The sequence below is a fragment of the Emydura macquarii genome, unplaced genomic scaffold (assembly GCF_026122565.2).
Source record: "Emydura macquarii macquarii isolate MOO-44397 ecotype Brisbane River unplaced genomic scaffold, CSIRO-AGI_Emac_v2 contig_3122, whole genome shotgun sequence".
Classification (NCBI taxonomy): domain Eukaryota; kingdom Metazoa; phylum Chordata; order Testudines; family Chelidae; genus Emydura; species Emydura macquarii.
Genome location: NW_027133259.1, coordinates 141,240 through 384,174, shown reverse-complemented (window position 1 = coordinate 384,174; position 242,935 = coordinate 141,240). Strand labels below are relative to the sequence as shown.

The 242,935-nt window shown below is 42.0% G+C and overlaps 3 protein-coding genes across 8 annotated transcripts; 1 reads left to right on the top strand and 2 right to left on the bottom strand.

The window, feature by feature from the left end:
* Positions 1 to 2,634: 2,634 nt before the first annotated feature.
* On the bottom strand, positions 2,635 to 126,258 carry FBLN1 (fibulin 1). Of its 3 annotated transcripts, XM_067530979.1 has the most exons (18): positions 125,762 to 126,258; positions 89,303 to 89,903; positions 77,829 to 77,928; positions 66,087 to 66,219; positions 60,301 to 60,469; positions 59,630 to 59,689; positions 56,502 to 56,603; positions 55,826 to 55,963; positions 53,780 to 53,917; positions 50,305 to 50,448; positions 44,911 to 45,039; positions 44,267 to 44,392; positions 43,438 to 43,557; positions 42,401 to 42,532; positions 39,488 to 39,611; positions 26,282 to 26,424; positions 23,731 to 23,862; positions 2,635 to 3,775 (listed from the first exon to the last, which is right to left on the bottom strand). In XM_067530979.1, the coding sequence occupies exons 2-18, from the start codon at positions 89,376 to 89,378 to the stop codon at positions 3,636 to 3,638; spliced, it is 2,106 nt and encodes a 701-aa protein (XP_067387080.1). In that variant the 5' UTR covers positions 89,379 to 89,903; positions 125,762 to 126,258; the 3' UTR covers positions 2,635 to 3,635. The 3 variants fall into 3 exon arrangements, with proteins under 3 accessions (XP_067387080.1, XP_067387079.1, XP_067387081.1); XM_067530978.1 differs by lacking the exon at positions 89,303 to 89,903; XM_067530980.1 differs by lacking the exons at positions 2,635 to 3,775; positions 23,731 to 23,862; positions 26,282 to 26,424; positions 89,303 to 89,903 and adding an exon at positions 31,790 to 32,242.
* Positions 126,259 to 141,412: 15,154 nt separating this feature from the next.
* On the bottom strand, positions 141,413 to 161,585 carry RIBC2 (RIB43A domain with coiled-coils 2). Of its 4 annotated transcripts, XM_067530954.1 has the most exons (7): positions 161,377 to 161,585; positions 157,420 to 157,501; positions 155,222 to 155,566; positions 154,145 to 154,263; positions 150,272 to 150,499; positions 143,649 to 143,815; positions 141,413 to 142,260 (listed from the first exon to the last, which is right to left on the bottom strand). In XM_067530954.1, the coding sequence occupies exons 1-7, from the start codon at positions 161,491 to 161,493 to the stop codon at positions 142,179 to 142,181; spliced, it is 1,140 nt and encodes a 379-aa protein (XP_067387055.1). In that variant the 5' UTR covers positions 161,494 to 161,585; the 3' UTR covers positions 141,413 to 142,178. The 4 variants fall into 4 exon arrangements, with proteins under 4 accessions (XP_067387055.1, XP_067387056.1, XP_067387057.1 ...); XM_067530955.1 differs by lacking the exon at positions 157,420 to 157,501 and having other exon boundaries at positions 161,377 to 161,489; XM_067530956.1 differs by lacking the exons at positions 157,420 to 157,501; positions 161,377 to 161,585 and adding an exon at positions 160,225 to 160,314.
* A 280-nt stretch (positions 161,586 to 161,865) lies between these two features.
* Positions 161,866 to 239,615, top strand: SMC1B (structural maintenance of chromosomes 1B). The gene is given in 26 exon segments (XM_067531031.1): positions 161,866 to 162,103; positions 162,987 to 163,175; positions 168,804 to 168,916; positions 175,915 to 176,118; positions 177,078 to 177,316; positions 177,789 to 178,047; positions 179,079 to 179,219; positions 181,655 to 181,691; positions 181,694 to 181,736; positions 182,987 to 183,194; positions 186,422 to 186,607; positions 188,608 to 188,787; positions 190,014 to 190,160; positions 191,375 to 191,512; positions 192,102 to 192,218; positions 195,691 to 195,797; positions 197,164 to 197,305; positions 209,694 to 209,839; positions 211,398 to 211,551; positions 213,324 to 213,422; positions 221,039 to 221,195; positions 222,074 to 222,228; positions 229,334 to 229,485; positions 229,722 to 229,791; positions 238,564 to 238,674; positions 239,008 to 239,615. Coding segments are annotated over 26 exon segments (3,714 nt in total). The 5' UTR covers positions 161,866 to 161,994; the 3' UTR covers positions 239,119 to 239,615.
* The last annotated feature ends 3,320 nt before the right edge of the window (positions 239,616 to 242,935 follow it).

Sequence of the window (242,935 nt, the reverse complement as noted above, 5' to 3'; positions counted from 1 at the left end):
TGGAGAATGGAGGGGGGGATGCATAGGAAGCTCTGAGAGCCACACATTAACTGTAAAAAAGCTGCATGCGGCTCATGAGCCGCAGTTTGGCCACCCCTGTCATATACCATAACTAAAATTATTCTGGAATACCATATAGCATTTCTCTGCAAATCATGAAAACTTATCACTGCACAAATATATCCTATCATACATGGAATGTACTATCATGAACATTACTAGGCTACACGTTTGTTTTTCATTTAGATATTGTCTTTGGCTATGGAGCACTTTAATAGCTCTACTAAGATCACACACTATGCTATTTTGCCTTCTCTACTAATAAATTATACTTCCCCTCAGGAAGTTTGGAGGTTTTTAAAAATAGATTATAAAAAGCCAAGTCCATCTACAAACTGATGAAGATTTTCCCTCATTGTTTGTGTTTTTTTTATTCATAATCATCCACCAAACACTTTGAACAGTGTTGCAGAGCTTGGGCCTGATTCTTGGTGTCTTCCAGCCACTCTGCACGTCTCCGGTGGTGCAGATGGTCCCTAATCACATTTTGTATGACCCTGAGAGGATTCCTCGTGTAGAGGAATAATACCCTGGCAGCAGCTCCTATAGCACGGTGGGCATAACTAGAATCTACCTCATACCAGTGATGCTTGGCTGCCAGCACTGCTTCAAGAGGCTGTGGACAGTCTGAAAGAGAGATCTTTAGGTTGTTCTACCTCATACTGGGGACCGGGCTAGCATCTGTCATCCCTATGATTAAGGAGCCAAGTATATTTACCTCCCTCCAGCTTAAAACCACCTTTGCTTACCTCCACCGGCCTTGTGCTGAATACAGCTCTGCCTCTTTAGAAAGCCTCCGTCTATGTATTACTTGCTATTGAGCATTATGACTATTCATTATTTACTATGTGTGGCTTATCTCCTAAATCATGTGGTATTGATTCTGTTCCCTGAGTGGATGACAAATTTAAAACAAGAACAACAAATGATAGTGCATACTTCTGTTTTCAGAAAAACTTGTTCATTTGCACATGAATACCAGTATTCACATGACTAAAAGTGCCTCTGCTACCCTCCATGCAATCAGAAACAGTGTCTGGGAAGAAAAATGAGCCAAAGGGTTCAAGAACATGTCTGAATCCAATTGAGTGGATTTCATGGACAAGTTCATGAATATATTTTCCCATTGGGCTAGCTCTAATTCTTGTCATTCACAGATAAAGCCAGATAAAATAATTTGTCATATTTATGCCATTTGCAATGGCTGTAAATTTGAATGTGACAGGCTTGGATTAGATGAACATATTCTATCCTTTCCTATCATTATTACATTTTCTAATTTAATCTATTGGCATACTATAAATTGTCATGTCATGGTGACCACGGCTCTGAGCAATCACTATTTTCATTAGATGTAAAACATAAAATTATTGCCAGATAAGTACTATCCTATGACTTCAGGGCTATTCTGAAAATTGCAACCAGCTTTTTGATTATTTGGATACACTGTAAGAAAATAGGTTTCCAGAAAGTAGTAGTAATGCCTTTTGCCATTCTCCATTTTTCAATATTTAAAAAATAAATAAATAAAAAAATAAAGTGGGTTGGATAGGAGTGGGTATGGGGGAGATTAAGGTAATGGAGAAGGCTTTAAATGAGTTTGTTCATTACTTTGAGGCTAAAATCTGTATTTTTACTGTCCCAAAGTACTTTCTGCTGCAACTGATTATAGAGGAAGTGAGTAATTACAAATTACAACTACAATCTAGAAAAATCAGATGAAATCAGTTTTCCTTGTTTTTGCATCTGAGGCTACTTATTTTTCCTGCATTGGCAAGAAGGAGAATTGGATCACTTAATGGATCTTTCCTATCTCCATGTTCTTAGATGCTATTTATGATATTGAATTAAGTGTTGGATTTTTTTTAAAGAACAGTTTAAATGGCTGCGAATCTTTGAAGATGGTGTACCTTGTAATTTGGGTTATCCAAAAATTACCTTCAGTTTTTTGAATGATGAAAGCCACCTACTCTGAATCTACTTGCTAGACTTTTGCACACAACATCTTTGTATCTAAATATGGGAACTATTTAAGGAGATACTGAGTATTGCCCAGGTGGCCCCTGAGAACATTGAACATATTATAGATTATTTCAAAATGGCATCCTGAAAGCTACATTATGTACAGTAATCTAGGGAGTGTTCAGTAATTAACATGTAATTTAATACTACCAGTCAAGTATTCTTTAATCAAAACTTGTATGTGAGAATGTGTTAGTTATAAACTCCCAATTTGTATAGGGAGTGTGCCTAGGATGACCAGATAGCAAGTATGAAAAATCAGGGTGGGGGTGGAGGGGCAATATAAAAGAAAAAGCCTATAAAAGAAAAAGCCCCAAATATCAGGACTGTCCCTACAAAATCAGGACATCTGGTCACCCTAAGTGTGCCTGAGGTAGACTGGACCCCCATCTACTTCAATGGGTTTTGGATAAAAAAACCCTAAAAGGCAAGTGTGTCAGGCTAATAATGGGTAGGTGTAGTGTTCTTCAGTTAAGCAGGAAAAATGCAGATACATGGGTATTTTCTCACTAAATCTTGTTTCTTGAGGATTCTCAATGATAGACCATAAACAAACATGGAGCTGTTTATTTTCACTTTTGTCATAAAAAGATACATTACTTCGATGCCCAGAAAATACATTCAACATTTCTTTTTTAAGAGTGTCATTATATTATTGCATATGTTTTGGTCTGATGCTCAGAAAAGTCTATAGCTTAACATACTAGTTTCTTTACAAAGTTTAAAAATATATATATTGTACTGTGTGCTTTACTTTCTAGTAGCCTCAAGGTGACTGTCTAGAATTCCAATATATCTGAATACATTTTGGTTTGGAGTGTAGGTGACTTGCTGTAACAGGTTAATTCCAATTAGAGGTAGTTGGTTAAGTTGGAGCCAACATGTTTCATTGATAGTCAAATAAAAGGTCAAAACATGAGTTTTTATCTGATATGCGCAACAGCTTGTTCCTCTTGCTATTTTTACTTCCTTTTGCAATTTCCTCTTGTAACAGCAGCCAAACAGTTTTTTAAAATCTTTAGACCAAGAGTTTCAAAAGTGACAATTGACTTTTGGGTGCCCAACTTGAGTTAAAGGGGCCTGATTTTCAAAGGGTGTCTATTTTGAAAATCAGGTCCTTTTCAGATATCTCAAATTAATCACCCAAAAATTGAGGCAAAATGACTAGTTGCTTCTAGGACTTTCCTGTAATGGTACATCACAATGGTCTATGGCTAGTCCATTTCTCCCATGTCCTTTATAGCACTGGCTATCAGATAAAGGAGCAATAGTTAAGACTTGCCTGAACATTTTAGAAAAGGTTTTTAAATTCACTAGGCAGATGAGCACTTTTACACTGTACTTATTTATAAACACAATTAAATCAGGTTAATTTATTTTGCTCCATCCTACATCTAATCAACATAGCTTGGTAATTGTCTTAATTAAACTATAATCCAAATATTAAAAAAAACCAAACACTATTGGGTTTTACAAACAGGCATATAATATAATAGTTTGTGCTAATGATTTGGTCTGGAGCGGCTTGCTTGGTTCAGATTTTAAAAGCTCGACTAGAACCAATATTCAGACACAAAGATGTGCACGTTGACAATGTTACGATGAGAGACAACCCCTCCTATCACATAGTTCATCTCCAGTTTCAGAATGGCATGGAAAGGTCCAACAATGGGCTTCACCTGACGAACTACACCTGTGGCAAAAAACAAATAAGTAAAGATGATTGATACAGTGAAATCAAATGGTTTCGGATTAGCTCTGGGGTTTGTTTACACAAGACTAGAGCCAGTCTTCACTTTTGAACAGCTGTCAGAATATTTTTTAAAATGCATGAATGAATATTTTTGGGCAAGCAATGCAGAATAGTCAACCAGTTTGTGAATACTTTTGATTAATGACTACATGTACTACACAATGTTGGTCTGGTTTGCAAACATTTTTAAAAAGGGTTATATCTGCAATGATTGTTTCCTTTTAATATTTGACATGCTCCTATTTTCAGTACATTTACTAAAACACTGATTATAAAAGAACACTGATCACTCTGCAGTTAGCAATATTTTCTTCCACTTTTTGCCCAATGGATGCAAACTAGTTTTCTAAAAATAGAACATAAGACATTTTTTGTTTAAGTAAAGCAAGATGCAGATTATACCAGAGAATGTACAAAGAGATGGATACATAGAACAGAACACCAAGATTGAACTTTCCACTCTCTTTGGGACAGGCGAGATTACAAGTAATTACTAAGTAGTATCTGATAAGCACTTTTCACATACACATCAACCACCACTAATTTGCATAATATAGTGAGCCAAATTATTATAAGCAATCCCATTGCTTTCAGTGGGACAATGGCTGGAAGGAGGTAAGTGTGCAAGGTGAGTAAGGAATGTGGCTATCAGAATTTGGCCTAGTGGTATTTGACACGTTGCTTAGTCTTAAACACTAATCTGAATTGTTGCTGCTTATCACATTTTAAATGCATCATTTTCACAGTGGCATGGTCGTTACCTCATCTACACTGGGACATATGATGAACAAATAAATGATCGTGGAGAAATTAATTGAGCCTAAAAAGTATAATCTTGCAATTTGTTCTGCATAGGCAAACTCCTGTGGCCAGACAGAATAGTTGTGGGATTGAGGGCTAAGGCCCTGATCCTGCACAGTTAAAGTCAGTAATGATTACATAGGATTTGCCTCCATGCACTATGTTGTTCTCCGTATTAAACACATTATGCAGCTACTGTATTAGTACTTGAAAGTCTAAAATAGGTCAAAAACATCAGGAATTTGCTACAGAATCCTCTTCTCAAATACCTGATTCTGACAGCTGACATGTTACAGTGGCATTTGATTTGGTAGGAAATATATAGTTTGAGTGGATTATTTTAGATGTATTCCTTAGATCTTAGGGGTTATGTTTCAAAGCATACAGCACAACAGTCTTTATGGAATTCCAAAAGAATTCTTATACCAGTTCCCTAAGAACACGTTGGCTTATGATCTGATGGTAGAGATAAACGTTTGCTTATTTAGGCTGTCAGCACCTTTTTTTTTCCTACTGCAGTGATGACATTACAACTGTCCTGTTTAAATACTGGCTAATATCTTCAGCATGTAGTAAAATAGCCAGCTTTTCACCACATTAATTTTGCTTGCCATATTTAATGAATATACTTCTTTAAAGCATCCCTTCCCCCTACAATTTATTTTTAAGTTTTCTTGGCCAACATCCTGCACCTTGTAAAATTGACTTGTGGTGGCAAGGGTTGTGTGTGTGGGGCGGGGGGGCGGGGGGAAGAATCTCTCTAGAATTCCCCTTCCTGTATGGTAGGAAGTGTTTTAATATTACTACATGACATTACTGTGGAAATTATCTTCCACCTCAATCATGTAAATTTGCAGTATTACCCACTTAATATCTTGTTCTGTGATGAGTAACCTTCAGGTGATAAAGGCTGGTATTCCTATTTAGTAATCCTTTAATCATTTTAGTCTCCTCTCTCTAATCTATTCACTCTAAAAGTGGGATTGCACGTCACAATGTGACTTATGTAGTCATACAATCATGTCTAAGATGGTTGATGCTAGAGTACAGAACTTCTGAGCATTATGGTTATTGCAGCCAAAGCAACTGATGCATTTCACCTCATTGTCTATTCTGATTCATTCAGATAAATTTCCTTCAGTCTTTTACTAAGCACTTAAGTTTACTTTCAGAAGCAGCGGATAGGGTGGAAAGAACAAATGCGCAGTGTACAACGGGGTAGTTCCTGTATAGTTATTTTGCTTCTGCTTTAAAAGCAATTATAATAATGGGCCAACAAATCAATACTGCATATATGAAAAACATATGTACAGAAAACTGAAGTGATGGTTTTAAGAGTGACTGCGGTCTAAATATATAGAATGGGGTATATCCTATAGTTTTCACTTCTTTATTTAGATTTGTATACAAAATAAAAAGGAGTGCCTATCCAGTGCTCTGGGTGCCCCTGCAATAAACTGCAAAACTGAAATAAAATTAAAGGGCCAGCAGAACACCACACGCCTCTCCCCCATCAAATATATAGGAGGACCTGCTTGAACAAACTTCCTTACAGCTGGCATGGGTGATGCTGAACCCACTTTAAGTCTGATTTCTGGATAAGCTTCCCTGCTGTCCTGCATTAGTTTTATAACGTGTGGGAAAAAATTAACTATAAAATGATATATTGGACACACATGCAGTAGGAACATCTAGTGTATAATGATGAGTAAATGTTACTGATTATTGTACACTAGTTTGTTTCTTCCTCTTGATAACAAGTGCTACATCGAATAGTTGCTCCTTTTCCTCTGACAAGCACAGATGAAAACCATGCACCAGAGCTGCTGAAACACTTGTAATGTGGCCTTCTCAGCCAAGGGCTATTCAGTTACCCAGAATCCAGCAAATAGGCAACAGTTGCCCTGGCAACAGGCCTTCTGAGAAATTATTGCAGGTCATGGGCCATAGTTTGCTATCTTTTTTTTAAAGAAGGGTCTGACCCTCCAGGGCCTTGCCCAGTCTAGTCATTGATGTATGGGCAAAGTACTCCTGCATCGGAATTCCCTCCATTCCATCACAATGATTGTGGTGCTTTACACTCACTTGTCACATGTGTAGGTGACTACACAAGGGGCAAGGTGCTTGACAATCAGGCCCACTATTTAATGCACACATTTGGTTATTCGTATCAATCACTACTTCAAAAGCTTTCATCAGGGAGCCCATCCTAAACTGCCACACTTAGTGCTTAAATCCGCTTCCTTTAAAAGGGCTGATATCAGTCATTGCTGCATTGACACAACGACGGTGTTTCACTGTGCATTTTGGCAGCCTTAAAATAGGGGTCCACAGGGTGGTCTGGCTTCTTCAGCATTTTTAGCTGAAAATTAATATTAAGCACAAAAACCTACTTTACAGTAACAGGAAGGTTACAATGTTGAACATCCTCAAGAGTCAGGAATTGGAGCAACAAAGCAGCCAGTTTCTGATCTCCCTTACACCCCTGTAAATACAGAGTAGCTCTGCCAGTTGCAGTGGAATTATTCAGAAGTAGAAGTGCCGCAACTCGTATCAGAATCTGGTCTAACAGCCTCACAACAGCCCAGACTGTCCCACGAGTTCCAGTGGTTCCCAACCTGTAACCCGCGGAGTCTTTCAAAGTGACCTGTGGCTCCCCTCCTGCTGGCAGCAGAAGGAAACTGCTGCCTAAAGACATGGGGCTACAAGACGGGTGCAGGCTCCTCGCTGCAGCCAAGGGGACGCAAGTACAGTGCTCCCTTTCCCCTGGCTGTAGCAGGGAGCATGGCAAAGCGGGCTGTGTGGAGCTCTAGTGCTGGGGTCTCCTGGTGCTGGGTCCCTGCTGGAGCCAGAGGGAGGGAAGCACTGATCTCCTGCAGTTTGGAATGGCGGTAAAACAACTGTTTGTCAGTGTGTTGAAAACCCGCTAAACCGCTCTCACATACAAGCACCACACAGTACTTCCTGAGAAGTATGCTGAGGCTATTCTACACATGGAAAAAGAGGGTGAATTTATGTAAAGAGGGGGTGGCCCACAAAGCCCCCATCTCTGAAATACAGAGGCATGCCATGTCAATCAGAATTAAACAGTTAGATCAATGCAACCTTAGATTGTATTAACCGCCACGCAAGGCAATTTTTTTAGTACCATTCTCACCCTTGTAAGATTGCACCCCTATGGCTGCCAACCCTGCAGGTTTGTCCTGGAGGTTCCAGGAATTAAAGATTAATCATGAATTAAGATCATGTGATGAAACCTCCAGGATTATGTCCAAACAAAACTGGCAGCCCCTAGCCCCCACCTGTGAAATGGGCGAGGGGCACACATTCAAATATTGCCGTCACTGCTGATTGTCCCTGGTTGTACCTGTGCACATCTCTAATAATTGTAAGGAAGAGCTGCACCCTGATGATCCCCAATAGTGCAATACCCAGCATGAGGCTGTGAATTATGAGAACACCAGGGGAGTTGACTGCAAGCTGGCAGTGATAGTCCACTTGCCTCTGAAGTTATACCAAAGCACCCGTGACTGGTGGTCCCCAGCTGCAGCTGATTGTTCACGGTGAGATTTTCTTTGTGTACAGCTGCTCTGTACTTTGTCTAAGCTGACGTTCCACATCCTCCTATGGAGCAGTCTATTAATCTCCCGTAACCAGTCTGTGCGCTGCTGAGCTGGCAATGGGGGAGGGACCTTGAACCTGCCAAACCTGCACATTGATTTATATTGTTAAAGATGAACAGCAGAGAGAGTCGAGGTACAGTCCAAGTTGAGTAGCTTAAACACGCGGGGTGCAATCCTGGCTTTATTCAGTCAATAGGAGTTTTACCATTGATTTCAGTGGGGCCAGGATTTCATCCTCCATGTGTAAATTGGCCTTTGTAGCATTCCTACACCTTCGTCTTCCCCCTGAGTGCTGTGCTATCACTGCATGTACAATGATGTGGACATCATTACCATTCAAAATAAAGGTTTCTCTCTGACCAGGAAACAGCCAGTACCTGTGCTGTGACCAAATCTTCCTTAGGCTACCCCATTTATGAAAACACCATAATGTTGCAATCACCTCATGGAATTTAAAGGTCTCTCTCTCTCTCTCTCTCTCTCTCTCTCTCTCTGAGTGACTGTTTTCTAAATAGGTACACATGCGCTACATACTACATAGCAGGCTGGAAATAACAGCAGCCATCCCTAATGCCTTTGAAGCTGTTTGCTTTATCACCTTACTCAGAGACATTAAGGCCAGAGGGGACCATTGTGATCATCTAGTCTGACCTCCTGGACATGGCAGGCCACAGAACATCACCCATCCCCTCCTGCACTAGACCCAGTAATTCAGCCAGAGGTTATGAAGTCCTCAGATCATGATTTCAAGACTAAGTAACAAAGAATCCACCAGTTATTCTAATTTAAACCAACAAGTGACCTGTTCTCCATGCGGCAGAGGAAGGTGAAAATCCCTCAGGGTCTCTGCTGATCTGACCTGGGGGGAAAATTCCTTCCTGACCCAAAATATGGTGAGCAGTTAGGCTAGGAGCATGTAGGCAAGACCCACAAGCCAGACACCTAGGCAAAAATTCACCCTAGTAACTCAGAGCCCTCCCCGGTTAGTGTCCTGTCTCTGGCTGCTGGAGGTATTTGCTACCAGCAGCTACAGATATACCCAAATATTGCACATACAATATGACAGTACCCTCCTCTGAAATCAAAGCAATCTGAAAGGTGGGTCATAACCAGGTTACCGATTGCACACCTCTTGCAAAGACAGTATGAATGTGAAGAAACCACACAGGCACATTTGGGTGCCAAATAACCGTGTTTACTAAATGAATACAAATATGTAAGACCTAGCTATACTTTGACTGGTTCCTGGTGTCTTCTCAAATGTGGAAAACGATGAATTTGATGCAGGAATTACTAGGTGAAGTGCTATGCTGGCCTCTGTTATGCAATAGTTCAGAGTAGATGACCATAATGGTTCCTTCTTGCCTTAGAATCTATAAAAATCTGTTTCTCTCATCTTCTCTGTTATGAACCCCCTGAGCAGTCTCTGACTCAATACCCTCCCCATCTCCTCATCTGCATAGTTTCCTTATCCATTTGCCATATTGCATCATTGACTACCTCTTCTCTGGCACCTTTTCCCCACCTTCTAGGATTTAGATTAATAATGACCATAATAGTGCTGTAGTTTCACCTATCCTAAAGAAACTCTCTATCCCACTTCAGATTTTAATCACAAAGCTCCCTGAGTTTGCTATTTACTGGCATCCAATTTCACTCTGTCCACTTTCCCTCTCAACTAGATTCCCAGCAAATCCTGTCACTTCTTTATCACCTGTAAAATCCACCTCTGCCTAACTGATTCCACTGCTAAAAGTCTGGTCCATGATCTCATTCTCTAACCACAGTAACTTTTCTACAGCCTCCCAGCCTTTCATCTCTCCCCACTCTCATTCATTCAATACACTCCAGTCAAAGTTACAGTATCTTCCTTTGTCCCCAGCCCACCCTGCTGGAATCATTCTCCTGCCTTCCTTATTCTTCCATGATCAAATTCATAGCCTCATCTCACTTTCAGCCATGCCTCTCTCTTGGCTCCTGACTCCTGCTATCCTACTACATCCTCATTCATTCATTGCACTCTTCCACCTGACTCTGCCTGTCAGAACCCTTGATCTCCTCCTCCCTCTGGTAACTCCATGTTACTTTTCCTTCCGCCACTAACAAGCCAGCCTGTGCTCATATCTCTCACCTCAGTCCTTTAGTTTAGAGCTTAGCTCATGTCAAAACTGAAACACACGCACACGCCCCATATGGAATTAACAAGATCCTTAACTGCTCAAGGACTTTGCTTTCATGTTGTGTCCCTTCTCGTCTCTTCTCCTCTCCTTTTTTGAACCCTTGATTCAGTCTAGATTCACTCTAAATTCTTCTGGGGTAGGGACTAAGTCTTGTAAAGCAGCACGCACACCAAGGACATCGTACAGAATAACACACAATTTTCATTTTCAAGTGAGTTCTATAATAATTTAAAAAAATAGAAAGTTAATAAAAATCCTTAGAGAAACTAGTACTGGTTTTGAAATCTAAATGACTGAGGTCTTTCTTAAGAAAGAAGAGTAGATAAATAACACAGTAGTGTTGAACTTAATGTTGATAATCCTTTTATCAGCATTTGTTATTGCAATCAGGTGCTGCAGGTATTCCTTGGCTTTTCTGTATCTCTAAGATATAATTACATTTTTCCCCTTTGAAATATGTAGGACCCTCAGGCAGTTCACCTCCACATCTGGTTTCTGCTTGTGTTTTTGTATCATGTAGCTGATTTGCTAATAATCTTGCATCTTGAATTTGGGAGAATTTCCACTGTTTTATTACCACATTACCCAACTGGGGTATGATCCAGAGCGCCTGATTCTATTTTACATTAGTATTTGGCTTCAGGAAATCCAGACTCTAGTAGAACAGAGTTATTAAATGTGAGGTAACATGATTACAAAGATAAATTGAAGAACTATACTCAATTTTGATTAGCCCAACTCTTTAACTAATGTTAACTTTAGATAGATCTAGTCCTTAGTTATTCCTAAAATACAGCACCTATTTATTATGGACATGTCACAGTTATATCTGGGATAGTTTGGATATCACAATCCCTGTCAGCCCAGTCTTAGGGCAGATTTTTTTAGTTTAACTTCCCCCATTAATTTTCAAGTATTAGTATTACAGTACAGCCCAGAAGCCCTAACCATGAGAAGGGCCCCACTGTGCTAGACTCTATGCAAACACAGAGTTAGAGAGAGCCCCTGCCCCAAAGATCCTAAATAAAAATAGTATTTATTATCCCCATTTTACAGATGGAGAATTGAACCCTGGCACTGTTGCCTATGCAGCCTGCTACCTATGGTCAGAGGCTGCCTGGGGATCTCAGAGTGAGGGAGCTGGTGCAGAAGGATCAGAGAAACATCAGACAAAAGTACCTTGTGGATCCTGAGAGATCCATTGGTTTTTCTCAGTGCAAATAAAATGGTGATGAAGAAGGGGAGTAATTCCTCCCCCCATCCTCTCTCTCTCCCCCCTCCCCGTCCTTAATACTGAAATTGCCAAAGGGTGGCTTATTTGACGGATTCATGATAATACCCGTGTGTGAAGTTTGGAGACTGGTTGTTTAGCTGCAGGGAGAAGAAAAAAAGTGGGACAGGGAGGGCCAACTTTGAAAACAGACTGATTTTTTAATTATTTTCTCTGGAAAAGTTAGTAACTATTTTATATAATAAATAATAATAATTGAAAATTGGATTATCATCTGGCCAGTAACTCAGTTAAATGTAGAGACTAAATTCAATTACTGGTACATGAAATAGAGGGATGTGAATCCTGCCTTCAAGGAAAGGTTTAACTGTGGAGCTATGACTGACACCTAAGAGGGAGATTGTCAAAGACATAACACGTATCCTATTTTTTCCCCTATTGCCATTCCTCCATGAACCCTTAAATGAACACTGTCAGCACGAACTGATTCATTTGAAAAAAAAGCATGCATCTAATTGAACCCAGTGAATGAAGCCAGTCCCTTCCCTGTGCTCAACAGAGCTAGAGGGCCTCAGAGTTTCCAAACCCAAATCCTTCCTTTGGCTTTATAGGTAACTGAAAAATAACCCAACAGAAACCTCAGCCTAAGGTCCTGCCCCCCAGTCAGTCTGTTCCTATGGCTTCCCACCGGGACGTCTTCTGTCTTAGCTCTCTAATTCTCCTCTCACCACAAAGTTATTTCCATTCTCTTGGTACTTAAACATTCCCTCATTTCAGCTAACTAGACCCAATTGCCATCATGACTCAGCAGTTGTTCCCCTGATGCTAAATACAGGGTTTTAGCAGCTGAGACTGGGATAACAAACAACTAGCTTTTAAATGGCATTACAACAGGATCTTATCTGCACGTGGTCAAGAGCACCTTTTACGTTTCTACAAACAAGGAATGAAGTGGGCTCCCTCCCACCACTTTCTCTGTCGTCTCCTGTTGCTCCCCAGCTCTGTGCAGAGGTATGGGTAATGAAGAGAGATTTCCTCATCCTTTTACATGCCAACTGCACCCCACTCATGCTCGGGGTTCCTAGAAAAGAAGATGCCCCTCCTGGCCCCAACGTGAGAAATGGCAGAAGATCTCTTGCTCTGTTAGAGGTAAACAACCTCTTTGCAGGTCCCGGAGAAGGGTGTGCAGGTGAAGTCATGTGGGTGCAAGGGACAGAAAATGTAACTGACCAGCAACTCAGTGAAACTGACTACCCAAACTGCTACTGAATACACAAATAAACACATTGAGTGAGTGAGAGAGAGATACTGTCTTCACTAACATCTTTCAGTGTTAGTAACCATACCTGGTACTGGTAATGACAATAGATAAACCAATTTCAAAGAGAAATGTAACTTTCAAGTTGACAGTGTCCCTTTGAGATCATGCTTTATAAAGGAGTTTCTGTTTCCTACAGCAATATGGGAGCTTTGACACAGGCCATGACTTTTCCTAGCATTAAACTTTTAAATCCTTTCTAGAGAGGAGTTGTTGTTTTGGTATCACCATTCCCAAAATTCTGTTGGTTCTTTTCAGTATCTTACATTTGTATATTACCACAACTTTCATCTAGAAATCTCTCCAAGCACTTTACAAACTACACCTATACCAGAATCACATTGAAATGCAGCCACAGAAGCTGGCTGGAAAGCAGAATTCCTGTTCTGCAGGAAATCCCAAAATGTAACCCCCCACCAAAAAAGCCCAAACCACCAGAAACACTATTCTGAAATGGAACAAAAAATGAAATCCCAAAATTTCCCTTGGGACAGGAATTCCAAAGTTTTGTTTAGGGAAAAAAAATCAAAACAACATTTCCTTTTAAAAAATGTTTCTGAGGCTCGCCTTGCAGCTTGCCACATGGGAAACTGGGCAGCCTGGGGATCCTGGGATTTGGAGCTCCCCGTAGGAGCCTGGACCCTGGGATGGCAGATTGGGGACCTGCCACGTAAGCTGCCCTAGAGCCAAGGATCCTACACTGTTTACACTGCAATAAAAACCCCACAACACCGAGTCTCAGAGCCCCAGTCATCTGACACTGGCACTGTGCGGCTATAGCACTTTACAGACTGGATGTTTTGGCTTGCACTCTGAGAACTTCTGCGCTGATGGGGTCTCAGAGCCTGGACTCCAGGGCAAGCCTGAAGATTGCACACTGCAGTTTTATAGCCCCCGTGTCCAAGCCCCGTGAGCCTGGGTCGGCTGACTTGGGCCAGCCATGGCCTGCCTCAGGTATTTTGTCACAGTTTTACTCTTAGAGACCTGAATCTGAGGTGTCCCATCTAGCAGGCTGCCCAAGAGCCTGGGAGCCGAGGAGTATATCTACACTGCAACTGAGACCGAGGCTTCCAATCTGGTAGCAGTGTGGAACTTGTGGCTTGGGTTATCAAGCCCACCTGACCCCCTAGGCTTGAGTTTCTGAGCTCCAGCCCGAACAACAACATCCAGCAGCCTAGCCCTTCGAGTACGTTTACACTGGAAGCAGGGAGCTTGGCTCCTATCTGACCCCATATTTATCTCCTTGCAAAGTTTCCAGTTCCTTCTTCAAAGCACAGAGCTTTTAAAAATAATAGTTCTGAATATGTTTTAAAAAATATAAAAATCCAACCAGTTCTTGAGGCACCCAGTTTTGAAAATTGTGGCCAGTACTTCCAAAGTGTACTTAACAAGTAAAGATATTTATGGCCCAGTTACATTCTTGTGAACAAATTCTACATTACGTTAACATTACCATGTTAATATATCCAGCTATGTACCTAATCCTCTAAATCGGTTACCAGTGAAATATTCCAAATACACCATCAAAAGAGAGTGAAGGCCTAATTCACAATGCCGTAAGGGCATTACACTTCAAAGTAAAAGGGAATCTATTTCCGTGTCTGAATTTTGAGTAATGAGTTGTTGGAGTCATTTCTCTCTGTTTGTTTGTCAGGTGTGGCAGCTCAAGGATTAATGCTAGCTTTAGAGATATTTTTATGTGGCAATTACCAAGAAATAATTCATTTTCTAAAGAACAGTAGTTTTATTAATAAACCAAATTCTATCAGAAATTCCAGAAAAAAACACATGGCAGGAGCCTTTATCATTATTGTCACAAACGATTCAAGAGCAATGCAGATAATTCCATTGAGATGAAAAGGATCAGTTAGCCCTTTGAATGATGAAAAACTTCAAGTAATGCGGTAGCTCTCTTGAGACCACAGGCATTATAATCATCTGGGAATTGCCTGTATTCTGACAGCTAGGCACACTCATGAGCAAGGAGCAGATCTGGGAAACAGAGATTTCCTTCTGAGGCACAATCCCACCCTCATTTCTCCTTACTCTGGGGCACTATCTGCCTCACGGAAGTATTTCTGGGTGTGGTATGAATGGGGTCCCTACGTGACGGGATTACGGTGGACGTAGGAAATTGACCACATTGAACCAAATACAGTGAGACGTGCCCTCTCACAGCATCTCTGGAAGCATTCTAATCTTTCAATACCTCCAGAAATCGTTAAATAACCGATGCACCTCCTTCCCACTCCAGCATGGTTCAGGTCGCTAAGCAACATAAGTGAACCCGAAGTAATTACGGTGACAAACAATTAAAGCACTCACAGTCATTACACTGACATAACCTTTTAAAATCAGGTACAGTATTTAAAAAAGGAAATTAATGAAACTTTACACACCCACACTTGGTCAGATACAGTGTGGAAAAGTTTAGCCAAAAACGTTCATTGTGTGCATGTGTCAACAGGGAGCTATACTATTCAGCAACCTTAACTGTAGTGTTTGTTACTATGAATGTGGTATACTTCCTGAAATACTGAATCAGACATGAGAGAACTGTTATTGTATTACCTCTTTCAGTCAAACTCTACATAGCTAAATGCACAGCTGACTCTTCATTATAAGCAATTATGCAGTAATTAGTTGCAGCCCATAACTAGACATACGTATGTAGGTTTCGTGGTGCAAAAGTGCCCAGCAGTCAAAGATAAGCTACAGTCCATCATCCTTAGCTTGATCCAGAGAAGCATCTATTTGGGGCTGTTCTTTCCTGTCAAACTCCCCGCTTCTGGAGTGATCCCATCAATTGTCTGTTTTTCTGAGATTTCCACTGTTGCAGTTTATTTCCCTACTCCTAAACATCTTGATTTGATATCTGTATCGTTTGATTAAAGTTCTAGTTATAAAAAGTGAATAAATGATTAATCAATTGTTACAGATTGCTAGAGCCAAACTGGACAATATGTTGCTTCCAATTCATGTATAATGCCTTCCACTGATGTCTCCATAACTATGTATGACACATACCACTAATGTCTGTAACATGCTTATGATTTTATTAATCGTTTATTAACCCTTTATAAATAATTTATAAATGAAACTTTATGTGAAGTCTGACCAAATAGACAATTATGTCTAAACTCTTCAGATTGCAATGGAACAGTCTATGAAGTTTTCAAAATGGGTTATAAATTCTTATAAATTTTAGGATTAATGATTCTTAGTTACAAGGTACACAACAAAGTGGGTTTCTGCACATGAAAGCTTATGCCCAAATACATTTGTTAGTCTTTAAGGTGCCACAGAACTCTCGCTGTTTTGCTAAAAACAGACTAACCCAGCTATCCCTCTGGAACTTAGTTACAAGGAGTCCACTTTCTTAATTCATAAGGAAACTAAAATAGAAATGCCACGTTCATGGATATTCTCCATTAAAAACAAATCTTATTTAAGTTTATGACCACTTTTGATGGTTCAGAAATTTAGAATGCAACTTATTATAAATGCAATACTTCAACAGTTCATCAAAATTAATTTTATTAATAAATTGTGAACTTTAGAAAGCTTTTGATTGAATAGAAGAACCTGTAGTTTTTTAACTATATACAGGATTCATGGAATTTTTCAATTTTTGGCCAGAAACTAATGGTAAATATTTTCAACGCTGTTATCTGTCATGTTAGATCATATAGTTTAGGTACTGGGAAAGAGTTAAGAGCAATCTTTGATTCTAGTGAGGTTTGGCTAGTTTACGAATACTGTAATCTTTAGTAAGGGTACCCAGTACATTCAGCAATATGTGCTCTTATCTTGGCTTTGGCAAACTCAAAGTGCTTTTAGACCCTTAGTTTGCCTTGGGGACAAAACCTTGCAAAGAGTTTCCAAGCTGACAACACAATGAGATTACTCATGCATAAATTGCACTAACTGTACTTGCACTATCCTCAGGTAAACAAACTGTTTACCACCATTTACATCTTTCATCTTTTCAGTCCTAAGCTTTTGAGAACTTTATCTAGGTTAAGTAGTTTTTGTTTTTCAGCTGTCACAAAAAGATGTGACAAACTTCAAGGTTGAATGTTAAAATAAGCAAGCCTAAATGACATACACCAGATATGCCTGTGTGCAGGCAAAACAATCCCCTGTTTAACTCACAATGTCTGTTTATTTATATCTATAGTTTGTTATTAGTCCCAGTCTCCATAGTATCTGAGTCCTTAATGTGTGTGCAATTACCAGTTGTGTGTGTAATTTGGGTGCATATTTGTTATCATTTGGACCCTCCCAGTCCCATTACCACATAACCCAGCTTCAGCCAAGCTCCAATACAGTAGCATATCCATGTCACCAAGGCAATTAATTATTGTAACCTTAAGCATTTCTTGGCTATGAGCCACATTATGGCACACAGCAGGACATGAGTGTGTGATTCAATTTACCAAGAAAGAGAAAGCACCTAATCCTGAGGATTTGGTGTGAAAGCCCTTACACAGCCAGTCAGTCACCACCTGGGGATGATGGCTCTGTTGTTATTGTTAGCAGAATTTCTGAAGAATAAAGTTTTCTGAATGATAATGAATGCTAATCCCTGACCAAATTCACAGAATAAGACTGAAGTAAGGGGTCGGTACACCACATTTAACCCCTTTAAATATAATGATTTTTTTAAAAGTGAGCCATGGCATCCATGCATCATGCTGGGAAAAAATAATAGACTCAAGCCAAATCATAATTTTCTGTGTGCAGCTCTCATGAGGTGCAGAAACGGCTGCAGATCATAGCAACAGACCAACAATCATTCATAATAAACATTCTTTGCACTTTGAGATCCTCGGCTGAAAAGCACCCTGAGTGCTTTGCAAACAGGACCAAAGTGCCTCACAACGCTGAAGTCACACAGTGAGTCCGTGGAAACGCTAGATTCTGATATCACTCACGCAGGTGTAATTCTATTGATTTATACAGGTGTAAATGAGAACAGAATGAACATTCTGCTAGTGTATATTTTTCTAACGTGTGAGGCTCTAGATATGGCCACGCTTACCTATGTGTATAATCTGGAGCACAACACCTCAGTACATTGTTTAAAAATTAATAGCGCATACTAGACTCTTGGTCTACAGTACATCATTTGATCCAGTGACCGACAACAGTGGTGAAAGCTCCTATGCTCAGTACCAGTTCCCCAAGTAGGCAGGCTTTTGAATTCCCACTGCAATGCACAGATCTTCAACAGCAAGACTGATTTGTTTATTGGTTTCTTGAAAACTTTAACGGAGGATGACATCCGTGTTTTTGTGGTCTGTTAGCTAATCGAGGTGAGGGGTGAAAATGGATCTAGATCAGTGAAGAACGTTTCATTAACTAGCTACTGGAGGGAAACCTGGCATCCGATTATTTATCTTGAGCAGGAGAATAATTCTTGCTAGAAAAGTGCAGTGACCATTTTTCTTATCTAAAATGAACATTCAGCTCCTACGGTACTGTCTTGCTTGTTTCCAGAAGAGCCCTCCAACTTCACACAATTTGGGGGTACAAGTGAAAGGCTCTGACTACTGAGTAGGGCAGTCATCCATCCTCTGGAAGGGTAGGTTCAGATATTTAGCATCCAGCCTACAAAATGGCTTCTGGGCAACCTATTCTCAACTGTGCAGCTATTGATACAGCAATATGGCGTACAAAAATGATATTCTTTACTGGGAGTTGCTCCTGTGAAGGGAGCAAGCCTGGATAGAAATGGGCAAAACTAGGAGAATAGAGAAATACCAGCTGAAAGGATGAAAACTGGTCTGTCTTCTTTCCAATAAGGCTGCATAAGGCCTTCTAAAAGTCCGCAGAATTACATCATTGCTTTACATGCTGGTTACAGATGTCTGGACTGCTAAGTTTGGTATTGCAAGTCATTGTTCATTGTTGCATCATGCTAGTGACATAGTCATGACGGAGATTGATTATTTGTTTGTAGAAGTGTCCAGAAAGAGAGAGTGCAAAATTAATCCCCCCAGTATAACATGCCCATCTCTCCTTGATTTCAATGAGAGAGAAAACCTGATTACACCTGGGCTCAATGTGCCCCAAAAATTGTTGCAGGAAGATTATTATTGTTTGTTTTACAGTAGTGCCAAGATTCCATAATCCAGACTGGGCTCCCATTGTGCTACATATTGTACACACATCTTAAGAGAGAGTCCCTGCCCCAAAGAGTTTACAGTCCAGAGAGTCAAAAGAGATGAAAGATAGGAGGGAAACAGAAGCACAGTGAAATGATTTGCCCCAGGTCACAAAGCAGATCAGTGGCAGGGTTCAAAACAGATCCCAGGTATCCTTTGCAGGTCAGTGCTCCATTCCTGAGTCCACTCTGGTGAGATTCAATTCAATTCAATTCTACCACACACAGATTTGTGGGGCAGATATGAAAAATTATTGCCACAAGTTTGGCAAGTGATAGAAATAGCTCTCTTGAGGTCTCTCCTAGCCCTACATTTCTATAATTCTGTAATTGCACAACTTGAAAAACATTATTGCCTTTATATCCATAGGCCTATGTTTAGTGCCACAGGCACAGTACATATCTGCACAACCACAACTAATCAGCTTCCTGCTGTCATAAAGGTTATTGAAATCTGAATATTCAAATACCAACCTAACCTCCCCTAAAAATCTCTACTACTGTACACAAGGACCTAACCAACTGAAATTCTGTAAATGTAGTGATTTCTGGAAAGCTTTTGCTAACAGCAGTAACATTTTTATTTTAAATAGAAGATTGTACTTGGTTTTGCATCAAATTGAACAGTAAAAATATCACACAGTATTATTCATAGCTACATTAAGAACTTTAAAAAACCTTCCTTAAATTTACCAGCCTTTCTGACTATTATATTATATAATATAGGTGGTATTATATATATCTCAGAAAATGAATGCATAGCTGAGGAAAGAGCTTCATAGTACCTGATAATACCTTAGGCATTAACAGAACATTAGTGCATTCTTCATCTTTCACTGACAGCTAGCTAAAGAGGTATGCAGCAAAAAGTCTGTAAAAGGCTCTAAAGAAAAAATAAGGTGGGTCTATACCTCTTCTTCTGCCCACCCCCAGACAAGTTAAGAAATGATTTAGAATTCTTAGCAATCTCTTCAGGATTCAGTGCAAAACTGAGGTTCCAGCCATGTTTGGTGTTAGGAATTCCACAGCATATTTTGTAAGAGGAAAACTACCATGCTTGGCATCCTTTTCAAATATGAATAGGGATAATAATATTGGAAGCACTTATCTAAACAATAATGTCTTTCTGCTATTAGCCTGGAAGTCTGTGCATAACCAGGAACCTGTCCCTCCAATCTGGCTTCCTTTCTTTCCACTCCACTGAAACCATTCTCAGCAAGATCTCGATAACTTCCTCCTAGCCAATTTTCAGGGCCTGTGCTTCAAACTCATCCCCTTTGGCCTCTTCACTGTTTTTGATACTAGTGATCACTGATCCTTTCTTGACATCATCTTCTTCCTTGGCTTTTCACCATTGGCCTCTCCTCACTCTTCTCTACCTCTCCAGGGAACTTTGACTTAAAATAATTCCAAGTCTCCCCCACATCGTTGAATTCTTCAGTCCAGTCCACTTCCCTAACTAATTCCCTTCATTTTTTTAAAAGTTTGCTTTTTTGAAATCAAGGATCCTAGTTGCAGATCTATTTTTGTTTATGCTTGCATTTAGTTTAAACTAAATTAGCTCTTGATCACTCAAACCAAAATTGTCCCCAACAACCATCTCTTCTATGAGGTCCTTGCTACTGACCAATGCCAAAGCCAAAACTGGTTGGTTCAGTGACTATTTGGTGAAAAAAACCATCAGCAATCACATCCAGGAAAATCTGGGCCCTACCATTATTAGTAGCACTCGTCCTCCAGTCTACATGTGGGAAATTGAAGTCTCCCATAATCACACAATTCCCAGTAGTGTTTAGTTCATTAAAAACATTAAAGAGGTCTCTATCCTTATCCACATCGAATTCTGGGGTTCTGTATAGCACACATCAAGCGCTAGCCTGAGAGAACTTCTAGTAGCTTTCTTCCTCTGACCTATGTGACACCCACATCAATCTCTATTCAGTTCATGCAAAACATTGCTACCAAGGTAGTCTTCCTGGCCTGTCAATTTGATCAAGTCCCCGTCCTTCCAACTTCTCCATGGCACCAAATTCAGGTTTTGTGTCATTGCCTTCTTGGCGCTACATAAATCTTCTCCTCCCTACTTATGTGAATTTGTCTCTTCTTATACCACCTTTCCCACCAATCCACCAACAACCATCCCCATGCTTTCTTCCACAACTTCCCTGAGCTGGACCATCAAGCTATTATCTTCTCCTCTTTTAAATCCCTCTTGTAGTCCCACTTCTCCTGCAAAGCCTACAACAAACTGAAACTTGACAGTTAAGACTTCTGCTTATTCATTCAGTATATTTCTATCAGAAAAATTAAATTCTTTGATCCATCATGAGCACTAGCCTTTGCTGAATAACTGCATAATTTTACTGACGTTGTCCCTATCCTTCTCCCCCTCCTCTATGCTTGCAAACCATCCCCCTCCCTCATTGTGTCATGTCTGAAATTGGTTTGTAAACTCCCTGGGCTTAGGGTCAGGTCTTTTTCTCTGTCATGGAAGGTTCCTAGCACACTTTTGGGAGTTATTAAAATAAACAAATATAATAATAAAATAGTTGTAAGAGGAGCAGAGTTACTGCAAGCGGCGTCAGTCTGTGTTCCTGATTTCTCTCTTTCTCTCTCACTCACTGGTGGCCTGAATCCCTCTCCCTCCCTCCCTCTGAGCTACAGGCAGGTTGTTTTTCATCTTTTTTTTCTAGAACTAGAATTATGACTTTCCCTAATTACCATTTGAGAGCTACAGGAAAATGTTTGACGGAAGCACAGATAGACCAGACTCCACAAGAGATTTTAGTTCACTGTCGTTTTTAAGAAAGATTTTGCAATCTGAGGCCCTGTTCCTGCTTCCGCTGTAGCCAGTTCAGGCCTGGAATGGACACTCAGCAATGCAAACCTAATCTAGCCATAAAATGAAATAAATAATGACTCTGCACTCCTGTAGCACTGTTCCTGCATTAATCTCAAAGTGCTTTTACATACAGGAGTTCATTAAGCTTCAGCATCACTGCAAGGTGCTGTAGGTAGAGATATTATTATCCCCATATTGCACAGGAGGAAGTGAGGTGCAGAGAGGTTAAATGACTTGCCCATAGTCAGACAGGATGTCTCCTGTACAGCTGGGCATGCCGATTAGATCAACTGATTCTCAGCTTTGTGTGCAACCCCATACTCCTTCTCCCATACTTCACAAAATATCCCTCCAGCTTACATAGTCAAGTGCCATTTGCTGTAAGTCCTATTGTGCAAAACTGGAACATTTCTCTCAGGCAAATACCATGGCCAGTCATAATTCTATACATGGCATTATTTTTTCAGACAAGAACAAATGTGGGGGGAAGAAAACTACTGTAGCTACACAGTGACCTTGATAATGTTTGTGTATTTTTTTAAAGAATCACACCAATGCCTGAAATTTGTAATCTTATAAGCCTCTCTCAGCATTCAGCTGTACACTTCTTTTTGATAAAGAATGAGATACAACCCTAATAACTGTTTGTTTGTTTTATCTGCAGTAACATACGCTTAGACATTGCTGATACTGTATGGTCGGTAACATTTCTGAAATACAGCAGTGCCACCTACAGACCAGGTTAAACATAATGCCTCATAGGAACATTTTACTCCTTATCAACATTTCAATATGTAAAACACAGCAAAGATTTTACCCACAACCAAAAGGAGAATCCTCTCTATAAGCACAAAATCACATATATAAATCTGGGCACAGTGGTAAAATGTACATACTAAACACAAATAATCATGGGAAAATATTCCTTTGTTTTCCTATATACATGCTAATACAGAACAAATCAAATCTCACGCTTCAAATCCCATGCTTCAGGGCGTAATCTGATCCTGTGAGTTTCTTTGTATCCTATGTACTAGTCCTTTCTAAACCAAAGGATTCTATGGAACCCTCTAAAACAAGCCAAAAAGCTGCAACACATGCAGGTTTTTACTTAAATATGCCTGACTGACAAAACCTTGAAAGACAGCAGCACAATTTGAGAACTGCATGCTAGAAACCCCTGCCAACTTCCTTTTTTTTTTACAGTTATGAAGTTGGAAAAAACAATGCATTTGACCTGCCAATTAATGTTGAAACAGTTATAGCTTCAGCGAATTACCCTGACGTTACAATGTAAATGAATTATTCATTAAAAATTGTTCCCATGCTATTTAAACAGTAGTCAATAGGGGGAAAAAAACCTAATAAATAACTGGGGAAATTTTACCACTAAAATTTACTGTGCTGTTCTTCTCACTACTTGAATTATAATGGGATGAGGGGGGGGCACAATTTTTAAGATAAGACAATTTGCATTTGTATTAGATCCATTTCTCAACTGATTTATATTTAAAATGTTCCCCAGATTTATGCTGAGGCCAAATCAAAGTCTGTAAAATCAGATCAAATGAACCATTATGTCACCAGAGAGGGTAAATATTAAACTGTCACCCACATAGACTTGAAATTCAAGTTAGAAAGTTACACTTGAGTTACACTCCTTTTGCCCTAGGTCTTCTGATATGACTGATAGGAAAAGAAACACTGTACACAGAAAAAAACTGTACTCACCCACTGTCATGCCATCCATGTAACGCTTGATGATATCAAAGGAATCCCTTAGATTTCCTTCTGTTATGTCAAATATGATATCTGCCTGGTTGCCTGGGAGCGCAGGTGTTATGGCACGAAGAAAAATAATCTCTGTAAACAAAAGCATCACAAAATAAAGAGTAATGACAACACCCTTTCAATCAATTTAATGTGACTGAGCTCAATATGCAGTAGCCTACAAAATTAATGGTGTTGAGCAATAAATAATGCACCATTTTATTTCAAACTGCTACAAATATTCTTTTTGAATTTGCACATTGAAAAAGAAGTAAGGTACTTTTTTTGGTGGAGGCTGGAGCAGGGCTTCAGGAGATCCCCATTTCTCCTTAGCTTACTATCCCAAGCCACCATAGTCAAAAGCCCTGCAGTCAAAGTCATCAATACTTTTAGAATCTAAAAAGACCACTCCACATATCAATCAGCAATTCAACATGGTGTCTTAAGATGACCATGAACTGTTCCCTCCACTAGGGGCTGAGTATAGGACAACCATGCCTCCAGGAGCCACTAAACTGATGGTGTGTGCTGAGAAGAAATGGAGATCAGCACCTGAACTCTGATTCCCTTCAGTGGCCACACAGCAGCCTTAAAGAAGTTCTGGTGGCTGATGCAGTCCCATGAGGACCACTCTGCTAGCCAAGGATCAGGCAGAAGGTCGTGTACTCTGCCCCACCCCCTCTTGCTCCTGACACATTCCCTCCTATCTCCTAATGGAAAGGTTGGGGAGTGGGCAGCATAGAATTTCTGTGACGGTGAACCCTCAGTTTCCCTTTCAGGGCAGCTCTCGATACTTTCCCCTGAGGCAGCACTGCCAGAGCTGAGATTCTGGCTCTCTGACTTAAAATGAGGGCATGACAATTAAAAGAGATTCTGTGACTGAATCTGTTCTAAAGTTTCTCAGTGAAAGACCGTGAGAAGCCCCAGAAGGTTCTGCACCTCCTAGAAACACCTCTGTAACAGAGGTTCTGGAAACAGATGATAAAGCTGACATGCAGGATTAAGGATCTTCTGAGTGATTAAATCTGCTACTGAGATTTAAGAGAAACCCCAACAACTGTGCACAGGTCTTCTACTGCGATCAGACACATTGGCACATTTGGAGAAAAATCTCATCTGGTAGGAAGGGAGAGAGGAACCCTGAAGTTTCTTATACCAATTAGCATAGCAAAAGCCCTGATCTCACAAAACGTTACTGAATGTGCATCCCCTGCATGGATGGCACTGAAGGCAAAATTCCAGGGTGAATTTATAGGTACTTCCCAGTGAAATCAACAGGAGCTGTCCACAAAGATGAAAATTTGGCCCTTGATGTGTAGTATCACTTTTAAGGGCTGCAAGTGAATGTTATGCTCCTGAAAGGTGAAAGACTGATAACCCACTGGCAGAGAGCAACAGACGACAGGGCATAAGCTTCCCCATAGTGCCCCACCAAAGTGCATCTACTCTGGCTTAGATGAAACTCCCTCTTTAGGGGAAGAGGGATGCTCATTCTTGATGAATTGGCCTCTCTGACAAGAATGCCAGCAAAGATGCCAGTGTGTGGTGATTTTCACGGTGTAGAACAAGTTAGAATAGAAACCATTCAGAGATCATCAAGTCATTTCACATAATCCACCAAACAGCCATCAGATACTAACAGGATTTGGTCATTACTGACTTAGTTTCAAATCCAGCCAATGGCCTAAAGATGGAAGGTGGGATTTTCAAAAGGGCCCAAGTGTATTTGGAGGCACAAAGCCCATGGGCTTCCTAATCACATAGTGCTTTTGAAAATACCATCCGACAATCTCTGAATCCTATGCCAAATTCTTACCATTTTCCTTAGTTTATTTAATGTTAAGATCTTAACTGGTATTAAAATATTTTTTCCAATAGGTAAAATTTAAATTTAGAGTGAAAAAGTGCCAGTCAGATTAATCTTGTAAAACTCAGGATGAAATCCTAGCCCCATTGAAGTCCATATGGTTTTCCATTGACTTCAATGGAGCAGGAATTTTACCATTGCAAAGTGGGTAAGATCTCTTTCCTTTTTCATCTAAAAACTCCCAAATCTTCTCATATAAACAAAGACCAAGATTATCATTTACACTATGCCCAGTTTGCTCTGCTCTGGCAGAGTAAACGGGCATTAAAGTGGGCAAGAATTACATTTACATCCACCTCCATGTCTCCGTTCATCATTGCTAGAGCAGTGCAAAGTGGGCATAGTGCAAATGAAATTTTAGGCTCAAATATTTTCCTAGACTAAGAACCTGGGTGTGTTTGAGCTCAGAATGATTTTTTACCCCACAAAGACAAACTCCTGATCCATGACTAGGGCTCCTAAGCTTTATGGTAATACAAATAATAAGAATAAGAACAACAACAACAAATGAATAAATGATATCATCTGGGACTGTGCAAACATTTTACTGCACTGATAGTTACTATGGCGTTAGGCAAGGATTTCCAGGGGAACTTTTTTTTTTTTAAACATTATAGGATATTAAATTTAACAAGAAGCACTTACCTTCAGGTCTAGTAAATTCTCTAAATGTGGGTAGTGAAATGACCGTGTGGGAAATTGTGTGGACTGGGTCCAACACACAATTGACATCATTTGGTCGGCAAGACTTGATGCAGCGAATAGTATCTATCCTTTCCAGTCCAGTTCTAAGAGAGAAAAAAATTAACCATGAAAATGAACTACTTTGTTTTGCAAGATGGGAAACTAAAAGTTACAATGGATACAAGTATTCATTATTCCCCTCCAACTGTTAGTCAAGTGAAAATCCTCAAAATTACAGTACTCTGGGATAATTTGATTTGACTGAGCGTTGCAGTCAAGACATCCTCGAGACTGGATCTCTACACCTCAGGACCTACAAGTTGCAATGGGAGAAATGTGGCATAAGAGATACCCATGAAAGATAGCTATCAAAACACGAAACGACCATCGATTCAGGGCCAGATTCTCTTTTGGTGTAAATCAGCTTCATTGACTTTAGTAGAACTACACTGAAATACATGTGCTTAACATCTGGTACGGAGTACTCACTTTGGTATCAGACATTCATCCAAAGCTTAGACAAACTTATCTAGTCTAGAAATCTGGCAGGAAATATCATCAGGGCAGGTTTTCTCACATGACTTAGAGAACAAGAGTCAGAGGAGCCTTTCTTTCAGTCTTTTCTGTATCTCTTTTTTCCATCTAAGAGAGGAATTGAAATTGGGTGAGGGAAGGGGAAAGGTTAATCAAATTACTCCAAACCCCAAAGGTTTCATTTTGAGTTTGGGGAAATGGTTAGGGACAGTTCTTATTATATCACCACCAGCTGCTCATTCCTACATTCAAGTCTACTACAAATTAAACTACTTCTCACTCTTGTTCAATTAGATTGAGTTTAAAGTCACTTATAGTACAAGACCTTCACACAATACCCAGTCTGTGTTCCCTGAAGATAAAAGGGTTGTGCTGGGACTTGCTATGTGACTTTCCCTAAGCCCTACAAGTGATTTCAGCTTTGACCTGCCCATTTCTTTGCATTTCCAAACAGAAAAAAAAAAAAAGAATTTGCCGTCTCAGGGTTTCTAGTTAGAGGGATGGGGGTTAAAAGATTTAAAGGGAAAACTTCACAGAGAAGAGAAAAAATAAAAATGAAATCTTTACTTTTTTCAGGTACCTCTAGAAACAAAATATTCCTGTTCTTTTCAAAATTTTCCAATGCTTGCTCATTAAAGCAAACAAAGTTGCACGTGGTGATTCTGTGTAAAGCAAAACACTGATAAAAGAAAAGAACAAGCACTATTAAGGAAACCACGTGCTCAGCAGATATAAATTGGTACAGCCCAACTGAAGTCAGAAGAGCTATGCTGATTTACACCAGTTGAAGATCTAGCCCATTATTCTTAATTAACATTCATGCTTTAGGATTATCACTACATGGGTCAGGAAGGAATTCCAACTTCCCAGCTGCCACCCATGTTCAACATTGAAGATTTTCCTAGGTATGTTATAGGACAGGGTGGGGGTGCCTTCTGCTTGAAACATCTACCCACTTTTGAATTTTAATCCTGAACGTGGTTAAACGTAAAACAAATCCTATGGCCTTGATCTTAAACTTGTCACAAACTGTTTAGCTTCTACTGTGAGAAGAAGGAACTTCCAGTTATTCAACATTTGGTCCCTGAAGTAAATCAGCCCATTTTAGCAATCATCATAAACAGAACAAAGAGTAGGGCAAAAAAACCACATCCTAGTAACTTTTCGTCTCTCTTTCTAGCATTATATATACAGGGATTTAAGAATATGAAAAATAAAGAGAAATAAATTAGTCAGAAATTAGTGCACACAGATCCACAACACTCTCTCACACACACGTAGCATGATATCCATGTGATCAGTTGCAAAGTCACATAAGAAAAATAGTCAACTACCAGAAAAATTCTTCCTTCTTTGTCTCCTCTCAAGCTCACACTGATCATACAGGATTGGACTGATGCTGGGTTTAAAATAAGCTAATGCTCACCAGTGCTAGGTATCGCATAGGAGAGGAATAATTCCCAGATTTCCAATGAGGCACAACAGTAGCGTCTAGGCTTGGAAGAGGAGATATCAGATCTTAAATCATGACAATGTATGAAAAGGCTGTATCACGTCATTTTATGTGATAGAAACCTCTGAATATATAGAAGGTCTTTTCCTTCAGAGACCTGACTGGTTGGCATCATGGTGACTAAGTCAATCTGGCTTTAGTGCCAATAACATATGGAGTAAATTTTTAACAATGAGGATAATGAATTAATACAATAATTTACCAAAGGTTGTGTTGGATTCTCAATCACTGGCAGTTTTTATATCAAAATTGAATATTTTTCCAAAAGATATACTCTGGTTCAAACATGAATTATTTGAGGGAAGTTTTACAGACCATGTTATGCAGGAAGTAATATCAGATGACCACAGTGATTCCTTCTGACCTGAGAATCTATGAATGTCTCAATCTCTCTCCGCACTTGTTGAAAAAAAGCAAATGCAGTTTTGGGTTGCATTAACAGATGCAAGTCATAGGAAGTGATAGTACGGCTCTACTTGGCGCTGGTTAGGCCTAGGGTACTGTATCCAATTTTGGTCACCAACGTATAGAATGTGGGAAGGATCCTGAGGTAAGCAACAAAGATGATCCAAGGGATGGCATGTAAGCCCTATGAACAAAGCCTGAAGGAACTGGGTAAGTGAGGTTTGGAAAAGAGGCGATTAAGGGGGGAATATGATAGCGGTCTTCAAATACTTGAAAGGCTGCCATAAAAAGGATGGAGAAACGTTGTTCTCTCTTGCCACAAGGGCAGGACAATAGGCAATGGCTTCAAACTACAGCATAAAAGATTTAGATACAATCTCAGGAAAAAATTCCCAACTGTAAAAACAGTAGGGCAATGGAACAGACTGCCCAGGGAGGTCATGGAATCTCCTTCACTGGAGATTTTGAAAAGGAGGCTGGATAGCCACCTATCTTGGATAGTTTAGACACAACTAATCCTGCGTCTTTGCAGGGGGTTAGACTAAATGACCCTTGCGGTCCCTTTTTACCCTATGGTTCAAGTCCTGCTGCTTTCCCTTCTTCTCTGTCCCCACTGCTAAAACTCATTTTCATTCTTTGGTTCTCTAACACCATGGCTACCCTAAAATTCCCTTCTCTAACCTCCTTTCTTCTTATGGCTCTGCTAACTGCCATCATATATGCAAACCACCATTGCTCTTCTATTGATCCAACCACTCCATCTCTGTCCTCAGGCCCCTTTGGGGACAACCGCTTTCTTTTGGGACCTAGTTCAGACATCATCTTCACCTTCAAAGTTGCACACTGCTCTGACTGCATTCTGTTTATTTCATTCTTGTACTCCTCCTGCACCCAATCTTACACTTTGCTAAATGCTTTGTGTGTTCCTTCTCCTACTTGTGCTTCTTTCCACGATGGCCACTATATCTGGAACAGCCTCCATCCTGTATGCCAAGATCTTTGCTTCTTCAAATCACTTCCTTCCTTTTGGTTTGCCTTCTATCACAAATCTCAGCTCCGGCGCTATCTGCTACTTCCTTTAGGCTTGTTTAAAAAGAATAAAGAAAAATCCCAGTTGTGCTGATTATTTTGTAAATAATGCTCCCTTAAACAGTTTTCCTTCTCGGGTTGTCATTTCTCTTTACATTGTCTAATTTAATATGCCAGCTCCTCAGGCCAGAAACCTTCACTTCATTCTTGTCTGGAAAGAGCCTCGCACATCAATGGTGCTATATAATTATATATACTTATCAACTCCAAATAAAGATCTTAGTGTAGTAAAGTACTTGCTCAATGAGTACATGCAATAAAATTATATTATACTGTAGCATTTTACAGTACTTTGGGCCAGATTTTGCACTGCCCTGCTTTTTCTCCCAAATGAGCATATATTAAATGCTGCAACATCAATCTTATTTTTGTGTCTCTGACTGTGGACTCCTGGGGAGCAGCCCAACTAATGAAATTGAAACCACATCCGTGTAGATGCCATATATCATCACATGGGTTAGAAACTCCTTTAACCTAAGTAATACAAGCTAGTGCTTTCAAGTAATCAAAGGTTTGATTCTCTCCCCTCTGGTATCCTCTGGTACCTTGATAAGTATGTCGTGACAGACTCATAAATTGGCATGCCTGATGTAACTTGATCTTCTGTGAGCCACTTGGGATAAGTTTTACTTAAGGGAGCATGTAATACACTGGCTAAACGTGATCATGTCCTCGGCTCACACTGGGGATAAACATCTACAACTTGCACATAATAGTTACTCCTTTAGTTCAACTAGTCAAGGCTTGTGATGCTGGTGTTGGAGGTCCCAAATGGGCTCCTGGTCTATATTTATATGAGCAATGGATTTTTTTTTATGCCCACACAGATCACTTCTGGCAGGAGCAATCTAGGTAGGGCAGGGGTAATGCAAGGCCATGACTGTGAGCATTCATGTTTAAAAATATATGGACAATGCCCCCAAGTGGGGGTACACTGCTAATGATTTATTCTTCTTAGCACTGCAAAGTTAATACACCTGGAGAGTGAACTAGAGTCCCTTCTGGCTCATGCACCAGTGGAATTGGTAAGTGACCTCCAGCTGCATCCTCATCATTACTGGTGATGATACAGAGCTGGAAAGGAACTAGGTCTGAGCTTGAGAATCCAGGTTTACTTTGGTTTTTTTCTTGCTAGCAACTCTGCAAACTTTGTAACTATCAGCTTTGATCTGGAAGTCAAAGAGACAAATTGATGTGGAACCCAACAACCAGCTTTTATTGTCTTTCTCTAGATACAATTCAGAATATAACCATTTGAATAGGGAGGCGATCACTATTTGCTACTAATGAAATGCTCTTATGAGATTGTTGCTATTTTTCTACCATTAGTTTTGACTTGGACGTTCAACATGTGAAAGGCTGAAATAGCTCTAAAATAACTTTCATTTACAGGGTTCCCTCTTCTGTATTAAACTTAAAATTAAGGGCCAGATTCTCAGCTGGTGTAAATCAGACTCATTGGCTTCAGTGGAGCTATGCTGATTTATATCAGCTGGGAATGAAGTCCTAACATTTCAAAAGTGACTCAGTTTTTGAGTGCATAACTTGAGATACCTTAAACGGCTTTGAGTTTCAAAAGATGTTAACCACCTACCCTCTGAAAATCAGATGCCTTAAAGAAGTTTCAGTTTGGCAACCTTAACACAGATGCACCCCAAATCACCAGTGAGTTCTGAAACTTTGGGCCCAGATGTATCCAGCTGTGCATGACCAGAATAGAACTACACTGCTATATAAAAGTTATTTAATGTCCTCAATCCTTTGTGCATAGAAGTTGTGCTGAAAGTCCTCTAGGACCCTCTATTTTGCCCCTTATATAATGATGTATGCCATATATAAGAAACACTGCTCAAGGTGAGATGTTAAGTGATCGAGAAAAGTGGAGAACTGTAACAATGATGATAAATAAATAGCAAGTGCAGCATGCAATAGATGAATTGACATTAAAACTTTATTAAAATTGAAGAAAAAATAAAAAGCCACTGCCCAAGGGAAAAAATAGCCACCGATGCCTGCATGTTAGGGATCAAAGCTGTGCAGAGACAAAGACAAAAAGTTTGGCAATAAATGTGTTGACAGTTCCATGTCGGAAAAGTTGCATTTGAATGGTCAGAAGAAGGTCTCTGGGCTCTGTGATTTGCTGCTTCATGACCACAATACCACTGTAGTTGTTCACTTTTTTTGTGGTGAAAAAACCCTCCTCGTTCCCGCTGATGATGGACAGCAGAATTTTATCCCCAGGGACAGCATTGGAAGGGCCCATGCGGAAAATGTCGATGGGTACTTGAATGTTGGTAGGAAAAGAGAGGTGATAGGAGGTTATTCTCAAAGGCAAGCTCTGGCACTCCTTATTTTCATTACAAGGCAAGCGCTCACAGCGACTGCAAGAAAAGTGAGAACACAAGACAAGAGGAGGATTAACGTACATTTAGCAAGCGTGGTAACAAAGGCAGGGGCAGTGGGGGTGGGAAAGTTTATGCTGGCTTGCGCACTGTACCCAGTCTCCAGTATGACTGGCTCAATCATAATGCAAACGAACATTCGTAAAATATGCATGCACTTGTTGGTAGTTTGTGCTTTTAGGAGAGGGTTACGCCACTTCTAGAAGTGCTGCTCTTTAATGTCAGACTTCTTTTTGGTTTAGCACGTCAGTGGGTGTGACACCTTACTAGAGGTGAAATGTTATCAGAACATAACCTCCAATTGTCTAGGATCCTCTTTAAAAGAGCTTAGCTTCTTTTTAAACAAAACAAAACAAAACAGTAGATTGTTTTGTGGTCCTATGCCTAGTAAAGAAAGGCCTGTTTTCTCAAGTGACAAGTGACTTTTGGGTGCCCAACTCAAGACACCTTATAGTTCCCTGTTTTTATGAAAGTGCAGTGTATCCACCCTCTGACAATCAATCAGACTCCTTTAAGGTTTCCCCAAATTGGGCTCTCAAAATTTGGAGGCACCAAAGTTCACGTCTGCTAATCCCTTGGTAGTACAGATGAACCCTCCTGATCCTAACCACCACAGGATGGCCAATTTACTTGGAAGAGGAACTTCTTTCTGATCCCGGCAGGATGATGAGTGCTACCATGTGTAACCAAGAGAACCAGCTCAACTCAGTGTATCACACTTCTAAGCAGGCATTGTAAACCAGACCCAATCACCTGGTTTCTCCAGCCCAGGCCCTGGACCTATAAACCATACACTTAGAGACCTGACTCCAAAGGAAATACGAATGGGAAAAATCTCAGTAGGTTGTTGGTAAGTCTCCCAGCTCCTTGCCGACAGTAGTTTTTTCTCACCCCTTCCTCCCCTCCCCACATACTCTCAGCCTCCATACCACATCACATCAACAAATCAATCTGTGTGTTAATCTGTCAGTCATGGCCAATCCTGCACACAGCAAAATGCTGGCCAGTAAGGGTGGCAATGGAGTGGTGGCCCCATCCCACTAGGGCCACTGCAAATCATGCTCCCCACAAAGGCAGCAATCTCTTATCTTTCAGCTATTAAAATAAGTGAGGCTTCTCCTGTAAAACATGACAGATGGGCATGCTCATTAATATTCATAGCTAATAGGGAACATTATCATTTGCTAACATGTTAATCAGATCTGAATAACTCATCTGGCGGGCTTGGGAACTGTCTTTAACGCATTAGAGATTCACAAAAAATGAAGGTTGAGTTGAAATTCAGACTAAAGATAGACCCAAACCACCAAGTGCAGCTCTGGATCTCAACTACCCCACGTCCAGGATGTTTGGATCCAGGGTTTTGTTCCAGACCACTACAGATAAGGGGACAGACATGACGTTCTGTTGTGGATATTAACTTCAGCAGAGTTTGAGGTTGTTTAGATACAGCAGTAAAGTTCAGGCTCATCTTATGCACAGCCATTCATCAGTAAAATTATATGTGACACATGCTAAACTCAATGAGAAAATGAAATCCAGGTTTTGGGGTTTTTTTTGTTTTTCAAGTAAGTTAACCCAATGCATTGCCATCAAAACATGCAAGTCATATTCTGTGTATGCTTCCAAAGCTGATAAGAACAACATTATTTATTTGTGAAAAACGCTGTTTGAAAGGGCTGCTCTCCACTGAAGATTGCTTCAGGTACAAAAACATGACTTGCTTTCTGCTGCATCCCACTGAATGCTTGGTAAGGGATATGAACACCTGCTCCATTTCTTTCACCCTGAGGCATAGGTCCCCTACCAAGAGAAGAGTGGGTCACAGGCTCATATTGCATCCAGGTTGTGTAAATCACAAGTCTCTGAGCAAGCCACAGTATGCTTTTTTTGCTCATTGCCAATCTGAGGTGGCCTTGTGCATTCTAGGACCCTCTGAGTGTAGGCAGATTGAATGCTATTGGCTGGCAGATTAATCATTTTTAAAAAGCAAGATCAAGAGCACCCTGATTTCCAGCCTGAACACATGGTACATTCCTGCTCACAACAGGCCACTAAACTTATAGAACAAAGCATGTTTGTTTGTCTAAGAACTGAATCCTCAAAGACTTAATAATAATACCTACCTCTTATACAACACTTTTCATGTTTAGAGCTCAAAAGGAGGTCAGTATAATTATCCCCATTTTACATCTGAGGAAATTGAGGCACAGAGTGGGGAGAGTTACGTTCCCAAGATCAGCCAGCAGGCCACTGGTAGAATCTGCATGTGCTTAACTTTATTCATGTGTGTAAACAACAGGCATAAGTTGAGGTCTAACTGTGCCTGACTGCTCCTATGATATTTGAGTTGTATCTCGGTTTTAGCAGTTTTTCCATATTGCACAGTTAATTTTACTTAAGAAAATTCATGGCATTTAATCTGGTGGATGGCTTTTTTTTTTTTTTTTTTTTAAACGTTGTTAGGAAGGTAAGATGATGAATTTCTTAGTCTGAGTATGAAATCATGGAAAACTTTCCTTCAGACAGATGGCTATTTTGAAACATTTAAACGTGCACACAGAAAGAAAGATACAGATGATCCACTCTTCTGCTAAAGTCAAATGAGCTTTAAAAGAATAGTTAATGTAAATAAAATAAGTGAAAAAGCTTCTTCAGATTGCAAAGGACATTCTGCTGATTTTGAAAGTTATTTGTGGAGACACGTCCGTGGCTAGGAAGTTAGAATTGTTTAAAATCATGAACTTTTATCTTATTGTTTGGTGATCCACTATCCACTCCACTGGGGGGTTACTGAATGTGCACGAATGATTCCATCAAATAGCTGAAAGAATAGTGATCAAACACTACTGCATTCGCAGTCCCAGAGTTCAATCTAGGGTCATACCCCACAATAGCAGTAAACAATGAGTATTTAAATCCCAATGTACTTTCTAGGACCAACGTTAAATGCTTCCCTGCTGCGGGAAGAAGAAAATCATACAGTAGGGAATTTAACAACCTAGTGCTAGCAAATGAGCAGACCAAGACCAGGGGTGTTGGTCCAACTCTGTGGTATTCCACTATGGATTAGATGACTGTAGTGTTATTGAATCCTGCGACCTCGAAGTGTCGCTGTGGGTTAACAACACTAAGGAACCTATTAAAAAAGGAACAGTTGGAAGAGAGAGGGATCTGGATATCAGAGAAAAATTAAAACTCATGTAGCAGAGCAAAAATAAAACTGTCTACAGTGAAGCAATTCTGAATGGCTCTTTATAATTCCTGCAAACCTCTGCAATTACATTTGATGCAAGGTCTGAAAAAATAAACACACAATTATTAAAATATTACACAAACCTATTCCATGAGCCATTCATAATTATTTGAGATCACTATTTCAGGTTTGTTTTTCTTTTAACATTATTTTATTTGCCTTAACACTGACCACAAAGGATTACGGAGAGCTTTGTTTTTATGTGCAAAATATTGGTTTTTTTAAAGAAAAAACCCTTTGCCAAACAATAAAGAGACTTCATTTTAAGGAAATAATAAAGCATTCTATAACAAAGAACTTGTTAGGAGAGAAATTATGTTGTTTTTAGTTTCTGAGTCTGGCTATCACTTGATACAAAGGCGATGATGAAAAGAGTCAAGTACATAAAGTCCTCATGCACTCATGCGAGAGTACTAGATCCCTTTCGATGTAAGGCTTTGTACTCAGCAATGGCTCTATGGCTCTGTAACTTATTTCACAAATAGAGCCCATATTAATATGCTGAATGAAAGACTTAGTGCTACAACCAGATACCTACTGGAGTGCTGCAATTTGAACGTAAGCGGCCACAAGTGATCCATCCCGTCGCCCATAGCCATTGATGGACCTATCCTCCGTGAACCTACCTAGTTCTTCTTTGAACCCTGTTATAATCTTGGCCTTCACAACATCCTCTGGCAAAGAGTTCCACAGGTTGACTGTGCATTGTGTGAAGAAATACTTCATTTTGTTTGTTTTACACCTGCTGCCTATTAATTTCATTTGGTGACCCCTGGGTTCTTGTGTTATGAGAAAGAATAAATAACACTTCCTTATTCAGTTTCTCCATACCACTCATGATTTTCTAGACCTCTATCATATCCCCCCTTTGTCATCTCTTTTCTAAATGGGACAGTCTGTCTTTTTAATCTCTCTGCATATGGAAGCTGTTCCCTATCCCTAATCATTTTTCCTGTCCTTTCCTAATTCTAATGCATCTTTTTTAGAGATGGGGTGACCAGAACTGCATGCAGTATTCAAGGTGTGGGCATACCATCATGGTTTTACATAGTAGCATTATAATATTTTCTGTCCTATTATCTATTCCTTTCCTAGTGGAATTCAATTAGGTTTTTTTGACTGCCTCTGCACATGGAGCAGATGTTTTCAGAAAACTATCCACGATGACTCCAAGATCTCTTTTTTGAGTGGTAACAGATAATTTAGACCCCATCATTTTGTATGCATAGTTGGGATTATGTTTTCCAAAATACATTACTTTGTATTGATCAACACTGAGTTGATAAATAACTCATGACATGCGTTATTTCATAACAGCCAGCTACATTAGAGAGCCAAATGCAGACAGGAACAGTTTGTAACACAGAATAATATAATTAGAACACAGGGCAAAGCATCAGAGCAGTGGAGTTCTATTTCCAGCTATGCCATGGGCTTGCCTGATCATGTGCAAGACATTTAAACAAAGGTTTTTTTCCCCTGCTTGCTTTGTGCCTTCAATGCATCAATCATATCAAATCTGGCTTGCCCCAGTTTTGATGTAAGATTTGGGGTACAGAAGGTGTGTGTGTTTCTCAAAACATGCATATGGTCAGCCAGTCACAGAAATTAAGGTAAAAAGTTTCCAATAATCTTGGGTGTCCAATTTGAAATGAGTAGATGTGATTTTTCGAAGTACTTAGCATTACTCGGTACTTTATACGTTCAAAGCAGAGCTCATTGACTTCAGATGCAGTTGTGAGTGCTCAGCTTTTCTGCAAATCAGACTCCAGGGTCCCTAATCAGGCACCCAGAAAACAAAGGGATACACAATTAGTGACCCTGTGGAAAAGGTTTAGTTTAAGTGCCTTGCCTAGCATCACCTAGGAGCTCTGTGGCAGAGGCAGGGATAGAATCCAGTTCTCCAGGGCAGCTTTCACCTGCCTTAATCATGAGACTCTCCTTTCTCTTCCTGCAGAGTCCCCATCTCATAGACCTTCTAACATGTTTTGTGTTTGTCTTTCTAGTAAGATATAAACACTTCAGGGCAGGAAACGGGTCTTAATCTGCACTGGTGAAGCAGTGAATAATTTTATGGCATTACATAACTTAGTTTTAACAACAACGAGCTCTGACACCATTATATAGCCCCATTCCAGAGCTCAGGCCCCAGAGCTATTAGCTAGGGAAGTTTTTGGACCACTAAACCCTTTATGCTGGCTTCTGGCTGACTAATATCTCAATCTGATGTCAGGATACACTGGAGGAGTCTCTCTCCATGAGTCCATTTGAGTGGACAGAACAACAGACTTGCTGCCTCAGAAAGGGGGATCAGCCATAGAGAGGCTATTCTGACATTCTATATCCACTGAAAAAAGGGTGCATTTTTCCCAACAGCTTGGATACTAAGAGATTCACAGTATGCCACAGGTGAGCAGACGCAGAGACTATTTAACAGGAACTGGTCCTTTAAAGTCACAAATTGTTGTGTGTTTTATTGCTTGCATAGGCAAAAAGAGAAGAAAGCACATGAGTTAGGCAAAAGTAAACAAACTAATAGTGTTTTTGGGAACAGAGACAAATGGAGAAAAACTAAAGACGAATGCAACGTGTGTATGTGTCATGTTTATTTTTAAACTAATCTTGACCCCTCAAGAATTTTCATAACAGTTGAACTTTGCTAAGTCACGTTAGTAACCTATGACACATGACTGCATTTTTTGAATTAGGATGGAATTAAACAAACCAAATTAAAAAAAGAAACAAAGCATTCTTCATTTGTTTGATACGTATTGTTTAAATGTATGTATTGACGACACTGCACAAAATACTAGTAAACTTTCAGTTGTGTATATTTTATAAACAAATGTCTTAATATGAAATTCCCTCAACAGCATTCTGGTCATGATAAAATGAATACTTACCATGTCAGTTATATAGTACTTTGCCTCTTTAGACTGTGATGAAAACACTAACTAACTAATCCCACAACACGACTGTGGAGGTAGATAAGAATTAGTTCCATTCCACAGATGGGAAAACAAATATTAAATCTAAGCTGAGACATGGTGTGATGGGAACATGTCTTCTCACTGATTGGGAAGGGATTTGTCACCACTGTGGCACTGTGTCAGCCTCTCTCTCTGGCTGATAGAATATAACTTACCTGCGAAGGTTGTGGAACAGCTACATGGCCTTCAGAAGGAAACTCTGGATTGTTGGGCTGCCATAAAGCCGTTGGGAAGGAGGAGGAGGAAGCCAGAATGAGTCTGGCCCTGGAGCAGCCATAAGCTTTGTCTACACTAGAGACATTTTGCAAAGATTTCTTATCACTAGCACCATTACAGTACAGCTAGTGTAACTGGGTTGCTAGCTGCCCATGACACTGAATACATCATATTGATTAGACCTGAGCAGCATTAGATAAAACAAATACCGGTAGCAGCCAACAGGTCTTCTGCACTTGGGCTCCCAATCTGGCTAACAATGGTGGAGCTGAACTGGTGTTAGCAGGAAGGGAAATTTTTGCAAAATTTCCATAGTGTAGACAAGCCTTTAGTGGGGAGAAGGAGAGGGAGGAGGAGGGGAGAGAGCTGCAAGGAAAATGAACTGAAATATAAAAGCAGGTAGTAAAGGGTCTGACTCGGGAGCCACCATCTTCCCTCTGATTGGCTGAGTCCAGCTGTGGGAGAGTTAGAATCTTGAGGCTAAACATAACCTCCAGCACCAGGCTATCCACCTTGTGCACCCAGCGCTTGTGTCAAGGAGTATGTGTCTGTCTCTCTCTCTCTTCATTTGGTGTTATCTGTGACTTAAAGACTTTTAATCCAAGAACCATGAGCCTGTCTCACACGTGGGAGAAAGATGGCTGATGGAGTTGGCAGATAGGAGACTTACGAATTGGGGACCATCCACAATACATATAATTGACGGTGGCTTTAGGCCTGGGGAGATCCCATCAACCCTACTAGAAAATGGAGCGTACTTACGTGTCACCCGATTTGCGATAATGTTCTGGGCATTCCAGGGAGAGGCAGCGAAAACTGCCCTGGATGTTAAAGCAGGTCTCATTGAATAAGCAGTTATGCGTTTCTGCAACGCACTCATCGATATCTGTCAAGAGGGAAAGATAAAAGGGATAAAAACACAAGCCCTTCCTCTGCTTGTAGGCTCCATATGGTGAAGCTCACAAGTTAGCTACTTTGCAATACAGGGGAGCAATGTGATTTTACTACTGGCTGAAAAAAAACCCACAAGCGGTATTCCTCAGGGGCAGCGGACAAAAGATGGGTGGGTTTATTGAAGGGATGTTGGAACATGTGTTTTTCAGATTGTAAAATCTGACAGGATTGTTGGGTTTTTTACAGTTCTCGATAAGCAAGTGGCAGGGGTTAAGAAATGACAAATTCTGGTCAACAACCAAAATGTAAGGTATTTGGAGCCCCAGCGACTTCTCCCCCACGCAGACTCAGTCTTGTGCTGAGTGCAAGAGTTGTGTCAGCAGGGACAGAGATAGGAACAGCAGCACTGAGGAACAACCCAATAAGCTGACACTGGCCTCAGATGCCAGATAAGAGAGGCTGAAAGAAAACGCTTGCTCCCAAAGATAGAAACAGCTAGGCAAGCAGAGGGTAGCAGGGAGGGTGTAGGCCTGCGAAGAAAGGAGGGAGGGGAGTGGGTTGGCAGACCTTGTTGCCATGGAGAGGTGACAGGTGGTGCTCAGATACTATGGTGATGGAAGCCACATAAACATCTGGATAGGTAGAAAAGCTGCTGTGCTTTTTTAGATTAAAATCTGAAACAAAATTGCCAGCCATTTACTCTTCCTTTAACCCAGTCCTACGTGTGTGTACTGTAGGTCAGTGTTTCTCAACCTGTTAAGTTGCAAGTATCCCCTGACTTCTGAACATTTTAATAAGTACCCAACACTCAGTTTTCCACTCTGAGAAACACAATCTTTTTCCCCTTTACCGCTGCACGACTGTATTTCTCATACAGCAGGACAGTTCTGAGTTCTGCAATGCTGTGTGGCTGTGGCAGATCACAAAACTCCCTGCTGTTTCTCCCCTTCTTCCTCCTCCCCTTCCTCCATGTAGGAGCAAAGATCAACGCCAGCCAGTCACTATGGCCTGATGGCGGGGTGACGTGGTGTTCTCCTCACACAGGCGGAAACTGGTGAGGTATGAGCAGGCACTAGCATCCCACCAGAGAGGATAGCAGCGCTCCCCATGGCCGTCCCTAGGGGGGTGCAGGCCTGGGGCAAATCACACAGTGTGGGCCCCTCTGAACATTTTTATACTGGTAAAATCTGGGGCTGTCATAGCTGTCAATGTCACTGCACAGCTAGACCAGTGACATTGACAAGTGAGCCTGCGGGTAGAGCCGGCTCCAGGACTGGGCAAGCCGCTGGGCTCTCCGCCTGCTTTCTGGGCACCGGGCATTGAGCTGGGGAGGGGAGCTGCCGTCTGGGAAAGCTGCAGGCGGCTGCTGTCTGGATGCCAGCCCGGGAGGTGGGCAACTGCCACCTGCTCCGAGCTGGGCCGGAGGAAGCTTCTGTGCAGGCTGAGAGCCGAGGATGTGGCTCAGAGCCGGGACGCAGGTGGCAGCCACCCAGCTGCGAACCCAGCTCGCAGGGCGCAAGAGGCTGCTGCCAGGCTCCCACCTGGGAGCTGGGACGGGGCGGGATGTGGGCGGCTGCCGCCTGGCTTCCCAAAAAGCCAGTGGCTGCCGCCCACGCCAGCCGCCCGGTGTCCCAAAAAGCCAGCGGCTGCCGCCCAGCTTCCCAGGACTGGGGCAGCTGCTGTCTACCTCCCAACTAGGAGCCGGGACCAGGCAGGAAGCCAGTGGCTGGCGCCTGCCTCCCAGCTGGTGGTGGGACCAGGCGGCTGCCACTCACCTCCCTTCACTGGGTTTTTCGCCGTGTACCCCCTGCCGGTGTCTCATATACCACAGGTTGAGACACTGCTGTAGGTGCCCTGCTCCACACATTTATCTTAGATGATCATTATTACTTCAGAGTGGTTCATCATAACAGGTCAAAAACGTTGTTCGAGGAAAGTCCGTCTCTGCCCCAAAGAGCCCACAGTTGAAGGCCAGACAGACAAGTGGAGGTTACAGGAAAAGGAAGAACAAAGATACAAGTCAGCTTGATTCACTGTATGCAGCCTGGCAGAAATCGGTCTTTTAATTTAGAGCAATTTAAACGTGGATAGGGTGAGGCCTTGTAAATGAAAGCAGCTAGGCTGCACTAGAATCAGGGGAGCATGTCAAGTGAATTACATGCTTTGTTTTGTCCATGGGAATAGTTGGTAGCCAAATGTATTAGTCTTTAGCACTAGAATCAGTGTCAGCACCAGTCCCTGAAGAAACCATGCACTTTTCCTTCCAGGCTAGAATGATCAGTTAAGGAAAAACAGGTGAAATGATTTTGGGTTTATCAACACGAAAAGCTGTGCTTTACCTTCACTCTGGTGTGTACCCATAAAACTGAATATTTTTTGTAAAGATCTAGCTATTTCTTCCACATAGTCCCTACTTGGAAAAAGTCCTATACATTTTATATAGCGATGATATTTTTATTAAATGCTTAAACTAATCCACTTAATTCTATAGCACTAGCAGGGATGGTAGTTCTCTACTGAGTTCTATGGACTGGTTTAAAAATTCTATAAAAAGGGTATTCTGTTACATTCTTTGTGGTCTTAGAGTAATTTCTATAGGATCCTACTTAATTATTAGTTTTACCCCTATTGAATTCTAGTGGATATCTACTAACTTGCCTGACAGGCTATAGGACAGACACATTTCTGTTTTCCCACCAATTAAAGAAAAAAAAAATCTATTTAGATTTTTCTACAAGCTAACAATCTGGTTAGATATTCCTGCACAGTTATTGAACATACCTTGGCAGTTTCGTGCATTGGGTGCCAATCTGTAACCAGTGGAGGGGCAGGTGCACTGAAAGCTCCCAGGAGCATTACTACATCGATAGGAACAGATGTGCCCTCCAGTAGGTAAAGCACATTCATCAATGTCTGAAAAAGAAAACCCCATCAATTTTTTTAAACACCTATGAAGCTTGAACTAGAGTGCAGCAGTACTACTCCTGGGTTCAAGAAGTCACTAGCTTGTGACTCAGACTAGTGGGCTGAGACAAAAGCCACCACATAAATATGAGAAGGGAAGTCTGGGGAAAATCAAAGGCAATAGAGAGAACAAGAAGCCAAAGACACAGGTTTGCTATGCAAGTAGATAATACATAATACTTTTTTAATGCACAGATTGCAAAGCACTTTACAATGGAGGTAAATATCATTATCCCTAATTTACAGATGGCAAAACTGAGGCATAGGGACCTGAAGTGACTTGCCTGAGGTCCCCAGGCAAGCCAGTGGCAGAACTGGGAATAGATCCCATTGAAGAGGGAACAGATTTCCTGTCCGTTGCTCTATCCTCTAGGCCACACAGCCTCCTTATGATAAATATTTGGGTAAGGCTTATTTGTGTGTGTTTAAAACTTGCCACAAAGAGGCTCATGTATACAAGACTAACTAGAATTTTTAGACATTTATTAGATGTTCTCCAGGATTCTCCACTGATTAAAACATGCAAGCTACTTATTCCCACAGCTGAAACAACTTCAATGCATACGAAAAGCCTCAAACTAAATTGCAACAAAAAACAAATGGTCTCAGGCCTTCACATAATGCAAGCTAAGGTATTTCCTGAGGCTGGCTTATATTAGAACTCAGGTAGCATTCAAGTGCATATGAAAAGCTAGGAAAACCAAACGATGAAATATTGTTTTTGTAACGGTATAGCTTAAAATATGTGAAGCTATTTCTTTTTGTTGTAACATCTCAGAGCTGTGTTAAGAATAAGAAAGAAATGCCCATCTCCCATTTTAAGAGACAGCATCTTTTGATTACATATTTCTCACCTTCACACGTGATTCCATCTATATCACTAAGTTGATAGCCCCGACGACAATAACACTGATAGGAACCATACACGTTGGCACATTCTTGGCTACAGGGGCTGCTCTCACATTCGTTTATGTCTGAAACACAAAAATATATACACCCAAAACAAGTTTCTATCCATATTTAGCACTGTAGGTGTCTGCTTTTGTGGATCCCAGCCCTGCAGGACTGGGACCTAATTTTGAAAAACTTTCATATTGATCAGTCAAATGTCTTTATTAAATAACTATCACAGAAACATACATTAGCATTTGTGTCACTGAGCAAGCTGGAAATAAGAGGCAGGAGGAAGCCATGGGCGCAATGCTGTACTGCCTTGTGGTGTGGGGTTGACATGAGAAGCAACCTGCAATGAACTACCACCTCCTAGAAAGTGGCTGCCCACCATCCTGTGATGTGACAACACTGGATGCAGGATCAGCAGTAAGAATCAAATCTACAACTTTTGGACCTAAAAGCACGAGCCTCTTCTGCCTGAGCTAAAAAGCCAAGGTCTTTTAGTTCAAAGGCTGTAGTAGGCTCAAAACTCTATATGATCCAGTCACTAGAAGGGGACAGAGAGCCATGCAGTGGAAGTGTGGGTTACAATGGTAAGTTTAATCACAACACTTGTCTTCCACCTTGAAATGACTACAGTGGATCGATTTTTTATGCCATTTCAATTTAGTCTATGTGGTCAAAACAAAGGCATCAGCCAAGCAGGAATAGCAAACAAACAATCTTTTTTCATTGTTTTCTGCTTCTCTCCCACTCAATCTGCTCAGCCTACGTAAACTGCATCCTTACCTTCACATGACCTGCCATCAGTTGAAAGTTTGAAGCCCATAGTACAGCTGCAGTAATAGGATCCAGGAGTGTTCTCACATTTGTGAGCACAGACACGGCCTGAGTAGCGTCTACATTCATTAATATCTACAATGATAAATAGGGAGTGAAGGAGGAGCAGTTCAACAAAGTATTGGGTCACAGGAGTCTGATTTTCATTCTTCATATCTAAGTTTTACACGGGTGAGTGAATGAATTCTCAGAATGTTAGTCGAGAAGCAGCACTGGTTTTGTTTATCATATCCTGGTGCATAATTGAATGTGACAAACAAAAGAAGGCTGCTCTGTGATCTTTTAAAGGAATGTTTTCAATTTCAATATCGTAAAAACAATCATGCTCACTTGCTCATGATCTTACCCGTTAGCATTAGTACATTTAAAAAATGCAAATGCACTTTTCTTTGAAGTGCCAATAGCTCTTTAATACATTTCGGAAGTTATACAAATCATGGAATAATCTAATGCATTTTCAGATGAAAGAGTTTGTGGCAAGCTAATAAAATTACCCTTTTCGTAAAATAAAATAATTAAAAAGTAATAATAAAATGCCATAGTACAATGTTTACGATGACCTTGTATGGTTTGAGCCAGTAGGTGGAACTTACCAGCACAAGTTCTACTGACAGCATCAAAATAGTAGCCAAGTTTGCACTCACAGCGGTAACTGCCAGGGGAATTTATACAAACATGACCATCCCCACAGAGCTGGTTAGGTGATGAACATTCATCCACATCTATAAGGGGAGAGAAATGAACAAAAGCAGGGCCTTTAGGTTAAAGCATAGGAGTGGAGGTAAAGCAGTAAGTGCTCTGTGGCCAGCTCTGTCACATACTCTTGAGTTATCCTGCCTCAATTTACCCATCTGTAAACAAGAATAAAATACTTACCTGCCTCACAGCAATGCCGTGGGGCTTCATTCAGTGCTTAATGAGTGCCAGGGCTAAGCACCTATAGTTGTGGCAGTTCATAGCCCCAGCACCTCTGACCTCACTGGATCAGTTATGAATGTAAACAAATTGCTCTTTCATTACAAGTTAAGTGTTGGCTTCATTCATTCGTGTTTGTAAAGCATTTGAGATTGAAGGCACTACGACACACAGGTATGATCCATCTCCCAATGAAGTCAATACCAAGGCTCTCCTTGACTTCAGTGAGAGCTAGAACAGGCCCTACAAGTGCAAATGAATTACAGAACAAACATCCTGTGGATCCCATGTCGTGATGTGTGGCATAGGGACATGGGCCAGATTTGAGTTTGGGCCAGGATAACTTATATTTGATCAAATGCTAAGTTTAAGCAGCTTTGATTTCAGGTGCAATGGCACTGGAGTAGGTCATGCATTCACTTGGGGCTTGCGCCCCTCCCCCCAGGCCCTTTTGCCTTGTCATGCTTACTAACTCCTGGACTGAGTGGAGACTGAAGATGAACCATTCATTATATTTAGCAAAGTGAGAATAGGCCTTACTCCATTGGACAGAAGTCTGTTGCCAACTCCTTCTCAGAGGGCCTGCTTACAAAGAGGACATCTGCTTGTGGTCAAGAAAGCGTCCACCTCAGACTGGAATCTTCTACTATGATCTCAGATCAAGATTCCAACTGATTGGTCCATAATGTGCTATATAGCCAACTTGCTGGTCTCTCTAATTGAACAAGGGTGGTCTCTGAGGCAAAGCAAGGGGGCACTGAACCAAATAAAAGTCTAACCAGAAGGAAAAGGGGACCTCTCTTGCACCAATGACACCTGAAGTTGTAGCCCGCTCGCTTCTTTGGACCAGCCTCTATACAAGTCAAAGACGCCAATCCTGAAGTCTACCACTAAGAGCGAAAAGAGACCATCCACCTCCTTACATGTGAAAACAAGCTCATGTTCTCTGCGACTAGAAGTAGTTCTCAGCTAAGACTAGTCATGTGCATTAGACGTTCAAAGAAGAGGTGAGAGTGTTTTGTATAGAATTCAGAGTCATTAACCATGTCCTTGGGTAGCAGACCCTAGGAATCCCCAAGTCGGTTATCTGATTAGCAGGATGTTATTTGTGATTAAAAGCATGTTAGTCCAAAGCTTCTAAATGCCTGATTTAATCATCACGTCTGCATTTGTGTAAGTGTCAGAAAGATGCAGACATTGCAGTCAGGTGGGGAGGGAAACAAGCTAAGTAACGAGTCTAATCTAGGTTATATAGACAGAAAAACTTCAAGTCGAACACCAAAGTGGGAAGCTATGAAGACAGTTGTTCCCAGCCTGGGGGTCTTTCAAAGTGGCCCAGCGCTCCCCTCCCGTTGGCTGCAGAAGGGAGCCGCTGCCTAAGGACCCAGGCGGAGCGCGTTGCCGTGGGGCTACAAGACCGGTGCAGGCTTCTTGCTACAGCCAAGGGGCCGGGAAATCAGCGCTCCCCTCCCCTGGCTGTAGCAGGGAGCACAGCAGAGCGCTCCATCTGGGTTCCTAGGCCCTGGGGTCCCTGCTGGAGCCAGAGAGAGGGGAACACTGATCTGCTGTCCTCCTGGCTGCAGAAGGGAGCCACTGCCTAGGGACCCAGGTGGAGCGGATGGGCTACAGGACGCATGCGGTTTCCCTGCTGCAGCCAGGGGAACAGGAGATCAGCGAGGAAGTCCTCACTGAACTCCTTCCGTCTGGCTGCAGTGCGGAGAGGGTGCTGCTGGCAGAGACTCGTGGCCCTTCAAGGTTATAAAAATTAGATCTGTGGCCCTCGAGTCAAAAAAGTTGGGAACCTCTGTATTAAGATATCATTCTAAGAGTTATACTTCCTTAAAATATAAGCAAGAGTCAACTTCTGCTTTTAGCAAATTCTTAGCCCAATTGATTCTATTAACCCTACAGGGGTAGAAAAATGTTCTTCTCGTCCTTCAGAACTTCAGGAAAAGTGGCGCCAGCAAAACAGCTGAAGAGCAACACCATGAATTTACTGTTGCAACAAAAGTTCTGTTTTGTGTTTTATGCTGTTTGTCTTGTTATTAACATTGTGTGGGATACAGCATTAAACAAAACAAAAGAGAATCAATGAGCATTGCAACTTTATTTACAAAAACATCCTCTATCAGGTAGGAGAGAGAAGAAATAAAGGGCACTTTAAATCAATAGATTTGAAGAAGAAGAAAAAAAGAAAAAAAAAGAAAAAAAAGAGTCCTGGAAATAAATGTCTTAAGAAAATTAAGAATGCTGGTTGATTTTGCTAATAGGGTCCGATGGGAAATACCTCCTGAGATACCCTGGAAGCCCCTGGAAATTTCAGCACGCTATTAAATAGCACTTAAGGCAGCTGAAGAACTGGAGTGACCTGTTTGGACTCCACACATCCTAACAATTGCAGAAAGACACCAGAAGGTGTGGGTTAAAAAGAAAAGAGAACGTAATACAATGGAACCCAGATGTACACCTTATTCTCTCCCTATTCTTCTGGCATGGGTAAAGACACACCACTACCTCCATGCAGGAGCAAGGCGTGACCTAACTGACACTATACTGGGCGGGATTGGTACTGGAACTGGAATTCTGAATACTGTGGATTTGAAGGTAAACAACCACAAGCTGAGCTCACTATCTCAACTGCAAGTTAGTCTTATACAAAAACAAATATATACCAATGTGGACTTAGTCCAAATAAGGTTGGAAAACCTTACTGCTAGATGAAATATGTGGCAATGGTTAAACACTATCACGTGGCTATTCCACAAGCAGCAAATGAAAATAGAAACAAAATTGCTTTAGTCATTGGGTGCACAGAAATGCAAATTCTCAGCCTGGCTACGCTAGAACATAAAATGTATTGGGTTATATCTGGAAATATTAAAGTATTGGCATGTTTGCTAAGGCAGAGAAGAAAATCACTTTTTCACGTCTATAAACATGAATGGATGCAACATGTGTCTAGCATGGTCAGACTGGACTTGTTGATGGGGGAAATCACTGTTAAGATGGCCCAGCAACAATCTACAGAGACAGAACTGTGGAAAGTTAGCCCATTCCCAATGTTGCGCATGGTGTCGGTCTGGCCACCTCATACTTCGAGCCAGTGGACAGGAAGAGAGGGGAAACTACTGGAAACCTGAGGCTGTACCACTTGGAGCCCTGAAAGGTGGATGTGCTCTTCCCTGCCTCTCGCTCCTGACCCAGGCAGTAAAGATGGGTCACTGGGAACATGTATATGGGATGAACTGGAAAATACCACTCGAGTTTTGTACAATAGCGTGAGTGCATGTGTAACTTCTTGGGAGGAGGCATTTTGGGAAAATGGAAATGTCAGCCACCCCCTGGTGGATGAATGTAAGTGTGATTTATACCAACAACCACACCTATTATCTCCCTAAAACAAAAACAGGGCAAACAGTTATAACCACAGAGCTTGCAAACCATTCAATCAGTATTGGTTTAGACTGGCAGGAGTTAACAGACCTTCTGTTTAAAGGACGCAAACTTACCCAGTTGCTGCAGCAAACTTCCAGCAGCGCAGGGAACCGAACCATACAGATAGTGCATGCAAATGGGTTAATACAAATGTTACGAATTGCTACGTCAGAAAAAGGAGTTAACAGCGTATCATTGGTATGATATTTTCATGGGTTAGGTCACCCACCACTACGGGTATACTATCCATAATGTTGCATCCTCTGTCAATTGTTCTAATCCCAAATTGCATATGTTTGATTGGAATGTGCATCATGTGTTGCTGGATAAAACAACCGTATGCCAGATTGAAGTCTTGCATCCAAACTGCTTCACAGTTTATTGCTCTCAGGCAAATGCCTAGGTGGTGACCCATTCAACCCTCCTGGACTGAAGGGTAACTAAAATCTAAACCAATATCTGAAACCTCCACTATAGAGATGGCCTAATACACTGAAATCTAACAAGAAAGAGCAACCGTGGTAGCTTAACATCCTCATGTTTATTCAGCTGTCATGTAGACATCCCAGCATCCTGGGCTTCTAGGGATGTAATTGTGTTTACAAATGCATGGCAAACATCCTGCTTTAACGTTCTGTAACACCTTGGAGCGTTGTTCTTCAGAACTTATGTATGTTTGTTTGGGAACATCCTGATGCCCTTTTGCTATAACACGTAAGTGTCCGAGGCCTATCAAGAATGCATTTGTTCTGTAAATCAAGGAACATCTATTGTAAATTGGTCTCTGATAAGGAATGTCAGTGGAACCCATATTGATGGTTAATGCTACCCTGGTATCAGAGGAGTTAACACCTAAGGAGAGGAACAAGACCAAGTGTGAAACAGGAACAGAAGGATAACAGAAAGCAGTTGTGTTTGCAACATCAAGAGTAATTGATAATCACATCAAACAAAGACAATGTGACATGGTGAAATCCATAGACCCGAATGGGGATGGATTACTATAAAGATGGGGTGAAAAGATGAGGACTTTGGATTTGTTCTGCAAACTCCAAGGAGCATCATGTCGCGACCAGTAGAACCCAGCTCCATCCTTGTGCCCGATCCACCTGGCCAGTGGCTCAGCTCAAGCAACACAGAGGCTTGTAATTATATCCCTCCTGCAGAACGGTGTGTGTGGGTGGGCAATTGCTTTTTGGAATCGCTGAATTCACAATAAATGTGGTGTATTGCCTTCCCCCACCCAATAAGATCCAGCTGTTTATTTCATTTCTAAGTGTTACACTCACAGACCTCGCGCTGATCTTCTGCACAGAGGTGAATTTCACCCTCGTTACACTATTTCAGTACATTAATACAAGTAGCAGACAATGCCATTCTGCATGGTCATTATCACATATAAACCTCACAGAAGATGAGGATTCACGAATGATTTGGAGGAGGAGAGAGAGAGGTTGCTTGCAGTCCATGGCTTGTAAGGGAGAGCATGAAAAAAAGTAGACAGTCAAGAGAAGGCTTTGGAAGTAATTCTGAGAATGGCTTTGCTTGAGCGCAGGGAACAGAGAGATTAAGTTAAAAGGTAGACATGTGAACATCTTGTGTTCATTTAACAGTTTTACTCCATTTCTATTACTCACCGACACATCTTGTTCCTTCTTCATTGAGATGATAACCTCGTCCACAGTTTGGTACATTTCTCTGGCAGGTATATGAGCCATCAGTGTTAATGCACACCTGTCCAGCTGAGCATGGCATGTTAATACTTAGGCACTCATTGATATCTACAATGACACACAAATTCAATTAAACAAAACCAGCGTCAGTTTAGACATTTTAAGGTAGGATATTGTCCTTACACCCTTAACAGCTTGGGAAACAGCTCTGGAGAGGAGACACATTTGCACAATTTAGTGCATCAAAGGGGGAAATCTGCAAAAGCATAAAGGGCAGGTAATGCCCAAATAACATTGAAGGTCCGTGAGTGTTGGGTGCATAACGCCTATTTGTGCCTTTGGAAATCTCCCCAAAATGCAGAAAACAAAGCTGAGCAAAAATGCAACCAACAGCTTATGCACAGAGACTGACGAGTAGAAGTGCTCGTTTGCAAACTACTCCTCTCTCTGCCACCCATGTAATGCCTCACTGTTCTTCACAAATTGGACATTTGCTCATTTAGTGACTGTGATATGTGCTCCTCCTTGCCATAAAAATGTTGCAAACTTACAAGAACCTTAGTGCCTCAGGCTGCTGTATCGCAAGCTAAGCAGAGTAAGCATTTGCAAAGTATTTAAAGAGGAAAACTACAAGGAAAGCCTGGCACGTTGTGGTGGCTCCGTGGTTGGAGTTAGAATTTCCCTCAGTCAGTCATCTACTAATCAGTGCTCCAGCATGCAGGTACATGGGGCCGTGTGCTGTGAGAACCTACCCCTTTGGGAAAAGCTATGAAACTGATGAGCTGACAGTATGTGGTATTGCACTCTCTGTAAGTGTACAGCATCCTAGCCAAATTCCAATTAGGTTTAGGTAACCGCCCGCAGCCTGCCTAAAATTCCCTCTGTAGTTTGGACACTTCAGTCAGCTGGTCATCTTCTTCACTTTGTATCCTACATTCTTATGCAGTGTTACGGTTCACTGTCAAAGAGCTGATGTCTTCCCTACCACAGTTAGCCTGGAACAGAGCAGAGTATCCAGCCGGCTTAGGGCTGGATGGCTCTGTCTAGGTTGGCCAGGGCAGGAGTGGGCTTGGTGAATCTATCCCAGAGAACGCTTTACTGCCCTTCCCTGTAGCACATGCTGCTGAGCCATGCCCCGACCTAGCAGACCTCATTTCCTTGGGGACACAGAGCATCCTCAAACACTTCAGCCAGGCCTTATCCTCTCTCTCAAGAGAGTCCTATTTTGAAGCTGCGGGTTGGAAAGGTAGGAAAGTTCCTGTATTTGTCCCCGCTCAGCACAACACAGGGCAGCATTTGATGGATAGTTGGTGCAATCAGCAAGTGAAGTGTTTGGGGAATTCTTCTGGGTGGACTGTGGAAGGCACTATATGGGCCAGATCCACAGCTGATGTAAATTAGTGTAGTAGCACTGAAGCCAATAGATCCACACAAATTTACACCAGCGGATGATCTGACCGCTATCAATGTCAAAGCTTAGTCTTTAAGGGGTAAGTTATCCAACAAAACAGAGCTGTCTTTGTTTTAGGAAGTGTAATTTTTCACTAGGATAATTTTGTTTCAGCCTCAATTTTTCAAGTGCCAGTTTTCAGCAAAGGAGGGGAGGCTGAAAGGAAAATGGGAGCGTGATTGCATGCTACATAACTGGCAAATCCTGTTGCTTAGCAGATTTCATGAGCTCAAAACAGGCTATGCTGCTGGAGGAATATAAAGTTAAGCTGGGACTTGAAGACTCTGCTCTCAAGAGAAGAACTGATAGATTTGTAGGATGCACCGAGCAAATCAGTTTAAAGTCTGTTGAAAGCCAATTATTCTATATAATTCTATATGTAGAATTCTAGTTTGTCAGGTTAGATCCTACAAGTCCTAGAATGCAAAGTATTAATACCCTTAAGCCTAACAGTTTCTATTCTATCTTTCAGGTTAAACCCCACTCCCATTGTAAGTGGCCCTAATTATCATTCCAACAGGTCATTAAATTCTTTACCGCAGGCCCAGTCTGAAGGAGAAAAATTCTTTCCTGTCTATGAATATTAATATATGGGAGCTGACTTGGGAAAGCAAGATCTGCTCTATGTAGCTGAACAAACCTGCAAAAGCAAATTCCATTGTAGAGGATACTCTAATATTAAAGTAATACCAAGCATTGAACTGTCAGTTCTGAAGAACATTCTCCATGTCTACTGAAGGCAGGGCAAGAAGTAATGGCCTTAATCTGCAGCAAGGGAGATTTAGGTGAGATATTAGGAAATCTGTCTAACTGTAAGGACAGTTCAACTCTGGAATCGGCTTCCAAAGGAGGCTGTGGAATCCCCACCACTGGAGGTTGTTAACCACAGGCTGGACAAACACTTTTCGAGATGGTTCTGCCTCACTGCAGGGGGCTGGACCTGACTTCTCAAGGTCCCTTCCAGCCCTACATTTCTATGATTCTACGAGTATTTAAAATCAATTGAATAATGGGAGAGAAAGTATGTCAAAATGAATTAACATTTTTACAAATCCTGCGTTAGAAACATATGATAAAACCAAAAAGGATCGATGTGCTTTTGAATATTTTACCCTAAGTAACTGGGTGTTGAAGTCTCACTGAAAGTTAACAGGACTTAGGTTTATGCTACCTAAGTTTCTCTTGAAAATCAGGCTTAGAATCCTAAGTCACTTACAATCCAATCTTATTTTTAATGGGAGCATGGAGATGATGTAATTCAGTGGTTCCCAACCTTTTCGGTCCGAGGGCCACAGATACCATTTTTACAATCCTGAAGAGCCACCAGTCTCCGCCAGCAGGTCCCCCCCACCCATTGCAGCCAAACAGAAGCAGTTCAGCAAGCAGGCTGCCTCCCGTCTCCCTGGCTGCAGCAGGGAAACGGCATGCGTCTTGTAGCCCTGTGCACTCCACCTGGGTCCCTGAGCAGTGGCTCCTTTCTGCAGCTAGGGGATAGAAGATCAGTGCACCCCTCCCTCTGGCTCCAGCAGGGACCCCCAGCACCTACAAACCCCTAGGCAGAGCGCTTTGCTCTCTGCTGGGGCCAGGGGAAAGGAGCGCTGATCTCCCTCCGTCTGGCTCCAGCTGGACCCCAGCGCCTATGGATCTAGGCAGAGCACTTTGCCATGCTCCCTGCTACAGCCCAGGGCAAAGGAGCACTGATCTCCCATCCCCTGGGCTGCAGCAAGGGGCATACACCGCTCTTTTAGCCCTGCGGAAACATGCTCTGCCTGGGTCCTTGGGCAGAGGCTCCTTGCTGCAGCCAGCAGGAGGGGAGCCACAAGCCACTTTGAAAACCCCTGCAGGCCACAGGTTGGGAACCACTGATGTAAACATAAAAATGAATACCAGCATTAAAATTCACTTGGGAGGCTCAGACCCGACCCTGGGCAACAGTAACTTGGCCTACGCACAACTCTAAGATTTCATTTAAATGACAATATATCTTACCAATACAGTTGCCTAGTGCATCTTGTATAAACCCATTCATGCACTGCATCTTGGGTCGGCAACGGAAAGATCCTGGAGTATTCTGACAGATAAAATTGGGGAGGCAGTTATGAGTACCAGTCTCACATTCGTCAATATCTGGTACATCACACACACAAAAAAAAAAAAAAAAAAAAAAAAAAAAGAGTTAGCAAGAGTTTTACACAAACTTTATTACACTTAAGACAGAGTTAGGAAATATAGGTCAAATTCATCCTGGGTGTAACTTCATTTATCATTTCAATATAGTTACACTGGAGATTAATTTGGCCCCTTGTCTTCATCAGAATCTCTCAGAAATAGGCAGCAGGTCTGTCTTCTTTATGATATTATTTACAACCAAATGACTTGCAATATTTTCACACTATCTGAAACACTATTTTCTAAGGCCCTGATTCAACAAGGCACTTAAGCACATGCTTAAATCCCACTGAAGTCAGTCAATGAGAGTTAAGCGTGTGCTTAAGTGCTTTGCTGAATAAAGGCCTAAATCCTGAAGTCCTTAATTTTATAAGTCCTTTCTCAGGTAAACTCATCAGGCTTCATTCTCATTTTACACTAAGGCCCCTCTACAGCAGTATGGCTTAAAATGCCACTTTAAGGCCCTTTCCACTGTCAGAGTGGGGTAGAGGAATCTGAGTGTAAATGAGAATTCAGACCATTGATTCTAAAAAGATCTTTGGCTATGTAAGAACTCAGTAAAGACTTCAGGTTTTGGCCTTATATTTGTCATGGGATAAAAATTCTTTGAAGCGATTAAAAATATACGTATTTTAAAGCAAATCTTTGTGGGAATGCAGCTTAGTGAATAAAAGGAATTAAAATGTATTGAACACTGAAAATGTTTCCTATAGGCTTAATAATCCTTATAGAAAAGCCTTGTGGTGTTTAATAGGGGGAAAAGTGATAGTTCTGTGTGTGGTAGACCTCTGTAATAAGGCTAAAGTTTTCTGTTTGATTTTACATGACGGTTAAAAACAATAATTGAAGCTTATCGTTCTGTGTTAATTTTTTTAAAACTTTGTATTTTATTATTAACATATGAACATTCCATACAACAAATCTTATTCATAACCTGTATTTGTTACCTTTAAAAGACCCATTTGTGTTGAGTCAACTTCTAAACTTTATCTGTGCATTTATTTTACTCAAATTCCAAAAAATGGAAACCAGACATTATAAAATATATTTAATCCTATATAAGGTGTCTATCACTTTTTCCATTGAAAAGGATTTCACATACTTTTTTCCTCATGCCATTAATATTGAAGGATCAGTCATTTTTCAAAAATCAGCTATTCTAGATATTTTCCTTAAGGAATACATAACTTTTCAAAAGCTCTCAATGCAACAGTAGAACTTTCTAGCCTGACAGTTAATATAATTCCAAGATGATAATCTGGGAACTCCTAGTAAGAATTTCTAAAGCTGTGTGAGCAGGTAAGCATTGATTGAAGGCTGCACTCCTCTTATTACTATGGGAAAAGATTATTAGTGCTTATAGGTGGAATTTCATTGGCCTAAAACTGCTGTTTCATTTAAATCAATGGGAATTTTACCTGTAACTTCAAAGGGAGCAGAGTTAGGCTAACCAAGAACTTTGAAAAAACACCCTCACAATTTAATTTTTTTTTTTTTTAATCTAATCACCTCCTATCAATTCCTACAATTAAATCTTAGCTGGCCTACATTATTCAGGGGAGTGAAAACACTAAACAAAAAACCATCATCAAGACCATTCTCAGCTCCAAAGAAATGGATTTTTTCCAGTAGAAGCCAAGTCAAATTGGGTTTGCAGTTCATTTACATTTTCCTGAAGCAAGCACCTCAGGTATAAGTGTTAGATGTTCATATCAGACTATACAACACATTGTGTATGGAATTATAACTTGCACATGTATTTCCAGAAAACAACAAGACACAATAATTTATTTAGCACGTTGGGGCACCTTACATGTTGGTAAACATCAATTTCATATATGCCCAAGTTCACAGCCTGGGACATACCTTTGCACTGGTTGTCTTCAGTGAGTTCATAACCAGTTCCACAGCTTGTTTCACGCTGACAGCGGAAGGATCCTACTGTATTGATACAAGCTTGTCCAATCCCACAGTTATGTGTCCCAGTGATACACTCATTGGTATCTAGAAGTAACCAAAGTGGACATATTAATTAAATAGTTAATACAAAATACTTGACATCCTTGGGAAGAGAAAGGGTCAAAGGTCAGTCTTTGGGGGCAACAGAAACTTTGAACACCCACATGCAAGTTGCACTGTGGATTCCATCTCCCACAAAAAGGTAACTGCTCTTTTCTGTTCTCTGTTTTTAGCCACTCACTGTGTTTTCAACCATAGGGACTTACTTTATTTTATATGAATATTTATCTACTACTGCAAAAGGAAAAGCATGCTTTTACTACTATCTTCACTCCCAACACCAAACTTGACATCTCTCCTGCCTCCGACCCACCTGCAAACCTTCCCCTGCCCCACTGAACTAGTCTCTTCCCAGTTCCTTACTTCTATTGGCTCCATGCTCACACCCTACCTAAGTCAGCCTTTCATCGTCCACTCCCAATATAATCATGTCCTAGTCTCCTCTATCCTGAAAAAAAAGCCTCCACAAAACCAAAACACCTTCACCTTTAAGCAACAAACAGAGGCATTTTGTTTCTTTTACCTTCACAGGTGACACCATCAGATTGAAGCTGGTACCCAACAAAGCAGGAGCAGACAACACTGGAGCCTGTGTCCCTGCACTGCTGTGTACAGGGCCCGCCTCCTAAAAACAGATGTAATTTTTAAGAACAAAGTACACAATTTAGTTCATTACACAAAACCGGAAAGATGCCAACTACCTAAACACGAGTGCCTGGCAAAATACAGGCTGTTTTGACTACTGTGCTTGAAGAATGCACTACGAAAAAAATGAGAGATCTGGAGGAATATTGAAAGAAATCTTTACACTTATCAGATTATTTTATTTTACAAAATGAGCAGAAAGAAACCAGCATTAAAAAAAGTCAACCTTAATCAACCAACATCACAAATATATCCTAGTCAGAGTTCAGGAGGAAAGCTCAGGTACCACAGTGGGTAACTGTTGGCAAAGAGTGACTTTTCATTATAAACTACTATCCCATAAGAAAGGCTGGAATCAAATGTTTGCCTAATGTAGAAACCCTCAGACTGTGAAATGGCCTCTCAGAGAATTGCTGGAAATCCCACTGCCTGACACATTTGAACTTATCTTGCAAACAAGCTATAGAAATTATCCTTTACAGGCTTTCACATTTGTTTATAGTGTGGCCCTTAATAGAAGGGATGTCTAATGGACAACAGCTCCCCTTTGCAATTGGGTAGAGCACTTCCCTTCCTTCCCTTTGGCAAATGAATAATTTCCATCTGCTACTACAGAAATTGCTTACATGAAAAGTAATATTAGGAAAATATATAACATCTTTTAACGTGATTTATCAGCTGGAGTCAAGGAGGACAGCCAGCTTTTGCTTTGGCAGGATACTGGACCCAATGACTTAACAGGTGTTTTCTGTTTCTAACGTCCATGGGCTATAACAGCCACAACAGGCAGCATGGTACATCATCACTTAACTGGCACAGTATCTGTAGCTACTTCTTATGGGATACAGATACCCTGGACACTGAAATGGGTACATTTTCAAAACGTTATGCAGGTGTTACTGTAGGACACAAACAAACCATTTCTAAGAGTGTGTCTGGCATGACACGGTGAAAGTTTATACTGGAATGTCAGTCTATTAACTCAAACATTTTTTAAATCCAAAATGTATTACTTTATTCAGAAATGTTTGTAGAAAATAAAGCTCTGATGTTTTAAACTTTTAGCTCTGTGAAGCACATGGCAGGCAATGAATCAAAATAAGCAGAGCATTATCTGAATCAAATATTCCTTCCAAGAGGCACCATGCACTTGCTACATAAATCAATGCACAAGTCGTTGTTTATCTTTCTTTCATTTTCCTTCCAATTTTCATGTAGATTGTGCAGGTCAAATAGAAGTTAGTTAAGTCATTTCAGATCTAATCACCTCAACCATGCACAAGAATAGGAGCAGAATACACATGGTTCTTCAGGCTCTGAAGAAGGTGGAATGCCTGAATTGCCACTGGGCTCACTAACATGTCTGGACACTTTCAAATAAAAGCTCAAGTATGTTTGGATCTTCTGGAAACAATTTCTGTTCTAGATACAACTGGACAGACTGGAATGCGGTTCAACAGCCACATCAAACTGCAACCATTAAAATTCAAGGCTGGGATTTTCCAAGGGGCCTAAGGAAGTTTGGAAATCCTAGTCAGTATTTCTAGCTTAGGGTCATATCCTCACTGCTATAAATCACTGTAGTTCCATCGAAGTCAATGGAACTATGCTGATTTACAGCAGTTGAGAATCTAACCCATCTTTTTTTTTTTTTTAATTCCTTTGAAATTTTTTTTAAAAGAAGCTAGAAAAAATGTGATGAACAGCTAAAGACAGCAAAGCAAAGCGAAACTGCAGCAGATTTAAATTTTCTACTTACTAAGTGCAAGACTGTCTATTGCCCTACATGCTCACCCGGCAAACAAGGGAGTATAAGCGGTCCCATTATTCCCCAGCATGGACTACCCATATTGCCTGCCAGAGCCCTGCGGTGAGCACAAGCGACTTGAGTCTGCTACACACCCTCCCAGGCAGGTAGGTACAGGTGGAAAATGCGCACAGCTGGTGCAGAGGAGAAAGCTATTTGCATCTGTTAAGGTGCTAGTACTCATTACTTCATCCCTGCTCTAGCAGGGTTGGGAAGCTGGTCTGCTCCTGGACAGTACAATTGTGTGTTACCCAGTACGCAAGACTAAAAAGAAGTCACAGTTTTAGCTCCGAAGTGAGTGGACTAAGGTTTTTGTTGGACTTTTAAGAGAAAACAGGTTTTCTCAGCCCAGTAGACAAATAGCAAAAGGTAAAAAGTTATTTTTGCCATGACTAAATTGTAGCCTATATTTGATCTAAAGGGTTTACAATATAATTGCTGTTTTTGGGCCTACTACTGGGGGCAGTTGGAGTATGTGACAACAACGAAGGGCCAAATTTTTTCTTTAGCTATGTGTGAATAGCTCTCAGTGAGCTCATTGGGAGCTCTATAAAATACGTTTAGGATCTGCAAAATATGCACTTGCATAAACCTCAGAACGCATGTACAAAATGTAATACACAAGACATTAAATTCCACAACTTTTAGAGATGACCCGAGCAGACCACCCACACAGCCAACTAATTTTGCCTCACCTCTCCCTCCCAGCTCCTTGGCAAATCAGGAAAAAAAAGGGGCCTTTAAATTTGGTGAGATTATCAGCCTCAAAAGAGGACTTCCAGAATAAGGGCAAACAAGTACTTGCCTAAAGGTTATTGGCAGTAGCACCTGACCCTTCCACAGGGAGGTGTCAATAGTCTTTATCCATAACAGACCCAATATCTTCCCAGCTGTATTCGTTAGCCATAAAGGGATCACAAGCCAACTCACGTGTTGTCTGAAGCTCTGACATTGGCTTAACAAATCCAAAAGAATCTCATTTTGAAAGATTTTTCTTCTAATAATCAAAGTATCATTAAGGGAGGATAGAGACAGCCTACCATCTCAGAAAGGATTCCCATGCCATTTGTATTTGCAAATTGCTCAGCTAAGTAAAACAGTTTGGGTGAACCTTGAATTTAAGTTTGCTTAGCTTTTCATGTTTACTGAAGCAACCATGAAGAAAAAAGTCACTACATAGGAATAGTCAGTTAACTCACCTCTGCAGCGATCATGAAGGTAAGGATCCTCTTGGTCTACTTCCTCATCTGAAATTTTAACTAATAAGAAGGTGAAATAGACATTAGAAGGGAAAACAGTTTTCCTCTCACAATAAAATGCTGTCTACCTGATAAAACATTTGGAGTAGGTATCCGTGGATACGTATTCAACAAGATAATACTGAAGAGTTATTTATTCATTTTAAAAGCTATTTTGAATTTATATTTGACACTTGATTCAAACACATGCACGCACAGTACACTTGCTAAATAAATGACAGATCATAAGATACCTTGTATAATTGCTGACTACATTTGAACCAAGATGTTCAAATAGGAGTTCCTAAAGTTAGGCTTCTGTACCTAAAAGTTTAACCTGAAATGTGCTGAACACCCTGAGCTTCCACTGACTTCAGTTGCAGCTGAGAGTGCTTAGCAATTATTAAGCTAACCTTATTTATTCATTTAGATTGTATTCTAAAAAGCAACTTCACCCCTAAAAGTGCCCCACCAAGTCTCTGGCTGCCCTTGGCGTACGTTTTAAAAGAGTACAAGAAGAGATGCAACATAAATCATCCAGAAGTACAAGCATTTCTGCTTCCCTGCATCCTGTCATGACTTGAAGTTGTGCTCTGTTGTCTTAGCCTAATTGTATTGCTGGTTTAATATACCTTGGTCTTTGTTAGGAACATCATTAATTGACCCTTCAGTGCCTTCTTGACCCTTGACACAGCAAGCTCTGAACACCTGCCCGCACTGGTAGCCTATCAGCTGGCTCTGCTCACAGCTCTGTCCTTGAACTTGGGCTGTCTTTCCCAGCAAGCAACAGTAACAGCATTTCTGTCAAAACAAAGAACAGATAGTAAGTGAAATCCTAGCCCTAAAGAACTCAAGGAGAGTTTTGCCATTAACTTCAGTAGGGCCAGGAGTTCACCCAGTGTGTTTACAGTAAACTGTCAGCCAAAGCTTCAAAACTCCTGCTGTGCTTAATTATTTAACTCTCAGAACGTCTCTATGGGTCTGTTAATTCCAATGGGCTCTGGATCAGGCCTCAAGAGGAGATGAAAGCCAAACCCAGGCCTTGGATCAATCCCCACTGTCCCTAATGGGGTGGGAAGCAAGAATGGTCCATGTACAGATGTTGTAGAGGGCTCCCCTCCCTTAAATTGGCTGATACAAATCTCCAGTTCTGAACACCACCAAACCGTGGGACTCCTCAAAACCCTGAATTACATTTTATGACTCGAGCACTACTTTTAATTTAAAGCAGATTTTATTTGTCACAGCGAGGATGAGGGACATTACTCAGTTTATATGTAAACTGCACACCTGCATGCCCTTCCAACCTCCCCGCAGATCCTCACTTTAAAAAAATAGCACCTGGGCTTAAAGTTAGCACACCATAGAGACATGAAAGAAGGCACTCTACTGTATAGACCAACCAGGATTTAAAAGATTCTAAAAAGAAAAAAAAAATCCTTATATTGGATCAAGCCTAACATTTTTAACTTAATATTAATTACTTGTATCATGACAGCACCCAGATGTCTCAACTGAAATTGGATCCCTAATAGAATCATAGAATATTAGAGTTGGAAGGGACCTCAGGAGGTCATCTAGTCCAACTCCCTGCTCAAAGCAGGACTAACCTCAGCTATATCATCCCAACCAGGGCTTTGTCAAGCCTCACCTTAAAAACCTCTAAGGATGGAGATTCCACCACCTCCCTAGGTAACCCATTCCAATGCTTCACCACCCTCCTAGTAAAAAACTTTTTCCTAATGTCCAACTTAGACCTCCCGCCCTGCAACTTGAGACCGTTGCTCCTTGTTCGGTCATCTGCCACCACCGAGAACAGCCTAGCCCCATCCTCCCTGGAACCCCCTTTCAGGTAGTTAAAGGCCGCTATCAAATCCCCCCTCACTCTTCTCTTTTGCACTACCTTGTACATGCACATGCCTATCCCAAAGAGTTTAGTCTAAATAAACAAGACAGACAGAGGGAGAAACAGAGGCACAGATAAGTAACGCAGTGATACAGTGGTAGGGCCAAGAACAAGGTCTCTTAAGTCTCATCCAGTGTCCTAAATGCTGGTCCACACATCTCTATGTTAATTATTCAAGAATGTCACCTCTTAAGAACCCAGTCCTGAAATGGAATCTGCTAGTGCCCGGAGTTTCTAGGCATGAGGGTCTGCACTAGAAGAAGAGGGGCTGCAGCATCCACTGCAGGACAGAACAGAGGAAAACAGGGTTGATTCAAAACAAGCGGCTGTGTTGGTTTTGTTTTAGCCTGAGTTGAAAGAGCATTGCCAAATTGCTCAGTTTTCTCCCCTGCTACTAGAAAGCTAGGCTGAAACTGGGTTCACTGCAACCAGTGTCTGACAACTACTGCTGTGAAGTAAAATGCAGATCAAACTTGTATGTGAATATCAAAGAGATCTACTAGACCAGCAATCACTAACTAACCCATTCACTCGTAGTAATAGAAAGCAAGGATAGATGCGAAGTGTGCTTGTCGTTGTACCTGTATCTTGTTAGAAGTTTGCCACTGTAACCAAATCAGCTTTTAGATGCTAAAACCTTTTCACGTCATAATTACCCTACATTACGTATGAACGATGTTCAATTAACCTTACAATCAAAGATGTGAGACACTGCAGAAAACTAATAATATAATCTACATTGTCTTCAACTTATCTATCTCTGCTATAATGAATGATTGTCTTATGTAAATGAGTGTAACTAGTTTAACATTCAATCTCCTATGCACACATAGGTAACTTAAAAGTGGTGGGTCAGACTGTGCCCAACAATGAAGAATCCTCAGTCACATGCTGTGCTCAAAACACTTGACAGCGCTTCTGCTATAAAAGAGAAACCTCGGGCCTGATCCTGCATCTCTAGTCTGCTGAACCTTAAACAGGAAAAGTTTAAACTGTGGGACTGAGCTCTTCCAAGTAGTTATTTAGAATACCCTGGAAAATGCAAGGAAAGACTCTAGCAGACTCTACGTCTAAGCTGCATTTGGATCCTAACCTTTTGGGATGATTCCAGAGAGATTTCTGCAAGCCAGCAAACATCCATCTCTGCTTCAAATCTGAGATAAGGACCTTGCAATCATGTGTAATGTATATGATTCTTTGAACCATTCAATAACTTCTTTTTTTATTAATAAATATTTAGTTAGTTTACTAAGGATTGGCTGACAGCATGATATTTGGATAAGATCTGAAGTATTTATTGACCTCGGGGTAAATGTTTGATCCTTTGGGATGGGTAGAAGCTCACATATAGTGAACCTGGTTTTCAGTAACCTCTCACTATATTAAACCAATTTGTCTGGACGGGAGACAAGGGCTGGAATGCCTAAAGAGGACTGGGTTTGGCTTTTTGTTAACCAGTGGGGTGTTATAGAAGCACCACTGGTTTGGTGAATCTAATTATAGAATAAACCACCAGTTATTGTCTGCCCTGTTCCTTACAGCCTGCCCTGAATGTGGCACTTGATCACACTGAAAAAGGATAAAAATTATGTCCAGCACTTCAGAATAAAAATCCATGAATTTAATGATATAGATGAATAAAGGCTTATTTAGAAAATGAGAGAATAAAGGCTAAATACTGCCCCTGGGGGAAAGTATTATGATTGGGATAGGTCTGAGCATTTGAAGGACAATCAAAATTTCTACCAGACTCTTCCCTTTAATTTGTGGATCTAGTTTTGAGAGACACATGCTGATCTGTACTATTGGCTGCTATAAGAGACTCAATGCTCAATCAACCCATCTGGATAAGTTAGATTTATGTCTTCAGAGACAGATTTTTCTGCTTGGCTTTAAATAGACTTATTTTGTACCCTTCATTTTCAGTGTGTTACAAGGTGCTTAACTGTGCTCACACTTTATCAACAACTGCCATCTGTGGACACAGAAAACAGAAGCTAGTGTTTTCAAAATATGGCCCTTCATCTTCCTTCTAGTTGCATATTCCGGACTCAAATGACAGAATAGTCACCCCCCCCACCCCATGATTCTTACTAGATAGCTCACCCAGTTAGCCCACTCATTGGATTCCCCATTAAGCCTGACTATTTTCTTGCAGAAAAATATCCAATCCAAAGGGATTCACCTGTTAAAGGCCAGCTGAGGAGCTCTGACATACAAGCCCCGTACCTCACCTAGTACGAACGTTCCTTTGTCAGAATACCGTAGAGAGTCTGGCTCAAAATGTTTTCACTATAAAAAAAGTTACGAACAGTTTAGCTCTAAACGATTGTGAGCCTCCTACATGCAGCCACAATGTAGTACACATGGATCTAAATCAGACAGTGTGCAGAGTGAGGTACTAACAAACACAAGTGAGGGTGGCAGCATTTGGCCTGTACTGATTAGTATCATTCCTAAATTAGTCTTATTTCCCTCCTGCTGATAAACCCATACATGCAAAACATTGATCTGGTGGTAAGGATCTTCTTTAAACTTGCTTGCAGTGTTGCTGTAGCTGCATGGGTCCCAGGATATTAGAGAGACAAGGTAGGTGAGATAATAGATTTATTGGACCAACTTGTGTTGGTGAAAGAGACACAAGCTTTTGAGTTACACAGAGCTCTTCTTCAGGCTGCCTTTTTACATCATCATGATCAACTTTATCATTTACATGGCTTTAAAACACTGCTGTGAGTACAGCTGTGTCTCTGGTAGCAACCCCTGCTCAACACTTTTCATTCCAGCCCTGTTTTCACCTCTTCATAATTCTTCAAAACATTTTTACCTCCAGGGCTGAACTTTTGTCATGCTTAATTTCTTGCTATGGTGAATTTTTTGAACACTGAGAAACTCCTTCAGCTACTACTGAATTGTGGAAGAATGCAGGGAAGAGTCCTCTCTCTCACTGTAGAAAACCTTGATTTTTTTAAAGCAGAACTATGTCACTAATGGCTGACATTTAAAAGGGGACTCAGATGTACTCTGCTTGTTTGATCAAAAATGGTTTTGATTTTACAAAACATCTGAAGGTTGCACAGTGAGCACATTCAGAGTCATTTTGTTGTTAGACCAGGAGCATTTTAAAGGTGGCTATAATGCACATGCAGCTCAGCATTAGAACATTTTTTTAAATTGGCTAAGATACAGCTAAGACATCTGATTGGTTTAAGCTACTTCCTCCACTTTAACAGAAGTAGAAAGCTGCCTCTCCCCTTCCCTCCCACACAAAACAAACATGCTCAAGAAATTCAATTGGGTGGGAAAATAAAAAGGGGGTTGAAAGGCTCAGCAAAGGGTAATAGGCACTTATGCTGCTGCCACCCACAGGGGCCCCATCACCACAGCTCTCCTCCAAACATGCACTGCCACATCCAGTCCCAGTCCAGATGGTTTATTCTTTTAGAACAAAGATTAAACAAACAAACATAAAACACTCTTAAGTCAATACCTGGCCCCAGGTTCCAGGGCCACCCCACGCAGGGTCTGTGGCACTCCAGCTCCTGGCAGCTTCCTGGCCTCAGCTAGCCCTGCTCCCTCCGGGGAGCAGCAGCAATAAGCTTGCTTCCCTAGCCCACCTGACTCCAGGAACCAACCACAGGCATTAGGGCCACTTCACCATGACCTTTGCCGCCTAAAGCTCAGCCTACCTCAGACCCTCCTTCCTAGCTGCCCACCATCAGCCCTTTATAGGCCCAGGTGTAGCCCAGCCCTCTAATTAGCTGGATTAGGCTCAGATGCTTCAGTTCAGGGGCACTGGGTTTAGTCTATCCACAGAGACAGCTACCCTGGGACAGCTGTATAATGAAGTATGTACACATGCTTTGCTACCACAGCCATGGAAGACAAAACAATCTATACAGCCGCTCTCTTGGAGGGTACATAGATTTCAACAGACCCTTATATGCGGAATCCATCCACAGCCCCATAAACACTTCAGTGTAAGAAAACACTGACAAGCCACGAGGCGCTATCTTCTACTCCCTTCAGCAAGACATGCACCCTCTGGTCCCTGATTCCACCTCACTCAGCTCCTGGATCTCACTTCCTCCCACAGCCAAGGAAAAAACAACAGGCGAGTGGCAGCTCAGAGGGGCAGCAGAGGCCAGGGTGTTGAGGGCATGAGAGGAAGTGGCGACTGGGCCCAGAGGAAGTCCATGCTGTGAAACAAGCCCGAGGGGGTAGATAGGGTCATTTCACTCCCACTGGTGAAAACCTTCCTTAGAAAACATCTGTAGTAATTACAGGAGAGGGTTCGTTTTGAAGAAAGGAGTGAACTAGAGTGTAAACAGGGTAGTGGCAACTGGGTCAACCCCAGGTGTCCAAGATGAGTATTTTCATCCTTGGTACAGAATGATGCGGACACTTACTTGTCCTCACAATCCTGTGATGCTTCAATTTAAGAGTGAATCAAGCCAAGGTATCTATAATAAAGAGCAGCAACAACAGTTAATAGCAGTTCTGAAGTCTCACCTTAGTGAATTTGGCTTCACAAGTGGAAATATCATCCTGTGACTCACATTCTTCATGTTCATTGGCAATGTTAATGCCAATGGAACAGTAGTGTTCCTCCAGCTTATTACTGCAGCACTGCTCCTGGACTATGCTGACAATTGAAATGAAATTAGACCAAAAAACAAAACAAAAAAAAGCATGTTTAGAACAAAAGCATATAAATCAGTAAGTGCTATTAATGATAATGATTCACCAATTGGTATTTGTACTGAGTTTCAATGGGAAAATGTTTACTTGGAATGAACACTTTAGTTATCCATAAAAAAAGAAACCAGCTAAAAAGATTCTTTAGGTACAATCAGAACTGATCGTCTATGAGATACCAACTAAGTGGGTCCATCTGTGGACTATCACGTAATGGTGGCCTGCACAGCTTGGTTGTTCACTTTTTCAGCTCTCAGACTCACAGTAGAGCAGCTTAGACAAACACCTGTAAGGGATGGTCTAGATAATGCTTTGTCCTGCCATAAGTGCAGAGGTCTGGATTAGATGGTCCTATGAGTCTATAGTCCATAAATATCCCCTTTTGCTTTATTTACATTTCTGACAACCCTGTTTATATAATTTTGTAAATTCAAAATATTTCCTACAACTTCTTCCCATGGATAAAAACGAGTAAGAACGATAAACTTCTCCCTCTTCTGACATCGCTGCTATTTGCATGCCAAGTCCGCCGTACACATTGCTACATTATTGTGGAGAATGCTGTTACAGTGCTTAGATTACAGCAGTTACATAGCTGCATCCCAGTATTCAGAGTGGGGAAGAGGGGAAATGTCACAGACTAGCAACAGATCAGTTTACATCAGTTAATTAACATATTCATCAGCTGTTTGTGATGTTACCATTTCACAGAAAATAAAGTCACACAAGATGGTGAAGACAAAAGGGAACATCCAAAGGACAAATTTAGACTGTAAAATGTTTTTATTTATATGTTATAGGGGACCTTAAAAACATATTCTCTTACATATGAGGGCTGGAAGGAAAAGTCAGAAAAGCACTGCAGGTCACATTTAAAGGTATTTATTTAGACATACATATTTTGCACCCATCAACAGATCACTTGAGCCCCTTACAGCTATTAAAAATCAATAGACCATAATAAATTTCCCCTCATTCTTAACTGTAAAATGCATTCCCTATTTTTTTTAATCCCTTATTACTAGACTAGGCCAGTCAAATGTTTGCAGGTATCATCTAGAAGCATCTACAATTCCAAAAAGGAATTCAGCACCAAGACAAACATCCCCCCCTCTGCCCCCGCTCGGATTGGGGGGCAGTCGCCCACCTCCCAGGCTGGCAGCTGGCAGCAGCTGCCTGCAACTTGCCCAGCTGGCAGACCCCCTCCCTGGCTCAAAGCCCAGTGCCCAGAAAACTAGTCAATTCCACTGCTCTATGACAGCCCCAGATTTCACCAGTTACCCTCTTTTCCTGTCTCTCTCTCACTTTCCTTCCTCCTCTTAAATCTATGGCAACAAAATTTGGCACGGTGCTTTATATTCCCCAGCATTGGCATGCTGCACAAAGCCTCCTGGCTTTGGCCAACATCACCTCTAGCCCAGGTACGTAGGTGAGTTGCACACCCCTGGTGTAAAGGTGGTAACCCTACCCACACTAGATCTGACATCTGTCCTATCACAGCCTTATATACTCAGCCCTTCTTCCAACGTATGGCTCACATTAGTCTGTAAATATAAAATCCCATGGAAAATTGAGTGTTGGGGTACTCATTAAAATTTTCAGAAGTCAGGGGGTACTTGCTTCCTAAAAGGTTGAGAAACACTGTCATAGAGAATTTAGAGATTTTGAAGTTTCACTTTGCTCCAATGTGGGGCAAACCCCCAAAATTCTCAGGAAAAGGAGTCCCCATGACTCCCTGGTGTCATGGGGAGGGGCTGGAAGGATGCTTGCTCCCTCCACAGCGGGAGCCCTCAGATCCCTGACCTGGGGTGGGCACAGCCGTCAGGGATGTCAAAGCCCAGCGGCCCCTGGCCACCTACAACAGGCTCCTCCTAGGATGGCCCGGCCCCCCGTCGTTCCGCCACTGGGTCCCTTAAAGGTCCACCTCTGTTCCCCTTAAAACTCCTCCAGACTCCCACTCTCGGCCAGGTAGCTTTGGCTGTAACCTTCAGTTCCTTGCAGCACGAGCTGCTCGACTGCGGCACTTTCTTTCCCGGGCTCAGAGAGGGGGCCAGAGGGGAGAGGGGGAGAGGAGAGGGTGAAAACAGCTTTCCCCTCCAAGTGGGGTGGGGTGGGAGGAGATGAAACAGCGCGCTTGGCTTACAGGAAACAGCCCAGACCCTATTTGCTTGCTTTCTTCTTTTTTTTTTTTCCTCCCTGCCTCTGCTGCCTGATTGCTGACAGTACTTTCAGTTTCACAGGGTATTCAGTTGACCGGTCAGTTTGTAACTCTGGTGTTCGCATCTTTGAGGTTCTACTGTAAATCCACTCTCCACTTGGTGCAGCAGAACTGACCCAGTTCAACAGGCACAGAGGTTGGGGGCCGGATTTGTCCCTCTGAGCAAAACCTGCAAACACTCCACATTCAGCACTCTCATTAATTCAGTAGCATATGGATGGCTTACATACGTTTCCTCTTATTCCTTAGATTAATCTAGACTATTATTTCAACTAACGACCAAACAGTCACTTCTTCAACTTCATCAGAAATGTTCTGCTCTTCAGTAACCACACTGTACCAAGACCTTGTTAAATTCAATTTATAGTTTTGTTGTATATGGCTGAAAGTTTACTAGAATCCCAAACCTTGAACGTGGAAATTGTAAGAGTAGATGGCCACAGAATTGACTTTCACTGAGGATATATCAGGGTCACATAAATGTTCTGGTTTCTGATTTATTGTGGATTTTATCACGTTTCAATGGTGCATCACCAATGAAGCAAAGTTATATTTTAGACTTTTTTTAAGCTTTATTTTTGTGAGACAGACATTGCTGAAAAATGAAATAAACTTTTTAATAACTCATTAATGGGAATATAAATCAAGTAAAGGGTAACAAATGTTTAATATACAAATCCTTGTTTATCCTTTTGCTCACAAATTTTGCTGAAAATGTAAAGTAGTTTGGGGAATACATTTAGATTAATTTCAGCAATATTTGGAACAGCAGACAACACCCAACTTGTAAAAGCCCAACCAGCTGAAAAATCCTAAATTTGAGAAGATCAAAGCACATTAATTTTACTCTAGTTTTTACCTGACAGATTAACAGATCCATGAAGAACCAGAATCATGTGGTTTTACTTGTTAAAATTTAACCTGCTTTACTGATTTTCACGGAACAACTTAATAGTGAAGAAACTGCAGGTTCAATTTACTAAACAACTATATCCCCAGAATCCTTTCATCTCCTTTATTATCCTCCCCAGAGGGTGCATTCTTAAACCAGCATGGATTTCCTAATCACCTCTGGTGAGCTCTTATTCCCTTTCATTTCTTCCCATAAAAAGTATTAAAATTTAACTCTGGTTTTAAGACAATTTCTTCATTTGGTGCCAGTCTAGTTTAAACCAGAAAAAAAACCCAACCCTCATTACCTGACTCCTCTCTTCCTTGACTTATTAGTGTGCCTTGAAACTACTTTTGTGCTATTCATGTGAAGAATTGGAGGTTTTATGTTTGAGTCAACCATGAAGACTAGAAAATGACTTCACTCAAATAAGTGCTTTGCAGAAACAAGCTATGGCCTCAAATTAAAAAGACATTTGAAACAAAAAGCACTGCTCTGGCTTTAATCCTTCTGTCATCCCTCTGATCAGCTCCAAGACTATTGTGTAACATGCAGGATTAAAGAAAGATTTGTTACAGGTCCTATTCTGCACATTTTTATTCAACATACATACCATTCATAGTATGGCTAGAGCATAGGGCTCAACGAGTAGTGATCAATGGCTCCATGTCTAGCTGGCAACCGGTCACAAGCGGAGTTCCCCAGGGGTCGGTCCTGGGGCCGGTTTTGTTCAACATCTTTATTAATGATCTGGAGGATGGGGTAGATTGCACCCTCAGCAAGTTTGCAGACGACACTAAGCTGGGGGGAGTGGTAGATACCCTGCAAGGTAGGGATAGGATACAGAGTGACCTAAACAAACTGGAGGATTGGGCCAAAAGAAATCTAATGAGGTTCAACAAAGAAAAGTGCAGAGTCCTCCACTTAGGAAGAAAGAATCCCATGCACAGCTATAGACTGGGGACCGACGAGCTGGGCAGCAGCTCTGCAGAAAAGGACCTGGGGGTAACAGTGGATAAAAAGCTGGATATGAGTCAGCAGTGTGCCCTGGTTGTCAAGAAGGCCAATGGCATATTGGGCTGCATTAGGAGGGGCATTGCTAGCAGGTCACGGGAAGTGATTATTCCCCTCTATTCGGCATTGGTGAGGCCGCATTTAGAATATTGTGTCCAGTTTTGGGCCCCCCAATACAAAAAGGATGTGGACAAGTTGGAGAGAGTCCAGCGGAGGGCAACAAAAATGATTAGGGGCTGGAGCACAGGACTTATGAGGAGAGGCTGAGGGAACTGGGCTTGTTTAGTCTGCAAAAGAGAAGAGTGAGGGGGGATTTGATAGCGGCCTTTAACTACCTGAAAGGGGGTTCTAGGGAGGATGGGGCTAGGCTGTTCTCGGTGGTGGCAGATGACAGAACAAGGAGCAACGGTCTCAAGTTGCAGGGAGGGAGGTCTAGGTTGGACATTAGGAAAAAGTTTTTTACTAGGAGGGTGGTGAAGCACTGGAATGGGTTACCTAGGGAGGTGGTGGAATCTCCATCCTTAGAGGTTTTTAAGCTGCGGCTTGACAAAGCCCTGGTTGGGATGATATAGCAGAGGTTAGTCCTGCTTTGAGCAGGGGGTTGGACTAGATGACCTCCTGAGGTCCCTTCCAACTCTAATATTCTATGATTCTATGATTCTATGTGAAACCTCTCAGCAATGTGTGTAATCAGGCAGAATGGCCTCATTCCAGCGGGGGGGGGGGGGAGGAGGGGTTGTGACACACTGTACCCCAAAGCAGCACCCTGTAAACCCCATATTCATCATTCCTGTGTGGTTGCAATAGTTCATGCTAAGCATGCCATATGAGATATCTAATGAAGGGTCATGATTTGCTGAGACCCATTGATCTGTCAAAATATGTATATCACAATTTGCTGTTATTGAAACTAGCAAGTTTATAAAGTATAACAGCAAAGGAGGTATCCACGCCGAAGAGGGGTTCAGCAACCATCAAGCAGGAAAGGAGTGATAAACAAAGGATTTACAATACAGTGACAGTTGCACAAGTATACAATGGAGATTGCTCAACTCTATGACTCACTGGCATGAGAGGACACCAGCTGGGGGAGGAAGGATTGAGCAACCTTGTGACTCAGCAGAGCCCACCTGGGCATGTTTGGACTAGGATCTGCCAAGCACAGGGACCTGGATATAAAATAGGGGACAGTGGCTGCATGCTTTGGCCTTTCTTCTCCCCTACCCATGCTGGAAGCAATGAGAGCACTGAGCGACAGAGACTTCAACAGGAGACTGGCCCCCAAGCTTCAGGGAGAAGCTTGTGTCCTGAGAAGTATAACATCTAGTGGGGTGAGAAAAACGGCTTAATCTGGATACTGCCGAGTGTTATAAGGTTTAACACCAAGACATTGACTCCGCTGTGTTGCTGGGAGGCAAGGCAGCGATCCAACACCTCCCTGCCCACCCTGTCCCCTACTCCCAGCCCTGCACTCAGGGCTGGATGAGCCAGACTGCTTGCATGCTCAGCCTTTACCCAGATGGCCTGAGCCACGGATCACTTATTTGCTTAGTCCTCAGGCAGGAAACCTGAGCCACAGATGGCTTTCACTTGGAGTACTCCACCCTCAGGAGAGAAGGCCTGATCCCCTGTCCGTCTGCTCTGCCCCGCCCATCCTGAGCTACCACTGGCTGCCAGCCAAGATGCTCCACAGGCCAACCCACCATGAGCAGAGATTTCTCACTGCTGCCACAGGAGGCACCCCTGCTGCTGAGCTGCAGGAACTTACCAGAGAGATACATGCTTCTTGAGCACCTGTCAAAGGACAATATTAGAGATGGACCTAGACCTAAACCCCAGACCCAACCAGCATCGAACTTCAGTTCTGATCCAGAGCGGAACTGTGTGGCTGAGGCTCAGCTGTTTATGAAAAAAAGATGTTTTATGAACGTAAAAAGAAAACTTGTAATCGTAGCGTTTATTAGGCAGAGAAAATCTTGATGGCAGGTAAATGTTTTATCAGCCTGAGTTTGGGATGGGCACAGGAAGCCATAAGTGAATTAAGCTGTCATCCCAAATGAGTGCTGATAAAGCTTTACAGCACGGCACACTATCATGCATTCGGAATATGCCACATGTTCATGAAAAACTAGTTAAGGATTTTTTTTTTTTTTTTTTTTTTTTTTAAAAGAGTTTTAAAAACATTTATTTTGGACTGTTTTTTTAATCCTTCTGACTGCAAAGGGCAGTAACGCCGAGGTCCATGAGCAGGGCATAGAGGAAAAGTTAAAATTAATAAAACATCTCCACAAATGACCCACAACAGCTTTTCTAAACATAAAAGTAACATGTCTTTAAAATATGACATCTCAGGCGCTTCCAGAACTAGAATGATATAAAATTATAAAGTTATATATAAAATAGTTAGGCAGCTGGTGTGTTGTGAGCACTACTTATCATGCTGACCACTTTTGTTTTATTGTTCTATTGTGTTCTTCTATCTGTATCTAGCAGTTGTCTCTTGTCTTATATTGCACGTTCTTTGGGCCAGGGACTGTCTTTTTGTTCTGCGTTTATACAGCATGTAGCACAAGAGTGTCCTGGTCTGTGACTGTTGCTTCTAGGTTCTATCATAATACAAATAAATAATTTTTAAAATTTCCCAAATCTAGCCCCAACGGGAGTTTATATTCTCTTATTATCTAAGCAATCAGGGTTTTTTTTATACACAAACTATTATTGGTCCAGAAATGAATCTCAACTTTGGGCAGGAAGGAGGAGAAATTTCTTGAGCTGGTCAATTTGCCAACAAACAACAAAAAAAGGCACCTGCACAGAACTAGATACTGTGGGTTTGGAATGTTAGAAAATGTCTTGGGGGGAAAGATCAGTGAGCAGAGGAAAGGTGGTCAAAAAGCCTGCTCACCCAATCTCTAGGTCTATTACCTGTTTGTACTGTCAGCACAGGTAGAATTTTTGTCCAAAATTTTTTCTCCCCTGACCAGCAAACAAATGCAGATTCAGGTTGACGAAAACAAGTTGCGAATTCATGTCAAATTCGTCAAATTGTTTCAGTCAAAAACAAAAAACAAAACCAAAAAAAAAAAAAAAGACATGAAAAAAAATCATTTTTTTATTCAGCACCCTTTTTTGTTCTGAAAATTCATTTACATTTTGTTTTAAAATATTAGAAATTTCTTCAAAAGCTCAAAAACTAAACAAAATGTATTGTTTCAAGTCGAACAAAATGTTTTGCTTTAACAAACAATTTTGTGTTTGTTTTCGGAATGACCAGAGAACAACAACAACAGAAGTTATTTCAACCGTTCTAGTCACAGGGGACATATGCAAAAAATTTTTGCTTTGGGGCACTCTGACAACACAGTGAAATGTAATGGTTTGCAGGGGAAATGGTGGCCATTCTAGTGGCCTCAGGGTGTGCAGGAGACTTGGTACATCATGAGTGCAATTGGGCAGGAGTAGCCAAATAGGTCACCAGCATCCATAGGGACTTCAAATCTATCTGAAGATGTAATTCTTCTGCAAGGTGGGAGATCAAAGGGACCAGCTCTGAGGTGGCCTATTTGCTGCCCAGCATACTCATTGTGGAGCAAGACCAAGTATCTTTTCAATCTAACCTGGGCTCCAGCTTATGAAATGTGCTCATGTCCATGGAAAAGAAGTTACTATGGATGGCAAGTCCTCTGGCAACAACAGGATTTTTTTTAAGTTAGATCCTAAAGGGGGTTGCATAGACTGGAGATGAATTCAGAGAATGTTCCATGGCACTGGCTCTAGGAAGCGAGACACATAACAGGCTGGCAGAGTTTGCATGGAACATCTCCCTCCATTTCTATTAGTAAGTATTGACCTGTGGCAAAAGGATAAAATTGATTCTGCTGCCTCACCCTGATTCAGATAATGGGAGGTGGGAGCAGAAAAAGAGAGAGGGCCACTTTGGGCGTGGGCTGAGCAGTCCTAAGGCAGGAACCCCACGAATAGTCAATCATTTAGGAGGAGGACTGAGCTTGAGCCTTTGTTATGGTGTTATTAATTTCTTTGTTAATCCAGCCAAACCCCAGGAAGGGGATATTAAAAACAGTAGACAGAATAGAATAGATTAGGAAAGGTACCTGCTCCCAATACTAAGAAGTCCTTATAGTATACTTCTGCACTGAAAAGTGACTGTGAAAGTGTTAGACTGACTCCATTTTTATTTTGTCTCTCTGACTTCCTGATCAAATCTGCTCACTTTACAAGGGATTTTATTCTCATCTGACTGCCCGCCCTGCAAACTCAACCTGTAATTTGGAAGTCAAGCTGAGTTCCTTTTGGCATGAAGTAATATAAGATACTGCACACACAGGGCCATTTTAAGACCTTTGTAGGCCCTAGGCACACTTGCCTTCGTAGGCCCCCCAACCGAAATAACTAATTTGATTTTAAGCTATTAATAAATAGTTTTTTAAATAAAAAAAAAAATTATACATAATTTTTTTTGTTGTAGGCCCTGAAAGTTTCATAGGCCCTAGGCACTGTGCCTAATGGATAATACGGCCCTGTGCACACAAAGAGACAGACCTTTCAAAAAGCTCAGGGCCAGATATTCAATTGCTCAGCATCCGCAATTGCACCAGATTTTCAAAAGAGCTCAGTTGCCATTAAGGCACGTAACTCATGGACCGTTTTTCAAAAGTGCTCAGCACCCAGCAGCTTCAACTGTGACATGTATTTAGATGCCTATATAAGAGCTGAGCTCTTTTGAAAATCTGATGCCATTTTGTGGGTCCTGAACCATTCTGTAATTCTTCTCTAAATTCTATCCCCATTTAGTCTTAAGCTAAACCATCGGGCCTGATTCTATTTTCATTCACACCTGAGTATGTCAGAAGTAACGGCACTTACACTGGTATAAATGAGAGGAGAATCAAGCTCCCTGACTTCACATTTTGGCCCCAATTACACTTGTGTAACACCACTGTTTACGATAGGGTTGCACAGATGTAATGAAGAGCAGACTTTGGGCCCTTGAGATATTTGCTTGTGAAGCAACATCAGAAAACAATCCAACCGAGTGTCTTACAGCTGTATTAGTGATGGAGTGCTAACTGGAATAAAAAGTAATATCATTTATATTGCCAATAAAATATGCATGTAGTATGCCATTTTTACATAGTCACGGTGCAGTAGGACTGCACTTCAAAGTTAGTGTTATTTATTGACACTGCAGCATACTGAGTCTATTAACATAAATACAGTATTTTATGCTTAGACTCTCTGTATATACACAAGTCAGATATATTTATAATTAAGCACACTTTTAAGCTTTCCTATGAAGTTTTAAATTACAATATTAGAATCTCAGCTCACATTAATCAAATGGTCCTTAAAACAAAAATACTCTGGCTTCCAAGTTGTTCAATAAACTTGGTTTCCTGTTTTTCCTGTCTATGTTTTGTCTATAATTCTTTTCACTCTTCAAGTATTTCCTAAATTGGGATTTAAATCCTATCTGTCAATTCTTGTGCGCAAGAGACTGCTTTCTATGCCAATATAAATGCAAAAAGACAGAAACAACGGACAGACATTACTGCAAAACACATTCTTTCCATAATATATATCAATCCAACACTTCTACAATTACACAAGGTTAAAGCACTAAGCAATTCATTTGAAAAGAGAGAAGAGGGCAGGGTGATATGCTTTAAATGGAGAAATAGAAAATCTTAGAAGCTGCCTTTCATCAGCTCCTTCACAATTTAAGAGCTACAAATTTGGTTAATGGCAAAACTAATGTATAAACTATTGGTGCCAGAGAAAATATAATGCTTCTAATATCTACCAGGTTCAGTATAAACACCACATAAGTTAAATGCTGATAGTATTTTTAATGTTCAGTGCTTCCTTCTTTGGATCACATAATAGGAAATGGTGCTCTCCCAATTCTATTGAAATTAAGAGATCTATTTATCCATATAATCAAAGGCTATTTTTATGCATACAAAAACATAGCTAAAAGTCAGACCTTCTTATTCCTGGGAATTTTAGCTTATCTTAGACTATTATTAATGCTTTTCTACTTATGCATATAACCAAATATATAACTAAATAGGAAATACAGACATTTCCTTGCTCTTGCTACACTGGAGAAATTGGGTAAAATATATTTATTTTATATATTGGCTACTATCCCTAGCTGACTGGTAACCAAGAATTTCTATAGTTATTTCATATAGATCCTTAGCTGGCAAAAATCAGTACAGCTACACTGAAGCCAAGGAAGCAACATCAATTTACATCAGTGGAGGCTCTGGCCCATTGTTTTTAAATATGTTTCATTGTTTTGAAAAATGAACAAAAATCTTACTCCGTGCGCCATAAACGGCCAGAATCTGGCTTATCCTACAGTGATGTTCACAATGATAGTGCAGAGCTGAGCGGGCTCCATGCCTCTCCAGCAACGGCGTGTGCGCGACATAGAAAAACGGTGCGAAAAAGCACTTGCAGTTTGTTTGGGACAAGAAGGGAGAGGGAGCGAGCACGTTGCATCATGGGGGGACGACAAGCTTCCCAAAAGTCTCTGCGGGTAGTTGCAATGTGGGATAGCTACATTGACGACCCAACCGTGGTGAATGGGGATACAAGAGCCCAGTGCAAGAAGTGTGGTGTGATCACACTCCTGCGACTTCTAGAATTCGGTGGGGAAAGTCGATTTAAAGTAAATTGACTTCAGTCTGCAATGTAGACATACCGTAAGTGACCAGCTAAAATCTGGTACAGCCGGGAACTGAACCCAGGTTTTTCAGTCCTAATCCAATGTTTTAACAACAATTGCTCACCCCTGGTTTGCCCTTTCTTTCACTATGATGCCTGCTAGAACCTGTTCAATTTAAACAGAAAAGTGTTTTCCTCAGGAAAATGACGCGTTAATGAAATCAACAACATTTTCCCTATATTTTGGTTTTATGATAGGAAAATTCAAAACAATTTTTTTAAATTTCAATTTAAAATATCATTCCCCTCCCCCCCAGCCAAAGAATCAAAATTTTCCATTTAAATTTTCTCAATCATCAAAGGTTCTTTCCTTTTTTCCTCCCTTTTTTTTTTTTTTAAAACTCCGTTCCCTCCTCCTCCTCCAACTTTATTATTTTTTTTACCCATTGGAAACAGGGGAGGGGAGTAAAAATGTGAGAAAAGATATCCCCACGCAGATGATTTCCAACTTTTCTCATATTTTCCAACAGGAGAAAGTTGAAAGACTAAGGAAATGTTAAACAGTAGGTTTTAGACATTTTTTTTTTCCAAAGCTAAACAAAACTTTCAGTTTATTTGGACTGAAAATTCTCTTTGGAAATCAAAACAGTAGTTTAAAAAAAAAAAAAAAACTTTCAAAAGCAAATTTTCATTACCTGTCACCATCATTTTCGACAATCAACATTAAGTAATAACATACCTGCATTCTTTGGATTCAGAAATAAATGGCAGAGAACTGCAATGTCTTTTTTGACTTGCCCAGTCATTACCACTGTTGCAGCATTTTTCCACTGAACTTTCTGTAAAAATGAATATAAAAAAAAAAAAAAATCAGAATATTTCATAGGTCCTTAACAAACAAACAGTGTTGATTCTGCTAATAATTACTACAATTGACAGCCAGTTAATTTTTCCCTCTGATTGACAGCCAGTTAATTTTTCCCTTTGCACCCCAGTGAAGGCTGAAACAGTACACGTATGCAGTAGATAGGGATGCCCAAATAAGGGGTTGTATTTTATTGGTATTTAACATGTTTATTATGGTAATGCCAACAAAGTGGGCCCCCCCCAATATCCTAGATGCTGTACAGACAGAGTTGTAGATGGTTTCTGCAACAAAGAGCTGGCAATCTAAGTAGATAAGACAGGCCAGGATGGGGAAGAAGGAGAATACACAAGCAGAGGGGACAATGTGATAGTAGTTCCATGATTATTTGGGGCTGGGGGGAATGAAGGGGCAGGATAGGAGAGAAAAGGGTAAGAGGGCCAGCTTTGGAATGAAACCGAGGTGAAAAAAAACATGAGGATGGAGAAGGGTTGGAGCCAATTAACACAGGGCAGAAAAAGTCGAGTTAAAATTCATAAAGGTCTCTGAATGTCCAGAGACCCAGTGGTTCCTGCTTTAGCTGCTTACACTCTGCCACCTGGAGTCTCTTGCTGGCTCCTCTCTGCAGCCCACATGGTAGGATATATTAACACCTAGCCCTGAGCCCATCCATTGCACCTAATTATCCTTAAACAGAGCAGACTGAAGGTACCCTTCTCTTTTAATATAAAAGATGTAGGCCAAGGACTGCAGCTCCCAGCATGCAATGGTCCATTTTCCACAAAGGTCAAGATGGAGGGAGCACTGAATACTGGAAGGAACGGTCATCTCCCTGATTTGCACTCTTCAATGTTGAAGGTAAGAGCAGCCAGGAGCCACACTATAAAACCTCAAAGCTGCATTTGAGCACCTCTCCTCAACAATATAAGGATGTGAATTACAAGTGCATTTACATAACTCCCTTATTTCCCAAACGTTTAAGATGTTCACAGTTTGAATCTTTCAGAATGTCTACAATCAACTATATATGCAGAACTATCTTCAGAGAAAGCTAGAAGCAAATGTATGTAGCATCTTGGCCACTCAATACAAAAAATGTACAGCTGATACAAATAGGGGAAGTCAGAGGGAAACAGATACAAAATAAAGCCAAATCAAGCTAATGGAGATGGTTATTTAACTTGACCATTATTTGTGCAGAATGACTTGATCGAGCAAACCTAAATACCGCTAATGAGCTGACAAGGGTTTCAAGTCTGTTTCATGTGCAAAAGTTCACCACACAGCAGGTATGTTAGAACTTGGACAAAAACAAGAGTCACATTTTCTTATTAATTATTATTATTAGAGTCCACTCACTGAACAATTCACTGCACATGCACCAGGCAGAAAGATACAATATGGAGGAAGGCTTTTGTGATTACAGGTACTTCTACTGTAAAGTTCCTATTCATTTATCTTGGTTTTATACAGGTTCTGGTTGTCATTTTTTTAATGATATAATAAATAAGATATTTTCATTCCTGGATCACGCTGTGATTTACAACGGAAGGCAAATATCACCGCCGTTTTACAGATGGAGAAACTGTGGCGCAGAAAGATGAAGTGATTTGCCCAAAGTCAGACAGCACATCAGTGGCAGAAGAGGAAATAGAACCCAGGTCAGCTGATTCCTAGCCCAGCGTTCTGGTCACTGGACCATATTGACTCTGCATAGAATTGTCTCCTGGCAGTGACCATTTCCTTCTCCTGTAATGCGTCAAGTACATCTGGTGCTATACACAACTCAGAAACAATGGGTCAAATTCTGGCCTCATTGAAATCAATGGTAAAATTCCCCCTTATTTCAGTGGGTCCAGGATTTCATACAACTATCTGAAATAGAGAGAGAACTCAAGGTGCTACAAAGAAAATGGAAGTCTGGTAAAGATCTGATTGCAATGGGAGACATGGAAGTGACAAATGGAGTCTGGTCTCCTATCTGGGTGTTAGTGACACGTGCATATGGAGTCCGGTGCTCTTCTCCTGCAAGCGTACTACTAGCAAACACGGAGTGCTTCAGATTTAATTAAAGGGGTTATCAATGACCACATTTTATTGCTGCTATTTGCAATTCATTTTACTCATATTGAAAAATGATTCATTTTTAAGTGAAGTGCAGAGCTCGCCCTAGGTTTTGCAGGGATCTGTACCAAGTAACATCGGGGTCCTCAGGCAAGTTCCTCCCCAGACGGACAATCCTTGCCCTTGGCCACTGATTCTCCTTCTGGCTCTGGCAATACACCCCTACAAGTAACTAGAGCATTTAAAAAGGTCCAGCAATGCAATCTAAAATGTAGGTCTGTGTCCAGACTGAGGAGGGAGAACTGCAGTTCAGGCTACAGTTGTATGTGACATCACAATTCATACCATCCAAAGACCTGTCACAGCCCTATTGAGAAGAAAGGGAAGTTAAAAAACAAGCAATACAAAAAAACCCTACTTTGAGGCCATTCTTCTAAAACATGATGGAATAATAAAATGTGGAGAAACTTTTTTTTGGTATTTTTGCTTTGCTGTTTGCCTTTACAATTCGCATTTACAGACAAGTCTACTTTTTCAAGATTCCAGAAACTGTTTGCATCTGAATTACTCTCCCAAAGTGAAATCCTGGCCCCACGGAAACCAATGAGAATTTTGTCAGTGATTTCAATGAGAGTTTTGTCCATGGGGCCAAGATTTCACTCCTGTACTTTGACACGAAGACGTTCTAATGACTCCTTAGAAAGAACTAAGGGATGGGGAGAGAAGAGAAAAAAAAAGATGGGTGTAGAACATGTGTTGGCTTTCCAGCCATACTAAGACCGAATTTCTTCTTCCCACTCTCCTCCATGGATGTTTTGGTGTTTTAGACTAAAAGATTTACCCAAGCAGTGGAAGAAATGACATCAAAGGATGTCGACATCTAAATCACTTTCTACTTCTCAATTAAAAATAAAAAATTGATTTCCTCTTGATTCCTCCTTTCTAAACTTTAGAGGTATGATAATTAACAGGCTTTATGAGATGTTATTATGCAATCATCTGTTATCAGTCCTGCTCATGCGGATTAAGGCCATGATCCAAAGTCCAATGAAGTCAACAGGAATCTTAAAAAACAGCCGTTTTTAATTAAAGGGCGTAACTATGTTTTGTGTTATGTAAAGATTAAGTAACATTGTAAACATCATTTAGGCAAGGATCTTGTTGAAGAGAGAGATAACGAATGAGTGATTTAAGGTTTTGTTATTCTGTGGCTGCCATGTTAAAAAAATTGGATGGAAACATTCTGTGGATCGGTTAAAAGTTCACAGGATACCAGATCAGGATTCAAGTAACTAGTGAGCATAAGGTTAGAAGCAACTACAAGGGTCATCTAGACTAACCCCCTGCCAAGATACAAGATTTATTATGTCTAAACCATCAGCATGTGGGCTAGAAGGTTTACAAAATAGGAGCGTAACATGGATTCATTAGATTTTATTTGATATGTTCCAATGGTCTAGGAATGGTTCTTTTTGCGGAGAAAAAGGTTACTTAGACTGCCTCTCTTAATTGCAACTTTTACATTCCTCTCCATTTGAAATTATGTCTGTCCCACAGTAAATTTATGTCCAATTCTTCTAACTACTCTGCCAAGAAATTGGATGTGAAAATACTCCACGAACCTGAATTTGGAATCTAGCATGTGCTAGGAGTCTGGACTTTGATGTTTGTATTTTACATTACTGTATTACTTGTAACAACAGTTGTACAGTGTGTCACTGGAGTGTTGAATGAATCCAAGTAAGCTTCATAAAAAGATTCCTTTCCATAAAAAGATTCCATCAGGTATTCTTCTCTATTACTAAGCTCAAGTAAGAAGCAACTATAAACTTAGACAGCAGTGTGAGGGGAATGCCGGCACTGAGATTTAATAGTCAGTATTCTGTGAAGAGTCAATAGAAAGAGATTTTGGTCAAATAAGATGATAGGATAAGAGTGATTTCTACATATACTATAGGTACTTTGTATGTGAAACTAATAAGTAAGTTATTAATATTTTCCCCTTATCTGAGACTGTCACTCAACTCAGTTATACAGTAATCACATAGAGGTAGAGTAACAATTTTGCTCTGATGTATCTCCCCACTTTTATTTTGGGGAGTGATACCAAGATAACATGAAATTTAAAACAACAAGAGTCCTGTGGCACCTTAAAGGACTCTCTGAGGACCACAGGACTCTCGTGTTTTGCTACAAACAGACTAATACGGCTACTCCTCTGGAATTCATGAAATGTAAAGTTTCATTGGACTGTGATGTCTTCAAATGTTTTAGGACATTGAGCTCAGAACCCATTAGCACCTCCCAAAGCTATATAGACAAAATTATGAGGTTCTTAAAGAACAGTCTTGTAGAAGTGACTCAGGCCAGTGGTCAAAATGAGATTTTTCTCTCAGTAGACATGGATAATTTGAAGAATCAATGTGTTAACTTTTTTCCTCAATTGAATGAAGTGTAGAATGAGATTCTCCTTTAATTCAATTAAAGAAATCAGCACATTGATTTGTCTTTCTTTAGAGTGCAGCAATGCACTCCCGATTAGGACAATTAATTAAGAATTACAGAGTACCTTAAATGCTATACAAACATAAACCTAATATCATCTCACTCAGCCTTAGATATGATGCCCAGTTTCCAGTGAGACTAGCCCAAAGGCAAAGAGCAAAAGACCAGACCAGACCAGACTCACCAGTCCCTCTCCAGTAGGTCATTTCCTTGACTAAGAAACAGTAAATTGATTGTGATGTGAGGAAAAGCCCTGTGCAAAGGCCAAGTTGGATACACTAGTCTTTCCTTAGCTTGTAAGTTTCTTGGGGCAGGGACCATCTGTGTGTTCTGTATTGTTACAGTGCCTGGCACAATAGGGATCCTAGTCCATGACTAAGGGTACATCTACACTGCAACAAAACACCCGCAGCTAACCCGTATCACCTGGGTCAGGCTTGTGGAGCTCAGGTTTGGGGCTATTAAATTGCAGTGTAGACTTTAGGCTTGGACTGGAACCTGGGCTCTGAGGGTATTTTTACACTTCAAAGAAAAACCCACGGATAGCCTGTATCAACCAGCTTGGGCTCACAGAGTTGTTTCATTGCTGTGTAAACGTCTGGGCTCGAGCTGGAGCCTGAGCTCTGGGACCCTCCCATCCCTCAGTGTCCTAGAGCCCAGGTTCCAGCCCGAGCCCAGACGTCTACATAGAAATGAAACAGCCCCACAACCCAAGTTGGCTGGCATGAGCCAGCTGCAGGTGTCTAGTTGCTGTGTAGACTCCATGAGGGAGAGAGCGCCTGAGCCTGAAAGTCTACATTGCAATTTTATAGCCCTGCAGCCCAAGTCAGCTGACACAAGCCAGTCGTGGGTGTTTTATTGCAGCATAGACATACCCCAATGATATATTTATACTGCAAAAAACCAACAACCCTGCAGCAGTGAGACTCAGAGCCCAGGCTCATGGGGATCAAGCTACACAGCTAACTCAGGCTCATGGGGATCAAGCTACACAGCTAACTCAGGCTCATGGGGATCAAGCTACACGGCTAAAAATAGCTGTTTAGACATTCTCACTCTGGCTGGAGCCCGGGCTCAGAGTCCTAGTGATGGGGATGGGTCTCAGATCCCGGGCTCTAGTCTGAGCGGGAATGTTTACATTGCTTCTTTTAGCCTTACAGCATGAGCCCTGCAAGCTCATGTTAGTCGATCCGGGCTCTGGGACTTGCTATGGCAGGGAGAAGGGGGGAGGTTCAGCGTAAATATACCTATAGGCTACTTAGTGCTATAGTAATACAAATAAATAAAAAATAAAAAATAGATTCTCCTGTAGATTCTATATTTGCAGGGTAAGTACCGATGACTTTATAAGTGATACTTGTTCAATGACTTGTTGTTAAGACCCAACAACATCTCTTTGGAATCCAAAGGAGAATTTCACTGGAGAAATAAAAATAAAATATGGAGAACTTTTAAAGATTCTCAAGTAACCTGTGTCAAGTCCGAAGAACGGACAGATCACACGTGAGCGTCAGGGAAGGAGGTTACATTTTATAAAGTACTTTGCATTGACTAAAAATAACTCTTAACGTAATTGTCATTGAAGCATGTTCATTGATTGCTCAAGGGGATTCTGGGTAAGATCTATTGCCCTGTGTGACAGATGAGTATGCCACTGGTACACATTTTCCCTTATATTCTTTCTTCCCTTTACCCCTAAAGACAGAGAATGTGACATTTATAGACACTCCCTTGACTTCCTCTCCTCCTCTTCATTGAAATTGCTCTGACAAAAGTTTCTAAGCCAATTTTTTCTGGCAAAAACTTGCCGTGTATAGGTCTTTTCCATCCTTCTTGATCTCTTTGCTGCCTTCAGCACTGCTGATCACTCCCTTCCCCCACCTGCAGTGTCCTGCCTCTGATCATGCTTTCACAGTCTCCTTCTGTGGAGCCTCCTCTTCCCCTTTCTTGTTCTTTGGGTAGTTACCAAAGGGTTCTGGTTCCCTCCTCTTTTCTCCACACATTTTATCCCTGAGCAACCTTATTCACTCACATGATTGCAAATATCTCCATGGTGATGACTTAACTTTATATCTTCTTCCACCCAATCTACATTTCAGTCTGGGTGTCTGATATTTCCACCTCAATGACTGCTTACGCTTAGCACAGCAAAAACAAAGCCACTTATTTTTCCTTCCAAACAGTCTCTGCTTCTCCCAGTTTCCATTACTGTCAGCACCATCACCATCTATTTTGCTGACCACATTCATAAACCAGAGTTCATTTTTACTCCTTCTTTTTGCATATCCAGACTACGTCCACATCCCGCAATTCATTCCTCCATATCGTGAAGACCTGAACTTTCCATTCTATCCCCACAGCTAAAACTCTTCCTCATGTCCTGATTGCAATCAAAATTATAAATAACTTCCTCTTCTGACCTCCTCCATAACTACGTTATTTCCCTTCAGTCCAGACATAGCATGGATGTTAAAACGGTCTTCCATGTCACCTTCCTCTTTGGCTCCCTCCACTGACACCACAAATCCACTGAATCAAGTTTAAATTTCTTTTTGACCTTTCATAACTCTGCCCCAGTCTAGTCTTTGTAAAGCAAAGACCCATATTTTATTTTAGAAAATATTGATACAGATGTTGTAGAACATGTTGATTTTAACACACGTATTTACTAAAAACACACATGACCCTAATATGAAACTTGCAGTTACTGGCTAACCCAAAATAATGAATAAAAATCTATCAATCTTTTATCAAATTATGCCTAAAATCGGACAAAGTATAAATATACACAATAACTTGACATGGATTCTCATCTTGGATTTCACCACATTTGATTTCAATTATACAAATGAACAACAAGAGTTTACCATTTTGCTATTCCTCTGATTACAAGATGATAAACAAGGCTAATAAAAATTGGAAATTCAATTGAAAACTGTACTTTGGAGAGTGCAATCATTTTAGAATTAGAGTGCTTATAAGCTAAGCTTTAGGAGATTTGTAAGAGCATCATTTCACCCCCAAATTAAGATAAGAAAGCACAGATTTAGGGCTATTTCTACACTGCCCTGCAGTTCAGACTATGGGGACATGAATAGCAGTGCACATTAAAAAGTGCCACACTGTAACTCCCCCATGTGGATGCTGAGAGTGTGAACTAAAAGGTTCCTAGTTTGTGCTAACATTGTCCTCTTCAAACAGGACTCTGCTAATGTGATCTAGCAATCTTTTAGTTCACGCCCACAGCATCCACATGGGGGAGTTACAGTGCAGTACCTTGGTGCACATCACTATTCATGTCCCCATAGTCTGAACTGCAGGGCAGTACAGACAGAGCCCTAGTCAGTCCTTTACAACAATGGCTCTCAAGCATTCCAGACTACCGTATCCCTTTCGAGAGTCTGATTTGTCTTGCACACCCCAAGATTCACCTCACCTAAAAATTACTTGCCTACAAAATCAGACATAAAAATACAAAAATGTCACAGCATATTACTGAAACATTACTGACTTTCTCATTTTTACCATGCAATTATAAAATAAATCAACTGGAATATAAATATTATACTTACATTTCAATGTATAGTATATAGAGCAGTATAAACAAGCCATTGTCTGTATGAAATTTTAGTTTGTGCTGAATTCACTAGTGCTTTTTATGCAGCCTATTGTAAAAATAGGCAAATATCTAGATGAGTTGATACCCCCTAGAAGACCTCTGTACCCCTGATTGAGAACCACTGCTTTACAAGTCCTACTTCCCCCAAAACACTCTTATAAGATATACTACTGAAAAAAAGCACATGTAAAAATCATAATCTTAAAATAAAAAAAACCCCAAAAAACTCATCCTATGAGTGGAATTTTTTCATTACAAACTGTAAATTCACACTGACTAGACATTTTTCCAGATGTTCTGTTATACTAGATTATCTGTGTGTAGTACCAAGACATGCCAAAGACCCAGCTGGGCATTGAATTGCTCATTCACTGACTTGACACAATCATGCAAGCACGTAATCCATTTTATTCAGTGAGCAGTGGTTTCAGTCAGAGTAAGCTGTAAGTTAAAAATAATATATGGTACTTACTGTAAAATCGGAGTCATTATTATAGAGTTTCTAAACTTTATGCGGTCTCCAATTTTACAGAGATTTATGCACATGCTTAACTTTACACACCATGAGCAAGTCCCATTGAAATGGAGGCTCTCTCATCTTTGCAGGATGGGGGCCTTAATTATCAGAAGTTGCATTACATTTGATAGCACACAAACACCAACAAAGAAGAACAATTAAGGGAAGTGATTGTAAAAGGTCCTTGCTTTTCATGTTGACTGTATATATTATATAAGGTGTGGTTGTATTAGTAGCGTGATTATTAGCGCACATTAAAGCTATTTAGAAAAAAAACCAAAAAACCCTAATTGCTTCATTGGCATACACAAATAGATGTTTCTGCAAAGTAATTCATAAAAATGACCTTATTTAAGGTTTATATTTATAAAGTTTTAGAATAATGTCTTAGTTGAATTAAGGCTAAGATTTCCAAAATGGGTGTCCAATGGAAGGACCTTCAGTCCCTATTTGGGCACCTAAATCCATGGTCTGATTTTCAGAATTGTTCAGAAACCAGAAGCTCCCAATAAAGTGAAAGCATTTTTTTAATCAGATGATGGATTTAGATGCCTAAATATGGACTTAGAAACCAAACACGAGAACTCATTTTTGACAATCTTGAGCATACAGTGTACTCACAGAAACATTTAGAAAAATATAGCAGTAATCAGAAATATAAATTCAGATTTTTAAAAATTAACTCAGTAGTTGAGGTAAAATGTGCAATGAAGTCATAATGTGAAAATAGTAAAATATTTTACAAGTTGTGCATAATAATTTTAATTATTCACAATAGCCAGTACAATACATCAAAAGCATGTTTTTAAAAAATTGTATTCTGTTGTCTGAACAGACTGAAATAGTAACAGTTATCTTTGTGTTTTCGCAGTACATATTGTTTTCCTAACATATTTTTTCCCCTAAAGCTGGCTAGTACCTGTCTTTTTAAAAAGTAAAATCTGTATGAATCTCTGACTGTGACAAGTGCTGTGCTACAAGAGAACTTGCAAACCCAATATATTGTGATAGTAACTGAATTTGCTTTGCTGCTTTTTATCTGTCATTATTTGGTTATACATTTTGTAGGGCAGAGACCATGTCTTTGCATGTATTTGTACAACACCTACCATAATGAAACCCCGATTTTGATTGGGGACCCCTGGTGCCTCATATCACTTCTTTGGTTTGTTGTGAGGAACTGGCTGTTATTATATAGAAATTAACTACTTTGCCACCTTCACAAATCTCAATGAAATTTTTGTCGGAATCCTTCATTGAATTGAACAAAAGTCAAGCCTTTCTTCTGTAAGGAACTGATTGTAATTTAGTTCTTTTTAGGTCGTCTTTCATGAGAATTAATTTTAAAATACAACATTTTTGTATTAGATCAAACCACTTATTTCCTGCATTTTCAATGTATATTTGTTCTCTTTTCAGAGGGGTGCTGACCACAATGTAAGTAAACTGAAACCTAGGATGTTTCAGGCTTGGAATATTCAACAAGTTTCTGTGCCTTACCTTTATACAGAAAAATAAAGTTTAAAATATAGCAAGCAAACAAGCTTTGATTCTAACCGAGATGCAATTTCACAATTCACTGTAATGCCGATTTTAAACGTAGGTGGGCCCAGGCATCACTGATGACCCAACGTATGTAAATTGCAATGCCAAGTCATTCATCTAAGGCACCGTACTGCAAGACACTGACTGTCTTTGAAACTCACTTTCCCCAGGAACTGGAATTAGAGGGGGTGTTTGTATTTATAGGGGGCGGGGGGCTAAACTGGCAACAAACTAGCTGACCACTGGGGCGGGGGCGGGGGAAGAATTGGAAATGCCTCATTCTCCAGGAGTTGCCGCGGCTCAGCCCTTCACATCAATGGAGCTTTTAGAGTCAGCTCGGGAGGGAGTCCAGAGCCGTTTCCTCGAGCCCTTTAAAAACTCCCGCACTGCTCTGAAATGGGCAAAGTCCAGGGAAATGGTTAGAAACTAAAATCTCTGGCCCTTGCAGGAGCACGTTTGTTCCGCCTTAGTTCCAGCACAGCACCCAACGCTGCGCAGGAGACCCGCAGAGCGCAGCGAGGTAGGAAGGAGCCGGGCTGCAGGGAGGGGCACGCCGGGCTGCCTGCCTACCTGCCGGATGCCCGGGAGAGGGAGGAAGGGTGTCCCCAGTAAACCCGGCAGGCGAAGGTCCCTTTCCGCCGGCGGTGACGGGCTCAGCACGGGGCGCGGCTGCGATGGCTGTACCTGTACCCGGGTGTCCTTCACCCCGCCCCGATGACCTGCCCCACCCCGCACCCCAGACCCCGCAGGCCCCGGGCGCCTCCTCTGGCAGCCGCAGGGCTGGGGCGCCGGGCCGAGCCGTGCGGCTGCAAAGCGGGAAAACGCTTCCCGGCGAGCGAGGTGCGCCCGGCGGAGCCCCGCGGCTGCCGCCCGTGCCCGGCCCCCGGCCCCGGCCCCGGCCCCGCGCGCGTCCCTCCGGCAGCTCAGACGGCACCGACCCGCTTCCACCTGCCCCGCCAGCGGGCGGACCGCGGGGCCCGGCCCCGGGAGCAGGCTGCGCGTGCCGGCGCTGGCGAGTCCTGCGCGGGGGCTGGGGGCGTGAGCCGGGCCGGGCCGGGCTCCGCGCGCGCGTTAACCCGGAGCGCGGCTCGCACCTACCTTGCCCCGCGAGCCAAGGCACCAGGCTGAGGGGCAGGAGCAGCTGCAGCAGCCGGGCCCCGCGCGGACTCTCCATCGGCGGCAGCGGCGGCAGCTCGGCGACGGCAGGGAACGAACGCGCAGCAAAGCGGGGCGCAGCAAAGCGGGGCGGACCGGACCAAAGCGGAGCGGGGCGTGACTCTCCTGCAGCGCCCAGCCGGCTCCCCGCGGTCCCTGCAGCCCCAGCCCGCTGTGCGCTGTGCCAGCCGCCCGGACCGGCTGGGAGATCCCCCCCCGCGCAGGCAGGCAGCCAGTCAGTCAGTCAGTCCGTCCGTCAGTCCCCTGCCTGCCTGCCCCGCAACGAGCCCGCCCGTGCAAGCGCTCGGCAGAGCCGCCTCCTGGGGCAGAGATCCTGCTGCTGCTGCTGCCGCCGGTGCCCCGCGCCTGCGGCCCGGCCCGGCCGCTCTGCCCGCGCTCAGGGACGCTGCAGACACTGCGTGAACCGAGCGGCCGATTGTTTGGGTTCAGAGTATCCCGTCGGGGCCTCGCAGCGAATTCTCTGGATGCCGAGGGCAGGCGAAACCCGCCAACACAACGAACTGCAGGAAAACTGGACAACCACCTGGGGGGAGGGAGGAGGGAGGGTCAAACCGCGGGAGACTTCCCCCCCCCTTCCTTCTTTCTGCAGATTTTCCTCCAATCGCCGTTCGTTCACCAGGAGGATTTAAAAAGCAAAGCAGGAGTGACAATGAGTGTCAGTGAAACTCCTTTGAAAACAAAAACCCAGGTGATAAGAGTTTTGTGAATCACTCCGATTTAATCGAACTGGTCAGCACTGGGACATACCAACGCTATCTAAAAAGTCTCCTTATCTTGTTTAAACAGGACACACAAACACTGATCTTTGGTCAAAGGAGGATCTACGGTTGATTGAATGCATCAGTTTGACTATAGGCAGGGTTGCTGCCAGGATTTTAAGCTAGCCTGGGGGTAAATGTTGCCGGAGAACCAGGCGCACGCAGAAAGTGGGGAAGGGATTGCCCTCCCACGCCCTTTTGCCCCACTCCTGTAAACGCTTAAATCTGCCCTAGCTTTCCTCGCTTGAATAGTGAAAGTCAATGGTTTAGCAGATTAGGCCCGGTGAGTGGATCTAGATTCACTCTCCTTGTATCACAAAGGATATGAGGGGGTGGGGGCGTTGGAGTTATTTTATTCTTTGTGATTAAAATAGCAGTTTTGGGCCAGGTTGTGAATCCCACATGTACACTAATGAGCAGTTACACCAATAGCCACTTGAAGTGGGATTATCTGCATTAGTTACTTCTGGCCACTGGGTGTAAGGCATTCACAATGTATCTCTTTACTATCAGCCCTAAAAATTTAGTGCCCCCCCTTTCCCTGTGGACAAAAGTTGAGATCCCAATGTTTACAAATATCCACATTGTTTCTGACCTTTTGTTTCTTCCTTCCTCCTCCTCTCTCTGTCTCTCTATCCTGCTTTCTGGGTTTGTGTTTAGCCAAAAGCTTTGCATTTCTCTTATTTCCCACATGCCCACAGCTGCCTTTTTTCTCCTGTTTCCTTTCACCCTCCCCAATCTTTTTCTACACTGCTGTCTTCCCTCTCTCCTTGTCTCTCAGGTCCCAATCCAACTCCAATGGATTTTAATGGCATTTGGATTGGAAATTGACACAGTTGACAACAGGCAGAGCCCTTTACACTTTGGAAGGGCTGCAGGGGGCAACTGACTAGGATCATACAAAGCCTTGTCTACACCTTGCATCAGTTTAATTCAAAAAGCGCAAGTCCCCATGGGGAACTCTTGTTTCAGTTCAATAGTGGCTTATTTCATTTTACTTTAAACTTGCTCCTAATTGACCTGAAATAAGATTGGTTTAAATCAAAATAATTGTGTCCACACAACCATTTGCACTGGTTTAACTAAGGGCTTACCTACATGGGAGTTATTTCTGATTAACTCTGTGTGCAGATGCTTTTATTCTGGAATAATAATAATTAATGTAATCCATTTTGGATGTCTGAATAAGAGTATCCACGCATAGAGTTAATCAGAAATAGTTAATCTGCTTTAAATTACACCCTACTTTATTCTAGATTTACTTTCATGTATAGACAAGCCCTAAATCAGTTTAAAATCACACATTAACAGTTTGTCTACACCTAGAGTTCTCTGATTAACTCCATGTGTGGACACTTATTTCAGTTCCTGTTTAGCATAACTCAAGCTGCACAGATACAAGGCACGCTTATTCCAGAATAAAAGAGTGTCCACAGATAGGGTTAACCAAGGCCAATTCCGTGTGTAGAGAAGCCCACAATTAAACCAGTGCAACACTGCATGTAGACAAGCTCCACACCTCAGTCATTTCCCATTGTGACTACATATAAACATTTCTGCAGGGGTATGCTTTGGCTGCTGCACCTGGCCAGTTGCCCACTGCCCAAGACAAGCCCAGAAGGCAAACGTGTTGCAGCCTCATCATGCTTAAGAACTGGAAGGAAATTTTTGTATGGATAGGTGTGTTCACTTACCTAGTTACACAATTATTTGACAGATTATCTTGGGAAGATTTGACTACAATACAAATTGGCAAGCATGCTTTTTATATCTGGAATCTATTATCCTTTCCTCACTTTATGCGATGAAGAGAAGAAACTGTTTCATTAAATTGCAAAGTAATATATTCAATAGTTGCCTGCCTTCTACACATATGTGGAAAATATTTTGCTCCCTACCACCACAATCTGCTTACCAGCAGTGAAGAGCATTCATGTAACAGTTTAAGTAATATTTCTTGAAAACATCACATCAAATATGGTCATTAGGAGATCAACCAATAGCTTTCTTTTTTTTCCTTTTTGAATGCTCCCAATAATTTTAATAGACATTCCCAGAATAAATTGGCACAGCCATCTACAATCAGATTCAGTGGCCCCAAGCACATATAGGTCTCATTATTGACCCCAGGTTTCTTAGTGAACCCGAAGGGTGTGCTTAGGGCCTGATCCAGAGCCCATGGAAATCAATGGAAAGTCTTCCATTCACTACAATGAGTTTTGGGTCAGGTCTGTACTTAATTGTAGGATATAAAGACCTAGGAGAGAGAAATGTTTTGAATAATTTAGGCTTGAAAATTTGATCTACGTTTTTTGCATCTGTTTGCAAAGTCCATGTAATCCTTAGTGTGTTTTTTTAAATGAACACATGCTTTGGATGGGGATATTTTTACTTTAGAAGGACAAAACTAATTTGCAGCAGCTCAGCATTAACGAGCAATGCCACCACCACAAGCCACTATACAATCTGACAGAAGAAACCTGCCAGTTTTACATTCCCAAAAGCCTTATTATGAAAAGATGCACAATGATGCGTACTCAAATTACAAACAAATAAATCAATACATGAAAAAATACCCGAACAAACCCAGAGCCACTTACCAGCATCACACTTGTCATTGGCACCCGTCCATTGTGGTCACTCAGAATTTCATGGTGACCGTAGGGATAGAACTCAGAACCTGCCTGTTGCAAGAGTATCGGTCCCTGAGGTAGGGAGAACCTCAGTTGGTGGCTTCTAGTAGTCAGGCCTATGATACACAGTTGAGTGGTTCTGAGTCTGTCCAACAGAGGCAACTGCACTAGCTAGTTCATATGTATGCTAGCCCAAATAACTGGGCTTTCTGTAGATGAGGTGAAGAAAGATTACAGAAGTTACTCACAACTGCTAAAGGACAGACCCTGTGATTGCTACTCCACTTTATGAGGCTAGAATATTGGCTACACCCCCACCATACCATTTGTTACAATGCACATATGCTAGAAGCACCTAGAAGGCCCCTCCCCTGGCTTGTCTGTCCTCCATGGAGCCAGTAGTAAGATGCCTTAGCAAGATTAGAAGGCCCCAGGGCAGATGCTTCCCTACTGTCCCAGTGCACTCAAAGTGGGCTTACGTGGTTCAGTGGGCATTGCCCTCACCTTCTGCACAAGAGTGAATTTCACTACCCAAATAAAGAGGTATCAGAGTGTACTCAACTCAGCTCTAACACACAGAATGTACAAACTAAAGTCAAGATGCGCCTTCTTTCCCATTCAAAGGGTGCAACACACTCTGAATCAACTTGAAACATTACAAATAAATAAAAAGCGTACTTTACCAGAACCAGCAGTCTAATTACACCATCAAAGTGTTTGTAGTGTAAACAAGCCCCCAGACCTTAGTCCTCAAAGATATTTAGGCTCCTAATTTCCACTGAAATCATCTGAACCTTAGTGTTTTTCAACAGTAGCAGTTGTCTCTCATAAGCATCTAAATACTGACTCTTGTGCACTCATCTCCTACTGTCTGCTGGGGACACCCTATTGGGGGAAGAATATTTTTGATTGTCTCCCTTTCTCCCCACCCTTTATACATTATTTGTGTTCTTAGATGTTCAGATCTTTGGGGCAGGGACCATGCCTTCCTATATTGCCCCAATTCTCCAAACGCATGTGAATAACTATACACATAAGGACGGAGGCTTGTGTATGTGCAGCTCCTAGCACGATCCTGACTGGGGCTTCCAGGCACCACTATAATGCAAAGACACAGTAATAGTAGGTTAATGAAATTTTTTAAATGGAAAACCAGAAAAACAACATACGTTCTAGCGTGGTTTTACTCAAAATGTCTGTCCTCTGAGATGTGCAAAACCAGGATATTCAGAAGTACATTTGGCCTGATGCAGAAGTAAGCAAAAGGAAAAACATATCAGCCCTGTTAGGTGAACTCATGAAAATTGTTCCCTGCGAGCTGCTCCCAGTTCTCAGGGTCGTCACTTCATTTGTAGTTCATGGGCATTACAATAGCTCTGTGTGTATAGTTATTTCCTTGGGCAGCCATAAGTAAGGAAACTGGCTCACAGTGTTTGGGTTAGGACTGTAATAGCCTTTTGTTTTACATAAGAAAATTCATTGGCGTTCTGTGTGTGAGAGCAAGAATGAAGTTAGATGCCTCCTTCCCCCATGATCACTGGAAACTGCTAGAGAGAAGGGCTTCTGACACCTACTGACATTTGATTGTAGGATCCTCCCTTTCTCCCCCAATCCCAATGATTAGGTTGTTTCCTTTAGAGAGAAAAGTGAGTTTTCAACTCAGTGGGGCTCCTGTCTCTTTTTTCCTGGTTGATCGCCAGACTCTGAGCCAGCCTCAGCATTAGGGGTGGGCCATAAAAAACCTCTTTTCACTTCCTTCCCCTAAGTTTAGCTGACTTCTCTCCACCATAAGACAACTATCTTCCTTAGGGTATCAAAGAGGGTCAATAAGATGATTTCAGATGGAAGGCCAAGCCATTCCCTATGCCAAAATTTAATTGATTCATTTTTATATTCAAGAGGGGGAGATATTGGGCAACCAGTAGTCGTTTCTGGTGCAAGAAGAGTGGAACCTAACTGCTTATGCTCAGGTGGGGCATAGCTCCCAATATGTGTGAAAAAGGAATGTTCAGGTAACAATTTTCCAGAACCAGTGTTGCATAGTGGCTAGAGAACCCGACCGAGCCTCAAGAAAGAGGAGTTGTATTCCTACCTCTGCCACTGGCCTGCTGGGTGACCATGGGCAAATCACATGACTTCTCTAGGCCTCAGCTTCCCCATCTGTTAAATAATATTTCCTTTGCAAAGAGCTTTGAGATCTATGAAATAAAAGTGCCATATCAGAGCCAGCTAGCTAGCTATAAACCAGAGGTCTGGAGCCATTAAGCTCCTCTTTGCCGGAGTGGGGGAGGGTTGATATAGCGTAATTTCTGTCTTTTTATCCAATTTAAAAGTAGAATCCTATTTGTCACTCACACCAGCAAAACGTAAGTGCTCAAAATAGCCCTCTCATCCCTTTCTCCCAAACTTACAGATATACGGACCAATTGCCAGTGAAGCCACATTATCAGCTAAATAGCTGATAAATATGTTTGTCTTGATAGCTATTCCATGGTTCATATTTTACTTTTGAATATTGTTCCAGATGTAAGCATGGTCTGAATGAGCTCTCCCCTGCTGAGCTAGCTGGGGGAGATGGGGCAAAAGGTTTCAGGACCAGACTGTATTTCCATGCCTTGGGGCTCAGCATGATGGGACTGCTTTGCCCAAATGATCATTTTGGCTGGTGGTGTGTTACAAATCACTTTAAAATCACACTGGATGTGGTGCGAGGAGCATCAGGAACTGGGAGTCCTGGTGCCGCAAGTCAAAATCACCAAGAACACGATCGTCACCCCAAAAGTCATGAACATGCTGGAGAGGACCCTAAAGGATGCCATCCATGTGCAGTACATGGCAAACCTCAAGCGGAAGCCAGGCCTGGGCAAGGCTTTCAAGATGACAAGTAAATGGGACACCAGCAACCACTTCCTCCCTGGGGGCAGCTTCACCTGATTCACCGACTGGAGGTTCATCTACCAGGCCTGGCTCAACTGCATCCCACTGAACGGAGTCATCCACCACAGGAATTGGGATACATGGTGCAGGAGGTGTGGCTACTCCGACGAGATCCTGCCCCATGTCTTGTGTAGCTGCAAGTCCCACTCCAGATCCTGGCAGGTGCACCACAACACCATCCAGGATTGCCTGGTCAGAGCCATCCCACCGCCCATGGGGAAGGTGGCAGTGAACTCTGCCCTCCCTGGAATGGACAGTCAGCTGTGACCCGACGTCCTCGTCACCAATGAGGAACGGAAGATGATCAGCATGGTAGACGTCGTGGTCCCCTTAGAGAACTGGACCCCAGGCTTCCGCAACGCCCGAGCTCAAAAGAAGGAAAAATATGCTCCTCTGGCCAACACCTTGAGATCAAAGGGCTATGAGGTTCAAACGCACATGGTGATGGTCAGAGCCCTGGCACATGGGACCCGTGACAAACAAGTGCTATGGGCATGCGGAATTGGTCAGCGTTACACTTGGCTGATGCAGCGTCTCATGGTGTCGGACACCATCCGGTGGTCCGGGGACATCCACACAGAACACATCGCCGGGCATAGGCAATGCCAGGAGGAATGAGCCAGAGCACAATGGAAAAACAATGGATCATATTTGCTGAACTTACTATTCTATCCTGAACTTACCATTCGACGAGGAACAATCAACGCTCACTGTTCTTAAATGCAAGGGTAATGAAATGTCGTCCCCTTATTGTATGAATAAGGGTCAGCAAAACTGTGCTTAGCCTGGTCTGATGGTGGGATCACCCTCAACTGAACAGAACTGGCTAAGCAAGGGGCTCAGATGCCAGAACCCTGTGAAGGCTGGTAAGGGGTGAGGACAGGCATTCCTGCCTGGAAGTGTGAGCTGTGCATAACAGCCCTAGGTGTGGTTTAACCTCCCCCTCCAACTGTTCAAAGATGGAGCTAAGTAAGATTCTATTATGAGTCTTGTTTTATTAAGTGCTCACTAAAGCTGACATTATCTACTTTTGGACAGCGGTCCTGCCTGCTTCAGCACTGAAGTTTCCCTACTGAGAGCTGGGTGGAACCGAACCGGAGAGGTAAAAGTAGAAGCAGGTGGTAGCAGAAAGTGATGGTGTGCAACAGAGCGGCTGGCGAAGCAGCCAGCAGGGCCATCAACAGTGCAGCTGGCAGGGCAGCTAGTGGAGTGGTGAACGGTGCACCGGTGACAGACGGAGGGGCAAGCAAGGGGCCTCCTCCTCCCCACCCTCCCGCAGCATGGTGGAAGGTGAACCCACTCAGATGCACCTCTGAACTCTAGGTCATCACTGACCAAGGACAACAACTGTGAGTGGGGTGTAGGGAGAGGTAAAGGATACTGCCCAATGTTCTCTGAGGTGGGGGTTTTGCTCATGGGTTTTATGTTTATGAATACTGCTTGCGCTGTTTTCCCAAATTCGTGCTGAGTTACTTCCTTCCTTTCATTAAAAGGTCTTCTTTCTACACTCAGATTCTGTGCTCATCTCTGTGCTCATCTCATGCTGGTCTATCAGGACGACTTTCCAGAATCGGCACTGCTGACCCTGAAGCTACAGAATGGCTAAAACGTGTGATGTTCACCTAAACCCTCTGACACAATTTTTTTACTTATTTGTCTGTTTTATCTCCACACTTTATATTGTGTATTTTGAACCTTTTTTCCAATCTTTATTGTGCACTTGTGTATTTGCTAATAATCCACTCTGCTGTACTACATTTTCAGTATAGCTCCACTGATTTCAGTGATGTAAATCTGTGTAATAGGATGGAGAGCTAGCCCCTTCATACTGGAAGTGCATCATCCTATTAGTAAACTGATATTCAAGCTAGTCAATGAGGGACAATGTAACCCTGTAATGTAACATTAACTCTGCTGGGCCTGGCACAAAACCATTTCAAAATGATAACAAATAAATGCTGCAGAAGGGGAAATGAAAATATGCCTTCTTCAGGCCTGCACTTGGGACCTTTCTGCTGGAGAGTTCTTTCTGATAAAATCCTGAGCATCTGCCAGGGATAAAGAGTAAGAACAATACCCCTTGAATCCAGTGGAGATATATTCACTTCAATGGCCAGTGAATCAGGCCCTTACCCTGCAACCTTGATAAATTTCTTTAGCTCTCCTAGGTATAGTAACTCATGTATTAATCCTTTGAATTTAAAACAATTTTCTGATAGGAATCAAAGAATATTTGTTCTGTAAATCATTTGAGGAAATTTGGTTTAAGGCTCTCATCCAGCAAAGCTGTAAGAAATTTAAGCACAGGAGTGATCCCACCACATTAACTGCATTAGTCCCATTGAAGTAATTTAGGCATTACCGGCTCATGTACAGAGGGCATTGGGGAGCTGCCACCCTCTCCAAACTGTGCAAAAACACGTTCAGAAGAGTAAGAGTGTGTGTGTACTATGAATCCCAAACATGGCAAATCTATAGCATGCTGCTATCGCTGTTTGGCATTCATATGCCTCAGGGCGTTCTTTTCAATCGCCCCTGTGGCACGTGCACAAACTGTGTAGTGAGGTCTGACAGGAGGCAAGCTGTGGTGATAGAGCACTGTGCAGTCACAATCTGCCTTGTGTAGATCCTGCTGTCCCAAAGGGGGCAGTTAGAGGATTCTACATTTACCCAGCCTGTGGCTCAGGCACTGAATTCAGCACCCCAAACTTAGCCCAGCAGCAGCATAAGCAGTGGCTAAGGCAGCCTAGAGAAGAAAGTCTGAGGAGCTGTTCTTCACTGGCTGCACCTCCTTCTTCAGGAGGCCACGGGCAAAGTCAGGGCTGACCTGCAAATAAAAACAACAGCCCTGGGACAGGGCAGCTCTGTCTTTTTGTCTCAGGTCTTTTTGTCTTCATAAGTCATCTGTTTTATCTTTCCTTCCCAGTACACCTGCAGCATGCAGTGCTGGACTGGCCCTGCTGCTGACTGAGTCTGAACCACTTCCAGATACCTCAAGCTGGGCCCTGACTTGATCTGCTTCCAGGGGTGCAATGAGGGGGAGGTCAGAGGGCTCAGCCCCTACCCCCTTTGGACATAGACAGGAAAGGGGAGAGGTCCCAGGTGGGTAGCATCTGTCCATTGTAAGGGGAGAGGTGGGAGAGACGTCCTGTTTTCTCCTGTGGGTAGGGAGGAGGAGGAGAGGTCATGGCAATATGAAGGAGGGGAACCCCATATACATGCCCCACTTGCCCCTAAGTTCACCAGATGGCACTGAATTTAGGGGTCACTCATGTGAGGTGCAAAACACTGTGACCTGAATTCAGCAAAAAATTTAAGCATATGCTTAACTTCAATAGTTGTATTAACTTCAATAGGGTTATTCACAGGCTTAAAGTTATGTATGTGCCTAAATGCTTTGCTGGATGGGGTTGTATTGAGTAAAGTGTCCTCAACAGGATACTTCAACAGTGCTTTTAGTTTTCTGAAGGATTCTTTCTAGGAGACTCTTAGTCCTTTTACTATTATTCCGAAAGGCCTGTTTGGAGCTTGTTTTGGAGATACTAATTTTCTCCATTTCAAACTGCTGTCATTTGCCAGACTCCATAACAGCACCAAAGAATGTTTTCAAACAGGTTACCCTTGCCTACTTCTGTGCTATCATGCAGCCCAAACACTTGGAGGTCTTTTTGTCTTCATCTGTTTTCATAGTCATCTGTTTTGTCTTTCAGAAAAGATATTCTTTTAAGCAAATTTTTAACCTTAGTTTCTGTTTTGCTAAAAAATAGTGTCTCCAGTAACAAAATTCTTGCTTCACCTTGTGGTGTTTTCACTGATAGCTTCTCACAGATTCAATACTGGAGATGACTAATAATTTCAGTATTTTGTTATTTTGCTTCAAACCCATGATAAATATTGAAAAGGTGCCAGCTGGAGCGTCTGCTCCTTCAATCCGCTGAGCTTGATGCCACTGGGAAGGAATCAGACAACATTCTCTTTTTTCAAGAGCTATTGAGCCTTTTCATTGAACTATTTTGCAGAAGATTTTGGGGCATTGTCTCTGTCTTTATATATATTGATACAGCTTCCAACACAGGGGGGCCCTGATCCTGACAAGGGCCTCTGAGTATTGCCGTGATATAAATATTAAATGAAAACAATCAGGCTATCTTTACTTGCAGTAGAGGTCAGGAAATAAAAAAGGTTTTTGATCATGCCCCATAGTCTCTCCATGCAACTGCTCCCTCTGCAGGATTCTGTGGTTCCTCACTATACGTTATACTTAATATTTACCTGGTTGCTGGTTAGAGCTACTTTTAGTCTTATTTATTTTGACAGCTGCTAACAGCTTCAGATAATACTGAGCTGTCTTTGCAGAGATTGCTTATTATTGTAGATGAAATCAGGTTAACCCAGCTTGCGGGAAGTTGGAGAGTTCTAATGAGTGGCCTGGAGTAGCTCTTAGAAAATGGGACTCGTCAACTGTGTGAGCCTCCACCATTTATGCCGGCAGGGCAGCTGGGCCACAAACATGTTTATCATAGTGGGATTTTAGTGCCCTATGTGCTGTTCTCAGTGCTGCCCACTCTTCCAAATTTATCACACGTCTTGCATTTGGTCTATTTTTTATCTTTATAAGATGTAACATGAAGGACAGGAAACAAAACAATGTTTCTTCAAAGATCTTCCAGTTCATCTCTTTAAAAATATTTAATTAGTAATCTTAGCCAAAGTTTTGAAACTTGAATTGGAAAGATACCAACCTCCATAAAACTGGACTTTTAAACATGTCATGTTACAAAGCAACTACACTTAGCTGGCACACTTTAAAATAGTCTGATACTGCTTGTAAAATCAAATATAGCAGTTGGATTTAAAGTTCTTTCTGTTATTACATTTCCAGTCACTCCGTCTCTCTCTCTTTTTAAGTGTCTCACTGAGTTAAAGCTTTTTAAAGCCTCTGCTTTAAGTGAAAGAAAAGTTAGTCCCAGATGTCACTAATTGGGAACAGGTTAGAGGAGACAGAGATGCCTGAAGTTACAATTCATCTTGTGGGATTTGACAACAGCGTATTTCACTAGACTCTTTCATTTACTTTTCACCATAATAAGCTTTAACCAGTACCATGCAGAACATGTTAGAGGATATTTTTAAGAAAGAAAATTACACAAATGTAGGTCTTTTAAAATGCTGCTAGTGTTTGAAATGTACTATATACAAATGTAGTATCTTCTTTTCTAATATCTAAGGTTGGCATGTATTTGCACTGAAACAGAAATATATTAATAAAGGTCTTTTGTTCCCTGATATCAATTACTCGGTGGCTTAGCTTTTGATGTTTTACTAATTTTTTAATACTTTGAAGGAGTTAAACATCTTTCAATAGATCAGTAAAACATTAAATGCAAATTAATTTTTAAAAAACCAAGCTTTTTTAGTCTTTGTGGCTAAATAAAACTATGCTTAAGGGCCTGCTTTTGCTGAAGTCAGTAGGAATTCTGCCATTAACTTCAGTTGAAGAAGGATTGTACCTACAATATTATAGCTGCATTAAATGGATCAGCACAAACACTTAACTGTCCTTTTGTTATGACGTGTTTACCCAGCAAAATTAAAATAGGTCACATTCAATTCTGATTTTAGACAACTCTTATATCTGTTAAGTCAGCAAAAATCTATAGTCAGATAAGAAGATTAGGGGCCAAATCCTTCCAGCTTTATTCAGACAGGCCTGCTCCCGTGTCCATTCAAGTCAATGGAAACTCCCAGTGAGTTAAGTGGGTAAGTCAATGCTGTAAATAAACTACCTGCAGTAGCCAATTGCAGAGTTTGGATCAACTGACTCAGGCTCATACTAAAGAGCTAAGAATGGCATTGATGACGTTCCTGCTTGGGCTGGAGCAGTGGATCTCAGAGCCCAGGCTCCAGCCCAAGCACGAACATCTACCCTGCTATTTTTAATCCTGTAGCACAAGCCTGAGTCAGCTGATCCAAGATCTGAGACTCACTGCTGCGGGATTTGGGGTTTGGTTTGGTTTTTTGCAGTGTAGATGTACCCAATGAGGTTTGGATCCAGCCCATAAACAGCTTACTATTTGACTGAGTAAAGTGATCTATATTTGTGTCCTGATAAAAATGGTAAGTGAATGTTCATATGGAACAGGTTTCTTTTGTACAATGTGATGTAACAATGTCAGCAAATACATAAGCTTTGACATACTTCACATTACAATACAGTAGAACTCCAAAGTTTACAACTGAACTTTGACTTAATACAGCTTTGAAACTTGTACTATGCAGAAGGAAACTGCATTTAAATTAAGATGGTTAAAAGCAGCAACAAGCACAGAAAGAGTTTCCTTACCTTGTCAATTTTTTTATACTTTCCCTTTATGTTTTTAGTAGTTTACATTTAACACAATACTGTACGTGCTCTTTTTTGGTCTCTGCTGCTGCCTAATTGAGTACTTCCAGCTCCAAATGAGGTGTGTGGTTGACCGGTCAGTTGGTAACTCCGGTGTTCGTAACTCTGAGTTTCTACTGTAGTTCAATGGCCTGATTCTCCATTGTCTTGCAGCTCAGGTAGTGAGCAATACAGTGCAAAGCAAAGTGGGTGTAAATCATTAACAAATCAGAATGGTAGTGTTTAGAATCATAGAATATTAGAGTTGGAAGGGACCTCAGGAGGTCATCTAGTCCAACCCCCTGCTCAAAGCAGGACTAACCTCAGCTATATCATCCCAACCAGGGCTTTGTCAAGCCTCAGCTTAAAAACCTCTAAGGATGGAGATTCTACCACCTCCCTAGGTAACCCATTCCAGTGCTTCACCACCCTCCTAGTAAAAAACTTTTTCCTAATGTCCAACCTAGACCTCCCGCCCTGCAACTTGAGACCGTTGCTCCTTGTTCTGTCATCTGCCACCACCGAGAACAGCCTAACCCCATCCTCCCTGGAACCCCCTTTCAGGTAGTTAAAGGCCGCTATCAAATCCCCCCTCACTCTTCTCTTTTGCAGACGAAACAAGCCCAGTTCCCTCAGGCTCTCCTCATAAGTCCTGTGCTCCAGCCCCCTAATCATTTTGGTTGCCCTCCGCTGGACTCTCTCTAACTTGTCCACATCCTTTTTGTAGTGGGGGGCCCAAAACTGGACACAATATTCTAAATGCGGCCTCACCAATGCCGAATAGAGGGGAATAATCACTTCCCGCGACCTGCTGGCAATGCCCCTCCTAATGCAGCCCAATATGCCATTAGCCTTCTTGACAACCAGGGCACACTGCTGACTCATATCCAGCTTTTTATCCACTGTTACCCCCAGGTCCTTTTCTGCAGAGCTGCTGCCCAGCTCGTCGGTCCCCACTGATGCAAAGATGACTACACAAGATTCAGGGCAATGGAGAATCGGGTAACTCCTATACGCTGCAGATCAGAGCAAGAGGGCAAAGCTATGGTGCTGCTTCCATTGAAGTCTGTGGCAAATCTCTTCTGGACTCCAACAAGAGCAGGATCTAGCCCAGACCGCGTGAAACATTTTTCATTTCTCGGGATGGCCTTAACTTTCATTTCCTTTGGAGAACAAAATATGGCTATCACCTGTTGGAATGCACCCATGAATTACTCATCAGCAGCATGTTTGTTATACTTGGCTACCATTTAAATGTGTGAAAACGCTTTACTCTTACATATTTTATGAGTATGAACACTTCTAAGAGAACATATTGAATATTTTACCTAAGAGGTATAGGTTTTAGGAATATGGATTTTAAACAGTACTCTAATTTATTTAATCCTCAGGGATTTAGTCCTATGGGCCAGATCCTCCGCAGTTGTTGATTTAAGTATAACTATGCTGATTTACACCAATGGATGATCTGACCCTATATTTAAGAATATAAACAGATTGCTTGGGTAGCCTGCCCATAGAGGAGAAAGGGGGAATGAGGCACCCAAACTACAACTCAGATGAGACACCATGGCAGCATTTTTAAGTCACACACACACACACTCACTCACTCTGTAATATACTGAACTACTTATAAACACAAACACCCAGGTCAGGCTGGGACAGAAGTAGCCAGGGACATTTGTATTCTGACTCCACCTCATGAAGTGGCATGGAGACCTGTGTTGAGGCTTGTACCCAGGATTCCCTGCCCCATGAAGCACCAAGACATCAACGCCACAAAGAGGAGGCAGAAATGGTCAGATTTTTCTGCTATATTGAAGTAGGCAGTGGCCCAGAATAGGACAGTCTCCTGTCAATTTGAAGCTATTTACACTCAATATAACCAGGCACTGGAGGAAAATGAGTGACTGCTGGATGATTAGGAGAGTTGGCTATTTGAAAGGAGACCCAGGCCCATCCAGTGGCCAGTGTCCTGCAGCTGGGATGTTCAGGAGAACAAAAAAGAGGAGGATTAAAGTACCTCCTCTACTCCACTACTCGTAGTAGACTTCTTTTCTGGCGCTACCACTGTTCCTGCCATTATGAGCTCCTCTTCTCGTCCTCCTCCACTAAAGTCCACTGACATCACTGAGATAAGAATCTTCCTTTCTTATTTCTGAAATTTTCTTCTGGTCGTCTGCAAAACCCAGAATGAGAAGACCTTCACTCTTGCCTCTCCACTGAGGCTGCTGTGGTTTAAGTGGCAGGAGATTTTGCCTCACTCACAAAAGGGCTGAGCTTCTCAGTTCAGTTCTATGGGAACCACCCCACTGCTTTCTGATCAGCTGGATCAATGCTTGCCAGGATCTGTCCAGTCCATGATGGAGCAATGCAGAACAAGGGTTGTGGTGGATTATCCATCACTGGCAATTGTTAAATCAAGCTTGTATATTTTTTCTAAAAGACATGTTTTAATTCAAACTAGAGTTCTGTGGCCTGTGCTATGCAGAAGATCAGATTAAATGATCACAGTGGCTCCTTCTGGCCTTATAATTTATGAATCTATGAAAGAGAGAGCAAGAAAACAGAAGTCTTGCAACATCCTGAAGTGATTTAAATGCATCTTGTACATTTGTTTCTCAGTCAGGTTTTCCAAGGAGGGAAAGACACACCCTACCATGCTGGTCATAAATGCAATTTCCAGTCATTTCCAGAGATTACATTTGGTTCTTATCAAAAGCTATGCACACAGATACAGTGTTCAAAACTGCCATAAAAGGATAAAGAACACCAAGTTAATCCAAAAGTGCTGCAACAACTTTTCAAACATGCACTGCTCCAAAAACATTTGCTAGTTGCTTTAGAACATGAATTTGACAGATTTTCCTATTTTACGCCTGCCACTTTATTAATAGCAATTTACTTTAAATTTTACTATGTTGATAGAAAGTTAAATGTAATGGAACATTTTAGATTCTCTCATGTCCTTGATCCATCCACATAGCTATCAACAAAAGGAGTTGTGTGTGCAAATTAAAGGCAGTGTGCATGCCTTTAAAAAAAATAAATCCACAAGGTACATAAGCACATGCATAACTTTAAGCATGCAATTAATTCCATTAATTTCAATGAGACTGCGCACACATTTAAAGTTATGTACATGTTTACGTATCTTGCCGAAATTGGGGCCCAAGAGTACAGGAATTATGATGTTCTCTGTTCTTACTTGAGCAAGATGTTTACGCGGTGTTTGTTCAGACTGGCCAGTGGAATTGTTTTCATAGCTTAGAGAACATGGGGAGAAATGGGAGGATCTAAAAGATGTTCCTGACCCTTTGTACTGGTTTGGTCGAAATCCTGGACCCAACACAATAGTAAAATTCTCATTGACTTCAGTAGGGCCAGGATTTCACCCGTTATGGTTCTATTTTGTCAAATTTTGACATATTTCAAAACCATAGAAAAACTGCAATTTGAGGCTTTCATGCTTCATTTTGAACTTTTTTACATTTGTTATTAATTGGCTGTGCTGACTAAGAAACAATGCTACCTGTTACCTGCCTTTGCAGAGTCCGGGTTAGACAGATATATCTACACTGCAGCTGGGAGGGTGCTTCCCAGAGCAGGTAGATAGACATGCAGTTCAGAATATGAAGTGTGTCACAGACTAATAAGGAACAAAATGATGTGCCATAGTCAGGTCAGTAATTTTAACACCTACTTCATTGTTAGAAGCAAAACCCAGACACAGCAGACACCAAAGCACAAACAATTCCAGGTGTGATACTGGCTGGGCATTGTGTTCTATCGCTTGCAACATTTTTCTCATTCTTTTACACTTTTGTGTTTTCAGTATCATGATACAGGAGATCTTGATTGACAGACTTGCTAATACGATAACTAATTTTCTGTATAAGGTAAGAGTTTTAATAATTTTATCAGCAATCTTGGTTTTTTTTTTTTGATCAACCAGCAGCACAGTCTTCTTTAGGTGGGACTCAGAGATTGAGGCCATTAACTATAAATCCTATTCAGCTGTGAATTTAAGCAGCAGCCTGCATCTGCTAGCTCAAAAACCCTGATGATGGGCATTATGTGAGAACCTAGGAGGCTCCTTGCCGTCCCCCATCATTCACCTTCCCTTTGCTGCCATCACGTTGTTCACTCTGCTTGTATATTCCACCCTTCTCTCACCCTGCCTGTTTAGACAGTATTAGCTCATTGTTTCCTTGTATTCCCCTGTCTGTCTGTATCCATCTATTGTCTGTTGTCTTATGCTTAGACTGTAATCTCTTTGGGGGGCAGGGACTGTCTTTTTGTTCTGTGTTTGTACAGCACCTAGCACAATAAAGTCCTGGTCCATGACTGGGGACCCTAGGTACAATGATAATACAAATAATAATGGAATATGGATAGTGAATTTTCACTAACCTTCTTTGTTTTATGGTATATTTAGTGGCTTGATTTATTACCCATTAGTGTAAAACTGGAGTAATGCAATGTTCAGCTTTACACATTGTTCAGCTTCATGAGTTTAGCTTTATGATAGTGTAGCACCTTTGAAAACAAACAAATGATTAATTGCTATCATGACCAACAACTGAAACTTAGAGTAAAAACACTTAGAATTAGGGTGACCAGATGTCCCAATTTTATAGGGGGACTCCCAATATTCGGGGCTTTTTCTTATATGAAGACCTATTATCCCCCATCCCCTTTCAATTTTTCACATTTGCTACCTAGTCACCCTATTTAGAATTCACTGGACTTCTTAAAGCAAGAATTAAAGCAAATATATGCTGTAGGTATGGTGGATTAAATTTTAATCTAATACATGTTTTGGGAATGTCCATTTGATCAAAAGTTGTGAGATGAAATACTTGTATATATTAATGAGAGTCTGCACAGCAGTATTCCTTTACATCTTAAACTATTTAGTTACAGGATTTAAGAAATGTCTGCCTTAGTATATGAACAATTTCTGTTGAGTCTTAGTTGAACAAAGAAAACAAAACAAAAAACCAACTGATTCCTCCAAAAACAGACATTCTAAAGGGTTACACAATGAGAACTGGTATATGGGCCTAAGTGAATTAGCAAACGTAGAGTATATAAATTCCACCTAAATGAACAGGATACATCTATGTAAACAGTCATGTTTCTTGGAGATTTAGGATTGTATCAGCTTGTTTCTGAAGTCTTCATGTTCTATGGTTTTATGCTTGCAGAATGAAAGCTTAAACAGAAAAATTATTTATGACTGCTCATGCCACATTGAAAGCTGGTACTGTTTAATAGAATACTCTTCATATATGACAGAGGTTGAATCCCTGCTTTAAGTGCAAAGTCCAACTCAACCTTAACTATGGCGCCATGATCAGTGCCTTCATAATATTGCTTAAAGGACTCTCTCATTTCCCTAGGACCCAGGTCATAAGGGATGGTATTGTAGCAGTATTCCACAATTCCTACCCTGCTGCCCCTTTGCTCCTGGAGACAGTAATTTACTTCTGGACTATTCTAGAAATTACTACCCAGTGCATGCCACCTCAGCTCTGCTGGCCAGTGCTTTCAGAATGCAGGGCCAAGGCCCCATTCTCTGCTCATCCCTGTCCACTCTCTACCCACCTGCCTCAATAGGGGAAGAGATAGGCATGCAGCACCCTTTACTGCACGGCAGGAGCCAAAGTTTGAATAGCCTGCCAGGGGTATAGAAGGGGAGGGGACTTACTCCCCCTTTCTTACTTGTATAGGTGTGCAGCCCAGGTCAGAACCTCATCTTAAATGTTCATGTATGGTTGAGTGAATGGGAAGAGACACTGTACAGCCATCGCTAATATCCCAAACTAAAGGAATTGAGCCTTACTGTTCAGGGAGTGGACTTCTCAAAACAGAAACTGCCATATCAGACTCCAGTCAATGTCAAGACACTTGGCTTAGTCTAAGGTATAACACTGGCAGGCTCATTAAAGTTAACAATTAACACTTAACAGGGAAGAATTGGAGTTGTTTGGAGCTAATGGAACCACACTGTTTTACACCAGTGGAAGATCTGCCCTTTTATTGTATCCATCTGTGAACAATTCCATCTTGTCCTCAAGCACCTCCTTGTGGCTGGGTGTCCCCCAGGGTTGCCATACAACATATCCTCTTGGGCCCCTAAGGTCTCCATGACAGGCTTTCTGGCCTCAATCATACCTCTCCTTGGGGCCAGTTTATTACAAAAACATAGTGCAAATAATCCATCACGGAAGTCCCAAACCATAGTCCACTTATCACCCCCATTGTATATGGTCCTTAAAATCCCATGACATCTAGTCCATTGATTTATCACATACCACACTCTGGCTTTTTCCACCACAATCTCATCTCAGAGAGGCCAGCAAGATAGGCACTTTCACTATTGTCCTGACCATCTGCCCTCTCTGGCCCCAGCTCTCCAGTGTGGAGATGTCAGGGGATAAGTCCATCCTCTGACCCCCTCCCTTCAGCCTTCTTTGGCCCTCAGCTCTGGCTGTCCGGCTTGGAAGTCAGCAGGCAACTCCCTCTGATGCTCTCCTAGCCTTCAGGCTTTTTCAGCCTCTTGGCACGGACTCTCCAGCTTGGGAAGCTCAGCAGGCTAGCCCCTTTCCTCTCTGGCAGTGACTCTCCAGCAGCTCTCACCCGACCCTTTCAACCTTCCCTTTATAGGGCTCAGGTGCCTTCTTCTAACTCCAGCTGGGAGGCAGCTCATCAGTCACAAGTTCATTGGACCATGAAAGGGACCAGTCACCCTGTGACATCATCGTTGTTGTAAAGTTTCTCTGGCTTTTTATTTTCATTGGAGAGTGTTATACTTGCAACCCAAAAATCCAGAATTATTTTCCCGGGCTCTGTAATTACGTTGAAATCAGCTAATTTATTCGGTTCTTCCTTTTTTGGGGGGAGGAGGAAGGGAAGGGAGAAAACAATAGTGAGAACTTGAAAAACTGCCTGGAGAGCTCTCTCTCTGTTTTTAAAATCAAACCACTCAGCCAAATAAATGCTAAATTAAAATCAATAGGACAATTAAAGGCGGGGGAAGAGAGCATTTAAACTTCAGTATATTCCTTCTCTGATGGATTTTAGTCACAAATCTATATTAACTAAAGAGGGGTTTTTTAAATGCCCTTCTTTCCCCAGCTACCCACCCACCCACCAGCACCACTGTATTGTGTTGGCTCAGTCCCCGACACCCTTTCTAACTAAAGGAAAGTACCACAGCTACCAAGGGAAGTCTAATCTTCCCAGATCTATCTGTGAAAACTCTACAGTCCCAAGGAAATGTTAAAAGCTGAATGAAAAAAAACTGATGTCCATGTTAGAATCAGAGAATCACAGTACAGTAGGGCTGGAAGGGACCTTGAGAGATTATCTGGTCCAGCCTCCTGAGCTGATGCAGCTGAGCTGATGCAGGACCAAGTGTACCTAGACCATCCCTGACAAGTGTTTGTCTAACCTGTTCTTAAAAACATCCTATGATGGGTACCGCACAACCTCCCTGGGTAACCTATTCCAGCACTTCATTATCCTTAGAAACTTTCCTAATATCTAATGTAAAACTCCCTTACTGCAGATTAAGATGACTACTTCTTGTTCTACCTTCAGTGGGCATGGAGAACAAATGATCACCATCCTTTATAACAGCCCATTATCAGATATCCCCTCAGTCTTCTTTTTTCAAGATAAATTTGCCCAGGTTTTTTTAACCTTTCCTCACAGGTCAGGTTGACTAAGCCTTTCAATCACTTTTGTTGCTCTCCTCTAGAATCTCTCGTTTGTCCACATCTTTCTTACAGTGTGGCACCCAACACTAGACAACAGTCTAGCTGAGGCACATCCATGCCACTTAGACTGCATCAATTACCTGTCTTACATATGATACTCCTGTTCATACACTCCAGAGTGGTATTAGCCTTTGTCACAATTGCATCTCATGTTCTATTTGTGATCACTATAGCTTCCATGCCCTTTTCTGCCGTTCTATTGCTTCGCTACTTATTCCCCATTTGGTAGCTATGTATTTGATTTTCTCTTCATAACTGTAGTACTTTGCACCTATCTTTATGGAATTTCATCTTGTTGATTTCAAACCAATTCTCCAATTTATCAAGTTCATTTTGAATTCTAACACTGTCTTCCAAACTGTTTTCAACCCTCCCTGCTTGGTGTCATCCACAACTTTTATAAGCATACTCTCCACTCGATTATCCAAATCATTAATGAAAATATTGACTAGAACAAAATCCATGATGGTCCCCTGTGGGACCCCACTAGAAAAGTCCTCCTAGTTTGACAGCAAACCACTGATAACTACACTTTGAGTATTATTTTTTAAACCAGTTATGCACCCACTTTACAGTAATTTCATCTAGACCACATTTCCCAACTTTGCTTATGAGAATATCATATGGGACCTAGTCAAAAATCACAATATGTTGCTGTTGCATCTACTGTTTCACCCTCCGCCTCCCCCATCCACTAGGCCAGTTACCCTGTCAAAGAAGGAAATTAGATTGGTTAGGCATGATTTGTTCTTGACAAATCCACGTGGGCTATTACTTATCACTCGGTGCTGACATACTGATTGTTTGAGAATGTGTTTCAGTATCTTTCCAGTCATAGAAGTTAGGCTGGCTAGCTTGCAGTTCCCTGGGTCCTCTTTGTTCCCTTTTTAAAGGCAGGTACTATGTTTGCCCTTCTCCAGGCCTCTGATACCTCACCCATCCTGCATGACTTTCTGACATTGTAAAAACAAACCACAATTAAAATTGCATTGCAAATGTAGACAAAGATAGTGCCTAGAAGCCCCAGTCAGGATACAGGGCCCCTTACATTAGGTACTGTTAACACACGTGAAACAGACAGTAAATGCCTCATGGAGCTCACAATCTTGGACTATGACAAGATGTCATAGGAAGATAAACAGACAAATATACAGAGACAGGGTAACAGTAAAGATGGTTGCATTTGCATAAATTAGTTGTCTCCTTCCATAGTTGATCAACATCTTGAAGTTTTGACTATAACCAGTGATACATCATTTAACAAAGTCTGCCAAGTAACTACAAAGTCTATTTAACAGATTAGAAAGTAAGTCATGGCTTTTGGGACCATATATCGCTGTCTTGGATGCTAGACGCAGTTTTCTACTATCACAAAGCAATCAGTTTCAAAGTATTTTGCCTGAATGTAGTATAGTTTATTATATATCCTTTTTTTAAAAAAAAATGAGCTGATGCAATAGAAAAGGAATAAAGAATGTGAACTTCTGATGCTATGTTGTTCATGTCTGTGGAGTTCAGGCAGCACAGAAGTGTGGAAACCATATGGTACACTTCACAAACACTCTGAAAATACTGCTGTGAAAACCACTTGAGACAGCAGGGAGTATGTTACAGTCACAGAATTCTCACCATATGCTTCATCTGTACAGATGTGGGGGGAAGACATGGTAACAACTGGAAATCAGAATATGTTAGGGACTCACATGGAGCCTTGGCCCTGGGAGCTGAGATGCTGAGAATTTTCAAATGTCTGCGTTTCAGTGGGCATAACAGTAGATGTTAAAATGAAACAATCATATAGAAAAATAAATGATCGCTAATAAAACATGTTACAATTTTAAGACGAGCCAATTATGGGCTAGATTGTATACCAAGGCAAAAATGTCTCTATGCTGTCGCAGGCGCAGTCAAGAGAAGAAATAGTGGTTCAAAGGACCCCAGTTTCATCACTGATCCTATACAAGCAGCAAAGTATAACCCTCATGCCAGTTCCAGTCCATTCAGAGTGTGGGGCCAACATGGTCTATTTCACACCTGTCAGCTTTGGTGGAGTGTAAGTTGGTGTATATCATCCCTTACCATTGTATGTCTGGACCTAAGCACTGGGCAGCCCATATAGGGCATAAATGAGGGGGGGAAGGAAAGAGGGAGATTCCTACCTCTTACACGCCTACCTGAGCACACAGTCCTTGCTACACCTAGTCCTCTATTAGCAGCTTCAACTAAGCCAATACTAACCCATCCCTGGTTTTATTTAAAACAATCCATATGGAACTATAACTCAGCTGCCCAGGTCCTCCTAATTGTGGGATCGTGACCTGTAATTTGGGAGGGGGAAGAGGGGTCATTTAAGGCAGTCATTAAAGTCTTTCCTACAGGATGGAAGAATTTGCAGTGAGAGATGTTTAAAATCTCCCTTCTGGGTGAGTTTTTTTCCATCTATCCTTCCCCAGCCCTCCTTTACTAAAATGATCCCAGCAGCTGGAGAGGAGGAACCTGTGTGATGAACAAGGCCCAGCTCAGGGGAGAGGGGAAATGAGCCATATGGCCGTATGGGTTGGATGAATGGACTATAAAATGGATAGAGAACTGGCTAGAGCATAGGGCTCAACGAGTAGTGATCAATGGCTCCATGTCTAGCTGGCAGCCGGTCACAAGTGGAGTGCCCCAGAGGTCGGTCCTGGGGCCGGTTTTGTTCAACATCTTCATCAATGATCTGGAGGATGGGGTAGATTGCACCCTCAGCAAGTCTGCAGATGACACTAAGCTGGGGGAGTGGTAGATACCCTGGAAGGTAGGGATAGGGTACAGAAGGACCTAAACAAACCAGAGGATTGGGCCAAAAGAAATCTAATGAGGTTCAACAAGGACAAGTGCAGAATCCTGCACTTTGGACGGAAGAATCCCATACACAGCTACAGACTGGGGACCGACGAGCTAGGCAGCAGTTCTGCAGAAAAGGACCTGGGGGTTACAGTGGATAAGAAGCTGGATATGAGTCAACAGTGTGCCCTGGTTGTCAACAATATGCTATTAGCCTTCGTCTGCATTAGTAGGAGAATTGCCATCAGATCGCAGGAAGTGATTATTCCCCTCTATTCGGCATTGGTGAGGCCGCATTTGGAGTATTGTGTCCAGTTTTGGTCCCCCACTACAAAAAGGATGTGGACAAGTTGGAGAGAGTCCAGCGGAGGGCAACAAAAATGATTAGGGGGCTGGAGCACAGGACTTATGAGGAGAAGCTGAGGGAACTAGTCTTGTTTAGTCTACAGAAGAGAAGAATGAGGGGGGATTTGATAGTGGCCTTTAACTACCTGAAAGGGGGTTCCAGGGAGGATGGAGCTAGGCTGTTCTCAGTGGTGGCAGATGACAGAACTAGGAGCAACGGTCTCAAGTTGCAGTTGGCGAGGTCTAGGTTGGATATTAGGAAAAAGTTTTTCACTAGGAGAGTGGTGAAGCACTGGAATGGGTTACCTAGAGAGGTGGTAGAATCTCCATCTTTAGAGGTTTTTAAGCTGAGGCTTGACAAAACCCTGGCTGGGATTATTTAGCTAAGGTTAGTCCTGCTTTGAGCAGGGGTTTGGACTAGATGACCTCCTGAGGTCCCTTCCAACTCTGAGAGTCTACGATTCTATATTGGGGGCAGTATTTGCCTCCTGGTAGACAGTACTAAGGTGGGGGAGTGGGGGAAGGAGGGAGAATCAATCTCCTCCTTAACTCATGACGATAGGTCTAAAATACAAATTTCTTTGCCTTTGTTATACACCACATAGCATGAAATGTGTGTAGTTTCCAAAATAATTTCCCAAAGGAGAAGAACCCCCTGAAAAAGTTTTATCCCCCATCCACCCAGCCCCTGGAAAAGTATCAGTTTGAACACTGTAGCCAACACCATTAGAAAAAGTTTATGCACTGCTCAAGAGAAAATTTTAAAAACTGATCCCATATGTAAGCAATCATGAGTAGCGCACTAAATAATGTCAAATGCTTTCTACCTTGAACTGCTGCTCACCCGAATCCACTTGGGTCCTGCTACAACTTACAGAGCTGGAGAAAGGTAACAATGGAAAATATAACAGAATAGGTTTGATGTATTCACTACATCACAAACTTTGCAGAATGTTTTTACCATTTTATGCACTGCACTTTTATTCAGTTTCTCCCCTTCACTCCATGTTTCTCTTCAGAGATTACTTGTACCAACCACTTTACAGCGTTGTCTCCTGCATACAGCCTTCCTAATGATTTCCATTTGGACTAGGCAAACGGTATAATCTAAGCAAAAATGTCTCCTTAAAGGATATATGCTGAAAAGGCCACTTCCCACTCTCCTTCAAAAGGGAGCGATGGAGACAAAAATGAGAAAAGAGAGGGAGACAGAGAGAAGAAAGCATATAACTGAAATTGCCTATAAAATCTGTCCCTTTATCTCAATTAAACAAAACCTTCAAACTTCATTGTTAGGAAATTCTTTGACATTCTCCTTCATTTTGCAGGTACCTTCACAGGTTCCAGTGCCAGAGTCCAATCCAACAGATAGGGGACTGGGTTCTAGAGGGTCATAACCAAACCTCTCTCCAATATTCACAGAAATATGACAACATATTTGGGACTGTTTTACACCAGTCAGATCGCATTATTTCACTTGCTATCCAGTGAATTCTAGCTACAGCGTGGTCATAAGGTGATTTTAGACCATTCTGAGAGTCAGTTTGGGACTGAATGATTACTAGTAAGAGGTGGTGAACCGCACCTCCGTGCCACTGGCAGATATTCCTTACCTTGTATATTGGGCATTAGTGTACTTATTATCACTACTGCAAAAAGTAAACGGTCAAAACCTGGACTCGGTCATGAAGCCTGAGTAAACAAACTGTTCAGAGAACATACCCAAGGCTGAAGAGAAGTGGAATCCTCCCCCACTAGCCAACACCTGGCTCCCTGGTTGCTCCTACAGTTGTAGGCATGACTGTGGTCTGAGCACGCTTCCTGTGAAGGGAAGTTGTAGATCTATTCTCCATGTCTCCACCCAACCTGCAATATCCTGGCCAAACCACTATGGAGAAAGCACTTCTCCACAGTGGCTGAGGGCCTGGAGCCGCCCTCTAGGGCCTTTCCACAGCACGCTTCTCCCACCCAGAAGAACTGCCTCAGTTTCAGTCTATTTGAGGCCTTCTACACATGTGGGAGTATTTCTCCCTAAATAAACAGTAGAAAAATATTGGTTATGTTGCGAGTAGCAAAAAAGTACATAGGTTTTTCCATAGCCTCACAACAAACTTCATATATTCACAGTGTTCCTTAAGATTGATCCATCACTGAAATGGAATCGTTAACTATGCCCACAAACAAAATTGGACAATTGTTCCTAAGTTTTGGAACCCTATTATCTCTCTATGATCTGGTCTAAACCTGATAGCAGACGTTTCTTCAATCAAAATGTTACTTCCTTCGCCAGATAGAAATTACTTCATCAATATACGAGTTGCACTTTACTGTATTCATTCTGCCTGACTCTTTCATTCATGCTGCTCTAGCTCTTTTCTTTCATCCCTTTTATTACTGTCTCTTGCCTCCTCACCTCTCTCCTCCTGAGATTTTAACATAGAAAAACAAACAAAGCTAATAAGAAGGCAAGCTGTGATTTTCCTAATACTCTGTAATACATTTATTATCTTAACAATGGCTTATGATTTGTGATTGGATCTGATGTTTATAAGATGATCCAAATTATCTGGTCAGCAGTATTGGACATATTTTACATGTGGATAACTGCAATGAAGATTATTGTAATGTTTATATGTATAGATACATGATTATTAATTTCAATAAGGTAACATCACAGCTGATTTTTATCTGCCATTTCTTTCACTTTGATGTTTCTCTTTTATCATAGTCTTTTCAATTAATTATTATTTGTATTATCCTAGCATCTAAGAATCCTAGTCATGAACCACGACCCCATTGTGCTAGGCATTTTACAAACAGAACAGAAAGACATCTGTCCATCCCTCATCCTCATCCCTACCTTGTTCTCTTCCTATAATTTTTATGGACTTTGGGAAAATACACTATTACTGAAAAAACTTTCAGTAAATCAGGATGTAATGCATCATCATCTTATTTTAGCTTGTTGAATTGTCACATTTCATGTGAACATATTTGGATGAATATACATTTATCTGGAGCTCTGTATCAGAGTATGTTACAAATGTAGGGCTAGACTGTCATAGTCCCTACTCAGCCACACAGGACAATAAAGGGGAGTAAGGCCCACCTCCCATTCCCTCGCCCAGCCATGCTTAGATTGCAACTCCAGATATGTTAAGATTACTTGCCTGACACTTTCCACTGTGAGCAGTGGTTGGAGAGGGGGTGAAGTGGAGTGGAGAATAGATGTTCTGGTCCTTCCCAGCTCCCCTCCTCACCTGCCAGAGTATCTGTTTGGATGCACAGGGAGAAGCAAGCTGCTTCTCAAAAGGGATGAAATAACTTCCCTTGTTAGGACAAGAGAGTGGCAGGAGAGGAGCTGTGACTCTCTCAGCCAGTGGTTTTCAACCTTCTTTTCATTTGCAACCCCTAAGAAGTTTCAAATGAAGGTACAGGCCCCTTTGAAAAGCTTAGACAGTCTGTGGACCCCCAGGTCCGCTGAACTACAGTTGAAAACCACTGCGCTAAGGGCTTGTCTACACAGAAAAATAGCTCTTCTGGATTAGCTATTCCACACTAGCTTCCAAAGTGGGCATTCTTATTGCACACTAAGTTTAGCTTGGATTAAGCCAAATCCCACAAATCTGAGTGAAATGAGAGCATCCACATGGGGAGTCAGTACAGAACAGCTATTGTGCTTTAAATTCACACCTTCACTTATTTCGCAATAACTTCCCTATATAGCCAAGACTTGAATCACATTACCCTGAGAACAAATACGAGACGCTTCAATCCTGAGTCAGGAGCACCTGTAAAGAGGCGTTTATAACGGAAGTGTATCCTCAGCCCTAGAGTACAAGATTGGCTAGCTGCTTGGGTCAAACAAGGGTAGTCCTATTTTCAAGGTCTTTCAGGTTATTTTAGTTAGTGGGAGAAACTGATGATGAAGTCAGGTATCCTTGATGCAATCCTATTTATTTACATACAATGTACGAAGTCTGGTTTCTCTGAACACAGAAGGAATCAAACAGCAGGAGAGTTTCTTTGCTCATGGTTCCAAGCCTCTTTCAGCCAACGCTATACCCAATAGTACACATTCAGCTTTTTTCCCCAGGGTCACAAGATCAGGGCTTCTCTGGCTGCATCTGGGGCATGTTTGCTCCTTCTGCTCTTCTACACTGCCACCACTGGTCGACGGAAAATACACAAGCTAAGTGAAGTAGATTGCTGTACCATGGCATCTTCACTGCGCTGTGTTGACTGGAGACACCTTCTGGTCGACACAGCCTTACTCCTTTTGTGGAGGTAGTTTAATCGTGTCGACCGGAGAGCACTTCTGGGATCAATTGAGCTGGTCTCCACTACCTGCTCAATCAATCCTGCTGCATTGATTCCCAAGTCACTGGCAATGTAGACATACATTCCATCTGCTTCAGTGGTGTTTCTGCCCTTTTTTTAATCTCAAGCACAAAGGCACACAGCTGTAATCAAATCTATCTTCCACTCTTACATTCACATTCGGCACAACATGAAATCCCTTCACCCACAGTTCAGATTCCTAAAAGCAGCTTTACGTGTGGCTAAGTTGTAGGTGTAGTTCCTTAGTTGTAGAATGAATGGGCTACAATCACACACACACACACACACACACACACACACACACACACACACACACACACACACACACACACACACACACACACACACAGCTAGTCACCAAGGAAAACATAGGGCCTGATCCAATTCAATGGAGATACTCCCATTGACTCCAATAGGTGTTGAATTGGACAGTTAACCATTTAAATCCAAGACAATGTATTATCTGTGTTCAGGTCACAACTACTCAAGGATTCCAGAAAAGAAAAATGGAGGTTTAATTAGATAATATATATCTATGCCGTGTAAAAATATGCAATTAACATTCACACATTTCTTTCTCAGCAGGTTATTGGAGAGTATAGCTTTAATGTAGAAATACAATCATGCTTAGAGCTTGATTTTCCATGGAACATAGGAATAAAATAATGCCTTTGTATCTAATTTGGGCACACCATATTCAGTGCCTTGGATTTTAGTGTTCAGATTTTCCCCCCTCCCACCATATTAATTCAACATACAGCTTGACATTCCTGTGAAGCGAGACAATCAGAATTTGATTTGATTCAGTGCCCTAAAACCTGACATCCTAACATATTAAAACTATTATCATGGCTCCATTTTAATGATAAATAACAGCTTATAGACACAACAATAGCATTTTGTTTGCCTAAACCCCCTTTCTCCTGAATCTGAGCAGCATTATGAGACCATACATTCTCTGTTTAATATGACTTGCCAAGAATGCAAACACCCTTTGGGCTACAAGCTTAGTTACATCAACGCTAAAGTATGAAATGATTTTCCCATTTACTTTAAAAATGTGGATGTTATATAATGTTTTTAAAATTAATTTTAACTGACTCTTTCCAGTTAGTCCCAATAATATATATTTCACAATGGGAAAATTGGGATGTCTTTGGCCCCTGGATATCAAATTGATTCATGTAGAAGATAGCTGCTGACTATACTACAATTCTCCTGTGTGTCCTGTAGAAAGAAATGTAGTTAGATCACTAGTGCTGTTGGTCACTAGAAAGGATGGAAACATAGGATCTGCATATTGGATCAGACTCAATCCAGCCACTCTAGCATCCAGTCCCTAACCTATGATCTGTGCCAGATGTTTCAAAGGAAGGTGCAAGAAACTGCATAGCAGACACTTATGGAATAACTTGCCCATAGTGGAAACATATTCCATTCCTCAGTCTGGTGGGACTTGATCCAGCAATGCACTTAAGCACATGCTTAACTTCACACAGGACTGGTTCAGTTGTCTTGATATGAATGACACATTCTGACATGCTTAAGTGGTTTACTGGATTGGAGACTCAGTTATTGGCTTGTGCCCTTAAACATGACTGTTTATATCCCTTCTAGTTTTTTAATCCTAGAAAATAACCCTCTACGATCTCAAATCATATAAACAGATAATCTTGTTTTTACCCTGTTAAGCTTCTGACTTCCATACTATCTTGTAGCAATGAGTTCCACAGGCTAATTGAATATTGTGTAAAAATATTTCTTTGTTTTAAAATTTGTTTTTAATTTCATTAAATATCCTTTGCTGTTATATTATGTAAGAGTAGCCATTTACCTTCTCTTTACTTCTCTATTTATCTCAGGTACTAATTTGGCCCCCCTTATTAGTAGAATCTGAGCATCTCACAATTCCTAGTGTATTTATCCTCACAGAATCCCTGTGAGGTAGGGAAGTGCTATTGTCCCCATTTTATGGGTGGAGAACTATGGCACAGAGAGACTAAGTGCTTGCCCAACGTCACACAGGAAGTCCGTGGCAGAGCAAGGGTATAAACCCAAGGTCTCCCAAGTCCGAGTCTCATGCCCCCACCATCTGTGTGGGCCTCAAATCATTTTCATTGCTCATCGGCGGAGCTGCCCTCCACTCTAATTCTCTTGTAACTGTTTTGGGAGAGGGTAAGCAGAACCAAATATAGTATAGTAGATGAAGATCTACCATTGATTTATGTAATGTCTTTATAATATTTTCAGTATTATTTTCGCTCTCATTTTGTATATATGAGAACCTTTGGTTTGTTTTTTTGGGCAGTACTGAACATCCGAGCAGAGGTTTTCAATGACTTGTCTGTAGTGATTTCAGGTCTTTTTCCTGAGTGGTTAAAATTAATTAAGAATTCAAAAGTGAGAATGAACAGTTCAGATTATTCCTTATAATATGTATTACCTTGTATTTGGGGGCACAGAATTTCCACTATCATCCTGCTCATTCACTATTAGCAACCCTAATGTGTTTTGGGGAGTTAATAAATGTTTACTACTTTAATCTAACTAGATGGTTTCAGGACTGGAGAAGGGCTGAGGTGTATGCTATACCCAAGATGAAGATGACTTGCTGGGGTTTTTTGTTTCAGATTACCCATTTAGCATACACATTTCCTAGCTTTTCATTTATGAATCCGGATGAACGAACGTTTTACCAATCACATTCAAAGGCCTTCACAGATTTTAAGACCAAAGGGCACTATTAGGATAATCTACAGTAGTACTCGACCAGGGGTAGACAGAGGTCTTCCAGGGGTACCTCAAGTCATCTAGATCAGTGCATTTCTCAACTTAGGGGGTCATAGGACAGATTGAAGAGGGTTGGAAGTGCAGGGCTCAAGTTAGGGGGTGGCAAGCAGGGCAATTGCCCAGGGCCCCATGCTAGAGGGGACCACCCCGCAAAGCTAAATTACATGCTTCAGTCCAGGGCAGCAGGGCTCAGGCTTCAGCCTCACATGATGGGGCTCAGGTTTGAGAGGTACGATGGTCTGGAAAGGTTGAGAACCACTGATTTAGTATGACCTCCTGGGTTACACAGACCACACAATCACCCTGCAGGTTGTTACATCTTCACATGTCTAAGATTCTACTCTGTTTCTGCCTGAATGTTTTCGTTTCACTTTGAGTAACCTTTGGGTCTCTGTGTCATTTGTTCTCTTGAAACAGTGGATTTTTGGCATTGACATTCATGCTGCTGTTTCAGTTGCATAGTTTAAGACTAGACAATGTTTTTTACCCTTGGATGTGTGTATATATTACACAGACCCATACATACACACACACACCCCCCTCCGATCTGTGATTTCCATTTCATGCATCTGACGAAGTGGGTTGCTGCCCACTAAAGCTTATGCCCGCAGAAATTTGTTAGTCTTTAAGATGCTACAGGACTCTTGTAGTTGCTAAGAGACTTTTTCTTAACATTTACTTCTAATGGAGGTAAAATCAGCAATCCAAATACCTAACCCCCCTGTGGACGTGCCCCTGGAAGTGGGGAGCAATGTCCGGGCTTTTCCCCCTCTGGGTCCTCCTCAGAGGGGGACCACCCCTCCCGGCTACCTCTCAGCAGGAGCAGTCTTGTGCCTTTCTTAGGGCAAGCAGTGTATCACCAGGCCCTCAGGCCGGGCTGGCCACGTAAGCAGGCCGCTCTCTAGAGCGGTATGGTGGGGAAGGCTTTCTCAAGGTGGATAGGGAAGGGGGGAGGGGGACGCAGCCCGCCCGTCTCCACTGTGTCCCAGCCCAGGGCCCTGGCAGTGGCAATGGCGTTTGCCACTGGGTCGGCGGGGCTCCGGCCGCAACACGCCACCCGGGTTGCCCCTGATTCAGCCACGAACTTGCTGCTATGCCTGGGCTTCTTCCTCCCCGAAACCTCCAGTACCTGCCTCCTCTAGGTCGCTGAGGTGTGGTAGGCCTGCTAGGCCCTCCTCATCCACAGGCGGCAGCTCAGGCAACTCCATGGGCTCATCCTCGGAGGGCAGCTCTTCCAGGTCCTGTGGCCCCCAGGCTTCGGGCAGGGCCGGTAAGTTCTCGGGGTCCCAGGCTCTGTACTGCTCCGGCGGGTCCGCTTCCGGCTCCCAGGCCACGGGTATCTCAGGGGGGTTCTCCTCAGGCTCGTCGTCAGCGGGGAGCCCCGAGGGGCCTTCCTCCAGCTCCCAGGCCGTGGGATCCTCTGGTGGGCCCTCCTCCGGCTCCCAGGCCGTGGGGTACTGGGGGGAGGCCTCCGTGGATCCCCAGGCTGGGGTTAAGGCCTGCCACTCCCTTTCAGCGCAGCTCCCCGGCCCGGCCTTAGCTGGGAGCTCGGGAGGAGACACGTCCTTCCCTCTCGGCCGTCCCTCCCTAACTGAGCTCACCGGCCTGGCTTTTAAAGGCCTAGCTCCACCCCCCCTGCTTCCTGTTAGGTGGGGATACTGGGGCCTTTAAAGGCCTGGACCCGCCCACCTGCTTCCGGTCAGGGCTTCCCCTGGGGGAGGGCTTTATCAGCCAGGGTGGGTCTGGCTCCCCCCTCAGAGGGGGACCATCCCTCCTGGCTACACCTCCACAGCAGCTGACATCTAAACAATCAAAAGCTCAAACATATTGAATCATATGCATTAACAATATGCTTGCTGCAATTGAATGCATATGCAAATAAATAGCCAGGCATGTGTGCCACAGTTTTATATGTTCGCTTGAAATTCTGGAATAGACTGTGACTGCTACACAAACATAGCGTCAGATGTGATTAACATGACCTGAAGAAGAGCTCTGTGTAGCTTGAAAGCTTGTCTCTCTCTCCAATAGAAATTGGTCCCATAAAAGATATTACTTCGCCTCACCCACTGTGTCTCTCTCATAACAAATAACTATTATATCTAGTTCTGCTTTTAATGTGCTATTCGATGTAATTGTTTGTTAGTCACCCATGGTAAATTGTCACTAGTGTCTAATTTAATTCTAATAAATAAAAGTTTTCACCAAAGTTCATCTTTGGTATTATAGAGAGAAAGAAATTGGCTCACTATTCTTAAAGCATAGATGAGAAGGCCACATGGTACTTTTTCTAAAGCCCAGCTGTAGCGCGCTTTAGATTAGCAACTTCAGGGTATACGTCCACTGCTGGTTTTATTTGACAGAAATAGAAAGAATATTTCTTTATCAGTCTTGTGCCCAGGAACATAAATCTGTACTATTGTTGTTTATGAACCTTTTGAATTTCTTCTTTATTTCCATTTGAGATTTTTCCTCATTCACTTGGATTTATTTCTTCATAACCTGCATTATGTCAGAGCACTGCAGTATAGCCCTAGACAGACCAAATTAAAAACTAGCTAACTTTCTCCTCCAAATTTTATGCAGCAAGTTGCTTCTTCTTGTCCCCTAAGAGGCTGCATAACCCCTTCTTCCTCAGGATGCATAAAACCTACATTTTTAAAAATCAAGAAGTGATTATATCAACAACTTTAGGAGGGGGAAAGCAAAACTGCATAATGCAAAGAAGCTGCTCTGTTCTTATGCATGGAAGAGCTGATGAGTTGGGTGAATTAGTTGTAATGCATAATGTAATGCGGGAACTTGGGTACAAGTGTGTAGGATGAGGCAGAGTTACTCATCTTCTTCATCTCTCCCTGGAGCAAGCAGGTGGGGGAAAAGAGATGCGGCCTTGGTTCCAACCCCCAACTTATTTTCTGGTCAGATTAACTAAACCAGTTCTGAATGGGTAGTAAATTCTCACCGACTGCTGCCATAGCCCAATTATTCACCACAGGAGCCAGAAAGAAGTAGGGAAGGAATTGTGACTCAGTAGTGTGTTGCTGAGTCATATGTTCCTGAATGGATGCGGCAAGCATCTCCGAGGTGTGTTTGTACTAGACACAATGGGGCCTTTGGTGAACTTTGCACTTTTTCCCAGTTTATCTTTGAACAGATTTGGCTTTTTATTAATTTGTTCTTTATTCAAACATGTCTGAATAATATTTTTGTGACCATATTTCTGCTTTACTGTAGCTATACATTGCATGGGTATAATTCTTAAAGTCAAATGCATTAACTTAAAAACTTGAATAGTAACAGACCATGAAACCCAGTGATGACCGAAGCTGATGATATTCCCCACAAAAGCTTTCAATCACGCTTGTAGCTAGTTCCATTCCATCATGCTGACTTCAGCGTGACAATCCCGGAATCTTATTACCTAGGTTATGCATGCACACACACACACACACACACACACACCTGGACCTCATTTGTTATTGTGTATTATCATAGGAGCCCCTGTCACAGACTAGGACCCATTTGTGCTAGATGCTGTACAAACCCAACCAAAGAGCTTACAATCTAAGACAAAAGACAGCAGCTGTATATAGACAACCCAACAGGGAGTTCAAGGAACTAACAAGACAGAATTGGTCAGCAGGATAGGCAGTAGTCTCACCACATCAGCCGCCTTATTTGGCAAAGCTTTTGGAGGAATCATGGCAGAGGAGAGTATTAAACCTGGTTAATGAAAGTCTTGGTTATATAAGGACTGGTAGGTTCCTCATTAAGATTTGATTGTTGAGGAGCTCTGTGGAATTCTTCTTAAAGAGGTTTCATGACAGAAGGGAGCACTTCTATTACACAGCTCCACTCCTGTCTTCTAGCAGCTGAGCTGGCCAGAGTGGGGAAAAGTATCTATTTTCCTTTCATCAGTGAAGGCTTCAGTGCACAACATTTTCTTCATCAGAAGCAGCTTAGAATCTTTGGCAGAGTAAGCCGTATTAACTGGCCAGCCTTAGGGAAGCCTATTGACTTTCTATAATCAGGGGAAGTCAGAGCAGCAGGCTTTGGAGTGAGATATAGGAGAGAGAATACATGATAGTGTGGTAGAGAGGTTTTTAAACAGTTGCTTTAGTTATCCTGAATCCAACTCTACAGATCTAAGGAAGAGTAAAATGTAACAAATTATGTAAAAAAAAAAATTGTATGTAGAGGTTATAGTTTTCAGGTCTGATATCCCAGTATCTTTTATTGCTCAGAGAGAGTACTCAGGGTACCATTGTGAAGCTGGCAATCTACTCTCTCCTGTAGCATAAATCTGCATTTTCTCTATCTGAGGCTCACAAGATTTCAGACCTCAAACCAGTCTGAATACTCATCATCCTGCAGCATGGTAATTGTGGGAGGGTGTAGTTCCTTTCACATATGGGAGAAAGAATAGAACACTTCTCTTGCAGAGTGGTTTTTAAAAAAATGGTGTCTGTTCAAAGATGATCAGAAACTTGGAATGGTAGAACTAGTTCCGTTGGAGATTGCTTCAGCAGACAGAAAGCAAGTAATGAAAGGTAAATTGTAATTTTCATACAGCTGTGCTGTTTTTCAAATGGACAGTATCCCTGCCACCCACAGTAATTTGTGGTGTCCAGTTGTCTACTAATTAGTGGAAATTTTCACCCTCCTTTTGTGTTAGCATCACGATTTATGAGCATCCCATCAGTGTTATTGGTTTTTCAAACATTCTAAGCATCTTTTAGCTTCTACATAACTTTAAAGTTCTTGAACACCTCATCATTTTAGTTTGCACTGGTCATTTAAAGAGCCAGGGTGTTTTTGTTTTGTTAAATCACAGTTGTAGCAATAAAAAGAACAGGAATCACCTCTTTATACAGTTGATTATTTCTTTTTATCTCCTCACCACTTTTGATTAATCAAGTGGTATGAAGATCTCTAAATCACACTGATAGAAAATTTGATAAAGCACAAGTTTTATTAATTTATATCTTTATACATCTGGGATATTAATGGATCACACATAATTAGTAATAATGCCTTCCTTTTCTAACACAGACTTCAGGCAATACCTTGTCAGGCAATCCAGAGCACATATTGGAAGGAGTGCTATTTCAAGTATGCACAGAAATAATGTATGTGAAACCTTGTTAATCTTTTCCATCCTTATGTATCAGTGCAAAATGGCATAATCACTCTAGATCACATATTACTACAACAGAACTACTTAAAAACAAACCTTATTCATCATTTGATAGGATAGAAGGCAGATAGAATTTTAAGAAAATTGTGTAATTTTTACTATGACATCTACTGACTGGCATTTATTTTTTGTGGTTTCTTCTGCAGACAGGATTTTTGTGGTTTCTTCTATGAAGAATTAGGATTGCTAATAAGAAGCCACAGGAATTAGATTTCTCAAAGTCAGAAGTCGTTATAAATTCTACAAAGCAGCATCTTGTTTTGTGATGTAGAGATATGGCAAAGAAAGTTATAACTATGGTTCCACAGGTGAATAAAACACCTCATGTGCATAAGTGATTGCAGGCCCAGGGCCACTATTTGTTAGTGTCACAGGGTGCTCTACTTACCACAGTACAGCACCTCCTCCTGGTGGTTCTGGGGGGGGAGGGGAGGGGAATCAGCTCTGCAAGGCAGGCACCCCTTCCTGCAATTGTATTCCATCTTTCTGTCTTGTTTTCTCTTTCTGTAGCCCTTCTCTTGCTACAGGAGCTGCTGTGGCCTTTTCATGACTCTGCTCTCTGTCCACGTCACTCAGCCATGTGCCCTTCTGTGGTAGTCTTTCAAAGTCCCTTGCCACAAAAAAGCACCAGGCAATCCTCACACCTGCTGCCCTGACAAGGTCACTCCAACAGGGCCTCAGGCAGTCTTTCTGTTCATTGTCTGTTCCACCACCACTCTGCAGTGGTTGATGGAGGAACCCAGGCTCTCCTGCTACTTTGGGTTCCAGTCCAGGGTTCGGTCATGAACAGTTAATGTCTGCATTGATACCACCTTACTGCTCTCACCCCTGGACTCCCTCCCACCATATTCCTTCTGCTGTGCCAGGGAGGGAAACTGCAGGTTTCCTTCCTGCTGCCTTCCTCACAAGTTCCGGCCTCCTAGCTTTATAGAAGCCCTGCTTGTTCCCTGACAGGTGTGTTTTCTTTTAATTAGCATCTTCCAGTCTAGCTCTCTCTCCTTTGCAGCCTAATTGGCTGATTGGAACCACCTGGCCTAATTCAGCTCTTGCAGGGCCAGTGTGAGAGTACACCCCCACACAGTATACCAGTCAATTTTCAGGACTGAACTATTTCTTCCTAGGTATAAACCTTTGTGGCTGTATTCAGATTGATTGGCTATAAGTGGTTATGGCTGAGCACAGCTCATCATGGCTACTATTTCAGAAAAGAAAATGAGAAGAAGTGATAGCCCCACATTTTTTTGTATGGAGTGAGAAATTCTATTATTTTGTCCTATCAACTCTCTATTTCAATAAATGATCTATACAGACAATTCTGGAGTTAACTGCATAAGCAGCAGACAACTATTTTGTGTTTTGGGTAACCCCCAGGATACATCCGTGAAGTGCTTGGAAACAGATTACACACTTTTCCTTTTTTATTTAGAGCAAAAGATACTAACCACTAGCGCTAGTCTTTTTTCTGTTAGAAAAATAAGGCTATTAAGTTGAATCCAAAAGGCTTGAAACCAAATGAGTAAGGATCAAAGACATCTGCCAGTGCAGTGCAATTCTGTTTGACATGTCTAGTGAAAACTCTAGAAGAAAAGGAGGTGATTTCATCTGCAGGTAAATTTTTGAATTAACAAAAAATTATTTACATAAATTGTTAAAAAAATTACTAAAGGACTGACATGTAGAACATACACAGAAAAGTTGGTGCCAGCTACAAAATCTTAAGAGAACAACAAACTGTAAGGAGTAACAATGCAGCTAACAAACTTATCTTAATGCATAAAGAGTAATGGCAACTTAAAATGAAACTTAAATGCTGAATAAAATTAAACCTACATGAAGGCCAGCACTTCCAATAGGTAATCCCCTGTCGTAAGTGATCACATAAAGTATTCCTATGGCTTCCATTATATTTTTCAACCTTTAGTTAAAAAACAGCTCTACTAGGTAGTCCATTTTTGTACTTTGTTGTTGTTACATAAGATCTATTTCACTCTTTTAATATTTATATTGTGTCACAAAGGACATTACACACACAATTTACATCAGTAGGCATAGGAGCTGGGATCAAATTTCTCCAACAGTAAATTTCATCACTTGAAGTATTTGGTAACAGTTTTCCAGAGTTTAAGGACACAGAAACTAGCTACACACCATTATGTTGTATGTAATATTAATTAGCTGTTGCCCAAGAAGTACATTTTAGTGCCTACAGGCAAACTAGAGAAGTGAAGAATGAGCACAGAATGAGAAACAAGATGGCTACTGTTGTTTCTATCACGTGTTCAACCATTTACCAGAATCTCAGTGAACACTATTGTCTCAGCACTAGAGATACCGATTAGCTATCTGTATGTTTAAAGCATTTTAATAAAAGCTGTGGAAAAATGTAATTTTGATCTAAAATATCAAAACTAGGAAAATGAAGAGATAGTTAGGTTGTCCATTCCTAAACTGATCTTTTTTCTGATGATATGGAAATCTAGATGCGCCTCTACCTATAAATAATGTCTTTGTTTTGTTGAATATCATCAACCATATTTCTGGATATTCAGCATGGCTGTAGAGAGTATCATAAAAAGTTGTAAAGTTAAATGTGCTTTATGAATTTAAATATATATTACATACTGATAAAATCAGTCTTTTACTTTACATGATAAATAACATTTAGAGGCTAACTCATCCATAACTATATTGTGTTACTGGTTTGCTTTGTCTTTTCTGATTTTAAAATAAGTAGTAGAGAACTGGGGCTAAATATGAAGAAGTATTCTAAAAGGATACATATAAAAAGAGCGTCAATGCTGAGAACATGCGACAAGATCCTCAGAGGAACAATGATACATAAAATAGAAATAACTATACATAACAAGTAGCATATTTTTTCTCCACCCTAAGGTCAATTTGCACCATATGAATTCGCTTATTTACCTTGTTGTTTATAACAGCAGATATCAGAAATCCCTTAAATATTCATACAACAGATGGGTCTCTAGAGTTTGCTTATGCTTAACAAAGCCAAGTAATTATAGCAGTGGTCTCTAAACTGTGGGGTGCACTCCCCTGAGGGGGCACAGAGGACACACAGAGGGGCCTGGGCCAATCCCCATAAGGGGCAGAGAGAGAAAGCGCTCCCCCAGCCCAGCTCTGCCCCATCCCCAGCCCAGCTCCAGCCTGCCACAGGTCCACTCTGCCTCCAGCCCAATTCTGCTCTCATTCCCTCTGCCTGCTCCAGACCAGCTCTGTCTGTAGTCCCAGCTCCTCCCCGCATCCGCAGTTCGGTCCCTACTTCTGCCTTCAGCCCAAGCATCTTTGCTGAGCCAACTGTGCAGTAATGGAAGGGGGGGGCATGGATAGATTCCATTATTGGTAAGGGGAAGAGTGACAGGAAAAGTCTGGGCACCCTTGAATTATAGTAGTATTTAAGCAGTAATTTGGAAAGCTAATAATGAATAACCATAACTGAATGTTTTACTTATCTAAAAGTACACTCCTGTCCCAAATCCAGACATCAATTTATTAACTGAATGCACTGAAATCTGCTGAATTTGCCGGAGAATGGGGTTTGGCAATATCTTTCAGACATTTGTGTTTTACCAGGAAGTTCTCTATTTGGACAGCATCTAACTACTGATGACATAATAGAATGATCTGGTGGTCCCTTCTGGGCCTTAAACTCTGTGACCCAATAGAATGTTGGATTTACTGATCCACAAACATAATAGGCCAGATTCTGATCAGTTCAAATCAGGGGTCATTCTTCTGAAGTCAATGGAGTTACACCACTGTAAAATTGGTGAGAGATCAAAGGCCCCATAATTCTATGAAAATGTTTTGTCAGGCCTGTTTGTTCCCATTGGGCTCACATGGTATTTTCCTTGATGATTTGCCATGCTTCTCAGTACATATTTTCATTTGGTTGGAGCTACACTTTAAACCTCCTTCTTGTACTCACTAGTACTCTTACTAACGTTAATAGAATTGCTCGCATGATTAACGTGAGCAAACTCTGACTCCAAGCCTGTCTTTTATACCATATTTTTATGTTACGTTTGGTTGCAGTTACATTTCAAAGTATATATGAGGATATATGCTAAACATTGCCTATTATAGTTCTGATCCAAAGCATATTGAAGTCAATGAGAATTTTTCCATTGACTTTAATGGGACTTTTTATCAGGTTCTATATGTTGAAAATTTAGCATTACAGAGTCAAAACAAACTAACAAACAGCAGGCTTTAATTTATTTGAAGTTACAATAAGTTCTGATGAAACTGAAACACTAAGCCTCAGAATTTTTTAAGTTTTAGAGATAAAATGAAATCATCATTACAGGTCTCTCTTCTTGCTTTACATTGCATCCCTCTCACCTAACTAGTGAACTGGCATTTGTAGCAATAAGCTTACTTTCATGATCTTTTTGGATTCCCTGCCCAATACTAATTATTGACACATCAAACTATTTCTAAATTTTAAAAAAAGCATCTCAGGCTAAAGTACTTGTCATGAAAACAAGCAAATATGACCCCTACTGTTCTGAAAGCAGACAAGCAGAGAAGCTCAAATATATGTAGTTTTCAAGCCATCATTTAGATGCTCAGAGATCCATGGAATGGAACTACAGAGATGAGACACCTAAGTACCTAGACAGATAGATCAACAGATTTCACCTCTGTATGTATTTGCATATATGTAGTTAGCCAGCTCATATTCACATGAAAAGGAATGTAATTTATACCTCTCCAACTTGCAAAAGGTATGATGGGGGCAAGCTGGTAATTGAAAAGGTTGGGCTACATACAATTTTTGTCCCATTTTAACTATATTGGTTTGAAACTGGTGTAGTTAAAACATTACAACTGCCTAATGTGGATAGCTTAATTTTGTACATTAAGGGGAATGAACTATGCTGGAATAAGGCATCTTTTGCAGTAGCGGTTGTACTGATTTAACTATTTTGGTAAAACAAAACAAAACAAAACAAACAAACAACCCTCCTTACATACATTCCCTAATCAAAATACCTTGTCAGTACAAAAACTGTATGTAGAAATAAAGGTCTAGGGTCTGATCCAAAGCCCACTGAATTTAGGGAGAATTTTTACATTGACTCCCAGTTACTTTGGAGCAGTCTCTGATTCACCACTGTTTCTCCAGATTTATGACTGTAACTCTATTGTAATCAATGGAGTTTTGCTTCCATAAAACCAGAGTGACACAGAAAGGAATCAATCCCTTAATGTACATCTAAAAATTGCAAGACTATTATGTCCCTACTTGAAACAAACAATGTTTTGGTTTTTTTTAAATATAGAGTAAAGTACCATTTCCGCATTACCTCCATAATGAGCATTACATCATCATGAGATAGAATATTAAGCAGATAGATAGAATATAGCAGATTAAGACAATACTATTGGGCACATTTATGCTCGTCTTCACCATCTTTACCCGCCTATCTGTATTCATCTATAGATCCAATCTCCTCTTTGGCTACAAGAATCCTGGCTGAAGGGACATTAAAGACACTATTGTGTGTGAAATTATAATAAAGTACCAATTTTAGAAGGTGATCTGTAGTGTCTGTTATGAACATTAAAAATGTTTGCAAGGTGGAAAATAATAGAGAGCTTCACTCCCTGTAGGCCCGCCACCTCAATGGCTGAGCAGTGTTGGGTGCTGGGACCTGAGTCCCTTCCTGTCTCACTCCCTCACTATACAGAGGAAGCAAATAGAACTGTGCTAGTTCGGATGGCAACAAAAGGCTGCAACCTGTGAGGATTGACCCCCCCCGAACCCAGCCAGACAGAGCCCTCTGCTGACCCCACCAGCCCCAATCTGTATCCCCTGAGAAAAATTCCTAGGTCCTGAAAAAAACAAAATTTAGGTTAAAAAAATTGGTGAAACCTACAGACTGGCTTTTTTCGATAACCCAGGATTTCTGAGGGAAATCGGTAACAAAGAACCTTAAGTTTGAGAAATAATCATAGCCCTCGGTTTCACAGAAATCTGAGTTGCAAGTTACACTGCTTCATCTGTCAGAGTGAGTAATCACAATTGCCATAAATATAGAGGAAGTCTGGGAATATGCAGAAAAAGCAAATTAGTGCTACAGTGGGAATGTATAGTTCTTGAAAATTACAAACAAATAAAATTGTTGGATGGACATCACAGATCTGAAACAGATGGCAAATGACATCAATATACTAACGGGATGAGGGGGCAAATGGACTGGGCAGAGAAAAATCATTAGGAGTTGAGATTACAGACAGTGGGCCAAATTCTACTTTCATTAACTTCCAGGGGTTTATCTTAAATTGCCTTAGATCCCTGTTGTCTTTCCCTCCATACAAAGAAAGTTCCAATGTTCATTTCACTTCAGAAGAGGAAAAGAAAGTTTATTATAATTACAGTAAAATATATTATTTAGCTAGTATTCAAAAAATACCCTCGTTTGCATCCTCCACACAGGCTGACCCAGACCTCTTGTAGCCTTTATACAGGAGCTTCCATGGGCTCTTGGAAAGAAAAGGAGAAACCATATTGCACAGATGGCACTCCCTAGCAGTGATCTGGTTCCCTAGCATGGACTGGCCTGTTGGGACAATCTGATCCTAAGTTTTGAGACAGTTAAAAATGGTGAGGAATAGTGAATAATGAAATACAGTTAATAATTATTAATATTCATGTAAACCAGGGTTCTAATGATCAATGACTTTATCTAATTATTAAAGAGACTTCAAATACTGCACTATCAAGTCTGCAAGAACCAATCCTTGCATCCTGACGCTTGTTAGCTTGCACTATATGATTCTAATTTCACTGATAGCATGACATATTTTATATGGGAGTTGTTTACAGTTCCATTTTCACTATTTCCTCTTTTTCAAAGACCTCTTATTTATAGTAGATTTTCTAAAATTCCAATACATTTTCAACTGCATGATCAAACATCAGTCATTTACTTATTATATTTTGCTAACCTAAACATCTGGTACATGTTGTGATTAGTCTAGTACATTGCTAAAAATATTTATCCTTACTTAATTTTTTACCTAATAATTTCTAGCAAACTGGCATTTTGTTGTAAATTTATTTATGATGACATCCAGTTACATATATGCAAAATCTGTAAGTATGTATTTTTAACCAAAAATTACACCACCACTAAATTATCTAATTCAAGCTGTCTAAAAATTACCAACTAAAGCTGTGGTCTGAAGTTCCTACTTGTTCACATCTTAAATGGTGCAGTAGAATCTATACAAAAAAAATGATAATGACTTGTAACACAAACAAAGCTTTGCAGGCCATCCTCCTTCCTAGGTTTCAGAGCCCAAGCTCCAGCCTGAGCTGCAACTTCAAAGTGCTGTCTATACAGCTGTTTTTAGAGCACTAGCCCAACCTCGTCAACCCAGGCTGGGAGGCTCACTTCAAAATGCCGTGTAGGTTTACCTCTACTGACATGACCAGTCCCACTGAAGACAAAGCCATACAGTCTCCCGTGCTACTTCTCAGAATTAGTGTATTCATTCTTCTGTTACGGTTTAAAAGAAAATTAGGCCCTGAGATTCTGAACATTGAGATTGTGACATTGGCCTCTAGGGTAGCCATGGTGAGATTGCTTAATTTAGGGCAAAACTGCAAAAAATGGGGCAGACAAACCCCCAAATACTGGTAGCTATTTCTTAAAATTAGATTCACCAGGCCAGCAACAAACGTCTTCTAATTACCTTACTAGTTATCCAGAAGCCAAAACCACAGTTCCCCTAAAGCCATCCAGTCTTCTGACTTCCATCCAGACAGCCAAGTCAAATATGATGGAGATTACTGAAGATCTTTGTCCATCATATTTAGAAATGTTTTACCAATCCCAAAGGATCAGGAGCATTACCAACCAGGTCAATGAATATTTCAGTTCTTACCCATATATACACTTAGAGCCAATGCTTGTTAATTAAATTAATATTTATTTTAAAAAATAGAAAAAAGAGAATATTGGTTAAAAGATCATTGTATATACAGATGAGAGCAAAGTCCATAGGTCAGTTTCATAGTATAGAATAGCTGGTAAACTGAGTTGCAAACTTTTAGGATCAGGTTTGTAGCAGTAGTGAAATAAACTGCTAATGTGCAGTCTCTGGAAATTACCCAACAGCTTGGGGGTCATCAGTCCTTTTTTAAAGCATCTTTGTTAGAAATCCAGTCCAGAGAAATGAAGGAGGAAATGAAGACAAAATGGAGATGTTTCCAGGGCCTTATATATCTTCTTCCATGTGGGTGAAATTTAGCTTTTAGTCTTTGCTTGTGGAAATTTACATGCACAAGATGGAGTCCAGGGTCACATGAGTAAGTTACATGTCTTGCATGCTTTGTTGAGTCATGGGAGCAACCATTATCTATATCCTGGCTAAAACGTCCACAGGAAGGCTCTCTGGGTGGGGATAAGCTCCTTCTATGTCCCATTGTGAGAGCTAAATGTCCTTTGATGGGCCATCAACTGGCATTTTTCATTCACAATGTAGCTAGACTGGATACAAACTATTACCCCAAGAGCAAACACATTTGAAATCCAGATGGATAGTGATATTTATAACATCAGATACAAAGATCTTATATGCATATAAACAGGATAATCATACTCAGCAAATCATAACTTTTCCACTAATACCTTACATGACATACTTTGGATAAGATTTGTTGCAATTATATAACAGTGATAGCACCAATGATATGTATGGTCATATTTTGATCATACAATGTCACAGAGATGTATACTCATTTATAGTATTTGATATCAGGCTAAAGCCCTAGGTTTAGGGCCTTTAGACCAATAAAACCTTGGATACATTCTGTTTTAAGGGTTTTTCCCATGTGATTTTCTTTGGTGGTCTTTTATATTTGTGAGAGACAACCAGATGCAGTCCTGCGATGATCATTTTGTAGCTGTGTGCTACAAACTGATGAAGCTACTAAGTATTTTCAGACTATCTATGTGAGTTAACTAAACTACTTATGCGGAATAGTTACAGAGGGTTAGCCATATTGTGTCTGCAAATATTAAATTTGTTAGTCTTTAAAGTGCCACAGAACTCTCATTGTTTAAACTACTTTCGTAAGTACTCAAACGTGCGTGAAGATTGTATAATCCAGACCTTAATTATTGAACAGGAAATATGTAATGCTGATTCTCATTTACATCCACTTTAAGACCCCTTTACACAGACAGAGCAGAGTAAAGGAGTCTTAGTGCACATTAGAATCAGGCTTTTTATCTCTGAGATGCTAATTGATTGCTGCAATTGCTGAAAAAACAAGGTTACTTACCAGTAACGGATGTTCTTCGAGATGTGCTGCTCACGTCCATTCCACAATGGGTGAGTGCACGCCTCCGTGCACGGTTCCTGGAACTTTTTTCCCCTTAGCAGATCCTGTAGGGCCGGCTCCAGCGCCCCCTGGAGTCCCGTGCACATGCCGCAGTATATGAAGCTCTGACGCCCCACGCCCCCTCAGTCCCTTCTTTCTCCCAGCTCCGGCAGTGGGGATGGGGGGTGGGTTGTGGAATGGACATGAGCAACACATCTCGAAGAACATCAGTTACTGGTAAGTAACCTTGTTTTCTTCTTTGAGTGATTGCTCATGTCCATTCCACTATAGGTGACTAACAAGCAATACCCTTTGGAGGTGAGTAGGAGTTACTGGTGAGCTGCCCTCAGCACTGCTCTGCCGACTCCTGCGTCCTCTCTCGCCTGTTGGATGATGGCGTAATGGGATGTGTAGGTATGCACTGACGACCAGGTGGCGGCTTTGCAGATGTCCTGCAGGGGCACTCTCTTCAGGAAGGCCGTAGACAAGGCTTGAGCTCTGGTTGAGTGCGCTGTGATGGTTCCTGGAAATGGCACCCTCGCTTGCTCGTAGCAGAACTTGATGCATGATGTAATCCACGAGGAGATGTGCTGGGTGGAGACAGGTGATCCTTTCATCCAGTCCGCCACTGCGACGAAGAGCTGCGTTGATTTCCGGAACAGCTTTGTATGCTCGATGTAGAAGGCCAGGGCTTGTCTCACGCCCAGCAAATGCCATCTCCTCTCCTCCTCCGAACCATGTGGTTTGGGAAAAAACACGGGGAGAAAAATATCTTGGTTGCAATGAAATTGGGAAATCACCTTGGGCAGGAAGGCTGAATGTGGCCTCAACTGCACCTTATCCTTATAGAATACTGTGTAAGGGGGCACCGAGATCAAGGCCCTAATCTAGGAGACCCTCCTAGCTGAGGTAATGGCCACCAGGAAGGCTACCTTCCATGAAAGCATGAGCAGAGGGCATGAAGCCATGGGTTTGAAGGGGGGCCCCGTGAGTTTCGAGAGGACCAGGCTGAGATCCCAGGGAGGCACTGGGTCACGGACCTGTGGATAAAGCCTCTCCACCCCTTTGAGGAACTTGACCGACATGGGATGGAAGAACAGGGAACTCCCCTCTAGCGGCTGATGGAAGGCCGAAATGGCTGCCAGGTGAACCTTCAACGAGGCCAACGCCAGACCCTGTAGCTTTAGCTGGAGCAGGTACTCCAGGATCGCCTGTATAGGTGAGAGGCTGGGCTGAATACCCCTGGACTCCGCCCAGCACACGACCTGTGTGGAAGGCTTCCTGCTGCCAAGCTGCATCGAGCTGGCTGCATCGAGCTGCTGCATCGAGCATGCTCTTTCTCCCTCCGTCAGCCACAGAGCCTCCAGGCCGTGAGGTGCAGGGAGTCTAGGTCCAGGTGCAACAGGCGACCGTGGTCCTGGGAGAGAAGGTCGTGTTGCCTCGGGAGCTCCAGGGACGGGGTGATCGAAAGGTCCAGCAGCATGCTGAACCAGTGCTTTCTCGGCCAGGCCGCAGTGATGAATATAATGTCCGCCCTGTCCTTCTTTATTTTCAACAGGACCTTGGGCAGGAGCGGAATGGGCGGGAATGCATATATGAAGGTCCCCATTGAGTCGATGAGGAATGCGTCGGAAATGGACCCAGTCTTGCAACTCCGGAGCGAGCAGAACCTCGGGCACTTCGTGTTCCAGGCCGACACGAATAGGTCCAGTTGGGGAACACCCCACTTCTGGAAGATCATAGTCACTACATCCGGGTGCAATGAGCAGTCATGGTGGGGTAGAAACGACCTGCTGAGGCGATCCGCCTTGTTGTTCCTCACTCCTGGGAGGTGAGAGGCAGTCAAGTGGAAGTCTTGCCTCACGGCAAAGTTCCACAGACGGGTAGCTTCCTTGCAGAGGGCCGAGGAGCATGCTCCCCCCTCCCTGTTTATGTAAAACACGGCTGCAGTGTTGTTCATCAGCACCTGCACCACTCTGCCTGTCAGGAATCGGAGGAACACCTTGCACGCTAGGTGAATGGCCCTCAGCTCCTTCACGCTGATGTGCAGGCGCCTTTCCTCCCTCAACCAGAGCCCCTGAGTACCTAGGTTGCTGCTGATGTGGGCTCCCCATCCCACATCTGGGGCGTTGGAGATTAGGGTGATTGACAGGACCAGTTCTCTGAATGGAACTCCCTTCAACACTGCCCTGGGAGTCCACCACCACTTTAGGGAGGCAAGGACTGGCAGGGGAACTGTGGAAGAGGGACGTAGGGGGGAGGGTTGTCTGGGGGGGTAGATGTAAACTGTAGGGCATAGCCCCCTGAGACTATCCCAAGGACCCAATGGTCCGACGTGATCTTTGCACATTTGGGACAGAAGGGCCTTAAACTGTTTAGGAGGGGGCAGGGAGGATCCAGGAGAGAAGTCGGGGCACCACCCTCAGGTGCACCATCAAAACTGTCTCATCCGGTTGTCTGACCCCCTGGGGAGCCCCTGTTGGGGGGCTGAGGATGAGCTGGGGGACTGATTCCTCCTTCTAAACCCCCTATTCCTGTCCCTATTTCAATAGGGCTGAAAGGGCCTAGGTGGAGGCCTTGGCTGCTGCTGCGCCTGGGGCCGTGACTGACGCCTGGAAGCCTGGGATGTGTACAGGCCCAGGGAGCGAAACGTGGCCCTGGAGTCCTTCAGACCGTACATCTTCACATTGGTCTGGTCAGAGAATATGGCCAACCCATCAAAGGGGAGGTCCTGAATCAATTGCTGCACCTCCTGGGACAGACCTGAGGATTGCAGCCACGAGCACCTTCTCATGGAGATGGTGGAAGCTATTGCCCTACCCGCCGAGTCAGCAATGTCACTGGATATCTGGAGCACTGCCCTAGTCACCGTGGTTCCTTCCTCCACGATGGTGGTAAAGTTTGCGGCCTGGTCTTGGGGTAGGGCGTCAACAAACTGCCTGAGGGAGTCCCACAAATTGAAATTATATCTACCCAGGAGGGCCTGATGGTTGGCAATCCTGAACTACAGGCTTGCTGTGGAATAAACCTTTCTCCCAAACAAATCCAGCCTTGCCTGTCCTACTAGTTCGCCACGTCTACCACCAGGGTTCCCGGGGAGGGGTGAGTGAACAGATACACGAACCCTTCGGCCGGGACATAATTCTTTTTCTCAGCCACCTTTGACGTAGGTGCGACCGAGGAAGGGGTTTGCCACAGGGACTTTACGATTTTGAGGACCCTTTCGTGGACTGGTAGGGCCCCTCTCACTGGGGCAGCTGCCGCCAGCATATTAAAGAGGCTATCATCGGCCTCTTTCAACTCCTTCACCTCCAGCCCCAAGTTGGAGGCCACCCTCTTGAGCAGCTCCTGGTGCACCCTGAAATCCTCCAGTGATGCCATGTGGTCCCAGGAGACTGCCTCATCTGGTGAGGAGGAAGAGGACTGCCAAGACGTGTCTTGCAGGTGCTCCCCCTCCTGACAAAGGGTTGCACCCACTGAGGGTCCATCCATGGGGTCTGACTCCTCGTCTGAGGAGTGGTATTTATGGGCCTTCTCCTGTGCCAGAGGCATGGACTGCACCCCTGATGAGAGGATGGATTGGGGCCCCGGCCCCATCTGGATACCCCATGGGGCCCAATAAGGCCATTGTTGTGGCCATTGACCCTGGGGCCAACCCAGGGCTGACTGTGCCACAAGCTGTGAAGCTTTGTGGGGGTGTCGGCTCTTCCGATGACTGTCCCCCCTGGGAGACCCTGAGCCACTGTGCTGGTGGTGCCGTGCACGTCCTCGGTCCCGGGGGTCCTTCCATGCCAGGGACGTCTGAAGCGCCTCCTCTCGACGCCTCTGACCTGGAGGACGATGTGTAGCGCCTGCATTGCTGCGAGCGGTGCTGATGACTGGAAGTGCGCTCTGCAGAGCTCGAGGTACCGGAGCGTCATCTCAGTACTGATGACTTCCAGTGCCGCTTGCCTTTTGGTGACCAAGACCGGCGCCGCTCCGAACTCCTCAGTGCTGAGCCGGACTCCATTGATGGGTTCCGTGTCGTGGACTGAGCAGTGCCAGGTCCTCAGATGGCAACCAGGTTCTGCACCTCCTTGGTGCAGGCGAACTCCTTGGTGTTGGGTCCTCCGACAGTGACCGGGTTCTGCACTGCCTCAGTGCGGGCAAACTTGTCGGTGTCAGGGAACTTGGACAGGAGCTGTCCGAGCGCCACCTGGCAGACCTCGACCGGTGCCACCTCCTGGCCTGCGCTGTCTCCGGTGCCGGGAGTCAACGTCAGCACCAAGAGGGAGACTCCTCATCCTGAGTCAAAGCAGGCCGACTTGACAATGCCGACCTGGAAAGACTGCTGGGGAAGCGTCTTCGCTCTACTCCTGGTGGCTGTCTGGCGAGACATCTTCCTCCCCATATCGGGGATCTCCAGCGCCCTTCAGGGGGACCCAATGCAGGTTTCCCCCATGACACTGGCCCCTTCTCCCTCGGTGGAGGGGGGGTGGAGGTGGCGTAGGCAAGGCCAACAGGGCTCTCGCTGCCTGAAAAGCCTCTGGTGTTGATGGCGTAGGCAGTGGCACGCTCCCACTCCCAGGAATCGGGGGAGACTCCCTGACTGGAGATGCAGGCACCAGAGAAAGAGTCTCAATGGGCCGAGTTCGGTGCATCTCTGTACTTGACCCTGCCTGTACCATTGGTGCAGGGGAGTGTCCACGCTCGCCTTCTTCCTCCTCGGTGCCGGTGATGTTGCACGGTGCTGAGTTGAGGCCGGTGCCAGTGATGTTGCTCGGTGCTGGGTCAAGGCCAGTGCTGGCGGTGCACTCTGCACCGAGGTCACACTCAGTGCCGAGGTGGAGTGGGCCAGCTCAGACGCCGGGCAGAGCGCTGCCTCCATTAGCAGGGCTTTTAACCGGATTTCTCGGCCCTTCTGAGTCCCCAGTTTAAAAGTCCTGCAGATCTTACACTTGTCTTTTTTGTGTGCCTCCCTCAAGCACTTAATGCAGCGGTCAGGGGGGTCTCTGAGTGGGAAGGCCTTATCGCAGGAGGCACATGGCTTGAATCCTGGTGACTGGGGCATAGCCTGGCCGGGACTTGCCTTATCTCTAACTACATTTAACAACACTTAACAACTACTTAACTACTTAGAATAACAAACAAATTCAAAGAAGGGGAATAGTATTTGCTGAGAGCAAGGCTAGTTCCAGCAACTGTCACGGGCAGAAAGAAGGAACTGAGGGGGCTTAGGGCCGGCAGCGCCTCATATACCGCAGCATGTGTGTGGGGCTCTAGGGGCGCCAGAGCCAGCCCTATGGGATCTGCTAAGGGGACAAAAGTTCCGGTAGCCGTGCATGGAGGTGTGCACTCACCCATAGTGGAATGGACATGAGCAATCATTCGAAGAAGAACTGATAAATACACCAAACTTGAAAATTCATTTAGTCCAGTTTTTTCCTTCTCTTTTCATTCCGCACAATTGTTATCCCATGTGCTACTTTCTCAGGTAAAAATGGAAAATCAGAAGAAAACATAACAGAAGCCAGAATACTGACTAGCTGAAAGGAAAAAAAGTCATTTGTGCCATATAATTCAATAACAGAAGAAAGATTTTATCAAAGAAGTTGCTAACATTGTTTGATATGTTACTATGAATAAACAATTCAAAGAGACAGAAGAATATAGTTAAAAGTTTCCAAAGAAGTTCTTGGACATGCTGTCTGCAATAACTACACGCCTGCCATTTCTTCCAGAAAACCAATGAATTCCTGTGCTCTATGTAATAGTGAAGGCTGTCTCCAGGACCCAAGCATAATTTTTTCAGGCCCAGTACAAACTTGTAACATGGGCCCCCTCCTACACACATACCCATGGGAGTTGCAGCCTGAGGCCAGGCCACCCAGGGCATCCAGGCCCTGGTAAAGTGTACCCTTTCCGTCATCCCCCACCCCCCCCCATATGGGGGCCTTGGCTGTCTCACTGTGGCAGCCTAGCATTAAAAGTGTAAATTAAAAGTGTCATATGACATACTTCCTTTGATGCATGTGAGATATATGTAGGAAAATCACATCAGTGAGAAGAACTGCACAACTTAATCCCCTCATAGGGGCTGTGTAGAGAATCTGCTTGCTGAGCAGCTGCACAAGAATCCCTGCATTCCCCCTGCACTTTGGGAGAAAAGTTTTCTGCATATGCCCAGTATGGAAGGTTACAGTATAGTTAGGATGGAAGAGGAGCTGAAAATCTGCATTTACAAAAACCAATGATCCCAATATCCTGGCAATGTAGACATAGAGATTGCAACAGTCCATGCCCTGGCCCTGTGTTGGGAGGGAAACCATGTTAGCCAGAAGTATTTTTAAATATGACTTTTTCCAGAAAATTGGGTTCTAAAATAATTTTTTAACATGGTTAAGCATGGTTTACACTAGCCAAAGGAGCCAGCATGGAACCTATTAGTGTTTTCTGGGAAGAGCGAGGTTGAAAATAGTTCCAGCTAATATATTTCCCTTCTTTTGTAGATGAGGGTGGGAGATCTAAGTCCAGTGCATTTTTGGGATCGTGTGGAGAACAAGCTTGCATTGCTGCTCCACCTGCAACATCTATTCAATAGCTGATCAGGTTATTTCAATTTCCATTTCTATCAAATCTTTCACTTTTCAACAAGCACTTTAAGCATTAAAAAAAACCAACAACCCAGTCAGTGACCTTAATGTTTTATTGTTGGACAACTAACAATGGATATAATGACTGCACATAACTTGAACTGGGAGTATTAATAACATTATTTCAATTCTATATATTATGGATAAGCATACAGAAACTTTTCATGTTCTTTGCTTATAACAATAGCAGTTATTCCTCCCATACTCCTGCCTGCATTTTAAAACAGCATGAACATCAGGTTTTGTTATGCTTTTTTACATTATTTGACAGTCATGCTGCAATATCTCAATGTTTCTGCAACCCGCAAAAAGAAGGCTTCAGTCAAAATATAAACTTCAATTCAGTAAAAATGAGTAGTGAAAGAATCATGAAATACAAATTAAATATATATATAAATAAAATATCCCCCAATGGGGCAAATTCTTCATTGAGACAGAGTCACACCAGGAATTGATTTGGTCCAATAATTTGTCTAAATTAGCATTCAAATAATTATTTCAGTGTTATATGTAGTTATCTTCCTTTTCCTCCTGATAAACATTCATTACAAAAATACCCCCAAAACCAAAAACCTAAATTAGCAGCTATCTCTAGATTTCTCATTCATTATGAGGAATAACATCATCAGGTTTATGACTTACAAGTATGTGCCATTGGGAAAATATGGGTTTGTTTTAATGCACAAAGATTATAAATTGGAAATTTGGGAGAAAAAAGTAGAAAAGCAGTGGAAGTTAATCAAACTTTAATATTTCTACAAACCTTACATACATTTCCTGCTTCTTTTCAGAGTGGGGATCTGTCCCATATGTCACCGGCTAGTTGTATTAAACTGTGTGAAATACTGGCCTGTTGGAAAATTTGAATATACTTCCTCCTGAAGATAAATTTTTCTAGATATAAATTAAATAGACTCAATTAGTAAATGTTTTAAATTTCTAAATATTTTAAAAATAAAAATAACGTGAAATACATAGTCCTGTATAGATGTATTACTCATATATACATTACTACATATTTTAGTAGTATAATAAATCAAAATAAAAAGAGCTCAATTTTCTCAAGATGACATAAAAATTCTTTTTTCCCCAAAATCATGTTCCCAAAATGTCACTATGGCAGTGTTGAGAAAACAGTATTAATGTATACTCAGAATTCTTTCATATTGCTTTAAGATCAGGAAATTATCAGGTATTGGAATTTATCGTGCAAAATCTTGGCATGCACTGAAAAATCAAAGCATTAAAGACTAGGGTTTTGGCTTACAATTATGGTTTCTTAAAAACAAGTTCTTTTTAGTTTTTCTTTATCCTCAGAGTATGCATACATATCTGTCCCCTAATAAGCTAGTTTATGACAATACTTGATGGTTCTTTATGGTTGAAGTCTGCCATGGGACCTTATCCTGGGTTGTTGTTGACATAGCTCTGTTGAACTCAATGGAGTCCTATCCTTTTTGATTTCAAGGGAGTGAGCTGAATCAAGTAGACATGTATAGTTTTAAGAACATTTATTAATACAATTTACTATATATTTCTTTGTAATAGAAAGACTATTACTGACTATTACTTTAACAAAGAGAAGTTTAAGAGATGACTTGATTACAATCTGTAAGTATCTACATGGGGAACAAATTTTTAATAATGGGCTCTCCAATCTAGCAAAGAAAGGTATAACATGATCCAGTGGCTGGAGTTGAAGCTACACAAATTCAGACTGGAAATAAGGGGTAATTTTTTACTGGTGAAAGTAATTAACCATTGGAACAATTTACCAAGGATTGTGGGGTATTCTCCATCACTGACAATTTTAAAATCAAGACTGAATGTTTTTCTAAAAAACATGCTCTAGGAATTATTTTGGAGTAGTTCTATGGCTTATGTTATACAGAAGGTCAGACCAGATGATCATAATGGTCTCTTCTAGCCTTGGAATCTATTAATCTTTCCCCCCACTTTTCTATCTTTATTCTGCTGTTTATATACAGTGAACATAATGTGACACTTTACACTATGGCCCGAGCAGAGAATTATCAATATCTGAGCCATTATTCCAAATGTGTAATTTAGGAATAACAGGCTATTCTCATGAGAACAGTTTTCTTTTTTCCTCACTACTACAAAATCCAGACACTGGCTCTAAACTTGTGATTTTTTTAAATGCAACCAGTGGCAAAACTTATGACAAGTACAGCAGGCTCTCTAAGCAATTTATAATGCCAAGCTATTGTGTCAATGAGAAAAAGTTGATTGGATATAGAATAACCCCTCTGTGCACTTACTTTGATTTCTGCTCCTGGAACAGTTGTGCATTGGCATTATCCAGAGTTCTGCGAAGTTCTCGATTCAGTCGATGTTGATGCCGCTCAAAAAGAAGTTGTGCTCTGGCGGTCTGTATACGCTGCCTGTCCCACTCAGCATTTCTTTGGCGTTCTTCCTCCTGCAACCTCTGGATGAATAAAAGAAATGTTTGTTTTCTCTTCACAATCACAGATAAAACAATATTCAAATAGTCATATTAGCAAATTCATTCATGTGATGAACCAATTTGTCTTTACTAGGCTTGATTCACTCATGCTATGACAGAGGGGTGCACATTGCACCTTCCTCCACCAGCAGTTGCTGATGCATCCTGGAGGAAATTCATCCATAGGGGAAGGCAGGCAGTGGTTTCATTACATACTCCCCAGAGGCTGATGCTCAGGGGAAGACAGTTTTTAATGCAATCAAAGACCTTTTTAGAAGTCCCACTATCTGGGAGGATTGACTGAACTGGTGCAAATCTGGTCAGATTGGCCATGTTCTCTTCATGGCCAGTGCTGCCTACATTTGAGGCTGTGCTGGCCAGCTCAGTGTCTCCTTGAAGAGTGGGGGATGCAGTGTAATTGTACTCCTGTGTACTTCCTCCTCCAGGTGAATTTCAGAGTAAATCAAGCCCATTATCGGTAATCTTGGCATAATTTGTAGCTGAGAAACTCCAATATATCCAAATTTACAGATTTGTCTATCACTATCTCCAATAATATTAGCCATGTACATCACTGCTTTGATACCACCTTTTGGACAGAGTCAGAAGAGGCAGTTTTATACTGTGTGGATCTGTCCATCAAAATTAAACTGCCCTTGGGTGTCTTTGTGAAAAGATGTAACACAGTTGCTCAGGACTGGTTAAACTGTTAAAAAATAAAGTTAAATTAAAGATGGACAACTCTTTGTCATATTAACTAAAGCCTTTATGATGAACATTACCACGCTAATATGAAACACAGCTCCTGGAATTTAAGATTATTTATTGACAGAGCAGTCTTTAAAAAATTCCACACAAAACACGATTAAAGGAACATTAAGGTTGCAATGTCAAGTGCTCAAAAGTTAAAATATGCCAGAATTAAGATTGCTTGTATATCTTAACTTGCCTCCTTATGCATATGAATTAGTATGGTATGTAATTAAAGACATTTTTTTTCTGCAGAACCCCTCTCTCATTCAGTGCACAGAAACGAGGGTGCTCACTTAGGGTATGTCTACACTGCAGACTGAGATTGCTTTAATTTCAATCGACTTCCACCCACTGAATTTTAGAAGTTGCAAGAATGTGATTACACCATGCTCCTTGTGCCTGGCTCTTGCATCCCCACTCGCCACACTTGGGTCGACATTCAAAGCAGTGCACCGTGGGTAGCTATCCCACAATGCAACTACCCACAGAGGCTTTTGGGAAGCTTGTCGTCCTCCCATGATGCAATGTGCTCTTTCCCTCCTTCTTGTGCCAAACAAACTCCAAATGCTTTTTTGCACCGTTTTTCTATGCCGCACCCACGCCGTTGCCAGAGAGACATGGAGCCTGCTCAGCTCTGCACTATCATTACGAGCATCACAAATACATCATGGCTTATCCCTGCAGTATTTTCAAAGGTGAGAGAGGCATGGAAAACAGCGATGTTACTGAGGCCGCCCTGCTACAAGCCATAGAGCAGAACAATTCCCGTTTGCTGCAAGCTGTCATTATCATCTTCAGTCCATGGAGTGCCGGTTCTGGTCCCGGGAAACAAGCACAGGGTGGTGGGATCGCATCGTTATAAAGCTGTCGGATGATGACCAGTGGCTGCAGAACTTTCGTATGTGAAAGGCCACTTTCTTTGAACTTTGCGCGGAGCTGTCCCAAGCCCTGAAGTGCATGAATACTCATTTGAGACCAGCTCTGACAGTGGAGAAGCGAGTGGTCATCGCTTTGTGGAAGGTGGCAATCCCATACTGATACCGGTGAGTTGGGAATCAATTTGGAGTTGGTAAATCTACCACTGGAGCTGTTGTGATGCAAGTGTGCAGAGCCATCAATAGGCTTCTGCTGTGAAGGGCAGTGACTTTGGGAAACGTGCAGGACATAGTGGACGGTTTACGGCAATGGGGTTCCCAAACTGTGGGGGGCAATAGATGGCAAGCATATCCCTATCCTAGCACCTGACCACCTTGCCACAGAGTATATAAACTGGAAGGGATACTTCTCAATAGTGTTGCAGGCCCTTGTGGATCACAGGGGACGTTTCACCAACATCAATGTAGGGTGGTCTTGAAAGGGGCATGACAAACTCATCTTTAGGAACTCTGGTCTCTTCGATAAGATGCAGGCGGGCACTTTCTTCCCTGACCAAAAAATAAACATTGGGGATGTGGAAATGCCAATAGTGATCCTGGGGGATCCAGCCTACCCCTTGCTCCCTTGGCTAATGAAGCCCTACGATGGGCACTGGACGGTGAGAACGTGCATTTCAGTAACAGGCTCAGAAAGTGCAGAATGGTGGTGGAATGTGCATTTGGCTGTTTAAAAGCCAGATGGAGATGTCTGCTTACTAGGCTTGACATCAGTGAAAAGAACATACCATCAGTTATATCTGTGTGCCATGTGCCCCATAGTTTGTGTGAAATAAAGGGGGAAAAGTTCCCCCAGCATTGGGCCGTGGAGGCTGATAGGCTGGCTGCAAATTTTGAGCAGCCAGATTCCAGTGCTATGCTCAGAGCCAACCGTGGAGCGCTTCGGCTTTGGGAAGCATTGAAAAACCGGTTTTGCAATGAACTGCAGTAATGTATGTCTGTGCTGTGCCTTTCTTTCCCATCCCCCACCCTTGCAACAGCAGTTCTCTTCCCTCCTTTCCCCACCCAAACTATGAATGAATAAAGACAGATGTTTTTTTAATGCTGCAAAGTTTTATTTGTGACCCGTTTCAATGGAGAGAAAGGAGGATAAGTTCACACTGTAAAATGTCACTGTGCAAGCAACTGTGGTTGCGTGCGGTTCTTAAAAGGGCCATCATGTCCTTCTGCTCGCCTCCATCAGTGTGGAGTGCAGCACATACTGCACCCTGCTCATCCTCCTCCTACATCACTTGGAGATGTGGGCTGATAACAAAGTGGTATGCAGCAGAGCATTTTAGAGGGGCTGCAGAGGGAGTCTGTCCTGCTGCTGCTCTTCCTGGAGCTCTACCAGACGCCTCAGCATGTCAGACTGATCTCTCATAATACGCAACATCTCCTGTTGCTTATCACACTCCTGCTCCTGTGCAGATCTTCTGTGTTCCACGTGCATGTCTAGTTTTTCAGATAAGGATGTCCTCCAGGCTCTGAGCTCTGTGTCAGCAGCCATGGAGGCGTTCATTATTTCACTGAACATGTCATCCTGCGGGGTTTTTTTTTCCCATTTCCTAATCTGGGAAAGTCTTTCAGCAGGAGTTCTGCTAGGAAGGCCAAAGTGTCGACTATAAGAAAAGCAAAGCACAAAGTTGCCATTGTTAGCTGACCCAAAATAGTAAAGGAAATGTTACAATGTAAAAAGTACTCCCCTTCATATTCACAAGGCTAAGCCAGACCCGCATTCCAAACTGTACGTATCGGATGGGTCAGACTGGCGTTCCAGACATGGTAAGGAAGGGGCCCCTCCATCTGTTATAGAGAGGCTTCATTAACACTAAAATCCACAATCCCCACTTGAACAAGGAGAGGGATCACTGGGCTCCCCTGTAACATGCCAAAGATTGGTTTGAGAGTAGGTGAACAGAACAGATTAGAGGACACTGCAGGTGAATTGTAGCGGCAGAAAACAGGGCAACCAGTGTCCTGACCCATAACGCCCATTGCAACAGTACTAGGACTAGGAACAGTCTTGGGAAGGTGCCCAGGGACCCCATCCATGGCAGAGGAATAACACGGAGTGACTGTATTGGTTGGGTACTTTAAACTTGCGCCATCTTCCCTAGATGACCATGTGTGATATCAGTCTCCTGAGGTTAATGCAGGTGGAAAGGGAGGATTTGCTGCATGCATCAGGGTACAGGCCTGGCCCTTATGCTGCTATGCTCCGTTATGCTCATTTAATAGCAGAGTGGCAGGGAAAAGTATCCTACTGTGGTGGAAAAAATAAGGCTGCCCTCCCCAGAAACCTTCTGCAAAGGTTAACAGATTACCTACATGAAAATTTCCTTAAGATATCCACAGAGGATGCTCAGAGCATACCTCTGCACATAAATAGTCGGTTCTGGGAGTAACCCTCCACTGAAGTTTGCCACCACCCAGTAAGACCCTCCCTTCAAAAACACAAACTCCTTTTAAGAAGCTGGACTGGGGACATAATCGCAAAAATAAGATTTGCCACACACACTCACCAGGTGTGCCTTCCCCTGCATCTCGATCAGTCCTGCTGTCTTGTGTGTGGGTTGTGTGCTCTGGGGTAACGAACAGGGACAGTGGTACCCCGCTCTCCTCATCGTCCACAGATTCCTCCTCATTCGTCCTGGACTGGGATTCTTTGGAGGTATCAATGCTGCGTGGTGGCACAATGGTGGGGTCACCGCTGAGAATCACAAGTAGCTGCTCGTAAAAGCGGCATGTTTTGGGCCAGGAGTCAGAAAGGCTGTTAGCTTTCCTAGCTTTCTGATAAGCCTGCCTCAGCTGTTTGATCTTAACGCGGCACAGCTGCATGTCTCTGTTGTGCCCCTTTTCCAACATGCCATGAGATATTTTCTTGTAGATATTTAAATTTCTTTTGCTGGCTCGGAACTGAGCCAGAACAGACTCTTCGCCCCACAGACCGATGAGATCCAAGACCTCTGATTGACTCCAAGCTGGAGCGTGTTTGAGTTGTGCAGTTGCCATGAGCAGTTCAGCTACAAAGCTCTCTCCACGTTGTCTAAATCAGAAATGGAAATTCAAAATTTCCTGGGGCTTGAGGGGAGGAGCTATTTCCTGTGTACATGGCCAAGTTACAGCAGAGCATGAATGTCCAGAGCGGCCACAACAGGGCATTATGGGATACCTCCCAGAGGCCAATGGTGTTGATTTATGTTGCACTCTGTCTACACTGATGCAAATTCAAGCTATGGAATTCAAATTCAGCGCTACGGCACTTGCAGAGGTGGTTTTATTAGGTCGACTTTTACTGCGCTTTAAAATCGACGGAACTTACGTGCCAGTGGAGATGCATACTTTAGGGGGTCGACGTAAGTGGCATTACGTTGACCTCCATTGCCAGTACAGACCAGGCCTTAGTGAATAGCAATTCAATATATTTCCCTCTTTGTTCACTGTATGGACACATGCTCCATTTACTGCACAATGTTCAAATCCTGCTCTAAAAAAATAATTATTCATTTTCTCATGGGTGTTCCTTTGGCATTCTAGCTTTCCTCCGTAGCCTGCCCACATTCCCCATCAGTTTACAGTTCCAGTCTCCTTGTCCAAAATTCCTAGTTTCTCTCTGACCCCCCAGCTTCCCATCAGATTCAGTGTTTCCCTCCTGTCACTTGGCTGCCAGTCTCCTCCACCATTTCCTTCACCAACTCCTAGTTCCAGCCTTGCCTCCCCTCCTGCTCCCACTTGCAGTATCCTTCCTGAGCCAGTCCCAGTCTCCCCCTGGCTCTCAGTCCCAGTCTCCTTGCCCAGCTAGTCCAGTCTTCCACTCCTAATACCCAGTCCCAATCTTCTTGCCCCTCCAGACCCAGACTTCCACCCCCAGTGCCCAGTCCCTCCCCCCAACCCCCAGTCACAGATTTATTCTCTCTCCCTCTCGAATCCCAATCTCACAAGGTTCCTTGTCCCAATCTACTAATTTAATTCCTCTCCGGGCTGGCTCTTGTTCTTTTGCATTCTGATTAGACAACTTTTTACTCCTGTTGCCAGCAGGATGGTTATTGAAAGCACAGGAGAGACAGACTCCTTGAATTCAATCCAGTGCACGTCCCTATCCTAGCCCAGAATATCTGGGAACAGCAATTCCAAGGAGAGGTCAGCCCCTGTAGCCTTGGCTGAAGCCTGCTCAGTCACTCTGTGTGCTGGTGCATGTGTAGGCTCATCAGCACTAGGAGCTGTGAGGGGATGAAGCATGTACAGTGAGAATCAAATCTTCACAGATTTTAAATGTTAAACAACAATTTATTTAAATGTTAAACAAAAATCTACTGATCATGTACAAACTAACCTTTTTCAAAGACTTATCACTGGGCCAAATTTGGGTGGATTTTCATAGGAGCAGCAAAAGGAACATCCCTGACACAAAAAATATCCCTTCCAAATTTCAAGTCTCTACTCCAAAGCATGGCGGTGCTAGAGCTTCTCAAAGAAAATGTTGCCAGCATTTAACATTGCAAAACAACATATTTTTCTCTAGCCTTGTTCCCAGAAATGTCTGGACCATTTTGGCTGAACCTTTTCAAATAAATTTTGGCTGAAGAAGACATGTTGCACAGAAAAATTTAGCCCAATCAGCTGAAATTGGGCTGTTGAAAAGTTATAAGCTACAGAAAACAGGCTCTTATGATGGGAAGTGTCAAGCAACCTTAATAATCAGCAGTGCTACTAGCTCTGCCTATACTACTACTTCATTTAATAATACAGATAAGCAAATGAACTTGCATACCAGTTTCTCCAGAACTTGTTGCTGTTGTGTGTAACGTATTGCCATCAGCTGATCCTGGTTCATTCCCTTCCATCGATCAGTAATCACACGATGTTGCCCAAAGGAACTGACTGCTTGTTCAGGGTTTTCAGAAAGTAAGTCTCCTCGAAGGAGGTTGGAAATTTCAGCCACATTATCTTCTTCTTCCTGATGCTTTTCTAGCATTTTTCTTTCTGCAAATTCTGCAGCCTTAAAAAAAAAAAGTGGATGTGGGAGGAGAAAGCTGGGATCATTTTATTTAAATACAGAAAATACTGATTTAATACTGCGAGAAAGTTAATGCATCCATCATCCTATCATTAAATTTTCTTTCCAAACTGCATGTGATTGTCAAAAGCACCATCCAATTGCACTATGTTCATATAGATTAAGAATGCTGAAAATCCAAAAGGACATTCCATTATTGCTTTCATAGCTTGGACCAAAATCAGTTTGGAGAATTAGCTGTATGTTGTAAAACAGATGCACAATTATATCAAAATTGATTTACATTTATTCACAGACAGAACAAGCAGTCAAGCATGCTAACATATATAAGTATATATAGGATACTTATTACCTCAAACAGAGAACAACCTCAAATGGTCACTTACATTAAAGCCTGTATAGCTCAATGCAGAATAAATATTTGAAAAGGAAAGCAGTGTAAATAAAATAACAGGAGAATATGCTCATTCCGTTTTTTTAAATATATATCTTCTACTTGCTTGAGTAATTTTTCTTTCCCAGAATATTAACAACAAATAGCTTAAGTTAATTGTGCAAAGTATACAATAAGAAAAACCACACAAAATATTTGTAAATGAAGTAATAAAAAAGTAAGTATCTGAGGACTGGTCTACACTACTCAGTTAGGTCGATGTAAGGCAGCTTATGTCAACCTAATAACGTCAATGTCTACACTACAGCCTTCTTCCTGAGATGTAAGTGCCCTACTAACCAACATCATAACTCCACTTCCACAAGAAGTGTAAGACTTATGTTGGTGTAGTTAGGATGCATTCCTTACATGGGCTGTTGGCAGGAACCATGAAATTGACAAGAAAGCTGGGCAGCGGCTCATGGAAAGCCAGACCGCTGGACCCTGTTCCTGGCTGGGAACCTGGGAGAGAATGGACCCTGCTCCCAGCTGGGAGTTGGGGTGAGAAGCTGGGGCAGCTGGCCCCCTGCTGGGAAGGTTGGCTGTCTTGTCAATTTCATGGCTCCTTGCTGGAGCCGTGAAATTGACAAGGCTGCCTGGCTCCCAAGGGAGGAAGGGGGGGCAGAGGCTCAGAAGCTGGGGCAGCTGGATCTTGCTCCCTGGGGGCGAGAAGCCCCGGGCAGCTTCCTACCCGCTCCTGGAGAGGAACAAGGAATGGGGGAAGGGGCAGCCTGCTGGGAGCCAGCTGTGAAACCAGCTTTCAGCTCCCCACACTACCCCTCTTATGTCGGTGGAAGTGCTCCTGGTGAGGACACAGACCACCGACCCAAGGAGAGTAGTGTGGACATGCACCACCACAGTAATTACTGCAGTGGCTATAAATTGATCTAATATACATCGACTTACGTTTCTAATGTAGACATTCCCTCAATCATTCTTATTTTAGAATTAGAATTATAAAACTATTTAACAAGTTATAGTTTTAACTTAGATCCTGTAAAAACGTATTTTAAATCTAAAAATGGGTGTTTACCTCACTCAGGTTGTAAATGGGTTAATATGGGCCTCAGAGGCTAATTAATCAGCCAGGGTGCACCTGAAGGGTGAGCCAGAACTAACTGGAAATAAAGCTCAACTGGGGTAAAGAAGAGTATTGTCTCTATAAAGAGCTGGGTGAGCCCTGTTGGGGGAGGAGAATAAGAAAAGAAAAGGTAGGAAGTGCCCTCTCCCTTGGAAGCAGCCTGCAAAGAAGGCTGAGATGGAGAAAGACCAGATAGGCTTCTCCAGGGTCGAGCTGGAAGCCTAAGATTGGGACACTAATGAGCTGGAGCCTGCCAGAAACCCTGAACAAGGGGAGGAGCATGCCCTGGATCAGGGGATTGACTGACCCAGGGAGAAGAAGCAGCAGCAGAGGCACTCCTTTTCCAAGGTGACTGCCAGCTGAGTTGGGTAGCATATATTTTTGCTGCACACTGTGGTGGAAGTGGCTGGACCCAGTAAAGTGGTCTGGCCAGAGGCTGAGGACACTCTAGGGTCCAAGTATGTCAAAAGAAAGTGGCGGAAACTGAGGCAAAAGTTGCTGTTGTGCCACACCTGGACAGGAAGGGGCATGATGGTGCAGCAACTCAGCTACACCATGATAAAACAGTATACTCTAGTTTACCTCAAGAAAAAAATTTCAACTTTTAGAGAGATTAAAATAAATCAAACAAATCAAATTAAAAATGGCAGCAGGGTTGAACTTTAGACACATCAGTCATCAGTTGCAGCAGCACAGGAGCCAGCAAAGAGAGCTGAACACAGGGGAGTTGAGTGGTCTGGATTCTTGCTCGGTAGGATGTGGTGTGCTGATCTGTGTCTGAATGTCTGATGGTTCTGCCTGGCTTTAAATATAGGCATGATGGAGGATATGGGAGGTACAGAGCTGAGGTGGGCACTTCTCTGGATCGCTTCACTTCTGATGACAACCCAGCACGACAAGTGTTGAAAAGCAAAGATAAATCCCATGGCACCATAAGTTTGTCCGTTTTTTATATAGAACCAATGTAGTTTTCTGCTTCTTCTGGTTTAGAGAAACTAAGGGCCTGGCTATCCCCCTTGATCTTAAAAGTAGCTGAGAAGGCTATAAAATAGGTCTGTCCTTTCTCCTTAGCCAGTTTCCTTGACTTATTTAATAGGGCTCTTTTTTCAGTTAAGTCCTGGCCTGTAATTGGGAAATATCATTATTTTATGCCCCTTCCAGCTGAGGTTTTCTTTTTCTCAAGCTTTTTTTAAAGAATGGATTCTTTCACATTGTATTTTACAATATGTAATATAAATGCTTGGCTTGGAATTAGTTGAGGATTTGGGGTCTAGGAGCAGTGAGCTCTTCTATACTCAGCTCTGTCTGGGTATAAGGAAAGAATCTCAAGTAGTGTTTTACACAAATATTCTACTGATCTGGCTTTTTCCACTTCTTCGGGGTACCCAGCCACTCCCAAATTATTTCTTCTTGACTGGCCTTCCAGATCATTGATTCTATCTTGTGGCTTTTGGATCAGATGTGATTGGTGTGTATTGATCATAACAGAGTCCATATTGTCTTCTAAGGTAGAGATTCTAGTTTCTGCCTTCTGGATCCTGGAGTTTATGAAAACTGATCTGGTGTGCTTCAGTTATGATTTTAATTTTAGATATATCCTCTGATATTTTCATAAGCAGGATCTGTTCTTCAGGTTTCTGCTTTAGCATATTGTAGATTTGCTCCAGGTCCACTGTAAACTTGCTCCTCCTCAAATGGTGCCATGCTGCTCTGCACAAGGCTGTCAAAAAGCTTCTGATTTTTCATAATTTGTGGAGAGTCTGGGGAGTTCAAAATCAGATCCATCTGCTACTATAATGTTAAAGAGCAGAATGAACCACCCAGAGACAAAAAACAGTGGCCTTAGTACACTGGATGTTGACAGATTTTAGTGAGACTGAGCAGAAGCTCCAGATCTATGCAGACATTTTCCCCTGCTGGCTCCTAGAAGTTGGCAGAGGATATCTTTAGAGAAGTGCATAAAACATATTTTCTGATTACTGAAATAACATTGGAACTCAGTTGCTGACAAATCTTTGTGGCAACATCATTACTCATTGTACTTTGCTATATGACATCAACAAATTTTTGCTCAACTTATTTTCCTTCCTCTTTATAACCAATATTAATTTACCTGGGTTCTATTAAAATCCTTGGTAGCTGCACAAATAGCTCGTCTAGTTTCTACATCTATTCTTTGTAGTTCCATGGCCTTTTGATCAAGGTCTATCCTGTTCTTGCCATGGAGATCATCTAAATTAGATTGAAACGGAATTTAGTTAATACAAGCTTATCATTCATGCATATGTAAATGTAATTTTCAAACAGTTGTTGGTTGATGAACTATTCACATAACATTAAACAGAAAGCTGCCTCATGTATTCCTTTCCAAATTCCATGGTTATGGTTTGTCATCATAGAATGTTTAATGAGTCAGTAAATCCATATATCAAGCAATCCACGTTAGAAATGTAAAAAATGAAGCAAATTTCTTATACTTGTTTGTTTAAAACTTGTTTGAGCAAAGTTTAAAAAAATATTTTAACCAACTATCTCAAGAAAACACTTTTTTCAGGACAGAAACTAAAAAATAAATCAGAGCTACATTTTATCTACTGTAACATTAGTATGAGAGCATAACAAGTACCTGGACTTCATTGAATCAAACATTTAAAACACACAACCTTTTTTAAACCATCTAGTCTCTTCATTTGAGGTGTATATGGGAAAAGAAGATTAGAAATTCACGGGATCATCATAAGTTCTCAATACAGGTACATTAACCGAGACATTAACTAAATTCCTTTTTATCAATCTCTAGAGGTTATCTATGTGAAGTTAATATTCCTACAGTACTTTTATGAAATGAGATTGAATACACTGAAATATTCCTGAGGGGCAGCCGTGTTAGTCTGTATACAGCAAAAACGACAAGAGTCCTGTAGCACTTTAAAGACTAACAAATTTAATTTCTGTAGGCATAAGCTTTCGTGGGCTGACGAAGTGGGTTGCAACCCACGAAAGCTTATGCCTACAGAAATGTAACTTGTTAGTCTTTAAAGTGCTACAGGACTCTCGTTTGTTTGTTTGTTTTTAAATATTCCTACATCACAAACTGGCATAATGGGCTATTCTACAGTTTTGTGAATTATTCACGGTAGAATTTGGAAAAAAAGAGCATGAAAATCAAACTTCTACCTTCGTTTGTTACCTGCAAATTTCTGGTCTGCTAATGCATTCTTCCAGTCTCTCTGATGCTGTAGAGACCATTCTCTTGACTGCTCCTTTTGAAATTTCACCCTTTGGTCATGATTTAAATCTTCTCCTAGAAACTTCTGCAAGCCAGACACAGTACAGCGAGGGTCATTGTCAGAGAGACGAGCAGGGGCATCCTTCTTCAGGGCCTGTGGGTCAGACAAATCAAACTCACGCCGAGTTTCTGGCTTCTGAAAATTCTGTTGAAACTCAGTGACAGCTTTGTTTAGGTTTCTGATGTCCTGTTTCTGTCTTTCTTCTAACATACAGATGATCTTGTCATTTTGCTCCATTTCAGCAGCTACAGAAAGATTATAAACAAGGTAAAACTACGAGATTCAAAATGCACAGGGGGTTGTAAAAAATGAAGAATGTGATCTTGATAAAAAGACTAGAAAATAAATCTTTAAACTACTAGACTTAAGCCATTTAGGAGGTCAAAGTTGGTAAATGATTTTTCTAATCTGATAGTGCTATTAAATTATAAAATCTTTCAATTTTTAAGAATCACCTTTGGCATCAGAAACTTGCTGGAAAATATGATCAAAATATACATAGGTTTAGTTTACATCATTTTGTTGTAACATATCAATCCTAGGTACTATACATCAACTCCTCAGCATCCACTACTAATTTGCAGTAGTGAATGAAATAGCTACTTATTAGGAACACAAGAAACAACACATCAGAGCTCTAAAATGATGTACCACCAATGAAATAGCTTGAAAAAATACTGGAATACACCATTGCTTTTTAGAGAGTTATTGTTAATTCTCACCTCGAGTTCAAACATTGCAACTCATCCAGTACCACAGAGTACATACTTTAACAGTTTAAATATAATTCACAAGTAAATACCATTGCATCTGCCAGAATGCATGTGTTCTAGAAGTTACCTACAAGGTCATATTCTGGTAGATATTGTGAATCAAGGCCTGCAAGGAAAATCATGACCAGCAGCATCAGTGCAGAGCGGAAGCTGGCTATTACATTCTGGCAGTTCTTGAACAGAGAAAGGTTACTCTGTGGGCCCTTTGCAAATTAAACCTTAGAGAGGCATTCCAGCCATGGTGGGCCATCGTAGCCTATGGGTCAGGGGATGTGATCCACATGATTATGTGTGTTATGCCCCCTGATTCAGCAATGGCTCCTACTCATAACCTTGTTTTAGACAAGTCACGTATCTAACAAAAACAATCTATATATAAATAGCTGTCCATTATGATCACCTCGAGGAGTAAAGAGTTATTGTGATGCATATGCTTCAGTGGCATGGGTTCTATTAACATTAGCAGAACTGCACCACCATCCCTAAGCAAACTGATGAATACTTTACACCCCTCCTCCCAGAATCAGATTAATTAAAATACACTTGCTTAATGGCATGTAGCATATACATGATGTGATATAAAAAAAATCCAAATATAAAGAGTGGGCTAAACCCTGAAGTTCTTATTGATGGAAAACTCCCATGGACGTTAGTGGAACTTTCACCTCAGTAGGTATGGCAATATTTACCTAATGTGGGGGAAAAAAAATCTTTTCTCTCTCAAGTGAAGACAGATATTGTTTCAAGGGTGATATACAAAAATAAACAGGATATTCTTTCTATGTCTGAATTAAGAGGGAAAACATAATCAGTCATGTGCTCACATATGCACAAGGTTTGTGAAATTAATTTACATTTAGAAATCAAATGTGGGACCAAGAGAATACAAATTTGCTCAGATAACTACTCCCATTTTAGTGCATATGTATCTTTATTTGCTGATACAACAGTAGATGATTCCTATAGGTTTTCAAAATAAATGCATAAAGTGAGGATCCTAAGTTTGATTCTGTAAAGTTTTATGCATAAGCTTAACTTTAAGCACAGGGTTCATTGGGACTACTGATATGCTTTAAGTTAAACTGATTTTCAAAAGCACTGAGAATCCAACAGCTTCCATTGTCCTCAGGCGTTACAGAGGTGCCTAACTTTTGGCACTTATTTTTAATATCTTGGCCTACATTTCCACGGCAGTAAATACTCAAGAAAAGAAACATTGGAAACATTTAAAAAGGAGAAAAAGATGAGAAAAGATTGCAAAACAGAGTACAAATGTTTACATATACTAATATTAAATTATATTATTTGTATAGCAATAAATATACCAATTGTTTCATGTCGTGCTTTCTCATTTGCCTCTTGAATCTTCTTATCATTGATCTGAGTATCCAAAGCATCCTTATCAACCTATTACAATGAAGAAATTTAAGCTCTGTAAAAATTATTTATTTTATTGAAAATATTTAAAGTGTGTTTACAGGCTTTATCCCAATCTTGTATATTAAAATATCTACTTGAGCCAGAAATGAATGTATTTGCCTTGCAAAATTATAATTCTAGACAGCTGTGGATTATGTTATTGCTAGTGAAATGGCTTTAATGGTAAATTACAGGCACAATACTATTTAAAGTATGTGGCTGCAAAAAGAAAATCCAGCAATAATATGTCTGTTAGTTCACTTAATTCTAAGAGCAATAGGTACATTCTTATTCCGAAACAAAGTAACATTTACAAGGTTAGGTTGAGCTCCACTACTTTAGATTAAATGTTTTCTACACGTAGATTCCTACTTAATTTACTTATCTTTCATCTATTTACATACATTAAATAGTTGTAAAGGTTTTTGACATTCACGCTGTAACAGAATCATAAGAGTTTTCAGTTGTAAAAAAAGTTTGTGCACTTCTGTAAAATATACCATTTAGCTCCAAACCTCTGCTGGAGGTGGGGATAAGAGGGAATTTTCAGCCTTCATAGTGTGAAGCATGGTGTCTGGTGTTTGCAGCAGTCACCTGGGGTTCTGGAAACCTTGGTTCTCTCCCTGACTATTACACTGACTTTCTGTTGTGATCTTGACCAAGTCACTTAGTCTCTTTTTGCATCCATAAAGTTGGGATAATAATCCTTAATCATCTTGGTAAAGGACTTTTAGATCCTTGGATGAAAAATGCAAGGTATTAATTATTATTCTCTGTTTGGATTAAGCAAGTGCCCTGTAAACAGATTACAGTAGAAAAGACATACGGTGCGATGTTGTCTAGGATTTCTGAATATTCTGATTAGGTGAAGAAACAAAGTCTGTGATTTTAAGATGTATGAAAGCAGTAGAAGTCCTAGAATATCTTCTAATGATGAATAAAGTTCAAAACCATGCAGTACTGGATTCTAAATATAAACTAAGTTATGAGGACGTATTTGGTTAATAAAATTCTTCACAATTTCAGTAACAGGTTAAGGAAAAATTAAACATGCCTTCTTTGGTAGATTCGGGGCATAAAATGGACAAATAAAAACTGGACAGATTATACAAATTTTAAATTACTGTACCAATTTATACGCCTTCTTTGAACAATTTTCTCTTGTCCAGAAAATATCCAGAAAAGGACTGCTCCAAGTCTCACAGATCTTTAGTACTCAACTGAATAGTCCAGAATCCCAGCCTGAGAGCATCTGAAATGCTAGTTATTCCACTAACTGCATGCAAGATATCAATGACATTGCACTTGATGACTTATTTGCTATGCTTTTTCTAATCTGTTCTTATAATAATATTTCTTTATTTGTAATTTTACACCTTATCTGTATGTATAAATATTGTGTATATGTTATTGTATATTCATTTTTGATTCAGTGTATATTTGCATTCTTTTCAGGAATTACTGATGCTGAGAAGAATGAGCTTTCAAATTAGCTCTTCTAATGATGAAAAAAGCTAAATATGTCAGAGCATGTTTACAAAGACTGGTTAGCATAATTAACCCCATATTGCAGATGAGGTAAGGTGGCTCAGAGAGGGAAAGTGATTTGCCTAAACTCACACAGTAAGTTAATGGCAGTTAAGAATAGAAATAAGGTCTCCTGTACTGACACCCATTCCCATGTCAGTGAACCACTCTGTACACTCACTGCCCTTTTTGATTCAGCCTCTTTTCCAGCATCTGTGGAGTATTCAGACGTCAGATACTGGCTTGCTCCTTAAACTTCTTCAGAAGTGGCAGCTAAACATAACTGATAACATTAAAATCTATGCCTGTATGTAGTATACAAGCACTTTAAAAATGTGCTTAGAAGCACAAATATACTGTATCTTTTGTAGTATTTCAGGATCTTTCTACTTTGTGCTATGCTTAATTTCAAAGCACAGGACAATCCCCACCCCAAATGTTATCTTTCAGATATTGAATACATTACACTATTTTAATTAAAACCAACAAAAATATTCATAGACTCCTTTGTTAAGTTTATCTTTCATTACTTATGTTTGTCTCTCCAGCAAATTGATTCAACATACTAGTGCAAAAATCTTTGGGCCAGATCCTCAGATGGTATAGATCAGCGTAGTTCCAATAAGTGGAGATATGTAGATTTACATCACCTGAGGATTTATCCCTTTGAGTTCAACTTTTAAAAACATGTGGTAGATACATATGTCATGGCAAAAGCCAAATGATAAATGTCCCTATGCAAGAAACTTGTCTTCAGTTGCCTAATTACTTTGCCTGTGTAGGCAGACTGTCCTACAACTGCCTACTACAAGATTTCTTGCACCCTCCTCTGAAGCATTTGGCACTACGACTGGTGACAGGACACTGGATCAAATGGATCACTGGTCCATCTTTTTCCCTTGTGACTATGGTGACTGTGGCATTCCATGTTCCCTTGTAACTAAGGTGACTGTGGCATAAAGGCCACAGGCATAAATCCAAGGATTTATTGAAACTCTAGGTGAAATTATCCTTTCAATGACACATGGATATTAAAAAAAATTCAATCCTAACACTTAAATTCAGAACAGTTGTAAACAAGTATAATCCACTGAGGTCAATGAACTGGACCTGCTTTCACCAGTTCTAAAAAAACTGGAAGACACAAACACATAATGAGTTTGATAATTCTCAGTTGTCAGTACCTTATGCTTATTTATAGCAGTGTTGCTTTTTTTTTTCCATGAAGAGAAATCTTATTGCTCTTTCAGTTTTTCCTTCACATTCTATTTAAGTTCTCATCAAGGAGTCAGCCACGTTAACAATGGCTGAAGAAGCATTTTCCCCAGCTACAGCGGAACCCTGTTTATCCAATCTAATTGGGACCAGGACCATTCTGATTTGGTAGTTCTTATGTCCACATTCCACTTGTTTTGCAGTAGTGTAAATGACTACGTAAGATACAGGACAGTGGGGAATCAAGCCCTGTAGACATAAAGGTATGTCTGTCACACGGAAAAACTCTGGCAGCTTCCCACTATCTCACTCCTACCCCAGCCTTTCACTGACACATGTAGCTACACACTGCAGTATGGACATCACTGCCTGCTCTTCACTGTGGCATGTAGCTACATTACACTAGTGGTAGTGTAAATGTAGCCTAAATACATACCCGCATAGGGCCTGATCCAGTTTCCACTAAGGCAGTGGTCTGCAAACTGTGGGGTGTGCTCCCTAGCAACGGCCCTGGGCCAGCCCCCTGGGAGGCAGTGAGGGAGTGTCACCCAGCCTAGCTCTGCCTCCAGCTCCGCTCCAGCCCTGTCGCCCCAGCCGAGGTGTGGGCTTTGTCTCCCAGCCCTGACCATGGCCAGCCCAGCTCCCAGCTTCTGCCCTGCTCCCAATCGCTAGCCTGGCCAGAGCCCATGAGGGACTGAGGCCCCGGCTTCCAGCTCAAAGTGTACCCCGTCTTGCTGCCATTGATGTAACCTGCCCAAACGGGAAGTGCTGAGGGTGTCTACATTGGAGTGAGGCCACCCAGCACAGCTGGCGCTTCCCCGTCTATTCACGGGGCTGACACTAGCTTTGTAACGTGCTTTGAGATCCAGGGACAACAGCCCACGCTCTCACCCCGGGTCCTACTGCTGATTCCCGGCCGAAACGCCGTTTCCAGAGACATGTGGCCCCTGATTTGTGGTAATCAATGTAATCGATCGCCATAAAAGTCGACACCAATCAGACAGTCGCGTGGGGGAGTCTGGGTCAGTCTGTCCGTCCGCCCGCAGACCGCACCACGAGGCGGCAGCCCCCGCTCCGCCCCCCAGGAGAGCGCTCGCCCGCTCGCTCGCCCGCCCGCTCACCCCGATCGTCCTGACACGGGCGTTGAAGATGCGGCTCTGCCTGTGCAGCTCCCTCTGCCGCCTCCTCTCCAGCTCAGCCGCCTCGGCCAGGTCCCGCTGCAGGCCCAGCTTGCGCATGGTGCCCGCGGCGGGGCGAGGACCCGCCAAGGCCGAACAACGACGATCTCCCGGGGCCCTTTTTCCGCAGCCCGGCGCCCAGCACGAACCAGCACCTGCCCAGCTCCAGGCTGCCGCCGGGCGATGTCAACAGAGCGGGTTGCTAAGGCAACAAGCACACCCGCCCCCCTCCCGCTGTTGGCTCCCTCCCCCGCTTGGCTCCTCCTCCCTGGCGGTTCCTCCCGCCCCCTCGAAAATCTCGCGAGAGACAGCCCGTCCTGCTCCTCCCCCTCCTCCTCCTCTCCCGCCCGCGCCAAAAGCACGAGGCGGCGCGTGTCGGGCGGTTGGTGCTGCTCGCGCCGCGTTCCCGCTTTTGTGACGGTGGCGGTTACCTCTGAGGGAAGGTGGCGCGTGGCACCCACCCACTCACCCACACGAACCAAGAATTAAGGTTACGCGGTTCCGTGCGGGGCGGGGAATTTTAGACCTTAACGGCCGCCGCTGCCGCCTCTTCCCGCGGGGATGGGTTACCTGAAGTTGCTGCTGCTGGAGAACTTCAAGTCATGGCGGGGGCGGCAGCGCATCGGCCCCTTTATGAGATTCAACTGTATCATTGGGCCCAACGGATCAGGTAGCGGGGCAGGCCCCGGAGCTCTGAGGGTAGGACAGCCACCTCGCCCTAGGGATAGTGGCTCCTCTCCTGCGGTGGGGTGGGGTGGTTGCGGCTACCCTGCTCCCACTGACAAAATGCTGACTCACCTGCGCTGGCCCGGTGTAACTGCAGTGTCACGAACTCCAGTGTGCACACAGCGCTCAGGCTCTGACACCGGGGTACTGCTAATCCCCAACATTTAGTTAAAAATGTTTTCTCCTCTTTTGGTATTCTTTTTTCAGGAGGGGAGAGCAAGAGAGAGGAAGACAGTGTAATGTTGAAGTAGTGATTCTAGGAGACCACGAAAATAAGGGTGCTATCAGAAATGCTAGATGAGATGAAAGGGCAAGGGAAAAAGGAAGTTTTGGTGGAAAGAGAATAGCTGAAAATGTATTATCCGTAATGGTGTAGGAAAATATGAAAAAGATATTCTTTGGAATTCAAGAGTCTGTAAGAAAGGGTTCTAAATACATTATGGAAATATTTCTGATAACTAGTATGTAAGAGGCAACTATTATTGTCAGGCAAACTCAAATTAGGGGTGGGAAATTAGACAGTCTTAGATAAAGAGTGTATAGACCTGGATGTGTCATAAACTTAGCATGGAATTCAGTGGTGAATCACGTTTGTAATAATTAATCTGTTGCAGACATTGATACTAGCTGTTGGTTACAAATTACTTTCAAACATGTACCTCTAATATAATTTAATTTTAAATAGATATTTATTAAATGCATACATAGGTTCTGGAAGACAACAAAACTGAGACTGAAATAAAAAACTAGAAATAAGTAGTCCGCTAAGTGTGTTCATACCTATCTAACTCTAAAAAATTAAGTTAATGCTTTTGATAATTTTAAAGGAAAATCAAACATAATGGATGCCCTTAGTTTTGTAATGGGTGAAAGAACAGCAAATTTAAGAGTGAAAAGTGTTCGAGAACTTATTCACGGAGCACACATTGGAAAGCCATTTTCCTCTACTGCAAGTGTAAAAATAGTGTACTGTGAAGAGAATGGAGAAGAGAAAACATTTTCAAGAATTATTCGAGGTAAGTAGTAGATTTTTGTTGCAAATATTTTCAGTGCTTGATATAAAAACTTGCAGAGGATTATTTTTAAATCTTAAATATATAATCTGATAGTACAACATGGGCTAATGAATCCTTTGAAATTATTAAGCCAATTTTTATACCATGTGTCATGATAGTCAGGTGCTCTAATTACAATGATGATGACGACAAAAACAACATAATAGAAGAGTTAATCAGATGCTAAACAAAATGCATGTTATGTTCCATGGCCTGATGGTTGCTAGACTATAGCTCTGAGAGTCTACCAAAGGAAGTGAGTTCCAAAGACTGAGGCAGCCAACTGTGAAAGCCTTGTTATGGACACAAGCCCAGATTCTCTGTGCTATTTAGGATCCTAACTTCTATTAAAATCAATGGGAGTTAGGTACCTAGATACCTTTTGAGGATCTGGGCCATAGTTTCTGACATTGGAAGCACTCCCAAGCCCACCAATTTAGGTGAGGTATAAGATTGGTAGCTGTATCTAACAGTCACTGATCACGCAGGTCTTTAAAGGTTAACATCTTGAATTCCATGTGGAAAAAAGAAAACCAGTGCGGAGACCTGAGCAAAGGAAATGCAGCTGTCCTATCTTTCTTTCTCATTGGGGTAGTATGCTATGTGCCTTTAATATTTTCTCCCTGAGAAACTGCCAAATCTCCTGAACTGCTTTTTCTCTTAGATTTTCTTCCCATGGAACTTCCCCACCAGTTTTTCAAGTTTGTTAAAGTCTGTCTTGTTGAAGTGTCTTTTCCTTATTCTGCTGATCTCATGTCTTTCTTTCTTTAGAATCATGAAATCATCATTTAATGATTACTTTCAGTTCCCTTCCACTTTTGAATTTGCAGCCAATTCCTCCATGTTAGTCAGTATGAAGCCTAAAATGGCTGCCCTTTGGTTAGCTCCTTTGCCTTCTGAAAGAAGAAGTTCTTCTCAGCACATTCCAAGAACATATTGGACTTTTTGTGTTTTGTCATATTACTTTTCCACCAGATATCTGGATAGTTAAAATTGACCATTACTAACAGGTCTTGTGTTTTGGATATTCCTGTTTTAGAAATATTTGTTTTAGAAATGCCTCCTCCACCACCACCTCCTCATTTGATCATCTATAGCCAATTTCTACCATGATAACATTGGGGTTTTTTCCCCTTCCCTTTTATCTTCACCCAGAGACTTTCACCTGGGCTGCCACTCACGTCCTTCTGGACCTCAGAACAAGTGTAGACATTACTGATGTACAAAGCAATATCTTCTCCCTTTTTTTCACTCTGGCCTTCTGAACAAACTTTACCCCTCTATACCAGTATTCTAGTCATGATATTTGTTCCACCAAGTCTCTAATACAATTAACTAATATTTTAGCTTGTATAAGAGGACTTCCAGTTCTTCCTGTTTATTCCCCATTCTCCTTGCATTTGTACGTAGACATTTAAGATGTTGAGCAGATTCCCCACTGTTTTCACTCTTGTTGCTCCTGTTACCCTGTTGTAACTTTCTATCTCCACTAACTATGAGCTCCTTATCTGTGAGTTTTTGTCACCTGCCCCCTTTGAATCTAGTTTAAAGCTATCCTCCCTACGTTGGCAAGTCAGTATCCCAAAATGTTCTTCCTGTTCTTCGTTAGGTGGACCCGATCTCGTCTCAGCAGTCCTCCTTCACAGAACATCCCATGGTTGAGGAAGCCATAGCCCTCATGTTGACACTACCTGTACAGTCATGCATTCACTTTCAGGATGTTTGTCCCTGCCTGAGCCTTTACCCTCAAGTAGGAAGATGGGGGACACAGGTCGTGTGCTCATCCAACTCCTTTACCCTCATTCTGAGTCATCTTGTTACTACTGATCAGCTCAGGATCATACCTGGCAGTATCATTTGTGCCCATGTGGATGAACTGCAATAGGACAGTGGTCATCAGAGATTAGCTTTAATGTATTTCTATGCACAGCACCACGAGTGGCTGAACAGTATAATACAGTTCCATTACATCTCCCCCTTGAAGTTCATTTACAATATTTACACTATCACACTATCATTGAAATTCAGTACATATCAGTCTGAGTGTCTCTGAATCATACTGTTTTTTAATTATATGACCTGAATGCATAACAACTTGGTCATCTGGCTGTCCATTAGTTTCAATGACTGGCTGTGGTTGGTTTGGAATCCTTAAGTCATTGTCTTGTTCTGCATCTCCCATCTGTAGAGTTTGTTCTGTTGATTGTTCTTGCTGAGGACCAAACTGTAGATGTCAACAGTTTCTGTTGAACTCTCTACTGTCAGTCTTGATCACTTATGATATGGGCTCTTAATTCCTTTTCGTTATGACAGCTGGAGTTGTCCATCTTTTTTTCTCCATCCAGTTCAACATGAACATGTTCACCAGGTTTTAGACCTGGCAGTTCTCTGAGTGATATCTGTTAATGTGTTCATAAGCTCTTTTAGTTTTTTTTATCCCATTTGACTACTTTCTTCATCCCAGGCCTCTTTTTGGAGAGAAATTCTATTCCAGAATTGGAATGGTAGTCCCGAGTTGTTCTCCCATGAGGAGTTATGCTAGGCTATATTCAGTAGCTGTTGTTGGTGTTGATCTGTAACTCAGAAGGGCACAGAATGGATGTTCTTGCAGTATGATTTTCTTGGCTATCTGTACAGCTCTCTCAGCCTCTCCATTTGCTAGTGGGTAATGTGGACTGCTAGTAATAAGATCAAAAGCATATTTCATTCAGGAAGACTTAAATTCTGCTGCAATGAATTGTGGTCTGTTGTCCGTCACTAATTGTTCTGGAATACTGAATTTGAGCAAAAGTGCACTTCAGTGTCTCAATAACACTGCAACATGTTATGTATATAATTTCTATATATCTGGAAAAATACTCCGCCAAGACCAGAAGTGACCGTGGTTCTGGAGGGGCCACACTGAGAATGCTCCATCAGGATAAATGGCAAAGAATAGGGCCGACAATCCCCAAAACTGGTGTCTTGTTTTTTCCTATATTTAAACTCACCAAGCCAGTAACAAAATAGCTTCTGTAATACTTCCTTGGTTACCAAGAAGCCCAAAATACCATTCCCTTTAAGCAGTCCAGCCTTTGGCTCCAACCCAGACAGCTAAGTCTATATGGTGAGCCTTATTTAAAACCTTTTTCACCATATGTAAAGTTCTACCAGTCTCAAGAGCTTGGACACATTACTCACCACATCAATGAATATTTCATATCTTACTCGAATACACACTTACAACCAATTCTTACTAAATCTAAGATGTATTTAAAAAGAAAAGAGTACTGTGGTTAAAAGATTATACATATAGATTATTAATAAAGTTCTTAATTCAGTTTAATAGCAGAGAGAGGCTGACAATTTGTAAAAGTCCTTTTCGAATCAGTTCCATAGGTTATAGTCCAATAGGCAGTCCATGTGCAGTTATTCAAATTCTTCCATGAGAATTTGCAGGGATAATCCAGAATCAACCTGGAGACCTTAGTCCTTAAGGCTTAGAACTTTCCCTGACAAAATTTATTCAGATCTGAGATAGTAAGGATCAGGCCCCAAAATCCCTTTTTAGTTGAAGTTCAGCTGATAAACCTTTTTTTAGCGAACGATCACAGCAGGGGCCTTTCTGGATGAATAATAGGCTGTGTATATTGTTGCTTTGAAGCCAAACTTCTATTTCTTATGTTTATACAGGTAAACTAGTAGTATTAATTAACATAAGGCAATTAACCATTCATACTATCAAGGCATTCCGTTATGGCACAGACCGTTTAAATTGAAGAAAATGTGATTAATATCATTTCCTGCAATATCTTACGTCTTTGATCTTAATGTTAACTCAACCATCTGCATGCATAATATAATGTAATTAAGATATGAAAGGGAATTAGCATCCACAAGCTAATCTGGTTACATTGTTAACTTCTAACAAGATATAGGTAAACACAGACAAATACAATTCATATCTATTTGTAATTCTCTAACAATAAAGGCCTATATTTTAAGAACTCTAGTCTAATATGGCTTTGATAATTATCCTTCAAGGAATGACCCTGTTTACCATTTCAATACTTTTCTAATATGTCCTTAAAAGTTGATTTTGGGTCATCCAATTAAGCTGGCTGCTTAACCCTTGCTGACCCAACATCACACCAGGTAATGATGTCCTCTGGAGTTGTATACATCTGCAGCTGGTCTCTTCCAAGGTCTGTCTTGTAGAAGTGTTTGTTATTAAAGAGTTCTTTGTATTGTGTTTGTCTGTTAGTTCTACAGCAATCACATGCAGATACTTTATTCTTCACGTCCTTGCTGATGCCAGGCCACCACACTGATTGGTTGGTCTGTTCATGGCATTTAGTTAATCCCTGATGTCCTTCATGGATGAGGTTTAAAGTTTCTCCTCTCATTTTGTTTGAAATTATAATTCAGTTGCCTGAAATTGAGTCCATTTGACTCATTTAATTGTCCATGCACCACAAAGTAGTCTATTGTTGCTTCCTTAGTGTCCTTTAAATACATGGGACACCCAGCCCTAATGTGACTTAGAACTGGCTGAATAGCGTAATAGTTTTAGCATTCCATTACAGGTGTAGTCTTCTCCAGCTGGCTGGCATCCTCTATCCTGGATTTCTCCATGTACAATGAAGTCCCTTGTGCTCCCAGTTACAACACAGAATGGCCACTTACTCCTGCAGCTCTCTTACCTGCTTCCTGAGGGACTCCACCAACAGACACTAATCACACTGAGTGGTTCTCTATGCCTGGCTTTCCGACCATACTGTATCAAATTCTCTCAATTCTCTTGATTGGCTTTTCCTCAGCCCCATCTGACCTTTTTCTTATTGCTTCCTTAATTGTAGCATTCCACTCTCAGCTTCACACCTCTTCTTTATGCTGCTTTATGTACTTGGAACAGTTTTCCTTTTCTGCTAAATGCCCTCTCTCCTTCATGCTGTTTCACTCAATGTTTGTAAAGTGTATAGGTAATGTAATACTATAAGTATGAATTAAATTGAACTGTAGTTTAGAGGGACTCAATCAATTTGAAATCCAGTAAACCTAAAAGATACTTGAAACTACTTTTAACTATCTATTGAAACCCATTTCATTTTGTTTTAATTTATGATTGTATTTCCTTATTTTTCAGAATGTTTCTTTTCTTTCCCCTGTTGCTGTGTGAAAGATCCATATGAAAAAAAGGGGAACAGGTGAACTGATTAAAGTGTCAAATGCACAAAATAAATTAACATTTTCCCTCTTTAATCTCTTTCAGTTGTAGTATGCTTGTTACTTATAAGAAACATTTTTAGACAGAAATATGAATTTTTTTAAAGTTGATTTAAATTATTCTGTCACGTAATAGGATGCTTTTACTTGGTGAAATATATTCAACAAGAGCTTTTATATGGAAGGATGTAATTATACAAAAGACCAACGGAGTAAATTACTTTGTATTGTTGACATTTGATTTTTAAAAATCTATATTAAGAAATATATTTTGGTGAAATTACATTAATTGAAAACTGTTGCATTTTTACATGTGTTAAGCATCAGTGTAGTTCATGTATTTGGTTACATGATACTTTAATTTTATTGTTATGTCTTTATTAGGTAGTTGTTCTGAGTTTCTTTTCAATGATAAATCTGTTAGCCGATCAGTTTATACAGCAGAACTCGAAAAAATAGGCATAATTGTCAAAGCAAGGAACTGCATGGTTTTTCAGGTAAGCATTTAAGGTACTTGGTAATCTGCCAAAACTTGAGTGAAGCTTGGGAGTGCTATAGAGGTAACATACTTGGTCTGTAGAACTAGACAGTTACCTGTTTGGCTGACTAGGGAGCAGCATTAATTAGTCCCTCACTAATAGAAGTCTTGTCCTAGCCTAAGAAGTATAGGCTATGAAATGGGAATTGCAAGGTTTTTGTGTATGTTGGAGAATAGAGAGTGTGGAAGGGAGGTAGGGAGAAGCACTGTTCATGAGGAAAGCCAGTAATATCTAGTACTTCAGTTTATAGGTTGATAAAGGTCTTTTGTGTTCTGAATTTAAAAAAAAAACAACTCTAAAATTGGCTCATAACCATATTTCCTGAGCCAAAATAATTCTTCTCTCAATTTATAATACTCATAAATATTGGGGATGGAAAATCTTGTTAGGACATTTAGTTCTTCTCTGACATAGCACATTTTTTACTTAAATATGTTTTTCAGTTCTTTGTCCAGTTTAGTGTGCATTAATCTTCTTAAAGTATGAATTCATTGTTTTTGAAAGGTGCCACTGTGTGGTGCTTCACGGTGTACCCAGGGTTGTGAGGCATCTGGCTACTGCCTGTCCTTAAGCGTGAGGAAACCTTGTTTGCCCTTGCTAGGGGTCAGCTCCTCAACTCAAACACTCCCCTTCAGTCATTACAAGTCCCACTGTTTCTCTGTAGGTTAGCAATAGGCACACTCCAACACTTAAGCCCTCCAAGCATCACCCTGGAGTGTGCAGGCCCAGTCCACTGGGCGCTCACAATATTCACAGATTTTCTGCTTCCAAAGAAATAGTACATTCCTGCTTACCAGTTCCACTTCAAATCATCACTACTCTTAACACACATCAATTATACTTGACTTCGCTATAAATAAGTTTATTTAACAAAGCATTAGAGATTCAAGTAATAGCAAGTAGAAGTATTGGAAACAAATGATTACATTTATACAACAAAATCAAAACAGTTGCTAGAGTCTGGACTTAATTAGAAGGCTTGAGAGTATCTTGTAGAGTATTGCTCATGCAAAATGCTTGCAGCGTTTTACAGCCAGGCTTGGCTGTGACCCTCCTTTCATGAGAGAGCCATGCTGTCAGCTTGCCTTTTAGGTGAAAGATCCCATGTGTTTCCTTTTACGCTCAGATATACCCTAACAATCCTTTGTCTTTAGTCGTAAGCAGGCCACCTCCTTTAGTTTCTTTCATCCTGTGAATTTCCTTCCTGTAGATTTCAGTCATTTCTTTTGCCTGTGGCTTGCTATGCAAATAGGCATACATTGTCTGTTCACTTGTGTATTACATGCCTCACAAAGAGACAGGTGTCTGCTGCCTTCTTCAAAAAGGAACATTTCTGAGGTATGTCACCTTCTGGTGACCTGCCTTAACTCCAAGACCTTAAGAAAATAATTTTTAGTATAGATACATAATATTATATATCTGTACATACATTTTGCAATGAGTTTGACAACTAATTGCCTACTAGCTCTTGGTAAAGACCTCACATGCCTCTCTTCAGTGAACTATTATGCATATATCCAACCCAGGGGATCCCTGTAAAACCTTGTGCACTCTGTGAGTTGGCACCAAGAGGTCCCTGGGTCATACAACTTATTTGACAGCACTAGAGAATGAATTCTTCTATTTATGGAGAAGGTGCTTGACAATACCACCTTCCCTACGTTGGCCTATTAATGAACCCAAATACTCACCTGAAGAACCACTTCTAAAGTGAAAGTTCCTTTTTCTTATCTATTCGGTTCTTGGCCTGCCTGTGGAGACTACCAATAAGGATGCCAATGGTGATAGTGTATTTTGTGAGTTGAAGGTATCTATCCACTGGGAAATAGAGTAAGATCACAATGAAAGATAATGAAACCCTCAGTGAGTGGCCAGTCTTGGTCATTAGGGAACTGTGGTTGTTTTGAATTGATGACATGCAGATGAAAGACTATATCCCATTGCTAATAGTCTGAGGGTGTGTCTACACTGAGGAGTGAAGTCAATTTAATTTAAATCAACCTTCACCCAGCGAGCTGCAGAACTTGGAGGAGCGTGATCACACCAAACTTGTTGTATCGGGGATTGCATCCCCACCATCTGTGCTTAGATCGGCAATCAAAGGAGTGCACTGTGTGCAGCTATTCCACAGTGCAACTACCCGCAGGGGTGTTTGGGAAGGTTTTCGTCCTCCCATGATGCAATGTCCTCCTTCCCCCACCACCCTTCTTGTCCCAGTCCAAACAAACAGATGATTGAAAAAATGGGGTGAAAAGGCAAACACTGCACTCTCTGCCGCGTGCACGCCATTGCCTAAAAGGAATAGAGCCCTCTCAGCTCTGCACTATTGTGAGCATCACAAACACCTCATGACTTATTCTGCAGCATTTTCAGGGGAGAGACCGGAACTGCAGTGCTGAAAATTGTGTTGTTACTGAGGCTGGCTTGCTACAAGTACTAGAATGAAACAATTCCTGTTTGCTGCAGGCTGTCATGCACAATCTGCAGTCAGTGGAATGTCCTGGGAAACAAGCAGTGACTGGTGGAATCTCATAGTTATGAAGGTGTGGGATGATGAGCAGTGGCTGTAGAACTTTCGTATGCGAAAGGCTGCTTTCTTGGAGCTTTGCGGAGAGCTCTCTCCAGCCCTGAAATGCATGAATACTCGCTTGAGACTTGCTCTGACAGTGGAGAAAAGAGTGCCCATTGCTCTAGAAGCTAGGAACGCCAGAGTGCTACTGATCAGTTGGGAATCAATTCAGAGTTGGTAAATCCACCATGGGAGCAGCTGTGACACAAGTGTGATGGGTCATTAATAGATTTCTTCCAAGGAGGGTAGTGACTTTGGGAAACGTGGAGAACATAGTGGAAGGCTCCTCTACAATAGGGTTCCCTAACTGTGGGTGGGGCGATAGAGGGCACACACATCCCTATCTTAGCACCAGACCACCTTGCCACATAGTACTTAAATCAAAAGGGATACTTCTTAATGGTGTTGCAGGCCATTGTGGATCACAGGGGACACTTCACCGACATCAATGTGGGGGTGGTCTAGAAAGGTGCATGATGCGCACATCTTTAGGAACTCAGGTCTGCTCAAAGATGGAGGCAGGACTTTCTTCCCTGACCAAAAAATAAATATTGGTGATGTTGAAATGCCAGTAGTGATCCTGGGGGATCCTGCCTACATCTTGCTCTACACCAGGCACCTTGACAGCAAGAAGGAGCGTTTCAGTAAAAGGCTCAGCAAGTGCAGAATGGTGGTGGAATGTGCATTTGGACGTTTAAAGGCACGCTGGTGCAGTTTGCTCATTAGGTAAGACCTCAGTGAAAGCAACATCCCAATAATTATTTCTGGCTGCTGTGTGCTCCATAATATATGGGAGACCAAGGGGGAGAAGTTCCCGTTGGGTTGTGGAGGCGGATAGGCTGGCTGCAGATTTTGAGCAGCCAGATGCCACTGCAATACAGAGCCGATTGTGGAGTGCTGCGCCTCAGGAAAGTATTGAAAAACTGCTTTTGCAATAAGACAGAACAGTTACATGCATCGCTTACCTGTGCTGTGCTTTCACGTTACATCCCTACCCATCCCCCACCGATACAGTTCCCCACTGCTCTTTATTCCCTTCATATCAATAAGGAAACAGTAATGAATTGCAAAGCAGTAATATTTTTATTGGTGATTCTTCAGAGTGGGGAAAAAAGGAAGATAGTTTAACGTTCCGCATGCATTGTCTGGGGCAGAGGGGATACAGAGCCCAATTTGGCTGTGCACAGAGGAAAGAATCTCACATTCCCACTCTTTTTAAAGGGGCCATTGCCTCTTTCTGCTTCTTTCAACCAGCAATGAGTGGAGCACATACTGCACCCTGCACAACCTCCTAGACCGCTTCAGTGTGGGGGCTAGGAAAAAGTGTGTTAGCTCAGTGTTTTGCAGGGGCTGCAGAGGGAGTCTTTCCTGCTGCTGAGCTTCCTAAAGCTCAGCCAGATGCCTCAACATTTCTGATTGATCACACATTATATGCAGCATCTCATCTTGTGATGAACACTCATACTCCTGTGCTGCCTTCCTGTTGTCCATGTCCAGTTTGTCTGATAATGAAATCCTCCACTCTCTTAGCTCTGTGTCAGCAGCCATGGAGGCGTTCATTATCTGATTGAACATGTCATCTGAGTGTGTTCTCCCTCTCCCGCCTTATCTGCGACAGGCGCTCTGCAGGAGTATGAGATGGTGTGTTGAAGGCCACGTTGTCCGCTGTCAGGGAAGCAAAGCACACTGTACCCATTGTTAACTCCTCCCGTGGATGAAGAGCAATGTTGTAATGTAAAAACTCCCCTGAACATTCCCAAGGAAAGGCTAGAACCGCATACCATTGTATAACTATTGCAGTGGTTGGACTGTCATTCCAGCCATGGTAAGTAAGGGGTTAGGGCATCTATTTTAGGGAAATCCCCCAGTGCCCATGCTGCTTAAGTCTATGCTTCCCCGAGCAGCATGGATGTTAGGCTCCCATTGTCCTCCCTAAATCAGGATTTTAAGAGGTGGTGGAAAGGGTGTGGGGTGGGTAGGGCTTAACTGTCTCTGGAGGAATGGGCACCCATTTGCGGATGCCTGAGGCCCATAGCAACAACGTCTTGCTTAGGGACTTGAGGTGTGCTGAACCAAGAAACCATCCTCGGCTGCAGAATAACACACACTTTAAAAAACTTGCTTGGGCGGGTAATGTAAACGTGCGCCATCTTCCCTAGGTAACCATGAATGATATCAGTCTGCTGAAGGTCACATAGGTGGAAAGGGAGGATTTACTGCAAGCATCTGGCTACAGGCCTGGCCCTTATGTTGCTATGCTGTGTTCTGCGATGATGCTTGCACAATTAATAACAGAGGGGTGGGGAAAGTGTTCTATCACAGTGGAAGAAATAAGGCTGCCCTCCCAAGAAACCTGCAAAGATTGCAGAGTACCTACATGAAAGCTTCCTGGAGAATCCATGGAGGATTCTTGGAGGATCCCTGATTACATAAATAATCTTTTCCAGGGTGAACCCAATGCTTAAGCACACCAACTACGAGGAAGCACGGCCCCATCATCACACACACCACTTTTTTCTGCTGGTACAAGATTCTGAACTGGGGATATAGCCAAAGAAATGTATTTTGCAGTACATACTCACCAGACGTGCCTTCCCCGGCATCCCAATCAGTCACGGTTTCCTGTGTCCAACTGGGCTGCTCCTGTGTAGCAAATAGCTCCTGGCTTTCAGGTACAAGGGATACCACACTCTTCTGCACCCTGTTCTCCTAATCATCCTCCCCCTCCTTGTCCTCATTAATCCTGGCTTCTAATTTCCCCGAGGTATCTAGGCTGCATGGTGGCATAGTGGTTGGGTCTCCGCTGAGAATTGCATGCAGTTTTTTGTAAAAGTGGCTTGTTTTTGGTGACGAACCAGCACAACTGTTAGCTTCCCTACTTTTCTGATACGCCTGCCTCAGCTCTTTTATCTTAATGTGGCACTTCTGCACGTATCTGTTACACCCCTTCTCCAACATGCTGTGAGATATCTTCTCATTGATATCCAAATTTCTTCTGCTGTTTCGGAGCTGAGCCAGAACAGACTCTTCGCCCCATAGACCAATGAGATCCAAGACCTTAGGTTGGTTCCAGGCTGCAGCACGTTTGGGGCATGCAGGCCCCATAATTAGTTGTGCTGGCAAGCTCTCCGTGCTGACCTAATAGGAAATGGGAATTCAAAATTTCCTGGGGCTTGAGGGGAGGAGCTGTTTCCTGTTTACGTGGCCACAGTGCAGCAGAGTGCAAATGTCCAGAGCAATCACAACAGAGCATTATGGGATACTGCCCGGAGGCCAATAACTTCAATTTACGTTGTGCTCTGCCTACACTGATGCTCATTCAACCCATACAATTCGACTTCAGTGCTATGCCACTTGCGGAGATGGTTTTATTAAGTCAAATTTTACCACTATTTAGGTTGGCAGAACTGATATGCCGGTGGAGATGCATACGTTATGTGGTCGACGGAAGTCGCATTTCGTCAACCTACATTATCAGTGTAGACCAGGCCTCAGTATTTGAATTCTCCAATCCATTTAGTTTGACAAGCTGTTAAATTAGCCCCAAAACAATTTTTAAAAAGCATATTATCTTAAAACAAGAGAAATTTACTTTCAGTGGTTGATAATGATATTTGAATACTTAATCCTAATCTGCCTCAGAAGTCTGTTTAAATAGTAGCTTCCTGTTTAATTTTTTTGCAAACTGTATTTGGCAGTTAAGTGTTCTTAGTTTTATGTTCTTTCTAGTTAGGTACAATGGTTAAAAATCTCTTCTACTAATTTAGTTTTCCTTAAATATTGATAAGACATATAAAAATAGTCATCACATAGTTACAAAATAAATACATGTAGTACTTACTTTTCAAAATCTACTAAATTGTCTGGTTTAAAAATTTATCAAGATGTAGAAGGAACTGAATCTATCATATAAACTCTCTCAGAAAATTTTCATTTGAAGAACTTCCACCAGTCCCATAACATCATTGGTGTTGGGATAAATAAGACCTAATACTGCACTTTGTGTTAGTGGTAACACTTCCTGACGGGAGTTGTTGTTTCCCAAGTTTTAATCTTTAGTTTAGAAATTTTTTTGGATGAATTATGTAAACTATATATTCTTAAATAGTGAGGTTTGTATTGTAATTTGAGTCACACTTGCTGTCAGTACTGCTAGTTAAGAAACTTCATGATTCCACAACTTTTGCCTTTTCATATGTGGTGTCTCAGTGTCCAATTTAGGTTCAGTGTGGACTTTCAAATCTCTGTGAGGCTATTGAAGCAAGTGATATATTGGTTTTTATGGAAGTGAATAGCACAATATTGTCTGCAGTTTCAGATTCCATCGTTGTATGGTATAGTGATCTGCAGTGATTCTAAGTGCTACATCTTTGCAACTCTATTCTAGGGAGCAGTAGAGTCAATTGCAATGAAGAAGCCCAAGGAAAGAACACAGCTTTTTGAACAAATTAGTAATTCATGGGAATTTGCTGAGGAATATGAGAGAAAGAAGAAGAAAATGCAACAGGCAGAGGGGGATGCACAATTTAATTATAACAAGAAAAAAAGTGTGGCAGTAGAACGCAAGCATGCAAAGTTAGAGAAAGAGGAGGTAATTCCAAAAATAACATAAAAGGAGGTTTTCATATTTAAGAAAACATGGTATGGGGTTGATCCTGCAAACTGTTAGCATAGTGTGAGTTTATAAAATCAGAACTTTATTAAGAGTATGTAGAGCTTGGGTCAAGCACTTCTAATAAATTTTTAAATAAATAAATTTTCCTTGTTTTTATGGAAAGTGATGGTTTTTCAAGAAATATTTTTCGGTAAATGCTTCCCCACATAATGTAGATAATTTGTATAATCTGAAATATTTAACCAAAAAAATAAAATCAGCAAGGAAGAGTCCATGTTTTCCTGTGGGGCAGGATGAGTAGTTGTCTTCTGCCAGTATACATCAGTAGTACTGCATTTCTGTTATTTTTGTGCAGTCACTATGTGATGCGGAAATGAAGGGAGCAATAGTGGCACTTATTGGGCAGAATGTTTGTTTAAAAATGGAAGAATAAACTTTGCATCCAAACATACTTGGTCTCAGAAGGCCCAATTCTGCAATTTGCTTAAGTCCTAATGAATTTTGTTCCGGGGGTGTGAAACTTATTGAAACCAAGCTAAATTTCCACATTCTCTGTTTCTCTTAAGTGTACAGTGACCCTATATTGCGAAATTTGTTTGAGTGCATGCACAAGAGAAAAAAAGTAGTATGACACACTATTGGGTGGAATTCATAATATTACCCAGGAATTGGGGTTGAAATAATAGTTTCTAAGTATACAAAGTCCAATAGTCGTATTAATGAAATAAGTGACAATATTTTTTTGCAAGATTGGCAGTTCTTTTAGTAAAGCACTGCATTACATGGCTGAATTTTTTTGTGATTGGGGCACTTTACTAGAATCATAGTCACCAGTACTTCAAATCATTTCACTCTGGATCTGAGATTAGACTATTGGACAACTAAGCTATTGATTAAAAATCTTTTTAATTACAAATAAAATTTTGCTGTTTTAGGCAGAACGTTACCAGATGCTGCTTGAAGAATTGAAAGAAAGCAGGATACAGCTGCAACTTTTCCGACTTTATCACAATGAGAAAAAAAATGATTTTTTGAACAATAAACTGGATGAAAAGAACATGGATGTGACTACCAAGAAAAGCTCCCTTTCTTCTGCTGAAGACGCATTTAAAGCTAAGAAAAAAGTGCTAGGAACATTAAATAGAGACCAACAACACACGGAAAAAGAAATTAAGTAAGTTTTCCTATTATAGGACTGAACTGAGGCATTGAGTTAGTTTGCATTCTAAGTCATTCTTCAAAGTGTATTTCCTGATTAAGAGAGTGGGTGAAATTCTGGCCCCATTGAAGTCAATGGGAGATTTAAAAAATATTAATCACACGTTACAGAATAAATATATATAGTACTTAATTTTCAGCTGCTTTATTTGTCACTAGTCTCAATAAAACATTTTACCTGTTTACTGTAATGTTGTAGGTGTGCTATAGTATTGTACTTCACATTAAATCTGTTTTCAGTTATATGGATCAAAATATGACCTTTAGACTGAACCATCTCATACTTGGTCTCTACCTCAAAGGTGGTTGTTTTATTTATTTATTTATTTATTTATTTATCTTGTTCCACACTGCATTTCTTGGTTTCACTGAAATCCAAAGTTGAGAAAAATGCATTCCTTTTTTTTTTTTTTTTCTTTTAAAAAAAGAACTCTAGAAGTGTCATTGAATCAGAAGAGGCCCCAGTATATTAAAGCAAAGGAGAACACTTCTCACCAAATCAAGAAAGTAGATATGGCTAAGAAATCCTTAAAAGATAATGAGAAACACTTGGCTAAACAAGAGCAAAACATAAAAGAACTGGACACTGAGCTTACTGATGTTGAGAGAACTTGGAGAGCATATGAAAAGAAGGTTGAAGAGGAGATGTTGCAGAGAGGAGCAGATGTTGAGCTGGAAGCAAGTCAGGTGAGTTGTGGGAATGGCAGGGGGAGGGGAAGTACTAGACTGGAGTCAATTTTAAGCTAATGGGAGTTTGTCATTGACTTCAATGGGGCCATGATTTCACCCATTGGTGTGTGGTGTGGTGTGGTTTTTTTTTTTTTTTTTTTTTTTAAATGGTTACAAATCCAATTTGCTATAGACTGAATTTTAAGGAAAAACGGAGATTTGTCCAGTAGGATGAGAAATGGTGACATTGCCTTTATTTTTCATCTCTTACAGGATTATCCTGGAAACTGACAGATTTAAAATCTTTGTCAATTTGTACATAAAAACATCTTATTTCTGAATTTCAGTTATCTGAAGTAAATTGTAACATCCCTTCACATATTTTTTTTTGACTTACAGTGTAAGCAGTTGCTGTTCGCTAAGTGGTCACATTTAGCCCAGAATGTGGCTAGCTATACCATGATTGGGCCTCCTTTCTCGAATGGACAAAATGAGGGTCTACTATTGTGGCTTAACAGAACAGGATTTTTGTTTAAAGTTCCTGAAGTTCTCAGTCTCCTTGTGCTGAAAGTAAAATAGCTCTGCCAACTACATGTGCCTGAGCTTAATGTACATTTTTAAACTTGGGCCTAATTTATAGGGTTGTCCCAGACTTAATCCTTCTGTATATCTCTACAGGCTTTCTTCCTTGGAAGCTTCCCACATTGTATCAAAATAACTTATTCTTATGATTGACTCCTTTACTTTTGGCCCTCTCAGAGACTAGATGATGTCTTGTTCTTATCTTTTTTTCAGAAATGTTTATGGAAGCTTTAGTTTAGTTTTGTATTCAAAACAAAACTCTAAACTAGATCATAGGCAAGAAAACAGGAGAATAAGATTGTCTTATCTTTCATGGCATCTGATTGCCAATACTTGGCTCCATATGTGGATAGTAATTTACAAACTCTAGTTTTGATAAGATTATTAATTTGCTAGTCAAGCACATAATGCAGTGAACATTTCCCTTTATTTAAGAAAGTGAGTAATATTTGAAACTGTTTGTACAGCTGGATCGGTATAAAGAGTTAAAAGATCTAGTGAGAAAGAAAGTAGCTACATTGACCCAACAACTAGAAAAACTGCAGTGGGAGCAAAAAGCAGATCAAGAAAAGATGGCATTTGATCAGAGGAAGCAAAAAGAAATTGAGGTATTTATACTGAGATGGAATTTTATTTGGGAAGGGGGCGGGGGGGAACGACAAAACCCTGTCTGTTGTCTAACACTTGTTCGGTTTTTTTTATACATTTCTGTATAAATGCACTGAATGCATTCTTTACCAAAAAACACTTCAACAATTTTGATACAGAATAGATGTCTATGCTTCTCTTCTGACTCACCTCCTGCCATATGGCAGGCTTTGTCCTTCAAAAATTACTTTACATATCCATTCTAGGATGTGGCTTCATGCAAGTATGCTTGCAGATCTGAATGCTTACACTGTAATTGTAAGAATGAGACACACACGCACTGTCCTCCGTTCCTTCTTAACATGACAACTGTAGTGCTGGGACTCTACAGTATCAATGGTGTGTCTTGTCAAATCTTTGGTTTTTTTTTTTTCTTTTGAAGTTCAGTTTTGTTGTAGTGATCTTTCCACCTGGATAATTTTGTGGCTGATTTTTGTGTGCTTGGGATTAGGGCCATTTTTTGGTTTCATACCTGCTTTTGGAATTCAGCTCCAGGGTGTGAATTTTGTTCCAACTGCAAAGACAAAAAAGTGAGCATTTTCTGGTTCCTTGTACCATTGATTCATGGGAGATCAGAACAAGAAGTGTCATGTGACAATAAAATGTTTCCATTGGACCAGAATGGGTGCTGTTTTCTCTCTTTAGAAGGTTAGTCTCCTGCTCAGGGTTCATTTTCTGTGATCTTTATACCTGGAACCAGAAATGACGGAGACCCTTTTTAAAGGCTTTCCTTTCAATGGAAACATCACTGCATTTGGGTGGGATTTGAGTAATTTTTCCAACGCCCTGTTCAAGTCTTGTAGTTTTATCAACTACTGTGGAGTGCAGAGTCAGCTCTGTGGCCTTCACCTTTTGACGTGGAGAGAAGGTGTAGATGGAACTTCATATATATTCAGAAAACTTTAAAACACATCCACTAGAAAAGTGTAATCTATCAGGTTGCTCATGTTCCTGGGTTGGAGGGCTCATTCTGCTATATCTAAGGTTGCTTTTGTGGTGAACGCTGTTTCCTTGCTGTAGATTTGCAAAGTAGTTGCTTAGATTGCTAATCATTCACAGATGCCTTTTTCAGAACAGCAGTTCAACAGTCATTTTTTAAAATTAGCATTCTTTCAACAGTATGTTTGTGGGAGCAGGGGCTGGTGAGGGTGGGAGGGTGTACTGCTTTATCTTCCACAAGTGAGAATATACAGAGGCAATTCTCTAAGTAGAAGTGTTACTTACATGTAGCTATTTTTAAAGTAATACCACTTTTAGATATTGCACTCTCTTCTTACTATCCCCACTTCTTTGGAGATCTGATTGGTCTCCTTTACTTAATGAAAGGAATTGAAAGAAGCTGAAGCTGTTTCTTATGAATTCATTTTTGAAGATGGCTGTATCAATGCTTAAACATTTGAGGGGGAAAAAAGGCACATAGTAATTAATACTCTAGAGTTCTTTCTAGAATTTTATATTAACAGAATTCAAGTAAAAATTACTACCATAAAATGGAACTAATGCAACTCCCTATCTTTGATTTGTCCTGAGCTTTGAAACAATCATCTTATCCATTATAAATAGAATGAAATGGTATATTTGAATAAGTTTTCTCCATTTTCTTAGTTGTTAATCAGAGCAGCACAACTGCATTTCACTGGGTGGGCAGGTGGCCTTTAAAAAAAAAAAAAAAAAAAAAAGGGACATATTTCAGGAGCTGATGTCTGCTTCATGTTTAAATCTTTTAAACAACTTGCTGGAACATGTATGGTTAAAAATAAAATATTCATTTCCATACCTACTTTATTGATATAATTCACCTTAGTGAAAGTGAAGGAATTTGAAATCCAACTTCCCTGTCACCATGTACTGTACACTTAGTTTTCGTACTTTATATAATGAAAAATGACTAATTTCAGTTGCTGGTTCATATTCACTAGTATAATGCTGTGGTGTTGGGTTTCAAATTCTGCAGAGGAACATTTTAAATTTTGAAATATTTATAAATCAAAGAAAGCCAGTCTATTAACAGATTTTGTGAATCTTTTTACATTTGTTTTAAAGCCTAAACTTTGGTACTTTAAACTAAATGTTAAAAGGGATGTTACCAAGTGGTATTTATGAAATGTAAAGGTCCCTTCACGCTGAAAAAATGTATATACTAATTCGATTGAAAACCATAGTGGAATTTTGTTTTTGGTAGATAGATATAGTATAGTATTCACATGGGAAACTGCTGTCCATTAAATATTCAAAGTGATATGCTAAACTTAATCATAAAATATCCATTGAAGTCAAGGTTAGTCACAGCTAAATATTAATGCCCCACTCTGAAAATTTAGTGATATATAGTATTAGCAAATTGGCTTTAGAATTGCTTAATTTTGAAAATTGCATCCTATTTATGCTTGTTTAGGAAAATATAAAGCAAGTTGTGGAACAGATAGAAGACCACAAAAACAAATAGAGAAGTTGGAGGAGTATACCAAGTCATGCACGTATGTTTTTTTTAAAAAAAATTGTAATTCAGAATCTTTGCATACTATAAAAAACATTGTTGAAAAACTGCCCCCCCCCCCCCTTTTTTTTTGTTTGTGTATTTTTAAATGTAAGGGTAGTGGTCCTGCATTAAATACTGTTGTTTGTTCTTAGTTGTAATTTTTTTCAATAATTTTGGGTGTTAAAATTGGAATCAAAGAAGGGAGATCATCTAAGACAGATTCTACTGTCCTCCCAGATGTTACTTCAAGCATTTTATTTTTTTGTTTCCATTTCCTAATAAGTATATGAGGATCATGTCTTCATTATGGACTAGATTGTGGATTTACCACAAACCTTGAATAAGAGGGCAGAATGCAGTTTTATTGTTTTGCTGCTGTGAAAGCAGAATAGGGGCCAGATGGTGAATTAGTCATAGTTTATTCCCTGGTCCATGGTTTTTCTCCTGCCCCTTATTTGTGTGTAGAGTAATTGCACCAGCCCTTTTCTTGGCACATTTTACTTCCCCCTCCACACTGGCTTAGATATGCTGGCTTGTACTGGTTCGGAGATCTGCTATGGAGGGGGAGCTGCAGCCTAGTGGAGGAATGCTGTGATGCCCAATGCACGGTACTTTGTCCCCTTAAGCCCTGTGCAAGTGTGTGAAGTGGGTCATGATTTTTGTCAGAGGCTTTTCAGTTCAAATGAATTTCAAAAAACTATTTTATATTGATTCAGATTCACATTATGCCATCTACATGTGTGTGTCTGAGAGCAGAATTTGGACTAAACTAAGGAATATTTAAATATATTACTGTTTTTCCAACCATGTGAGTTGTGTGGCTAAATCCTTATGTAACTTGCTGGAAAAATTCTATGAATAACCAAGAAAATATAGAAACTTTTTTCATTGGAAAAACATGCCGTGTTTGATTTAACTTCTATAATTTTTAGAGCTCATTTATGTCTGACCTTGAATGGCTGAACAAATATTCTGTTAACCACTTAATTTTAGCAAAAGATGATATTAATTAATTGTTTGAATATCAAATCTTATAAATGGCAGCAGTAAAACTGGTTTGTAAGTAAAATCTATTGTCTCATAATTTGCCTTGTGTGTATCAAAATCTTGTTTCCATGTAAAGATTTTTCAGTGCAGCCCAGATGCTCTCACCTGTGCAATAAACCCACTTACAAAATTGAATGAAAAGTTGAGACTTCTATAATTGGGTTACAGTTTTCTCCTATCTTACCTTATTTTGGTTTAAAGTGAATTGTTAGCAGAGAAAAAACAACAGGAGAAAGTCCTAACTGATGAAATGGAGAATTCGAGAATACAGATAGCTCAAGTGAATGAAGAACTAAACAAAATAGTTGGTGAGCTGCAGAATGCTAGAATTGACTACCATGAAGGAAGACGCCGGCAAATGAGAGCAGAGATGCTGGAGAGTCTCAAAAGACTTTATCCTGATTCTGTGGTAAATGGATGGCTTTATTTACATTTTTGTCATGCTAATTAGATTCGAGAGTTGTATTTGGAGTGTTATATATGGCAGCAAGGGGCTTTCTGTGGCCATCTTGAATATATTTTAACTTTCAATCTACTTATGTATTCACTTATAAATGGGAATTGATAATGCAAATTTTGTACTACAAAAGAATTGTACATTTATTAAATTCAGTCATTCTGAATTTAAAGAATTAAGTGATTGAATTGACACCAACATTCAGATTATGAAAGTTAAAAATAAATTTACTACTGTTATAAACTACTGTTCTTTTTTCATGCTATCTATAAGCATACTATTCATTCAAGACTTTATTTTCCCAAATTTTCAAATGGGAGTATATTTATAAAAATTAGAATGATTGATTAAAATTAAGAGCAGCACTGGGCTTGTGTGTATGTAATGTAATAGAAGTGAGAGTGCAATTTTTTTTAACTGCAAAAAAAACTTCAGTCTCAGACGGTCCATTATGGTAAATTGTTAAACCGTATATGTACTTCACTAATACTAAAAATAATTGATAACATTTAAGCTTGTGTGTAAGAACTGGTATATATGGGTTCTGTTCTTATTTTAGAGGATACAGTGACATTTAGAGTTCTCAGTCAAGATCCATAGATCTTAAGCTTTTCATATTTTTGCCATCAGAAAGTTATACTTTGGCCTGAAATGCATATGGCTTTATTAATTGCTTCCTTATCTGTGAAAGGGAAATTTTAAAGAGACCCTCTTGTTCAAAGCTGGCTAAATTTGGTTTGTTTGAGAGATTGCAGGAATATTATTTTTTCAGAAGAGATACAGTGCCTGCTCCAGTCTCTGTGGCAGGGGAACCTAAAATAAGTTCAAATATATGAATATTATGAAGGTCCCAACCCCTCCCTGCTGTTGAGGAGGGAGTGCCTTTCTTGCACTGCTACTACCACAAAGCACTTTTTGAAGACTTTTGGTGACATGTGAAGTCCAATTCACAGTACTTTGTACTGGTAACGATTAGGCCCCACTGTGAATCTCATATTTCATTCCCTGGGACATACTAGTTCTGATTGAGGGCAAGGGGGCTCTTGTCTTTCAGAGGAGCAGAGTTTTGTGTCCTACTTCCAGGACTTGCCTTTGTCCAGATCAGTGTGTCAGTTCCCACACATAAAGGGGACACAAGTTCTGATTTTGTCACGGGGTGTCATAACAGCTACCATCAGCCTGCAGAGTTGTTGGTGCCAGGGCTGTCAACACTGAGGTCTTCACTGACATTGACGTAATCAGCAATGAAGTCACCAGTGCTCGTTTTGCCAGTATCCTGTTCACTTTCTTTCCAATACTGATGCAGGTAGCCCCGCACTATGGTGAGGTGATCCCAGGATATATGATATGTGTTCAGGTGAGTATTGGCCAATACTGGCTTACCACATATAGGTCTGAAGTGACACCCATGGATGGACTCCTCCAGCAGATGAAGCTTGAGCCAAGCATCCCTGGATTTGCACGTCCTGGAGGAAAAGGACTTGCACACAAAGCACTTGTCTGGCATGTGTCTCTCCCCTAGGCAGAAGACTCATCAACTATGGCTGACCTTGATGGGATTCAAGTCCAAATATCTTGTCACGAATGATGGATCGGCTAGAGGCATTCCATATGTGCTTTCAGCACCAAATCCTGATCATAAAAATGATTTGATTTTGTGTGAAATGTCATACTCTCTGAGATCTGGCCTTCTTTCAGTTCATTCTATTCAAAAGCAGCGTTGCATGCTCTTCAGCCATGTTGTCAGAATGGACAAAAACACCCTAACAGACTGTGCCGTCCAACTCTTCATTGACGTTCTCGGGTGCATGCCCTGACATTATCCATGGGGCTGCCTCAGACATGGCTGGATTTGCAGGATTGAATCAGATCTGGGAACTTCACTACAGAATGCCTGGTGTGATGCCATCACCTGTGGTCACTCTGGCTGCTTGCAACAGTCTTCAGTAGACTGTGTTTGATGCTTTGATGTCAAGTGAAAAGAGTGAATGGAGGTAGTCTACCAAACCCTGCTCACAACACCAGCAACTTCGGTGTCTTGTCTTTGTAGCTCTGTGGGTTTTTTTGTTTTTTTTTAAATACATCATCTATCACAATGGTATCTGATCAGCCTCTCCTTTATTGCATGCTTTGATCTTCAGTGAAATAGTTATTAATGTTGACATTAAATCATTTTCATTATGTTTGACTCAATATTGGAAGTTAATTAGGGAAGTTCTCTCTTGAAACTATCTTTTCAAGCTTTCTGCAGACTTGTCTGGTCTAGGCACAAGTAGTGCTGGTTTAACTAAAATTTATTTTAAACTGATTTAATAAAACTGACATGACATTCTTAAAATTGCCAATTTAGTAGTTAAATTGAATGACTAAACCAGTTCTAAGGCTATTTTAAGAATATCCACAGAGGGTTTGTACCAGTTTAAAAAATATATTTCAGTAAAGCTGGGTTGAAATTTTTGTGTGTGGACAAGGCCTTAGGCAGTTATAAATTCATGAGGTTACATTTTGAGGGCTTTTGCCAAAACCACAAGTGCTAGAGATTTATCTCTGAATGGTGCTATCCATATGTGGCAAAATGATCTTTTATATCATTACATGTGATATCTAATAAAGGGAAAAGGGCACTGACTTTTGTCATCTTGATAGCACAGTCACAGCTGATGATGCTATGACTTTTGGTGAGAATGGAATTGGTTGCAGTCTCTGCACTATTGCTTTTCCAATTACTGAATCTACTTAGTCAGGGCCTTCTCTACATTCATATATTTTGTGGTTTTTATTGTACAGTATGTATTTTATGATTGAGAGATCCTTTTTAAAAAAGCCACATTAAGCACTTGGTATTCCTTGTTATCATTGAGCTGTCATACTTTTAAAATGCATGCTGAAGAATTATGGGCTAGATCAAATTACTGTTGTGGAGGGGAGCAGTTGTAATTCTAGACTAGGAAGAACTTTGGCTCTCAAAGTTTCTGTAGTAATGACTCTCATTTGGACTTATAACTCAGGACATCAGCCTACAGTTTCATTTGTAGTTCTAACAGTATGTGTATCCATTATGAGGAGAATAAAACTGGTGAATCTAACTTTATAAAAATGATTTTGTCTCGTGGTATACAATTTTGTTTAGTATCAGAAATAAACTAAGGTTTATCATTTCTCAAATTTGTTATCTTAAGTTTGGAAGACTGCTAGACTTGTGTCATCCTATCCATAAAAAATATCAGCTGGCCGTTACAAAAGTCTTCGGCAAGTACATGAGTGCCATTGTTGTGGCTACTGAAAAAATAGCAAGGGATTGCATTCGATTCCTAAAGGAGGAAAGAGCTGAGCCTGAAACATTTCTTGCTTTGGATTATCTTGATGTAAGTTTTTTTGTGTTTTGTTTTTTTTGTTTTTTTTTGTTTTTTTTCCCCCAATCAGCAAATTAGTTCAGTTTTAAGATTGCTCAAGGTAGAATTTAAGTTGTAGAAGGATACATAAAATGTTAGTTTTTAAGCATAAAGAAACACTGTATGCCTCTAAAGGTTCCTCATTGCTATGCAAACTCAAACCGTTCCCATTTCTGCATTGTGTACTTAGGACCCTTTATTGTAATTCTCTCTCTTTGTTGCTCTTCCTCCTCCTCCTCATGTAACTTATTTTACTATCTTCAGTATATTAATGTATTTTGTAAACTAGTTCCTTTAGCCATATAGTAAAATAAATCTGTCCTTAAACTTGTAGCATTTCAGAGAAATTAGGCTGCCAAAGGAATCTTCTGAGTCTTTGGGTGAAGTACCCCAGATAGACTTTGCTGTGACCTCTGTTAAAATGTAATCCTCACAACCTCAAAGGCCGGGGGGGGGGGGGGGGGGGTCATTGCTTGTACTGGCAGGAAAAAAGGATAGTGGCTCCTTTGAGGACTTTCCGCTTGGGGAGTGGGGGAGGGGAATGTGGGGAAGGCATCATCTGAGCAGGGGTGAGGATCAGGCAAGCCACTGGCCTCTGTGCACTTGGAGGAGTATGGATAAACCCTGTCCTTCCAGCCTGAGTCCCTTGTCACGTCAGGATTCACAGCTCCTACCCTGGGGATTAGTGTAGGACTGGGTTTTTGGTCTGCTGTGGGCATTGCATTAGTTACCTACTTCGAAGCTGGGAAAGAATTTTTCCCCTGCTGCCAGATTGGCTGGGGCAGTGTGGGTTCTTCCACCTTCCACAGCAGCTCAGGCACCTGATGGGGTTGGACGCGAGATAAGGTTCAAGTTGTTGGCCTTTTAAAAGATGGACGGTATCCAGCACAGGTACTTGTTCCATAGGATAGTCCAAAATTGGAAGTAGACTTAAAGGAAGATGCCCTCTGAAGAGGGGAATGGGGTTCCTAATGTCTGGTATAGTAAGCAGAACAACCCCTTTCCCTAGCCCCTTAACCCCTATATGAGGGGTGGGCAGTGGGGTCCCAGCAACATCTGGAGACCAGTTGTGGAGGGGTTGGGGACTGATGACAGCTGTCCACCATGTGGAAATGATAAAGGGAAGGGAATCATGACCTGGAGTCATTGCTTGATAGTTCCCAAATGAGCTAAATTAATAAACCTGGAGCCTAATTAAACCACATCCCTTGCATCTAGTCTGTCTTCCCATGTGTCAGGACAATGATGTGTCTTCCATGGAGTCTTTAAGGATCTGTGTTGCAGGAAACTGCTGACTTCAAGAAAATAGGTGAATTGGTCATTAAAGCAAATCCTGCTTCTGCAGCCATGGGAGAATCATTTGGTAGTGGAACCAATATGATATTTTTGCATAGAAGAGGGAGATATGGGAGGCTATGCTCATTTAGATGTCTGTGTGTGATTTTGATGCCCAAGTTTAGGCACCCAAGTCTGCGTGTTGATTTTTACATGAGAGAATGTTAATGATTGCAGTGTGAGTTAAATTGTTTACATCAATATTTTGGGTTTAATTGAAGTAAAATCACTGTAATTGAACTTTGGCAGTCATTGTTCCCATGTTAAAATTAAAAACCTGTTGTTTTGCCTTTTTAAATGTGATATAGGAGATCACTATTCTAGGCACTGATTCAGGAAAGCACTTAAATGCTTTGCTCAATAGAGATGGATTCAAGCACATGCTTATTATATACTTAAGTGATATCCTGATTAGGAATGCTTTCCTGAATTGAAGCCCTAATGTTTTTACATAAATCCTAGCACTTTTGATTGTGGGTAGATTTTTAATGTTACTTAATGCATGTTTTATTCAGTTTTTATTTACTTTAACAAATGTAATTTTTGCCTTGTCAGAAGGCACAGATATGACAGAAAATATGGATATTGTATTGCATTATTTCAGCCAGTTCTCCAGAAGTTTGTTTTTTGCTTTTTAGATTAAGCCCATCAATGAAAAATTAAGGGAGATAAAAGGATCTAAAATGATGATTGATGTTGTACAGACTCCATTTATGCCACTGAAAAAAGTGATTCAGTTTGTATGTGGGAATGGTCTAGTCTGTGAAACTGTGAAAGAAGCAAGACAGATAGCATTTGATGGACCAGTGAGGTTGAAAGTAAGAAACTGAATTTTGTTTCATATGTTTTTTTTTTTTTTTTTTATCAGGTGGATTGCAATGGCATGTTTAATAACATTTGAAATAACTTGTTCTATAAATATTCAACAAATATGACAACTAAAAACTATACTTATATTGCTCTCCCCATATTACCCCAGAAAAAAACTTAATCCCCTGAAATTTCACATAACCTATCTCTTCTTTTGGGAAGTTGGGAGGAAAAAAATGTAAAAGAAATGTTAAATTGCTGTGCTGAAATATTTCCCTGCAGTTGACTCCTTTGAAAATGCTTCTTTTATCCTTTTGCTTGTTGTCATTTAAAATGTTTGGCTGAGAAGCATAAAATCTATTTTATTGGCTTTCCTGCAGAGAAGTGCCTTCATATGTTCTTGAGGGTTTTTTGTGTGAGCAAGTGTGGGAGATGCAGGCAAAAGTTTGCACTGTTGTTGAATGTCTCCCCACTTCATTCTGCAGTTCCTTTCCTCTGATGATTATACACCGTGATAGTACATTAGGGTAGCTCCCTGTCACGTACCTTCTGAAGACTTGTGAAAGTCTACAGAAGGAGAGCCCTGCTTTGATAGTCCTCATAAAATCTGTTGAAACAGGACTTTCTTCCTGTGGACGTCTATAGCAGTCTGATTTTAAATTTTGATTGGTCATTCAAATACTGGAATAATCCTAAACAAAAAAATCTTTGTTAAAGTAGTTTTGAGTTGAAAAATGAAGATTGAAAGTATGTTTCACTTGGTATCCAGTGGACACCCAAAATAAGTACACTTTTTTAACTCAAATTCTACACTTTTTAAAGAGCCAAATTTTTAGAATATCTGAAAATGAACAGTTAAGGGTTCCAATCATGTAAATATAAAATATATAAAAAAATCCCATTTCTAGTTCATGGGATTCATTTCCAATGTGTTATAATGCTAATTTATATTAAAACATTTCTCACTGCAAAATAACAGTACTTGTGTCAGTTACATACTTCTTGTAGCTTGCTCAGTATATCTCTGTATAAGCAAGGATTTTGGGGCATGGTCGAACTAAATGTGGAGGTTACATGTATATTGTGTGCGCGTACGTGTGTGTTTGTATGTGTGTATTGTTACATACTTGTTTGCTCAGATCTTGGTCCACTAGTTGCTAGAGTGTTGCAGAAGCACAATTCCTAGCCTAACTTCGTAGTATTTTTCATTAAAGTAAATGTCTTTAATTTTCAGACGGTGTCTCTTGATGGAACTTTATTTTTGAAATCTGGAGTGATCTCTGGAGGATCAAGTGACTTGAAATTTAAAGCTAGATACTGGGATGAAAAAGAGATGAAAGAAATGAAAGAAAAAAGAGATAAGCTGGTTAATGAACTAAAGGTAAGTCCCTTAAATAGGCAATTATATCTTAACAACAAAGGCAAAATGGAATAAAAGTCATGAATGGGAAGATAGTCTAAGGAACTGTTCAATGTTGGTCAACTTTTAATTGCAAGTTAATTTATTTCATTCCTGATTATTTTATTTTTAATTCAGGATTGTGGGGGGAGGGGTGGAATTAGTGGTGGCTTGTTGATGGGAGGTGCTGGAACAAGGTATCAGGCAGGTAGGAGAGATGCAGTGAGACTGTGGACTAACTAATAGTCTGCATGCAGCTGGGCCATTCATTTATCTGTAACCCACACTAACAGTATAGTTCTCTTTTCCCATCTAGTGGGCAGTTTGCCTATTTCTGGGGAAAGGGGTCCAAGCTACACTCTTCGGCCATGTCTATGCCGATGGTGGCAAATTCACCACGGCCAGATCAATCTTTCTGGATCAATTGAGCAGTGAGTGTAGACCCGCTCAATTGATCAGGAAATCGACGCTGGTAAACCACCCCCTGAAGTAGCATAGCGCTGCATCGACGGGAACACTGTTCCCGTAGGCACAGCGCAGCGTAGACAGCGCACAGAAGGGAAGCAGAGCAGTTGACATGAGTTACGCAAGCTACTCCACATAGTTTGCATAACTCCCGTCGACTGCCGCCGAATCTCGGGTAAGTGTAGACCAGGACTTAGTGTGGGTTACATAGATGGAGATGTGCCTCGTTGTTAAGAGCTAGTTTTGTTACAGAAAGGGTTATGATGTGGTAGGAGCACTTCATGTCTTTCATCAGAGAAGCAATTTGAAGCATTGCTGTAGTGACTAGTGAGAAATTATTAGCATGTAATAGAGAAAAATCTTTCATGAATTGTGACTGTAAAACTTGGTTTCATAACTTCCCTATAGATGATGTTGGGAGTGCCAAAGCAGTAATTTATCAATTTAGGCCCTTTCACACTAGTGTGTTTTTGAAAATCATTTTTGAATATGCCCCACACCATCAAAATTTAATTTGATTGTGGTCAGCTGACCCACGTAGATGAGGCTAAACTGTGCTAAATTTATCTAATTAGACACTTATCCTGTTAAATGGAGGTCAGATTATGATCATAAAGACTTTTTCTGGGCTGTGAACAAAGCAATTATCTTTCAAGTAAGAAGTTGACTTCTATTTTTAAAACTTACTTTTTATGTATATTTTCTCATACAATTTTTAAAATCTGTTTTAGGAATTAATGAAGATCAAACGTAAGGAGACTGACTTGAAACAGTTGCAGGCACAGTGCCAAGGAACTCAGACCCGGCTCAAATATTCGCAGACTGAATTAGAGCGTATTAAAAAGAAACATCTTGCTAATTTCTACAAGGTAGTACAAAGCTACATAGCACCCACTTTTCTTCAGGTTTTGATGATCTTAGGTTATAATTTTTATGCTTAATAAACATTGTAGCTAATACTCAATACAATATCCACAAGCTTAGTAGATATTTTATTAATCTTCCTTATGTAGTTGTTGGAATTACAGATAGTGATTAGAGAATTAATAAAATTAGAGAACAAGATTAATTACTAAATTAAAGCTGTGAGGCTTTCCTTCAGGTGTTACTGTTTTTAAAAGAAATCTACTTGACACTGCTAAATTTGATCTATAGTAGTCCCTCCAAAAAAAGACTCTAAGTCTTAACTGGTACTTTTATTTCTAATATGTAATTTGTTTTCCACTCTGTAGAAAATTGTAGCCATTACATTTAAATCAACAATAGTGATTTCAGAAAAGAAGTTTTATTTTTTGAACTTAAATCAAGTTATTGAATTGAATTCAATACAAAATAAATAATCATAGTGTTAGAAACATTTATTGATATTTAGAATATCAATCATTCAGTTTAAAGAAACAGGCACAAATATTTCTTTCTTTCTTTCTCTCTCCCCTCCCCTCTCCCCCCTGTATTTAGGAAAAATCTAAGCTGGAAAGTGAGTTAGTAAATATCAAATCACAATGTGCTATGCTTAATGAAGGACTTTTACAAAGAGCAGAGAAAATTGAAGAGTTTCAAAAGAAAATGAATGAGGTAACACTTCATAAAATGTCATGAACATTATAGAGAGTTATAAATGACTTGCAGCAACTTCTCTGTAGGGTTTAGAGTGACCTTATGTAATTATTAAACCTTTAGTGTCTGAACAGTAGCTACAGTTTAGATGTGCTAAACCACTCCAGGGAACATGATCCTAAAATTTAAAATATATTACCAGTGAAATGATCCTAAACATTAAAATACTTTAATATGCATGCTTGAACATCCCAATGTTGAGTTCATAACCTTAAAATACTGAATCAGTTTTCTTCAAAGCAAAATTTTGTGCTTCCTAAGTGAATAATATAGAACAAAACAAAACTAATTTGAAGTTTCAGGTGACCTTTTTTCAGTTACATAAACACTACAATGTCATTTGGAATAAGGGAGAAAAAATTTTCTCTGTTCAAGTAACTTAAAAAAAATGCAGAAGCAATTCTGCTGCAACTCAATAAAATATTCACTTTGAAGCTGAGACAAAATGTAGAAAATTTCAGTCCAAAATGAATTAGTTTAATAAAGGAATATTAAAACAGAAAATGGAATTCAATTTTAACTGTGTGTTTGCTACCATGAGCAAAATACTCTTTATATTTCAGAATACATGGTGGTATTATATAAGGATTTTATTTGCATCAATTTGAGATTATTACAATGCTCACCCTTTGTCACATCATAAATTAAGCATTTCTATATGCCACATAGAAAGTATTTTAGAAATTTTTAAAGAGTTTTAAAAAGTTAATGGACTTTTTTTATGTCTCTACCTATAAAGACTGGTTCCTTGGCTCACGGTAACTAACTATACAGGGCTTGATAGTTGGAATACAGTTCTCATCAAAAGCACATTTTCCAAGAATCATCATTTTCTGTGTAAATAATGTAGTGCATTATACATTTCTTTATAGCAAAAGAAAATGTAGATTAGGAATTTCCTAAGAACAGTATATCTGAATTGATGGCATTAAATAAGCCTGGATATTGATGTGTTTATAAATGATGTACTTTTTGGCATTACATTTAACTTATGTCTGTTTGTAAGAACTGTTTTCTTACAGAGATCCAAATTAGCTTGTGCTGCACGTTTTTAAAAATTGATTCTTCCGATAGGTCAACTGGACCCTGACTAAATCTGTCAGCTTTGAGCATGGGGCGCATCAAGGCTGTCCACTGTCAGGCCAGCTGTATACTCTGGCCATTGAGCCCTTCGTCTGTCTCCTCTGTAGGAAGTTGAACGGGGTTGCTGCTCTGTGAACCAGATTTGCGGGTAGTCCTGTCAGCGTATGCTGATGATGTACTCCTCATGGTCCAGGTCCCGGGCAACCTGGCACAGATGGAAGCCTGCCAGGTTGTCTACTCAGCGGCTTCCTCCGTCTGAGTCAACTGAGTCGAGCTCTGGCCCAAAGATTGGAGCTGGGTGGCAGGAGAGCTTGCTCCCACCCACACTTCAGACCATTCGGTGACGCGGGTCTGCTGCTCTATCCATGTGTTTATCTTTCCACTGCCCATCCCTCCCCGCCGGAGAACTGGCAAGATTTTGAGGGCAGGGTGGTTGAGCAGCTATGGAAGTGGACAGGATTGCTCTGGTGCCTCTTCCTGGAGGGGAGGGTGCTGGTGCTTAACCATTTGGTCCTGTCCATGCTCTGGCACCAGCTCAACATACTGAGACCAACCCCGAGTTTCTTGGCCTATCTCCAGAAGCTAACACTAGAGTTATTTTGGCCAGGACTGCATTGGGTCTCTGTGAGGGTTCTGAATATCCCCCTGGAGGAAGGAGGACAGGGCCTGTGCTGCTTCCACAGTCAGGTCCATGTCTTCCATCTCCAGGCCCTGCAGAGACTCCTTTATAGTGCAGGTAGTTTGTGGTGTAGTATGCTGGCTCACATCTTCCTCCGTTGCCTCTGAGGGCTTTGATATGTTCGGCAGCCCTTTTATCTCCATCTAAGAGGTCTTCCACAAAACCTCTCACAGCTGCCAATCTTCTACCAGGACCTCCTCTGGTCCTGGAGGCTGGTTTTGGCAACCAGGTCCATGACAGCGGCCAAGGGGATGGATCTCCTCTTGGAGCCCCTACTACACAGTCCCCATCTTGGTGTGCAGGTGGTGCAGTCTGCCTCGGTGTGCTGGAGGTTGGCCCTCACAGGAGTTACTTAGATTGGGGACCTCCTGAATTACTACCAGAGAGACTGGGTCAGCGCATGGGGTTCTCCACCTTCAGGCCCTTCAGTGCGAACTTCAGGAGGTGAGGGCAGCCTTGATTCCCGCCTCTTGGGTCTACCTCGCACGAGTCCTGCGGAAGGGTGCGCCCGCCAACCCCTTACCACAAGCCTTTCGGATCTTTATATCAGATACCTGTCCCGCAAGTCCCCTCCCCCCAGCCGCTCCCTCCAAACACCCCAAGTGGCTGTTTTCGAACCATGCCACAAACACATCTGTACACGCTTGTGCTCCATACCCTTAATTTCCTCACCCTCATGTCCCGCCCTGATACTAAGTGGCAGGATAGTTTGCCATCTGTCGAGGGGTGAGGAACCCCAGTGGTCCAGTCTATATTCTACCTTGGTTCCATGACCCACTGGGGATATCAGCTGGCAACTCCTTTATGGAGCCGGGAGCATGGGCATGTACCTGGCGCGGTTCACTCCCTGTCCTGACACTTCTCTTTTCTGTGGTGTGAGGGAGACCCTGGCACACATTTACTTGGAGTGTGCCAGGTTGTAGCCCCTCTTCCGGCTCCTCCAGAGCCGCCTCCTGAGATTCTGGCTGCACTTCTCTCCACATCTCCTACGGTATGCACATCCTATCCCTGGCCCCACAAAGTTGTGGGACCTCCTCATCAACCTCCTCCTCGCATTGGCCAAGGTGGCCATCTACAATACCAGGGAGAGGATGTTGGCTGAGGAGGTGCTCTGCAACTGTGGCGCTTATTTCCGTTCCTCTGTTTGATCGCAAATCCGGGCAGAGTTCCTCTGGGCCATATCCTCTGGCTCCTTAACCACCTTTGAGGAGCAGTAGGTGCTGTCTGAGGTTCTCTGCTCGGTGTCCCTCTCAGATTCCCTCTCTTTGACTCTGACTTTCCTGCCTGTTCCTGGTTTTTCTTATTTGTTGTCCCCCATGTTTAGTTGAGTCCTGGGCTCAGTAGCTCCTCCTCTTAGGTTGGGGGAGGGGCTTTGAGCCACAGGCAGGCTTGTGCCTGCCTGCATCCCAGTACCCAATAGGACCACTCTTCTGTAGCCGTCTGGCCTGACTGGTCTGACCCTGTCACACTGGTTACTTGAACTTTGCACCCACTTTGAAGATTCCTAGTGCAGCTAAATTTTCAGCAGCTTTAAAATACATTGTGTAACTAAAACTTCTTTAAAAACTTGCCCAAAATATAAAAAATAAAACTTTTTTTAAAAAAATGATGCTTCTCTTACATGAGTTAAAAAAGCTTAAATGGGCTTTTTTGGTTGGTTGTTTAAAGGTTGAAGATGCTGTATTCCAGGACTTCTGCGAAGAGATTGGAGTAGAGAATATTCGTGCATTTGAGCAAGAACGTGTGAAACAGCAAGAGGAAACTGACAGGAAAAGGTGGTGGTGTAACAAATGAAAACTGTCTAGGCATTATCAAAACAAGTACACCGGTAATTTAGTAATTGCATAGTTCTTGTAGGAAGGACTGCAAAAGCCTGAGTGATTTTACTGCAAGGTGCCATGTTATCTCCATTTTCTCCATCACATCATATCTAGCGATCCTAACAATAGGGCAATGTGCTTATTGCTGGGAGTCAGATTAGGTGTACTGTCTGTCTGGGGCTACTACTCCAACTGCAATGTTAGTCCACAGTGGCGTTTCACAACAAACTGGTTAGGTAAGAATATATTAGTAGTAATGTACATTTGACATTATTACAATACTACATAGATATAGCCACGAGAAAGAATAATAGCCTAAAACTGCCCAGAGAAATGGCTTTATCATTAAATTTGTGAAAATGTTAACACTAATCAAGATCACACATCTCAAAGGAGAACCAAATGTAAGGACGTAATGGTTCTATATGGGGAGCACTTGGTGACAAAATTAGAACCTCATACAAGGTATTTTCAAATTGGTAATGTCAACAATGGGGATTTTACTCACATACTTAGGTGAGAAAGGAGAGTCAGAAGCACTGGAGGCTATTGTCCTGTTCCAGGATTGGATATGAGGTCTTCCCTTCATAATCGTATAGAATAAAAACTCAAAATAAGGATTACTGTTCATGGACCTCAGTTTTTAACAGCAAATCAACTTTGCCTATATTCCAATACAGATCCCCAGTAACAGAGTCCAGTTTCTTTTCTGCACCTGAGTTAGCTATTGAGATGTACATTCTGATGCGTTGTCATCTAGAAACTTACTGAGGACAAATCTCTTTCCTTCCATGTGACTGAGATTCAAATACTTGGACAGGTTCATACTTGGAGAGGATCTTAAACTTCAGAAAAGCAGACATGCTGCATTTTTTTAAATCCTTATTTTAGATCTCAGAGAATTGGGAGTTCAGAGGAGGGTGGTTTTAAAAAGCAAATAACAGAACAATAAAAAAATATTTCTGTACTAAGAAGCGAAAGGCACTAAACTTCTGTTTCTGATGGGACAAAATGTTCAATTAATATATTTGTGGATGACATCATCAATATACTTTGGACCAGTGGGGTTTTTTATTACTATTATTTTCAGTATATCTGTAAGATACTTCATTTATGGATTCCATACTTATCTCTGCAATGGTCATCCAATGTCTAAATTGCCATGTTAAATTTAGTGTGTTCTTTATATTCTGTTACTCTGACGTAAAAATGAATGGGTACATTTGCTTTGCAATCTTTTTTATGGACACTTTTAAATCAGTGTTAAACTGATTTTGTGAGTTTTGGGCAGAAATAATGTTGTTATATTATGTTTGGCCAGATTGGAGTTTGAAAACCAGAAGACACGATTGAGCATTCAGCTCGAATACAGTCGTGGCCAGCTACAAAAGTTGATGAACAAGATCAACATGTTGAAGGAGACAGTTTATAAAGATGAGGCTGAGATTGTCAGGCTAAAGAAGGTAACTGTTACATAACAATGTCCTGTTGCAGAAGAGAGGGAAAATATAGAGGATCATAATTTTTACTGATTTTTGCTGATCAGTAATTTTTACTGATTTATGTATGTCCAGAATGTTCAGTTATATACATTTATTTTAACTTTGAAACAAATAAGTTAAAATAACATGATATTTGAATTGCAAAAAGTCAGGAAATGTTAAGAGCAGCCTTAACTCTCTCTGCTTGTGCATGTGCATTACAGTAACGTCCTTAATTATATGAACATGTAACATGTATGCATCAGTGGCTATAGATAAACATGCAATTAAAATACTAATAGCACCTAGTTCAGGTTGTTTTGCAAGTTTTATTAGTGATAGCTAAACTAATATTAAGCATTTATATCATACTTTTCATCTTCAAAATGCTTACAAATATTAAATATAACTTATTAAAATAATTATATAAAATATGTGACTTACTTATAATTGAAATAACTTCAGCATAACTGAGCATGCAGAATTGTCTAAAATTTTTATATGAAGTAGCTTTCAAAGTTGACCATACATACGGATACTTTCTTTGTAGTTGGCTTTTCTTAAAATTAACTTTTAAAAAATCATCTTGAGCATATGCAGTAGTAAAAACGTTACAGATTCATATGCAATTAGCATTATTTTATTATCCCTTTTGAGTGATAAATTGTCCATGTGAAACAGTGAAATGGAGAGTGATGTTGAGCAGTGTGTTAAATTAAATATATATATTACTTAGAATTTTATACCACATAAACCTGCCCCATAGTGAGAGTGATGCCCAGAACATATCTATTTTCTTCCTCTTTCCACTAAAGTAAATCAAATTACCATTAAAATACATAGGAAACGTGTATTTCTGAAGATAGGGAAAATAATTTGACCCCTTATTCAGCCAGGTACTGAAGCACATCCCTGACTTCAATGGGAGTACATGTGTGCTTAAAGGTAGGCATCTACTTAAATACCTTGCTGAATTAGGGCCTTACTGCAGTTTATGAATGTCTACAACATCAAAATAAAATTTCTTCAGAGTTCAAAGCATATATTCCTCTTTTGTGATGAAATCCTTTTCCCCGAAACCTGACTGCATGGGCTGAGAGTAAACTGGAGTTCATGTGTTAGGTGAGAGAAGGATGGAATCCTCTCTCCAATGCTGAGGGAACTTCAGAAGAGGATTTCAGTAGCCTGTGGACTATAATAGAGTCCACAGCATTTGTGCCTCCCTACTCAGTTGGTGATTTTGGGTAGTGGACCGATGTAGCCATGAAGCTGCTGGCCATGCCCCCACCTGCACAGCACTCCAGTGTTTGCAGTGAATAGGGCTGCCTATGCAGGCTTTTCATGTATGTCCTCTTCCCAGTGCCTTTTAGGCTTCATCCACTCCCACTGAAGTCAGAGGCAAAATTTCTATTTACTTCCATGCTGTAGGATCAGAGCCTTTGTAATCATAGAGATTTGGGTGCTGTTTTCACTTTATCCAAGCACAGAAAAAGTATCTGAAAGTTCTTTGAGCACGTGTCAGCGTGGATCCTGCTATAGGTGCATGTGTACTTTATGCACCTGAGATCAGATTCTTTTTGCTAGCAGTGGGGCTGCTCATGCATCCTTAGCCTCTTTATGCTCCCATATAAGTACATAAAGATGGGGCAGCCGTGAGCCTCCCTCAGTTCCCTCCTACTGCTTGTGGCAGCAATATGAAACCTAATGTGTGTCTGACCTGTTGCTGCTTTAGTGTTAGCTATTCTCATCCAAACTTCATAAATCTTGTGAAGATTCTTTAAAACAGCCTTCAGTCTCCGTATTTTAACATCTTGGACAGAATAAAACCCAGTCTGATTGATTTTTTCTCTGACCCAAACTCTCCCTCTACAGATTGCCTTGTGTGAGAATCTGAAGGTGGCAGACTTAAAACCCACAGGCCTTATGCCTCACTCATCTTATGACACTGATTCCATTCATGGATGGGCAGAACAGGCACCTGATCTGCTTGGGCAAATCCCACACTCCAGCAGAACCCCCATGCCATTAAAGACTGTGCCTTCCAGTGCACCACTGACCAGGTGCATGATGCCTAAGACCTCAGAGAATTCTGGGCTGAACAAAGAACTAACACAGCATCCATGGCATCAGGTTCATCTAGACCTTGAGTATCGAAGATGATGCCCCAGAAGTTGAAACGGCACCAATTAGGGTCACACACAGTAATGGGGCAGAAGCTCATGGAAATACTCAGTGTCATCTTATGTAGAGAGACACAGAAAGACATTGTGAGATAACCCCTCCTCTCCAAGCCTTACCCATCACCTAAAATGAGTGAAAACATAACAGTGCTAAGCAGCAGACATCGCTGGTACCAGGCTGGTTTCCAAAAGCGCCCCTGCAGATGCTGACCTTGCCACTGGAGGAACAACTGTGACTGCACCAGATCCATATCCAGAATTGAGACATCCCTTGGTACTGTCACAAGCCTGAGTATTGCTGACGCCTTATCCATTGGTGCCACCTATGGAGGAGATACAGCTATCATCCCTGTCCTGTCTAGAATTGAGCAGGGAATTGTCCTCCATAATTGTTCTCATGCAGGGATCTGGGGTCCCTATGGGGCCGTGATCAGGTTTCAGGGAGTCCGCCAAAATAAACCAGAGATCAGGGCCAGGGTTACAGTTGTTGGGCCCAGAGCAGAAAGTCAAAACTCAAGCCCCATCTCCCAGGGCTGAAGCTGAAGCCTGATCAATTTAGCTTCTTTGAGTAATGTCCCTATGGATGCCTCACTGTAGTCGTGTCTGTGTCCCTGTACTACTGATAGTAGAACTTGGTAGCAGGGTCCATTGGGCCTGCACATGTGCTGTCTCTCCTCATACTGCGCCATGAGTCTAGCCAGCGTGTGTGGGCTAACCGTTCTCAGTTCCTTCTTGACCTCACTTGGCTAGAGATGGAGCATTTAGCTGTCCACTAGTGGATCATTATGTTCCCTTTTCAATTGTTAAATTTTACTTTGTAAACCTAGTTTGCTTACTTTATCTTTTATTTGGCTGTGCCTTAAAAAAAAAAAAGAGAGAGAGAAAAATAAAAGATTTGTTTGTGTGCCGACCCTGCTGGGCGGGGGGAAACAACTAACCCCTGGACAAGGGTATGCCCAGTTCTCTGGGCTTCAAGAAGTGTCTCACTTGCAATGAGGTGATCCAGTCATGGACAAGCACTCTCAGTGCCTTCACTGCTTGGGCGAGGGCCACAACCAAAGCAAGTTGTCCCTCTGCCAACAGCTCTGACCAAGATCTCGCAAAGAGAGAGCTTTGCCAAAAGGTCATGTTTATGGAGGTGACTCTCCGACCACAGCTCTCGGGCGAGTGTGAGTCTTCCCTGCAACCTTGTATGTTAAAGGATAGTGGGTCAAAATGACAGTCAGAGGGCTCTTCTCATAAATGGAGAAAAAGAGCTGGGAGCCCCTTTAGTGAGCCCAGGCATAACTGGAAGTGATCTCCATCTGATTCTGTATCCTCAGCAGCATCAGCACCAAGTACAGGCCTCCCACCTACCATCCGGCACTGCAGATAAGCCCATGGACCCTTTGGGCACGGACACCAAAGCCATGATATGCAAGGACAAGGGCAAACGCCCTAAGACACTCCCGGTATGTGAATTGGTATCTCTACCACCAGCAACATGGACCCATTCGGCACTGGAGAGGTTGGCACAGGTAAGGTCCTTAACACCGGGGTGGTTGGTACCGGCGCATTTTCAGGAAACCAAAGACCAGATGGTCTTAGAGAACCCGTGCCATAGCCGCTCATGGGGTATTCCTTTTGGCCATATCCTGCCTCGCTGTTCTTGAGCGAGGGTTGAGAGAGATGAGGCTTCCACATACTCCTCCCAGGCTCCATGCAGGACCCATTACCAACAGGGACTGTGGATGTACTACAAGATGGCACCACTACTATCCTGGTATGGCCACCCATCGGCACCTCCACCTGACCCTATGCCTTCGCAGTGGCCATATGGAAACCCTGGGCAGTGCACCAACAACCAGCCTCGAGGGGAGGGGGGACGCTAAGTGTGGCTCAGGATCCCCCCAGACATGCTCCCTTGGCCTCAGCATTGCGAGCCTCAGTCCAGGATGTGGAGGAGCAATAGGGGGAAACAAAAGAAGAGGCAGGACCTAAGGCCATATATTCCTCGTCGGCTGACGAGGCAGTAATGCTGTCAACACCACTTCTGGCGGATTACTTCAGGCAATTTCAGGAGCTAGCAAAGAGAGTATCCGACACTCTCCATATGCCTTTGGAGGAGTTGGAGGATGCACACCATGAGCTGATAGGCATCCTGCATACCTTGACTACCTCCAGGATTTCCCTCCTGATCAATGGGACCATTTTAGACCCAGCCAAGATGATATGGTGAACCCCGGCTTCAGTGGCCTCAACCTGCAAGCGTGCAGACGAAAAGTATTATGTCCCCGCTAAGAATTCAGAGTTCCTCTTCACCCACCTGCCACCCAGTTCTATCGTGGTGGATGTGATCAATTCCTGTGGTTGACAACATCATTTTAGGACCATGTTGTATGACAGGGATTGGAAGCACCTAGATCTTTTTGGCAGAAGGCATATTCTTCAGCCTTCTGCAGTTTAGAATTGCCAACTACCAGGCACTGTTGGTGAAATACAATTACACCAGCTGTAATAAACTCAATTACTTTATTGAAAAACTGCCAAAGCCTCTCAGGATGCTTTTATGGCCATAGTCCAAGAAGGACAGTTGGTGGCAAAGATGGCCTTACAATTGGCCCTTGATGCAGCTCATATGGCGGCCAGGAACCTCTCTATAGCTGTGATGACGAGGTGGGCATTGTGGCTCCAATTCTCAGGATTCCCAAAAGAGGTGCAGACCACAGTCAAAGACCTTCCCTTCGAAGGTGTTGAGTCTCTTCGTGGAGAAGACTGACACTTCCCTCCATTCCTTAAAAGATTCCAGAGTAACCCTAAGGTCTTTGGGAATCTATGCATCAGGACAAAAGAGATGGTTTAGCAATCAGTACCAGCAGGGACCATACTCAACTCAGTTTGCAACACAACACAGTTATGACCCTAAAGAAAGAGGAACAAATTCTTTAGATGCAAGCCTTCTGGTGTCTAGCCCTCAGCCCAACCACCCACCCAGAAACACTTAATGGGCAGGTCAAGGTGCCGCAGGACCACTCCCAACTGCCACCTACCCCTTTTGACCACTGCTTTACAGAGTTCTGCAGTGCCTGGGAGCACATAGCCGTGGACAAATGCGTCTTGGAAGTCATCAAGCTTGGTTACTCCATGCACTTCACCTTCCCACCACTCCACAACACCTTTTTCCATCCCTCTTCAAGGAACCGTCTCACGAGAGTCTGCTAAGGCAGGAGATAGATCGTCTTCTGCAGTTAGGAGCCATATACCCACTACCTTGAAATCTTCTAGGCAAAGGATTCCACTCGTGCTATTTCCTAATACCCAAAAGGAGGTTGGAGACCTATCCTAGACCTCAGATTCTTAAGTTTATCAAAGCTCAGTTGTTCAGGATGGTTATCTTGTCAACGATCATTCTGTCATTGGACTAGGGAGACTGGTGTTCAGCCCTCCATGTACAGGATGCCTCTTTTCATGTCTCAATATTACCAACTCACCGATGCTTCTTAAGGTTCACCTTAGGAAATTACCATTATCAATACAGAGTCCTGCTCTTCGGACTGTCATCAGCTCCGAGAGTGTTCTGCAAAGTTCTCTTGGTAGTAGCCATCCACCTATGCTCTTGAGGGATTATGATCTATCATTACCTGGACGACTGTCTCCTCAGCGCCCAGTCATGGCAGGAGGCTCGCCAAGCCACTGAGAACATGATACATTTGTTCACTGAACTAGGCTTGCAGACCAATTCCCAGAAGCCGACCCTTACACCGGTCCAACATCTGGAGTTCATAGGGGCCAACTTGGATTCCCTGCAGGCCAAAGCCTTTCTTCCTAAGGACAGTTTTTCTATCCTTTTGGTATCACTTATAAACATGGCTCAGTGCAGCTTTCAAGTATCAGCCAGAGTCTGCCTCCAAATTCTGGGGCATATGACAGCCAGCACTGTGGTGATTCCACACGCCAGACTTAACTCACAGGTCTAGTCTTTTGGGATCTTTTCCTCTGATGAGTTCTTGGTGAGCATGATTTTTCCTGGTCAGCAAAAGACCTGTCCTCGTCAACTCCAGATGAAGCAGTCAGCTCAGCACCAATGCTGATCCCAGATGATTTTAGGTCATTTCAGGAGCTCCTGATGCAGATCACAGAAACTTTGGAGATCAAGAAATCTCACAAATTATCCGATATCCTGTCATCCATGGGACCAACTGGAATCTCTGTTCCTGTAAATGAGATTTTTAGATTCAGCAAGAGCGCTATGGTAAATGCCAGTCACCTTACTACTGACTGTGAAATGCATAGAAAAATGGTATCTAGTTCAGAAGTATTAGATTGACTATTTCTGCTTGTTCCCCAGTCCCAGTTACTTGGTAGTCTTCGCTGTCCAGGAAAAATCATGTTCACCAAGAACACACCAGAGGACAAGGATCCCAAAAAAACTAGACCTGTTTGAGTGAAAGTCCTCATGTGCTTCGCTCAAGTTGAAAATGCCAAATTGCTAGGCAAGTATGCTTTCTTAATATGGGACAGGCGATGCCATTCAGCAGCCGCCCGCCCCCCGCCCGAGAAGAAAGAAGATCTTAATGACATTGTTAAAGAGGACCAGCTGGTAAGAGTCAGCTCTGCAGGATACAATGGATGTGGCAGATACCACAGTCAGGTCCATGGCCACTTCTGTTACCATGTAAGTGGCATTCTGACTTTAGGCATTCCTCATGAAGTGCAAGCCATAAACAAGGATTTGCTATTCGAAGGATCAGAACTATTTTTAGTGAGAAAACCGCACCCTCTACTTGAGGAGGACTCAAAGGAGATATGGAGGTCCCCCCAGGAATCCACACCTCCAGTGTACCATCCTCAATTACAACTCCAGCATAGGCAACGAACACCAATCAGTGAAAAAGCAATAGAAGTACAGCAGAGGATGCCAACTCTCCTCGACACAAGCCACACACACCGTTGCATTCAGGCATTGGCAAACTTGATAATTTGGTTGAGAGTTGAACCGACATCAGTCAACTGAGCAATCTCTTGAGCAGCTGCTTCACCTTGTCCCACCAGGCATGGTTGGATATCACCACTGACAAATGGGTGCTAGATGTTTTCATGTGCCTATACCATCCAGTTCTTCACCCTGTCTTCTTCTTGTCCCTCATCCCTCTTCAGGGATGCTTTTCACAAGAGTCTTTCACAAACAGAATTGACCTCGTTACTCTGGCTCTGAGCCATAGAGGAGCAGCTTCAGGAATACGGAGGAAGAAAGTCATTTTCCCATTTCATCAGTCATATATCCTAGACCTGAGGAGGCTCAACAGATCCATATGCTTTCTCAGATTTAGGATAGTAATGCTTGCATGCATCACTTGGAAATCAAGACTGGTTTGTGGCTTTCAGCTTGCAGGATGCATACTTCCATATTGCCATCTACCTGACTCATAGAAAGTACCTGAGATACATAGGGGGACCCAAGCATTCCCTATACAGAGTCCTACCCTATGAACTATCCATGGCACTGAGTGTATTCACTAATTGCCTGGTGGTGGTAGTGACACATCTAAGGAAATAGGGACTTCGTCTATCCATACCTAGATGACAGGCTGATCATTCACTTGTGCATGATGACTCATGCATGCCTGGGACTAACAGGACACACATAGGTGTGTGCCTATGTAACACGGCTTGCCAGACTCCTTCTGTGGCTATTACAGTGGTGGGTAAGGACTGTGTACTCCTTCCTCAGCCAAACATCATTTGAGCACATTGGTCTGCAGAGTATTCCTACTTGTTTTGCTGAACTTTGTAATCCAGATCCTGACAGAAAATCAGCAATGCACTATATCAACAAACAGGGAGGCACCTGATTATCTCCACAGTGCCCGGAAGTCATCAAGTTCTGGGAACCCACTAGCCCGACATCTTCAGGAGACGGTAACAGCCTTGTGGATGTCTTGAGCAGAAACGTGGTACCCGGTTAAGAGCAGTCTCAGAATTCCACTTAAATCAGTTGGTCACCTTACTGGATTTCTTTCCAAAACCTCGCTCTTCTCTAGAAGAAAATGTAATTTCACACATTGGATGTTGCCAGAGCCATACTTTACTATCTTGACAGGACTAAGCCCTTCTGGCTGTCTCCCTTTCTCTTCATGGCTGTATTTGGTGCATGCAATATCTTCCCAGAGATTCTTGAAGTGTATCACACAATGATATTCCCACCTGTTACTAGCTGGCTGGCTTGTGAACCTCCCCTTCTTCTTTGAGTAGTATCCCTATGGGTACTTCACTGTAGGTGTGCTTGCATCCCTGTGCTGCTGATCAGAGAATTTTGGTAGCAGTGTCCATTAGGCCCGCACATGCACTGTCCCTTCCTGTGCTGCACCATGAGGCTAGTCAGCGTGTGTGGGCAAACCCCCCTCAGTTCCTTCCGCCTCAGTGAAGATAATCTTCTGTCGGAGATCTCTATCCTTACGAGGCCAATGCCACAAATCACCTGGCAGACATGAGTCTTCCCAACAGCCCTATACATCTAAAGGCTGTGGGTCAAAGAAACAAGCTGCTGACCATCCACACAAATCCTTGAAAAAGAGAGCAGGGAGCCCCAAGATAGCCATAAGCGATCTCCATCATGCTTGGTATCTTTGGCACCATCACACTGAGACCATCTCTATCCAGTACCCATGGCGCACAGAAACTGATAGCAGCAGGTACCATTGATGTGCCCATGGAGCCGATGGGCACGGGTACTGAGTCATTGGCACTGAGGGACAGGAGTATATGCTCCACTAAAAAGGCACTCCCAGTACACGAATCTGTATTGGTACCATCATCACTGCCTCATCCAACACCAGAGCGACCGGTACGGGCAAGATCCCTGGCACTGCCATCAGCATCAAGCCAGTCAATACTATGGAATTCTGCTACTCCAGGGACCTCCACGTATCGGATGTACCAGAGTCCTCGCTTCTCAGTACCACGACTTCCACACGGAGCCTCCGCCTAACATAAGAATCATCTCCGCTCCATGCCACGCTCCCCTGCCCTCTAGTGAGGGTTCAAACAGTGAGCCAGAGGAGGTGGTGTCACAGTTCTCCCAGGCTCCGTATGGTGCCCAATCTCATCGGCCCTACAGTATATCCTCAGATGGTCCCACCACCACCATCCTGATGTGGCCACCCATGGGCACCACTGCCAGGCTCTATGCCACCAGCACCCCAGTGGCCATATTGGGTCCATTGGGCAGCATATCGCTAACATGCATCTTGAGCTTTGTGCCTTATCCGTGAACCCTCGAGGCACACCCCCTCAACCGCTGTATCCAGAGCTTCAGAGCCTCCAGAAGACATCATTGAGCAACATGAGAGTGATGCTGAGGAAGAAATGACCCTGAGGACCATTTATTTTTCCTCCCCAGACGAAGTAGTCATGCCTTCGACACAATTTTTGACTTTCGTCTCTTCCAGGATTAGGTCCATCTCCATGGCAGTGGTGATGTGACAAGCATCATGGCTCCATGTGTCAGGCTTCCTGAAGGAGGTACAGTTAACTGTTGAAGACTTTCCTTTTGAGGGCATGAAGCTCTTTGCAGAAAAGACTGATGCCTCACTTAACACCCTGAAGTACTCTAAGGCTACTTTCTGCTCGGTAGGCATCTACACTCCAGGACAAAAAAGGAGGTTCAGTCCTCAATCCCAGCACAGACCATGCACATCCAAATATCTGTCTCAACACCACTATGAGCTTCAGAGAGAGAAAAGTAAGTGTCCTGGATGTAAACCACCTGGCCCGCAATCTTCCTCATCTCAACCGTCTGCATCCAAACACCAACTTTGACAGGCTGGTCGAGGCATCGATGGACCACTCCCCCCCAACTGTTACAGCCATCCAGCACTACACCCATTTGGCCACCGATTGGCAGCATTCTGCAGTGCCTGGGAACAGATAACATCAGACTGATGGGTCCTACAGATAGTTTGTACTGGGTACTCCGTCCATTTTACCTCCCTATCTCCTCCACAACACTCTTTCTATCCATCTGCAGGGACCCTTCTAATGAGAGGTCACCTCCTCCAGTTAGAAATCAGAGCTGGTACCTCAACATCTATGAGGCAAAGGGTTCTGCCTTGGTATTTCCCAATACCCAAGAGGAAGGGAGGCTGGAGACCCATACTAGACCTCAGAGCTCTCAGTAAATTTGTCAGAGCAAAACAATTCAAGATGGTCATTCTAGCAACGATCGTTCCAGCATTGGAACAAACAGACTGGTTTTTGGATCTTGACCTTCAGGACTCCTAATTTCATATCTCAATCCTACTGTCTCATAGGTGATTTCTCAGATTCATTCTAGAACAAGACTGCTACCAATACACAGTGCTAGAGTATTTTCCAAGGTTCTCTCAGTAGTAGCCGCGCTCTTATGCTTCCAAGGGATCATGATTTACCCTTATCTGGACAATTGCCTCTAGGAGAGAGTCTCTTCTCTCCTAGAGGTTCACCAAGCCACCAAAACTACAATATGCCTGTTTACAGAACTGGGCCTACAGATCAATGCCTAGAAGTCAACTCCATCTCCACCTTATGCCTGCTGAAATTAAATTCGTTAGTCTTTAAAGTGCTACAGAACTCACGTTTTTGCTGTATACAGACTAACACGGCTAGCTCTCTGGAACTCTTCCACCTCCAATTCTATCTTCGGCTTCACAGTGCTGTCATCTGAAGTGACCCACTCCAAAGTCCCAGCCTCTGGGAGGGATACTACTCAGGAGTCACCTACCGTGGAGCACCATAGAGACACTACTTGAAGAAAAGTTACTCACTTTGTTCAATAACGATGATTCTTTGAGATGTGTGTTCCTTTGGGAGCTCCACAATCCACCCTCCTCCCCTCTACTTTGGAGTTCTTGTCAATGACTCTGGGGTAGAAAAGGAACTGAGGAGGGTTAGCTCATGTGCTCTGACTAGCTTTGTGATGCAGCACAAGGATGGGGCAGCACATGTGTGGGCCTAATGGGCACTGCTACCAAAGTTCTCTGATCAGCAGTGCAGGGATGCAAGCACACCTACAGTGGAACACCCATACGGACACACATCTCGAGAACCATCATTACAGCATGAGACGAGTAACTTCTTCATGCATCAAGGTGTATGTCATCAGAGCACAGGTGACTTCATTGGCCTCTTCAGAAATGTGCTGAACTCAGACATATGTGAGCAGGGACATGTGCTTGACATGGCACCCAGGACAAACACCATGTTTGGTTACCAAACTTTATTAGACTAACACAGTTGACACTTCACATACCCACCATCTGAATTGGATAATACTTGCCAGTACCTTGTAATGGGATACACACTGACGCATAGTTGAAGACGAATCACATATTCCAATGTAGCTGTGTTTCTTTCAGATGTTACAATTAGTGTGGATCCCAAGAGTGGACCTCCATCCTTGCTTTTCTGAGCCTTCAGTAGCATGTGTTCTGAATTGTGAGGGAATTGAGGGTTGTTGTCTTGCCTGTAACTCCTGATTCAGCAGCACGTGGAGGCTCAAGGCGCATGCATGGCACCAATCCGACACTGCTAAGGAAAAGAACCCAGTCTAACATCCATGAGGCACATGCACACCCATTGTGGGATATACTCTAGCTGCAACATCTCGAAGAACCACAATTACTGCAAGAAAAGTATCGGTCTTTTTCTGAATAGCAAAAAAACACACTTCAGATAACTATAATTAGTGTAAGAACATCAATGCTTCAACAAGCCTTTGTCATACTGTAATGCATTAATGTGACTTTTTTCAAAATCTAGGTTGTAACTTTTATACATTCTAATTTCTTTAAATTTTCATTTGCTGTACAAAATAAGTAGAAATGCTTTTAAGACATCAGGTAGTTTGTCTGAACAAAACTATTGGACGATAGTTTATTGGTCTTTACTATGTATTAAAGTAATCCTTTAAGATTAAGAATATATATACTCTCAATAACAAAGTATCATGAATAGCTTACTGGATATATAGGAATCTGTGTAGCTAAGTATTTCAAGTTTAATAGTTTCATGTCATGAATAGCTTTATGAAGAAACTTGTTATACTAGTGTAATATGGTATAAAGGTTTTAAACTTTGACCCCCCCCCCTTGCTATATAGTGACATAGTAAGCTTTTTAATAAAAGATAACATTTAAATATATACAATTACTCCTCTTTTTTTTTTTTTTTCCCAGGATGAGGAAAGATTTCTACTAATGGTGAATGAAATAATGGAGGAACAACAGCATTTTAAGGATAGATTAATAACTCATAAAACTGAGGTTACAAAAGCCCAAAATGAAGTTGAGGAATCAAGGAAGAAATTATTAACTCTTAATAGGTAACTACTAATTATACTTGTGTACAATAATTAGTTTAATAATTTCAAAAAAGGTCAGCACTTTAGATGTTTGAACCTCTCGTGGGAAGTCAGTTGTTGTACTGGATCAGACCTGAGGTCTGTCTAATCCAGTGATCCAGTCTCCAGCAGTGGCCAGCACCAGATGCTACAGAGGAAGGTGTAAGAACCTCATAGTGGGTAGATGTGGGATAATATGCCTCCCACATTAGGTCTCATTCTGGTCTCTTCCAGTTAAGAGATGGTTAAACCTTGAATTTTTTATTAACATTTTAGGATGATTAACAGTTGTTTTTCTGTGTTCATAGTGATGCACTCAGTGCCTGTCAGATATTGCACGTCTAGAGGGAAATGCTAATTTTAAACTGCTTTCTTATCCTTATTCGGCTGCTAAATCCTCTGCTGTGGGAACGGTTCCACCTTTAGTTTAGTCTATGGCTATGTTCAGACTGACGGCAGCAAAATCGCTGCTGCCAGATCAATTTTTCTTGATCGATTGAGCGGTCAGTGAGACCTGCTCAATCGATCAGGAAGTCGACTAAGTAAGTCCACCCCCTAAAGTAGTGTAGTGCTGAGCCAACGGGAATGCTGTTCCCGTCGGCACAGCGCACAGAAGGGAAGCAGAGTAGTCGATGTCAGTTACGCAAATTACGCAGAGTTTCCGTAACTCCCATCAACTGCCGCCGAATTGTGCGGTCAGTGTGAACCAGCCCTATCTTGTCTTTCCCAATGCTCCTTAATCTGTGTGCATATTAGGGTTATCTTCTCTTTTTAGCACCTCCTACTGAATCAATATATGGTCATTATCAGCTGTATGTTGAGTATCAGCCATTGTTCAACTCAATGCCTCATTGACCTTACTTTTTTGGAGATAAATATTATGTGTAAACGAAGTACATTTGTGAAATATTTACTTTCAGTATACTTTATTCATAAAAAAGTTGTAAGAATTCATAATTTTGATACTCATCTATATATAATATATTATGTAACTATTTGTAATTATGATAAATAGTTTCTGTTAACTATTAGGATTGTTCTGTCTTAATATTTAGCCACTTATACTTTTACAATAAATTGATTAGGTGACCCTGGATTGTATCTCAAGTAGAATAAATGATAGAAGATACTATATCAGTTCATGGTTTGGAAGGGAAGAGATCTTCATGAGCAGAAGTATGGGCTTGTAGGATAGAGATTGTCATTGATGTAGTAAATGTGCTAAATTCTAAAAGCTTAAAACTGTGATGATATATACCAAGACTGTTGTTTTCTGCTCCTCTGGTATTGGGAAAAGAATCTGTGTTTGAAAAATGACTTTGGTGGACTTCTGAACTTTAATTCCTTCTTAGTGCTAATGCATTATATAGTACTTCAGATGATTAGTATGAAGCACTTACTTTTTAATGGATAACGTAGATTACAGTAGAAAAATCCTTCTTGTTTCTATTAATGCTTGCCTGATCGTTTTCAAGTTGTGTAGTTATATAATTTTAATAATGCCATTGTTTAACAGTGTCATACCTTTTTGTGCTTGCAGGGAAATGGATAAGTTACAAAAGGAAGCTATAGCTATTGAAACCTCTCTGGAACAGAAGAGATTAGAGAGACATAACATGCTTCTTGAATGCAAGGTCCAAGACTTGAGAATTTCTCTTTTATTGGGATCACTGGATGAAATCAGTGAAGTAGAGGTACTATAGAAAATGCTTATGAAACACGTACTGTAGCAGACAAACATATATTCCTGAAAGTAAAATGTTCTTTTTTTTCCTTAATGACTGGCTGCCCTGGTTATAGAATAATGTAAAAATAATAGGCACTGGCCAATCAACCCTTATGCAACCAAAAAAAGGGGCTATCACACATTTTTACACCCATCCACATGGGCAACATCTTATTGAAAATATATCAGAACTTTACATTATGAAGGCATTGCCATTATCAACATTGCAAATATACATTTAAGAGGATGCATAAAGACAAAATTATTATTGCAAAAATGTAAAACCTAGGTGATTAGATGGGATGATATTCAGATTTGAATGACTTTGTATTGAGGATTCCTCCTTAGACAGTATTCTGACATTATTTCCCCACTCTAAATAAGAATATTATCTAATTCTGAGCCTCTTTCCTCCAACAGCTATAGAAATAAAAAGTTAAATAAATTAGAAATGAAATATACTCGTAGGAATATTTATTACATTTTCGAGTCTTCCCTCCTGATTTTCACAGCGGGGCAGGTCCCCTCAGAGATTTTTGGGAGCCTACGGCAAAATCTGAAACTGAGGACCTCCCACCCTTTCAAAAGAAAAAAAATTACCACTGAGAGGAGACTTGGGGGAGGTGAGGTTGGAGGGCAAACCCATCCACACTCATCCTGCAGTGGTAGCTCCTGCCCTCTGAAAAGGCCTCCAAACCAAGTGGTGTGATTCCATGTGTCAGGTTGCAACGCTACGGTTTTGGGGGCCCTCTCAAACAGGTGCCCGAGGGCAAATGCCCCTCTCTCCCCAGGTGGCCCTGCCAGTAGGATTGCCTCTGCCTCCTTCCCCCTCTCCCACCAACTGCTGTGAAGAGTAAAAACTCTTTGCCTTTATCCTTTGTCTCAATGGGGAGAGAATGAAAGGGTGGGAGGAAGTTTGCAATGAAGTTCCCTGCACTCAATCTTGGGAAAGCTTCTCTGGGTGAGGATAGGCAGAAATGAGTGGGAGAGGAGGAAGGAAAAAAGGGGATGGGGGTACTCAGTGGAAGGAAAGGGGACTGGAGGATACTCATGTAGTGACTAGATTGGAGGAAAGGAGATTGCATATGGCGAAAGTGGAGAACTTGGAGGGAGAGTAGAAATGTGTCACTGATTTGTGGAATATGGGAGGGAAAGTAGTTCTGGAGTACTGACACTGAGGAGGATGGAAGAAGCAGGTGAGGGACTAGGATTGTCAAAGGACTGGAGTAGGTAATTGGGGACCCACGCTTGCAGTGAGTAGAAGGCACTCTGCTTGTGCTCATTGTCAGCAGCCTACAGGAAAGGGGAACTTTGTTCATTTTTTCTAAGGACAATTGAGTGGAAGAGTTATTGTTTATTGACTAATATCCCTAGGAGCTTTTCTTGAAGGGCGATTAAAAATTCCCTGGAAAGCCCATTCTGAAAGACCAGAAATGGAGTTAGTATTCCAAGTACTCTCTGGACAAGTCCATTTCTGCTTCCATGTTAACCCTACAACTGCAATTGTTGGATTCTTCAAAGTTCCTAGAAAGACAGCATTTTCAACTAATACTACTTCCTGCTAATCAACTAGTAAATCATAATATTTGATTACAAAAGTGTATTAAATAAATTAGGAAACGAAAAGTTGCTCCATTTTCTCCCTCATTTCATGTCATGTAGACCTTACATTCTTTTTAACAATTAAAAGATTACTGTATTTCATATTTCTGAACGGAAGGCCCTTTTTCTGTGTTACAGCTAGGAACTGAAGCAGAAAGCACTGAGGCTACAGCAGATATCTATGAAAGAGAGAGAGCAATGCAGATTGACTACAGCAGTTTAACAGATGATCTAAAGGTTAGGGTTCTTACTGAAAACTGTTAGGCTTGAGATTTGACAGCAGCCATTTCCTGTTAGAGATCCTGACTTTTTAACATTAGCATATATGCATTTTTATCTATCAGAATATTCCACTTAACGGCATTCTGTAATTTAAAGTTTTTGTAAACTGCAAATCTAATGGAGAAAGAACAGAAATTCTAATTTTCCTTCATACTATTACATTCATGAGGCCCAACAATATGAGTCACATCCCTGGCCACAGAACTTTCAAGAGTAGTGTTTGGCAGATAAAGGCCTTGTGTCAATTCCCCTGAGCCCTGCATTCCATAGACTAACTGTATAAGTGCCCCTATGTTCTGTACCAATCCTTTGAGTCATCTGTTTATCTGCTGGTGAGGTTGCAGAACTTGTCTCTTCCTTTCTCCATCATGTTAGTTTTTATAAAAGAGATGCAAATAGTTAAGTGGAAGTCGATTAGACTGTTAAATATAATATGCACACAGTCTTAATTCATCTTTTTGCTTTTTTTAGTTCTTGTTCAAGATGACCAATCTGTTGATAAAAGTTAAAAGATACTCTTCTTGTCCCACTATATTCTCTAATGTAAATGGGCACAAAAAGGGTGTTTTTTGTCTCTGTTAAGTACAGTCAGGCAAACCGGCAATATCTGCAGGGCCTTTTCTAAAAGGGCCCCGAAGGATCAAAAACTTTAACACAACTTGCTACTGCAAGAAGCTGTTAGTAGTGCATGAGTCTGGAAGAGCTTTTCCTATAAAATTCTCCCCCTGCACAAGCATTGGGGCTGCTAAGCCTTCTCCTAGTCTGCTTCAAAATACCAGACTCAAAGAAGTTGGTCATCCTTTTGCAAAGATCTTTCATAAAGACGCTGAGGAACTATCAAAATTGGCTCTGAGGGCTAAAGATCCTACCTCGTTCTTCAAATAAGGAAAGTACTTTTATGACATCATAAATTGTCCTTCCCCTGCAGAATGGTAGGGTAAGTCACCCAGAGCTTGCGTTGCTTCACATAACACAACTGCTTGGCTTATGTAGTGGAATGTCTTGGCCTGTCTGAGGAATTTAAGGTAGACTTTTAAGAGTCCAGACAGTCTTCTGTCAGGAGGAGTCATGTGCCAAATGGTATTGATTTAAAAGGTTTTCTTAAGGCAGAGGTCCTGAACCTGTTTCTTGTCCATTTATTTCAATATAACTTAATCTTGGGCTTTTTTTTATTGTTAAGATTATTCCTTACTATTGCCAAGGTCTGTTCATCTATTTCTGTTTACTGTGTCCCAACACAAGGGACCATGGGATTTGTCTGTCAATGGTGAACCAGTTTGTAAAGGGTCTTGCAAAAATATACTTTCTCATCTGGCAGCCTACTGATTCTATTGACAAGTAATCCCTTTTTCTTCTTCGAGTGCTTGCTCATGTTGATTCCAAGTAGGTGTGTGTGTGCCTCATGCATAGTTCGCTGGAAAGTATTTCCCTAGTGGTACCTGTAGGGTCGGATCCAGTGCCCCCTGCTGTTATGCCCTCATGGCGCCGATAAAGTGTCCTCAACCCTCTGCCTCTTCAGTTCCTTCTTACTGCCTATGATGGTCGCTGGAAAATAGCCTCTCTTACTTCGCAACTTGTTCTCCATTGTTCTCCACTGACCTGTAAATAGTTGATAATTAGTGTTACTTGTAATTCTTATGATAGAAATAGTTAGCACCCACTTATTGGGGTCATTTTCCCTTGCCCAGCTTCAAGCCTTGTAGGTCCTGTAAGAAGCCTATTTGCAGGGACGATCCACACTCATCCTGCCTCAAGTGCTTGGGAGAGACATACCAACAGAATTGTTCTAAGTTCTGCAGAGGCTTCCGTCCCAGGACACAAAAGGAGAGAAGCCAGAGACTTGAGTTTTTACTTATGGAGTCAGCTCTCCACTCCATGGAGCAGAGCCCAGCAGAGCAAAGACCATATATCTCGGCATCAGTGAGGAGCGCGCTGGCTTCAGTGAGGGAAGCAGCGCTGAGAAAGATTTCCTCTCCTAGAGACCCCTGGCATCAGTATACCTCCCCGGTACTGAAGGGCTTGGCACACGGTGAAGTGCAGCACTGCTCTCATTCCCCAGTACCACATAAAAGAGAGAAGAAAACAAGCAGGGGATGCTTGCCAACACCAAAGACCTCGAGATGTAAAGGCTTGAGCAAAGTGTGACCCGCACCAGGCCACTCCAGTCCCAGGCCCTCAGGCATGGCACCGTTGTCTCCTGCCCCACTGAAGGGTTTATCAAATCTAGGGCCATTGGATTCTCTGCCCAGAGAGCAGCACGAGGAGAAGTTAGACTCATAGACTAAGGTCAGAAGGGACCATTATGATCATCTAGTCTGACCTGCACAATGCAGCTCACAGAACCTCACCAACCCACTGCTGTAATAGACCCCTAACCTATGACTGAGTTATTGAAGTCCTCAGATAATGGTTTAAAGACTTCAAGGTACAGAATCTACCAGTAAATGATCTGTACCCCAGAGGAAGGCAAAAAACCTCCAGGGCCTCTGCCAACCTGCCCTGGGGGAAAATTCCTTCCTGACCCCAAATATGGCGGTCAACTAAACCCTGAGCACGTGGGCATGACTCACCAGCCAGACACCCAGAAAGAATTCTCTGTAGTAACTGAGAACCCACCCCACCTAACATCTGATCTCAGGCTGTTGGGCATATTTTTACAGCTAGTAGTCAGAGTTTTGCAGCTGCCCTCTATGCCAGAGACTTCCAAGGCAGAGAGAGAGCTTATCAAGGGCATGGCTCCATCGCTTCCACCTAGGTGGGACCAGGAACAAGAACCGGCTCCAAAAAGAGCCACGGTGCTGTCTAAGGGCAAACGTGCCATGATGGTAAGGTTACGTTCCCCACGGCAGCGCTACCCAGCACCACACCTCCATGGTCTCCAGAGTGAGCGGTTCTCCTCTGACTCCGAGGCGGAGTCGTATATACCAAGGAGAAGTTGACACCACCCTAGTAGATGCCAGAGGGTAGAGGCAGCATGTCCCCTATCAGTTCTATGGCCTCCCCAGTGGCAGATGCCAGTGGCCATTCTGGACCCTATGGGCATTCCACCAGGCATTCCACCAGGAATCCCATTCAGGGAGGTTGCTATCGCTCGCCTTTGACTTCAGACCCTGACCATCTCATACTGTCGGGTGTTTGCGGCAGGCACTGGAGAAGGCTCTGATCCTGGCACTGGGCCTGACACCATCCTTGACCCCAGCACCAAGGATGAGAGACTGGCACTGCGTGACTCTTCGGGTGCCGAAGGACAGAAAACATTGGTGCCAATCAAAGCATAGTTGTCTTTGTCGCTGGACAAAGTTGTGGCAGGAGCAGTGGGGCTGCACCTATGGCGGATGATAGCAAGGCTCACCAGAAGCTGCTTCACAGGATGGCACAGAATGTGGGACTCTCAAGTGGAGGAGGTCAGAAAGGGAGCAGACCCCATCATGGACATTCTTGCCCTGGAGGGTCCCTCCAGAGTAGCCCTGCCACTGATAAAGACCATTCGGGACACTATGAAATGTTTATGGCAAACACCTGCCCCTCTACCTCTCACTGCAAAGAAGGTAGAGAGAAAGTACTTTGTGCCTTGCAAGGACCATGAGTACCTCTACAACCACCCTCCTCATGGTGGTGACTGCCCGTGAACATGAGAGGCAAGATCTACAGGGCCTCACACCAAAGACTAAGGACACTAAGAAGTTGGATCTCTTCAGTAGGAATGTGTACTGTACCGGGGGGCTCCAACTTCGAATTGTGAACTAGCAAGCCATCCTAAGGAGGTACACACTTAATTCCTGGGAGTCCATGGCAAAATTCACAAAGTCAGTACCACCAGACTCCAAGACAGAATTCAAAGCCCTGATAAAGGAGGGGAAGGCCATTGCAAAAAAACCTTATTCCAAGCAGCGATAGATGTGGTGGATGGGGCAGCTCAGAGTATATCATTTGGCTTAGTCATGAGGAGAAGTTACAGGAGGGGCTACAGGCCTCGGGCTTCTCTCAAGAAGTTTAGCTTACGAACCAAGATCTTCCCTCCAAAGGCCCAGCCCTGTTTATGCAACAGACCAACTCAAGCTGCATAGCCTAAAAGACTCTTGGGCTACACGAAAGTCCCTGGGCCTTCACACCCCGGCGCCCCAGAGGAGACCTTTCGAGCCGCAGCCCATGCCTAGGTTCTACCAAGGCAGGATCCCAACTGGAGAAGATGCAGGGAATAACAGAAGGAGGCCTCCACAACTCTCCATCGGCCAGGAATCTGGGCAAGCGAGGCAATCCTCCGGTCCCTCGCAAAACTTTTGAGGGTGCACCTGATGACAGCGCACCAGAGTCTCGGATCCCCCCTCCTTTTATTTTCAGACAGATTATCCCACTTCTACCATGCATGATCCCAGATCATGTCAGGCCAATGGGTCCTACACATGGTGAAACCAGTATATGCGCTCCAATTTTCATCCCTCCTGCCTTCCCAACCCCCACCCTCCCCATCCCTTTTCAGGGATCCTCTAATGAGCAACTTTTTCTGCAAGAAGTGCAAAGTCTTCTAAGAATAGGAGCGGTGGAAGAAGTTCCTTGGGAGCTAAGGGGCAAGGGATTCTACTCTCATTACTTCCTAATTCCAAAAGCCAAGGGTGGGCTCTGACTTATTCTCAGTCTGTGAAACCTCAACAAATTCATGAAGAAGCTAAGATTCCACATGGTCTCGTTGGCCTCCATTATCCTCTCTTTGGATCTGGGCGATTGGTATGCTGCCCTCGACTTGAGGGATGCGTACTTCCACGTCCATCTTCCTGAGTTACAGAAGGTTCCTCCGCTTTGTAGTCGACTAGGCCCACTACCAGTTCACGGTCCTGCCCTTTGGACTGTCTGCGGCCCCTCACGTATTCACCAACTGTATGGCAGTAGTTGCCGCATTCGTGAGGAAGAGGCGGGTACAAGTATATCCTTACCTCGATGACTGGCTGGTCAGGGGATGCACCAAGGGCGCAGTTGGAGGCAGATGTGAATCTGATATGGTCTACCTTCGACAAGTTGGGCCTTATAGTCAATGAACAGAAGTCAACTCTGGCGCCTACCCAGAGGATAGAATTCATCTGGGCTGTGTTAGACTCAGGGCAGGCCAGGGCATCCGTCCAAGAAACTCGCTTTCTGGCCCTTCATGGCAACATAGAGGACTTAAAACGCTACCCCAACTCCACAGCTCAAAACTGCTGGGGCACATGGCAGCATGCACTTATTTAGTCCAGCATGCAAGACCTCAGGCCACTACAAGCGTGGCTAGCCTCAGTTTCTCATCCAGCTCGGATGAGACAGGATAGTCTGGCTTCCCCCTTCAGTGTTAGAAACCCTAGAATGGTGGTGCAACCCGTGCATTGTATGTGCAGGAGTGCCTTTTTCTACACCTTGCCCCTCACTGTGCCTATGGGCTACAGAGCTCCCCTAGGATCTTTTGGTGCCATGCAGAACTACTTCACATCAACATAAGAGAGCTGAGAGCCATATGCCTGACCTGTCAGGCCTTCTAAGGTCACCTGCAAGGCAAGTGCGTATCGGTCCTGTCAGCCAATATAACAGCAATGTTTTATAGAAACAGATAGGGTAGAACACGCTCTTCTTCCCTGCCAGGAAGCCCTCAGACTATGGGACTTCTGCATTGCCAGTTTGATGCACCTGGAAGCATCCTACCTTCCTGGAATTCAGAATGTGTGGCTGACAGCCTCAGCAGGTCCTTCCTCAGTCATGAGTGGTCAATCCACCTGGATTTGTTGAGTAGCACCTTCCATCTGTGGACTTATTTGCCATGAGGCTCCACAGGAAATGACTGCAGTTCCGCTCTTTCCAGAACCATAACCCCGAGGTTCATTGCGGACGTGTTTCTTATCCCATGGATGGGTCAACTGTTCTACATCTTCCCCCATACTCCACTCATTCACAAGGTCCTGCTGAAGATCAGGCAGGAAAACTCTGCTATGATTCTGATAGCCTCAGCCTGGCCTTGTCAGCACTGGTATACCATGCTCCTAGGCCAACCTCTCAGTGGAAACCCCGATCACTCTACTTTTACTTCCAGACCCGATTATTCAGGAGCATGGCACCTTCTGGTTTCCCAGTCTGTAGTCCCTTCACCTCACAGCATGGAAGCTCCATGTCTGAATCCTCTGGAGATAGCATGCTCTGAATCAGTTAAAGAAATCTTTCTTGGCAGCAGGAAACCTTCCACAAGGGCCACTTACCTAGCTAAATGGAAGAGGTCTTTGGTTTGAGCAGCTCAGAAGGACATCCCACCACACTGGCATCAATTCTGACTATCCTGGACTATCTGCTACATCTGAAACAACAAGGTCTATCGGCATCTTCAATTAAGGTCCATTTGGCAGCCATTTTGACGCTCTATCCCTGGATAGCAGGATGCTTGGTCTTCACTAACCCATTAGTTGGATGTTTTCTGAAGCGCCTGGACAGACTGTAACCTCACACTCGCCAGCCAGTTCCACAGTGAGACCTTAAGCTTGTATTGTCAAGACTGATGGGACCACCCTTCGAGCCCCTGGTAAGTTGCTCGCTCCTCTGTCTGTCCTGGAATCTGGCCTTCCTGGTGGCCATTATCTTGGCCAGGGGATTATCTGAGTTCAAGACGCTCATGTCAGAACCTCCGTATGCAACTTTCTTCAAGGATAAGGTTCAGCTTTCTCCTCACCCAGCTTTCCTTCCAAAGGTAGCGTCCCAATTCCATGTGAACCATGATACATTCCTCCTGGTTTTCTACCCAAAACCACATGCTAACCATCAGGAACGTAGATTGCATTTGATGGATGTGAGTCGTGCCTTAGCCTTTTATATTCAAAGGACCAAACTGTCCAGGGAAAACAGTTCAGCTCTCTGTAGCAGATAGAAGGAAAGGGCTACTTGTTTCTTCTCAAAGGATTTAGTCGTGGATTACTTTGTGTATCAGAGCTTGTTATGACTTGGTGAAGTTGCCTGCCCAGGCAATAGCAGCCCATTCTATGGGGGCACAGGCATCCTTTGCAGCATTACTGGCTCAGGTACTAACCCAGAACATTTGTAGAGTGGCAATGTGGTCATCCATTCACACCTTTGCCACTCACTATGCTATTACCCAGCACGACAGAGACAATGCCGTTTTTGGCAGAGCAGTGCTTCAGTCTGCGGGACTGAACTCCTATCCCTCCTCCTACAGTCTAGCTCAGGAGTCACCTACTTGGAATCGACATGAGCAAGCACTTGAAGAATTAAAAACGGTTACTAACCTTCTGTAACTGTTGTTCTTTGAGTTGTGTTGCTCATGTCCTTTCCAAGATCCACTTGCCTACCCCTCTGTCACAATCAGCCAGCAAGAAGGAACTGATGAAGTGGTGGTTCAACTGGGCCCTTTATATGGCGCCATAAGGGCGCGATTGCAGGGGGCACTAGAGCCAACCCTCCGGGGATACCCCAGCGGAAAAGCCTTCCAGCGAACTGTGCATGTAGTGCACACGCATCTACTTGGAATGGACATGAGCAATACATCTCTAAGAACCACGGTTACAGAAGGTTAGTAACAGTTTTTTGAGTGTTTGTCTCCTGCTTAGGACTTACAGACTGATAAAGAGATTGAAGCTCATCTGACACACCTGCAGCAGCAAATGGTATCAAAAGAAAATGTTTTATTCAAAACAACTGCACCAAATCTAAGAGCACTGGAGAAATTGCAGACTGCGAAGGACAAGTTCCAAGAAGCAGTAGATGGTAACACCGAATCTTCCTCATTATTAACCATATCTGTGAATGGAAAGTTTTCCATCCTGCATAATCCTTTTGCTGGATTTTTTTTTTTTTCCTTTCACATATTTCCTTTGCGTTTTGTGTCAGAGACTTACCACTAGAGGCCCAATATTTTCCCTTAGTTACACTTTTATACTGCCATTTTATAATAATAGCCTTATTTTAAAAAGTGTCTTATTCCAAATTATTTCTTACAAACAGAATTAATGATGGAACACAGTTTTAATCTTCACCAAAGATATCTTTGTGAGCAAGATATAGTATGTTCCTTGGTAAGGTTTCTTTTTTCCCCCCCCTGCATTTCAGAGATGACTGATTTTGCTAAGAATTTTCTGCCAATTTCCTTAGAAGAAGCAATCCATGTACCAGTTACCATATCTTTTCTGGAGCTCAAACACCAACGTTATTGCAAAATTAGTGGCGTGTTGTAAGTAGCACACTATTGAGAGTACAAAGAATTCTACTGCCACAACAAAGTATAACCTTATAAACTACTATAGAGTTTACCCATTCTAAATATACAACTGTGAACAACCTGTGCTCGGGCAGAGCTCCTTTTCTTCACACATCAACCTGGTCTTGTGTAGGGAAAACTGCAAACATCTGAACAACTTTTCTAGCTTTTCAGTCCTGGTAGTTAAGCTCTGGGAGCAAATTTATTTAGACATTGTCATTTTGCTCGTATATGCACTGAAGTTGTTTTCCTTTTATATTGCAAAACAAATTTCTCTAGTACAATGTGTATTAGTTAAGATACGGATTAAGATATGGAGAATTAAACTAACTTTAACTTATTGAGCAATTTCTGCAAAGCTAAAGTTAGTTCAATTATTCTTTCATAGCTTTTGAAGCCAGCAGAAGGGAAGCCAGGATATGTAGGCAAGAATTTGAACAGCTGAAAAAAAGAAGATATGAGCGTTTCAGCCAGTGTTTTGAGCATATCTCAGTAGCTATTGATCAAATCTACAAGAAACTCTGCAGAAACAGTAGTGCTCAGGTTTGTAATGTTTTTAGGTGCTTCGTTTAAAAAAAGTTTACTAGCTTACTTTCAGTATTATGATTCCAATTACAAATTAAGGGAAAGTTTCATTAACTAGAACAGCAGAATTTAACTTTTTTTTTTACTTTCCAAAAGGTATGTTATGGCTCCAGTCTTGGACATAAAATTTATGCAAACTGACTAGAAGACAAAGATCATGGGGAGAATCACAATTATGTGAAGTGAGGAAAAGATCATATGTACCAGTCTACACTTGTCTGTGGCTTTCTTTTGTGCAAGTAAAAGGTGGACTAATACGTTCACTCTTTTGGGAGCTTATTTGATTTTAGACTTCTGGAATATCATGAAGGATGAGTAAAGTATATTTATTGCTTTTGGTTTTTAAAGGAAATATTATTGGTTCATAGATCTAGTGATTGGTATAGCAAGTATCCAAAACATTTAAGTATCCATATAATCAGTTAACAAGACTACATTAGATACCTGGACCCTATCATTTTTGTTTTAATGCTCCCTACACTTCTCTAAATAAATGAAACACTCTTGCACATAGCCATGCCATATATCAGTATATTTATAAAGAACTATGGAACAATTGCTTCTCCATATTAACCCGATACTAATCATTCAGCATATACTTCTGAAACTTCTTTTAAAAAAAATTACCAGTCTTTCAAAGTAAATTATAGGCAATCTCCCACATAATTTGTCCACACAAAGTTCAGCAAATTAAGTATTTCTGCAAATGAGTTCAAGTTTTGCTCCATACCACAAACATATTTCCCACATTTTTTTCGCAGTCAGAGAGAGTGTGTTTAATTATATTCAGGAGATCTAACAACAAAATCTTTGGAGATATAACACTGGTATCTTCCTGTGCCCAGCCTAAAAGATACTTTTTCTGGCCTCATAAAGACTCTCTTTCTCACCCCTTTTTATTGAAGGAGGCCAGGGAGTTAAAGTGGGGATCACTCAGCAGTATTAAGAGTGGGAGATCTGGAATAACCACACTTCAACAACTAGTTATAAACTATGTGCAGAGAGAATCTTAAACCAGAAGTGTAGCCAGTTAGCAATCCCCTAGTGGGCTAGATCTGGCAACAAACCTACTACAGAGAGTTGGAATGATATGTAGCCTCTGGCTTAAACTCTCCTATATGGTTGTTTTTTAAGAAATGTTACAGCCATTTAACAAGGTTTTACTTTGTCATTTGTTTAAAAAAAAATTAGTGCAAGACAGATTAGAGGTATGGGAGAGGCTAGTCAATGAACTAAAACATCAGGAATGTATTTAATACTTGCATGCCCTCATAATTTAGCTGGGCTGGCCAAGTTTAGGGGAAAAATTATTATAAACAAGTAATACTGGTGAAAGAGCTAAAGATTTACGTGTCAGGTTACTTAAAGTTCTCCAAGTCCATATAGGGGCTCTGAACTATTTATTTCTAACCAGGAGGGAAATCTTTGACTGAAAGGCAGAGAACATAACCTCCACCTGCCATGACAGATATCCATGTGTATTTTAACAGATTTCAAAAGGTCTAAAATGGAGAGATGCCTTGTGTTTCTCTTAGCTGATATGTCAGCTTTTTTTTAAATAAAACACAGATTGGGAGATAAGGAAATGTACACTTTTCAATGGAGTGAAGAGAGGTTTACTTCTCCCGACCCAATTATCTAGTTGCCTTTTTTGCCATTTACAAACATCCTCAAACACAACAACCAAAATCATTTGTTTACAGTAAATAGTGTATCTCCAGGACATATTGTAATTTTCACCCATTGAAGAAGGGGGAACCATCTTAACAGGTAATTTTTTATTTTATTAAGCACTGAATAAAGTTGCAGGAGCACAGATCATAAAACCTACTTGGAATGAAGACATCTAAGTAGAGGGAACATTTTTCTTACATTAAAAAAGGAGAAAATGCTTGCCAGAACAGAGGATCAGGTTTTACATAGATAATACTTCTAAATTTATGAAAATTAATTTTGAAAGCTGAAAATTGATCAGATTGGTTAGTTCATGGTATTAAATTTGATGTGACTACTTCAGGAAATAACACGTTATCAGCATACAAGGTTGACTTCTGAGTGACTGTCCTCTTGAATACTCTCAATGGACTGAAGAGCAAGTGACTCAAGTGAGAATTGCTGAGCAGTGTTAGAGTAAAGAACAAAGCAGGCATCCCTGTCTTGTCTCCCTCTCTGAAGTAAAATAATTAAAGGAAAATGTATTGGTCATCCCAGCAGCTCTGGAAGAAGTATACAAAATCTGAATCCCTCTCTGTCATGGCCTGGTCTACAGATCCTCAGTGTGAGTTGTTGCCTGTCTGTAGCTGTAGGGGGCAGAATCAAGCTGATTGAACAGCTCAGGGACTAGTGCCCACCTTCTGGAGACCCCCTCAGTTTTTTTTCTACCTCCTGTAGCTATTGGTAGGTCTGTGATATCCAGCACCTACTGTAAGAGAGAGAATTAAGAAAACAGATCAGAAGAGGCAATTTGTTTCCTGTCCAGAATTGTTACAGCACTGCCTCCACTCCTACCCCCCAACTGTTCAGGTTACAGGCTAGGAGGATGGAGGAAAAAGGTCCAAACAGGAGACCATGGCTGTGTTCTTCCTGCTCTGTATTCCTGCCAGAGGGTGCAGAAGGAGAAGTTTGTGCCTTATGTACTCCAGCCACCTCATCAACCAGAGTGGAAAGGTTATGCTTCGTCTGCCTTATCACAGCTCAGGAGCTGTTTCCCCTGGAGTTTCCCACCAGCAGGGTGTCTGACAGCCAGGCTGCAAATGCCTCGAAGGATGGCACAAAAGTGAAGAGAGCTCTTCGGTCACCAGTGGCGGTTACATCAGGCAGCAGCCTGGCACAGGGAAACCATAAGCGGGACCAGCTTAACTTGCCATTGGCAGAGCATAGGTTGTTCCAAAAAGGCCATTTCATGTGCATGCCCTCCCACAGTGCAGGTCTCGTCATTCTCCCCCACCCTGTCAAGTAATTCAATCTCTTTTCCTTTCTGTTTGGAGAGGAGAAAAAAGAAATCTCCCTCTGGAAGAAGTTCCTTCTTAGGCTAGGGAGCTCTTAGATTTGGCATGAAAAAGTGCCTTTACTGTAGAGGTCACCATCTTGTGAACCCCAGGCAACAGCTGTGGTGACCCTTACAAGCATTCTGTCCATATTCAAAAGGGCAAAGATTGAGACCTGTTACTTGAAGAGATTTGCAGGACTCTTCATCCGACTCAGGTTCACAGTCCCACCTCCCCCAAGGAGTAAAATTAAAAGAGAACACTGGGTTCAAGAAATAACCTCAAACTTAAGAAAAAAGTGTCATGTTTTTCAAGGGATAGCTGTACCTCTGACTCATCACCAGAGTTCCAGAGCTAATGGCTCTCTTCACAAGATTTTATACCTTTAAAAAAAAAAAAAAAGCATAATAAAAAGAATATAATTGTTTGTATCTGGTTCTTTTTCATCCTCTTCCTCCAATTCATTTTCACTTGGCACGGTTTTTTTTAAAGCAACCTAAGTCCAAGAGAGGAATAAAGAAGTTGAGAGGAAAGTCAGGATCATCTTCACAGGAAGAAGGTGAACTCAATCTCAGAGTCGGAGTTGCAGGATGAAGCAAAGCAAGAGGATCTTTTCCTATCTGAATTATTTGAGATGAAGTTACAAAAGCTGATTAGATACTTGGGTATTCAGTTGGATGAGCTTGTGAGAAAAGATTCTGAGGTGGAAGAAGAGAGGACTGCTACAGAAATTACAGAAGTTTTTTTTCCAACCTGTTCAAAATCTGAACCACACATTCCCTTTTATGTCTTTTGAAGGCTGAATGAGAAGCAAAGCCTATGAGATTGTCAGGCATGCCAAAAAATTGTACAACATGCACCATAGCAAAGCAGATTGTCTTTTCCACAGTGGACAGAGCAGTTTCCGTGGTAATGATGGACAATATGTCAGCGATGGCATAGGTAAATCATTGCGGGGAGGAGGAGGTACACAAGGAAATAGTATCATTGCTGCAGTGGGCAGAGTCTCATCTACAGTCTATCAGGGCTTTGCATATCAAGGGCACCAATCCAACAATAGGCACCAGAGATCACTCCGTATGAGTGGTAGTGGTATCATGGGCAGAAAAGGGGCATTGAAATCTGTAAAGCTGCAACTTGGGTCATCCCTGGAAACATTTATTAAGTTTTACAAGATAGATACTCATCTTCAGATGATGCAGCCTTTGATAAATGGATCCTGCATGCTGTGTGATTCCTTTGGGGTAAAGGAATCTTTTCTCTGTGACATTTTGTTCTCTTCCTAGGATTTTTGTCATTGCTGAGAATATCCCACAATGAGGATCTATAGACCTAGCCCTGAGAGAGAATGAAAGAAGTTGTGGTAGCTTACCTGAAATTTCTCTCTTCTTCAAAGAGCTAAGTCCACAGATCCCAACCTTCCTGAAAAAGGGAGATTTGTTTATTTATGGTTATGGTCCTCTGCAGTAGTTAAATTTTTCTTGTTGTATGTAATGTTCTCTTGTTGAATATTTTTCACAAGGCACTGGTGCAGGATGAGAGATTTGGGTTTTTTTGTTTTGTGGCCTATGGGTAGTAGCTGTGGAAGCACCTTGGAACTGAGGTGGTCTCCAGAAGGTAGGGACTAGTCCCTAGTCAGCTGTCCAGCTAGCTTTGATTCTGCCCCCTACAGGTACAGATAAGCAATGATACATTGTCAGTCTTTGGTCTTATCCCTTTGAAGAAGGGAAACTTTTCAGGTAAGCAACCATGAAACCTCCCAGTTTGAGGAAGTTACTTTACTGCCAAAGTTAAATCTGTGAAGAAACTTGGGGAAATATCTGTATTCAGTTCTGGCAAAAGCCTTCTGTATCTCCAGTGAAGCCAGCTAACCTTGAGTGCCTCTAAAATGCAGAAAACAGGGATGTGAGGCAAATGTCTGGTGTTGAGCATTCAGTAGAAGCTGAAGACAAGACATTCTGATTCCTTGGTCTACCATAAAGGACAGAAGAGATTTCAGGCAAGAGGTTAAAAGTCTAACATTTATGTTCAATAAGGGAATGGGGCAGGAAGAACCAGAGCTTTCATGGTTTCAGTATAAAAGAAATAGCTAAACTATGAGATCAGTACGTTATTTATATTTGTAACTTTCAATCTGTTTCATTTCAGGTGATTTAAATTTGGGGCTGGAGGGGACAGACCTTAGTGAGTAGCAGTTGTAACACTGACTATGCCATATAACACATCCCTTTATATACTTCAAACGTTCATATTCTGGGATGGCCTACTCCTCAAACCTTGGTGTTTTACGCCAACAGACTGGATCCAATGTCATCTGTCTCTTCACAGGTGTATTAGGCATATCCCCTACTACCTTGGACTAACAGTATTAGGCACATGTGGACAACTCTGTCACTGTAGAATGTTGATGAGTGAGTGTGCTGAGGCAAATTCCTTACAGAAGATGTGCAGTTTGATGCTTTTGAGATAAATGATGACGGTCTAATGCATTGACCTGAATCAAGTTTTTGCAACAACCTGGCCAAGAGGCACACTCCAACTAGGTCAACAGAGAAGACTGGAGCTAACAGGCAGTAATTTGAAATGTGTTGGTCCAACAGTGTTGGAAGTGGATGTACTGCTCTGCTGCCACCAACCACCTGCCTGTTTTGATGTTTGCTGGGGCATAGATAAATGCTTTGACATTTGTTAGTGGGCTGTGAACTAAGGTGTGGACCCTACTTAGACTCAGGTGTATATGATTCATTACTAACTATTGGAGAGCTGCCTCATTGTTAAAGGCATTGTGACAGTTTCAGCATTCATTCAATTAAAGAACTGCGGATGGCTTGATCCACTTCAGTATCTCTGTGTATCTAGTTCATTTTGAATCTTTCCAAAGTATTTTTGCCTCAGGTGACATTTGTGCACCTGAATACATAACGCTTCTTAGAATTTTCCCCTCAATACGCTGTGTTGTCAAAAGTGTTTTAGAACCTTTAGGGACTGCTTTCCCCACGTGCACATAGAGATGTGTTGGAGTGTGCTCTGTGAGCTCTCCTCCATTAATCCTACCAGCATGACTGAGCAAACAGAGAATCCATGTGTTTCACTCCTCAGTATGAGTTGTACCTGGCCTCCTTACAGCCAGTGAGAGGGATTTCCCGTCAGCAGAGAGCAAAGAAAACTTCCTGCAGGCTTCTAACAAGGCAAAGATGCATCAGGAGCACAGCACCTACAATCTTACACCAGAAATTTCTTTAGATGAAAGTACATAACTTTTTTCTTCTAATAGAGCTACAACATTAAGGGGAGCCCTATAGTCTGTACAACTACTCACAAATTATTTTTACTAACATAAGGATACAGTCTGTTTTATCTGATTCCCAAGAAGTTCAAGGAATTGTTAAAAGGGACATCTCATTCTAGTATTTATTTTGCTATCTGTTGTCTTATGCTGAGTAGGAAAGGTTAGCCCAGTCTGTTCCATTTAATTGCTAGAATCAGTATTGTGCCATATCATCTATTTATTGAACATTCATTCTTTAGAATTATGTCATCTTTGAAGGAACATTTCTCTCTGTATATGCTTTGTATACCAGAGGTCATATCCACAAGACACCTTGCTTATGGTAGTATCCCTCTCCTGATGTTAAGAAGAATACAATCAATTCTCATTTGGCCCCAAATTTAGATTTGATTAATCAAACTTTCACAAAAACTAATAGCAATATGAAAATTACTTCATTAATTTTATTGTCTAAGTATAATGAAATAAAAAACTAAACAGGTAGTGAAAAGTAAATTGAGATTTTTTTAATTGCATGTTTAATAATCAGAAGTGGTACTGGTAACAAAGATACGCAACTGTGTTGAAAAATGACTAAGATGACAGTTTCCCTTAAATGGTGGTTCTTTCACTATAATGTCTGTCATATCTCAAAGGTTTCACAAGATATATATTTTTAGAACCACATTTTTAGCAATATTTCTCTTAAATACAAATTCACAGTTATTCACTACAAAATCAGCCAAAATATCAAATTTAAACTTTAAGTTTCAGCATTAACTAAATATTGGGGCATGTGTGTTTTCAGGCATTTCTCAGTCCTGAGAACCCTGAGGAACCTTATCTAGAAGGCATTAGCTATAACTGTGTGGCTCCTGGAAAACGTTTTATGCCAATGGACAGCTTGTCAGGAGGTGAAAAATCTGTGGCAGCACTGGCTCTTGTATTTGCCATACACAGGTAATACAGTGAAATAAATTTTATGATAACATTATACTAACCTTTGAGCATCAATGGTGTGGAGACAAATGTTGTATAGTATTTTCAGAAGGCAGTTTGTTTATGTATTAAAATGTATTTTACATTCTTATTCTGTTCTCGATATTACTATTTCTTGGTCAGAATTTTATGGTACAAGCTAAAACCCAAAAATATTAGTATACTATATAAAAGGGATTTTTTTTTTTTTTTTTAAGTTTCCGCCCTGCTCCTTTCTTTATTTTGGATGAAGTGGATGCTGCACTGGATAACACAAACATTGGCAAAGTAAGTTATTCCTTCTGTTCTCTGAAATTAATTTATAGATAATCTAACGACATAGTGGTATCCTTTTGCAAAAGGAGGGTTGTTTAATTTAGGGTGGCTGAGATAAAGAGAGACGTTCCATTATGCTGTATTGGCATATGTCAAAACAGACTGCATGAGGGACAGATTTAAGGATTTTTTGAATAATGGTCCCTATGTGTAATTCCACATGTGGGTATGCAAGTGCACCGTGGGCCTGTCTGGAAATGTTTAGTAAGCAGTACCATTGGTCTGCACATGCACACAGGTGTGTTAGAGTTAAGGTTGTTGTAACAGGGCACCTCCTCCTGGTCACTCTGGGTGTTAGCTTGAGACCAACGTCAGCATCTGCCATTTGCATGTCATCACTCAATCTCCGGTCTGCAGCTCTTCTTGCTCCGGGACCCTCAGTGTCTTCTTTGTGACTCAGCCCTTTGGCTCGGTTTCTAGGGTAAAAGGTTCAACAGGACCTATTTGCAGCTCTGTGTTTGGGCTCAGTTCTCACAGTTCAACAGGACCTATCCCAGTAGCCTGGTTGGTGTCTCTCTGTAGCCATCCCTGTGCTTTCTCTGGTATCTGTCTCTTTAGACCTCTGACCCCAGTTCTCCAGCTGGATCAATCTCAGTTCAGCTCCCTTCCAGGATAACACAATTTCCAATGCAGTGCCTTTCTTCTTTGAGTGCTTGCTCATGTTGATTCCAAGTAGGTGTGCGTGCATGGTCGGTTGGAAATTTTTCCCCCAGAGTACCCATATGGTCGGCTGTGGAGCCCCCTGGAGTCATGCCTCCATGGCGCTCTATATAGGTCTCTGCTGACCTTTCCCACCTCAGTTCCTTCTCATCACCCATGACGGTCGCTGGAACAACTGGTTTCTCTTGATTTGCAAGTGATTCCCCCTCTTATCGCTTCTCTGTTTAAGAACCTGTAAATAGTTAAATAGTTAAGTTTTAATTGTTGTTAGTGTAGTTAGGATGGTGTTCCTGATTAATGGTTGGTTCTAATTCTGCCCGCCCCGTCCCAGGGTTGGGGCATGCCTGGCTTCAAGTTGTGCGGGTCCTGCAAGAAGCCTGTGCCCAGGGACAACCTGCCCTCTTCCTGCCTTAAGTGTCTGGAAGAGTTGCACTTGTGGGAGTGGTGCAAGATCTGTCGGAGCTTCTGTCCAAGGACCCAGAAGGAGAGGAGACAAAGACTTAAATTCCTAATGATGAAAGAGGCTCTTCGCCCTTTGGACACTTCTGGGGAGCAAGGTGCCAGTAAATAGGCCTTGGTGCAGAGTGCTCCGGCATTGATGAGAAAAGGGCCACGTACTAAGGATTCTGCTAAGGAGATGTGGCACCGACATACCTTCCTGGCACCGAAGGCCGCGGCACATGGGACTGAGTGGCACCGTTCCCATTCCCTGATGCCGCACAAGAAAAAGAGGTACTGTTGACTCCGTCCCCGAGGGAGATTTTGAGGAGGATTTGCAACTCCCCTCCACTCCCAAGACCTTTTAGATAGCGAGGGAGCTGATTGAAGAAACAGTCCTGCCAGCCCACCTGAGGCGAAAGCGAATGCAAGCTCCAGCACTGAAGAAGATCCGGTGCCATCAAAAGGCAAACCGGTGCTGATGGCAAGGTCCTGCTCCCCTCGGCACTGGTCCCTGGCACCGTGCTGCCGTGGTCTCCATGCAGCGAAAGGTTCTCCTTGGACTCTGAGGAGTCGTCAGTGGTATCCAGGAGAAGCCGGTGCCGGAGTAGACTGAGACTAGAAGGGCTGCCTTCCCCCTCGGTGCAGTGGCTGCGCCAATGGCAGGTGCCACCACAATAGCCATTTTGGACCCCCTGGGCATACCACCAAGCCCAAGAGTCCCACTCAGGCAGGTCATATTTCTTGGCCTCGAGATCCAGACCTCGGCCTTCTCATTCAGCAAGCACCCCACCGGACATCAGAGATGCCTTGGAGCTGGGCACCAAGTTGGACATACCCCAGGAGCCTGGTACCGCAGGAAGCAAGATGATGGCACCGCGCAACCTGGCTGGCACTGAGGGGCAGGAGACATCAGTGCCTGTGAGGGAGTCCTCATCCTCATCCCCAGATGAAGCTGTAGCGTTAACTACCATCGCGGCCATCCCAGATGACAGCGGGGCACATCAGGAGCTGCTGCGCAGGGTAGCTCAAAATATGGGCCTTCAAGCAGAGGAGGTGATGGAGGACACTGACCCTATGGTCGACATAGTGGTTCCAGAAGGTCCTTCAGGGTCACCCAGCCACTCATTAAGACCATCAGGGAAACCACAAAGACTTTATGGCAGATCCTGGCCTCTCTAAGACCCCTACTGCCAAGAGGGTGGAGAGAAAATACTTTCTGCCATCTAAGGGGCATGAACATTTTTATTCCCACCCCACACCAGGGTCGTTGGTGGTAGCTACCGCCAATGAAAAAGAGCAGCAAGGGCCCACGCTGAAGGCCAAAGATACCAAAAAATTGGAGCTCTTTGGGCAGAAGGTGTACTCCACTGGGGGGCTCCAGCTTAGGATCGTGAACCAACACATGATCCTAAGTAGTATAAACGAAGTCTTAGTCATAGCCTTACAGCTCTTAGCTCTCTAGCATTGGCTAGTTCTCCACCCCTCCACTCAAGAGTTGAGGAACTGGAAACCTCTCTCAACCAGGTCATCAGGGAAGGGTGTGAGTATATTAATCCAAAGCATACAGTATAAATATATATAGCATGTGTATTTAAAATAAGACAGTAATCCTACCCATTATCCATTTGATTATTCATTTTCTTTTAATCAGTCTTTTGTCTATCATTTCATGTTATCTTAATAAAAGCTTATAAAATTATCCAGATTCAGTTATCAGTGTTAGCATTCCTGTTGTGCACCCTGGGGTTCCCTGTAAAAACTCCTTCTGGAGCCTGATTCTGGGACTAGAACCTCATTATCTTCTGATCAGATCAATTGGTGAGCCTGTAACCCCATTCAAATTACTAAACACCCAGAAATCAAGCAACATTATGATATGAGATTAATCTGTGAATTGTTGACACTGATCTGTTTTAGCCATGCATGCTTAATCTCTTAACCCACTGTGGGGAATAGAAAGGCATGTTTTAAGGTATTGAGCACTAAGTAATTTTATCTGCAAAATTATTACCAATAACTATTTTATTCTTTTAAAAAAAAAAGGGGGGGGGGGGAATAAAATTAAAACAAAGCAGTGGTTACTTCAGATAATCTTTTCTGTATATCTCTCTGTGGAGAGTTTTCAACAAAGATTACATCTTAAAAGTTGGTCCTTTGATGCACTCTTTTCTAGGTAGATAAAACCAAATTATATTATTGTCAAAATTAGTAGCGAGTCCCATCTTAAGGTATCATAGATAAGTAAAATATGATGATCAAAGGATGAGCAAAGGAATTTTGTTTACGAGTTGGTGAATCCTGTTTAGTTTATCATGGCTAACAAAAACAGCTTATAAATGGCAGAGGTAAGTGATCGTCACTAATCCCTGTGAAACTCCATGTCTCCAATAATGCTGACGTTTTGGTGATGTCATGTTGCAGAAACAAGACTGAACTGGAATGTTGCTATTTCTCGATGTTATTGCTTTTTTGTACTTCTTAGCTGTCTTGTTGATGCTGTTTTCCTGCTTGTAGAGATCAGATGACTGCTGAGAGTGTAAGTGTGTGCAAGAGTGCAGAGGTTTTAGGAGAAAGAGTATAAGTGTGTGTGTTTTTCAGTTCAGAGGAATTTATACTCTTCTCTTTCCATAGTGTCACTAAAGATGGAAGACACATCTCAGGAGTTTGGCTGGATTCAGATATCAGCTGCAGTCACCTTTCATTGGCTCAACACCTTCATGGGGGGATAGTCTTTGTAGCTTCTTCAGCTCATGAATGTTCAATCTGCTAATGCATGTGAAGCAGGGTTGTAGTTGTTCAACTTTATGGATAGATTGCTTTTGTCTTTGTAGTGGGAAACTCTCAGAACATATTTAAAGATAAGAGTTTTAATTCTTTGATTCAGTTCATTTTTGACATCGTTTTAGTTCCATCAGGGTTAACAGAAGTTGAAATTCTGTTTCAAATAAGTCCAGACAGTCCTGTTTTCTTTATCAGTCTTTCAGCTTTTAAAATAATTTTTAAACTTAAATGATCCTGAAAGAAAGTGTATTGAAACTTAAATGGTCATCAGAGAAGATACTGCCTTTTCACCTTACCAATCCTTGGAGGGTTTTTTCTGGTCTTTCTATGTTTGGCAAGGAATTACTTAAGTTTTGCCAGATAACTGTTTAATTCCCCAATTAATATAAATATTTGTGTATTCAAAAGGCTTCTTACATTAATAACCAGTTAAATTATTAAATGATTTCTTCTCACTGCTTGTGGTCTAGGAGGCAGCTTCAGTGTTTGTGCTGCCTTCTTCAGCTTCAATCTGTAAATAATTTTAAAAATCTTTATATTTTTATAGTTAGGAGATAGCTTTAAGTCTTGGGTTCTCTATTTTTGGATCAACCCCTCCAGTGGGGGAACTGTTGCTGTACCCTCCCTTCTCTTCCCCCATCTGCCTCCCAAAAAGACCAACTGGCCTTCCAACAGTTGCAGAAGAGTATGTCAAGGATCCCTGGCTTCCTGGGTTGCATAAAGTGCCATAAATACTTCCTGATCACAGATTTCAGTGACACGTTTGTTTTGTCAGGGGGAAGCTTAGTGCACCTGGAAGGGACTTATCTGCATGTTGTTCCAAGTAGAACAAAGCAGTTTTTGGCTACAAAAGTTCTTCTTGGGGAGCGGCACCATGTCAACCCCTCCACTCAGGGTGACTGGGCTGTTGGGGATCATCCCCCAGCTCTGGGGATTGTCTAAGCCAACCAGGGGGTCCCAATATGGGCTTCCCCTGTGACACCGGCCCCTTCTCTCTGGACAGAGACCGGGGTGGCGTAGGCAAGGCCAACAAGGTCCGTGCTGCATGGAATGCCTCCAGCATTGGCAGGTACAGAGATGCCCTCCCACTCCAGGATTCAGGGGTGGCTCTCTGGTTGGAGACATAGGCTCTGGCAGTAGCGAGTGAGTCTCCACTGTCTGGCCCCGGTCTGGTCCCATGCTCAACCCCGCTTTCTTGGACTTTACGAGGGAGTGGCCTTGCTCTGCGCGCTTTTTCTTCCTCAACAGAAAGGAAGTCTGGTGCTGAGGCGGGGCCGGTGCTGATGGCGTGCTCTGCACCAATGCCATGCTCAGTACAGAGGTAGAACAGGTTGGTTCAGAGGCCGGTCTGAGTGATACCACCATTAGTAAGGCTTTCAAGTGGATCTCTTTGACTTTTTTAGTTCAAAGTCTGAAAGCCTTACAAATCTTGCATTTGTCCTTACGGTGAGCTTCCCCCAGGCACTTCAGGCAACTGTCATGGGAGTCACTCAGTGGAAAGGCCTTCCCACAGGAGGCACAAGGTTTGAAGCCCGGTGACCGGGGAATGCCCCGCTCCCAGGAAAGTCTGACTAACTACTGCTATTAACATTTAAGGACTAATCTACCTAACAAACAAACAACAAACAATTAAGGAGAACGAAAGGGATTGAGAACACTTGTGATGCAAGTTGTAGCAGTTCTACCAACCGTCACAGGCGGAAGGAAGGAACTGAGGGGGCATAGGGCTGGCAGAACCTCATATACCGCAGCATGTGCCCGGGGCCCCAGGAGGCATTAGATCCAGCCTTATGGGTACTGCTAAAAGGAAAAAAGTTCTGGTAACCGTGCACAGAGGTGCACACACACCTAGAATGGAATGGACATGAGCAACACATCTCAAAGAACAACTGTTACAAGTAACTCTTTCCTGAGGGCATGCACTGAGTGGTTATGAGATCCCACAATGGCAGTATTGGGGCTCAGAAGATCCAGAAGACTACATCCAGTATACCTGCCTTATGAGACAAGAGGCCCATGATGATCCAGGGTTCCCAGAGAACAGGAGTAGCTTCCTTAAGAGGTATTCAGCAGCATGAAGAAGAGGAGCAACAGGAACAGAAGGATGCTGTGCCAGTGATTTAGTCCACTTTTTCTCCAGACAAGGCAGTGATTCCAGCATTCCCACTACTTCCTGATGATCTGAAGGCCCTTCGAGGACTGACTTAAGAGGGTGTCAGTGTCAGTTCAGATTCCCCTGGAAGAGGTCTAGAAAGCATCAAACAAACTACTGGATATCTTGCATAGCTTGGGTCTGAGTAGAGGAGTACTTATTAATGCAGTCATCCTCCAACTCTTCAAAGCTTTTTTACAGATACCTGACATGGTCCCACCTGTATCCAGGCAGTCTGAAAAGAGGTATTTCGTACCTGCAAAAGTGTCAAAGTACCTATTCTCTTACCTGTCTCCCAATTCATTGATAGTGTAAGAAGCCACCAGCATAGAAACAGACAAGCCAGGTCTACACTGCATTAGAAGAAAGCAAAGAGATTTGACCTCTTTGGGGGAGAGACATATTCCTTTACTTCCCTGAAGTTTCAAGTGTTAAACTGCCAAGCTGTGGTGGAAAGTATGATTTTAATATCTATGACAAATTGGCCAGCTTTGCTGATAAGGCACCTTAGGACATTAGAAACCAGTTCCAGGCCTTGACTGACAAAGGAAGACTGCTAATGAGATCAGCAATTCAGACTACCTTAGATAGGGCAGACCCAGTGGTGAGGTCCATGGCGACTGCTGTTGTGATCATACATTCATTGTGGTTTTCCTTGGGAATCCTGAAGGAGGTTCAAAGTATGGTGAAAGACCTTCTGTTTGAGTGTGACTCTGTTTAGCCCAAAGACAGATGAGTTTCGCCACTGGTTGAAAGACTCACAAGCCACGCTTTGATTGCTGGATATTTACAGATCATCCGTTGAGAGAGAATCCAGTAAGCCACAGTTCAGATGACCAGTCCCTCTGGCTTTTTATAAGCAGCAATGGCAGTACAAATTTCCACATAAGCATTTAAAAGATCTATAAAAAGGGTGCACAGGGAAAATCATCTTTTTCCAACCACCACCACCTTCAAAACCTGGTTTTGACAGGACCTTTGAGAGCCATGCACTAGCTGTCTTTCCAGATCAACACAGCCCTTCAAGTTTTTCCCCTTCTGTTGGAGGCTGACTTTCCCACTGCCTAGCTGCCTGAACAAAAATCATGACTGCCAGATGGGTACTAGAGTTTGTTTTCCTCCAGGTACACCATCCAGTTCTCTTCACTCCTCATCTCCTACTCTCTTCCCTTTCTTCTTTTGGGGATATCTCTCATGAGAGGATCTTCTGCAAGATATAGAGTCACTCCTCAGAGTGGAGGCAATAGAACTAGTACCTCTAGCAACAAGAGCGGGTTCTACTCAAGGGATTTCTTTGTCCCCAAGACGGGGCCAGAGACCTATTCTGGATCTCATGGAACTGAGTAAGTTAATCCTCCGCTTAAATTTCAGCGTGGTGACCGTATTGTCAATTGCAGCTCCGCGTTTCCCACAATTCCAATATGTATGCACTTATTGCCCTCTTGTGTGCAGTCTGTGAAGACATTTCAAAGCTGTAGCACAGCTAAACTCCCTTCTTTGGATTGCCACCAGCAGCCGTAAAGTGCAGTTCACTTTACTCACCACATTTCTTTTAAAGCCTTTATTTTTATTCATTTTTTGGGCAGTAGGGAGCAGTTTTCCTTTATTCTTCCTTCCTTTCCTCTCCTGTACTGGGTATTGAGCAGTGTGGTGGTCTCAGAACCTCCCTGCCAAACTTCTGTTCCCCATCTCCCCACGTCAGAGCAGCTGCACAAACACTGAGCCTAATCCAAGATGTGTTCTATCTGTGAGGCAGCTTTTACCGGCTCTTTGGAGCGTAAACTGTGCCCTGCCTGTACTTAGCTAGTTGACTGGTTGCATTGCTAGAGCACAGGGCTTTGAGTTGGATCGGCATGTTGAGTCCCCTACTGCCCCCCAAAACCATGACTCCAACACAGAAAAAGCCCAAGCAGGAGCACCCGAGCAGTGTGGAGACTGACTCTAAGGGTGAGGAGGTGTTCCTCTGGCCAGCCTAGGGGGTAAGTCCCAGGGCAGAATAGGATCAGAAACAGAAAAACTGTATGGGGTCCCTTCTCCATCCAGCAAGTCCTGTAATAGGTCCTAAGTTCCTATGGGAGAGAAGCAGGGCACTTATCTAACTCTTTCTTCCCAGTTCAAATCATGGAACTCTGGCAGTGAGACACTATCCTCCAGGCAGGGGGAGTAGAACCCTGAAGTGAGAGAGGACATAATCAGAGGGCTCCAGGCTCTGCATAAAGGATGCCCAAAAAGACCACACCTTAGCTGCAGCTAGGCAGCAAAGCCTGCAGAGCAGACCAAAATGACCACAAAAAACAAACAAAAAACAAACAAAACAAAAAAAACCCCCAAAAGAGTAAAAAGGGGAAGAAGAAAAATACAAAAAACATGAGGTATTCATCGTCTGACTCAGACATCCTCCTCTACTGAGGAAGGGGAGCTTTTAGATTCTGATCAGGACATGAAAGTATGCAAAAACATTCCCTTTCCCCATTTTTTTTTTTTTTTTTTAAGCGTATGGGATCATTCTGGGAACCTACCTGGTACAGTGTCTTTCTTGGCCAGTTATATTCATCCTTTTACCCTGCCCATTGAAAAAATAAATTCTGCCCACTGAATAATTCATTCCTTTTCCCATTGTTCCCTAATTATATTTTGATTTAAATCTGACAGAACACACTTAAGCTGAAATCTGTGGCTTTTCTCTAAAGGTATCAAGCTTCATCAGACAGCAGGCACAGGAACAGTTCCAGATGATAGTTATTTCTCTAAAGGAGGAGTTTTATTCCAGAGCAGATGCATTAATTGGAGTCTGTCCAGAGGTACAAATAATTTTAGTTATTTTCTTTTGTCTTTATTTCAATCAAATTAACTTAGCATTTAAGCTACTATTTAAAAAATTCCAGCTAGCGCCCATTACTATTTCATTAGAAGTGACTCCCTTAGTTGCTAAAGCATATTTTTAATGAACATTATCTCCAGCTGAGTGGTTAAAACGCATGTTTGCTATTCAGCAACAGTCATTGGTGTTTAATAGCATTCAAGAACAAGCTATGTCTAGTTAAGTGGTCCTTCTGGTAACTGCAGCATCTTATAGGTAATGCTTATTTTTAATATATATGCTTGTAAACTGATTTGACTCTTCCTCGTTTCAGCAAGATGATTACATGTTTAGTCAGGTACTGACTCTGGATCTCACTGTGTATCCAGACATTGATGACAGTGAACAAAAAGAGAAGCAAAGATACAGTTCCACGTTGGAATAAAACTGAATAATAAAATTGCGATTTCTACAGTCACCTTTATGACAAGTTTGTAAGCCTTTTTGAATATTTCTTTTAAATATGTTCTTATAAAGAAGTTAAAAAAATTAGCTTCATAACCACAAGGCCATTTCTTAGAATTTGGAGACGAACAAGTGATTGTATTAACTGATATAGCTTTTGTTTAGGGTTTTATGGAGTATAAACAGCCTGCTGTTGTGTTACAAATTCAAAATAACCTTTTGAAAGACATTACTGAAATTTGTTAAATTCTAGTGATGAGTGCCTACTCTTTATATTCTTGTTGGTAACATTCAAATGTGAATTATTAGATGGGTCACATTCATTTAAAAAATGATGAATGATGAGTAATTGAATATAGATGTTCCAGTTTGCCATGTTAATCTAAATGCATATGACTGCTGTCAAAAAAAACCCTCATCTGTTAAAGGTAAATTTTCAATGTTAAAATATTGAGAATTAAAATGTTGGAGAAAAAACTTTAAATTTACAGCATTTTTTACTTTATATCAGGAAGGTTCTCACCCCCAAGTTTCAGATGTGTTTAGGTTAAATATAAAGATATAAGTTCTAGTAGCTTACTTTGTTTTAAACTATATATAGAAGGGCTACCATTAGGGACGGAGGCATTATTTTCTAACACTTGTAAAAGACCAATTCTCTTGAATCTGAATCCAGAACTTCCTGGTGCCATGTACTGAGAGGCCTGGAAACTGATGAGAGAGGGTAGCTCCATATTACATGGCCATGTTTGCAGTTCATTGCCAAGACAAGCCACAAAGTACTGTACAGCTTTCCTTCCCCCCCTCCCAACTCAGAACTGTTCCTTGGGGTTCTCTCCCTTCCTCCCCCAACCTCCCCTCCCTCCCCATCTGTCAGCAAACATATAGAGCCAGCACAGATGGCAGACAGTATAATTATAACACTTCTTGATGACCCGATTGCAATATTCTTACTCACACTGAATCCTTATGCCATAGTCTTTTTGAAGTCAGTGGGACTATTGGTGGAGTAAAGGTATCTGAATCTGGCTCTTTATTTCTGGGTAGGGAGCATAGAATTACTGAACTGCAACAGAGCAAGTTTAAATAGACTAATTTTCATGTTAGTTGTAAACTGCATAACTACACCTAGTCCCTGGGCTAGTAAACTTTCATGACCATTTTGTAAGGCTGAATTAACATAAGCAGCTACACTATCAGATCTCCAATGGAAGAAATACAGTTAAAGCTGCACTACCATCCTCAGCCCTAGTGTGCCAGCTGTTTTGGGGATCCTGTGCTATCTAGTACTATTACAATGTGCCATTGGAAACAGATGTATTTAACTGATGAATTCTTAGTTTTGTATGCATTCATTATGCTTTTAAACTGTCTAATGTATTAATCACCCCATCTCAGGGGCTGTCATGACTGATTTTACCTAAAAATGGACTTTTCTAGTTTGTATGCCAGAATGGACAGAACAAAACATGGGCTTGGGCCAGACCTAGCACTGATAAGTGCTACATAGCAAGCTTTCCCTACCAGTTTGAAACGAAGGAATACTTGGATAAGATTATCATTTTGTAATATGTAGGAATACTAGCAGCCCCTGCTTATTTTGACAGTTGTGACTTACTGTACTTATAGCTTTAAACATACTTTGGGAAATATGGACAGCTGTCCAAAAGCAGACACTGAAAATTCAAGTGCTTGCACGTGTCCATTTCATGTTAGGTGTGTGCGCATGCCACATGCACCAGCGCTGGAGAACTTTTTCCCTCAGTGGTACTTGTAGGGCTGGCTTTAGCGCCCTCTGCAGTGGCATTCGTATGTGCCAGTACATATGGTGCTGCTGGCCCCCCTCCCTCTCAGTTCCTTCTTACCACTTATGATGGTGCTGGAATGTCCTTGCCTCAGCAAGCAACTCCCCCTTGGTTTTGTTTTTTTTCCTACCTTCATATGATATATAGTTCTCTCTTTGAGTGATTGCTCATATGCATTCCAATTTAGGTGTGTGCGCGCCCCGTGCACAGATTCCTGGAACTTTTTTCCCTAGCAAGCCCCGCAGGGCCAGCTCAGGCGCCCCCTAGAGTGCCATGCTCATGTCACGGTATAAAGGGCGCCCAACGGGTCCCCAGTTCCTTCTTTCCGCCTCTGACGGTTGCTGGAACTTCTGCCACTTGCCAGCAGTCCCTACCCTTTTCATCTATTAGAGCTCCAGATTAGAGATCAGTTGTTGAACTATTGTTATTCAAAGAAATGACAGTTAGTTGAAGCCATTGACTTTGTGTTCAAGGGCCCTTAGGGGCTTTTGAGTGGAGCTATGCCATGCTCCGCGGGCTTCAAGAGCTGTTCCCTCTGCTCTAAGCAGTTTCCAGTCAGTGACCCCCGTGATCGCTGCCTCCGTTGCCTCGGAGAGCAGCATCGAAAGGAGAAATGCAGGATCTGCAAGTCCTTCAAGCCCCGCACCCAGAAAGAACGGGACGCAAGGCTGAAGGCGCTCCTCATGGAGGCTGCGCTCTGACCGGCATCCGAGCTGTCGCGATCACTGGCACCGAGTGTACGCTCGGTGCAGAGTGCACTGCCAGCACCGGCTCCAAAGAAAGTCAAGACATCCGGCGCCGCCTCCAGGGACTCCTCCCGACCACCAAAGCACGGAGAGGAGCAGGAGACACCCCAGCCACGTGCCATGGAGGTCCCTCCGGCACCGGTGTCTCCTTGTAGGGAGCCTCCCCCGACTCTGAAGGGTGGGGGAGCGCGGTGGCAAGGGCCCTCATGGCCTTGCCCACACCTCCGTCCCCCCCTCGGCCGAGGGGTGTGGGACTTGCATCTCGGGGCAAACCCACACTGGGTAGCTCCGGTGGGTGGAGGGACCAACGTTCTCAACCCTCACCCAGACGGTCACGGAGGGTGGAGAGCGCATCCCCTCAGAGCTCCGACTCTAGGTCGTCGAGCGCTGCGGCACCGGGGGCAGTCAAGAGGCCCGAAGAGCTGGTGCAGGAGTGTTAGCGCTGACTCCAGCACCACCCCGGGGTCGGGCTCAAGCTCTCCTGCGCACAGAACGTCGCAACGCCGTAGCGATGTTCGGGAGTTGACACCCCCCCCCCCCCCCCCCGCAATGGCACCGACTGTTGCAGCTACTGTAGGGGCGCCGGCACCGGCACTGTCAATGCTGCCAGATCCCACGACGGCGCAGCAGGCTTCCCTGGTGTGGTCAACGCCATCCATGCCTCTGGCTCCTTTGGTGTCCCGACCACTGACGATCCAGACATTGACGGCTCCAGGGCTGCCGGCACCGACCCTGCCGGCACGGGCACTGCCGGCACCGATCTTGTCGGCACCGTTGTACGCAGCACCGAGTCTCTCGGCACTAATGACAGCTGCACCAGCACCGATGCATGCACCGCTTGCCCTGACGGCTTCGGCACTGAGCTTCGCGCTGGGAGCAGCGCAACGTCCATGGTCGGCGTCCTCGACGCGTAGCTGCAGAAGTCGCCGCTCCCGCTCACGTGGCGGGAAACGCAGATACAAGTGGTCGGGCTGCAGATGTAGGAGATCCACTAGTTCTTCTAGTCGGTCTTCCTCCAGGAGGCATCGCAGGCACCGACGCTACTCATCCTCCTCTTCCCGGAGCCGCTCTCCACAGAGGCGTTGTGAGAGACGGTCTAGGGGTTCAGGGCACCAAGGTCGCCAGGGGGATGCCCTGCAGATACCTGTGCCATGATGGCAGCAGGGACCATGGCATTGGCCGTACTGGGGTCCTTGGGCAGCTCGGCCGGGACAGGGAGCTGATTCGCTCCACTCTGGTGTGGTGC

Coding starts and splice junctions, on each gene's coding strand:
- FBLN1 (XM_067530978.1), bottom strand. CDS start 125,855: ATGGAATACAATTGCAGGAAGGGGTGCCTGCCTTGCAGAGCTGATTCC. Junction 26,425..39,487: donor TATCGCAAATCGGGTGACAC/GTAAGTACGCTC, acceptor TTTCTCTCTTAG/AACTGGACTGGAAAGGATAG. Junction 3,776..23,730: donor CATGGATGGCATGACAGTGG/GTGAGTACAGTT, acceptor TTTTTGCCACAG/GTGTAGTTCGTCAGGTGAAG.
- RIBC2 (XM_067530954.1), bottom strand. CDS start 161,493: ATGCGCAAGCTGGGCCTGCAGCGGGACCTGGCCGAGGCGGCTGAGCTG. Junction 154,264..155,221: donor AGCAGACCAGAAATTTGCAG/GTAACAAACGAA, acceptor AATCTAATTTAG/ATGATCTCCATGGCAAGAAC. Junction 143,816..150,271: donor AACAAGTTCTGGAGAAACTG/GTATGCAAGTTC, acceptor TTATTCATCCAG/AGGTTGCAGGAGGAAGAACG.